This window comes from Episyrphus balteatus, chromosome 2 (assembly GCF_945859705.1).
Source record: "Episyrphus balteatus chromosome 2, idEpiBalt1.1, whole genome shotgun sequence".
In the NCBI taxonomy this organism is placed as follows: Eukaryota; Metazoa; Arthropoda; class Insecta; order Diptera; family Syrphidae; genus Episyrphus; species Episyrphus balteatus.
The window spans coordinates 44,167,553-44,421,515 of record NC_079135.1 but is presented as its reverse complement, the minus strand read 5'-3'; the positions used below and the strand labels follow the sequence as shown (position 1 = coordinate 44,421,515).

Below are 253,963 nucleotides of genomic sequence, written 5' to 3'. Positions count from 1 at the left end.
GTTTCTACGATAGCGGGAAGTTCTCGGGAAGTAAGAAGCTGAAATTTCGGCGCACCACCGACGCACCACTACACCACTTAATTTTGAATGAAAATTCGGTGAACCACGCAGCACCACGACTGCATCATGTTTGCACCATTTCATTGTGTATGAAAAGTTTGCTGCACCATGACACATAATTTTGGATTATTGAAAAAAAAAAAAAAACTACCAACGAGAAAGAGATTTGAACCCGATTATCCAGAGCACTTTCAATTAGAAGGTCAACGCCTTAACCACTCGACCAACAAGTCATGTTTGTACGAACTGGAAATTTGTTGCTTAAATCAAAATAACTTTGAAGACGACTTAAACATTTGTATAAGTACGAGAATTGAATTTTTGATCATGGTGCAGACGTGGTGCGGCGCGGCAGTGGTGCACCGAATTTTTCAGTAAAAATTTAATGGTGTGGACGTGGTGCAGTCGTGTTACGGTAGTGGTGCATCAAATTGTTTTCATATTTTTTCATTTTTCAAGGTGAAATGGTGCGGACATTGTGCAGCGGTGGTGCAGCGTTTAAGAAATTTTTAAAAAGATGCGGACGTGGTGCAGTCGTGGTGTGGATGGATGGTAGAGGTCGTTGAATGGAATTTAACGATTTTAAAATGGTGATTAGTTTTAGAACTTGTATGCTGGTGAAATTCTCCTTCCTAGACTAGGTTCATCGTGCATCATATCAAAGAAACGTTAGGGCACTAGTTTACAAACTATGTACAACTAACCATATCTTTACAGTAAAACAAAAGTTGGAAAATATTTTTCACTTTGCAGGTGAGGTAGAAGGGACTTAGGAGTACCTACAAACAATAGTACCATCTCTCCAGAAACCCCATCTAATGCATATATTTGTATATTCCACCATAACACCTCATGCCTTGGAGAGTAACAAAACTAACAAACTATATAAAAACAATATCAAGTTACTTTTGCAGTGTAACGTACGTATAGGGAAGCCCTTTAAGGGTGCTCAATGAGTGAGCTGCAAAAGAGTATAGATGCACGTATCTATTTGTAGAGATAAAATTAATAAAACAATAAAATAAAGTAACTTCCAGAGTAAAAGAAGATCTGAAAATAAGTTTACTAGAAGATTTGATTTGATTGAAAGATTTTCGTAGTAGAGTATAATATTTTTTTCTTGTATTTCTTATTATTGTATTTTTCTTAGAACTTATAGTTTTAGTTTTGTTCTTTAAACTTTTTAAGAATTACTTAATAGATAGAGACAAGGGATTAAATAACTTTTTAATGTCAATCTTGAAGATAAGATAGTCGAGGAAAAAATTTGAATTCAAAACAAATAATTGTTAAGAGTGAGTAGTTTAAATAGCAGAAATTTAGACAGGGTGTTTACAAAATTGAAATGACATTGAAGTTTGCAAATATTTCTCTAAGTAGGTACATTCTATGTTTTGACAAACCAAGCAAATATTTTTTGCAAAAACTTGTCTTTTTACTTGCGATACAAGTAAGGCAAATTTAGTTTTTGGTTAAAAATTTATGAGATGTACCAATGACAAAATAAAAATTTGTAAAATTCCTTCATGAGTTAAAAAGAGAACATCTTAAATAAATTTAAAGTCCAAATAAAATATAGAATTTTAAGATGCATTAGAAAAATATTTCAATTTTTGTACAAATTTATTGTACGATATACAAAATGATATCTAAAATAAATTTGGTATTCCATAACATAACTGCTTGTTTTTGCATTTTTGAACTATATTGTCAAATAAAATGTACTTTAATGTTGAACATTATTCATGATTGTTTAAAGATTCTTTTTTTTTTTACTAGGTAAACTAAAAGTCACATTATGAAAATAATATTTTTGTTTTATTTTTTCTTTAATATTTATATTTACATATTTTAACTATGAAACTTATTTTGTAAATTACTCTCCCTTTTAACTCAAATATTGTACCTTTTTTTAACCAAATAGATTTTTTTACGGTAGATTAGATTTTTCACAAGAAAAATAAGATTTTTGTAACCCAAAAATTTGCTTTATGAAAATTTGGATTTTGATTTAAATTGAGGCAATATAAAAACTACAACTTATCCAGAAATTTAAAAGAAAATCATTCTATGGGTAAAAAAAAGTTTTCATGAAAATATAGATCTTGTGTAAAAAATTACACTGTTTTTGTTTAAAACAAAATGGTAAAAACCGTGTTTGTGAAAATTAACGTTTTACAAAATTTTTGCAAAAAAAATTTTTATAAAATTATAACGAGTGTACTTTTTGAGGTGGTTACAGAGAGTTTGACCTGTCGAATTTTAAATAATGGCTTGAAGATGCTAAAACTTCGTATATGTCGGTTTTGCCAGATTAACATAAGAATCGCGTTCATAAAACTTTCTAGGGGAAGTGGGGGCAAGACCGCCTGTTGAATTATCTAGTTAAGATTATAGATATGCGCAGAGGTAGCTTCACATTAGTAGGGATAGGTAGACTATGTGTATCGTGTTGATCCTTTGTACATCACAATAAAGGAACGCATAGATTGGGTTTATGACTCACATCTGCAAGCAGCATGTTGTGTTTATAAAAGATGCGGCGCGTCATACAGTCGATATCCCAATTCAAATAGAGATAAGATAGGTTAAGAAATATATGTGTTAGATATAGTCATATAATGTAGTTTAAGATTTCCTATTAATAAACAGTTCAGTTTTAGACACGACGATGAGGAGTCGTTTTTATTTCATAATAAATGGTGTTAAATTCTTCACCGCCTATAGCTATAGGGGCAAGACGGTTTTCGTACTATGTTGTATGAAAAAAAGTAAAATTGGCAACACTTGCAATATAAAATAGGTGCCCTTTGGTACGATCGATTACGTCTGTAAGTTTTAGTAATTTCTGTTAAGACCCCGAAGAGTTACAGTATATTTTGTGATTTTTCATCAAATTGTTATCGTTCATGCGAAAAGTCAGTTGTTGTATTTTTGACACTGAAATAATTAAAATTTTTAACTTTGCTTTTTTTTTATAATTGAAAGTGAATATTAAAAAGTATTTTCCGCGAAAGAAGGAATCATAAAGATAAATTAAAAAAAAAATAATACAGAACATCAAATATGATATGACTGGGGCAAGACCGTCCATGGGCGAAATCGGAACCTCTGATAGCTTAAACAAAGTGAAAAAAGATGTTCACCGTTAAATCTTCCAAAAAGCTAAGCGACAGACGCCAAACAATACTGTAATTGATGATTCTGATGAAGAGGACTTTGCAGATTGAATTTGTACCTTCTATCTGCAACTGTTTTCTTGATCCAATCCAAAGTATTGTTGGATTAACTGCAAAATGTGTACCAAATTGTACCAAAAAGCTTATGATGGAGTAAAAACTAATGAAAATATAGCATAATTGATTTATTATTACAAATAGGCCTAATTTAAAACAATAGAAACGGTCTTTCTACCAACAAAATTTGATAGGGCGGTCTTACCCCCGCAAGACGGTTTTTTGTTTGATGTTTTTTAAAAACGTATTAACTTTTGTTTAGGTAGTATTTTTTTTATTTTTTTTTATAATAATGAGAGTTTCTGCAAAAAACATTAAACTTAATGAATAAAAACTTTATTCTATTTAATAGATGTTTTTTTATTGGTTTTTAAGACAGTCAAACACTAAGTGGGCGGTCTTGCCCCCACTTCCCCTAATTATGTTCGATTCTACAATTTCTAGCAAGGGGGGAATTTTACCTTGGGGGCCATTTTAGGCCACTTTCCCCTATATGACTGGGTACCGTTTTTTTTTGGTCCAAACAAAATTAATTCCAATAACCCCTGTAGAATGTCCAAAAACCGATACATGCTAAGGAAATATTAGTCTGGGGGTCTTTTTATTGAAACAAATATACTGACAGACAGACAACGGACGCCTTGCATGACCCACTTTTTTTCCAAGGTTCAAAACGTGCGAGTACCATAAATCAATGTGAAAATTAAAAAATTTTGAAAAAACTGTATTTCTAAAGAAAAACAAACAGTATTTGACTTTTTTTTTTCAATATTCCAAACAAAAGTTGAAGATATTTTAATTTTTTACAACTTTAATGTGTGATGTTTTTTAAAAACGTATTATCTTTTGTTTAGGTAGTATTTTTTTATTTTTTTTTATAATAATGAGAGTTTCTGCAAAAAACATTAAACTTAATGAATAAAAACTTTATTCTATTTAATAGATGTTTTTTTATTGGTTTTTAAGACAGTCAAATACTAAGCGGGCGGTCTTGCCCCCACTTCCCCTAATTATGTTCGATTCTACGATTTCTAGCAAGGGGGGAATTTTACCTTGGAACGCCATTTAAGGCCACTTTCCCCTATATGACTAGGTACCGTTTTTTTGGTCCAAACAAAATTAATTCCAATAACCCCTGTAGAATGTCCAAAAACCGATACATGCTAAGGAAATATTAGTCTGGGGTCTTTTTATTGAAACAAATATACTGACAGACAGACAACGGACGCCTTGCATGACCCACTTTTTTTCCAAGGTTTAAAACGTGCGAGTACCATAAATCAATGTGAAAATTCAAAAATTTTGAAAAAACTGTATTTCTAAAGAAAAACAAACAGTATTTGACTTTTTTTTTTCAATATTCCAAACAAAAGTTGAAGATCTTTTAATTTTTTACAACTTTAACTAGGTAAAAATAGTAATACAAAAATAAAATTTCCAAAAACAGGATATCCGAATTAATTTAGTAGATAAATTAATATCAACTTACAATTTTACCGAACAAAATTGTTTTCGCAGAATGTATTTTAGTACATCTACTTACAAAAAACATAATTTTTTCAGACCAAACCATCATTATGAAAAAGAGTTTGGTTTTCAAAAGAGAATTCCAATGCTAATTAAGATATTGCGCAAATTATCTTTTGGGATCCCTTTATTTTTGTTTTTATTGTGTACGTTTTGTGATGAAGTAATTCCTTATACAATAAAATATTTTTAATTAAGAGTTTACGGGAAACCGACGAAGTTACGAATACCAGAGTTACGGGCGACAGAGTTACGAGCGTCAAAGTTACGCGAAACCGAAGTTACGAAAAACTAGAGTTACGAATTCTAAAGTTATGTTAAGCTATGACATGTGATTTTTGGGTTGGCAACAATTGCGAGGAACGATATAGAATTATGGAAATACAAACAAGAGATTAACATTTTTCTCATTGGTCAGAACTAAATGAGTAAAGCGAAAATGGGTGTTATTTGATCTTGTAAAATTTTAATTGGATAGGTCATCCATATTGCAATTGTCAGGTATTAATTGATAATAAATACTGAAATTCGTTGTCTTTTTAAACTCAATTATTAAATTTTAATATACATCAACTATAGTTGACAATAGCAATTGGGGTGACAATCTTCTAACGAACCAAAAAAAAAAAAACATAAAATTCTGATAGTTGGGCAGGTACATAAATATGACACAAAAGACCTGCCTATATGGCAAATATATAGGTATATTAGAATTCTTTCTATTAGGTGAGGTTTTTGTTTAATTTTAACTTATCCTGTTTCAAATAAATAAACAAGGAATAGGGTTGTTTTTTGCATAAAAAGATTAAACCACACCCATTTTCGTTAAAATCTATTAAAATAACCAATGAGAGTCGATATTCTCTTATTTATGTTTCCATGATTCCATATCGTTCCTCGCAAATGTTGCCAACCCAAAAATCACATGTCATAGCTTAACATATGTAACTTTAGAATTCGTAACTCTAGTTTTTCGTAACTTCGGTTTCGCGTAACTTTGACGGCCGTAACTCTGTCGCGCGTAACTCTGTTATTCGTAACTCCGTTACCATTTCATGAGTATACTCTTGCATATTAATTGCTATTGATTTTTTACATGTTAACATGTAGAGATTTCTGAATCACCCTACACTAGTTGCATAGTGAAGTCTAGTCATTCGAACTAAATTAAATTTATTTTTTGTGGTTGGCTCAAGTTAGTTTAGTTCAAATGCGGTAAAGAATGTGCAATGTGGTATGTAAATTGATACAGAACTAGGTAATGTGTATCCTGAACCGATTGATGATTGTTGTTTATTTATTTGTTTGTTTTCTTCAAGTTGATGACCTTTTCCTGAAAGTTGTAACATCTTTGAATTATAGCGCCTTAAAGTTTGCTTTTTTAAAATTATTTAATCAAGTACCTAGCTTGTTGAATTATTTTTTTCTTGATAATACCATTCTTGTGCACTTAGATCAAAATAAAAATATTGTTTAGTTTGTGAAACATACTTAAACAACAACTAGAACACAAGTCGAGACACAATAGGATATAGGACCAGGGTTTCCAGGTTTTCAATGAAGCTCAAAATACATATTTCATTTTCAAACTAAAAACAGTCAAAATAAAATTTATGATGTATGGAACTACTTCATAAATTTTATTTTGAGGGTAAATCTAAAATATCAGTGCTAATTTAATAAAAAAATGGATATTATTTTCTATATTTAATGTATTTTTGTAAATCATAGAGTATTTATGCAGTTTAAGGCAGGCTTTTTTAACAACGATGTCTTAAAAATGTATAAGTATTTTTTTTACTTTTATTTTTTTACTGCCGCGGCTGCTGGCTGAAAATTTCGTTTTTGAGGAGTGAATTAAAAAATGGAAGCACACTAGTTTTTAGTAGAGCTGTCAAATTACAAAATCGACTCAGCGTGGAATACGAAATTTCGAAATTAAGTTTTATTTAAATTGATTCCATTGTTCAAAGATTGTGTCTAACGTTTTTGTAAGTTTAAATTTTTCCCCTTTTAGATATTTTTTCCCCTTTTTTATCCCCGTCCCCTATTTTATCCCTTTCGTCTATGAAAATCGGCAAAAATGGTGATTTTCCCCTCAACCTGGGAACCCTGTATAGGACAGGGTTGAAAAAAAAGACGTTCTTAACAATTTCTAGTAAAATACCCCCCTAATATTAATTCTAGGTTTGTTTCCAAAACTTCTTGTTTTCTACATGTTCAAATGTTATGAATGTCTTTTCTTAAATTATTTAAAACTGTTTGAAATTTGACGATGCAAAAATGTTTGAAGTAGGCTTAGTTAAAGAAAAACAATATGGCAGACTACACTGAAAATAATAAATTTCGTAAAATTACGAAAATCGTTTCATACACTACATTTTCGTTGGCCCAACGAAACTTTCGTTGGCTCAACGTAAATATGTAATTTTTCGTAATATGAAAACCTTCATCAATTAATGAAAACGTTTCATACACTTTTTCTCTCTTTTTAGTGCCAAAAAATCCAATTCAATGAAAAGATTCATCAATTAACAAAAAATTTCATACTCATTTTAAAGAATAAAATTAAGAATTTATTCCTTACTTTATCAAAGTTTTAATTAACCCTCTACTGCATACGAAGCCAAATATGGTTTTGTCTGTTTGTACGCACTTTTCTCTTTTCTGTTACAAAAAAATGGTAAAGATTAAATACAATCCTCTTCTTTGTGTTTCTGAAAACCCATAGAGATAGTTTTTTTCGTGTGTCCGACCCAAAATAAAGGTGTATTTTATGATCACAGGTGAGTCGATCAGTCGTGTACATTGAAATCGAAAATGTAGAATATATTCATACTTTAAGTGTTAATTACTGCGTTTGTTTGGAAAGTAAAGTGGAATTAAAAATGTATTTCTGATCGACTGTCTAATTGTGTATGCTATGAACCAATTTTTATTGTAAAAAAATTATTGGCCTGTTCTTGGGAGGGTAAAAAGTACGGAAGCCATATTTGGCTTCGTATGGAATTAGGGTTGTAAATCTACACAATTTGTTTAATTTTTTTGTTGGAAAATTTTGTTTCTTTACATTGTTATTTTGCTTGGAAGCTATGTTTTACTTCAGAAATATAGCCCCTTCGCTTTTAGAGACATTTTTCTCATGTTAACTTCATTTCCAGCGGCGTAACCACAAAAATTTTAGGGGGAGGCGGGCTCACCTATAATAATTTTCAATCTTTTTAGCTTTTGTAAGATCTGGGAGTGGGTGAAAATGTTTGAGCAAGACTTACTTCGACAGTGGAAAGAATTTGAACAAGAAAAAATATATATAACGGACAAAAACAAATTGCTTTTCTCGGTTCATTGTCTTAAAATGAGCAAAATTTGAATTAATTCTTAACCTTTTGTAATGCAATGTATTTATTTTACTTTATTTTGGTTTTAAATGATAAATATTTATATATTGATATTTTTAATTGCATTCTTTTCATAATCTGAATAAATTAAATTAGTAAAATTTCTTACCCCTTAATGCATACGAAGCCAAATTTGGCTTATAAACAAATTTTTTAAACAAATTAATTTATAAAATTTTTTTAATGAAAACCGTTTTGAAACAACCCAATGAACCCATGTAAAGCATTTTTTAATTTTTTCGTCCGCTAATATTAATTCATGCAGTAGATTGTTAAGTACCGAAAAAATTCATTAACTTATGAAATTCAACATTAACCATAAGCTTATGAAAATTCTTCATATGCTAATGAAATATTACATTGGCTTATGAAAAAATACATCAGTGAACGAAAAAAAAATCGTTGCCTTACTAAAAAAAAAAAAAAAAACCTAGACTTGTGTGCATTTCTGTTTTAATGATTAAAAATTTAATCTTGTTGGATATAGTTCACATTAGGTTTTTGTTTAAAAATCTATGTAAGTTGAGCTGAATATAAAAAATATTTGCGTTTTGACAAGGTGTCTCACGATAAGTCCAAGTGAGCTCCACCGCACATTGGGGTATTTAGTCAATTTAGGCGGACAAAACACGAAATTTTAAACTGATCCAAATGTAAAAAATCAACATCCTACTAAAAGTTGATAACTTGCTTAGCATTTTCTTATAGTTTTAAAATTGATTATCCCTTCAGGTGACTAACAGCAGCGGTCTAGAGTTCAAAGTTTTCAGCCCAAAGATAAAATTATTTTTTTTTTGTAATTTAGCGACTGTGCTTAAGTAAGTACTTTTTTTTGAAGTGGATGTAGAAAAAAGTTTTTATGGAATATTGATAAGGAGATACGAAACTGTCTATTAGATGTTGTATCTAAATGTTGTATTACTTTATAAATAAAAAAGTGATTATGTTGAATCTTAATATAAATTAATCGTAAAAAAACTAAATTTCTGTGTTGGTAAGGAGATAAGTTATACAATTTCACATTATTGTGTGTTAAAATTTTATGTTTTCTAAAGGTTAAACTCTTATCTAATTGAATCTGTAAAAAAAATGTGCAACTAAGTGCAACTTCGACACATTTGCCCTTCTTAAAGATATTTAGGTTTTGAAAAATGGTAACCTTGTATATAGCATCCATATTTAAAGTTTTTTTTTAAAATTCAACTTCTTGAGTTACAGAACCTGAATCCTTATGATTTTTCCTAAATTTTAAGACCTTTATCTTGGCGATACCATTAATAGAACTCCATTTATAAGCGCTTTAACAAACCATTGGGATCCATTCTTGACACTTTTTTTTTTGATCAAAAAGTGGTTTAGGAAGAAAAATGTTTTCATTGAAATCAACACTTAAAACACTTTATTCCAGTACTAAATACAAGCTTTTACCTTGTTGATGAAGATAAACCGGAAAAATAATTTTGTCCGCGTAAAATTGGAAAATACACCTATGTGCACCGGGTCGAAACGCCAATTTTTGGTTTGGACTGTATTAAATTAATAATTTAACAAGTCCAATAAATATATACTATAATCTACTAAAAAAAAATTAATAGGTAGGTACAACGAAAAGTTTCGTTAGCTAACGAATATTTTTTCGTAATTTAATTAAAATATTCATAAAATTTACGAAAAAATTCGTTAGCTTACGAAAGTTTTAATTAAATTTTACGTTAATCGATGAAAAAATTTCGTAAACTGATGTAAAACTTCATTAATTTTCGATCAAAAATTTTTATGAAAAATTTCATTAAAATACGAAAGTTTTCGTTAATTGATGAAGTTCTTCATTAACGTATGAAAGCCATTTCGTTGAGCAAATTAAATTTTTCATCGGCTGAAATTTAATTAAATTTTCGTTGGCTCAACGAATTTTTTCGTTATATTTACGTAAGGATTTGGTTCAGTGTAGACTAAAATTTGATATATTTCCGTTAATAGTTAACAGGGTGTTCAATAGCGGGGTTCACATTGACTAACTTACCAGACAGACCAGCTGCCATTTGGTCTGATCGGATGGTATTTGATAATGTGAACACTCATCTGGCATGGTTTCCACAAAATTTTGATATTTTGGTGCTTGGTGGTCGGACGGACATGTTAGTCAATTGAACAACATGTCTGTCCAGCAGACATTCTCTTTAATTTGAGAGCAGAATAGGCAAAAGATACATTAAAAATAAGCTGAAAAATGGGTTTTGATGAAAATTGTTCTGATGAGTATGAACGAAAAATATAATTCGGCCATTAGGCCAAATGACATGATCGGTATGTCAGGTAAGTTAGTGAATGTTAGTGAATGTGAACCTGCTAAGCCTAAACTAAAAATTCGGTACCAAAAACGTGTGTTTTTTTTTCGTTTTCGACAGTACTTTTTAAACAATTTTAAAATAAAAGTTTCAGCCAACAAAATTGAGCATCAATCAAATACAGTCGACTCCCTCTAAGTCGAACTGGTTTTAAAGAATAACATTGTAAAATTTTTGGTTGCAGTTTGGTTTTGGTTCTTTTTCCCACCTGGTATACTCGGTTATGGTATACTGAACAAACAATCAAACACTTTTGAGTTTATTGGAACATTTTATCAATAAATATCATTTAAATTTTAGAAACCGAAGAAAAATCAAAAATTATCAGAATAAGGAAAAGTATCAAAAATGGTAGGTATGAAAAGTTTTTTTTTTCAAAATTTAACTTTTTTGAAAACTTTTGATTTTTCCTTGGTTTATCTATAATTTTAACGATAACGGGATTGAAATAAAAACACTTGAAGCTTAATAAATATGTAGTTTTCCTAAAAATAAATGTCATTTAATCAGAACAAAATTTTCCCACTGTCTTAAGAGAAAAATAAAAACAAAAAAAAAATGGAAAATAAATATTTCAAATAAAATATTTTGTACTTGAACAAGAAGAATGTAGCTTTGACATGCTTTTTGCATGATTTTGATTTTTTTTGTTCCTATAATTTTTTGACCTATAGCCTATAGTGCAGTTTAATTTGATAACGAGGCTTCTGCATTGCGGCGAGTTTTGCAGAATCACACCATTTGACTATCTTTCTTTCTCAACGTGCGATATTTACCTATGAGTATTATTGAGTTCTTAAATAAATTATTGAAGTCTTATAACATACCTGGTAGTGAACAAAAATATATTACAGACAGTACGAAAGGGAACATGTTGCGAAAAGTAGAAACTGCTTTTCTCTAATATATTCAAAAGTTCGCCAAATAATATATTAAAGACCATTAAATTTAATGTATTAAAAAAAGGCGCTAGTTTACTAAATGTCTCAATTTAAAAAAAAAATTTTAAAAACAGTTGATGCCGTCTAAGCCTGATTTGGCTTTAGAAGTTAAGTCACAGTATCTACAGTGCAATCATTTCATTTCAGGTGATTTAAAAAAATGGTCGTCATACTTTAAAAAAAATTATCATTTTGGACAGATAAATCAGACAGAAGTGGGGGCAAGACCGTTTTTGTACTAATTGTATGAAAAAAATTAAAATTGGCAACACTTGTAATATAAAATTAGTGGCTAGATGTTAGATCATGTCTGTAAGTATGAGCAAGTTCAGTTGGGTTTTTTTATGATATTCTTAACTTTTATGTGAAAAATAAATTTGTACTTTTTAAAGTGAAATAATTAAAAGTCTTACATTTTTCTTTTTTTATAGTAAAAGGTGGGAACCGATGAAGATGTATCTTACGTGTCTTATTATTGAAAAAAATCCATTTTTACAGAAAGAAACGGTTTTACTGCCAACAGAATTTCGGTCTTACCCCCATGTGGAAGCAAGACCGTTTTTTGTTAGATGTTTTTTCAAAACGTATTACTATTATTATTATTATTTTTTATTTTTATTATAATAATGAGAGTTCCTGCAAAAAAACGTTAATTTTAATGAATAAAGACTTTATTTTAATTAAATGATGTTTTATATTGTTTTTTAAGGCAGTTAAACACTAAAGGGGCGGTCTTGTCCCCACTTCCCCTACATATATTATATAAAATGAACCTAATGACAACTTATAACTTTCGATACCAATTTATTTCGTTAAGAACAACGGCTTTTAAATGGACGTTTAAATTAATTTTTGCATTAAAGTCTTTATCAATCATTCGCATGTAATAATTATTTAAAAAGTCTTTTTTCAAGACTTATCTTTTAGGAATAACCAATCAATCTAAATAATTTGATAATGAACTACAATAGTTAAGTATAGGTACTTGAGAAGTTTTTAATCACCAATAAATTTGTTTTACTAACGGTAGCACGTTGAGAATGTGTACATTCTTATCTATATGATATTAAATAATAATTTTGAAAATAATAAGATCATTAAAACAAAAATCTAATACAATGTTTTACCTCATTATTCACAAAAAAAAAAAAAAAAAAACTATGGAAGAATTTATAATTTGTGGGTGAAACGAAATATTTTTATGTACCTATGTTATTCTTTAAATAGATCTATTGTAAATAATAATATTTCAATAAAGACAAAAAATATATTATGTTAATCTTTAATTAAATAAAAAATTTAAATAAAAACTCTGTCCCATAGTAAAAATCAGATTTACTACGAATTCTATCAATTATTTTGTCAGAATTTGTTTAACTTCAAAGAGTTCCAATTTTCGTACCAAGAACTAAAAAGATCAAAATGTCACAAAGCTAAACTGATAGAAAAAAATGTGATGGTCCCATAATTATTTTTTTGAGAAAAGCCATAAAATATCTGATCAATATTTTGTGTTTTTTCTTCCGTAATTTAAGGTCAAAAATCTTTCGACAAAAACAAACCCCAGCAAATAAATTTTTGTCTTGCAAAACTTTTTAATTGACAACTTTTACAAATTTATTGTATTCAATTTCATATTGAAATGATAACTCAATACAGCACCTATTTAATTTAATCATTCAATACAAAATTATTATCAGAACGACAGTTGTTGTCGAATCGTAGCGCCGGCCGGTCGTAACTTAAGACTGATGTTGTACTTGAACGGAAATACACGCAAATAAACGAGTAGGTTGGTGTATAACTTTAGTTTACGAGACATTGACTTCGAGCGACATATGAGATGCCCCACATTTTTAAATTAAAGTAAGATGTCTACAAATTTATAAATTCTACCTTCAAAAAGTTCATAAATTAATTTTGATTGGTCAGCATAATAATTTAGCTCATATTTGCATGCGAATGCAAAATGCATTCTAAGATGTTGCTTTTATGTGTCAATAAAAATTGATTAATTGATTTATGTTGTGACAATGATATGTGACCATATTGAAATTTGTGATAGTTCTCAATTCTAAGTATAAGGAATTCAGTGAAAAGTGCAGTTAGATTATATTTCTTAAAATTTTAAGAAAATAAATGATTACGTCTAAGATGTTTATGCTCCACGACAAAATTGATAAGTGCTTAGCTCAGTAATTAAAGTAAATTATCATTCTGTTTACTACAAATTCAATGACGAATTTAAGGCATTAAATGATAAGAAAAGATTTCAAATCAAAACAATTTAATTTTTTTTATTTTGCAAATAAAATAGTTAATCTTGGAGAGAAAACAAAACACCTGTTACTGTGCAAGGAGTAATCAAGGTTTTTTGATACTAAAGTAATAATATTTTATATATTAACTATAGCGAAAGCAATAAGCGGTTTCTAAGTCTTGTTGATTTTTAATATATCGTCGACGTTTCGGGCGTGATTATACTCTTCTTCAATATTTTAAAGTAAATAATTATTTCAATACAAAATTATAATAATTAAAAATTATAATTTTTATTTAAAAAATACTGAACAAAAACTAATTTAAAATGTACCTATTTAAAAATAATAAAATTTAAGATGTTCTAAAATTTTTGACGATCATATTTTCTGATTTAAAAGGTCACTAAAATAGAAATGAATTAGTGAAAACCAATTTTTTTTTGTTACCAATGCTGGCAAAACCTTAAAAAAACATTAATTCTAATAGTTTTAAGTTAAAATTCGGTTATATCAGTTCAAATTACACTGTGTTACAAAACAAAAATCATGTCAATTACTTTGGAAATGACCTAGCAGAGGTTGTAGGTATTACTGAGTATATCATATTTCGGCACTTGAAATTTTTCGAAGACCCTCAAAATTTCGTCAAAAAATCGTTTTTCAATGTTTTCAGATTTCAACGATTTATTACTCAGCCATTTTTCTGTCAATTTCAGATTTTATTATGCTCAATAACCAAATTGGGTGTACATTTTATGGGCTAAATCTCAAAGTACAACATTTTTTTCACGGTTTTTTAGAGTTCGGAGACCTTTTTAAGCTTCATTTTGTGTTTTGAAAAATGTTTTTTATAAACAGTTTTATTGTTCTATTTATGCTGAATAAAAAAAGTTTTTATTCATCAAAATTAGTTAGACATTGTGGAAGTTGTGATTTTTTTACTCGAGAAAGAAATTTTAATTTTTTGGGACAATGAAAGAAATACAAAATTAGTTTCTCGGTTCATAATAATGGTAGAACATTTTTTAATGGTCTTAATTTAAAAAAAAATGTTTTTTTTTTTGTAACTACGTTTAAAAAATTTTGATATCGATTTTGGTTGCTCAGATATATATTTTAAATACTGTTCATTTTTTCTTGCCATGATAACACAACACAAAATCTACACCCAATTAGGTGCTTGAGCATAATAAAAAAAATATTTTCAAAAAGAAAAAGTACTTTTCCGTTTAGAACTGTAAAAAAATCTGAAATTGACCGAAAAATGGCTGAGTTAAAAATCGTCGACATCTGAAAACATTGAAAAACGGTTTTTTGACGATAACTTGAAATTTTGAGGGTCTACGAAAAATTTCAAGTGTCGAAATATGATGTACTAAGTAATAGCTACAACCTCTGCTAGGTCATTTCCAAAGTAATTGACATGATTTTTATTTTGTAACAGTGTTATTGTTTAAATAATGAAAAAAACTTCCAAAGAACGCAGAAGCCGAAAATCCGATTATATTTGCTCTTGTAAAAAAGTCTATTTTTTGTTTAAACTTTTCCAGTGTCTAAAATGATGGCGGATTTTTTTTTCAAATTTGGTGCAGAGGGATTTTAAGTACAAAAGTTTTGTCTTTTAAATCACTATAAACAAATAAAACCGTTTTTATTTGTTGCTATTTTCCAATTAACAAATTAAGTTTCAACGATTTTTTATAGAAAATAATTATTTTAAAAAGTTACTTTTATTTAAATCAAAATAAAAATTTTTACGTTGAAAAACTTGTGTTTTTTTTTAGAAAAATTGTTTTAGCTGTTAGTGAATAATTACTAGATCGCATACTTTGTTTATTTTTATTTTTTTTTTGTCAGAAACATATTATATACAAAATAGTTTTACTTGTACTTGCCTTCTGACCAAAATAGATTTTTTTTGTCCCAAATGGTTCTAACGCTTTTAGTTCAAAAACATTATGTACTTTTAACGTGGCAAATAAGGTAGCACTTAAGAAATTATTTTTTGAGCCTTTATTAACGATAATTGCCATAGAACCGTTTTCTAGATATGTGACTTTCTCGTAAACGACTCAACCGATATCAATGAACATTTTTGTACCAAAACGGTTTATTATATATTTAATATTAAAACTGAGAAAAAAACTTCATAAAAAAGTTTGGATTTTAAGAATAAAAATCCGAATTTTTCTTTTGAAAAATAAATTTTTTTAAAACAATCAATATTTATCGATCAATATTTATTTTTACTGGTAGGAATACCTTTACCAAGTTTTTTGTTTAATTTTCTTTTTTTCAACGGCTCTAAAATTTCCATTTTTTTTTCTAAAAACTCTTATTTATACAAGAAATATATTTCGTTTGGAGGTCAAAACTATTTAAAAATATGGTTTTTGTAAGTAAAAGCAAAATTTTGTTTATTAATTTTTAATTTTTTTTTTTAATTCCTTAAAAAAAATCTTTTATGAATTTTGAAAACAACTTTTAACATAAAAGCAAGTACATGCAAGTCGTGCATTTTATTTATTTTAGATAGGTTCCAACGATTTTGAATTTTTTATTTTCCTAAAATGCATTTCAAGGTGAAAATCTGTTGTTGAAGTTCTTAAAATATAATATTATATGAAAATATTTTTTTAAGGATTACCTACAGTTTTAATTTTTTTGTTTTCGTTAAATACAAAAAAAAAAAAGATTAATTTATAAATAAATATTCTAAGCAATTTAAACAGTAAGAACGTGTGAAATAAAAATACCTAACTATATCCTTTATTCAACTATTATTAAGTGTCTTAATGAAAAAAAAAATAAACTTCTTTCATCTCCTTTTCTTCTTCTGGATTACTTTACTCTACACCCCATATCAAAATGTTTTAAGACTTCTATAAAACCATCAATTTGCAAAAATATATAATTTTAAAAGGCAGATAAGCTCCTTTGCTAACATCGATACTCCAAGCCCAAAAAAACCAACCCAATACTCCTATCCTTTAAATACTTTATCATATATCACGATGAGTTTTGTTAGTTAGTTTTTTTTTTATTATAAAAAGACAAGTTTTTTTTTTACTACTTAAGGTATTCGCACACTAAAAAAATCTTATTTATTTCAAATTCTCTTTTTATTTCGCTTTCAGACAATCTCTAGCTAACAACTGAATACCTAATCCATCAGATGCAGTTTGGCTGTGTGTTCTCTGACAGTTCTCGTATAATTGTAGTTGGTGCCGCGACAGTGTTGTGATAAGTCGATCGGTTTGGTGCGCTGCCTGTAACAGCCACTGTATCTAAACAAATATACATAAATCTGCATCAAGAAAACTGGTAGTTTCTTTATTCACAATGGACAAAGAGGTAAGACATATAGAAATAATTCTCAGGCACAATATAGTTCAAAATTGATAAGAATATTTTTTGGTGTAACAATTGTGTTTGTTTCTCTTTATCGATTTCACAATGAAAGATTGTATAACAGACTCGCATTCGTTTGGCGTATAGTTCTCCTATAAAAATAAATGATTAGAGAAGAGTGTGTATAACAATAATGTGAATTTTTCTCTAATGCGCAAGTCATTAAAAGCACGTGGTTTGAATTTCTCTTGATTCTATTTTGATTTCTGAAATAACAATTGTAGAACAGTTTAACGAACAATTTGGCTCTCTTAATTTTTGTTTGTTTTGTTTATATTCTCTTTTATAAAAAAAATAATATAATCGTATTAATCGGCTTCGTGTGTTATTATAAACAAATTAAAAAAAATAAAAGTTTATTTTGTATGCGTTTAAGCTCGTAGCTTATTATTATTGTTTTATTTCGTTTATTCAAGTGGAACCAATTGACATCAAATCAGATACCTATATAGCTGATAAAGAAAATGGAACTTAATAAATTTTAGACAGTAAAATGCCTACGGTGAAAGCGATAGAAAATGAATTTTGTTAAGATACTTTCAATAAAGCTATTGAATTTTGCTGTTAATTATGAACGAACTATTTTGAAATATTAAAAAACCGTTGTCAAAATGAGCACTCAATATAAAAGAAGATACATCTACATTCTACATACAGGCAAGACTTTTTTTTATTGTTAATTATGATTCATAACCTTTTTGAATGACTTTGCAAGTTTTCTTTTGTGTTTTTGGTGAAAAAGTCTGAAAAAATGTTTCATTATTTTTAGAGTTTGTATGTAGGTACTATTGAAACTTGGAAAGTAATAATTTTCGAAAATAATTTCTGTATTAAAAAATCGATACAGAAAAAATTGGTTTGCTATTGAAAAAATGTCGATTTGTATGATGTTTTGCACTGATTTAATTAATTTGTTCAATGATAACACAAATAAGAATGTTGTAGGTATTTACTTTTAAAAAAGGTTAATGCAATTTTAAATATTACAACAAATTTTTTTTACTTTGATTTTTTTAAATTTTTTTAACATTAACTTTTAACATTGCTCAACTGTGTAAGAAATGTAAAAAAAAAATTATTAAAATGTGGTTTACCTCTTGTGAAATTCAGAATTTTTCAATTCATTTTCCAAAATAGTTTTCAAATAAAAAAGTTTATCAATAAAACAAAACCTACTTCCATGGATCAAAACTAGGTTTTATGGTTTTTTTCATTGAAATTGAACCACATTGCCAGCAGCTTTCCATTACAAAATGAATTATCAAAATTGGTTCACTTAGTCCAAAGTAATGAGGTAACAAACAAAAAAAAATACAGACGAATTGAATACCTCCTCCATTTTTGGAAGTCGGTAAAAATAATAACTAAGTACCTACATACCACAAAAAAAAAATTGAAAAAAGTTAAGAAACAAAATACTCATTTTGCAAAAATACAATGCAATTGAATTTTTTTTAGATAAATAAAATAAGAGTAAAAGTTTTATTAAAAAAAAAGTTGCGTTTATTTTAAGAAAACTTCTCATCAAACAGGTCTAACGATTTTTAAAATGCTGTCTTCTTTTCAACATTTTTTTCTTAAATTCCTATATATCTCTTTGATATCTAATCAATTAATTTTGCCCAACATTTTCTAGGAATGCAAAAAATATATTTAAAAAAGTTGTTAAATTATTTTCGCTATTTTTACTTTCGATATGTAGTTGTAGGATTCGAAAAAAAAAATGAACTCGAGAAAGCAAAGAGACATGGCTTTTCTTACATTCCTGGGTTTTCGTTAGCCATAAAACCAGAGACCAGAAATAACAGTCAACTTTAATTTTCAATCCGTTTCTCTCTAAGGTTACCACATTAAATAGTTTCGGTTAAGGTTTGAGATTTATTTTTAACCCTCTGTCGGCACACGGGTGCGAATTTGGCAGGACAAAAATAAAAAAAACAACGATTTTTCAAAAAAGTGGTCACAAAAATGTCTCTTTATTAGGGTGAAAATATTTTTTTTCGGAATTGTGAAAACAATATTCGAATTCCTCGGAAAATTCTACATCAATTCCATGTATGATTCTCTATTAAATATTGAGACCGAAAAAAGTTGTAGCGACATGAAAAAGTATGAACCAAATTCGCACCCGTGTGCCTATCACGTCACAAAAAAGAGGTGTGTCTACAGAGGGTTAAAAATCAAAAATAAAGGTTAGCGGTTCAGATTTATTTTTTATTTTTTAAATATCTCTCAATGGTGGAAAAGGTCAACCTTTAACCGTTTTTGCTGAAAATAATTAAAAATGATTAATTCAAAGCAAAAAGTAGAATATGTCAAAAATGTCTTTATTTTGCAAAAATAAATATGAAAAGGATGTCAAAGTTCTTTGGCCCAAAATTATATCTCTCTTGGCTTAAAATAAAATATTAAGATGAAAATGTCTTTTCCGCTGTGATTTGAGTTGCTGGGACGACAAGCAACTCAAATCAATACAATTTCGAATATTTCAGGAGACCGATGTTCTAATTGATACATTTGCAGATGAGATTTATTTTTTCCTCTCACCGATAACTCTCACTGATTGACCAAAACATAAACCAAAAACAAAATAAAGGTTTTTCCCAGACCTTGACCGAAATGTTTCTTTTTTTAAAGCAAAGGTTATTTTATGACCTTTATTGAAAATGGCAACAAATAAGAGTTATTAAAGAACCTTTCAAAAGGTTGAAATTTATTTCTGATCTCTTCATAAAACCAAATTCAACAAACAAATTTGTGTGTCTGGGAGCGAACAAATTCCAAACTTTCAAAATAAAAACCACTATTATGAAATCTAAATGTGATAATAAATTATTTAAAAAAAGTACACATACGCCACAGTGAAAATAAATATTATTTTTAATTGCGCAAAATTTCAAAATTAAAATAGATTTTCATGCATTCATATTTGATCCTTAAACTAAATATATTTTAGTTTTGTAGGTATTCAAGAAAGCAAATCGAAAAAAAATTAAAAAATTTTAGAAACAATACTTTTAATACTTTTTTGTACAATTCTTATAAAATTAATGGAACATTATAATTTATTCTTGTATGAGTGCTTAAACGAGCTTTAATATTTATGAAACTTTTCATATAAGAGTAAGAATGAATGTGCGATCCATTTTATTGACTAAAAAGGGTTTTTTTTTGAAGTTATACTTCTTATGGGAGGGTGAGTATGAAAATTTACTTTTTGACAAGAATGTCAAAGGGATTATGACGCGATCACCCTGGGTAGCAGGGCTGTCGTTTCACCTTTAGAGTAGGTAGTACTTTAGTATTTAAAAATGCAGTACGCCGCAGTACGGCAAACATAAAACACACAACACGTTGCAAGTTACATGTTTCATGTGGCAAGTTGCATGTGGCAAGTTGTATGTGGCAAGTTGCGTGTGGCAAGTTGCATGTGGAAAGCTGCGTGTGGCAAGTTCTAGTGGGAAGTTGCATGTGACAAGTGTGGTAATTTCCATGTGGCAAGTTGCCAGGGTTGCAAAAAGCTCACATTTCAGCTCAGCTCACAGCTCAGCTCAAATTTGAGCTAGCTCACTTTTGAGCTAGGTACCATAGCTCAGCTCATTTGAGCTGAGCTGAAAGTGAGCGCCCCAACTTCCAACGCCTATATCTCGGAATTTTGAAGAAAATGGAAAAAAATTTTTTGATGCCTAAAGGTAGCGGGGACTCTAACATACATTTGGGTACAACTCTCATCCCTGTAGGTCCACGCGTTCTCAAACCGGGAGAACTTAAAAGTAAAAAAAAAAATACGCACGATTCTGAAAAAATAGGCATGATGTGGCGGTTTAACATGGAAGGCGATTTTTTAAAAATCTGACAATGTGCAAAGCGTAGGCCCATGACACAAGCTATCATTTGGCATCACTCCCAAAAATTGCTCTCAAACGGTTTAGCTTCCAGGAGCGTTCAAAGATTCGGGGATTTTTCGAATTAAAATTTTACCCCAACTTTCAAAGGCGATTTTCTCGGAATTTTGAAAAAAAAAAACGAAAAACCGGATTATACCACTATCGGGTAGCTGAGAATATAAGCTTTCATATGGCACCACTCCCCTGTCTCTAGATCAAAGCGTTCGAACGCCTATATCGCGGAATTTTGAAGAAAATGAAAAAAAATTTTTTGATGCCAAAATTTAGCGGGGACTCTAACCTACATTTGGGTACAACTCCCATCCCTGTAGGTCCACGCGTTCTCAAACCGGGAGAACTTAAAAGTAAAAAAAAAAATTAGGCACGATTCTGATAAAATAGGCATGATGTGGCGGTTTAACATGGAAGGCGATTTTTTTTAAATCTGATAATGTGCAAAGCGTAGGCCCATGACACAAGCTATCATTTGGCATCACTCCCAAAAATTGCTCTCAAGCCGTTTAGCTTCTAGGAGCGTTCAAAGATTCGGGGATTTTTCGAAAAAAAATTTTACCCCAACTTTCAAAGGCGATTTTCTCGGAATTTTGAAAAAAAAAAAGCAAAAACCGGATTATACCACTATCGGGTATCTGAGAATATAAGCTTTCATATGGCACCACTCCCCTGTCTCTAGATCAAAGCGTTCAGCTCCCAGAAGTTTTTTCGCGCCTCAACTTCCAACGCCTATATCGCGGAATTTTGAAGAAAATGAAGAAAATTTTTTTGATGCCAAAATTTAGCGGGGACTCTAACCTACATTTGGGTACAACTCCCATCCCTGTAGGTCCACGCGTTCTCAAACCAGGAGAACTTAAATGTAAAAAAAAAATTAGGCACGATTCTGATAAAATAGGCATGATATGGCGGTTTAACATGGAAGGCGATTTTTTAAAAATCTGATAATGTGCAAAGCGTAGGCCCATGACACAAGCTATCATTTGGCATCACTCCCAAAAATTGCTCTCAAGCGGTTTAGCTTCCAGGAGCGTTCAAAGATTCGGGGATTTTTCGAAAAAAAAAAAAATTACCCCAACGCGATTTTCTCGGAATTTTGAAAAAAGTCGAAAAACCGTATTATACCGGAATTCAAATGAGCTGAGCTATGGTACATAGCTCAAAAGTGTGCTAGCTCAAAATTTGAGCTGAGCTGTGAGCTGAGCTCAGCTAACTTTTGAGCTTTGTAGCAACCCTGCAAGTTCCATATTGCTACTACTTGTGCTGTAGCACACACAATTCTCATAAAATTACCATATCGCACATTTTATGCTCAATTCATTTACTTTCGTTAACCATCAACCGTACGTTCTGAACCGCACAACATGAGTAAATTTCACAGAATAAATTGAAAACTACATGGACGCAAGGAGGATGAAAGAATTAATTTATTGTTCACTTGATAAAAATGTAAAAAAAACTAAGTGTGGATTATTTACTTCATAATAGAAATTAAAAATATCAAATAAAATTAATTTAAATGAGAAGTATAACTTCAGTCGCGTGTACATGTGTACACACACTCTTTTTTTTTAATTTATTTCAAAATTTCCTATATTTGTAGCCAGAAAACCAAAGAAATACGAGTAAATAAGTATAATATATCTCTTAAATGGATCTTTCTTCAAATTCGTTCTTTTTTCAATATATTTTTACATCTATACTTACTTATCGTAAAATTTCACTTACAAGCAAAAACAAGTTTGCACCACAACTCTTTCGTTTCATACATACAATTTTTCAATACAATTTTAAACGTCTTCTCCATTACAATTATCTATTAATAAATATTTTTTCCTACTTATTATCTTTCTTTCCAGCCCGAACATATACAAGAAAGTTGTTTTCAACGATGCAAACGAAATCTCCTATCACCATGGTACCGAGACATATCCGTGGAACCAACAATGTTTCTTTACATGTTTGCCTTTTTATTCACCTCTGTCGTAGAACAAGATTTTTTTGTTCGAAAATCTTGTTTAGTTAATAACAATTATAGTTTAGAAATTTGCACTAATTTAGATAAATTTCCCGAAATTAAAAAAGAAGTACAAGTAAGTTTTTTCGTATTTATAGATATTATATTGTTTAAACACTTATCAATAAATTCTATTTTCTTAGATAACAACATCAAAATTTCATCAATGGGAGAATATCTCAGCGCACATATTTCCAATAGTATTAGCTTTATTTTTAGGATCATGGTCAGATAGGAGAGGCCGCAAATTTCCATTGCTGATGGGTTTGTGTGGAAAGTTTATTTACTCAATTATGATGGTGGTAAATGCTAAACAAAGTAAGTTTGTCGCAAATTAATGACGATTTAAGTATTCCCTTTGTGATGCAAATTTTTTGTTCAAGAATCCTGGCCCGTGGAGTATGTGATTTTCACAGCAACTCTTCCTTGTGCGATCACAGGAGCCGATGTTGCAATATTTGCCTCCTGCTTCGCATACATTTCCGATGTTTCAACACTGCGAAATAGAACGATGAGGGTTACAATTTTAGATATCTGTTACTTGAGTGCCATGCCAACAGGAGTAGCTTTTGGTATGATCGTCACCTATCTCTTGACAAGATCGATTTTTATGTTTTATTTAATTTTTCTAGGTTCTTACATGTTCAACAGTGTCCTAAATAAATCGTATGCGTCAATGTTTGCCATTAATGCTTCAATAATGTTTGTCGGTATAGTCTACAGCATTATCTTCCTCAAGGTATAAGAAAGATCACTTTTTGGAAGATCTTTATATTAAAGCTTAATTTTTATTTAACAGTGGCAAACAACACCAAAACAGAGATCATTACGAGAACTCAGTTGCAGTGGATTCTTTCCTGACTTCTTTGACTTTCAACATCTGCAAGATTCAATTGGAGTCCTTGTAAAAAAGCGTCCAGGCAATCGACGATCGTTTTTGATCATTTTACTGATCTCAATGGCTTTGTATACATTCCAAAGGGACGAGAAGCCCTATTTGTATCTCTATGCACAACTAAAATTCCAGTGGGACGTACAGATCTATAGTACCTTCAAGACTTTCCAGTCATCAGCTTATGTGGTCGCAGCTCTCATAGCTATTCCATTGATGAACAAAATCCTTGGATGGAGAGATACCGTAAGTTGATTGAAAACTTCCTTACAAATTGAAGATATTATTTAACTTTTCTTCTTTTAGACAATTATTTTCATAGGAGTTTGTGCTCATATTTCGGCACGATTTTTCTACTACTTTGCCGACACACCATCATTTTTCTACACTGGAGCTGTTGTCTGCTGTTTGGGACCGATCGTTGGTCCCATGATCCGATCGATCACTTCTAAGATCGTTCCACAATCAGAGAGAGGAAAAGTCTTTGCTTTGTTGTCCGTTTGTGATAATGCAGTGCCTTTTGTCAGTGGAATTTGTTATTCACAAATCTATCGAGCCACAATCGGTCAAAGATCAGCAGTATTTTTACTAACAATAGCTACACAAGTCGTAGTGTTTTTCTTAACTTTGTAAGTTAATTTTTGATTGAATTTTATTATTTTAATCTAATTTGTTAACTGTTGCAGAGGTATTCATTTAAAAGTTGGAAACAATGAACTTGCTCTTCCTGATGGCGATAAAGAAAATGGCCTCATTCCTGAATCTGTCAAGTCAGCTGAAGTTGTCGAAGCACAAACTAATAAGGACTCGAATGGTAGAGACAGTAATAATATTAGTAGCTAACAAAAGTTTGTAAAATAATTAAATTAGATTTTATCTAGAGTTAAGAATGATATTTTATAAAATAAAGTTGCATGTATTTTTTAAATTTGAAAAAATGTTTTTTTTTTAACTTTTCTGTTCAGATGCCTACTTTTAATCAGCAATAAGGTTCTTTGTCTTGGACTCTCCTGAATACTCAACTCCGTTTGAGGTTCGTTGCAAAAAAATTGACCCAAAGATGATTTCAATTAATTCTACTCAGAAAATGTTATTGTTGTTTAAACTGGTTTCCAATTCGAAGCTGGATTTTTTGTGGTTTAGATAGATGACAACTTTTTTGAAACAGAATAATATCGTTATTTATGTTTAAAAAATAACGTTTTCCATACAAAGTAAGTATCGAGAGTAAACCGAAGTATACTTTTCGGATAAAATGTAGAACGGAAAATTGTTGCAGATTCTTACGAGATGAACTAAGGCCTAAGAATTAGTAAATACTTTAAGGAGTTAAAATTTATATTATAATGGAGTTGCCAGCAATTTTAGTAATAAAAAAAATAAAATAAATATTTTTAATTACAATAATAGGCGTGTTTTTTCTACAACTCAGTAGCTACTCATTATTTTATTTTATTCGAAAAACATGAATTTGAAACTTTTGCCGCAAAATATTATTTTAAAAATTTGGTACACTGAAGAATTTTTCATTGGTGGCTTTCAAAATGGGGGTCAGAATAAGTTTTTATAAAATAGAATGTTTTTTTTTTAACAGTATAAAGGAGGAATTTTACCAAATTAATATCACTTTATCCTGAATTTAGATTTGTGTATAATTGTTCATATTCAATGAAAACAATTAAAAAATTGTGAACTAAGGTTATTCCTGGGTTATTTTCTCTTAGTGAAGGAAAACTTGGATCCTATTTTAACAGTTTTGTTTTTGTTGAAACTATCTTTAGTAAAAATATAAAATTTAATAAAAAAATCATGTGTGCAATTCACACGTGGTAGAAGTGAAACCTTAAAAATTATTTTTCTTGCATAAAATAAAAATCGAAAAAATTTACCTTTTTTTATTCTATCACCTTTAAATCCATATCTTTTATTGACAACCTTATAAATTAAAAAATAATACATTTTAAATTATCTGAAAGCTTATTATTTCACCTTTTATTTGGCTTTTCAAACATGTTTCTACCATGCCTACAAAAGAGTAAGAATTTTTTAAAGTCAACCATCTCGAAATTTAAAACTGAGATTACGGTACTTCCTACACTGGTGACTGGTCATCGGCAACAGATCTTCACAGGTGTTTTGGGGGTTTTTTTTTTTTCAATTTTTTTAATTTAAGATTGTGTAACAAAACTCAAAAACTTTATTTTATGCTGACGACGTGAAAATATTTCGAACAGTAAATTCCCTATCCGATTGTAAGCTCTTGCAAGAAGACTTAAAAAGATTTTGGGAATGGTGTTGCACAAATCGCCTTATATTAAATATTGACAAGTGTAAATCAATGAGCTTTACACGAAAACAAAATTTAATTGCTTACAACAATTGCTTGGGTTCGGAGATAAATTCGTCGCAATTATGTAAATTATCAAATTTTTCTGACCTAGGAATCAATTTAGATCCGAAACTAACTTTTACTGATCATTATAACCACATTATTAAAAGAGCCAATGTAACACTTGGCTTCATCAAAAGATTTGCGCGGGAGTTCGAGGATCCATATGTTTTGAAGGTTCTATATATTTCATTTGTAAGGCCAATTCTTGAATACGGATGTATAGTGTGGGCACCTTACTATATGATTCATATAAACAGAATTGAAAGTGTTCAAAGAAGGTTCATGAGATTTTCATTGCGTTTTCTTTCATTGTCCGATAGAATTGTCCTACCTCCATACTCGGATAGACTTAAACTTATTAATTTACCATCACTTTCAGTTCACAGAGAGTATTTGCAATTATGTTTTATAATTGGGATTATAAGAGGCTCAATATCTTCTTCAGTGTTGGATCGACTGAATTTTAATGTTGGGCGTGCTGGTTTAAGAAATAGGTTACCAATTTGTGTAGTTTTTAGTAGATCTAACTATGGCGTCAATAGCTCTATGAATCAACTAATTAATATTTTTAACAAAAACTTTCATATAATCGAATCTATTAATGATAATGTTAAATCCCATAAATTCAAAAGTAGCTTCTTTAATAAATTTAATTAATTTACCAGAATGTTGTTTTTTCTGTTGTTATTTATATTAGTACATTTAGTTTCAATGTAAATATATGTATATTTTATTGTGATTAATTGACAATTATTACTCATATATTGAGTTTAAGTTTAATGATTCCATTGTTAGTATTTAAGCTTATTTCTAATGTTAGCATTTAACATATTAAATAAATAAAACTTGTAGAGCACGTACCATTATGTGTGATATATCAAATAAAAGGTTATGTTATCAGCATGCGTATTAAAGTTAAATCAAATTTGTATGTGCACTAGATCAAATGATATAACGTGTGTTGAAAAAGAACATCTTTTTACCGTTATCTCAGAATTTTGAATATGAAAATAATTAAAACTTTGTACAATTATAATTTATTTAATTACCTATCTACAGTACAAATTTTATTCATCTATCTATTAAAACAAAAAAGTTATAACAAGTTGAAGTCGTGTCGCGTTTTCGTTTCATCTTGTTTCAAATCACTACGATACTAAAGAAGTTTTCACTTCAAAAATACCTGAAAATTTACGTTTTGTGTATAAGTAAGATGGCAAAACATTAATTTTTCGTTTAAATTATTTTTTTTTTTTGAAAAAATGAAAAAATTGGCGGAAAAAAACAACACAAAAATGCTGAATTCCACTCAAAATTATTAACTAATCATTTGTTTACCCGAAATTGATATTTTTAAGATTTCTTGGTTGAAATACATAGTTTAAAATATTTTGTTGGGTCCGGAAATATTGTTTAAATATATTAATTAAAAAAAAAAACCGTTCTAGTTCAAGTATATGCCTTAAATCGATGCCAAAGTGGAAACATTGGTGAAAAAAAACATTATTTGGAAATTCTTGAGTTTATTTAACCTAGATTATTTTCATTAAAACTACATGTTTTATTAATATTTAAAAAGGAATCTCTATTTTAAGTAGAAAATTTAATTATTTTTAAGGAAATTCATAAGTAGTGAAAAAAAAAATAAAATCTGGTTTTATAATTGACTAAACAACGTTTTAAATGATGTTTTACCCAAAACCAAATATGAAATAATATTTCGAAAATCGTTAGGGTCAATGTGGGTAAATGTAAACAGGGGTAAATGAAAACATGGCTCATAACAAGCTTCCGTTAAATCTCTTTGATGCATACATAAGTACAAATCGCGGACGCATGTATCTTTTAACTTATACGTCAAGCTCATTGCTGTCAAGAGAGAATTAATTCGACGAGCGTATTTTCCGTGAAAGATAATTTTTTAAAGTGCCAAACAAGTCGTTAGTCTTTCAGAAAAATTAAATATTTTGGCAGATTCAATTAAATCAGTATAATTTGCAAAAACTTTTTTGTTTTTAATTTTGATGTAGATTCTATGTGATACAAGCAAATTTTAAAATACAGGACATTTATGTCGATTTGCATGTGTTTACATTTACCCCAGAATATTTTTAATAATGGGTAAATGTAAACAACGTATTCTGGGGGTAAATATAAACATACATTTTTGGTGAAATTATTGGTTTTAATAAAAATAACGTACTTTTAGTCAATTACTATTGCTAAAGTGCCGCGGAGTCACATTTTAAAGTAGCCAACACCATCATTTTCAGTGGATGATGTTGCAAAATCGGTCTTTGACGTAAAAAAACAAAAAATATGACGTTCAGAGCTGCTCAGGATGCATATTGGGCGCCTATATAAAGAATCAAAGGAAGAAAACAAAAACTTTTATTGGAATTTGAAAAAGTTTTTGTCAAATACCTTCTTGGACGTTTTTCAAGTTGTTATCCATATGATAAAGAGGAAATTCTTAATTTTAAACCACCGTTTACATTTACCCCGAATTTGCAAAAAAACACAAACATGGTGGGGTATTTGTAAACATGCCATATTTGACAGTAATGTAAACAATTTGGGAAATATTTGTTTATATTTATAAAGAAGAATTGCCATCATTTCATATTTGCATTTGAAGATACCATTCAAGTTGTTCCGTGAAAACATAAAAAAATCTAAAGTCGAAAGAAAAAAAAGACATGAAATTGTTTACATTTACCCACATTGACCCTACCTACAGTCGTTTTTTTTAAATATAATTTTTTTCTAAATAAAAATTTTCTAACATTTTTCAAAAAAAGTTGGTATGCCATTTGGAAGAAATAATTAGGTAATTTACACACACAAACTAAATTTCAAAATTTGTCACCAGCCGTTTTCAAAAAATTTATTTATCAAAAAAAGAAATTTGAAATATTTTTAAAAATCCAAAATTGTGTTTTTTGAAAATTTTGTAAAATTTTGATATTATCTTAGCCTAAACGCTTTCGTATTAAAATTTTCGTTGAATTCGGTTTATGTTGTACGAGATATTCAGAAACCAGATAACCGTTCTATGGCAGGTACCGTTTTAAATTTGTATCAAAATCGTTAGAGCCGTTTTTGAAAAAAATTAACTTTTCTATTTTTGTTATGTGGCAGTTACCGTTAGTTTTGGTCATAAAAAAATTCGATTTCGCCTGTAGGGAATCGACCAAAACTACTAACTAATAATTTTGAAGAACATCACTTCACTCGTTTAGGCTGTAGCTCGATGTATATACAGACATACAGACGGACAGAATTGTCGGACCCACTTTGTTGGCATTCTCCATCATCGTAATGTTTGTCATGTAAAATTGTTATCTCGAGTTCGATATTTTTTACCAATCCTAAACTTATTCTAAGTATTGTTTAAAATAGTTTTTGACACTTTTATCAATATTTTTGAGATTGTGTAAAAAAATATCTAAGTTAAAGTTTCAGATTTTTTCCATAAGGGTGCTACTTTTGCCAGAAATTGTTAAAAAACGCAGCTTATTCTATCTCCCACCTTTTTAATGTTGCGATCCAATTGATGTTTCCAATAGACAACTTACTATTAATCCTAAATTTTCCAATCAATCATTTTCATTTGAATTATAGCCTTAAAAAAAAGGAACACTGGATACTATAATAGTTTACATATAGAAATAACGTTCTCCGCTATACAAAAAAAAAAAGAAAAACAATTTTACTCTGGTATGGAGTTAATATAATAATAAAAACCTAGTATGAGAATAAATATACGAATTTTTGTTGTACCTACACTTTTTAGAACGTTGTTTTGGAGAAGGTAGTCGGGTTTAAGTTTTTGAACTTGTTTTGCATTAAATTTATTTAGAGGTTCAAATTTCTTTAGGGCCACTATAATCAATTTCAATATACGTCACATAGGCATTGACCAGTGAACGAGACGCTTTCGACTATACCTTATTTGTCAAATTATGATAAGTAGTTTAGAAAAACTCTTCTTTTCGCTTTGCCGTTGTTAGATAAAAAATTAAAAAAGCTGAATGACCCATACACGGAAATTAGCCAAACATAACTGTAATCACATTCCTTAAATTGCCGTTTAAATTTTTTAATATTGATATAACTTTTGAGACTAATCCGTTATAAAAACTTTGTGAACATTCTGATATATGTATATTTTTGTTTTTAATTTTAGTTTCGCAAAAGTCGACTGAAATACATTATTTTCACACGACCAAAAAATATTTAAAATTCCTTTGAAACTGATACCAACTTTCACTTTTCTAGGAACTACATTTTAAACATTTCTAATGAAGACCACCAAAGTGTGAAACTCTGACACCTAATTATTTTGATCCCGCACTAAATTCACTTAAAATCCAAGAGAAAAGGATGAAAAAGATTGACATTTTGATAAATTGTGCGGCTGAGATGGTGGCGTCATTCAAGTGAGAATGATTCCCAAAATTAATGTTAAACATTCTAAAAATATAAAAATTCAGATTTAATATAAAAAAAATTAAAATTCCACGAAATGAAATAAAAAAGGGCTTACCTTTAATGATTTACATAAATTTACCCGTGCAGAAAACATAAATAGATAAATTTCCAGGAATCATTAAAAGTCCTTTTTGTAAACTTTTGTTATCATAACATACAATCTATATGAACGCATCAGGTATATTATGTAATTCTAAGGCACTTAGGATAATTAACCCACCCTCGAACTTTAAAGCCAGTTGTTGTTATCTAGTTCAAAGGTACAAATTAAATCATTTAATTTAATGTCTTCTTATTAATAGAATATACAAAAGGATTAAGAACAATTATAGCCTTGAGTAAATTTGTAAGAAACGGTAGGTACTTGTCAGTTTAATTTTTTTCCTTTGTTGCAAAAGTCAAGTAAATATTCTTCAGATGTAATCTGAAAAAAGGATTTGGGTTGAAGTATATTTTGCGGTTGATTTTATTTACCTTTGAGATTTGTATCTTAAATCATCGCTTTTTGTTTTTTATTCTGGAGAAAACATATTTTTTAATGCCATAGCAGAGAAAAAACTCAGGTTTTGATTCCTTAGAAAATAAATTGTTCGATCGGCTTACAACTCAAGATGACCCTTTTTTCTAAAATGTTTAATTTCAGGAAATAAAAAGTTTTTTTTTCTAAGAAAATACTTTACTTTAATTTATTTTTAAATAAAAAGAAATACTAATAAAAAAAAAATACAATTTCACTTATTTTTTGACAAAGTTCTTTGTTTCTCTGCATGCTCAATAATTTTATCGTCTACGTAAAGTCCCTTTCGTCTACGTACGCTGTCCATGTAAACTTTTGCTCGATTAGCGGAATCAGCTTTTTCTCCAAAATGAGTGTATTCTTCTTCTGTTGAAGGTACCCAAAATGGATCCATGTCAATTATCTAAAATTAAAAAAATTGAAAGTGTATCGTGGGTCATCAATGCAAAGTCAAGACCAAAGTATAATTCAACGCAGGTTGTTCGCTATTATGCAAAAAATGAAAGTTAATGTAGGTATAAGAAATCAAATGATGGTGCTTAATTTATACTTAAATAATTTTATATGATTTTAATTTATTTATTTTTATGTGTACTTGTTTTTATGGTAAAAGTAACTCTAGTGTTAAAGGTTTTTTTTTTAACAAAATTAGGGAAATTCATAATTTAATTTTTTTATTGAATTTTTTAAGTTATGTAAAAAAGTAAAATCTGTTTTTAAAATTAATTAAACGTGTCAAATGGTCTTTTACATAAAATCAAGTATGTTATTTGATTTCTTGAATAAAGAGGGAATAAAAAACAAAAAAATTGAAAATCGTTAGTCGCTTTTAAAAAAAAAAAATAATTTTTGTATCTATTAGAATTTTCTAAAAATTTTCCAAAAAAAGTTGGCATGCCATTTTTGAGAAAATATTATTCAACACATAAAAACAAAATTTAGATAAAATTCACAAACCCACTCTTAAAAAATTGAAAAAAAAAAAATTTTTAAAGTATTTTTTAAAAATCCAAAAATGTGTGTTTTGAAAATTTATAAAGTTATCTTTTCGATTTTTTATACAAATTTTGGTTAAACATTTAATTAAAAAATACCGTTTAAATTCAAGATAAACCAAATAAAAATCCAAAATTTTCAAAAAAAAAAGAAAATATCCAAAAATGGTATGAATTTGTTTTTTCAAAATTTAACTTTTTTTTGAAAACTTTTAATTTTTTTTTTTTGGTTTATCTAAAAAATAAATGAAGATTTTAAATGTATCCTTGCATATTCTGTAAAGTAGTTCGTTGTTGATAGTCAAAGTCAAAAGTATGGTTTTGGGTTTGATGACTGATATTGCAGTCTTAAAAATAACGTAGAAGTTTAAAAAAAAAAAGAATCTTGAAGCCAAAAAAAAAGCCTTTCTAAAAATAATAATCATTTTACCACAGAAAATTTTCTCACGTTTTTAAGAGAACACTAAAAACAAAAAATATTTGGAAAATTTGGTTTTTGAACAGTTCTAAAGATTTTGCTATTTTACCATCAGTAATAAAATACTTAAAAATAAAATCCTACAACTAGAAGAATGAAGCTTTTACCTGCTTTCTATTTTGTCATGATACGATCATTTTTTACTGATGATGATTTACTGGTGATTTTCTATGGGCTGTATGCCCATAGAAAATCACTAAAAAAACGTTTATTTTTTGTTTCCTTAATTTTTTGGGCTACTGTAGTTAAGGCTGTAACTCGAGTAACAGACAGACAGAATTACCGGACCCACTTTTTTAATATTCTCCATCATCGTAATGTCATTGATTCTTATCTCGAGTTCGATTTTTTTTTTACTTGCTCTATAGGGCAAGTATTGGTTTCGTGTCGAAAAAAAATTTTGAGGTTTTAATCAAAACCAACATTACGATAATGGAGAATTCCAAAAAAGTGGGTCTCGCAATTCCTTCCGTGCGTCTGTGCGTCTGTACGTCCATCTGTACACATTTCCACAGCCTAAACGGGTGGACGGATTTTCTTCAAATTTGGTACAGATGATTTTTATGGAATTCTGAAAGTTGGTTTTTTTTTGTTTTTTTATATCTCGCTTAGAAAGTATACCTCCCATACAAATTTTTCAGTTCAAACCAAATAACTCAAAAACGGCTCTAACGATTTTGATTAAACTTTGCAGACGTAATATTTGAAGCAATTGCAATAAAACTGCATCGTTAGATATCTCAAAAAAGTCAAAAAAGTAAAGTATACCTCCCATACAAATTTTTCAAAATTTTGCCCTGAATGTCGGCTCTTTCCCAACATCAACAAAATTTCTTTAAATTTATATAGAGGCAGATCTTAAAATATACAAGTTAACTAACATAAAAGTGTTTTAAACTGCAAGAGCAAGTACGTGCGACCCCAGCATTTTATTTCAATAGGTACAGACATTGTTTTATTTGCAATAACATTTTCTTTTTTTGAAGTATTTAAGGTGCAATAAATATTTTTTTTAATGCAAATATTTTTCCTTTTTAATAGGTACACATTTTTTTTAATGCAAATTTTTTGTATGATCACAATACATAAATATTTTTTTGTAAATTTCAAATGCATTTTTTTTTAATTGGTATTTTTACATCCCTGGCTAAAAATACCGGGATGAAATACACAAAATTTTATAATATAGGTAGGTACTTGAGTAAATGGAGAAAGTCATTGGATGATACTTAAAGGCTTTTGTTATTTTTTTTTTTTTTGTTTGTGCAAAATGTATTGTGTAAGATGTTTTGTTCCACGTCAGTGTATCATATCATATCACCTGCTCATTGAGTACCTACCATATTCAATGAAAATTCTTTCTAATTCCATTCAAATTATAAAAAAAAAGAAAGAAAGATGAACAATATTTGAAATAAGAAAAATAAAAGAATGAATGCACCATTTTCACAAAACGACTTAATGGTTTTCTTTTGTCACTTTAAAGGACCGTAGCTAAATGCAGTGAAAATCGAATTCAACAGTTGTTCTTGTTTTCTTCCTCAATGACCAATGCGCACTTTTTTTTGTGAATCGAACCCTCACGTACAAAGTTTATCCCCCCAGGAAGCAAGGTAGATAACAATTGTTATCTCTCTCAATGCGATATAACGTATAACATGCAAACATATTCTCTTTTAACAGGATTACAAAACAAAAGCGCATTTAACGCCACTATACACGATCCCTGGAGGAATTCTAAGTATTGACGTGTTTCTCAAAGTGAAACCAATGGAATCTCTCCTGATGTGGTTTCCTGCCAACAAAAAAAGTATGACAAAAAAAAAAATTTTTAAATGAAATTGAAATACCTACTTCGTTCGCCCCGGTATGCATTTAATTTTTTGGAATTTATTCGCATTCCTATTGTTTGCATTAAAGTGCGTACCTGTGTTCTTATTCACTCGGAAACAATACACATGTACTTGACACATAACAAAAGGATCAAAATTTGAGTTTTTTTTTTTTTGTAGTTTTTGTTGTGCGGTAATTTCCATGAAAACCCTTAAAACTCAAGTGGACAGAGGGTTTGTTGGTTTGTAGGTCTCACACCTTAATAAAAGATTTTTTTTCGTGTTAAAGAGAAAATCAATCATTACAAATTTTTTGTTGCCTTTGGTTTGTTTTAACAGATAACAGGATGTAGCCGAATATTCATTCATTCGAATTTCGATTGGAGACTTATACATTGAGAGGCAAACAATTAAGGCTCTAAGGTCAATGTAATTCTTATTGTAGGTACAATTATTTTAGATTTTGGTATATTTTCTACATTCTCTATAGGTACAAGACATTTTTTTTTTAATAAACCGAGATATTTAACAAAACTTAAAATACGAAAGAGTGACTAAAAGGTGCATTTCGCAAGTGAGAAAAATCAAGCACAGAGAAAAATAGACCACATTAAATAGAACAAAAACAATAAGATTTCTATATGGTTTTCATCCAAGAAGGAAACCTTATTAAAACAATCGGGTTTTCCTTAGCTCCGTAAAGCTAGAACTGCAACCTTAAAATTTTTGAACCAAACTTGTCTAATTCGTTTGTCCACCGTTTGTCTACGGTCGTCCACCTAAAATTTTCGTTTTTTTATAGGAAGTCTAAAAAATGAGATATATATAACTGCAACTGCAATTGTTTGTTCACATCGAGTTCTATTTACATACCAAATTTTATCGTTCTTCAATCCTCCGTTTAGGAGATATTCAAAAAATTAATTTTGCACCGAAAAATTGAAATTCCCCTAAAATCCCGAAAAATCAATTTAAAAAAAAAAATCAAATTGCTGTTGTTTATCCACCACTGTGTACCTACTGGAAATTACAAAGTCCCCAAAAATTTCTTTTTTCAAAAATTCAAACGGCAATCGTTTATCGTTTGTCAACTTCGAGAAATGGATACAAACAAAAACTCACCGACTGTCCACTCTCCGTTTAGGTGATATTAAAAAAAAAACACAATTTGTATAGCAACTCTCATACAAAATATATTTTTTTCTAAAATGCCCAAAAATTACTTTTATTCAAGAATTCAAAAGGCAATCTTTTGTCCACCTCGAAAAACAAAATTTGTATTAAAAAATTCAAAGTCCCATAAAATCCCCAAACAAAATTTTTCCATTTTGGTATTCGTAAAGAACTCGAGGTGGACAAACGACAGAAATTTTATTTTTCAAAAAAAAGTAATTTTTGGGGATTTTATAGGGGACTTTGAATTTTTCAGTATAAATTTTGTTTTTTGAACATCTCCTAAACGTAGGGTGGACAAACGATGACTTTTTGTTTGTATGCATTTTTCGAGGTGTTTGAATGTTTGAAAAAAAATATTTTTTGGGGATTTTTGAAAAAATTATATTTTAAATGAGAGTTGCTATAAAAAAAATTCTTTTTGGAATAACTCCTAAACGGATGGTGGAAAAACGATAATTTTGGGTATACGTAAAGAACTCGAGGTGCACAATCGACAGCAGTTTGAGTTTTTGAAAAAAAAAAAAAAATTGATTTTTTGGAATTTTAGGGGAATTTCAATTTTTCAGTGCAAAAGCTGTGACACAGGTTAAACGCACATCATAAGGCTTAGAGGAATCGCCTATACTTTGATCCTTGAGCTTCTTGTTTGAATAGATAATAAATCTTTAGCATTTAGTGAATAATAAAAGAAATAGTACATAAAATTTACAAATTAAAAAAAAAAATTGTTACACTCATGAAACTTGACAAAAAGTTTGCTTTTGGGATAAGAACCAAGGATATAAAGGTCTATAAAAAAAAGTTGGGTGGAGGATTTTTTTTCGCGGACAAGAGGGAGGGGGTTCAGCTCAAAAATATAGTGAAAAAATTGTTTATCGAATATCATTATATGACACATGTTTCTAAGGTATTTTTGATGCTAATAGACCAGTGCCGATGCCTTCAAAAACATTAAAAAGTACAAAAAAATCATAGTAGGATGAAACCCATTGCAAAAGGAGGGGAATACGATAAGAATGAAAGGAAAAATAAATTACGGGCGAGTCGAGTTCGGGAAGTGGGTGGGTTGAGTTTTTAATGGTAAAAAATGGTATATCTCGATTTCCGGCAAAACTACAAATCCTAAAGAAAAAAGTTGTATGGCAAAGTTGTAGGTAATAAAAAGATCTACAACTTTTGTATCAACAATTTTTTCACGTAACCTCAAAATTTATGTGAAAAATTCAAAAAACCGAGTTTTTGGTTTTTTATTTTTATCTTTTGCAAAAACAAAAATTTTTCTACTAAATTTTTGTTGAAAACACACCTTATTATGTCCCAAATACACTGTAATTTATTTGATTTAAAATATTAATTTGTTTAAATTATTTTGAATGATTTCCAAAAAACACCCTATTTTTCAATCGAAAATTCACGTGTCAAAATATCAGCTTTTTTCAAAAAGTCGGTGGATATTTCGTTCGTTAAAATGTCTATTTTCTGATGGTGTAAAAAACATTTTACATTAGTATACTATAGAACATGTTCTAGTAAAATTAAAAAAATGAAAAAAGCTTGAATTCGAAAAAAAATTTTTATCATTGTTTACAATTTTGGCCTATTTATTCAAATTTACACTTTAATTACTCAAAAAACGTAAGATTAATCAATGTTACATGAAATCTTACGTTTTTTGAGTAATAATTAAATTTTGCAAAGAAAAAATTGCAAATAAAGACCTTATTTTTACCAAAACCAAAAACTACTAATTTTCTTATGTTTGCCGACAAGCTAATTCAGAGTTCATTCAAACCCAAAATTGTATTCAGTTTTGAATGACGACACTTATTTTAGTATTAGTCTTTTTGTATAATGTTTCTAACCTCAAATTTGTATGAGTCATTTAGTTGATTTTTATTATATTTATTATCTTAATTAATACTTTAAAACATCTAAAACTTTGAAAAATGAAACCAAATGAATATTTAAAGATTCATATTTAACTTGAATCCTTGAGAAGTTACCTAACCCGAATGATATTTCTCAGCACAGAATGACACATTTAAACCCCATTTAACTGATGACCATTATTTTGATAGCGGTCCAGGTAAATATTTTATTCCTGAATGGTCCCCACGAAATTATAAACTTACTCCAGATGATGACTCTTCTCCTATATACCTGGGACAGATTTTTTTAATTCCATTTCTCAAGTGGTAAAAAAAAAAAAATAAATAAATTCAACTCACTAGCAAACACTTTTACACCTTTATCAAGCCGGTGACCGGTCACAAGAGACCAGAATAACAATTAAAAAAAAAAAAAATAAATAACAACCATCATTGTGTCTGTGTATCTTATAGCACTCCAAGCCCGCGGCCACCACCGTCCGCAGAGAGCGACACAACTCTCGGGCTATCCAAACAAACACCTTGAAGGCTACAACTGATCCAAACTAAAAAAAAGTCAACAACAACAACGTCCAACAACATAAAATAGAAGGTGGAGTGTAGAAAAAAAAAAGAAAATAAGTTAAAGGACAAAGTGTAAGACGAGGAGGAGGACGATTACACACTAACAACAACAACAAAAAAGGAACAAAAAATAATACTACGTGACATAAACAGATTAAGAACGTCGTGATTCGAGAGTAATTTACGAACCAGCTACCGAAATACGTAAAGATGATTATCTTTTGAGAGCCTCGTCATTTTGACAGCACCAATAGCGCAGCCAGTAGCTGCTGCTGATGTTGGTTAAAGTTGAAGCCGCAGCAGCAGCAACACCGACTTCGGCTTCGGTTTCTTCTTCGGCTTTTTGGGATTTCTTCGATTTGGCTTTGCGCGATTTGGGTTTCGTTTCGACTTAGGTTTCGGTTTCTGTTTCGGTTTTTTTTTTTTCAGCTTGGTCTGACCGCGTGGTAAGTTGTTGGTTGTACTACAGATACCTACACTCAGATACAGAGTGTCGAGCGCGAGATACTTATTTTATTTTTGTGTTAAACCAAAACGGGTTATCAGATTATTTGTTTTGTTCCAACTCTATATAAACTACTCCTTCCCCCCCACACGCGCTTAACAATCTTTAAATACCAGTAGCCAGGCTTTAACACGACAACGACACGAGAGTAGAGTGTGGTGTTGTGTGCCGCACAAATCCAGAGCTAAAGAAAAATAAAAATTGTATCTAAAGGCAAACAAACCGAAGCAATGGATTTAAAAAAAAAAAAAAACGAATCCAAAAGATACATCATTTATTGTTGAGGCAGAGATAGGTTTTATGGTATTGTTATGAATGCCTAAGTACACATTGAATGCAGGATTTGAAATCAGGCGTATAATACCACGCCTCTACACGTGACTTCCCCACCTAGGTTTGTTTTTTTTTTTTATCGACCGACCGTGTGTTGCATTCAGTTGCTCTGTGAACGTTACCGTTAAATTAGAATATGCGTGCTTTGGTTTTGATTTGATTCAATACATTTTAATGCTTTGGCTTCCTTCTGGTCAAGATGTGGTTTGGAACGACAGTCAATAGCCAGTTAGAGAGGTGTTTAGAAATTAAAAAACACTTTAAAACTGTTTTGAGTGTGTGGGCTTACACATTATAAATGGGGTGGATATTATGATTAAGAACTTAAGCTTTATCGGTTGGAAATACAAAACAAAACGTTTGCAACCGGCTTCAAAAGTGTGTTTTACATAATTTAAGGGTTGGGCTAACGAAATAGATGAAAACAAGTTATTTATTATGGGTTTGGTTGAGATACAGTTTTAGGTTTGGTTTCCATCTTTACATTTTTAGTGATTTTGATTAGAACTTTCACGATAATAAGTACTACGAGATATTGTAATGTAAATTCTTAAAATTCTATTAACATACTCCTTTGTTTATGAAACACAAATATGAAACTATATACTCTATATATGGTTTATAAGAGTAAAAATGGTTAATAAGAATGATTTTTTATGAAGCTATTCCCCTGTACAAAATTTTAATATGTTGTTTCGTTGAAAAACTTAAACTTCATCAATTTAATCTTGTAGCTTAGATTGAACAAGATGAGAATATCTGGTCAACTACGACCGGAGATACCATCAGACGTCACAATATTCTATTTTGGAACGTGGAAGATATAATACTTTCTACTTTAGATTTGCAATCTGGAAAAATTCTAAATCCTACAAATATACCTAGGTATAGGCTTTTTTGCACATTTTGTATGCTTATTTATATTTTATTGGAGTGCCACAACAATTTTTTAAAAACTTATATTTTTACTTTTTTAGACCTCCAAACAATCTACAAAAATGAAATCGCCGCCGCCCTGTAACGACCTCTAAAAGTTAATGAAATCGAATACAATTTTATAGTAGAGTAACTAAAGCAAATTATTAGGGAACCCGGCCGAACAGCTTAGATTTTGATGATCTTTTTTTTTAAACGTCGGCAATTAAAAATACTTTAAAGTCTATAGATTAAAAATTGCCGGTGTTGCCGTATTGTTTTTTTTTTTTAATTAAAATTCATTTTTTTTTTAACAAAACCATTTTTTTTGCTTAAATTTCATAAAACAAATGATAGCAAAAGATTCTCTAGGTAATTTAAGGAAAATATATAAAAGGCAGTAAGGGACAATCTTCCATCGTTTAAGCGATAAATGCAATTTTCTAACATTCTGACCTCAAACATAAAACAACATCTACAATATTTTAAAATACATTTTTAAAAAGCCAGAAGCTCATTCTTATCTCTTAAATTTAAATCCACTAAATTTAATCAAGACTTTTTGAAAAAATGGTCATCAAACTCAGAATTAAAAAAAAATGTTATTAAAAATTAAAAATGACTTTTTTCCAAACTTTTTCTAATAAAATATGAATTTATTTTAAAAAATTTTTGGCCATAAATATTATCAGTTGAATTTCGAAGCAAAAAAGGTAAAATATATCACACTTTTGAAAAAATGAAAAATTGCTTCAATTTCAATGGTTTTTTTTTATTAAAAGTGAATGTTTGCATTGAAATAATTAATTTTCTCAAAGACTGTGGTAAATAGGAACTATAAATTTTTCCCATTTAACTTTCAACAGTAAGGGTTATTAAATGAATAAAAAATAATTTTATGTTTAGATGTTGAACTTTAAAAAAAAAATAAGTTACATTTTTTTCAAAACTTTTATTAAAAAAAGTTCTTCGAAAATGAAATACTACTTTTTAATTTTTTTCATAAACGGTAATACATATTGACATTTCCTTTTATAATTTAAAATCATAATAAATGTGGCCAAAAAAATTTGAAAATATTATATATTACAACCAAGTTTAAAAAACGACATGTTAAAATTTTTTCAATAATTTTTTTTTTTTCAAAAATCTAGGTTCAATTACCATTCTTTCAAAAGCCGTTCATTCAATTAACTTAATTTTAATTTTGCATATATGACTAAGCTTCTAGCTTTTAAAAAATGTATATTTGAATATTGCAGGAGTTGCCGTTGTGTTCAAATATTTTTTTTGTGTTTGAAGTCAATTAATAAGAAAATTGCATCTATCGCTTGAACAATGGAAGATTGTCCCCCACTCCCATATATTTTTTTTCCTTGAATTTCCTAGACAATCTTTTGGCATCAATTAATTTATGAAATTTAAGAAACATTTTTGAAAAAAATTTGTTTTTGTTCACAAAAATCTTCAATTAAATTTAAAAAATCAAAACGGCAACACCGGCAATTTTTAATCTATAGACTTTAAAGTATTTTTAATTGCCGACGTTTAAAAAAAAAGATCATCAAAATCTAAGCTGTTCGGCCGGGTTACCTAATATTGCCAATTTTTGAGCTTTAGTTACTCCACTATTTTGTTTTTTTAGACGCACCCTAATAACACCAATGTTGTTTTGGAAGTGGATATGAACTTTATTTACGCAGACAAATTGACACACTTTACGATTACACTTTTTTAGTTTAAAAACCTGGAATAGGTACAACAACCTTGCCTCATCGAGTGCCGTGCTAATTTCTTCTTGGTTGGAAGTTAGCAAAATTAATACGGTTGCCTAGTACAACGACATATCTATATTTTAACTTATTTGTTCAAAAATTAAATTTTTCAAAACTTTGAGTTTGAAAATTCATTTTTCAAAAAATATTTAACCCCTTGTAACCCAACATCGTAAATTTTAAAATTAATTATGTCAATGGAAAGGGCTTTAGCTATAATAAAACACTTATTTTTTTTTTAAATTCAATAAATTCATTATTTGCTTAGTTATTTCGAAATTTACGCAGTAAAAAAAAGTTTAAATAATTTATTTTTGTATATAAATGCAAATATTCAAACAAAAAGCTATCTAATATTTATTTTTAGGCGCATTCCTAAAATCCAAAAATAAAACCCCGTTAGTTTATGCACGAAAAATATTTTTTCTGATTTTCGTAGTTTTTAAATAAATTTGCTTGTTTTAAAAAAAAAAAACCAAACTTTCAACATTAACTGCCAATTAAAAACTATTGGTGCTTTTTATTAGAAATATGGCGCATTATTTCGATAAAGCAATTCTTAAAGATTATGTAAGAAGCTTTAAAAGAATAATACATAATATGTTTTTCACAGCTTTTGGGCGATCTTTTTCGGTTTGTTACAGAAATGTCACATGGGGCTACAAGGGGTTAAGTATCTATTATAGAATTAATTTATTTCGAAATCAAACAAAAGACAAAGTACTTTGCTTTTTAAAAAGGTATCACATGCTATAGTATAGTCGTTATTTTCTTAGCTATTTTTTTCTTTCTTAAGTTAATTTTTAAAATTGTCTATCCTGCCTAAACTGAGCCAAATAGATCCCCTTTTCACAATATTTTTTTTTGTTTCTTCTTGAAGCCACCATACGATTTAGCCTACTCGTACGCTGAAGAAGACACATATTTTGAAACACGGGAGCTCTATGATCCTTATTTAAATTAATTTTTTAATTTTAATTTAATTTTTTTCAGACTTCCATGAGAGAAAAATCCTGACGATTTGAACTACACTTTTTACGACCGACAAACTGAAGAAAAATCATGAAAAAATCTACTCCAATCAGTAAAGAAACTTGTCGGAAGTGTCGGCATGATTTTAACACATTACCTATACTTTTCTACCTAAATCTTAAAAAGGAATTATACATAATAATCGACGCACGCGACGATTTTAACTCAATTGCACATTTTGGGGAGCTGAGAAAAAACTGTTCAAGGATTGTCAATATAACTGAAACCACCATTTAAATTGTAGTTGCATCAAGTTTGACCAAAAAGGAAATCCGTTATTTTTTATTGGTTAATGTTGATAAGATATCGCATCAAGCTGTTCCCCACACAAGAATTATGGTATTGTTCATTGCACAGACTTTAAGACAGAAAGAATTAAGATTTTATTTTATCCGTGCAAAACGTTCTTTTGCCAGTTCCTTCGACTTATACTTGTTTTATTTAATCAACCAAGGTTATGCAATGCACCTTTTAGGAAATGTCTTTAAAAAATGTTCTTATCAATTTTGTGTTAGTCTTGCTTTACCAAAATTATTATTAATCAACCAATCGAAATCTTACTGTTTTGTATCAAAAGTTCAAATATAAACGATCTTAAAATCGGAACATTACCCTAATTTAATTTTTTGAAAGAACTAGTATTTTTTATGGAAAATCTCATGTAATGTCTATAACCCCAAATAAATTTAAATAAAAAAATTAGTACTTCAACACTACTTACCTCCCAATGACTAAACACTAATTGTGGCACTGCTAAACCGGATGTCTGCTTTCGAATTTCTTGTGCAAAATTAAACGATTCAATTACGGGAAGGTACGCCATTACCGAGAAATTTCCACTGCCTTGTGTTAAATCACCGGATACAATTTTTCCATGTCGTCGACCAATCACAGCATACATTTTACCTAGAATCAAAACATTTTTTTTTTTTAATGAGAAGCAATTATAAGAAAATTTTGAATTTATGTAAAAACTCCAACAAAAATCAATTATGAGGAGAAGTTTCAACCAAAAAATTTTGAAAATCAAATTCATAAAATACATTTATTAAAAGTCTGTTCATGTTGATTCTCATTATTTCAAGTGACATTTGCGTTATTTTTTTTTTTTTTTAATTTTAATTAAAAATAATTTTCAAATTTGAAAAAATTACTTTTTGACCTTGAAATCAGACCTCGAAATAAAAAGAAAGGTAGGCCTAAAAACTCCTGGTACAAGCAAATGCAAAAACACCAGCATTCAGTTGGCCTTAGAAATGGAACAATACAAAACCGGGAGGCTTGCCGCCGATTTCTGAGGTCAACCCGGCGAACCCCACAGGCGGATCACTAGTGTGAAGCAGATACGTGGGATAGTTATGATCCCCTCGACATCGAGATCATAACAGCGCCGAGAAAAAGGAAGAAGAAGAAATCAGACCTCTTTTTGAAATATTTTTTGTTTCGGTTATTTTTGTTACATACTTTTTTTTTTCTTACAAAAACAAACTTAAATTGACTTAGGGCCAATTTATTGAGCCTCCATTAAATTTTGAAATTTATCGCTTTAGTTAACGGCCTCGTTAAACTATTGTCGCCTTTAAGTATACATCATTAAAAATTCATTTAATTCACTCTTCTTTAGTTAAAGTTCTTACTTTTAATGGAAACTTTAAATTTAAAACTCTGTTAAAAATATCCTAGGGATTTTTTATTTTGTTTGAAAAATAATCTGTCAAAAGCTACAATTTTGTCAAATCAAATAGATTTGAATTGGAAGAAAAACCAAAAAACTATGACCCGTAAGTATTTTGCAGCTGAAAATGCCGGAAAATGCAAGAGATTAACGATATACCAGTGGTAACCAAAGAATGCTACAACCTACAATTGAAACCATGAGAAGAAGAAGGAGTTAAGTGAAATTTTTAATTTTTTCCATCGGTGTCAATATAACAACTTAAATTTAAGTGTTATCGGCGTTCATCTCGTGTCATTGGTTTAGAAGTAAGCTTTATATCTCTTCTTCTCATGGCTTCAATTGCAATGTTATGTATGTATTATGCAGCATCTCAAAAATGATTAGTTTTGAAGTGGAGAATATAATCTAGTAGATCTAGTATTATCTGTGCGAAGTAGACAAGAAATGCATTAATTTCTTTGAATTTTCTTCTTTTTTATGGTACAAATGCATGTGTGTATAACTGTATACCTACAAAAAATTCTAGTCTGGACTTTTTTCATAATTGTGATGTTTTTTTAATAATTCTTTAGCTCATTTGACATTTTTCAAATAAAATAATAATTCAAATAAAAAAAAATAAATGAAATGACATTTGACACTAATGGATAGTGAATAAATAGAAATTCTGTTTAAAACCTCCATTAGCTCTAAAAATCCCTCTTAAAAGGTCGAATTTGGTGTTTTAACTAAAACTACTTTTAAGTTTAATGCTCAATTAGTTAATGATGCCAAACTTCAAAAAAATCCTTAAAAGAGACTGAATTCAACGAAATTGGTTTTTAATTTTAAAATTCCCTTTTTTAATGGCGATTTAAGTTTAATGGAGAGTCCATAAATTGGGCCTAAGTCACCTTTTTAAAACTACCAATTTAAATTATTTTAGGTGTTCTAGCTTAAAACTACAAATTAGGTTCAAGAAGAGCTTTGATGTAATAAAAATTCTATATTCAGTGTTCAAATTAAGACAAAATAAAATTCTGTTCTAAAGCCATTTAACGCTGATAAGACACACCCAATGGTCATCATTATCATTTACAATATTACAAAGCAAAAGGAAGAGCACACCTAAAAAAATTTATAACTGGATTAAATTTCCATTTTGTTTATATGTATGTAAATAAAAAAAAAAAAACAATATTTATTTAAATTAAAATAAATAATAATCAATCATGCAAACCCACGTTGAATTTGTTTTTGTTTTTATTTTCAAATTTAAGTGGAATTCCGATACGCGTCCGAGAATTCCAATTTCCAATTGATTTTCTATTACAATGTATCTTCACACTTCAACACACTCATTCAACCGGAAAAATGTATTATTTACAATGTAATAACGGCTTATCTGTTTTTTTTTTTTGTTTTTCTTCTGCTTTTTTTATGAAATTATTATCTTGCGTGCGCATAGCATGGCATAAAGATGCGTGGTCGAAGTTTTTGGTACATTATCATGATGTGTTGAGGTTTAACATTTTAATGATCAATCTTGAGGAGACCACTGTTTTTATGGGTGATGTTGTTTTTGTTAGCCACAAATAACACAACAACAACTCAATAAGAGTGGTTGTGTGTTATGTAAGTTTATAACTTCCGTGTCAGAGGAACATCCGGTGGGATGAGAAGATGAAGAGGATGATTTTTTTTTTTGTTTTATAAATTTGAAAATGTTTCAAAGATGAGAAAAGGGTCAATGTTTATAGATACAATGTAGTTGCTACAGTTTTTGGTAGAAAAACACTTCTTGTTTTAAATTATATGCTTCAAATGTATATTTAAACTTTTTCTATCAATTAATTTTCGACTGCAAAAAGTTTTTAAGTCACAAAATTTTGTTTTCGGAATAATTTAAGATTCGAACTTTATGGATTAAAAATTTTGCAAATATTGTATGAATATAACATTTTAACGAAATGAGTTAAGTTTACCATTTTTGTAACAGTTTTAAAACTTTTTAAAGATTTTCTTTTGCCTTCTACATTTTTGTTCCTTGTATAATTTGCTTTTATGCAAATTTTTTACATAAAAGTTTTTATATGAGAAGTATTTGTCATTAATGGAACATAAATAAATTGTACGATGAATTTATAAATTTATTACAAAGCGTTCCCGGAATTGAAAAAAAAAGATACATGTATTAATTTGGATAATAAAATCAAGTAACGACTTTATGCACTAAAATGCACCATTTTAAAATCCTATACAAATTGTGCACTTTTATTAAGTTTAACCGTTATAATTTCGATTAGACTTCATATTTAAGGCCTTCTAGTAGACCTTCTGTCTACAAAAATCTAAAAGTATAAAATACCACATTATTCAATTCATTATTAGGGCGTAGGTATAAACGAAAATGACGTTTTCAACATTATTATTTTTAATATTTTGCTCACAATTTAAAACGAAATATTTATCACACAATGTCGTATTGAATATACGTGCCAACAAATTTGAACATTTAACAATATTCCATGAAAGATTCATATCAAATTTTATGGACTAAGCTCTCAATAAGCATATTGGTTACATTTTTGCAACTCGATTTTTTTTTTTTAAATATTTTTGTTTAAAGTTTTCTTTATTTAAATTTTCCAGAAAAACGTGTATCAAACCTAATTAATTTGGGCTCGGTCAGTTTAAAAATTACTTTGGTTCTTTTCTAGGATATTTTTTGTTTGTTTTGCTTATGAAATGCGTTTTAAATGGTACCTATATTTGAAAAAATGCATTATAAGTAATATTTTTCGGTTCAATAAGTAAAATAAAAAAAATGAGACAAATTAAAAGCAAACATTTTTATGAGTTCGCATGTATTTTTATGTATGCATAATTTAAAACCTAGAGCTTCTGGAGAAGAAAAAATGTAGTTTTTTGAATTAGGTTAACAACAGTCTAGAAATAATATAAATTCACCACTTCATTCAGATCAGAAAAACGCATCGTGAAAGGTTGAAATGATATGAAATCGATTGACGTTTATAAGGATCAAGAAAATTATTTTATTTTGCAAGTCCTATTTTTACCAACTTCCAAAAAGAAGGAGATATTTTATGTTTGTTACCTCATAACTTTAGACTGAGTGAACTAATTTTAATAATTCTTTTTATCTTGATCCATGGAGGTTGGTTTTGTTTTTTTTTTTTTTTGAAAAAAATTATTACACAGGTCGACAAAAATAAAAATATTTTTTGTGCTTGGGTTTAATTTGCACTTTTTGGGTTCATGGTAAACCAAAACAATAGATAATCACCCTTTCCCCTCCTAAGATTTCCTTTTGTAGTGTTGGAAGCAAAAATACAATTTTCATACCTTGTGAGCCTAACTCGAGTCTTATGATCTATAGTGCAAGAACCGTGCATTGTACAAAAAAAACTGTGAAGGTATAAAATGTGGATAATTTAAAGCTCTACATTTTTGCAATAGCACTTTATTCAACTTAAATTATAAGTTATGATGAATACAAGGGTTTTTTGTTCCGAAAAACTTTGTTTTGTTGAGTTAAAACTGTAATATTTATTTATCTAACTTCAATTTTGGAAACTTTTATACTTTTTTTTGAAAACTGCAATACCGGGACAAGTTTTAAAAATAATAAACCAGAGTCGCACAATACAAATTTTTTTGCTCTTGTTGCTCTTTTTCGAAATTTCGCAAGAACTGTAAGTATTTGGGATGAACAAGTTACCAAATTCTGAGAGATCTTAAGTTAGCCTATTAGCCAATTTCGTTTAATCCATTACTTTTTAGACCCCCTGTATATGCAACAAAATAATAAAAAAAAAAACTATGCAACAAAATTAATTTAACTTTTCAATAAATAAAGAATTTCAATATGATCTAGATTGGCTACAGTTTGGATACAGTTATTTGTGTAAGCAGTTATTTTTGTATAATAAAAATACCATCAGAGTGAATTACTTTTACCATAAATATTGAAAATAGAAGGTATCAAATAATGCCTCAAGCTCCCATTTAACAAAAATTCCAAAAAAAAACGAAAATTTCGATTTAATTTTTCTTTTTTCTTCTTAAATTTCCTTTTTTTATTTTTCTGAATATGAATATGAAAACAGCATTAAAATGAAGAAAACAAAAATCAGCCAAAACGGGTAAGACGTTCTCGAGTTTTTTCCAAAATTACGCAAGACAATTTTTTGTAAAAGACAGATTTACTTGAATACTGGAAATTGCTCTGCTTACTTTAAAAGCAAATTAAAAAAAAAAAAAATATATATATATTTTCCATATGAGTATCAATATATGTATCTATCATAATTTCATAGTCACAACCCAAGCACAAATTTCGTGTTTTTGATCGTAATTGTACAGAAAAAAAAATTGGTAGGTACATCGCTTAAGTTATTATTATTAAGAGAATTTGTCGAAAATCAAAACACTTTTCGTTCGCACCTGCAAAATTCACCTTATGACCGCCATTTCGGAATTAAAAATTTGCTGTAGGTAGGTATTCTTCGATTCTCCTATTTTGGAATATACCATATCTCACCTTAGAATCGAAAAACGGAGGCGTGTAAAGCATTCTACATTCGGGTAGTGCGGCTCAAGATTGGACTCGTTTGGTTTGGCTAAATTGTTTGAGTTGAGGAATGTTACTCAGTTTTTTATTCCTCATTGGACAGTGATGTCAAGATCAGAATTTAATGAGTTCACCATTTGTAACCGTTCAAAGTCGACAGAGAACGAATATGAAAAATTGTCTGTAATTTTGGTCTGTAAAATGTATCTTTTTTTTCTCCTTCAATTAATTTTTTGAAATTATGAAAGATTTAACTTTCCTGAATTTTTTAATCTGGTCTCAGAAAAATTCTAGCACGTACCATTTTTTTTTTTAAATGATTTTTTAAGAATATGAGTAGATTGTACAAAATAACCCTATTAGATTCGGTTGACCTTGTACAAAAATAAAACTATTATTCATATCAAGCTCAAATTTGGAGGACTTATTTCTCATAACATGTCATATATGACACCAAATTGCATTTATTAAGAAAAGTTTAAACACATTTTAAGATACTAATTGACAAAAACAGCAAAAATATCGAAATCCTGCAGTTATACTTTTCTTATAGTTTTTGATGTGCTGAGTTAGAATCCGAAGTTACAAAAAATTTTATCACGTCAGGATTTTGAGATATTCGCATTAAAGGATCACAAAATCAAGTTTATTTTTAGAAAATCTCAAAAAAAAAAACTACTATTTCCCAAAAACCAGAGCTGACCGAAATTTTTTTAATTTCGATTCAAAATCAGTAAACTTAAATCTAAAGAAAATTATACTTTTGTTCTAGAGAGAAAGATATATGAATTTTTAGAGATATGCCAAACCTACTAAACTTAAAAGAAAAGACATATTGAGAAGATTGAAACTGAATTTTAAAGAAAAAAAATAAGTTCTTTCATAAACCTTAACAATTTTAATTGAAAAAGATTGTAGGTATTTCCTTGCAGACCAGTGCTATTATCATCTGATTTTTCTTTTGTATGACAATTTTTTCAATCTTTTTTTTTAACCATCATTTTTAAATATAGTAGGTACAACTCTGCAAAAGCAATTACAACCGAAAAAAATACACTAACTACTGTAAAAGCTAATTCGATCAAATTATTTCTCTCAGTGTATTTTATTTATCTCAAAGTCTTAAAGAGTTAACCTAAGAGCAACCTCAATTAAATTTTATGAAAATCTTAAGCTTGCTTTTAATCCCCCCAAAAGATACCTACACACATATACTTACAAAACTTACATGTATCTACACTATACTTAATTTCATGCAGTATTGTGTATGTGTGTATTATAATTATATGGTATCCATGTTGTGCGCGCAGGTAGATTCTGAGAAGAAAAAAAAAAAAAATAAAAAACTATCTCGCTCTCCTCTCGCGTAGTAAAAATCAGCCAGCATCATCATCATCATCAACAGCATCTATCACAGCATCAACATCTTTTTCTTCTTCAAAAAACCAAGAGGTAAAATTGTAGAATTTTGAATAACAATATTCTTCCTCTCCTTCTCAAAATAGTAAGAACTGACCATTCTAGAAGAAGAAAACACTTCACAGCTCATAAAAACGTAAAGTGTGTTCCCTCTTTACTCCTTTTTTTTGTATGTAGGTAATACCTCCTGAGATGTAAGGTACTGGTTGGTTACGAAGCTAAAACTATCATCATCAACAACAACAACAGCAAAGTACCACCAGCAGCAACCAAATAGAACTAACAACAACAACAACAACTTCATTCATAACATCAGGTTCGTTTCAAAAAAGATACTCAACTCTCAACCAAAACCACCGACCGTCTCTCGTACTCGTACTACTTTATACTTTAACTCAACTGCTTTTGCTCTGCTAGCTGCTACTGCTGGTATATTTCTACTAAAAATCTCATCATTTTTGTATTGGTTAAAGTATCTTTCACACTTACACAATAACGACAAAAAGAACCAACACATCGATATAAAATCGAATTCCTTGCACCAATGTATTGGTTTTCATTCAAGTTTTTCGCTGCTTCCCGATGATGTTGTATTATTTTTTTACTTACGTTGTTTTTAGTTTATTTGATCAGTTCGGAAAGTGAAGTTGTTTCTCTCTCTTTGGACGCGTGCATTTTGAAAAAAAAAAAAAAAATAATACAAAAATTTTTAAAAGAAAAAAAAAATCTAAAAAACTTCAACTTGTATCTTTTTATAAAATTCATTAATTTTTCAAAGATTTTTTTATCACAATTTATAGCTTATTGAATGAATTAAAGATTGTAACATAAAAGATACTAAGATACATTCCATAATATTTTTTTTTTTTTTTTTATTACACATACCTTCTACTAGTTATTGCCGCCGCACCCCGGTCTGCTAAGAGTTTATAGTGTTGTTGGTCGGTGTCGTTGTCATTCATTCAATAAAAATTCATTCATTCAAGTTTTTATAGATTCATTCATTATAAAAAAAAAAAAATTCTTATGCGAATTATATTTCATTCAGTGAAAATTACAACAACAACAAAACCAACGAAAGAAGAAGAATAAAAACAAGATACTTACACGATACAAAAAATAAAAGAGAGTATCTTTGAAATATACATGTGGTATTTAAATATGCAAAAATTTAGTTTAAATAAATTTATTGGTGTGGTAAATCAATAACAACCAATCCCCTGAAACAAGGAAGATACAAGTAAACGTTCAATCTTTCGTTGGGGAAAAAAAAGTCAGTCGTCGGAAAGTTATCGGTGTTTTTTTTTACATTCGAATTGAATTGATTATGTTTCTTTCCTTTCCGCGCGCTTACATTCTTCTCCTGTGAAATGTGAAACGACGTTTTTTTTTTTTTACTGAAATAATAAAAAAATTACTACACATTCCGTGTATCTCACAAAAAGTCTGAGAGTAACAAACAACAACAACAAAAAAAAGGTATACGAGAGTATATTATCTATGGAAAAGTCGTGAATAAGACGCTTATTATATTGGTCTTTAATCTCAAGTCGTAGATCGTCGAGAAGCAGCAGAGCAATAACAGCAGCATTTGGTGAACTATTAAAAGAGAAAGAGAGCATTTTGGGGATACCTCAGAGTTAAACATAAAATCCATTACAACAACAATTCACAACTTACAACAACAACAAAAAAAAAAAAAAAGGGAAAGACAGTGATTTTTTTTTGTCTTCTTTCAAATTTCAATTTAATGAATGAAAATGCAAGATCAATTGATTGGTATCGTGAATTGCCATAGTCAGCAGCTGAAGCAGAGTGAATTCTTCGAACAACGATCTCATTTTTATGATCTTTGAGTGACTTTATTTTTTTTTTTTTTTTGAAAGAAAACAACTTAACGTACGTCAAACTCACGATCACGATCGTGTAAAATTTATTGATTGATCGTGTATTACTTTTTTTTTTTTTTTTGCGTGTTTTTTACTCGTTTTGATCGCAATTATTGCTCGCGCGCGATCGTACTCATTTTCAAGGACTACAAGTTGTTATTCACTATAGCAGCTATTTAGTTATACAGTAGAACTATTGAAGAAAAAAAAAAAAAGCTTTATAAATATATAAACAAAATGCTGACAGTAACATTATCATTAATGGTTTTCTGTCAAATGAGTGATCTTGTGATTGGAACAAGATTGCCACTCGAAGTCTATGAAATACCACAATCCTCACCGATTATAGTACACCAGCAGCAACAGCAGCAAGTGTTTGAAGGAAATAATAATTATTTGAAGCAGAAATCAGTGGCAGCAGCGGATAGTAGTGGTGAGCAATTGGATATTAGACAACCGAGGCAGATGATGGAAATGTTGCAGAAACAACATCAAAGGAGTCAGAATGAATTGTTGCGAGAACATATGCCAACAAAGATATTATATCAAATTGGGGTAAGATACAAAAAAAAAAAGATACAATATCTAATTTATTTAAGTCTTACTATATTGAAGAGGAAACTCATCAGAAAAGGGGTGTTACAAGAGCATGGAAAGTTCTATCTATCAATTGAACCGAACTTAATTAAGTTAATCAATTTCATAGAATTTTTAATTGCCATAAGTCTCAAAAGAAGAATATGAATAAATACTTGAAAGATGCATAGATACAAAATTGTATTTAATTTGAGACTGAGGCGATTGTAAGACTTTGGTGTTTTTTTTTTTTTTTTTGTATTTTTTGTGGGTGGGTTGTATAGAAAAAGACTAAATGACACATGCAAGAAGGAGTTTATGGTTTATATTCAACTATTCAACCATAAATGTGTACTACACAGTCTTTGAAAGTGGGGATGTAAATTTTTAACATATGGAATGAGAATGAGGTTGAAATGATGATAATGATTTGGATGATTAAGATGATTATGATGATTATAATGATGTTGATGATGATTCAGCAGGGTAAGGAATTTTCAGCAGAATTTTTACTTTCACATGATTTATATTTTTTTTTAATGTATTGCAGCTTCCAGGTCAAGGTTTTTCCTTTGTGACTAGAAAAAAAACTACATATTTGTAACATTTTTTCATTTTTTTTTTTGTATTTGAGAATCAGAAATGTTGATGTCAAAAGAGTGAGAATTCTGTTTAACCTTCATGTTTAACTTTGAGCTGGATGATGAAGAGGAAGTTAAGTGAATTTTTTTTTTAAAGTTTCGAAATAATTTTTGTATTTGACTTTGAATTTATCGTATTCCATATATTTCAAAGACATGTCAATCATATTGTAAATTTAGTTTTTTATTGGAGAACAAAAATGTCATTTATCGATGTCGAGAATATAAATAATTTCTTAGAAAGAAAACAATAAACATATATAAAGTCCTTTGATTTAGAAATAATTAAGTGCCAAATGCATGTGTTTTAAGGAGGGTCTTGGCAAAAAACTACCTATTTTGGAAGTATATTTGGTTCGAAATATATTTTTTTTTCTCCAGATTTCAATTTCTGTTCATGCTAGTCTGGTTTGAAGTTTTTTTTTTTACTTAGGCTTTTCGCCTATATTAAAAACTATAATGACATTTTCCAAAAAAACTTAAATTGTAAATAAAATAGGAAGGTAAAAAAGAAGCTAAAAAAAAAAACGTAGGTACTGACGAGGGTGACCAATAATCAAATTTATAGCTCACTTAAATAACTGAATTCTACATATTTCACCATACCAAAAAACCAATTTAATAGTGCCGTTAAAGGATAGTTGACTTTCCCAACTTATCAAAAAAAAAAAAAACTTTAGAAAAATCTTTTAAATATTCTCAATTAATAGACAAACATTACTTTTTCAATACTTAAATGTTATAAAAAAATGGTTTTTTTTTTAACAGTGGTGAGTTTTTGAAACCTTAAAAAGATAATGAATCTATTACAAAAAAAAAAACTTGATTTTCTTAATTCAAATTAATAGAAAAAACTATAGGTATTGCTTGCGATCGAGATAAGACTGATGATTTCTTTGTAATGCTACTACCTAGCATTAAAATTTTTGAATTTTATGAAATGTTAAAAGATATTTTTTAAGATAGAAAGATATTTTTTAAGAATTAAATTGATTGCTTGTTTTTGCATACCCATAAACCCAATTTTAACGAAAAATAAACTCCAATAATGTTAAATTTTTTAAAATTTTAACTACATCTTTTGAGTAAAGTTAAATTGGAAGGAAGACAAAATTAAAAATTATGCTAATTATGACTTATTATCACCGAATAATGGTGTACCTACTAAAATTACGTTACCAATTTTTGCAAAAAATTTGCCCCCTTAATTCAATTTTTCATGGCACTGAATTTTACTGAAGAAATGCAAAAAAAAAAAAAAACAGAACAAAATAAAAGATGAATTTGATTTGCAAATAGGTAAATTTGACTTCTAAATGAATTAATTATATTTGCAAAATGATGACGTTAAGTAGCAAAAATAGTTGATTCGTAATTTTCAAAAAGTTGCACTAACGTGAAATAACTGTAGGTATGTTAAATTTTTCTTTAAAATTGTAATTTTTACTTCAATAAAACTGCAAGGAACATTTTGAATTGGAATGGAATTCAAGAAAACATGATTTTAGTTCTAGTTCAAAATGTTTTCCAATCATTTGTCTCTATGGAAAACAACTGGCAACAAAATTTAAACGATTTCCACCAAGAGTTTTAAATATTTGGCGATACAAAACAAATATAAGTGTCGTATTGAAATTTTCAAAATTTAATATTTCTTCAAAAATTGTTTCTAATGAAAAACTAGGTCTTTTTTTCTAAAAAAAACTGTTGCCAGAAATCGGTAAAATTCCCTGTTTTGTCAAACTCTTTTTTTCCTAAAATTTTTATACGGGAAATTTTGTTTTTAAATTAATTATAATTAATTAATTTATTGTTTAGTTTATTAATTCATTATTGATAATATCAATTAATGAATGCATAAAAATATACCAAATACATTAAACTTTCATTCGAAAAATTATAGAGCAAAAAAAAAATAATTTCTGTTTAAGTATTAGCTAAATCATTCTATGGCATTCTAAAAAAAAACATCTATAAATTCATTTAATTACAACTTACAATAAATTCATTTCATTTATCAGCAAATATATTACTAATTTGAAAAAAAAAAACAAATGCATTTTCTTACCAATTGCAATCCATTTATTTAGCCCCATAAATTTTAGAACAAAACTTTTCATTAAAAAAAAAAATACAAAAAAAGCTAAACAAACAAAAAACCATTGAAAAACACTCCCCCTTTTCAAAAACTGCTAAAAAAAGTGTTCATCGATATCTCATTTGACTCATCTCTTATCTCACTTGAAGTCCACTATTAAACATCAATATGGTAAATACGTAGTATTTACAAAAAAAAAAAAACCAAAAAACAACAATAATATTACATTCTCAAAAAAAATTCCAAAACAAATAACTTCCAAAAAAAAAAATCGTCGACTTAAAAAAAAAAAAAAAATAACACCACGTTCCTTTCAAAATAACACCAACGCAATGGTTGAGTTGGGTTACTCCAACAATAAAACAACAACAAAAAATCTTTTTTATTTAAAAAAAAAAAAAAAGAAAACAAAAAAAAAAAAAGAACTTCATCCAAATCCGGTGCGGATGAATGAAAATACGCGTGGCATGCCTAATTCGAAATTCCAATTGACTTGAAGAAAGACAAAAAAAAAAAAAGTGTTTGTGTACGCGAACGCACGATACGATATTACCATAATAATATAAGAAAATACCAAATAGCCTCGTATAAAGCCGACACATATTTTACGGCGCGCAAAACACTATCGCTTCACCAGTTCCAGCACCACCTTAACCGCCTTCACCGCCATTTCCGAAGAAAATGCGCGGGAAGATTGTCTGTAGTATCTACAAGAGTCTAACAAGCCAACAACGACAACAACAACAACAACACCAACGAGCTCAGAGATACTCATATGGATACCGAATCCAATGGATGGGCCCACGATGAAAATACGGGACACACATGTGGGAGCAGCAGACTTGTACAATACTTGTTCCGTTTGTTTCTCGTTTTTTTTTTTTCGAATTAGTTTGCAGGTCTTTAGGCGGGGGGATTCTGTCAAAACGGGTGTGAAGCAATTACACCCCAGCACAGTTTTTTTTTCCTTCACCTTTCTCTCTGTATAGCTCTGCATCAATATTTGAAGACCGTAATTAAACAGTACACAAAAGTTCAACACCTTCGATTTATATTGACCAACATTTTCTGTTGTTGTTGTTGTTCTGTTTCGTCAGAAATATCTTTCGTTAATAGCTTTTGAATCTAACGATCGTTAAGTCGGTTAGTAGTTAACCTTAACTCTTGAAATAGCTGGTGGGTTGTTGGTGGAAAATCTAAGCATTTTATGACCTTTCCGTCGTAAAACAAAAAAAAAAAAAAAAAACTATGGAGACATCATTAACATCACAACAAAGATACATAAATGTATCTATAAATGTATTTTGTATATAGATGAATTAATATACAAATAATGTGTAGGTAGAAGAGGTAGCGCATCTGCTAGCATCTGATTTTTTTTTTTGATCCGTCACACCTGTGGCATTTTTGTGTTTATAGATATCTTCTACGACTGACGACGACAGCAAAGAAATGAAAATGGAAGGTGCATCATCACATTTGTGACGGAGATGAACATTTGGCATCGAATCACTATCGGAAGTCTTCATCATTATGTTGTTTGTTATATTGTAGCATTTTTTTGTCGTTGCCGCTACAACCGACATTATGCAGTTGAAAACGTCAGTTTTTTTTTAGTGAGTGCATCTTAGCAGATAAAAGGCTGAGGTGGCATTTTTTTTTTTAGAGCTTGGCAGACGACAAGTATACGTAAGATTCTTGGCAGGGAGTGTGTATTTATAGGTGACGGATGATGCACCCGATTTATTGATTTAATTAACATCAATAGTTTCAACTTTCAAGGACAATGTACGTCATGGATGTGATAGTTTAAGGGTTGATGTTGTATTTAAGAAAACTTTTGGATACCAATTTTATTTTTATATAAGGATGGCTGAAAAAAAAAATCGTCCGGTTGGCTTCATAGAATACTTAAATCCAATAATGGAAGAACGTCAAGTGCTGGCTTTAAGTGCTCTGGCTTTAATAGAACCAATGCAGTAAAGGCAAAAGAGTGGTACATTATTTATTTTTCTCTCCAAAAAAAAAACACCCTTTAAAAAATAATATTTTTATAGAAACTTTAGGTTTTCGCTTACAATCTCAAAAAAAAAAAAAAAACATAATTGCGAGTTTCAATAAGGTACCATCATTATAAATAAGTTTTTGTAATGGACCCACAATTTCTCTACACCTTAAAAAAAAACACCCTTTCACATAAAAAAAAAATTATAGTCTTATTTTATTCGTAATTCGTAGGGTAACTTCGGGCATTATGGCGCACCGGGCATTATGGCGCACCTCTCAACTACCATACTTCCAATACTCGCATTTAAATAAAACCAATGCAGAAACTTTGCCCTTCGTCGAACACTATCCTTGTGACGATCGCAGGTCAGTGCTATTATTTTTGTGCCAAACAAAAAAGAAAACAAAAAAAATATACCGGTTCTGGGTTCCAATATAATATCGCTTTGTTTTTGTTTGTGTGTATCTCGGTAAGTATACAGTGCACGTGTTTGTTGTAAAGAGTGAAACGCAGAGTACAGTTTTGGTTTGGTTATATCACTTGTTATATTTTAACTGAAGTAAGAATTGTGTTTAGTTTTTGGAGTTTTGTGAATATGTGTATATTTTGCAATATGGCGCAGATGCAATAAGGGCATTATGGCGCTACCTTATACCCGACTGCGCCATAATGCCCTTATGTAAAACTAATTTCAAAAGTAACTCTGCATTTTTTTAAATTTGAAAATAACCTCAATTTAACGTTAATTTTATGAAACTTATTTACAATTATATTTCAGAAATGCTGAATATACGTAAAAAAAGTAAAGGGTTCCGAAGTAAATGGGGTTCGCCATATTGCCCGTACATAGGGCAATATGGTTTTTTTTGGACTATTTTTAATTTAATTTATTTTTTGTTAAAAAGCTTGAATTTTTATTCTTAAATAATTTATTTATATTACGTTTTTATGAAATTTAATTAAAAAAAATGATTGAAGTAAAAATTGTAGTCCGTAGTAAAGTTATTTGAGTTTGTGCTTAGGTATGCCATAATGCCCTAATTTACCCTATGGCAAATACAACATTTTTCTTATTTCCCAAACAAAAACACCCTCTCACTCAAAATATTTTTATAGACTGCTTAGATTCCTAGTTCCTATTATAAATAAAACCTTTTTACTAATTTTTATTGGGTTTAAAATTGTTTCCAGGTTTTTGTGGTACCGACTGTGAATTTCATCATTTCATTACAAAAAAAAAAAAAAACTTTTCACTCAGGATAACTTTGTAGTCTTTAGATTCTAAGTTCTTATAACAAACGAAACTTGTTCACCAAGTTTAAAAAATTAAAAAATATGTCAGCTCTTATGATACCTTTTTCAAACATAATTCAACCTCTCAATAAAACACCCTTTCACAAAAAATATTTGTAAGAACTTTAGTGATCCTTTGTCCCTGCTTAAATACCATCATGTACTTCAATTGCTTTCGATTATATATTTTAACTGTTGTAGTAAAAAACACAAGCACCCTTGCGTTTGATCGACAATAACTTTATTGCTATCGCATTGACTTTATTTTTATATCGTTAGATTCAGCATTAGAAAAAAAACTTAAGAACATTTTGGCTAGATTACACTGGCCAACACATACAAATTTTCTAGAGTGTTGTTTATCATTTTTTACTAAATTTAGGGTGCTGATTCTGAAAACAACATAAGTTTTTTTTTCTAGCAGCTCTAGTTCTTGAGTTATTCATACATGAAAAGGCATAAAAATTCAAACACATTTTTTTTGTAAAATTTTTTTATATGTACAAATTTTTTTTTTGTATTTTTATTTTACTTACTGAACCAAAATACAATACATTCGAAATAAATTTTTCCAGAAAAACTTTAAAAACGCTTGTAATAATAAAATCTAAAAAAATAATATGAAATCAGAAATCACTCCAAAATGTGATATGAAAATATCTAAAAAATAAAAGCTCCTAGAAACCAGTGTGATTTTTAAGCTTAGAGAGCTCAAATGCAATAGGTTTTACAAAAATTTTCTGGAACATCTGAACAAACATTTAAAATAAGCATAACTTTAAAATTAGTACGAAATTACCCCCAAATGTGGAAAACTTAAATATTTAAAAAAAAATAGAGCTCCTTCAAATAAATTAATGTGATTTTTAACATTAAGTTTAATATAAATTTTTCTGGAAAATTCGAATAAACGCTCAAAATAAGGAGAACTGAAAAATTAGTAATGAATATTCCTCAAACATGAAAAATTAAATATTTCAAAAACTAGAGCTGCTAGAAAGAAGCCAATATGATTTTTGAGCTTACTGAACCCAAATCAGATATAAATCTTTCTGAAAAAATTGAAAATTGTTGGCCAATGTTATATTCCACAAAACAAATTTTAACTGTTTTATTGACCTTCAACTCCTCCGGTTTTCAGCGAAAAAAAAAAAACACTATCTCAGCCAAAATTTTTTTAAGGCTCTTTTGATCCGTGGTTCTTATTCCAAAGGCAAATTTTTGGCCAAGTTTCAAGGGAGTAACAACAAAAATTCTTACAAAAAATAGGTATTTGAACTTAATACCGATAAAATCGTCACTGTAAGGAATTTAATTGACACTACAACACGTACCTACCTCTACGAAATGATTCACTTTATTGATTCATTGATCGAGTTTTCACAATTTTTGTTTACCTATGTATATTGCTTTTACTTTTGCCAAGATAAATAACAACAAAATTATTTTTGTCTATTTTGAACAAGAAAAGTGTGGACGGAAATCCTTAACAAGGCCAAGGTTTTGTTTTTTTTTTTTTTTGTCTAAAAATTCTAAATTACTTCATGTTGACGTTTAAAAACGGTGAAGCATTTTTGTTTCTAAAATAATGCTGATTCTTGAGTCTTGACGTATGCAAATAGTGTCGAATGCATTTGTTATCTTCAAATACATGCATCATTACAAATTAATTTATTTTTTAAACGTCATTTGATGTAAAAATACCAAAATATTTAGTAGTTTAAGATAGTTAATATAAGTTTATTTTTTTAAGTTTGATAAGATTCTAAAAAAAAATATATTGATGATGACCGATCGGAGTGTCAAAAAAAGTTTACTTTTTGGTACCGCAAATAATGACATTATAATTAAGAGGTTTTACCTTGTTAAGAATTTCAAAATAAATACAAATTAATCTCCTCTTATTACAAAATCATCAGAAAGAATTTTTACTCTATATTGGCTATTTTACAATTCAATTTGTTATCAAAGTAAATCAAATTTTAACATTAAATTGAATAAACAAAGTTATTTTTATAAATTCATGATATATGTATGTGAATTGTAGGTGTAAATAAATCAAATGAATTTTTATTGCAAGAATTATATTATTAATTATTTTTATTCATGAAATAGGTTATAGGCCTACAAAGATAACATTCGAGGGCTTGACATATAAACAAAATATAAAAACAAAACAAAAAAAACACACATAAAAATTACTCTACAACAATCAGACTTTAGAAAATACAATGTATTTCAAGACCTAGGGGCAAAATATTGATTACATTTTTACTTGCGATATAGGTACTATAGGGCAAGTTTAGGACTCGTAAAAAAAATCGAACTCGAGATAATAATTTTACATGACATTACGATGATGGAGAATGCCAAAAAAGTGGGTCCGGCAATTCTGTCTGTCTGTCTGTCTGTGTGTCTGTCTCTATCTGGAGCTGCAGCCTAAACGAGTTAAGTGATTTTCTTCAAATTTGGTAGTTAGCAGTTTTTGGTGATTCCCTAGAGGGGAAATTGAAATTTTTTTTTTATGACCAAAACTAACGGTACCTGCCATATAACGGAAATAAAAAAGTTAATTTTTTTCAAAAACGGCTCTAACGATTTTGATTAAAATTTTTGTGTGTAGTACTTCACATAAGAGCCAACTTTTTAAATAAAAAAAATATTTTTTGTAATGTTATTAACGGTACCTGTCATAGAACGGTTTTTTTCGTTTCTGAATATCTCGTACAACATTAACCCGATTTAAATGAAAATTTTTATACAAAAGTGTGTAAGTAAAGATAATATTAAAATTTTAGAAAATTTTCAAAAAACGCATTTTTGGTTTTTTAAAAAATATTTCAAAATTTTTTTTTGAAAAATCAATTTTTTGAAAACGGATCAATGAAAAATTTTGAAATTTAGTTTTTATGTGTAAATTAATTATTTCTTCAAAATGGCATACCAACTTTTTTTTTTGAAAAATGTTAAAAAATTTTTATATACATATAAAAAATTATTTTTTAAAAAAACGGCTCCTACAATTTTCGAAAATTTTTTTCTAAAAATACCTTTTTATACAATAAATAAAATGGCATATTTGTTTTTTTTTTTTTAAGATAATTTAAAACGGAATTTAATTAATTATAAAAACAGATTTAATTTTGTTATACTTTAAAATATCAAATTTTAAATTTCTTGAATAAAAAGCTTTAACATTATAGTTACTTTAAGCATAAGAGCAAGTACGTGCGACCCCAGTCGTGCAATTTATTTTAATTGTTATTGCTGGTGTTTTTGTTGTTTTTTTTTTTTTTTGTATACATAAAATATCTATAAATTGATTACTTAATTTAATTTCAATTCGAAAACGAACAATGCCTGATGTGATGGTGGTTTTATAATTTATATTTATAGAATTTACGTAGGAATTTTTGGTGTACAATTTTATGAATGAATGAAATGATATTTTGGAGACACAATCATGACAAGTTAAAATTTCTTTGTCAATTTTATGGCTTATTAAGGTGTTTTTGAAGAAATTTATTTAGTGGATAGATAATTTTTCTTTTGTTATAATATTTTCAAAAAGGTTTGTGAAAATTCAGAGATTTGATAGATAAAATAATTTTACAATTGACTACTTTTTAAGTAAAAGAAGCGGAAATTTGTATATAATCAAGCATTTATCGAAGGAAAATACGAAAAAAACTTTCATTCAGTAGTAATAAAATAAGCAAGATAAAATGAATAAATTCAAATTCAAGGAATAAATTAGAAAAAAAAGTATACATATATTAACAAACGAAAGTATTTTTGTTTTAAAAAATTAATTTAATAATGTTTAAAAAAAAGTTTGCATAAAAAAAATAAAAAAATAAAAAAGTACACAAATAATAAATAAGAAAATAAATAAACAACTAGTTTTTAATTAATAACAAAAAAAAAATTAATAAAAACGTACATAAATAAACAAATAAATTAATTAATAAATTATTAAATAAATAAAATAATTATATAATTATTAAATAAATTAATAAATTAATATAAAGAATATATGTAAATAATAGAAATAAGTAAATAAATTTATATATAAATAAATTAATATATAAATAAATAAATAAAATTTATAAATTAAATTTATTTATAATAAATATAAACTTAAAATACAAAACTAGAAATACAAATAAGTAAGATGCATTCATCGATATCCCAATCGTCAAATTGCAACGATTAATTCACGATGGAACGGTTTAAATTTAATTGAAGATTTTTGTGAACAAAAACAAATTTTTTTCAAAAATTTTTCTTAAATTTCATAAATTAATTGATGCCAAAAGATTGTCTAGGAAATTCAAGGAAAAAAAATATATGGGAGTGAGGGACAATCTTCCATAGTTCAAGCGATAGATGCAATTTTCTTATTAATTGACTTCAAACACAAAAAAAAATATTTGAACACAACGGCAACACCTGCAATATTCAAATATACATTTTTTAAAAGCTAGAAGCTTAGTCATATATGTAAAATTAAAATTAAATTAATTGAATGAACGGCTTTTGAAAGAATGGTAATTGAACCTAGATTTTTGAAAAAAAAAAAAAATTATTGAAAAAATTTTAACATGTCGTTTTTTAAACTTGGTTGTAATATAAAATGCATTTATTTTCAAATTTTTTCGGCCGCATTTATTATGATTTTAAATTATAAAAGGAAATGTCTATATGTATTACGGTTTATAAAAAAAAATTAAAAAGTATTTCATTTTCGAAGAACTTTTTTTAATAAAAGTTTTGAAAAAAAATGTAACTTATTTTTTTTTTAAAGTTCAACATCTAAACCCAAAATTATTTTTTATTCATTTAATAACCCTTACTGTTGAAAGTTAAATAGCAAAAATTTAAAGTTCCTATTTACCACAGTCTTTGAGAAAATTAATTATTTCAATGCAAAAATTCAGTTTTAATAAAAAAAAAACCATTGAAATGAAGTAATTTTTCATTTTTTTTTTTTTTTCAAAAGTGTGATATATTTTACCTTTTTTGCTTCGAAATTCAACTGATAATATTTATGGCCAAAAATTTTTTTCAAATAAATTCATATTTTATTAGAAAAAGTTTGGAAAAAAGTCATTTTAAATTTTTCTAATAACATTTTTATTTAATTCTGAGTGTGAGGACCATTTTTTCAAAAAGTCTTGATTAAATTTAGTGGATTTAAATTTAAGAGATAAGAATGAGCTTCTGGCTTTTTAAAAATGTATTTTAAAATATTATAGGTGTTGCCGTTGTTTTCAAAATAATTTTTTTGTGTTTGAGGTCAGAATGTTAGAAAATTGCATTTATCACTTAAACGATGGAAGATTGTCCCTTACTGCCTTTTATTTATTTTCCTTAAATTACCTAGAGAATCTTTTACTATCATTGTTTTATGAAATTTTAGCAAAAAGAAAATGGTTTTGTTAAAAAAAAATTAATTTTAATTAAAAAAAAAACAATACGGCAACACCGGCAATTTTTAATCTATAGACTTTAAAGTATTTTTAATTACCTACGTTTGAAAAAAAAAAATCGTCAAAATCAGAGCTGTTCGGCCGGGTTCCCTAATAATTTGCTTTAGTTACTCTACTAACATATTACTTTATTACTTACTGCTTAATATTTACTTGGTTTAAATTTATGTGAATATGTATGTTCCCTCATAACTTCTAAACTACCTATCATTACTTGACAAATGCGGTATGATTGGAAGCATAATATTTCTCCGCTGGATATAAACTATAAGAAACGTTCTCTTATATGATTATAATCTTAGATCTAATAGAATTCAACGGGCAACAATCAGAAATAAAATTCATATAACTTAGTTTGCAAAATCGAGGCAGCTATCGAGAAATCTCGCGTAATTTACTATAATCGACAATCGAGGACAAAATCTCTATTTAACCAAAAGAACTAATGGAATCTCCTAGCAGCCGATACAGGAAGAGAACAAATTGATTTAATATTTTAAACCTTTTAACTATCTATAAAAACCACAAAATAACACTTCCACTTAATTCAATGAAACACTCTAAAAAAAATACAACATCAATTTCAAAAATTACCATTTAAAAGCCCAATTTCTAAGAACAACAAAAGAGAAAAAAACAAAAAAAACATTAACAACACGAACGAAACCAACAATAGCAAAAAACAAAATTAGAAAAAAAGTAGAAGAACAAAAAAAAAAAAATGAAAAAAAATATCTTTTTCCTTTGAATTAAATAACAAACAGACGCAATACGTGATTATTAGACGCCACACGGATCATCAACACCGGTAGCTGGCTACGATGATGTTGAGCATGATGATGATGGCTTTCTTGGTCTAAAAAAAAAAAAAATATTCCCTTAACTCTAAATAGGGTCGACCTATAACGATGACGACAAGCGAGGACTCATAATACAGAGCGGTTCGACAGTCTTCGGCAGTTTGATAATTTTTTTTTCCTCGTATTGATCCCTTCCTTCTTTTGACTTCCTTCCATCACAACACATTCTCTCTGTTTTAGATACATTTTATAATCCTTTATTATGCTGAAGCAGTAGCGAAAAAGTCTCTCCATCATCACACACACGTTCTATACGTTTCCTTTTTTCTCGCTTCTTCATATACTCTCACATCAACTTGTATCTTTCTATTCCCCATATAACCCTTTTTTTTCATATGAGACTTGTATTATATTTTTATTAAGCTGCTGTTTTAGTGCTTGCTGCAGTACACACGCACACACACCGGATGTCCGGTTTTGTATATGTTTCTTAAAGAATCTAGAGCACTTGCGGTCGGAACTTCCTTTTTTCTTTCTCGCAAAAGAACAAACAAATGAACAAAAAGAAGAAGCAAGATAAAAAAGTCAACACCGTGTTGAGTTGAGTGTCAAAAAGAATTCCTTACTCAGAAAAAAAAAAAAAAAGTTTAAATGTCAAAAGACCTTTCAGACCCTAAAGGAGAAGAGTGAAAACCATAATGAAAAAAAAAGTCACAAACAATTCCGCAAATATACCACGTACAAGTACGAGTACTGACTTTGGTCAAAATTGGCCTATGAGAGATAGTAAAAGACTTTACACACACTTCAGGGCTTCGTTGTTCATTTTTATCTTTTCTCATCTGTACCTACAAACCATATTACTAGAATGGAATTTCATGGCTTTTTTTTCTGGACACAATTAGATTAGAGAGGAGAGTCGCATGAAGGTTTACAACTTTTAACCATCGTATAGATACATCATCGCATAGGCCTGTCCCAAAACCCCATATAAATGTTCATTAGTGAAATGGGCAGATAAAGTTGTAAAGTATCTTTGTATCTTTTATACTATATAGATCACAAACCATCAAGACAAGACAATGGAATGTGGAAACTCACAAATGAATTGTGGAGAAGGTATAAACCTCAACCCTAACCTATAAGGTATATAAGATACTTAGATACTTTTGCAAGAAAAGCAGATAGGTAGGTAATTCTTGGATACGGCGACTAATTACACATTGTGTCATGGTGGTGTGTTATAGTGGCTTTAATGGTGACAGACAGGAAGCATTCCATATCAAAGAATTTATTCTGGGAATGTGTCTATGTGTACAAAAGTTTATGATTGTCTCTCATCACCACACCGACCGGATTCGAGTGATGATGCGTTCTTGGCATTCCTGTAATTTGATCACCTGAAGATACAATATTTCAAATTGAATGAAGGAAGATACAAAAAAAAATGTTTTTGGTTTCTCGCAAAAAAAAAAAGCTTTTGTATCTGATATCACTTTTCATAAAAAAAAGATACACTCATCACTTTGATGGATAAAAGATTGATGTATATGCAAAATCACTTAGATACAATTTTTTTTTTTTTATGTTGACTTAAGGATATGTTGACGTTGATGTTTGAAAATATTTTCAAAAATTCACTTTATAACCAAAATTATTATTTGAAGACACAATATCTATCCCATATCAGCCAAGAGATGGACAATTTGATATGTACAACAGCTGACATTCTGTCTGCCATCCAGATTTATGTTGAGCAAACAGTTACACTCTATACAAAAAAAATATACAATATCTTTTGCCTCAGCAAATTTACTTAAAAAAGAAAAAAAAATGAAACATGATCTTTAAAACGTTTTATGATGTAGAATAAGATACAATATCTATCTATGGAAAGATATACACAATTGCGCCTTTGGGTGACCTATTGAACATAATGTCGTCTGTCCAATATCAATGGACAACAAAAAAACAACAACTTATTTTTTTTTTTTTTTCAAAAAACACATATATGTTTGTATATTATATGGAGATGGAGAGTTGGAAAATTGCCTTTGTTTAATAGCCAATATAATATACATATGCTTGTACAAAAGTGAGGTTATAACGACTGCGACGTGAATTGTGTATAGGTTGACTTTTGTTTGGTTAATTAATTCAATAAAAGGAAATGAGCAATCATTTAGATGTTGTAGCTATGAATTGGAATTATATAGATAGATAGATTTATATGTAATTGAAGGTATATTTGCTTGATGGAGTGTGCTATAGTCATTTCGTGGTTAGATCGACGGAGCATTGGGACGTGATAGGTATTGGTTATTTTTTATATTTTTTTTGTTTCTTTTTTGTTATTTATTTGATTAAATGTCTCGTTTTTTTTTTTTTTTTTTGTGAATTGATTGAAAGTGGAAGTTTAATTGAAAAACAATATTATATATAATGTGGTGGCTTTGGTATAGGACTGGATTGGATTTTTCATTTTTTTTATGGCGACAAAAAAAAAGTTTAAACGGAAAAACAGTTGGTTGAAATCTAGTTTTTTTTTTTTTTTTGGTTTGGTTTGTTTTTTACTTTGAAGTTTTTTTATCAATGAATGTTGGAAGAAAAATCATTTCCGGATATATAGATACATTATGCTTTTATTCAAATACAATTTTGTTTTATAAAAAGGAAAACGCAGAAATGAGAGTCCCTAATTGGTAACTCAAAAGTGAACTTCCAAGAACATGAACAAAATCAGAAACTTTTTTTGCAAGAATTTTAAGTCACCTAGACTTATATAAAAAAACGCACAAAGCCCAGAAGTAGCTTGATTGGTGCCGTTATACTTTTCGTATAGATTTGGGCCCAGAAAACTCGAAAATCTTAACTAAAAAAGTATTTATGGATATGTTTTCGAGATATGATTTTTCAAAGTTTTTTTGTCGTGGTTTTTCCCAGCATACTTAGTATTAGCTATATTTTGAGAAGTAAAAGACGTATCTGAACGAAAAACCGACACCTGAAAGCTGAGTAAATAATCAAGAAACACTATAAAACAACTTTTTTTGGTCACTCCAAATTTTAAAGGGCAATGTATTAAAACATTTTTAAAAAATCGATTTTCTTAAAGGAAATTTTTGCAAAAAAAAACTTTATTACTGAAAGAAAAGATCAAAATCTTTCGAATCCTCATAGTTTTATATTTTTTATATGTACCTAGTCCATTTTCTGGCAAAGATAAAAAGATAGATTTCTCTAAAACCTATAGATAAGTTATAAAGATATGACCATTTTTGTACCGATCAATATTTTCGACTTTTTCTGTTACTTTTTGAGGTTTTGTCTATTACTTTTTATTAAGTAATTTTTTGTGGATACATAGTTAAATTTCCTATTAAAAAATTTTAAAATTAAAATAGTGTAAAAAAAACTTAAGAAAAAACTATTCAAAAAAGAGAAGAAACGACATTTTTGATGTTTTTACTAAATGGTCGATTTTTACTTTATCTTTCAATATAATGGTCATACAAATTGAATACGGCTAAAATTGGATAAAATATGAACTTTCAAAATCTACTGTTTTTGTGTCCTTTTGAACACATTTTAGAAGTTGTAATTAGGAGTTTTGTATATTTTTATCATTATAAATTTATACCTCTATTTTCTAAAAAAAATATACCTACATACTTTTTCTGTTAGGTATAACAGGTTTACGATAAGGAATAATTTTATTTATTTTATCTGAATTTTTTTTGTTTTTCTTCCTTTTTTCTGAGCATTTTTTCATAGAAGTTTATCACCATCAATATAAAATACTTTTTTTCAGAGATTTTTCTCATTAAAAAAATCTGATTTTAAAATCCGTTAAAATTAATAACATTACTATTGTTTGTTCATTTTCTCTTCATTAATTCTGAAAAAAGTTACTTGAAAAAAAAAAAATACACCAATGGAAAGAAAATATATTTTCGGAAATTTGTCATATTTCAAAATTTTTAGGACAACTTCAGATTCCCAAAAAAAAAAAAACATCAAGTTTTCTGATAAAAAGAAACAAATCAGAATTTTTACCATCATATTCAATTTGACTTTGGACAAGCTTTTTTTATCTTCAAAATAACTAACTAATTCGAACTAAATTGAGCTTGCATTTTTATTATGCTCATTATTATACATAACAAAACAAACATTTATCCCATATAATCTAAAATATTATCCTATTTTAAACAAATCACTTAAACAAATTAATTAATTGATTTACCTAATTGAATTAAATTAAATTAAATACCCATATCTAATGGTTAACCACTTAATTCGAATAAAAACATCTAAAACTAAACTAATAAAATAACATACCAAATCACTTAAATCAGTTAACTGATTAATTCAATTATTTATTCACAAAAAAATAAAAAATTAAAAAAAAAAAAATATATTAAAATTATTGAAAATCTCTTTCATACTATATTTCCACTTATAAAAATTAATACAATAAATACATTTTTAATACCTCACTAATTTTATTTATTTATGTATGTGAAAAAATCCTCTCAAATTCTCACTCCCAGGTGATTTTTAATTTAATTTTTCACACACAGTTCAACATGTCAAATTAATATAATATCCTGCAAATTTAAGGATTTATATATCCACTCTGCATAAATGATGCAAATGTTTTGGTAGAAAGTTGTGAAGCACGTTATTATTTATTTAAATTAAAATCATGTTAATAAATCATTTCATAAAAAAAAAAAAAATATAAATTGTTAAATTAAATTTCACTCGAGAGACAAATATAAAATAATTCTGTATACTTTATTGGATGCATATTTTTTTTTCTGTAAAGTTACAGAGATACAATAAAATGGATTGTAAGTAGTTGTGAGTTAAAAATATTTTTTTTTTTTACGTTTTTTCTTCTGTTATGAATTCATTGTTCAGGGTTGCCTTCCAAAGTTAACCGAAGGGATTTATTTATTTTTTTTTTTTTCTAGGAAGGATATAAATTATGTGTACATGAAAACTTAAAAGCTTAAGGCTTTTTTTTTCTTCTTTCCTTAGGCTTATCTCTTTCATTTTAATTTTTGAATTTTACGAGAGGAATGAATAAAATTGTTGGTCAAAATGGGTTAAGTTTAACAAAATCAATTTCAAAAAAAAAAAAAATTCAGTAAATAAAAAAAAAACTAAAGATAAAGCACATATTGTATATTTTAAGGACGAAATATTTTGACATTTGGTAGCCCTGTTAATAAATTTTAAAAATTCGAAATGGAATTAAGTTTAATATTGAAACTTTATAAGTTTTCATTGAGTGCACTTGAATGGGTTTAAATACAAAAAAGTAATTAACATTGGGCACGTTCAAAGAGCTAACAGTGCACAGTGGTACCGGTTGCTAAGAAGGGCGGCCATAGGGGATTATAGTTAGGATAGCAACAAAATATACTTGAATATGTGTGAGAATATATTTTTTTTTTAGCAATAAAAAAGAATAATTCAAATGAAAAACAATAATTGATTTATAAAGAAATCTTGTATATATATTATATATGTAAAAAGAAGCCTTGAATCAACATACAAACAAATGATAAGTTATTTTTTTGAAATTATTTATTTTGTTTTTTTTTTTTTATTTCAGTCAAAATTTTTATGTTACATTTTAGATTTAAAGCTTGCTTAATATCATATATTTTTATAAAAATATGTACAAAAACTTACGGAAAACATAAAAACTTAAAAAAAAAAAAAAATTATGAAAAAGTTTTATATATGAGAAAGATGGGTAAAATTAAAAAAGTGGGTGTGAAAGAGTCAGTCGTAGCCCGTCGCACTTATTCGCAGACAGATTCAATTGTTTAAGAAACTACACATGCTAGAATGAATCATGTATTTATATTGATGACAACATAGTTAAAAGCTTCGTTAAAGTGAGAAGAAAAACAAAAGTATCGAATTTGAACCAATCCTTTTCTAGTCTGTTTTTTATTGAAAATTTTAAATAAAATAGAATTTTAAACTCTTTAAATATAGTACATACCTTCAACTTTAAGTTCCATAACAAAAAAAAAACTTTAAAATAATTTTAACCGGAAAATACACTTAAAAGTTTAAGTTGATTCGGGACCAAAAATAAAGCATTGAAAACAGACTTTTTTCGACAACTTTTCATGGTCGATATGAAAAGTTCCGTTATTTTCTCAAAATTTCTGTTATGCCATCTTAAAGAATAGGCTTTTTATAACAAATATAACGAAAAATGACGTCATTATATTGACATCGATATTTCGGCCTATGGCCTACTACGGAACCACTGTGCAGTGTTGCAAACAGTGTTAAAAATTAGCAAAGAAACGAACCATTTTCTGTCAAAAAATAATCTGAAGGTATCCGAGAATTTTTGGTATACCTCAGGTATTCGAGTGATCAGCTGATAAATATTTGGCTATTTTTTATCTTGATTTCTATTCGCGCGATTATTCAGCTTCAAAATAAAATAAATTTGCAAGAATTAAAGTTAAATCGATTGTGCAAGTACTATGCAACCATAAAAAACAGGAATTTGCTCAAAAGAAACAACTTCCTCTTTTCAATATTTTCATATTTTTTGTGTAGCTGCTTTGGCAAGCTATCTGGATAGTTTTTCGTTCAAAGAGATATTCCAGATACGGGTATCCCAGATAGCCTATCCGATAGGTCTTTGAACGTGCCCATTAATTCATAAAAGTATCCATTCAGATAGAAATTAATTTTTAAAATAAAACACACAGCACAATGGTTACATTAACGTATTATTTGTGGATTGAGAAACAAAAGTAATTGGTATCTGTTGAAAAAAAAAATGGCTGCCTTTTAAACAAACAAATACAAACTGGAATTCATATTTGTTTATGGCCATTTTCTTTTTTACTTTAAGAACAAAATTATCGAATTCAGTTCTTAAAGGCATTCAATAGAAAATTTGACCAAAAGTTTTCTATTTTGTTCCAAAACTTTTTAATAAGATAAAGGTATTTTATTGTTTGTATAAGAGAAACCGTTTAAACTAAATAGCTTAGTTTAAAGATCTCTTTGAAAAGAAAGATTTAAAACCGATTTCATTGAAATCGGTTGAGAACTTTCAGAGATAATTGTGTTGAAATATTAAGGATTTTAATTCATAGTAAAAAAAAAAAAAACATCAAAACCTGTATTGTTCCAAAAAGTTCTATACATGGAAGAAATTGTATAGTTTTCATTTCAATCAAACTCTATTAAAAAAAAAGTAAAACAAAAAACAATAACCATAATCATACCTAACGAAAATTCAAAACGAAAAAATAAAAAAAAAAATACAAAACAAATCTTGCTGACGAATCGTCTGATTCTTTAGGAAGAATTTCATCGCTCGCGTCAAACACGCGACGTTTTTATCTTTAAAATGAGATAAAGGAATAAAATTATTAAAAACGAAACAAAAAAATACAAAATTATAGGTAAAGAATTGTGCATATATGAAAACAACAAACCTACAAGGAAACCTCTTTGAAAAGAAGATATAACAAACAAACAAAAAAAAAATAAAAATAAAAAGCATACAAAAAAAAAATTAAATAAAATAAAACCAGCTCGTAATTTATTCGGCTCCAGATTAATACATAACTCACAACAAGTAGAATACTGCCCCGGCACGGCGCGGCAAAACGGCGGCGGCGCGCGGTGGCAGATTCACCATCAAGAGTACAAGCGATCGCGCGCGCGCGCGCGCCAGCGCACACTCGCGGTATTTGTACGTACATATTTGTACGTTAATCGCTATTTACGTCGCCATAGTAAAAATTATTACTGAACACAAAATCATAAAGAAAAAGATAATAAATAAAAAAAAAAAACGTTAAGCATTAACCTGTGCCTTGAGAGAGAGGATGTACGGCGGCGACAGCAACGACAACGTCGACATACAATGAAGGCGGTGAAAGAGACGGCCGACGACGACGACGATGGCGGCGAAATGATTCCAACATTTGGTATGACCGCTGGAATCCAGTTTGTCCCGTCTATATATCGTCGTTGTCGTCATTGTCGTTTTGGTTTTAAAGTTGGTTATCCACACAGCTCCAGTCTTGGAGCTGGTTTGCCGCAAAATCGATGAATGAAATCCAAAAATACCACAAAAGTACAAAAAAAAAAAAAAGAGTATCTGATAGATACAAAATATAAAAAAAAAAAATAATGATAATAAATACTACAACTAACTTGTTGCTGCTGAAGATGAAGCACAGTAGTACTGATTGAGTGTAGGAATCGACAAAAAAAATTAATTAAAATTATATGAAACATTTACGGTAGATTTCTTGACAAAGTTCTAGCTCTTAAACCTCGACCTAAAGATAAAAGAAAAGCATCTTTTAATTGAGTTTGTAGAGCTTAAACTTTATCAAAAAATATATTTTAAATAAAAAAAAAAAAAAACATTGATTTTTTAACATTTTAATGGAAAGTTGCTCAAAGTAGCCTGTTTTTGTATATGTATATAATTTTTTTTCTCATTTATCCATTTTCTGTCTTTTGCTAAGATTCTCATAAATTCAAATACATAATTTGCTCAAATTAGTTTAGTTAAAAAATATTTTCTTTAGACCTAAAAACTGAGCTAAAAAAATTTTTCAAATGATATTTTGAACTCAGCGCGTAATTTTAATAAAACAAAATAAGATAAAGTTGGTGGCTTGTTTACTTAAATAAGCAATCAAATTTTGAAGAAAAAACTTAATCAAGTTCATTTGTTGTTGAAAATAATTATCGAACAAAAAGTTGCTCAAATTGAACGTTTAAATACATTTTCCCTTTTCAACAAGAATACATTTCTCATTTTTTTTTTTTATAAAAAAGGACACAATTCTCATTAATTCAAAACATCGAAAAGGAACTTGCTCGAGATAGCTAATTTTTCAAAGATTATATCGTTTAGATACTAAAATGACTCTAAATAAATACGACTACTTGTATTAAAGTTGTTTGAAAAAAGTTGTTCAAATTAGCTCTTTTTCGACAAAATTTTTTCCTACACAAAAATGAAATATTCGTATTATAAATAACATAAAATTAATTTTTAAAAATCAACTTATCACACAACTAAAACAAGATTCATTGAATTCATAATTAAAAAATATTGAAATTCCAAGTTGCTCAATATAGCTCACTTTTAAAATGTAGGTAATTTTACTATTTTTTATGAATGTAGATATTTTTAGATTTTTTTATGGACCTTTATTTTAAGAGACTTTTCATTCAAATGATTAAAAGTTGTATGTAAAAGTTACTCAAATGATTGAGGTTAAATATAAAAGTTGCTCAAATTAGCCCTTTTAATGCTTTTTCATAAAGCAAATCAATTTGATCAAAGAAATTAAAACAAAATAATTTTGATAGTGAGAAGTAAAAGTTGACATGTCAAAGTTTTACCTTCTGAATTCTTATAATAATTCTAATTCTTAAGTTAAATTGTTCCACTGTAAAACACTTGAAGTCATTGTCGTTGGAGTCTTGGAGTTTTGCCGTATTTTTTTTTTTTTTTTATTTTTTGTAATTGTCCAGTCGGGACTGGAAGATGGCAACAGGCCAGATAGCCTTAGCAGATAGCAGGAAGATGTTGTTGTTGTTGTTGTTGACGATCTAAGTGATGATGATGATGAGAGGAGCAACGGCTCCAAAACAGAAAACCACCATCCAACGGATGTAACTACATATATAGGTACCTACACGTATTTTTATACGTCGTCGTCGTTGTCCGTCGTCAATGGACAAAAAAAAAAAACTAGTTTCACCACTTATTTGGCAGCAGACTAAATTTTTTTTTTCTCTCTCTCAAAACAAGATGAAGAAGTCTTATAAAATCTGGACAAACGGACTCCAAACACGCACACAATAACCAAAAAACAACAACAACCGCAGAAGAAGAAGAAAAAAAAAACTACGACACCAAAAAGATGGTGGAATTCCAAAACTTTTGTGCGTGTCTCCCTGAAGATCGACCGACCGACCAACCGACAACGGCGACGGATCTCAGAGTAGAACACACAACACTCACATTTCATTCATAAAATCATCGTTAAAACCGAGATTGATCGTGTACAAATACATCGATCCATTTGGATCGAATGGAGTGGAGATCCGTTCCGATATGCGGTTTATTTTCATTTTGTTGGTGTTTATTTTTGTATTTTTTGCTCGTTCATCCGTTCGGAAAGTTCTGCAGATTTTTTTTTTTTATGGTTGCCACTTTGGTTATATGATTTTTTTTTGATAGTGATAGATTTCTCAAACTTGTCTGTTGCAGAAATTTGGACTTAAAAATGAGTTTCGGATGGTTTAGTCAAGCTTTTCGATCTGCAGGAGTTACAATGCCCCTGGAGACTTTTTGTCAAAAGCTTTTGACTAGAACAAAATGCTTTGTTTATTTTAATCATCCTAAGCATCTATTTTTCTAAAAAAATTTCAAAACATTTTATTTTAATTTTCTTATGTTGGCAACCATACTTTTACTACGATATTGTCAATATTTTTTCTTGATGATTTTCTTGTTTGGCAAAGATAGAGGTGCAATTTTCAAAGGGGATAGAAGGGGGCTATGATGGGGGGAAAGAAGGTGCTGTGTCGCGGCGGTTCCAGTTCCATCATCACACATCTTATACCATTCACACATCCCATTCATGATCAAGTCGTCCATTCATTTGGTCGTTGTATATCGTTTTTTCTTGCTTCTTCAGATACAGTTCGAATTTATTTTCCATTCATTCATAAAACCTTGCGAAACCAGAAGGTGTACTTGTCGATTGGGAGGGGTCGGGTATTGCGAAGGGGGGACACAACGATGTTAAAGGCATTTTTCTTGGGTGCGTTGCATACAAAACGTATTTAGTTGCGCATAAGTGGCAACTCGATTGACCTTATGTTGTGGAGATTAACATTTTTTTTTTGTTTTTTTGATTTTTTATATATATTTTTTTTTATATCGAGAAAGGAGACTTGCGGTTGTGGTTTGTGCCCCCGATAGAGGGTAAATTGACAGGACAAGGATTTTTGTCGATAGTGTTGTTAGTTGATTTGGATTAAGAAAAGGGGGGAAGGTGGGTGAGAGGCAAAAAAATATAACTACTTATCGAAACCAATCAAATACACATAAGGGGGTTATAAGTTATAGAGGTGGATTGCAACTTCTATCTCCTTAGACTTTTTAGCCACCACAACATAAAGTGAGGCAAAATATATTTGTATGTACCTATTTATAAATGGCTACCCACCATGTATATCCAATATACACCAATCGTTCATGTGTTTTATATATTACTATTTTTTTTTTCTGTAATTTTTCTAAGAGAATCCAGTGAAAGAGTTGTAGAGAGAAAAAAAAATTGAAATACGACAAGTATCAGAAACCGAAGAAAAAGAAGAGAAAAAAAAAAAAGTTGAAGTTCTTGTCTAGTTGCCCGGAAATCAACGTTTATACTGCATCCGCATCCATTTTTAGCTGAAGCAAGTTTTCTTTCGAGAGTTGTGTTCCTTCTGTTTGGGAATTTTCTTATTTTTTTTTTTTTTTTTCTTAAAATGATTGAACTAGATGATGATCGATGTGCGTGAAAGATGTTTGTATGTCTATCAGTTTTTGTTGTTTAATTTTGGATGGATGTGTTTGTATAAATCTATCTATCAAATTGTATTTAGGTATGTACAGATGATGATGATTATTTGTGAATTTTTGTTTGATAATAGGGGGAAGCTTTTGTGGGCAAGTAACTTGATTTGTATTATTTTTTTTTTTTATTTTTTTTTAAATTAAATGTCGAACATGACAGCAGCAAGTTGTAACTAAATTGAGATTTTATTGATTTTGACAGAAATTGATCTGAAAAAAAAAAAAAAAAAAATAACTTCAGATAAGCTAAATTTGAGTCTGTGTTTTAAGAAGCGGCTAGGGCTTCTTTTTTTTATAACATTGTTTATACAAAATCGTGTTTAAAACTCAAAATACATTTGACATACCTTAGAAATAAATCTTGAAGTCGTTTTTAGGAGATACAATTTTATTTAAAAATTAACAGTTATTTTTTCGGAATTTTTAATTAAATTTGGTATAGTAACTTGATTGTTAAAATAAAGAAGAAATTTCAAAAAAAAAAAAAAAAAAAACAATTTTAAATTCTTGGATTTTGAAAAAAACATTATTTTAAAGATATTAAGCTTTAAAACAAGTAAGCAATTTAATTTCTTTTACTTAGATGGAATTATATTATTTTTTTTTTTAATCGTATAACAATAACAAGTCAAGACCTACAACCGAAATAAAAAAAAAAATCAACGTCGAATTTTCAAAAATTTGATTTCTTTTTTAAATAAAAATATAATAGTGGAGTAACTAAAGCTCAAAAATTGGCAATATTAGGGAACCCGGCGCGAACAGCTTAGATTTTGATGATCTTTTTTTTCAAACGTCGGTAATTAAAAATACTTTAAAGTCTATACCTAGATTAAAAATTGCCGGTGTTGCCGTTTTGATTTTTTAAATTTAATTGAAGATTTTTGTAAACAAAAACAAATTTTTTTCAAAAATTTTTCTTAAATTTCAAAAATTAATTGATGCCAAAAGATTGTCTGTTAAATTCAAGAAAGAAAAATATATGGGAGTAAGGGTTAATCTTCCATAGTTCAAGCGATAGATGCAATTTTCTTATTAATTGACTTCAAACGCAAAAAAAAATATTTGAACACAACGGCAACACCTACAATATTCAAATATACATTTCTTAAAAGCTAGAAGCTTAGTCATATATGTAAAATTAAAATTAAGTTAATTGAATGAACGGCTCTTGAAAGAATGGTAATTGAACTCAGATTGAAAAAATTTTAACATGTCGTTTTTTAAACTTGGTCGTAATATAAAATGCATTTATTTTCAAATTTTTTTGGCCGCATTTATTATGATTTCAAATTATAAAAGGAAATGTCAATATGTATTACGGTGTATGAAAAAAATTAAAAAGTATTTCATTTTCGAAGAACTTTTTTTAATAAAAGTTTTGAAAAAAATGTAACTTATTTTTTTTTTAAGTTCAACATCTAAACATAAAATTATTTTTTATTCATTTAATAACCCTTACTGTTGAAAGTTAAATGAAAAAATTTAAAGTTCCTATTTACCACAGTCTTTAAGAAAATTAATTATTTCAATGCAAACATTCAGTTTTAATAAAAAAAAACCATTGAAATTGAAGTAATTTTTCATTTTTTTTTTTTTTTTCAAAAGTGTGATATATTTTACCTTTTTTGCTTCGAAATTCAACTGATAATATTTATGGCCAAAAATTTTTTTTAAATAAATTCATATTTTATTAGAAAAAGTTTGGAAAAGTTTTAATTCTGAGTTTGAGGACCATTTTTTCAAAAAGTCTTGATTAAATTTAGTGAATTTAAATTTAAGAGATAAGAATGAGCTTCTGGCTTTTTAAAAATGTATTTTAAAATATTGTAGGTGTTGCCGTTGTTTTCAAAATATTTTTTTTGTGTTTGAGGTCAGAATGTTAGAAAATTGCATTTATCGCTTAAACGATGGAAGATTGTCCCTTACTGCCTTTTATATATTTTTCTTTAATTACCTAGAGAATCTTTTGCTATCATTTGTTTTATGAAATTTAAGCAAAAAAAATGATTTTGTTAAAAAAAAATTAATTTTAATTTTTAAAAACAATACGGCAACACCAGCAATTATTAATCTATAGACTTTAAAGTATTTTTAATTACCTACGTTTGAAAAAAAAAATCCTCAAAATCAGAGCTGTTCGGCCGGGTTCCCTAATAATTTGCTTTAGTTACTCTACTATAAAATTTTTAAAAATCCAAAGATTTATTTTTTTGAAATTTTAATCTTGATCTATATAAAACTATATTTAAATGTTTTTTTTATAATAATATTCGTTATTCGTGGAAATTAAAAAAAAATCTGATTAAAAAAATTGATTCAATGGCAACCTTAATAAACTTTCAAAAAATATAGACAAAGCTTTGTGGAAAAACGAACATCAAAATTGATGAAAACTTGAGCTGTTAGATTTGAATAGATATTTAATTTGATATCAGAAACTTCAAATTAACGAAAAACTGCTTTAAAAAAATTCAAGGAAATGCTATATTTTCTACAAAAAAAAAAAAAAAAAAAAACAGCTCATACAAAACTCTCCATTGACATTATTTGCAAAAACCATCTTAGTCTATACAAAATAATTTGAAACTATTTAACAAATACTTCAGTTTTTTGAAGCAAGGTAAATTTGCAAATGTAGAATTTAAAATTTCTTTTAATAGGTATCAACGAAAATAATTTGCAGACCCTTTTTTTTTATAGAGTAAAGTCCGGAAATTTTAAACTCATGACCAAAATTTAAAAAATGAGCCCTTTTTAAAAATGAACTTAAATAATTTTTTTTCAGAGTTTTCAATTTTTTGCTCAACCACTATTCCAAAAAACTAGCATTTACGATAAATGTTTAAAAAACAAAAAAGTTTTTTTTTTTGACACTCAAATGTTTGTTTCTAGAATCACCTTCTAAACGATTGCTTATAAGAATAATATAACGCAAAAAATCTTACTTGGATAGAATCAAAAAACAAGTTACTTGAAACAATTTTTGACACTAGAATAATTTGTGACATTTTTTAACTACAGGTTTAGACCTAGAAAAGTTTTTATATTTAATAGACAATCATGATCATGATGAAATTAAATTTTTTGTTTTATTAAAAATCATATCACCAACGCCAAATTTTTAACATTTTTTCTTCTTCTTTCGATTTCGATGTATTATTTACCCCAAAAAATTAATCATCTTCGACAAAACTACACCTGCTGTTTTAGTACCAACATCTATTTTTAAAGACGAACATACAAACACAAATCAGATCAGCACTTGTTTCGAACCTTTAACACACAAAAAAAAAATAAAATATAAATAAATCAAAAACCTACCATGAAAGAAGTTATATAGGGTCCTTCTTTATTCATTATCATTTTTTTCTATACCCTGGAACCCTCCATATGCTTCAATATAAGAAAAAAAAAAATTCTTTATGGGAAAATCAGATTTTATTCAATATTCAATATCCTCTAAGAAAAAAAAAAAAATTGTCACCACCTGCGAACCCATCGACCTAATCAAAAAAATATAAATCTTTTTTTTTTTTTTTTGTTCTTTAAGAAGAACATATGGCAGGTTGTTGTAAATCTGATCACCCTTCGTGCGCATCCTTACTATGAGATACTTGATATCCTTAAAATGAATAATTGTTCGCTTAATTGCTCAAACAGAAGTTGGAGAATCTTATATACATCCAACAGTCAAGTGTGTGTTGTTGGTGGGTCTTGAAAATTTTTAATTAGAAAGATTCTATAGATTTAAAGAAGCTGATAAAAAAAGCTCAAAATTATTTAAAAAATCTTTGTTGGAAAAATTTATTGGTCTTGAAAAATTATAAAATTTTAAGATCAAAGGATTATTTGGAAATTGTTTTATAAAAATTTCAATTTTCTTAGAAAGTTGAATTTTAAACAAAAAATTACAAATTTTTCAAACCTAGCTTAGTTTTTGAGCTATTGGTATCCAACAAAAAAAAAAAAAAAACATAACCCTCCTCTCGAAAACGCAAAGCTCTTTTTCTGATTTTGGAACCTGTTAAGATATTATTTTGTTCCTATGCATTTACGAACCGTATACGAGTATCCTACTTTCCAACACTTGCAGCATTTAATTAACACCTAAACAGAACGTGTCCGAAGGTTATCTACTTCCGACTTAGAAGTTGAAGTTGTATCTCTTAGTTGGATGCATAAAAAAAAAAAAATCTAAAAAAAAGTGCAATTTTCTATCAACATCCGCTCAATCTGTCAAACGTTTGACCTGTGTGTGTCCGTGTCCGTATCTCTCGCCGTCCATAGCATTTATTTTTTTTTTGTCCTTTTTGTGGCATCCTCTCTTTGGGTTGGGACAACAACGATATGAAGTGGCTACTAATTATCATCAGTTGTCGCAACAGGCAACAGGCAGTCAGTCAGCCGGGCACTTGCCAAGTTATACCTACCTGTCCGTCCATCCGTATAGTTGTTCGTCCATTCGTTCATTCCTTCGTTGTTGTTGTTAATGATGATTCTCAGGTCTGGAGCTGCACACGCTTATCCTTGGGTCTAGAGAGATACCTCAACGGAGCCAGGTTATGTGTTGAATTTTTTTTTTTCTATTTTTTTATTTTTTTTTTTGAAGAAAGGAAGTTGAAAAATCCCAAAACAGATACAAATACACAACAACAACAATAAGAAAAAAAAATCAGTTTACGTCAACGCCTACCAGGCATCATGCTGTCTTTTGTTTGTGCGTTTTTAGTTCCGGAACATCTATTGTTTGAGAAGGCTCTAAGGCCGCCGAGCATTATGCACACAGCAAAAATTGTTATAGTTTTATGGACTGGCCCCGCAAGGACGTTCGACATTGTCGAATTCCAAAGCAACAAATCTATAAACAGGAAGAAACTATAGACCGGACGCAACCAACGGAATTTATTTCCGTATTTTGTTTTGTTCTTAAAATATGTGTTGTCCTTTTGAATCAGAGAGAAAGAAAAAAAAATAAGGGAAATAACATTCCACCTGTCTATACAGGTCACATTATTCCGAAATTTTGTGAGGGTTTAATTTTGATAGAAGAGAGGGAAAATACCGGAAGTCCGGAAGTGATTTAGGTATATAACTTCCCTACCTACTACGCTATTTCTTTGAGTTTACCCACAATCATAACCTTTAACTTGGTCGACAAAAAGGATTACCATACTTCATGGTATTTAAGTTGTATGGGTATTGTGTTGTTGTTGCTTGTTTTTGAATAGTTCGTCAGAGGGAAGAGGTCCGGAAATACACTTATGTGTGTTACTTCCGGATTTTCTGTGCGACGAGAAATAAAACTAGAGGAGGAATGACGACGACGATGATATTCTTAAAAAAAAAAAAACGGAAGTAGAACTCTTAATAGATCCAAAATTAAACTACAAATACCTAAAAAAAAAAAGAAGGAAAAAAAATGCTGGGTGTCTTTGAAAAAATACGTATGGACACATCTGGTTATGGGATGGGATTATGTTAAGCTCTAAAGAGCTAGATATATTATTGAGTGTGAGTTTACACAAGTGATTACAATCGACGACCCTCGATATGAGAGTGCGCATATAAAAATGATAATACGGTTCTTCCGTTTCTTTTATTTATTTTAATTTTTTTTTCTTCTTTCTTTTTTTTTTAAAGAACGCACGAAAATAAATTCTAAGGGGAGAAAAAAAAAAAAAAAAAAAAAAAAACAAATCCCTCAAGACGAAAAAGAAGAAGAATTGCGTCGTATCTTTTTGTATAACAACATAACACTATCTTCTTTTCTTCAAAGTGAAAGAATAAAAAAAAATCCAAATTTAGATAAAGATACCCTTCATGTGTGCCCATGAATAATAATAGAAATCAGCGAATCAGGCCATATAAAAATGGCATTTATATTTTTTTTTATTTTGTTGGTTTCACATTTGAATCGGCTAAAAGGATGTGCGCAATAAAATTATTTTTGTTTTTTGAATAACTTACAACATCATTATCATCAATTTGAGGAGTAATTCAGAAGTTGAAGTACAATAAACAGTAGGGTGGGTAAAAAAAAATCGAAATTCGTTTTTTTGATTTGGTACCTTGAAAACTCGATTGCTAGACAACTCTAGAATATACTCACCAAATATGAGCTCTTTATCTTAATGGGAAGGTCCTCCGCTTTTCAATTTTCCATTTTTACATCAAGTTTCTACTAAAAAAAATATTTTTTTTATTAATTGAATTTTTAGCCAATTTTTTTACATATTCTTGCAGAAAATTGAACGCTCTACAAAAAAAGTTAAATACATTATTTTTAATTATCTAACCGTTTAGTAGATATTTGAGGTCCAAAAATCGAGAAAATCTTTAAAAATTCGTTTTTTTGTTCTTAATTTTGTAACAAATTGAAAATTTATAATAATAAAACGCGCATGATATATTCTTGTAGGAAACAGATTGCTCCACAAAAAAGGTCTTATTAACTTTTTTTTATTAATCTAACCATTGCAATAAATTTTTTTTAATTTGTAATAGAAAACAAATGCAATTTTTACAACCCTGGTCGAACCCAGTTTTTTTTTTAATATTTATTGACCAAAAGTGCGTTGGAAATTTAACCTAATAAGAAAAAAAGAAAATCAAAAAATTATTTATAAAAAATACAAGTTTTTTTTTTAAACGATTTTGATTATTTTTAAAATACATCTTAATTAAATATATCAAATTGAATATTTTTTTTTCAGTTTAATTAAACTCAATACCTACGTTGTTCCTTTCTTTCTTCTACTTCTGTTTTCGATTGCAAAGATACATACCAAGTGAAATAATTTTTATTTGTTTTGCTGCAAAAATTAACGATATTTTGTTGTGGTTACGAACGATGAAAGCACATCTCTTGAATATTTCGACTTCATTATTTAAATGGTTAATACTTAATTTGATACGCAATTTAAAAGCAAAAAGTTTTTGTTTAGTTAGATAAGAAAGTGAAAAGAGTCTTTAGTATTAAATTCTTCTCCAAAGGCCTGTATTTCAACAACGAGTTTGGTTTATCTTCCAGTTTTCTTATTGATCCATCGATCTCTACCTAATGCATAAACTATTCAGAACTTCTACGTAGAACTTTTTAAAGGCTTTGCTTTGAAAATCCTTAAATTTGAACTCTCTCATTATTTCTTTATTCTTTAGACTTACTTAAAAATTACTTTTTGGTCGATTTTTTTGAAAAGGTTAAAAATTAATATCAAATAAAAAAAGTTATTGATGAAAAAAGTCGAAAAAAAAAATTTATTAGAATTTCAAACTTTTTAAAAAATCATCAATATGGAACAACACCCAAATTAAGAAGAAACTTTCCATCTCTACTGTAACTATATCCAATCCAATTAAAGAAAACATCTCAGTACAACCAAAAGTATGCACCACTAATTGAATGCTATTTTTCTCATCTCATTTTAGGAGTCCGAAGAAGATCTACCCATCTGTGCCCCCAATGCAGTTTGTTCAAAAATCGATCTATACGAAACACCATGGATAGAACGACAATGTCGATGTGCAGATTTGAATCGAATCCCAAATGTGATACTCCATCACAAAGATTCATACTCGAGGCACGAAAAGTTCCATAGTTATTATGAAAGTGAAAAGTTATTGCAACACAAGCGACTGCTTGACTTCAACGAGAGTAGCAGAAAATTCGAGAGCATTCACTTTAAGAAATTAATGCAAAAACTCGGTGCAGTTTATTCAGATGAACTAGATCTGGATGACGTGATGGTGGATGATAATGTTGGCGGCGATGGTGATGGAGGAGATGATTCTGAAAATACTGGTGGTGCATTTGAAATTCATGACAATGAATTCCCAATGCCAATGCATCGTGGAAATAGTTACAAAACAGGAGGAGTTGCTGGTGCATCGTCGTCATCAGCGTCATCGATTCGAGGAGCACATATGAGGCATTCAGGACACTCAAGTCACAATGGGCATAGTAGAAAGGAGATTCCATTTATTGGCGGATGTCCTAGTAGTTTGGGAATTGAGGATGGCCATACAATTGTCGACAAGACAAGGCACTATAAATTATGCAATCCTGTGCATAAGCTGCCAGTTTGCAGGTATGTTTTTTTGTTTTGTTTCTTTCTGCTGGATGAATTATAAGTACATATTCGTCTGTGTGTTGAAAACGTTGTTTCTCAATTCAAAAAAAAAAAAAAATATATATGTAATTTTCTATCACTTTTTGCAGACACTTCCGGGACTACACATGGACACTGACAACATCGGCGGAAACGAATGTAACCGAACAAATTGTTCACTGCAGGTGTCCTCGCAATTCAGTTACATACCTGACGAAGCGGGAACCCCAAACAGATGGCATCAATGGATACACTTATCTGTTTGCATGTTCGCCATTAACTGTGAGTATTGATTGGATATTGATTTGTTGTTTTTTTCTTTTTTGAGGCAGTTTTTTTTTTTGTTATTGTGATTGAATTGAATTCTTAGTTGAAACGAATGTGGGTTTCATAACTGGGTTTCAATTCAAACTGTGAATTGTTATTGACAAATTCAATGCTTTATCTATACAGAATGCATATGGATATTAGGAATTTATTTAAATAAGTCTTTTAAATCATTTCATTTTAACAAAAAAAAAATTTTAATTAGATTCTTAAATTCAGATTGTTTTTTCTGGTTGTTTAGTAAATATAAAAAATAGCAAAAATAGGTATTTCAAAAACAATTTAACGGTCATACAGCCATAACCTTTAAACTTTTTTAAAGATGTTGACATTTAATATCTTTATTTCAATTAAAAAATTATTTTTAAAATATTTTGAAGCACATTACCTATGTTTTGTACAAATTCAGGTTCGGATTACAGCTCTTTTGTTTTGCTTTGGATAACTCACTACAGTCATAGTATACGAACAAAATAAATTTGAAGCTTAGTTGTTATTTTTTTTTTTTTTTTTTCATTTTGGACTTTACAATTCTAAGCTCAGTAAAATAAAATAGAACAAATAAAAATAAAATAAAATAAAATAAAATAAAATAAAATAAAATAAAATAAAATAAAATAAATTAAAATAAAATAAAATAAAATAAATTAAAATAAAATAAAATAAAATAAAATAAAATAAAATAAAATAAAATAAAATAAAATAAAATAAAATAAAATAAAATAAAATAAAATAAAATAAAATAAAATAAAATATAATAAAATAAAATAAATTAAAATAAATTAAAATAAAATAAAATAAAATAAATTAAAATAAAATAAAATAAAATAAAATAAAATAAAATAAAATAAAATAATCCAACGTCACAAAAAAAAAGGAATTAAGTTAAGTTAGTACGTTTCGAGTTTATTATTAATAAAACATTAAAAAAAAAACGAATTTAAATAACAACTCAATTTTATTTTTATTTTTAGCGAATAAGATGCCAACGAAAGGAACCCTGCAAGCTGTTTACAGTGAGAAAACGTCAGGAATTTCTAGACGAAGTCAATATCAATGCCCTTTGTCAATGTCCCAAAGGACATCGTTGTCCGAGTCATCATACGAATTCAGGTGTAATTCCTGGTGAGACTTTCCTCGAAGATAATATTCAAACCTACTCTGGTTATTGTATGGCAAACGACTGATTCGATTTAACGAATTTAGCGATATATATACATTTTATTAAATAACACAAAACAAACTATGAAAATAAAATAAAATGCAAATGCAAAAAAGCTGTTAGAGTTACCAAAATATTTATATTATTACTTCAATTCGTATAATTATAAAGCATGAATATAGGCTTTAAGTAAAATATTAAAAAAAATGTATCATGTAATTATTATTTATAAATAAAATAAAACACAAAATAAGAAGTATAAAAAGAAGTATAAATATAAAATTTAAAAAAAAGATTATTTGTATAATTTTAGTTGTCTTGTCATAATCGTAGATATTTATGAAGTAAACAAAAATATAAATATTAAATACATATTTAATTTGCTGTATAATGTACATAGTATATTATTTTTTTAATAAATAAAAAATAAAAATAAAATAGTAATTTTCTCGAGTGCCAAAAGTCGGTGCAAAAATATATAAATATTCCATTTTCTTATGAATTAAAAAAAAAAAAAACAGTCTTACACAACGATGCAGCTAAAGAGAATTATACTGAGTTAACAAAAAAACAACAACAAAAATTATGGTTATCATTGTATAATATAGATGTACCTGAGAACAATAATAATTGTATATTTTTTCTACATTTTAGTTATAGATTGAAAATTTAAATTAAGTATAAAAAAAAATGATATTTTTGTTTAATTTCTTGCCTAAGCATTTCTGTGGCTTCTCCAAAAAAACAAAAAAAAAAGCAAAATGATAAAACAAAAAATTTTAAAAAAGTGCAATTGTGAAAATCGCTATGAAAATTTGCGTAAAATAAACTGTTTGCTTTAATTTTATAAATAAAAATAAAAAACCTTTAAACAAAAAATTCAAATAAATACACAAAGTATACTAAAAAAAAATTAATTTTATTTAGAATACAAAAAATGTAGGTAGGTAGTGTGTCTGTATATCATGTAAAACAGAATTTTAATAGAAAACAAATACCTGTATAGTAGAAGTAATAAAAAAAAAAAACAAAAATAAAATATGAGTATCTTCCTAGAGCGTAGTATTTATTGTTTGCTATTAAAAATGGAAATATAAATTATATTTAATATAAGATTATTTTTATTTTTTTTTTTTTTTGTTTATAATAAGAAAGAAAAACAACAAAAATTCGAACAATGCGAATAAAAAATAAATTTTCCAAAATTTTGATTTCTATATGACGTCCTCATCTTCAGCATGAGATGAGGATTGAAGAAAAATTATACACTTAAAAATATATTTTACAAATAAAATTGTGAAATTAAGTAAATATTGATGTTTTATTTCAAGACATTTTTAAAACTATCTACGAAGCCTTCTGAGTTCAATCGAAATAATTTTAATAATGCAAGAAATAAGTCGTTATATTTGAAGGTGATTAAATTGACTTTCAAACTAAATGCACTTGAACCGTATCTCTTTTCTAAATAAAACATTCCATCTATTAAATGTCTGAGTTACTCCACTTTAAATTTTTGCAATAATAGTTATATAATAATAAAATAAAAAAAATCGTTAAACTGACATTTTTTAAAAAGCATGGAAAATGTGACTTATATTTTATATAGCACTTTCAAATATAACAACTCAAATAGTTTTTAAATTATAATTACTCCATCTTTTTCGGGCGGCTATCGCAAATACAAATTCCTGCTCTGAACAGTGAATCATTTAATGGCCAAATTAATTTTGGAATTTTTTGGTATTATGAATGAATTTTCCAGAATTTTATTGAAAACTGCACAAACGTTAAAAAAGTCGGAGGGAAAAAATTCCTTTGAGATTTCGGTAAAATGTCAACAAGAAGAACCAGATTGGAATATAGCAACAGAATCTATAAAGCATTAAGTAAACACTTTGCATACATTAAAAATTTTGAACTACCTAAGCAAATTGCATTATAAATTGCAACAGGACAAGGGTAAAAGAATGAGATTTGAACGTAAGTATAATTGTAATTTCCATCAACTGCAATTTTATTCCACAAAAATGAAAAAAAATTATATTATTGATATTTTTTCTGCGTCGATCTTTGCCGTGTCGTGTCAACTAAAAAACTTAAAACCAGATGATGATTTTATCAAAAAAAGATGGGATTTGAAAAACGATTGGATTTGAATAATCTATTTACTTACATTTTTTTTATCTCGGTTTAAAAGTATTTTAAGTCTTAATGGGGAAATTGATTCCTATAATGCGATTTCGCCATTTTTGCATTAAATAATTTTTGACTCAAGCCAAGTTTCGCTTAAACCCATGACCTCAACACTGACAAATCCGGTTAAATCTGCACAGATGCACTTATTTACATTTATTTTTAATTTTTATGATTATTTTGTGTTTTGATAGATAAACGCCTTGGAAATAAAATGCACGGCTGGGTCGCACGTACTTGCTGTTGCAGTTCAAAGCAATGTTATTTTACTTGTAGATTTTAAGAGCTGGGAAGAGCAGACATTAAGAGCAATTTTTTTATATAAAAAAAATTTTTATTTTATATTTGACTTTTTTGGAAAAAATAAAAATGCAGTTTTATTTCAATAGCTTTGAATATTACGTTTGCAAAGTTTAATCAAAATCGTTAGAGCCGTTTTCGAGTTATTTGGTTTAAATTGAAAAATTTGTATGGGAGGTACACTTTCTAAGCGAGATATAAAAAAAAAAAAACAAAAAACAACTTTAAGAATTCCATAAAAATCATCTGTACCAAATTTGAAGAAAATCCATCCACTCGTTTAGCCTGTGGAAATATGTACGCACGGACGAAATTGAGAGACCCACTTTTTTGAAATTCTCCATCATCGTATTGTTGGTTTTGATTAAAACCTCAATTTTTTTTCGACACGAAACCAATACAATAGAGCCAGTAAAAATATATAAAATCAATAATTTGTTTCAGTTTTGTGTTTTTGCATGAGATGAAAAGGACAAACAAAATTTGTTCACACCAATGTGCAGTACAACGTACGATGCAAACGAGGACAAAAAGTGATTAATCATAAAATGCACGACATGCTCTTACAATTCAAGTTGCTTAAATATTAAAAAAAATTTATATATCGTACAAAAAAAAAAATTTTTAAAAGCATAAATATCGTTTTTAAAAGAAAAAAAAATCAATGCAATAAAATCAAATCAAAATTTCAAAAAGATTCAATATCACGTTTTCGAAAATTTTATGTTTGAAAAATGTTGTTCTTGATTCAAATTAAGAATACATAGAGGTATGTATATTGAAGTTGCATCAGTTGTTTCGAGAGAAATTTACAAATTAGCAAATAATGATTAAAAAAAAGGGTTGGGGTCGAAATTCTGTATGTTGCAAAATTCTGTATTCAAAATACTGTATGCCAAAATACTGTATGTCAAAATTCTGTATGTGCAAAATGCTGTAGGAACAAAATTCTGAAAGTCAAAATTCTGTATAGCAAAATTCTGGTTGGTTAAAATACTGTATTTCAAAATTCTGTACATCAAAATTCTGTAAATCAAAATTCTGTAAAAATGCTGTAAAAAAATATCGTTTTGATTATGTAAAAAAGTGCGCGCGCACTTTTTTACATTATCAAAACGATATTTTTTTACAGCATTTTTACAGAATTTTGATATACAGTATTTTGCCGTACAGAATTTTACAAAACAGAATTTTGCATGTCAGTATTTTGTTGATACAGTATTTTGACGTAAAGAATTTTGTATTTACAGTATAATGACGTAGAGAATTATGTTATTACAGTATTTTGACCCCACAGAATTTTGTCGTACAGAATTTTGACAAGCAGAATTATGAACCGCTTCCTAAAAAAAATCAAAATGTAGACCTCGATTAAAAACCAGCATTTTATATTTTGTTGCTTTTGAATAAATTACACTTTTCTAAAATTAGTATATGGCGTTTTTTTTATCATTAAAAAACGTATATTCATTAGGCTGGGTCACAAATGTATGGAGAAATTTTGTTGCTGATTTTTTTACGGGCACAGTGATGAAAAGGTGCCAAACTGTGAATAGAACAATAATATAAAGTTTGGTTATAATCAGACTTTATCTTCTGCCTCCGGTTGCCCAGCCAAGTTCTCTATGAACTTTGGTCCTAAAACCTTAGGAAAAAACTCAGGCCTTTTTCGAACCATTCTAACTTTTGTTTGAATAATGTCAAACATTTCACACTCGTTTTATTTGTTTACATAGTCCAAATCAAGCTCCTCAAAAACTTTCAGCTACGTAGGATTAGTAGTTTCTGAGTAAAAGGCCTTAAAATATCGCAAAAAGAGTAGCTGATTTACTCACTAACACACTAACTAACATATGATAAAAATTATGGCAAACTTCTAGTTTTCATAGAAGCTAGTTATGGTCATGGATCTTGAAGTACATACAAGGAAAAAAATCGAAAAATTGAAATTTTACATTCAGGGGGCGAGGTAACCGCCCATTTTGGCAGAATTAATATCAATTATTAAAAAGTATACTTCTGAATACCCTAGAATCTTGAAACTTGGTAGAATTGTAGTTAATGCAAAGGAAACATATTCAAACTTACGATTTTCTACCTTGGAGGCGTGGTATCCCCTTAAAAATAATAAAAGAAAGATATAATGTTTCATAAATTAATTAACAAGTCTTAGAAAAATGTAGTTTTGTTTTTTTTTTTTTTTTAATTTCTCAAAAACGACAAAACATTTTTGTATCCGGTTTTCTGTTTTTGCTTACAAACAAATAAGAGCATTGAATTTTGAAAACTTAAATAGTACTTAATCACATAAAATTAAAAAAAAAAAAAATTAGTTCGCAAATTTAATACAATTTTTTTTTTTCAAAATTTTGATTTTGAAAATTAATTAATATTTCAAAAACTGTTTTATAAAACAGCTTTATTTGAAAGCAAAATAAAAAAAGAGATTTTGGGCTTAACAAAAAGGTATAACATGTTGTTATAGGTATAACCATTGATTTTTAATAATATTTTTTCCTAGGTAATTAAATCATTTTTTTTTTAGAAAATTGCCCCTCCTGACTAGACGGGGGCGAATATTAATCCCCTCCAATACGATATTTTTCTTGTCCGGACCCAACCTACACGCTTAAGCTTTTTGGCACATGCTCTTGAATTAGATTTTATAAGAAATGAGATAATAATCAATTAAGCAAAGCATGTGTGGTTTTTAGGCAAAAATCAGCTTTTTCAAAAATTAACCCACAATCCGGAGGCACTTAAAGTTAAAATAATGAAATGAAATTTTACTTATAAGCTAACCGAACCATTTAGCACCTTTTAATCGCTGAGCCTTTTTGAAAATCCAAAAAATTGTATTTTGACCCACACTAGTATTCATAAAGGGCTTTTGTACAATCTCCAAAAACTGCTACATGCTATGTATATAACTTGATATACCTACATGGTGTCCCAAAAATAATGGTTCAAATGAAATAGGTATGTTGACAAATCATCAAAATTTGGAAATTAATTTGTACGCCCTAAATTTAAACATTTACATAAAAAACAAGCAACGGATATCGCTAAAAAGAGTGAAAAATTTGTTCATCTGCAAAATTACTAAAATCAAATCAGCGGTACATTTTTAGCAAACATGCTGACTTTTGTAAATTAATTTTAAAAGTACAAACAAATTTCGCTTAGTAGTGGCTTAATACAAAATTTTGGGTTTTCGACCTGAATAAAAGCTAAACTAATATTTCATAATTTTTTCAGTTTTTCAGACATATGTATTATTCGTTGGAAAAATTGAATATCACGGTGGCAACACTTTTTATAAAAAACTGATCCTCCAAATATGCAACATATTTCTGTTTTGAACGAAACTAAATGGTTGTAAGAAATGGTGCTATAATTATTTTTATAGCTGAATACTGGTAACAAGCTTATCAACTATAAAAGAGATTATAGCAACCATTTAAAATTTTAAACAGCTACATTTTAAATTATCCAATTTCTTCAAATGACTCAATCATAGTAAAATTATTTAAACAAACAACAATTTGGAAGCTCACAAACTCCAAATTTGGAGTTTACATATTTTCGTATTAACATTTTAAACATAATAGTTTTATGGATGCAAATGAGAAACTTTTATGTTATGAATAAGTGATAATTGCCTAATTCAACATCAAACAAAAGTCTATAAGACTAAAGAAAGCTTAAAAAAAATCCCACGCTAGGTAAAGGTAAATCAAACTTAAATCTTCAATTTCGACGTACAATTAAAAATACACAAGGGCTACAATTTTCCAACGATAAAAAATATCTTCAAATCAACATCCAATGAAATATGGGACAAATAAAAAAAAAACATGACTAATTACCCATTATTTAAAAATATTTCTAGACTTTGTATCCGAAGGGACATTACATGGGAAAGTAATGTGTTTTGCTTTTTTTTTATTTATGATTCTAATTATCTTGCTACCAGTCATAATTATGGCAAAATTAGCACATAGCCATAAGCATTTTGGTTAATAAATGGCATAGAAACATAAATCAATTAAGAATCAAAAACCGTTTATCTAACAAAAAAAAAAAGAAAGGAAAACAATTCAAAGAGAGAAAAAAAAAAAAACAGTTTTACAATTAATTAATTTTTCTTGTCTTCAGACTATAATACCGAATAAATAGGACCACCAAACATTATTAAGCTTCCAAAATTTCTCAAAAAGATGATAATGTGACCTCATTAAGCCAAATATCAAACGCCAGGAGCTCTCCTATAGCGATGACATTTTTGTTGCTATAAAAGTTCCACAAAGTAACTTAAACTTTTCGTCGCAAAAAAAATACTTTATCTATACAAGTTCCGCACTATCGCCAAAGACCATTAGCGATATTTCGTTAAGATAATCTCATCTTAAGCAGTAAAAGTTTCATCTCTGACTGCGATCTTATAAATCAGAAGATAACAGATGGTGGTTGTGTTTATATTCGAAGGTGGTGGGTGAGGAAATAGGTGTTCAGAGTGTGTTGGAATGTAAATACACACACATATACAAAAAAAAAACTCATTAGGTTAATTGACTTTCGGGTTTGTTTTTGATCCCGGAATCAGGCTAAACTCTTAATATACACGAGGGCTCATCAAGGTCTGTGAATCTCTCTATCCATAACCATCACACAGAGAGGCCAACGAGAGAGAATTATAAATAAACCGACTAAAATAACTCGAGGCCATGCATTATCTCAACAATTTGATACTTAGTCAGACTTAATTTCAGCAGCTATTTGGCTTTGTCCTCTTTAACTTGAAGAAAAAGAAGAAGAAATTTATATAGAAGGTATTGTACATACATATTGTTATAGGTTTTGGGGAGTTAATTTAATTGTACGCGATATAATTTGGATAGAGAAAGTCTGAAATGGAAACTTTTTGTTTTGTGTCTTTGTGTGTTTTCTTCCTAATTGATGTCCATTTTGTCCCCAATGACAATGGGTATAGAAATGGAAGGTATAACTTATAGGTTCTAATGAAGTTTTGTAAATTTTATGGAATGAGTAAAATTCAGTGAAGGTGATTATCTATTTAGTTCGGTATAATTCTAATTGATTAATGGTTGGTATATCAAAATATGTGAAAAATAACTGAACTTTCAGGTTAGAGATTTGTTTTTAAGGCTTTAAAGTTTATTTATGAAAATAAAGAAAACAAATAAAGAATTTCACTACGCGAATTAGAAGTCCGAAAAATTCCATTACCCTCTGTTATTGAAATATTAGGTACTTATCGTTATAAAATGCAGAAAAAGTTGTTTTTTTTTTTTTAAATGGAGGCTAATTGAATATTTTTTACTTCGGATTCGAGTTTACCAACCTTAAAACTACCAGAAAAGTATATTTTGGTTCTTGGGGCAAATATTTTGTGACCAGTTTGACTTTAAATTAAGATTAAGTAAAGTTTGTATTTGGCTTACTAACTGAAACTTCAGATATCTCGGGCAATAAAAGAGATATCGGAAAGATTTAAACAGTTTTTGGAAGAATAAAAAAACCGTTAAAAATTTGTTTATAAAGAATTACCCCACATAACCTCGAAAGCTGCTAAAACGACTTTATAACCGAGATATTTTAAAAACGGAGGCCAATCAAATTTTTCTGACTTCTTATTCGAGCTCAGCATCCCAAAACCTCTAGAAAAGTATGTCTTGGTCTTGTGACAATAAAAAGTTAAATTTTGTGTAAAGTTAAGGTTTAAGTCTGAATATGAAATAAAGTATTAAAAAAAAATAATTAAAAAAATATATTTAATTTATTGATATTTTAGATTGAAACCTTAAAAATTAAGACGGCACGGTTAAATATGAAGTTTTAAACCTAGAGCTTTTAAACACAGTAAACTTGAGTAACCTACTGAAATTAAAGTGTTAAAAGTCTGGGACATTCAAATGTTCGCGCTGCTTTGGCTATCGAAAATCGGAGTATTTAGAAGTATTCAAAGAGACAGTAAAATCTCTAATTGGTCCCAAAAAACCAATATAATTCATTTCATTTTTGGTTTTGATGACAAATTGAACTTTTATACTTAAGTTCTTGGATGTGTTACATGAATAATTGGCTTTTTGGGACCAATCAGATATTTACTGTCTCTTCAAAAAAAAAAAAAACACCCTTTCACCTAATTTTTACTTGCGATATAGGTACTATAGGGCAAGTTTAGGATTCGTAAAAAAAATCGAACTCGAGATAACAATTTTACATGACATTACGATGATGGAGAATGCCAAAAAAGTGGGTCCGGCAATTCTGTCTGTCTGTCTGTCTGTCTCTATCTGGAGCTGCAGCCTAAACGAGTGAAGTGATTTTCTTCAAACTTGGTAGTTAGCAGTTTTTGGTGATTCCCTAGAGGGGAAATTGAAATTTTTTTTTTATGACCAAAACTAACGGTACCTGCCATATAACGGAAATAGAAAAGGTAATTTTTTTCAAAAACGGCTCTAACGATTTTGATTAAAATTTTTGTGTGTAGTACTACACATAAGGGCCAACTTTTTAAATAAAAAAAATATTTATTACCGTTATTAACGGTACTTGTCATAGAACGGTTTTTTTCGTTTCTGAATATCTCGTACAAAATTAACCCGATTTAAATGAAAATTTTTATACAAAAGTGTGTAAGTAAAGATAATATTAAAATTTTAGAAAATTTTCAAAAAACGCATTTTTGGTTTTTTAAAAAATATTTCAAATTTTTTTTTTGAAAAATCAATTTTTTGAAAACGGATCAATGAAAAATTTTGAAATTTAGTTTTTATGTGTAAATTAATTATTTCTTCAAAATGGCATACCAACTTTTTTTTTGAAAAATGTTAAAAAAATTTTATATATAAAAAATTATTTTTTTAAAAAACGGCTCCTACAATTTTCAAAATTTTTTTTCTAAAAATACCTTTTTATACGAGAAATAAAATGGCATATTTGTTTTTTTTTTTTTAAGATATTTTAAAACGGAGTTTTATTAATTATAAAAACAGATTTAATTTTTTTATACTTCTTATGAAATTTCTTCAAAATATCAAATTTTAAATTTCTTGAATAAAAAGCTTTAACATTATAGTTACTTTAAGCATAAGAGCAAGTACGTGCGACCCCAGTCGTGCAATTTATTTTTATTTAAACTCTTTATTCTTGCTTTCTATCCCAAATCCAACGTTTTTACTAAATTTCATTTGGGTGAACCATCATTTTTGTTTTCATTAAAAAAAAAAACACCCTTTTAACCATGACATTCTTATAGACGCATTAGATTCTTGTTTCTCATCTCAAAAGTAACGTAATTGCTGATTTTCAATAGGGTACCACTATTATTACTCACTTTTTTTCAATATATCCATATTTTCACGGGAAAGACAACATATTTAATAAATGTCGCAAGGGTACGTTTTATACCATTGGTTTTATCGGGCTTATCGCGGATTTAAACTACACTTAAGAGCAAAAAAACGGAATCAAAAAAAATTATTTATTTTAAAAACAAAAATTGCAATGGATAAAATAATGTTTCTTCAAGTTTCATGGCCTCATTTAAAAGCTTGAAATTTTTACTTTTAATTGTTGGTGAAAACTTATAAATGCATACAATAGTATCATAGCTATCTGTCAATAAATTGCACTTCATTTTTTTCTAAATGTTAAATTTCCTTGATACTCTCTGCTTCAATTTCAGTCTTTTTTTCCTTACCCCTTTTTACTTTTGTAGACTCTGTAGATTCTTAGTTATTATAACAAACAAAACTTTTTCTTCAAGTTTAAAAAATTAACAAAATGTATGTCAGCTGTTATGATACCTTTCTCACACATAACTTAACCCATCAAAAAAACACCCTTTCACCAAAAATTTGTTTAAAAAATTTATGAATTCTTTATCTTAAAAATCAGTGTATAATGTTTTTTACATTGGTTATATTTAACTTGTTGAAGTCAAAAACCAAGCACCCTTGCTTTTAATCGACATTAACTTTTCTTAAAGCAATCGCATTGACTTTGTTTTTATGTCATTAGATTCAGCATTAAAAAATACCTCAAAAACATGTGTCATATGATGATATTCCACAAACAATTTTTTCAATAAACAAATCGAAAAAACACCCTTCTTACCAACTTTTTTTTTAAAGACTTTTTTATCCTTGGTTCTTATCCCAAAAGCAAACTTTTTTCCAAGTTTCATGAGTGTAACAATTTTTTTTTGTTATTTGCTGATTTTATGTACCATTTTATAATATGTTTCCACCTATCCTAAATCCGAGATTTAGCTAAGTAGATTTGGAAAAAAATCTCGAGATTTATTCTAAATCTCGGATTTAGGATAGGTGGAAACGTAATATTATCTGTACTATTAAGTTCTCGTTTTTCGGAGCGAAGAAATTCTAAGAACAAAAAAAAAAACGATGCATACGACACTGAAAATAGCTAACAAACAACGGAGAAGTAACATAACGCAACTTAACCGTACATAAAGGAAATACACCAAATATGCATTTAAATATAACAAATTTAATCAGAAAACATAAATTTCAATTCAAGAACCTGCACATTTGTTTTAAACAAAATAAAATAATAAAATATCAAAACTAAGTTTTTACGTCAGCTCTTTTGTTTGGAAATGTTTTTTTTTTTCTTCCTATTTTTATTGAGGTTACGTAAAACTTATTTAAAAGTTTTGAATAGCTAATGACTTGCTTAAAGGATTACAGGTGATTATTTGACTTCATTAAAGAAAATTATTTTCAAGCCTATCCTCTTCTTAACTTCAACCACTGTGGTTTAAAAATATTTTCCTCTTAATCAGAAAAAAAAAAAAATAAAATCACTTCTCATCATCATGTTAAACAAACAGTTAACTGTCTATGGGTTCTATGTATCCAACTTCCAACATCCTACTCCTTTTTTTTATGAGTTTAATGCAAAAAACCTACTCAAAATCAAGTTCCCCAAAGGTCACACAGCTCCCCACATACTTGCACTCTTATAACTCTCCAAAACAATCTGGTATAGACTTCACCGTCGCGTCGTCGTCGTCGTCTTCATCGAGTCGTTGCATCGTTCGTGGTGTTTTAGGAAGCAATCGTGGTTTTATAACTTTTATATGCTATGGCTCAATGGAAGTCAGCAGCAGCATGCAGTAGCGGCATATATCTTTGCTTGGTTTTTTTAAGTGCTCCATAAAAACTAGCTTCTTTTTTCCTATTTTAACTCTTCTCAGATTTATGATGGATACTTTAAGGAACCAGAGTGACCACCCATTTTGGTGTTAAGACTTAGCCTCATATTAATATATCATCATGCCTTTGGGAATCATTAATAAAGATTGAAAAGAATCTTTTGCTAATACCTTGACTTAGACAAAAAAAAACTTCAGCTCCACCTTGATAAAAAAAAGAAACACAAAAACAAAAAATTATAAATCCACCTTTATCTATCGACAAAAGCCTTGAAATTTTATGCTTGATGCTTTAGCTGGTGGTGAAGAAAGTTAATAACAAATGGTAGAGAGACCATCATCATCATCATCAAACATCAGCATCATCCTCCATGGCTCCATAAGATCAGAGAAAGTAGTGAAGATTGGTACAGTGGTATAGGTCAATGGTGGCAATTGTATAGTTCTTCGTTTTGTTCTTTTAGTGCACAAGTCTGCAAAAGCTAGCTCTAGCTCTGACTGACACTCCGCTCCTGGAAGTCATTTCTATACGAATGCATGGTGAAACGTTTAGTTTTAAGACAATGATGATGATAAAGATGACAAGAGTGTCGTCCCCCTCTCAAAAAAAAAAAAAAAAAAAAAAAAAATGATTCAACTGTGTTCCATTTTGGAGCTATGCGCTCTCCTCCATGCAACATAACAAGTCGAAGAAGGCCCAGCTGGCATTGTCTGATGCTGTCCCAATGAATTCAACGATAATGAGATGGTTATCACGTCGTCGAGTGCACTCCAAGGCAGTGTCTAACCGCATACTTAGTTCCGGTCATGTTGTTCTCTGGCCATTTGTTCTTGTTGCTGTTGCAGTTGTTGTTGTAATTTTAACTTGAAACTTTTACATCTTGATCTTGAACAATTATTTTGAATAAGCTGTTGCTGTCATAACTTTCCTTGCTCCATAGAGCTCGCGCAATGAGTGATGATTTGGGTTCTATTTTTTTATACATTTTTGAAAAAGAAACGAAGGCGGCTTGTATGTTTGGCTTGAGTAGAGCACAGCACACCTTTAATGCACTTAAAATGGGTATTTCTAGGTTCAGGTCATTGAGATGAATGTTAGACTTGTATACGTGCTTAAATGCATTGTAGGTCGGTGGATGGTGATGGGTTTTCATCTATTTTAGTTTTGGTTGTTTGTTTGTTTGTTTTGTCAGAAAGTGTTAAAATGGGGCCGGACAATCATTTATTTTTTATTCATAAAATTCAAGGGCTTTTTAAGAATGTTAACAATAGACAAATTTATGACAAACAATTAGAGGGATTTTCTTTTTCTATTCTTTTGACAGAAATAAATGAGGCATTTTTGACAGATGGAAATTTGTGTGAGGGAAAGATTTTTAGTGAGGTTGGGGTTTTTTTTTATAAATGCGTGGTTTTTTTTAGGCAAAATGAGATTGTGTCACCAGGTGGATGAGGCAGGTGGAAAAGTCTATTTAGAGTTTAGTGTTGGTTGAGTGATGAAAGCTGATAGTTAAGTTGTTGTTTCTTAAGTTCTAATAAAAGCTTTCCAGAAGTCGTTGGCGGATAATTGATTGTTCTTTTTTTGTGTTAGTTATGGGATTAATGAATTAACTTTATTTGTTTTTTATTTTTTTTTTTTTTGTATGATTGCAGCTGCTTTCATCGTATTGTTGTTTTGGGGAGATGTTGAATGTTGTGAAAAGGAAAAGGCGTATTTTTATATTTTGGCAATTTTTGTGATAAAATTTTGTTGAAAGATAACAAAATATAATTATAAAATATAAAAAATATAAATAGATGTATTGTAATATAAATCTTCAATTTTAACTAATCATCTTTAGTTTAACTTTTGAAGATTTAAATTTTAGCACAGGGTTAGACAAACTTCCTAGCGACTACTCTTGGAAGTAAAGCAATACTCTGTTATTAGTTTTGTTTTTATTTAACTTTTTGGTTTTATTTGTTTGTTTGATAAATTTTATTAATGGAAACCGATTAACAAAATGAAACTTTATTTCTTATCCACCTCCATTTATTGAGCTCCGGGAGACAGCGTTATTTATCAGTTTTTATTTTCCTTCATAATAAAGTGGGGAATTTTGTTATGAGAAAATGATTATTATTTACCTTTTACGCCTCAATTTTTTTTTGTTTGTCTCTTTTACGATTTTTTATATGAAACGAGAAATCATACTTTTGATTTTAACTATCAATATCTCTACAACGGATAACCTTACAAAAAATTCAAGGAAACATTGAAAATCTCCATTTAATTCTGTACAAATAAATAAAGCCAACTTTTTTTAGAAAAATATTTTTCTTACAATTCAGATCAATTCAAAATAGGCCTTTCTACGTTTTTTTTTTTTTTTTTTTTTGAAAATTTTCCGCTATTTTATAAATTACCATTAAGATTTTTTAGCAGCTAATTTTGTTCTATTGTAAGGTATTCTTCAACTTTTCTCTTGAGAAGCTCCAAACGACATTTTTTGTGGAAGTCATGTTTGGAAAATCGATAACAAGCTCACAACTAAAATTGAACCATGTTTAAAAAGTTTGTTCTAAATAATGAAGGCGCTTATTGTACAAAAAAGGGAAAAAAACAAAATTTCCAAAAAACGTGGTTCCTTCTTTAGCATATTATTTTTTGTCCCAATGTGTACATTTTCACTTTTTTCAGTTAATCCGTATTTAAGTAATAAGATAAGTTAAGAAAAAAAAAATGTAAGTTACTTCGATAAAAACTTCAAAAATTGAGCAAAATAAACCAAAATTTTTTCGTACCTACGTGAGTGCCATCTAGTCACCTTTTCTGCGCTATACTCCCGAAACGGTTCATTTTACAGAAAAATGTTGTAGATAATTTCACGACGAACAATTTGTATGTTCTGATGACCTCCGATCAATAGGTCGCGAGATATTTGCGAAAAACTTTTCGTGGGCTTTTGACCCTCTAAGCCGGTTTTTTACATCTTCATTAAAATGCCGTAATATAGTCCAGTAATTTTAGGTTTTATCTGCGGAAAAATTCCTACTGGGCTCGATTTTGGTATAGACCTTCGTTACGGCGTTGTTATGAAGATGTGAAAAATCGCGTTAGAAGTTATCGAGTTAGAAGTTATAGAGGTCAAAAGGTCACGAAATTCGCATATATCTCGTGACCTGTTGCTCGGAGGTCAATAGGGTTCTATAGAAAATCTGTTCGTCATAAAATTATCTACAAATATTGCCTTATGCATTTTTCTGTAAATCCAACCGTTTTCGGAATAGAGCTGTTTCAAGCGTAGGCATAATACATGATACGTAATAATAGGTTTGTTTTATTTAAGAGTGAATAATTCAGTATTTGAATACTGAAAAATACATGTGTAATCTCTTTTGCTTTTTATTAATACGTTTTTATAAGTTTCACTTGTAATCGATATTCAAACTAACTTACTAACTTACTAACTAACTAACTAACTAACTAACTAACTAACTAACTAAGTTACTTAGCTACTAACTAACTATTTAATAAAATCTTAGCAATTAATTTTGACCCTCAGGTCAAAATTAACTACCCTGAGACGTTTTGGTCTCAGGGTAAAAACATTTGAGGGTCAAAACACCCCAAATCAATCCTAGACTACTTCTAAGAGTCATATCGAAACTTTGAACAAATTTCTGTAGTTTGAATGACTACGTTATAATATAGGTAGTCCGAAATCGGTTGGATTTACAGAAAAATGCATAAGGCAATATTTGTAGATAATTTTATGACAAACAGATTTCCTACAGACCCCTATTGACCTCCGAGCAACAGGTCACGAGATATATACGAAAAACTGATTTTCGTGACCTTTTGACCTCTATAACTTCTAACTCGGACGCGATATCAATGTCGATTTTTCACATCTTCATAACAACGCCGTAACGAAGGTCTATACCAAAATCGAGCCCAGTAGGAATTTTTCCGCAGATTGGGGTAAAAAATGCCTAGAATTACTGGGCTAATAATGGTGTATACCAAAATTCGGCCCAGTAGGAATTTTTTTTTTTGCCTCCACTTTTCTAATTTTTTTGTTCTTCAAACAATTGAACTACAAAATTCAGGGATGTGTTAGTTGATTTATAGAAACTAATATTACGCATACGCCACAGTGACCAGCAAATTGTTTGATTTGTTATTATTTGTTGCTTGATCGAATTATGCAGGTAAATTCAACAACATTAAGCTTAAATTGAGTCCAAAATGTTGACATTGTATCGATATTTCTATATTTTTTTTAGCTCCGTCTTAATACAAATTTTGATCAGGAAGTGAAGAGCTTCAAATAACTTTGCATTCTACAAAAACAACACTTTTGTCAAAAATTTTAATTATGCAAAAATTGAAATTCAATTTTTCCGAGTAAATCTTTTTTGACTTGGAATTTGTAACAGGACTGAACTTTTTTCAACACAAGTGAAAACAACCTTTTAAAATATTTTCCCATACTATTTGCTTATGATTACGAAATAGACACAAACAAAATTTCATTTTGTTTTCCGCAAATCCGAAAGTGATAGGAAGAAATTATTTCCTGACAAACATAATCGGCACAGAACTTTGTTTTTATATTTCTCAAAGACATCTTGCTCATGATGAATCGTGTACTAACTATCACTTTACACAGTTTACGTACCCTAAAAGTCAAAACACAAACAGTACTTTATTCAACTAAATTCAACATACAATTTTAATGACCTTACTCTTTGTAAAATACAAAAAAAGAATACACCAAAATGTTCTCTTAATTGGACTCCAACAAATCTGAAAAACACCAAACATATCTAAGAAAAAAAAAAAAAAAAACGTTTAATTAAAAAGCGAATTGTGGACATTTTCTTTTGTCACTTTTACCACGGAGATCACACTTTGGTATAGATCACAAGTGAATGATAAGGACTGAGTCTTGAGTATTTTAAGTTCGTTAAAAGTAAATGGCTGTATCTATACGACGCGCTTTCTCAAGTACTACTTCCGTCAATTGTTTAAAAAAAAGATTCTCTGGTTTGCTAGGAGGTTTTACTAACACGTAATAAAGGCGTCTTTTCTGGTCTAGATTTGTATATGAATATGAATACAAAATAAGATTGATGTTTAAAGCAAACAACAAATTGACTTTTGAATACAAATCCGGACTAGATTAAGCATTTTTTAGAGCAACTGGTATGCACTTAAAATTTACAATATGTGTGGTTAATCCGAAACGAAGCAGTATTTTTTCACAAAGATAATGCAAGCTTTATAATTTTATTATTAAATTAATCTACTGAACATGAGACAAGCTGTGAAAGCGCAAAGTGAAGTCTTTTTGATGATGGAGACACGACGCGGACGCAAGCCAATAATTATATTACATGCAATATTACCAAGAAGTAGATTTAAGGCTGTTCTCTGTTCAGTACTCATTAAATAATTTAACATTAATAAGCAAAAGTCAATCTTATGCATGTGAAAGTGTGCTCAAAAGTAATTATGGTGTATTCAGAAGTTTAACACGAAAAATCATTGGTGGAGTTGTGGGAATTGGTACTTTTAAGGATTTTGAGATGATATTTTTTTTTGAAATTGAATACAAGTTCTAACAAAAGGTAGTACATTTGGAAAAAATGTTTATAAGATGAAAGATAGATTTGATCTAGAACCTTTGGCTAATAATGGTTGTTTTTACACTGCTTTCATTTGGGCTTTATTTAACATGAAAAAAAAATCAAATTACAAATTTTTAATCAAAAACAAAAGAAAAAAATTTTAAAATTTAAAAGACAAAATAACCAATTTCGATAGACATTTATTTCAGATTTGGGATAGCTTTAAGAACTCAAAAAACTAATTAACATGCAATTGTGAATATAACATAAGAGGTCAGAAATTAATGATGAGACTTTCCATTCATTGTTCCGCGGCAGTAGTTTTATACTAATTGCTGCAAATTTTCAGTAAAAAAAAAAAATAGTACGCATACACCTCAGTGACCAAATTTAAAAAAATGTATGAGAAAAATGTATTGATATATGTTGACAGCCTAACATGTATTATAAAACGGTTTTTACTCCGATTGGTCTCTGAACGAAATTTCGGAACACTGCAAAGAGAGAAACCGAGTATTTTCGTGAGCCAATTATCTTCTATAACTATGTATATGTGTTTCGATATAACCTATAAAAAATAAGAACCGCGTTTTTTCGCAGTAATAAATCCTACTACTCACTCAATTAAGCTTTCACTTAAAAATATATCTTCATTAATAACCCTTTAAGCATAAATATACACATATTTTTTGTTTCTTTAACATAATTGCACCTTGCTGTCAGAAGCACAATTAAAAAAGGTATCTAAAATGAAAATGTTTTGTTAAGTTTTTTTTTTTTATTTTTATTTTCTTTAATTTCTACATAAAAAAAACCCTAATTAAGAAAAATTCTTTATATTTTATTGCAACAACATCCAAATAAGCCATTCCATTATATGTGTTATGACCCATTTAGTTGATTCATTATGTGGGAAAATAAACTCTGCATCAGCTGTGAATATATTCTCTCATCCTACTCTCGTAGGAATATAGGAATCTTTTTAATTAAAGTTTGTGGTTTTTGAGTGTGGTTTTTGATTCTGTTTCTATTTCTATTTCGCACGTCACTTTAAACAATAACCACATAACAAGAGGTTTAATCTTCACAAATCGTTAGTTGCTGCTGCCAAATAACAATGCCCAATGACAAATCATACGCATACAAAATTGAGGCCGTCTGACGGTCGTGATATATTGACTTAATAATAATAATAATGCTATGGTCAATTCAAAGATGTATAACAGTACTCACAGCGGGATTATTACAATTTTTGACTATATTAAAGAGGTGACCATATCGAGTTAGAATTACAGGAGAATATTTATGATACAAATTTCGAGTTGGCGTAAATAAGTTGATATTTATTTTTTTTTAAGAAATACAATTTTAGTTAAACAAAAATTTTTATAAAACTTTTAAATGCTATCAAATAAAAAGTTATAAAACAAATATTTACTTTATCTCTCTTTAAAATGTAATATTCAAAGTTCTGCGGTAACGATATTTACTTCTTAAGTTCTTTTATCTGCAGTTCGAATAATTTTTTAAAAACATGTTACATTTTAAACGTTCATGTTTTATTTTACTATTTTATTGAAGTTTTCAATTCCAAATTGAATTTAGCTACATGCAAGGAAATTTGGCTAGGCCAGCGCTTAAATTGATAAATCGAACAATTTTGGGTCACTATGGTGTATGTGTAGCATTTTTATGTAAGAACTCATAAGAAGTGAAAAAAAAATTGAATAGGTAGGTAAACAGTTAATTGAAACAATAAAATTAAATTGTTTAAATTTTTTTCTCATTGAAAATTTCAACCGATTTTGACCAGAAAATACATCGTGCACTTAAAAATAAATATTGTTTAAATAGGTATGTTTCAATCAAAATTGTGAAAAAAATAGTATTTTCAAAATTCTGGAGTTCAACAGGCCTAAAAGCAAAAAAAAAAAAAAACAACAGCTAATTAAAAACTAGTTAATATGTTTTCCAAATTTTCACCATTTTTCAAATTTTGCACCATTGTTTTGGACTGTATGATAAGACAGTGAATTGTATTAAAAGATTTTTAAACACCTCATTATAAGCATATTCAGAAAAATTGATATCAATAACGCGTTTTGAAATTTTAAAAACTGAAACATTTTTTCATAGACTCTTTTGATGAAAATTAAAAAAAATTTTTTTTTTCAAGTATAAAATCGTTAAGTTAATATATTGTTTTAAATAATTAAAAATTAAAAACTTGAAGAGTAAAATCATTTTAAACATTTAATCATACAATCTATATATTTTATATATTTTGTTCAAGATAAAAATAAAATAAATTGCACGACTGGGGTCGCACGTACTTGCTCTTATGGTAAAAGTAAGTCTAATGTTAAAGCTTTTCATTCATAAAAATAAAGGAAAATTTAAAATTTGATATTTTCACGGAATTTCATAAGTGGTGAAAAAAGAAATAAAATCTGATTTTATAAATAATTAAATACCGTTTTATATGATCTTTTACAAAAAAATAAGTATGCCATTTTATTTCTTGTATAAAAAGGAATTTTCAAAAAAAATGTTTCGAAAATCGTTAGAGCGGTTTTTTTAAAAAATAATTTTGTATATATAAAAATTTTCTAACATTTTTCAAAAAAAAAACTTGGTATGTCATTTCGAAGAAATAATTAATTAACACCTAAAAACGGAATTTAAAAATTTTTCACCGACCCGTTTTCAAAAAATTGAATTTTCAAAAAAAAAAATTTGAAATATTTTTTAAAAATCCAAAAATGTGTTTTTTGAAAAAATAAAATTTTTTTTTAAAAAATAATTGCTTAAACGTTTCTGTATAAAAATTTTGGTCGAAATCTGTTTTGTAGTTTACGAGAAATTCATAAATCAAAAAAAACGTTCTATGGCAGGTACAGTTAATAATTGTAGAAAAAATATTTTTTTTATTTCCAAAGAAAGCTTCTATGTGCTTTACTACACACAAAAAATTTAATCAAAATCGTTAGAGCCGTTTTTGAAAAAAATTAACTTTTGTATTTCCGTTACATGACAGGTACCGTTAGTTTTGGTCCTAAAAAAAAAATTTCAATTTCTCCTCTAGGGAATACCCAAAAACTGTTAACTACCGAGTTTGAAGAAAATAGCTCCAGTAGTTTAGGCTGTAGGTCGAGGTTCTTACAGACAGACAGAATTGCCGGACCCACTTTTTTGGCATTCTCCATCATCGTAATGTCATGTAAAATTGTTATCTTGAGTTCAATTTTTTTTACGAATCCTAAACTTGCCCTATAGTACCTAGTATATCGCAAGTAAAAAAATAAGTATTTGATGGTTTGCAATGTTTTTGATAAAAAAAAAATCTTTTTATTTATCTGCGACTTTTACATTTATATTTTTTTGTATAGAGGGACGCTTTTACAAGAAATCATCAAAAACTCATTTTTCCACACTTTTCTTTTTTTTACCTACACACCTCACTTTCAGCCATCCGATGCGATCCGATGCGATCCAATCGATTTTTTATTTTTTTTCTATACCATTAATTTATATACTTAAACATCACATATTTTTTTCTTTTGCCAAGTCTCACGAGAATAATAACTTTTTTTATTTAAACCTTTCGGTACCAGCGTTACTCTCATATAACATATCTTTAAAAATTCGTAAAAAATATTCCAACAAATAATTTTTTAGGTTTCGATGGCTTAAGTTACTGGATAAGTACAAAAAGTTTATCAAATATTATACTTTTAATTTTGTTTTATCGAAAAAGGGACTGAAATCCATATATTTTTTTTTTTGCAAAAATTTTTTTTTAATATATGGTCATAATTTTGAAAAAAGATATAAAAAAAATATGTTTGATTACTAAAAACATAATCTTCACAAAACAAAATTACTTTGAAAGTTCAAAATAGCTAACTAGTTAATTTCTACCTTTAGTAGAATTTTTGAATTTAAAGCGGTTTAAGAAACGAAGTTTTTCTTACAGTTCAAACTTGTTTCAAATGTGTACTTAAAAGAATTTTTTGCAAGTAAATTCAACTATAAGTATTTGAAAAGCCAGGCAATTAAGCGGGGAAGGCAGTTAAGCGAAAGGTACTTAAAAGATGAATTTTATATGAAAAAATCCTTAAAATTTTGGTTCTAAAAAAACAAAGGTACTTATGCGGGTTAGGCACTTAAGCGAGAGGCACTTATCCGGGTTTTACTGTATTTGTCAATTTTTCAGTCAATCACAAATTCCTTCTTGATAAAATATTTTTAAGAGTCGCAAAAGTCAGAAGCATGTCTATTTTTCGGTGAAAATGAAATTGATGAAGAAAATACTTTGAAAATAAAATAACAACGACGGCGACGCACGTGTGATGGAAAAACGAAAATGATTTAATTCATATAATTGAAACATTAAACGTCAAAATCAAAAGTCGATTTGCACCATTCACAATAAATTTTTGATCTTTGTTCACAATGGATCAAAAATTTGTCAACTCTCGTTCATAATACCAATTTATCAATTGATTGACAAATTTTTTTCAACTGTCAATAAATTGATCTTTGACAACCGTAATAAGGCTGTAAGAAATATGAATAGCAAAAAGTTATTTTCCAAAATAATAAATAGCAAAACTGATGTGTTACTCTCATGTTACATGTAAGTTATATACACTGTCTGTGACCACTAAAAAAAACCGGACAACTGAGGAAATAAAATACTTCTTCTAAGCTAAAAAAAGAAAACACTTTCTGCATTTACATATTTTATATCTTTTTTTCAAAATTAAAAAAAAATATATAAAAAAAAAACTTTAGCAAAAAAAATGTGAATTTCAGTCCCTTTTTCTATGAAAAAAATTTAAAAATATGATATTTGACTAACTTTTTGTACTTTCAATTAAATCATCGAAACTTAAAAAAAATCATGTGTGCAATTCACACGCGGTAGAAGTGAAACCTTAAAAAATCATTTTTCTTGAAAAAAAATAGAAAAAATCTACCTATTTCTATTCTATCACCTTCAATTCCATGTTTTTTATATGACAACCTACATATATGAATTTTATATCATCTGAAAGCTTTTTGTCTTAGCTCAAAATATATACAGGGTGTCCCAAAAGTAATGGATCAAACGAAATATGCTGATAGGCCAACTTTAGGACTCTCAGAATTTGGTAACTTGTTCATCCCAAATCCTTACGGTTTTCGATTTAATGCAGTTTTTGTGAAATTTCAAAAAATCCCGACTTTGCAACAGTATTTTGCTTCCTCCGCTCATAATTGATTTTTGTTTTTTACAATTCTTTCACTAAAACATTGCCTAATAATAAGAAATAATTAATTAATCAAAATATTTTTTATTTCGTACGCCATTTTGCTGCAAATTAATTAACAGTTCCATGTTTTATAAAAACTCAATTTCTTTCTTTTATTTCAGAACAACACCCTGAAAAAAATTTGTATGGTGTGGCACTGGTTTATTATTTTAAAGACTTGTCGTGTTATTGTAGTTTTCAAAAATGTATAAAAGTTTCCAAAGTTGAAGATAGAACTGAAGATATTACAATTTAAAAGCAACAAAACAGGGCTTTTCAGAGAAAAATAACGAAGAAAAATAAACACATTTTCTAGACTGTTGTTTGTTTATTTCATTTTGAATAAAAGTCTCGATTTTTGTTTGTTATTTTTCTCTGAAAAGCCCTGTTTTGTTACATTTAAATTGTAATATCTTTCGTTCTAATTTCAACTTTGGAATTTTTTATACATTTTTGAAAATTGCAATAACACAGCAAGTTTTCAAAATAATAAACCAGTGCCACACCATACAAATTTTTTTCAGGGTGTTGTTCTGAAATAAAAGAAAGAAATTGAGTTTTTATAAAACATGGAACTGTTAATTAATTTGCAGCAAAATGGCGTATGAAATAAAAAATATTTTGATTAAATAATTATTTCTTATTATTAGGCAATGTTTTAGTGAAAGAATTGTAAAAAACAAAAATCAATTATGAGCGGAGGAAGCAAAATACTGTTGCAAAGTCGGGATTTTTTGAAATTTCACAAAAACTGCATTAAATCGAAAACCGTAAGGATTTGGGATGAACAAGTTACCAAATTCTGAGAGTCCTAAAGTTGGCCTATCAGCATATTTCGTTTGATCCATTACTTATGGGACACCCTGTATATCGATCAGGTCTATGAAAAATCTACAAAAAGAGCTAGAATTTTTTGAACTCGATCAATTTCCATAAAAAAAGCGAAAAAACACGTATTTTTATCTTCTAACGCTATTAAATGCATTTTTTCCCTAACAACCTATACAAAATTTTATACCATCTGAAAGCTTATTGTCTAAGCTCAAAATATATATATCGATCAGACCTATGAGACATCTACAAAAAGTGCTAGAATTTTTTAAACTCGATGAAATTTCATAAAAAAAAGCAAAACAACATTTATTTTTATGTTCTCATGCTATTAAATCTATTTTTTTGTTTGACAACCAATAAAAAATGTTATACCATGTGAAAGCTTATTGTTTCACCTTGTATAATAATGCATAAATCTTATCTCAAAGATGTCTACAAGATAAGTTAGAATTTTTTAAAGTCAACCATGTCGAATTTCCAGACTGAGATTACGGTACTTCCTACACTGGTAGCTGGTCATCGCCAACAGATCTCCACACGTGTTTTGAAGTATTTTTAAATTTTTTTCAATTTAAGATTGTGTAACTTGTAGAGCACGGATCGTTATGGGTGATATATCAAATAAAAGGTTATGTTATTAGCATCCGTATTAAAGTTAAATCAAATTTGTATGTGCACTAGATCAAAAGATATAACGTGTGTTGGAAAAGAACATCTTTTTACCGTTATCTCCGAATTTTGAACATGAAATTAATTGAAATTTTGCACAATTATAATTTATTTAATTACCTATCTACAGTACAAATTTCATTCATCTATCTATTAAAACAAAAAAGTTATAACAAATTGAAGTCGTGTCACGTTTTCGTTTCATCTTGTTTCAAATCACTACGATACTAAAGAAGTTTTCACTTCAAAAAATGTTAATCCAGAAAGTGTTTTGCTTTTTGGCATAGGAGAAGTAGCATAAATTATTGTTCTATAAAAAGTTATTTCTCAGTTGTCCGACTTTTTTTGGTGGTGATAGGCAGTGTATGTTACTTACATGTAACATGAGAATAACACATTAGTTTTGCTATTTATTATTTTGGAACATTACTTTTTGCTATTCATATTTCTTAATTGTGATGTTTTTGACACGATAATACTGAAAAAACATTTTTTAATATTGAGTTTCATAGCTTGGGTTCGAAAGGGTTAAGTCTATATTAATGCCCCGAATGATCAATTTAATAAATAGGGACAGTGTCCCAGCCAGTAAGTTTAGGCCTTTTTACTAAGCTTTTATTCGAGTATAAGAGCAGTTTTAAACGTGGCAATGGTAACAGATCAAAATGATATAAATTTCCTTTTTTAGAAAAAAAATCATGTTACGTAGGGTAGGATGGTATAAGAGTGCGCGGTTGATAAGAGTGCGCAAAGCGATTTTCTACGGTTTGAAAGGGAATGTAAGACTGAATGCACTTATTTTGGAAAGATCTAACTGAGTTTGATCTGCTGTCAAAATTTCATGCAAATGTGTTTGTAAACAGAGGAGCTAGTTAAGTTTAAGTTTTTTAGCACTTTTTTTTCCAATTTTTCTTGCCAAACAAATTAAATTTTCCGCTTAACAACAAAAAATAACAATAAACAAAGTATGGGACATTGAAAAGTCGACAAAAAGAAACATTTGAGGAACACGTAAGATTGGTCATAAAGTGCATTGTGAAATACATATATATTCTTCGATTACATGTCTGGACGTGTAAGAGTGCGCACCATGATGATGTATAAGAGTGCGCGGGTTAAAAGAGCAGTAAATGCTATCCAAGGCATCAAAATAACTGGCATTTGTCCATATACCAGCATACAGCAGCTAGAAAAAGCAATTGCAACCAAAAAGAAACCAAATACAAGTTTTAAAAAAACAAGCGAATGAAAGTAACTAGGAAATATTGAAATTTTCTCGGAACCATTAATCGAAGACTAAATTGATTGTTCTTCATGCAAGGAGTGATGGATTGAAAAATACTCTGTTTATTTAAAGATAGGCAGTTTTTTTTGCGACTTTTGTGCTAACTTACACCTTTACGCAGCTGCGCACTCTTACAAACTAAGCCGCGCACTCTTACACAATAGGATGTATAAGAATGCGCAAATGACCTAACGTGGTATTTTGCTTATAACTTTTGAATTAATACATTTTTGTTACCAGTTTTAAGTTTTTTTCGTTGCTTTGATTATAAACTAAAAACCATATATAAAAAAAGTAGTTAAATTCTTTTTGTTATTGTTTTATTTGGTGTTTTGTCTAAAATGCGCACTCTTATACCACCTTACCCTATACACCAAAGTGACCCACAAAACATTCTATTTATATCTTAAAAAATTACTTGCCTAGGTGATATTTTTTTTCAATTTTTTATTCTTGATTCTAGAATTATTATATGTTATAAATGTTTGTTACTTCTTTGTTTTATTTAAAAAAAAGTTTGAGTCATAAAAAAAAACTAGCAAATGGTCACCTTATAATCATAGACAAACGCATCGTGAAATATATAATCACCATGATGGCCAAAATTTGGCTGACCCTAATTTAAAATGGGTTACCAGTTTTATTTGTATTCCGTATATTTTCAGAATTCTTCCTTATTTATGCATTTTTAATGTGTTTTTGTTTTGACTAAAAAAGCTAAAGAATCCGTAATTCTAACAAAAACCCATTAAGCTATTTTGGCAAATTTCTTCATAATTAATCATCTTCATCATCATCATAGAAGCACATTGTGCTATTGTGATTGTGATTTGTTGGTCAACATTCCACTCCGCTAGATCATCATAAAAGCGAACGTATGTATCTATTCTTCTTCTATTCTTCGCAGCTTCTTTATCTTGATTTGATATGGGAACTCGAGCATAATTCTTGACGGTTTAATTAACAAAAAAAAAAAAAAAAAAAAAAACGACAACAATAACTTAGCTGGTGGGTAGGTATGTAAGTCGTCGCAGTGTAGTCTTTGGTCTTTTGAAGTGTTCTCCAATAACACGATTGGTAGCACAAATTCGTGTTGGTCTTTGTCCATTGTCAGCAGGAGGCACACTTTTGTTGTGATATGTGGAGAATATGTGATTAATTTAGCTCTTATTTTCTTTTTTTTTATCAAATAAATTGATGTTCGGGGCGTTTATTAGATCAATGGAGATTCTATTTCTATATGTGTGGACCTACATTTTGCAAATCGATGAATCAATAGTAATTACTTTGCTAAGAAGAATGGGTTTTCTTGGAACAAAATATAACAAAAATGATTTTATTGTTTGGTAGACAAAGACTAGGCTTGTTTGAAACATGAAAATCTCTTAGGTCATTATCAAGCTTATTGGTTGAATAATATTTAGCTCATAGCTTTTGTCTTTTGTAACTCAAAATGTTAAATAAAATAGGTAAATGAAAGGAAGGTAAATTTGTATTAAAATTTAAATATATAAATCTAAACTAGTAATCTTTAGAACTATCTAAAAAGAATTCAAAGCTTAACTTTGACCCACAGACACCAAAAATAAATTTGTAACTGTCATAGCATCTGAATTGATTTTTTCTTTCTCATATTTTTTTTTTTCATTATATAACCGTAACAGTCTACGAATTTTCGCTAATCTTTATTAATAAACTTAAAATTATAAAGAGGCAAATAATATTGATAGGTTGCTGAATTTACATAAATTATTGGCCGCATTTGGCTTAGATAAATAATTTTTAACTGACACTCTGGAGTTAGTTAATTTAATTGAAGACCTAACAAAATATATTTAAATTATTCTATAAATCATTTATTGCCTAGAATTGAATGACTTGAGCAATGTTTCCTGATATCATAATAGGTTTGATGACCTTAGATTTAGAGTATTATAAATGTTAGAAAATTTATTGTACCTAGAAGAATTTGTTTGAAAAAAATAGGGCTTTAAATAAATTTTTAACGGTTTGTTGAGTTAGAGAAAAAATTTGTGAACATACTTTGCTGTCATTTAGTTTTTTCAACTTCAGAAAATATTTTTCTAAACCTTTGTCTTGGGGCAGGTGGCCACTGCAGAATCACTTTACTCATCTAGCTAATGGGTCGGTTAATAGCGATCAGGAAAATGCTTTAAAATTGGCAATGCACAAATGCTACACCAATTGATTGGAAATCACTAAAGAATGTGTTTTCAAAAAAAAAAAAAATCATTTATTTTTAATTATGAGTTTTTGTATTTTCCTGATACTCTGGATGAGAAAAATAAGGAAATACATTTTTAACAAGGAATAGTTGTTCAATATAGGTATTTCATTAAAACTGCTATGATCATGATCGCTTTTGACAGTCAAAAATGACTATTATTAGTTACGAAAACCACAAATTTTCCCGTCTTCATCCTGGCACGGTTGTAAACGCTAGTACTTTTTTTGATAAAATCTTGTTTATGAATTTAAATAGAGTAAATGAATTTAAGATAAAAATACTATAAAAAGTAATATTAACCGTTAAAGATTTTTCTCTACAAAAAAATGTTACGTATACGCCACAGTGACTAAGTTTTCATAAATAGTAGTTGTAAATGCACATAATTGATCCGAACAATGGAAAACAGGTACAATAAATACCTTACGGGAACAGGCATGAAACTTTATGTCAAAATTTTAAAGCGATCGGTAAAGAACTTTTAGAAATTTGCTATGAAACGCTTTTTTTTTGTATAGAAATATGTTGGTTTCAACCTAATATTTCTAGAAGACGAAAAGATATATTTTTTAAAGATTTAAATGGATTTCCTAAAGAAAATATCTTAAAAGTGTGATGTGATGTAATTTTTTTGACTTCGGATTCGAGTTCAGCAAAAGTTTTAAGAAAACTGTATTATGGTTTCTCTAGCAAGAAGAAGTTTAATTTATTTGACCAGTGTTATTACAAGAAAATTGTGTTAGGAAAAAATGTGTATAATTACGTACATTGTTAACCGATGACTGCGAATATAATAGTCGGAGTGGCGACCGTCAAGATACTAACACCATGAGGTTAAAATTAAAATGTGTGTAACATAAGAGATAAGTTAATAATGAAAATTACCTACAACACGTAACTTATCTTCGAGAAAGATAAATTCTTGTTGTTGTTGTTTTATTGTATTTAGAGTCCCACATGCATGCGATTTCCGATTTCATAAAATCTTTTCCAGATTTCAACACCAAATCAAAAACTGTTATAATGGTGCGACCAATAATTAAAATAATCTCTTAATTTCAAATTTTGTATATATTCTTAACCTCGTGCGTCTTTTACAATATAAGTTACTAATTTTGACAATGTCGATATTCAAGCCACCCCCTTACTTTTTCACCATGATTTAATACTTAATTACAACTTAAAACAGAGGAGATATGAAAGATAAATTGCAATATGTAGTATACAGCTTTAAGAATCATGACAGACTTCTTCTAATATGAAAGAAACACTTATACAATTAATAAAAGAGTATTTTCGTTATCATCGAAAGACAAATTATAATTGGTATTTTTTATGAAATAGAACCCCTTTTTATCCATACTCAAGATTGTCAAAATAAAATAAAAATTATATTGTGTTAATTAAAAAAAATACTTCCTTCAAACATAATCCTTAAAAAACATAGAACAAGTAATGTACCTAATAAATTTCCAACACCCAATAAAACAAGTCAACTTCTGATAAATCCTTAACATTAACTAAGAGTTACAAATAAAAATCTCTGCAGCCTTGACGGGCCAGACTCTATCAAGAGACATGAAGGTATGTTTGGTATATAATAAACGTTAGCCCTTCCAGACATCACAACACACAACATTTTCCATATCCGTAAGGTATTTGATGCACAGCATTGAAATTGGATACCTCCATTATTATTATTCCATACAACAGGACTCCCCATCTGTGTATTACCATCAATCGTTAACTAGAGTAGTTTCTCGTTATGGTATAGAGCAGCACTTTATGTGCTTCGTTCCTTCGTTCGTTTGACGTGTTCTATATGTAAAGATACATATTTGTATTTATCTCACCTCATTTCAAATGACGTGACGACAACAACAACAACAAAATCGACGACGACGATATTCACATCCATCCAATATCCGATGAGAGCGAACGTTTCCATGTCAAAAGTCATCGTTTATCTGACTGAATGTTTTCTCTCTCGCCTTTTTTTTTGATGAGATATTGCGATACATTTCTATTTTATATCACCAATACATCAACCGCAATAAATTCTATAGAAAAAAAAACGAATAACAACCATAAGATTGCCAATGGAACGTGGAAGAAGAAGACAACAATTCTGCCGTTGCCATTAATCATATGCAAGTAATTTGATTGAGAGACAGAGATTATGATACCTGACTTAAGTTTTCCATCAAGACACTTTTGTCGCACATTATTATTGATTCACAATTGGATTAAGTTGACCTAAATTCTCGCAAAGAGAAACAAAAAAAAATTACCTTCCTTACCGCATTACCATCATCACGGAGACCGCTAACTCCAACTCTCTGCAACTTCGACTTTAACCATTTTCGCATTGTGCCTCGTTACTGTCAAAGGAGAAATGAGTGTGTTCAGCGAGTAGAGGTAGCAATAAGAAACTAACTTTGCCAGACACAATAAGTTCCCAGCAGTACAAAAACTGATGCTGTTGTTGAAACTTGGAAAGTTGTTGCGGTATGGCTTTGCTGTGGCGTTTGTTTTGTTTGGTGCACAAAATGTTAATATCTCACCGTGGAACTTTTGGTAGAAAAGGAAATTCTATCCACAGTGTCTCCGGTCTACACACTCCACCCTTGTAACTAGTACAAGTTGGCTAGTAGGGGCCTGAGAGAAGGGGCGCAAGGGCAAAAGTCGTAAAAAGTTGGTTTTTCTCACGACAAAAGCTGCATAATTTACGAGTGAGCTCCGATCCGAAGCAAAGCCAGTCTAGGCTAGTGTATATTTACACGACATAGCTTTAGTTTGCTCATTAAAACTAGATCACGCATCATCCCGCTGCTGATGCTGATGGGAATAATGAGATTCCGTTTTATTAGGCCAATAAAAACAGGTAAATAGCAAAGGGAACAGGGAATTTTATATAGAAATGTCCGCCACCGAAATCACATACCACAATAATTATTCTTTCCGACCTCAATTTTGTAGTAGGTTTAGGGAGTTCCTCCTCTGAGCACAAAAAAACAAACAAATTAGAAGCCTAATTTAGTGAAACATTAATTGGACATAATCTTGAATGTTTTGCAGATATATAATACGAGATATTGTAATGTCGGCAACTGATAAAACGGGTGTAACGACTCATTTGTCTCGTCTTTAGTTTTGATGAGCAAACACGATGCCGTAAATCACGCTCTCGGAGGGAAACTTTGAGTGTTGGCACAGATGATGCCTGGGCGATAGACTATATGGTTGGAGCAAATGTGAGATTAGTTCGCTCTGGCTCATATAGAAATTTGAGATTCGCGCGAGAGTTGTATATTTGTATATATATGAGACTGTGCACGATTATGAGGTGCTCATTTGGAAAATGAGGCTTCTTGGGAAGTAAATTAATTCTGATGTTTAATTTTCTTTTTTTTTTGTTTGAAAGAGGAAAGAGGGATTTAGTTTAGGATCATTTGATGGGAAATTTTCTTGTTAAATGAAATCATAAATCGCACAATGATACTGAATGGAATTGCTTTTTAAGGAGTACATTTTTAAGCAAATTGGTGGTGGCCTAGTTATTGGTTCAATATCAAGCAAATTGTTTCGACTATTGCGGTAATAGTGTTATTATCCAATACTTTGTAGTTAGTTTGCAGCAAATACAATGAAGGTCCTAGTACACTTTCTTGCGGAACACCTTTTTCAATTTTGTTAAGTTTCGCCTCGGCGCACAGTGGGACGAATGTATGGAAAAATCGGCATTTCTAATATCTTGTGTTTTAGTGAGTTAAACTACAAAGTTGCATTAAGACATCTATTTACAATTAAATCTATGAATTAAACATGAAAACCAGATAAATGGAAACGTTTTAGCCAGGAAATTCATTTTTATTTAATTAAAAGAGTTGAGCAGCGAACTTTTTTTTAGGATTTTCTTTTTATTATTTTTTTTTTCTTTTCTTTTAAATAATTTTAATTTATGTAAAATAGAACTAATAATAGTATAGATAATAAAACACTATAATTTGGATATTCAAACATAAAAGAAAATAAAGAAACAAACCTTTTTATTCATTGTAGATTTCGGAAGTATAACTTAAGTCGCACAGTGGGGAAAAGGCGGAAAAACCCAACTTTCGGAAGTAGGATTTATTTTGATACTGCACGTGTTTCTAACAGTAAATTAGTTGAAGAATCAGAAAATGAAAACTGTTTTTCAAAAAAAAAATTGTGGTCCTGGAGATTATCGCTCAAAGTGAAAACTGATAAAAATACAAGTAGTTTCAAAATGATCTATTTTCCTTAAAATTTAAAGGTTTGAACCAATTTTTTTTGTAAATAGGCTTAAAATAAATTGACCATAAAAAATGGTAAATTAGTTTAGCGAAAAAGAATTGAATACAATTTTTTTGACAAAAAAAACATTCAATTTTAGTGACTTTTTAGGTTCAAATTAGGTTTTAACTACTGCCTCCGTCTGCCTCTGTTGGCGGATAGTATTGAATCTCAGCAATAGTTTAAAAAAAAAATCTCACCCGAAGACGTCCGTATTCGGTTTTTATAGCAATTTCAATCTGAAAAAGTCATTCAAAAAACCAAAAAAAAAAATAAGGCAAAAAAGAAATATGCAGCTATTTTCGCCAGACAAATCTTTCTAAATGTATTTTGGTATGCTGAATCTGAATGTGAAGTCCGTTTTGCTAAACAGAACAAAATTTTTGATAAGATTGCAAAAAAAAATTTTAAACCCACAATTTTAAAGTTTTCCCAATTTAGTCGCTGTTGGGATCAGGAGTTTGTGTTAATGAAACCTGCATTGCACATTTACCTATTAAAACAAATGTTTTTTTTTTCACTAAGCCACTTTTTTGACTTTATTTATAACTATCGGAATCGGAATACAGTAAAACTGGTTATTTGAAGATTCTCTTATCTTTAGTTCCACTTGTTTCCAAAAAAAGGATGGAATGATTTGATGGAATGTTCCGCTAATTGAAGGAAAAGTTTAGGCTTGGTAGCCGTTTAAATTTTAGAACTAACCAAGGAAAAAAAAGTTTCCAAGAAAATTAAATTTTGAAAAAAAATGCCATACCTACCGTTTTTGGATATTTTTGCTTTTTTGAAAATTTTTGATTTATGTAAAATTTAAACGGTATTTATTAATAAAATGTTCAAATAAACTCAAAAAAATTTGATTTTTCTAAAAAAGCGATTGGAAGTAAGTCATTTACAGCTGCAAAAACTTGATTTCTGATTTTTTAATATAATTTTTTTCTGAGTGGGCGTGGCAATGGGTGGTCATTGGTGTAGATTTGTCTTGCTATTAGCTACCTTTCCTGCAAATTTCATGAAAATTGGTTCAGTAGTTTAGTTTTAATTGAGTTTTTTCCGGTCTCCCATACAAGTTGCCCCACAGTGAGTCGTCCGGGTTAAATTCTAGGGGAAAACTAAGATCTATATAATTTTTTGATGAATATTGGTATATATCTCGATCCTAATTTGATATATGGTGAACTTTTTGACCGGAAATTTGACAACTGCTAAGAATTTTTGCATTTTTATAGAATTTGATCCCATCATTTTCGATTAAAATGGTAAAATAAATAATATTGGTTTAAAGAGCATTTTTTTTGTTTTAAATTGATGTTATCACTTACGCAATCATGTATAGCTTTAGTTATATTCAGATTAGAATTCAGCCATTATTCGTTAGCGCTCATGAACCGATTAAGTCTTCTAGAAGACTGCTCCATCTTCTACTTTACTTTGAGGCAATAAAATTTAGTTACTTCCTGTATTTGAGCTTCTACATCTCTTGTTGACTCCTCTAAGCCAAGAAGTTGTTGAATTTTCAAACAGAACCCATCAAATGGTCTGTTTTCGCACTATCCAGCCAAGTTTTTAAATTTTGGCCATTTTTGATATAGGGGGTCGAACCTAAAAAACGTGATTATAAGTACTTGGGGCAAATTGGGGCAAGATTTTTTTCTTGATTCCTTTAGAGGACACTTTCCTGAGTATAAAACAATAAAAACCGCAGAGAGCCTTTTAGGTGTAAAAAAGAAAATCTTACTCAAAGTCAAAATTTTTTTTTTCTACCAACACTTGGTAGAAAACAAAACAAAAAAATTTTTATAGTTAAATATTAATTCAATTAAAAAGTTAATAACTTTTTATTATTAAAAAGTTAAAGTGACCTCAACTCCATATGCGTTTCGCCCAGGTATGACAGTGGGCTCATCAGTTAGATGCTGTCATACCCTTACTAAGACGCAAAAATAAAAATAATTTTCATTATTTTTTTTTCACTTTGTTAAATATTAATTTATATAGTTTGATGAGTGTTATTATCCATTAGTAAATTCATTTTTTACCGCACAAAAAATTTTAGGAGCAAGACCAATTACAACCTGATTTTTCACCACCAAAAAAAAATTAAACTAGACAATGCTTAGCACTCTATAACTTTTGCACTAATTGGACAACGCAAATAATTTGATGCAGTTAGAACCTAAATATATTTGGGATGACATACCAATCACTCAAAAGTACCGCAATAATATTCGATTTTTTTATTTATTGCTATTGGTCGTCCCACTGTGCGGCGTGAAAGTAAAGATAAAGTGACCAGACCTAGGAGGCATATTCAAAAACTGTTCTAACGAAAGCCACTTTAATTAATTTTGGCACACAATTAATTTTTCAGATCAACGTTCAACAAATCCAAGAGCTGAGTAAACTAAGCTGATAATGCTGCCCAAGTGGGAGCAAGAAATATCTAAAAGTCGCGAATAAGAGATGAAAGTAAAGGATAAACAGCTTATAATGTTCAGTTCAAGGGTCTTTTTTCTGCATCACTTAAAAAAGAATTATAGATCTGCTTGCAGGAATAACACATCTCCGGATGATGTAATTTTCTTGATATTTTCATATTGTCTCCAAAGATTATACATTATTGATGGTCTACACATAGCAGGCTATGAACGAATTTAACCTTATTATCAGGAAAAATTTCAATAAAAGAGATGCAATTCTGAGAACTTTTTTGTAGAAATTTTTTTTGGGTATTTCCAACAGGATTTCGAAAACGATGGTCACCTTTAAAAAAGCACCCTATTAGACCTCCTACCTAAGGTACTTTGGAGAAAGCAAAAGTAGATTTTGAGACACAAGTTCTAAAAATTATCCGCTACTGGTCGGTTAACTAAATAAGACTGAATCCAACATTTGACTAATTGGGAACATCAATTTTTTTTATCTTAAAAAGATTACTTCATTCTTTTGCTGTAACATTAACCGCTAAGGCATAAAATGTTTTTGAAACAAATAATGTTGGGTTAGTCGTAATACACGGGCCCTTTTAGGAATCCGAGCAGTTTGAAAAAAAAAAAATAGGAAAAAATCATAAACTGCAGGTGCAGGAAGAAGAACCTTGATTTGAAAAAAAAATTGAGCATTTTCAAAGAGGCATTCTGACTTGTTTCATAACATTCATTTTTGGTCTTTTGTTTTGAACGTTTAAAAAGATATAAGCTATCTTGGACAGACGCAAGAAGCTCAGCACACAAGCTCGAAAAAAATCACTTTGAGATAGGTCGTTAATTTGAGCACTTCCCAAGCGCAAAAATGATAGAGCAAGAGCCCACGACGGCCAGACCTTCGTTATTTTATACCAGCTGAAAGTTTGTCTGTGCATACCCCCCATAGAGGTAAGAACGACCAGGGACTTTTTAGTTCTGGGTTGTGGTTGCTTTGGCAGGTAAACGGTACTAAAGGTGTAAAAAATAGGACCTTACTTTCGTCAAAGTATACCGCTTCATTTTTTTATATTTTCTTAAGGATAACTTCAGAAGTCTCGTCGTTAATTGCCAGACACCTATGACGGTTGTTTCCCCCTGCCAGACACCCCTAAACTTGCAAAAATTAGGACCCTACTTTCGTCATAGTATACCAGCTAAATTTTATATATGTTATTTGGGGACCTATGAAAAGATGTTACCTCAAGAGCCACACAGTTTTGATGGTTGCAACACCTTGCCAGACACAATTTTCTAAAAAATGACTCAAAATAAAAAAAAAAAATATTAAAAAACGACGGCAACACTTACAGTAACAAATGATACTTTTTTCAAAAGCCAGAATTGTACACTTAACTTTAATTTTTAAATCAAGTCATTTCAATCAATAGTTTTTGAAATAATTGATTTCAAAGTCAAAATTTGTGAAAAAAGTTTAAAAAATTACATTGAATATTATTTGTGTAAAGGCTGTGGATCTAAATACAAAATGTTCTAATAAAATAAACTGCCTAAATTAATTCCTTATCAAATGCTGAAATCCATATGTTCCTATGCCATCTAGTTTTCGAGATATTTGAAAAATAGGAAGACTACTTTTTTTGTCAGATTTTTATTATTTTTGCTGTTTTCGTTCGTAGTTCTTACATTCATAATTTTATAACATTCACAGCCATGTTATAGACCAGTGCCAATAATTTTTGAAAATAAAAAAATTATTAGCAGCATAAGGGTGGTGGGAAAATTTAGGATAAATGGTAGGTATATGAAAGGGGAAAAATAAATTGCCCACAAACAAATTGGAGGAAAGGGGGTGGGTGGGCGAAAAAGTGGGGTGGGTGTCAAAAATCGTGGTTTTTTACGATTTCTGTCAAAAGTAGACCTCCTATCGAAAAAAAAGTCAATAATGTAGATAATATAAATGTCTACAACTTTTACTCAAACCATTTTTTATATAACCTCAAAAATATTGAAAAAAATGCAAAAATACGATTTTTTAATTTTTTCGGTAACTTTTTTGACTGAAAAATAAGCTATTTTTTCAAATTAAATTCGTCAAAAATCCAAAAATTAATTTTTTGCTCAAAAAACATTTTTAGTAGATAGAAAACATAACAAAGTAATTTTTAACCAAGTTTTGTTAATATCCAAATATTTTTGTAAAAGATAAAAATAAAAAATTAAAAAACCCACCCCAGTATCATTTGTTACTGTAAGTGTTGCCGTCGTTTTTTAATATTTTTTTTTTTTATTTTGAGTCATTTTTTAGAAAATTGTGTCTGGCAAGGTGTTGCAACCATCAAAACTGTGTGGCTCTTGAGGTAACATCTTTTCATAGGTCCCCAAATAACATATACAAAATTTAGCTGGTATACTATGACGAAAGTAGGGTCCTAATTTTTGCAAGTTTAGGGGTGTCTGGCAGGGGGAAACAACCGTCATAGGTGTCTGGCAATTAACGACGAGACTTCTGAAGTTATCCTTAAGAAAATATAAAAAAATGAAGCGGTATACTTTGACGAAAGTAAGGTCCTATTTTTTACACCTTTAGTACCGTTTACCTGCCAAAGCAACCACAACCCAGAACTAAAAAGTCCCTGGTCGTTCTTACCTCTATGGGGGGTATGCACAGACAAACTTTCAGCTGGTATAAAAACGAAGGTCTGGCAGTCGTGGGCTCTTAGTCTATGAGATTAGGTTCTCCCATTAAAGTTGTATTCAAGACAACAAACAAGAGAAAATTCTGTATTCAAAACACTTTTCAAAAGTGTGCTTGATTTCAAATAAGATCTAAGTTATGAGCTGAGCACAACTTACGTTTGAGCTAGTTAAAACCTTTAAACTTTAGTAAATGGAGATATTGCAAAACTATTTGTTATATCTTTACCCGAAAAACAATTGTGTAAACATGAAGCAAAGCATTATTTTAAACAATGGGTTTCCTAAAAAATTGTTGTATCAATGCTTAACCCTCTGGGACATTAGTACCACCAAAAAACTTCCAGTTAAGAAATTAACTTACTTTCACACGTGTATTTTGAATTGATTGATTACATTCGTAGGTAATTAAAAACAAAAAAAAAACACATGTGCGTGCATGATTTGAACACAATTAAAATTTTCCTTGCACGTTCACGTGTTTACGAAAACTATATTATTTCAATAATATCCAATCTACTACCATATTTCTTAAGGCAAAACACCTGCATGCTTGAGGTGGTAAAAGCATAATAAATTGACCATCACCCTCAAGAAAAAAACCCAAAAAATCCGTCCGTTTCTAATGAATACCTTCGGGAAAATGACTTTCAACTTGAAATTTATGTAGGGTAAAAGCGGGTGATATGGCGCGGCGGGTGAGATGGCGCACTTTAAATATCTTTTACATTTATTGCTCTAAAAATGTACTAAAAATATTTTTAGGTTTCTTTAAATATTTTGAATCGAAGTAGCCAGTAATCGTCTCTTTACCTGTGATACAAAAAATAAAAAAAAATTTCAAAGCAAATCATGTGATGATTTTTTTCGAATTTTTTTTTCTCCCTTTTTTTTTTGTTCCGATATTTTGTGAGTTGTTGGGATCTTAGATGCCCTTGATACACCAATACATACAAGAAAGTATAAGTTATGCATTGCGTGTGAAATCTGAGCTCTAGTTCTATCTGCTTTTTATGGGTGCTTACGAATATAAGTTATGCACAAAAAGGTGAGATGGCGCAGTTTTTTGAGGGTGAAATGGCGCATTCCCTACTAGAATTTTTTAATTGAGTATAGTTTTAGCATGTGCCATATCACCCTCAAAATATTTTTTTAAGTAATTAAGCCAAGTTCAAATTTTATAAAAAAGACGACTAGTTGCTATCTATTATACAGCATGCATTGGTGCTTGACTCCTTCACATCGTTCAACCATTTTTGCAATGAATTTGGCAATAGAAACCTAAAACAAACTCATGCGCCATCTCACCCACCCTATAGGGGGAGATGGTTTTTTTTAAACTTTTTTTCTATATTAATTTAAAAATATAAATTTAAAATATAAAATTCTGTAAAACAAACGATACGTTGGATATTGAATATAGAACATTTTTGCATTGTTAGAAATATGAAATGTGGTTTACTTTGAAAAATATGACAAAAACAAAAAAGGTATGCCATCTCACCCGCTTTTACCCTACATATTTGAAATAAAACTAAAAAAAAAAACCTAAACAAAAAAACCAACAATGAAGATCTGAACTTGTGTCTTGTTTCTTCAAGACAGTTTCGTGTCAATTAATTTAGAAAAGAAAACGAAAATGAAACCAAACTTTCATTTTCTCCCAAATGACAAAATAAATATGAGGATTTTCTGATTCCATTACAAGTACGTGAGTTGTTCTGCTACCCTCGTCTCGTCACTTCAACCATCTTTAACCAAGCTATTGTATATATCTTTACCAAAAATAGACAAACAAAAAAGAACATGGTGACATGACACGCCATCTTTGGATCTCAAAACTTCCATACGAAATTCGAAAGACTTGGTTTGCAATTAACTGCTTGGATGCTTGCTTCCCATAACCAAACCAAATGCTTAGGCATTTTATTCTTCAGCAATTTTTTTTTTCTTCTTTTCGAATAACACACACAGATCGTCGCATGCAGTTAAGGTTTTCATTACCAAGAGACCAAACAATAATTTTTCATATCTTCCAGAGGAAAGCATCATCATCATCGTCCGCCACCGCACCGCATTTTTGCAAAAACAGATACCCAAGTTATTCAAATGAACTGAGGCTTTGAAGTTGGAACTAAGGCTGATACTGAAACTGAGGCTTATTCCACAAAATAACATGGCATTGTAATTGTTGTTGTTTGGCAAAAATATTTCTGCCACAAAAGTTCAACTCAAAAAACGGAAATCAAATTCTTAAAAACAAAGAGCTTGAGAGAAATTTTCATTTCCCCCACAATACGGATCTATGGTCGGAGTCGGATACGAAAAATACGAATTTGTTATTCTATGGTGGAACAAAATACAAAAAAAAAAAAAAAATAACCGCACAGCGGAAATGGACAGATATTCTCATTTATTATTTGACACTCTCGACTACCGACTCTCAAAAGGCGGCAGTTCCTATTTTAATGGAGCTGTAATTAGGGACGTGTGAATATTTTATGATTGTAGATAGTAACGCAAATGGATTTTTTTTTTTTTATTTAATCTAACATGAGATTTATCTTTTTTAGTTTTATGTTTTTCTTGTTTTGTTCTTGTTATGTGTTTTTTTCTTTCTTTTTTACTTGAAAAATTTTGGGATTAAGTATTTCTATTGTTTGGTTGGAAAAGCACATACTTCTTTCGAATAAACAAAAAAAAAGATAAGTAGGTAAGAGCCTATGTTTGTGCAAATAATTTTATAAGAAAAATATGCAATGAAATATCATTTTATGTAATTGTTTACAAACATCATTATTTTTTTATTTTTGGTTGAAACACGATAACTTCATTCAAAAATTGTCATTAGAAGACTATTTCTGTCATACTTTTGACGTATATTTTGGTCCAAATCATGGAGATAGGAAAATTACATCTTAGACAAAACAAGGATAAACTCGACTCAAAATTATTTGAATCGTTGTGCCCCGAGTTAGTAGGTATTAATAGACACCCAAAAAAAAACACACCCAAACCACCAGCCAAAACCAAAATTCGCCATATTTCTTAAAAAAAAATAAACCCGAAAAAATACAAGTCGAGTTGAGTGGGCTGTCTTGAGTCGTGCTATCTGCTATGTATTGAGTCGGACTGTCTTAATCAGGGAGAACAACCTTCACTGTAAAACTGGGAGTAAAAGTTATAAATATTGACTTTTCAAAAAGTTGAATCTGTCAACTTGCTGAAGAGAGAAAAAAACAGTAGAACGTTTCAAAATTTTTTTGAAGAATGTACCGGACAGTCATTTTATTTTTAAGAAATAAATGTCAAAAATACATTGAATAAATTAAGGTTTTTACTACATAAAGAATACATATCCACATAGTGATTTTAATATATTAAAAGAATTCGCTTTGTATTTAAAAAAAAATATTGAGTTCCGTTATTTGTGTAGTAGATCTCCTAGACTATCTCCAAAAAAAGGTGTCTGGCGGTGAGCAAGATATCTCTGATCCAAGTCACTTAAAATTAAAAAAACCAAAAGGTTCATTTTCAGGATAGACGAATGCAGGTAATGAACGAAGGAGTAGTCAAAATTTTGATTTTTGACAAAATGGCGGCTTCCCAAAGAAAAAAATCGTTTTTTTTTACGAAAATTTACACTTTAAAGTGGCTTAAAAAATCGAATTATTGTCAAAAACCTTTTTCCTTCGTTCATTACCTGACAAAAGTATCTGAGAAAATTGTGTAAAAATTTCAAGCCGATTACTCCAGCCGTTTCGGAGAAATTTTGCTCACCGCCAGACACCTTTTTTTTGGAGGTCGTCTAGGAGATCTACTACAGAAGTAACGGAACCCAATACTTTTTTAAATGCACATTGAATTCTTTTAATACATTAAATTTTCTAAATATTTAAAAGTGTGCTAATAAAATTTTAAAGAAGATAACTTTCATTTTTAAATGTTAACTTTCATTTTTAAATGTAAAAACATGAGCGATCTAAAATTATCACTCATAAAAATTTATTGATAACAACAATCTGTAAACACTGGCAATGGCAAGTAGATCTAATGAATCGGCTTTGAGATACATATGAAAGTATCATGCACCCAGGCACCATTTTATGACACTGTCTCAATTTACTTTATTCGAATCAAGCCTTGCTAGTTGCTATTGCTTGAAAAAAATTTTATTATACATAATACATACGTTTGTAATGTAGTAGCAAAAGCAAATTTTAAGCTCATTGTTTATCGAGTGAATTGAGAAAACCTTTACAACTTTTCTTTCCAAAAAGGCAAACAGGAATTTTACGAAAAATAAATAAGTATTTTAAATTCTGTGTTCTTAGGGCCTATTCCTAGAAATAAAAGTTTTTTTTTATGTTGACATTTATTCTTCTGATAGTTTAACTGACAATTGAAAAATTAGGCCTTAATGTCAAAAAGCCATGATTTTATTAAGTGCTTTGCTAAAATCGGTTTTAAAGAGTTTTCGAATGAATTCAAAACTGAGAGACATAGACAGTATTTTTTTAGAAAGTATTTTTTGATAGTAAGTGATAGCAAAAAAATATTAATATTTTTGGAAAGATCTTTCTACTGTGCGACACCTAAACGGAGCATTTTGAATCAAGTGCAAGAATATTGTAGATTAAAAAAAAAGCTATGCTACCAAAATACTGTCCAGCTATTTTGTATTCATTAAAAAACTATAGTGTTGTTTAGTTCTTACCATTTTTTGTTGATTAATACAGAAAAATCAAACTTACCTGAAAAAGAAGAAAAAAATTATTATTATTTTGCAAATTTAATTTTATAAAATGTAATGTATCTTTCGATTGAAATACGTATATTAAACAAAATTTTAAATCTATTTGGCAGGTTCAAAACATTCTTGAATAAGGGATCACACAAAATTTCAGATCAATTTTTACATGTTGCTGTTCATACAATCTTAAAGTTCACGACCCTTGTCATTTCTTTAGATGAAAACTGTATGTTTATGGTTATAGACAAAAGCGTCGACCACAACTTTGTCAAAAATTCATAAAATTTCGAAAAATACCCAAATTTTAGAATTTTTAATACTAGTACATTTGAGGAAAACAAAATTTTGGCAACGCTGTAAGATCTTAAATCTTTTGATTTTTGAATTAACGAAAAAAGTTTTTGACCATTAATTTGATACTTTGATTAAGTATACCTATTAGTTGACACACAAAAATTGTATGGTTTAGGTATGTATGTCAAATCCTTACATTGTATCATTACAAAAATTTAAAATGCTTCTTTTGTTTTGTTTTGTCTCAATACATAATTTTTTATGTAATTACAGTTTTTCAAAAGATTGCAAGCAATAATCTAATTTGGAACGTTTTTTTTAATGAATTATGATTTAGTATCTTGCTCCATTTTTTTTTTTTTTTTCTAGAGGAAACATAATAATTCATATTAATCAAATCAAATTAAATAGGTATCGTTTTTTAAATACTTTTCCCCCAACGGAAAAAAAAATGTTTAGAAACATTTAAACTGCATTAAAATTGAATAGTTGATGCTTTTTCAAAATGATTGAATTAAATCGAAATTTTATAATTTATTCCTCAAAATTAATCAAAAATCCAATTAAAGTTGCATTAGATGCTGCATTAATTTCAATTCATCATTTAAACAAACAAACCAATCATCCAAACAAACAAACTGATAAAATATTTTTCGAGTTAATCAAATTCTATTTCCAATTGACTTTGTTGATTCATTTTCAAGCTTCATTTTTTTATAGCACAGTTGTATTAAAACGAAGAAAAATAAAAAAAGAACCACACACATTGTATATTTGTATTCAAGAGATGGATGATGGCGTCAGATGATTGACACCATACCACACTCTCATATTCTCCTTTAGTCAGGCAGTCAGCTCAGCATTGAAATTTTAACCACATACACAATTATACACGCAACAAGAACTACTCTGCAATTCCATAACACTTTGTTGAAGATGAAGTTGAAGTAGTGTTGAGAAGCTGAAGGAAGCTTATTTTCTAATGAATTATGTGCGGTTTGGCAAGTAGGTAGAAAGAAGGAAACCTGCGGTTTGACCAAGAATCTAAATCCAATAAAAAGTCGTTTTGAAGAGAGAAGTTGGAGAATAGGAGAATAGCTTCTAGGCATCAGAGACTATTAGAGCCTTCTAGGCTATACACATTGTCGACAATATGCCTACATGCATGACAACACAAACACACAAACAGATTAGTTTGTTATTGACAAATTACGGTCTAGCGCCAGATGAGATTCATTTGCCCACATAAATTTCTATCTTATTTATATTGTGTGTGTGTGTTCCTAAAGGGGTTGTGGGTACGAAAATGAATATAATCAATTTCCATTTTTTTTTTTTTTTTTAGACAAGTCCTGCAGGCTTCACCACTCGAGTGGATCTGTTTCTTTAAAGAACCTGCATTACAACGACACACTATTTAAATAATATGTTTGACAAACAAAATATATTTTTTATCCAAGCTGTAGGTTATGCAGATTTTATTGTGACGTACCCTATTTTATGGGTTGGGGTCAAAATTCTGTATTCCAAAATTCTGTATTTTAAAATTCTGTAACTTCAAAATTCTGTATTTAAAAATTCTGTAAATTAAAAATTTTGTAAAAGTGCGCACTTTTTTTTATTATCATAACAATTTTTCTTGTATCATTTACAGATTTTTGGTATTTTCTTCGCAGAAAATGCTTTAAAGTAAAGTACCTCCCAATAAATTTGTATATGGCTTACAACTATTGGATTGAATTTGAATGACATTAGGGCGTTTGTTATTTAGGTTTTTTTGAGAATCAAGATCCTAAGTGGAAAAACTGTTTCTAAATAGGTAATAAAAACAAAATCCTCTAATTTTTTCAGATTTTTATTTTGACGCTAGATGGCGTCCCAACAGGGTTAAAGTTTTGTATCATTTGAGATAGGTAAGTGTTTACTAATGAGGCCATTTTTTTTTTAAATATATACTTAAATCAAAATTTGTTGATTTTATAAAAATGCTTTATACCTTTTTGAAAACGTTGTTTAATGTAGACAAGAACCTCATCAATACATTTTGATTTAAGTGCATATCTTAAAAAATGGCTTCATAAGTTAACACAAACCTATTTCAAATGACAATAAACTTTAACCCTGTTGGGGCGCCATCTAGTGTCACATAAGGTTTTATGTAGAACATAAATCCTTACGTTTCGTTTTACCAAACGACTCTTATACACTGTTAAACTTTTTTGGTTATTTGAATATAAATTGTTCAACAGGCAAGATAAAAATGTATAGGTTTGGAATATACAGAATTCCAAAAAAACAAAATGATGGATTTGAATGAATTTTGAAAACAGAATTTTGAAATACAGAATAATAGAAAAGCAGAATAATGGAATACAGAATTTTTTATTCAGATACGGAATTTTTGGCATACAGAATTTTCAACACCTCGTTGCAAATTGACATTTCAGGATTTGAATCTGGTTCCTGGCATATGACTGAAATTGGAAAGTTTGCTTATTTCAGAAACGGTCTTAACGATTTTGATTAAAAAGAAATACGTGTAGGTACTGTTCTTTTCTCAACTAAAACAAATATTTTTTAACCTTTATAAACGTTGTCTGCTATAAGGACGTTTTCTTGATTACGTACTTGATTTTCTCGTAAACAATTTCACCCAACCAACCAACCAAAAATTGTGCTTAAACATTTAAGTATCCTTAAAAAAAAAATAAAAAATATCAATTTCGGATTTAAAAAAAAAAAACTATAATAATTTGTTTTGTGAAAATCAATTTTTCTTTAAAGGATTAATGAAATTCCTTCAAAATGTTTTGTAATATGTGGATTCAGAACAAGCATTCACTTTTTTTTTTTGTTATTTAACATTTTGAAGGTCTTATCGGTCTGTTTTTATTTCAATTTGAAGTTTAATAAGTGCACTTCCAGTTCGTTGTACGAATGGAGAAAAGTTTAAAAATTATTTTGTCCGGCATTTTTCGCTGGACAACATTTTTTTCATGGAATGTGTTTCGGTTTATGTGTTCGGGTGTTTGTTGTGATGAAAGGACGCACAGTGTGTCGAGCCCATACAAAAGTTTATCATAAATACTTGCAGCTAAGTTTTTGGAGTTTTTATGGCAGGAATAGAAAAAAAAGTTACAAATTAACAAATTAAACAACCTATTACTTTTTTTTTAGTGTAATTTTAAAATTAACATTTATTGAAGAAGCCACTTGTGAGCAAAATTAATTTTTTTTTTTGTTATATAAACAAAAATATACTTTTCGTAAGGTTTTTGGTGTGCTGAACCCGAATCCGAAGTCAGAAAAATTCTGTCATATCACGTTTTTGAAATATTCCTATTAGAAAATCTGAAATGTCGTTTTTTAACAGTTTTTGAGGTTATGTTCTTGAACGTGGTGATTTATTTTAAATAAATTTATGACAGTTTCTAAAAGAACTAAATGTTTTCTTTTAAAGCCCGTTTAAATCTTTTCAATATCTTTTTTCTACTTTGAGAAATCTTAAGTTGAATTCAACTTGTTTTGTTTATCTTCTCTATACAAAAAAAAAATCGTATGTTTATTTGCGTTTCATAGCAAATCTCGAATAGTTTTTTGTCAATCGCTTTCAAATTTTGAAATAACGTTTTATTTGCACTTTCGTAAATTCTTATATTGGTGAGGTTGGTAAATACGCTACCATACACAGTAAAGCGTGGCCGGGTCAAGTAATTATATTAAAAATTTAGTATGCAGAAAAATATAATTTTTTTCTTGTTGAAAACAATATTTAAAATATTTTCAATTACATAAACAGCTTTTTGATACTTGTGTATGGTTAAAAAATATTAAAAACATTGATTTTTTCATTTTTGTGATCCCCTTGAATCTGTTTCTCAAAAAATGAATTATTTTGAGTACTTGACTCGTAGCCCATAAATGTGAATATCTCTGATAATCGCAAACAGAAGCAGATAAAACTTTGCCAATATTAAGTATTGGCCTAAGGCAAAATAATATAAAAAAATTATCGATATGATTTTCAATGTTTTTTTTTAAATTAAGTTTAAAAATTAAATTTTTTTTTTTAGCCATTTATCAAAGAAATTTTAATAACTCATATATAATTTTATAAATTTAAATTTTTTTTGTTATACGTTTTACAACAACACTCAAATAAACAAAATAACATTAACAAAATTTTTCAAACATTCACCAAACGTGAAATATATACACTCTCAAAGATTCGCATAAATTCCTCAAAATATTTTAGATTTCCGAAGTACTCATGTTTCGGAGTTTATTTTGAATACATAACCTGGGTTATTTTCTAAGATAAGTATGTTTTCATATGAGTTGACACTTCTAAATTATATTTTAATAGAAAAAATATTAATTTTTAACAAAAAAAAAAAGTGATTTATCATAAGGGGACGACACACTGTGGGACGTCGGGAACAGCCGCCATCTTGGAAAAATGTTTGGTACCATTTTTACCCATATTAACCAAAAATGTCCAAGAACAGACTAATTGATAACAAAATTATGTAAAAAAATGATATACGAATGAATTCCGAAAGTTAATTAAATTCAATTTAATAGTTGGTCAAAGTCCAAGTTTGTCTCGCAAGGCTAGGACAAAATGACATTTTTTCGAAAATCTGACGAACATTTGATATGTTTGGGCGATTCTTCAAGAATGAATTATAGCACTTTATATTATCTTTAAAATTACCCTATTATCGTTATTGAAACCATCATATGTATTGAAGAAGCAACTATTTTCAAAAGCGTTAAATATACAAAGTGAAGGTTTGCTCCAAAAATTATAGCAATTTTTCAATTTAACAAGCAATTTATTCCACCACAGTGTTCGCCAAAGTAAGGAGCGTGAAAAATCTTGTGGGATATAATCTAGAGCACACCATCTTTTTTTTTATTTTTAGAGGGTCAAATGTTACACAAAGGTTTGAAGAGAAGTATCGTCATTATTCCCTCACCCTGCGCATGTTTTGGTTGATACGGTACAAAAAACAAATTTTGTCTTCATAAACTTCCTGATTTGAATTTTTTTTTAATTTTTGAAAAAAAAAAAGTTACGAATTTGACATACTTACCCTACAAATGAAACAGGATTCTAAAAATACCAAAAAGTCTTTATAATACAAGTTCTATTCGGGGGAAGACTGCGGCATAGCATCATACACAGATACACGATTATTGTCCATTAGACACCAAAGTTGCGCGCCAAGGCGCGATCTGTGTTTACATCTCTTGAATGTATACATTTGTCCATAGCAAAACCGCAATGAAAAGAATCTTCCTTTAAATGAATATAAAAAAAAAATGCAAAAAAAAGCGAAAAAAAACGCACAGGCTACAGTTTATGCAAACACAGTTAATGGCGCATTGATAGATGCCCAAATCGGCCAAAGTTCAAATTGAAGAGTGAAGTACTTGTATTTTGAGATTCTCTCTACTTTGGTTGCCTATCGGGAAGATAGACATTTGCAAGAAAAAGATGCTCATCCCAAAAGGTTTTTTTGCTTCTTCGTGTGTTGTAAAGTTAACAGAAGAATATACAACAAGAAAAACAAAAAGTAGAAGTATCCTCTGAGGGGGAGAGCCATTATTTCTACAAAATCATGAATTTGCCAGTGTTGTTCTAAAAAGTACTAGATCCAAGGCGGAAATATTGGTTGCGTGATGGAGAATAAACTTCAATTTATTTTAGAATTAGTTCAGATTGAAAGTTCAGATTTTTTGAATATTTAAAAGTCTCAGCTAAATTCTTAACTTTTACTGAAAAAAAGTTTTGAAAGGCTGAAAAATTCCATCGCACACTGAATTTTATTTCAGCTTCTGTGGGTTGCTTAAAAGAAATTTGAAACATTTTAAAAGCTTTAAGTCCAACTATGAGACTTTTGTTCTAAAATGCAGCGATTTTAAAATGATGCCCAAAATTTTATATGCGCAAGTATATCCGACTTATTCACGTATATAATTTTTGTTTGAAATTTTCTGTCCTGTTAAAAGATTGAATAGAATGTAAAATGAGAAGGAATAGCTTAAAAGATTTAGATAAGTTGATAAAAAAGTTGCCTGGGTGCAGTTGAACTCTGACTGACCGATTTGTTCAAGACAACCCATAAACATAAACATGCTGCGGCAATAGGTGTATGGGGAAGATATCTGAAAGAAGCTGCTAGTCTTGCAGGCATCAAAAGGGGTTTCTTGTTACATCAACTTTGGTTATTTATGGACTTTGATATTGAAAGCCAGTTCCTGGTTTATTAATTTGAAAACACTTGTCATTTATATGAAATCGGATGGCATACCTACCTTTACCTATATAAAAGCAGTTTGTTCAAGCATCTTAGAAGTTTTAAGATATCCCAAGTTAAATTCACACATATTCAGGATTTTCTTATTTAATCAGAAGAAGTGACTTAAATATGGCACCTGTTAAAGCATTTGATTGAAAACCGGGACCAATCGATTCAATTGCGATCTCACAAATTTTATTTATCTTGGCTTAAGGGTCCTTAAAATTCAACTTCTAAAAAAATTAACATGGTTATAATACAATTTAGGACTAAATTTCAATCTATTTCAGTCCGACCAGAAAATCAAAATTTTTAAATACAGAATTTTAGCATTTACAGAATCATGACCCCAAACCCGAAAATATATCCAAAAAGTATCATGGAAATAGTCTTTAAATAATATTTTTTCTATGGAGTTATCATGTTACTCCCAAACACCACAGATGTGTATAAGAATCAAGTTGTCAGTTTACATGTTTTTTCCAACGATATTTTGTGAACATGAAAAAAGATAAAACTGCAACTTTGTATAATTTAACTTAGTCTTACCTACCATTAAATTATTCAGATATTCAATCTTTAAACTTTGTAACCAACCGTTATCAATGTTAACATTGAATTCGTTACCCTTTCTATTTCTTTTGAAATGCAAATAAGATCATGTGTTTGTAATGGTCCTCAATGGACAAAATAGTTCGAGAAGTAGCGTTGAAAAAAACCCTATATTCGTGACAACTAAGCAAAAAGTTAAGAAATTCATTTTTACTTAAAGAAAAAAGATGAAGTAATTCGCAGTATAACCAGAAACTACCAATCTCTCATGGAATCAACTTTATCAGCGGACAAGATACTACTGCTTAGGGATGTTTTTTTTTTTTTGGTTTTTTTTTTTGTCCTCCCGGTTTAAACTTGTTTGTACAAAAAAACGTCGAACAAAACAAGACCAGACGAGACAAAAAACTGAACACCCTCCAAACTTTCATTCCCTCTCTCAACTAACCCTGTAATTATTATACAAAACTCAAAACTCCTACTAAGAGTGAGTTAAGATCTCTTATAAGAAAATCAAACTAAAAAAAGCTTTGCTTAGGGATTTTCTTCGAAAGTTCTTTTTTTTTTTTGTTAACAAATTAAGTTAAAATTTTTTTACTGTCAAATCAAGTAAAAATACCGAAACGCGTTTTTTTCAAAAACCGGTTTTTTGGCCCGGTTTAAAACCGTCCAATTTAACTGAAAGGAAAAAAACCGGAAAAAACCGAAAACCAGTTTTTGTACTAACAACCGCCATCCCTTCTAGTGCTTAGCAAATTTTGAGGGATAGAAAGTTTTCAACCAATCTACCTTCAGACCTAAATAAAGGTAGGTATCATCAGATCAGACTATTCAATCGAGTATGATGGATGAAATTTGATTCTTTGATATCACAATCCAAAAAAGGCGGGGTACGTTATTTCTTATCTGCGATTATTTTAAATTTTCAACTCTGAAATGCACTTGACCTTACATTCGCTGCTTACATTTCAAATCGAAATCACATCAGTATTTAAAAGTTACTCTCTTTTTGAGTGGAATAGTGAGTTATTAATTACGATTTTGTCAACACAATTTCATACATTTCTGTATAACACCAAAGGGGTTATATCCACTTGTAAGTCCGATTTTCAGCTCGAGAACAACTTTAAATTTTGTCAACTCCTGGAAAAATTAAAATTCAATACAAGTTGTATTAAGACTTGGAATGTAATACCGGCGCACAGTGTGAAAATTCGCACATTTAGCGGGATTTAATTAAAAAAAAACAACATACATGAATGTAAACAAAAACCAGTTTCTCTTAAAGCCTAAACCTCCCCCTCAATGAATATGCACATTTTTATGCGTTAGAACTAAGCACAACAACAAAAAATTACTTTAGAAATTAACTTTTGTATATTATTTTTAGGAGAATGGTCTGATTTAGTACCAAGTGGATTTTGCTTCTGTTGCAAGTGGTTCGTGAAATTTAAGGGAAAAGATTATTTTTTTTATATTTAATATAATATTTGTGATTATAAACTCAAGTTTTTTTTTTTATAAATTGTTGTCATAAAAATGGGGGTGCTTGGAAGCGATAAAATAGTGAAAAACTATGTGTTTTATGTGTTCATTAGACAAAAAGTATAATTTTACAGTGTTTTTCAAGATTGAGACCCTTTTTGTTTTAAAGCTGTATATATGTGGAACCAAAAAGTGTTTTATCTTTTTGCGCACAGGTGCGACACTCATACAAAATTTTTCGTATTCTAGGATGCCAACCGAAATAAGGAAAAAACAAATTTTTGATATTTGGATTTCCAAAATCAAAATTAAGCGTTTCGATGCTGTGTTTTCCTTCGTTATGGATAATTTTAATAATTTTTCATTTTCTGATGAGGCAATTAAGTCAATAAAGGCAACCTTCAAAACTTTATACTTGAGATTTGACGAAAAAAATGGCAAAATGTGGTCGTAATAGAGAACGCTTTGAAAGCAATAATTGTGATTGGTTAAATGAAATCATTAAACTGCCACAAATTGTTTTAAATGAAATTTCCTTATCATCTATAACATCTTCGTCACAAACCTGCTACATTTGCACAGAAAAACCATCTAAAGTGAACATTCAGCTTATAGACTAGATGTTAAAGTTTGGCAGGTTAGAGATCAAGGCTGAAAGAGCTGAAACTCAACAGCCCGGCAACACAAATGATTTCTTAGAGATGAAGAAAAAACTGCTGAAATTACAGGAATCGATATTGAAATCATAAAAAAGTTTCACAATATTTTAGAAGCGCTTGGGTCTGGGTATGTAATTGACGTAGATTCCTTTGAAACATTTGCAAGAGAAACGAGGGAGCTATATATCAGAAACTATAGCTGGTTTTATATGCCAGCAAGTATTCATGAAGTTAAATATCAAAGACCATTTTTGATAGTGGCACTGTTAAGGCCAAGGTTATGGAAAATAGCAAAAAAATAAAAATCTTATAAGAAAGTAGTTTCCTTATTTTTCAATTTTCTCAAAAACTAGAAGGCATAGGAATTAGGAACATATGGTTTTTAGTGTTTGATAATGAGTGAATTAAAGCAGTTGGATTTATTAATCAATTTTGTATTGATATCCACAGTCTTTAAAAATATAGTCCTCTATGTGTTTTTTAAAACTTTTTTTTCCCAAATTTTGACTTTAAAATCGGTTATTTCAAAAACTATTAATTAAAATAACTTGATTTAAAAATAGGAATTTAGTATAAAATGTTGGCTTTTGAAAAAGGTATCATTCATAACTGTAAGTGTTGCCATCGTGTTTAAATATTTTTTTCTTAATTTTAAGTAATTTTTTAGAAAATTGCCCCTCCCTCTTAAACGGGGGGTAATTGACCCCCTGTAGTAAGAAATGCTTGTGTTTACCTCCTCTACATGAATTCGTTACAATTCTTCACCATGTGAGTTATCGTACTTTTGCCCAAAAATGACCCCCATTAAACCTCTTTTGTTTAAAAATATGAAAGAATATTAACAAAATTGTTGTTTCATTTCATTTTGTATATATTTGTTATACATTCTATAAAAAAAATCCACGAAAAGTTATAATCTGTGAGCGTTATTAATTAAATCCCGCTAAATGTGCGAATTGTCACACTGTGCGGCGGGTTAATTTTAAATATTTATAATATCTACGGAGGTCATATTTCAATCACATAAGAGTAGTAAATTTTATATTTTAATTTTTAAATTTAGTTAATACAAAATAAATTAAAAATAAATTTAATATTTTGAATAGTTATTAAAATATAATATATTGTGTATAACGTTTTGCTGTAATACAAAAGCTGTATTAAAAAATACCCCACATTTTTTAACCGTGCATTGATTGTTGCATTTTAAATTTAATTTTTGAATATTTATCAACTGCAGACAATAGGTATCTAATAATTGACTAAATAAATATTTTTTTTATACCGCTTCTAAATTGAATCATTTATTTTCAAAACATGATAAGTCCACTTTTTTCAAAATTCGTTTTTTTGAATAAATTGTTACTCTAGGGATAACCACGTCTGTCTTCAAAATATTCCATCTATATCCGATTTTCAAGCTACGCGAGATATTTCTTAGTATCAAAAACAGGATAAGTCCCGGACTTATCATCTTTTGAAAATAAACAACAGCTTCTTTATGTGTAAATGCTATATTAGGCTACTGTCTGAAAATCGTAAGTTTTAAAGCGTCTTTTAAGTTAAATAAGCACTCCGGACATTATATATTAATCTCAAATACAACTGGGGATAAAAGCTAAATTGTATACCTATTTTAAAACTAATTTCACATCCGTTTATTTTCAAAGTATGATAAGTTCAAAAGCGTTTTTATTTTTTTATCTTTTGAACCATCGCATCGCTCCAAAAATTAAAAACGAAACGGTATTCTGTACCAAGGCAAAAGTTCTACAGAGTATATTTTTTATAAATTTTGCTACATACATCAAAAGAAAATAGAACGTGGACATGGACTTATCATGCTTTGAACAATTACACAAAAAATTGATTTGTTTTAAAATTATTGCAGCAAAAAAAAAAAATACAAAATAATTCTTAACAAATATCGAAGTTATTTAATTTACCTAAGCAAATTTAATTTTTGATCACAAAAAAAATGTAAATACACAGAAACTTTATTCCTTCGATCATTACCTGGCCAATGTAATTTAAAAGATCGTGTGTGAAAATTTCAAGGCAATCGGTCCAGCCGCTTCAAGCTCAACAGAATCAATATACCTTTTTATATAGGTAATAGAGATATATATAATCACTAAACCAACACACAAAAGTCAACCCAATTTCTCAAACTATATCTCTTTACAATGTTTATTATTCACATTTTTTAAACCAAACATATCAGAATCTATTACATAAATGGTCAACTTTGTATACTTTTTTGCTTTAATAAGTTTCTCAATGGGAACTCTTCCAATTCTAACTAAGCCATACAGAGCACAAAACCCTAGTAAAATTGGAACCATTTTCGTTGGTAATAATTTCCATTACAACTTTGACCTTAACTCTTGGATGCCCATAAATTCATAAACTTTACACGCAAATACTACTTCTAGCGAACCACATTAGAAACCCACTATAGTAGGTAGATATACAACATAAAACCTACATCAGTAGCTCATACTCGTACCTTTTACAAATGAAAAAAGAAAAAACCCATCAGCATTAAAGAAAAATAGTCTCTCCACCTATATAACACCAAAAAACTTCACAACATTGCAACCTAGTACACTACCGTATACAACATTCTCGTGAATTTAACTTTTTTTGTTGTTCTTCTAGGTTTTTAAGTATTCTGATCTTGCGCTATCGTACCTTACCTAAAACCTCTTTAAACCATGACCATGATTTTTGGCAACAGAAAAAAAAAAAAAAACATCAGATAGATAATGTGCTCCTCCACCATCATCATCATCATTATCATCATCATCCAGCATAGAAGAAGAAATGAAGATGAAGACCAACCACGACTTTTAAGAACCCCATCATCATCCATTCTCATGATGATGATCATCATCATGATGATATTAATGATGACGACGAAGAAGAAAATAATAAAAGAAAATAGAAAACACCACAAAAAAAAAAAAAATAAATAAAAAAAAAGAAGTAAAGATTGAAAGAAAAAAAAAAGTAGGAACTATAAAGAAGTAAAAGGCACACCAAACACCAAAACCAAGAAAGAAAGATTGTAACTTTTGCGGCTGCAAGTTGGTCATGAAATTTTATAAGACGCAGCAAAATCGCTTCATGGAACATTTGTACCGCAGCGGTGCTTCTGGTATGTTGTGTTTGTCATCTTCCTTCTTCCGAAGTTACATCGCCGCTTAGAACAAAACTAGTAAATCCTCTACAGAAAGAAAAAAATTATAAATACTTTTGTGTGACAAGTTACGATTTTTCTTAAAAAAAAAAACTCGTCTTACGTTTTTAATTTTTGAAATAAAGTAAATTTTGTGCAATTTTTGGTGATTTTCTTATCAAAAGATACAATTTTGGTGTAAAAGATACTTTTCAATCTTTTTTAATTTTTTCATAGATTCGTGTGTTTTTAATTTTTTTAATTTTTTTTTAAGAAATTTAAACCCAAAGGATACCCGAAGGTGTCCCTTAAAGTGTTTCTCATCCTTCGCGTGTGAAAAATTTTATTAGTGCCTGACAGTTTTTCGAAAAAAAAAGAAGATATTTTAGCCAAAAAAAAATGTATCTAAACCCTCTAAACTGGGCCTTAGTGCTATGTTCCCTAATCGGACTAATAGACAATGTCCTTCCTACAGCCAATTATCCTGGAGTAATCGAATTGGTTGGATATAATGATCGAAAAGCCCGCACCCACTACATTGCTCCCGATGAACTGCAACACCAATCAAAATCCAAAATGGCTGCTGATATCGAAACAGTTAAGCAAAATATCGAAAAATACAATAAACTTTTAAAAATGGATACGAAAAACCTCCCCGACTCACAAAAGCAAATCCTTGAAAGGATCGTTGAAAGAGTGGCACGTTTAAAAGAATCCATTGACATAAATCAGGAAGAACAACAGGATAACAGTACAACAATAAGTAGCAATGAATCAGGTGCATCAGCAGCGTCAGCAGCTACTGAAAGTCAAGAAACAACTTTATCCGATAGTTTGGCGACAAGTTCCGAATCGGCGTCAGCTTATTCATCATCAGCGTCCAGTTCGATTGAAGATACGACAAAAAATCTAGATGCCACTACCATTTCCGATTCATCACAGATGATGTCGACGGCGGTTGAAGATATCGACGATTACTCAATGGTAACTAATCAAGATATCAATGCAAGTGAAGAAATATCGGCTGGTGCAGTAGCAAAAGAAATGGACACCATTACTGGCGAAGAAGATGAATCGTCCAACATTCATGATGATATATCATCTGATTTAAATGACGCCAACGCCACCGCCGACTCCGAAGATGATGATGATGGAGAAATTCCAACATCGACAACTATTGGCTCTGATGGAGAAATGGATGAAGATCAATTTGTTGCGGCAAGATCTAATAACAATAATCATCGTACCCTAGTTTCCACGAGCAAAACCAAATCACGACCCAACTCGACAAAGAGGCCAGGCCAGCAGTCTTCACCATCATCATCGTCATCGTCATCATCAACATTGACTAAATTATCGACGTCATCGATAAAACGTGTAAATGGTCAAAAGCCATCATCGATGGTTGGTTCGTCGATGAAGCCCACGACGACGACGACATCGTTTGCCACATCTTCTTCTTCCATAACAACGGTTCAGCCGATGGTGAAGATACAAAAACCTTCATCGTCTTCAACGACGACACAGTCGAAGGAACCTTCGGAGACAATGATGAAAGTGCAACATCAATTGCCACAAAAACAACAACAACAACAACAGTTGAATAAAGTACAAGCCTATCAACAGCAGCAGCAAGAGCAAGAAGCGGCTGCAGCAGCAGCGGCAGCATCTTCGCTAGCAGCACTCCAACAACAACAACAAATACAAATTGAACAAAAAACAATGTCAACTCCGCCAACTCTCCAACAACAACAAGCTGCATCAGCGATTCAAATACAACAGAGGACACCAATTGGTGGAACTATTGGCAGCAGCAGTTCAGGGAGCAGCATCACGAACACAGCTGGAAGCAGTTTGAGCTCGGACATGCTCTACGATTCGAATGTGAATACATCTTCGATAATCGACAGCTTGAATAATGCCCGAGAGGAGTTCTACAACAAGGCAGGAATTAGTAATAAGGATAAGGTAAGTTAGACTTTTTCTTTTCCTATTTTTGTTTATATTTTTTTTGTTGTTGGTTGATTTTGCAAGAAGCGGGACACAAGTTACATTTACATGACAGTTTATGAATAATTGAATGGGCTGGAGGTGTTTATTTTTGAAAGAGGGAGGGATAGTAAAATATTGAAAAACAAGAACCCCCTCGGGGATGATGGGTGGGATGCGTTTGAATTTTTAATAAATGACAAAGTCATTAGTCGAGTTGTAACCAAGAGTAATAAATATTTGTGCGTATGCAATGCAATCCCAATGGAATGGCCAAGTCCATTGGAAATAAATATTAAATCGGTCATCAATAATAGATAGTGTTGGTAAACGGAACTTTAATAAATTAATGTGGTAAATGATGAATTGCACTTTGGGTGAGGGTTAAAAGTTATATCGATTAATTTTTGGAATTGGTGGTTTGAATGAAGTGTTTTTTGCATAACTTCCGTATATTCTATATTATGACTGCTATATAAAAGTTAAAAAAAAATTGACTGTTAAAAGTTGAGAAATTTCAATTTATTTTCCAGCCATTTGATTGATATTGATTTTGAAATTTTTTTGATTAAAAACAATAAAAAATCAATTTTTGACAAAAAATGAGTCACTTTAGAAAAATTCTGGTTTAATTAAAGTAAAAATACATGAAAATTTGTAAGCGACTTAAAGATACAACATATTGACCATACAAATATTTTTCTATTGCCAAATTTGAGCAAATCTGTTTCAAAATTTACAAATTTTTAAAAATCTTTTTATCAAAAATTTGATAATTTAATTTGAAAAAACCAATGATTTTTTAGAAAAAGTCGTAAAAATTATTAAATTTTCACTCTTACAAACAATAAAAAAAAAAAAAACAACCCAGAAAATTGTATAAAAATTTTGAAATATCTTAGAAGATAGCATTTTTTTTTTTCAATTCCGAGCAAAAAAAAATTTTTGCAAAAAAACTTTATAACTAAAATCAAAAATCAAAATCTTTCGAATCCTCATAGTTAAAAATTTTGTATGTGTAGTACACTTTTTGGCAAAGATAAAAAGATAATTTTTTTCAAAATCTATGGATAAATTATAAAGTTATGACCATTTTTGTAAAGATCAATATTTTCGACTTTTTCTCTTACTTTTTGAGTTGTTGATTATAACTTGTAAATTAGGCCGAATTTGAAAATTTGTATTAAGTAATTTTTTTCCTATATCGATATGTATCCTTTTAAAAAAAATTTAAATTAAAATATTGTAAAAAACTTAAGAAAAAAGAGAAAAACCCAAATTTTTGATGTTTTTACTAAATGGTCTATTTTTATCCTTTGAGCATTTATTGATATTGAACATGTAAAGGAAAAGAGATGATACTTTATCTTTCAACACAATGATCTCAAAAATTAAATACGGACTTTCAAAACTTTCTGTTTTTGGTTTTTTTGAACCATTTTTCTCATTGTTCATTACTGATAAGCTTTGATTTTTCTTCATTTTTCGAAAAAGTGACCTGATTTGTTAATTAGTGAAAAAATGTTTGAACATTTATTTCATGATGATTAATGTGGGAAAGTACGGTTAAAAAAGGAAAACGTTAGTTGAATCGGACTATATTAACTAAAAAAAAATATAAGAAAATGATTTTTTATGAGAAAATTAATCCTGAACAAAATATTTTCCGTTTGTCTCAAGTTCTTCTTTTTTTTATTTCGTTTAAACCATTCACAAAAATAAAAAAAAATCGACATGAAATTGATTCAGTCTTTGAAAACTGCAATTGTCCTTTGTATGATCAATTTATACTTTCAAACTGCACGAAAACAAAAGTTAAACACTTCATTCTTCGTTTGAATATTGAACTCTCTATATTGCATACTCAAATAAACATTGAAGAACCCTTAACAAGCTCTTCTGAATCTGTCATACGTTATGTAGTGTCACATTATTCAAATTTCGTCATTCATCTTTTGCATATTTAAGTGTTTAAGTAGCCATTAACCTTTTGTATGAGTAGCATTTTGAAGTGCTTTTATACACATCTATACATATATAATATGCATGACTTGATATCTGTATATCCATGGACTCAAGTTATGAAATATTGACAGTGAAATACTCAAATATATTATTCATCTATAAGTTGCAATACCTTGAGTTCTTTTAAAAATTCCTTTTAAAATGTGTGTCTTATTTGACACAACATTTAGTGAATGTTAAGGGTTTTTGGGGGGTTGTATAGAGTAATTTTGTCTAAAATTCTTTTTTTCAAAAGTGTTAAAAAAATAAATATATTTTTTTTTTAGAGAGGAAGACCGACCAAATTATCAAGGTGGCAGAGTCCAAAACATTTATTTTTTTCTTCTCGCAAAGTAGCAGGGTTGTACAGATATTTTTAAAAAATGCATTTGAAATTAAAAAAAATCGAAAAAAAAATATTTATTGAAACTGAAAAATTTTTGCATTGAAAAAAAAAAAAATAAATATTTGTTGCAACTAAAAATATTTTGCATTAAACATTTTATTGCAAATGAAAAAAATTTCCATTGAAAATAAAATTTGTATTGCACATTGAAATATGCAAATTTTGCAAATAAAAATAAAAAAAAAAAATTCAATGCAAAGTGTGTGGATTAAATATTTTTTTTTTTTAATATTCGTCGAATTTCTATATAAAAATTTTATTTTCAATGCAAATTTTTTTTAATGCAAAATATTTTTAGTTGCAATAAATATTTTTTTTATTGCAAATATTTGGGTGTTTTCATAAATGTCTGCCTAACTTAGGCCTGCGTTAGTCGTGTTCATAAAGTCAGATCTGCGATCGGACTAACTTAGTCCAACTGTAGTTCTGCTGTTCATAAACGTCATTATGTCTATGTCGTCAACATCGGGCAGGTTGCGCAGAACTCACGAAAAAAATTTATTTGGCTCTTGATTCGATTTTTTTTATTGTTAATGTAAATATTGTAAAAAAAAAATAAATGAAAAGCAAACATATTAATTAGGGTGGTGCAAAAAATGATTCTTCATTAATTTTTCGAAAAATTTAGACAGAAAATTTCTAAATCGTGTTTTTTGAGATAGTGAGTTTATATTGATTTTTTTCGTATAAGGGTGGCCCTTAAAAAATGTTATCTTCTACAATTGCTAGTGGAATTCCAAAAAAATCAGCATGAATATTGTTTTGACCAAATTATCGAAGAAAAAAAAAAATTGCCATTAGGGTGGTTTTTTTCACAGCAGAGGAAGTTTGTAAAACATGGTTTATGAAATATAATGTAAAATTTGGGTATGTATTTTGGAATTAGGAGGCTTGGAATTCGACCAAATTTCAAACGCAAAAAAAATATTTTTTTCATCGATTATTTGTTTCAAATGTGAACCACTCGTTGGTTTTATTATTTTTTTTTAGAAGAAAGTATGTATTTTTTTTTTTTTTTAATCATCCTAATGTAACACGGTTTACAAATTTTTCGTGTTATTAAAAACAATATATTCGGGAACTGAAAAGTAAATATTTGTTTGCTTATTAAACAAAACTCATTCTGTGGTCATTTTTTATATTTTTTTTTTTTTTTTTCTGACGTTTATGAATACTCAGTGACTTTTCAATGCAAATATTTTTCAGAGGTGATAAATAATTATTTTTCAATGCAAATATTTTTTTATTTGCTATAAATATTTTTTTAAAAATTTTTAATAAAATGATTTTTTACAGGGTTGCAAAGTAGAAACTTTCTTTCTTCTTTTTTTCTTTCGCAAAAGAATCACATCTATCATCGCTTTGTATCACAATCACGCATGCTCAATCGCACTAATTAGCCCTAATAAGCATCATAAATAACAACCATTATAACACAAGAGCCCTAAATTATCTCGAACCTTATTTAAAATTCATCAATCATACACCTGCCTTTTTACCTTTTTTGTTTGGGGTTATGTGTAAGTCTTCAATTTCATCAACTTATTTTGATGACCTTTTATGTTCACCCAAACGAAAAGGTCTAAAAGGGTTTTTGTTTATTTCCTGTTTCACCGCCTACCTTGGTGCTTAATTTAAAGAAGATTTCTCAACTATACATAATAGAAATATACAATCAAAACTTTTCCATTCACCTGCATGATAATAATCTTCACTATTGTAAGTTTCCCCCTTCTTCCTCTTTTTATATCAAAATAATTTCCCTCAATTTATCACTTAATGTGCTACAATATAAAAAAAGCAATGAAATAAAAAAAAGAAACAAACAAATAGACAAACGGGACTCTGCAGCAATATCATCAGGTAATGTTCGTATCTTAAGAATTCAATAGAATTTTCGAATTGATTACAAATAGAAACGCAAGATATTCCACCTTCCTTGTTAGTTGTCCAACAACAATTCCTAATGTTTAACACAATGCGAAAGAATTGAAAGAAATTGGAATCTTCCTATACTTTTCCAAATATATCTTTAATCAATCGATTGATAGATCAAGAAGAGAAAGAGAAGGGAAAGAATGAGATAAAAATGTTACTTAAGTTGTGTATTTTAGTTAAACTTAAGCCCAAGTGATTTGTTGGCAAGGTTGTTGGAGTTCTACGACCTAAACAATAGTGATAAACAACCATCAATCGATTTTAAAATATTTCAAGCCTTCTTTTTCCAGGCTATTAAGTGTCGTGGTAAACCAGCTGATGAGGAGGATTGCAAGTGTAATTTTCTGTTTCTGTTGGTTTTTTTTTTGTACTCTTTTTGAAGAAGAAGAAATACAGAAGGAACGAAACAAAAGGTTTGTCAGATACAATCCTAGAGAAAATGGACATTAATTGACGATAATATGACGCATTATTGCATTGCAAATACAAAAGGAAAAAAAAATACAAAAGGTACACACCCACCTTGCATTTTCTTGTCCATCAATATTTGTACTCTTAAGGACTTGAAGAATAGTATAGTCAATAGCGGACTTGCTAATAGAAATGTTACCTGGGCAATAAGGCGGGCCTGACTATTTAACTTAATCCTTTTTCGTAAACGAAAAATCCAAAATCTTCCCGATAACAATAATTTTCTTAAAACATTTTTCTTGTTTAGAGGACTTTGGATTTTGGGGAATTCGAGTAATCTGGATTTTGGGTTCCGGAATTTCGGATTTTCGATATTTAGGCTTTTGCGATATGGTTATATTATAAGTAATCCTGGAATTTCGATATTATTTTTGTTAGAATTTCGAAATTTCGTTTTTTTTTTTTATTTCGGAAAGTCGTCGAGGTTTCTTGTACATCTTTAGTTTTTTACCGACTTCCAAAAAGGATGAAGTATTCAATTCAATTCAATTCAATTTTTTTTTTTTTTTTTTTGTTTGTTACCTCATAAGTCATAACTTTGGACTGAGGGAACCAATTTTGATAATTCTTTTTGTATTGGAAAGCTGTGGTCCCATTTCAATTTCGTTCTGTTTTAGCCATGAGAACTATAAAAAAAACCATACAACCCTGTTTTGATAGATGGAAGTCGGTTTTGTTTTTTGATAAAAAAGATTATCTAGATTAGGGTTTTTGAAACTGAAGAGCCTTCAGAATTTTTGAGTTGGGTAAATTAAAAATTTTTTGAGGAAAATAATTTTTTTTATAGGTAACTTTTTTTTATAACTTAGCTTAGCTTTTTTAAGTAGGTACCTGTAATTTAAATTTAAGTTTTCATTACTATGGTTATTGAAAACTGGACTTTTACTATTTCCCATTTTTGGATACCAACATAAAAAAAAAAAATTTTAATCGAAAGTTTTTAAAATAACAGAATGCTACCCAGGGTTTATCGAGAATTAAATATCGCAAATTTCAATTTTATACCACAGTTTTTTGAGGATTTATAGATTCTCAATTTTTGACTATTTCATTTCATTTTGTTTTTATTTGCGATAATCGTTTTTGAAAATATTTGGACTTTGAAATTTTTAAATTTCAGAAATTTCCGACTTTCGAGAGTTAAAAGATTTTTCGAAGTTTAAGGTTTTAAATGTTGTCTGAGTTTTGAAATTTTATCACGATAGGTTTATATGAAATTTTGAAAGCTGTTTTATTCGGAAAATGAGATTTTTAATCGCCGGGTTTTTTGGGATTTTTGATTTTTTTGGTTTTCTAAATTTCTAGATTTTTTTTTTAATTTAGGGATTTTTGATATGAATTTTTGATGGAGATGTTTGAAATTTTGAGTTTCTTGAGATTTTGTATTTTGGGATTTGGTGGGTTTGGGTTTTCGAAGTTTTAGAAGCTCAGAGCTCGTGGGATTTCGGAATTTCAATTCAGATTTTTTGTTTAAGGATTTATAGAAATTTTTGAATTTCAAAAAAAATGTTTGGCTTTTGACATTTGGTAGTTAGTGTCATTCAAAGCGAAATAAATTTTTGGAAATCTTAGATATTCTATGAATTTTCTAAGGCTATGCAATTTCAGAAAGCTATGTTTTTCAGAAATCGAGTACTCTATATTAGAATTTTTTTGTTTTTGTTTTTTTTTTTTTTGAAACTTGTAATTTCAGAATTCTGTGGGATCCAAAATTTTAGATTTTGGGGGTTTTGCATTTGGGAAGTCTAGATTTTGAAATGATATAAAGGTCTTCGGATTTTGAGTCTTTTTTTTTTTAATTTGGATTTGTTTCAATTTTTTTAAATTAAATGAGCTTTGGAATTTCGCAATGTTCGAATGCTTACTATATTTTGGAAAAGAGCATTTCGGTGTTTTGTATGTCTGGGGATCGTGTTTGGAATTGGGTGTTTCGAAATCAAAGTCTTTTTAACTTCAAGGCACTTGGTCAATTTTAAGTTCAAAATATTTCAGGGAGGTGCACAGTGTGCAATTTTACATACACTAGTGGAACTTTATTAAAATTCCATACAATATAATGTTAACAAAGAAACAAAAATTAAAACTGCATGCGGCGTTCTGCAGTGTCATGAACATAAGATTAAAATAAAAAAAAAATATATTTAAAGTCAGTTGATTTTTTTGAGTGAAACTAATAGTTGTGTATTTTATTAAGACCTTTATTTCAATTATTTGTTCTGACTTCATCAAGCGTTTTAAAAATGTATCCGCATGTATCCTTCGTGAAATGGTGCTTAGGACCTCGTTCAATATTCTATTTATTAGAATCCGTTAAGGGTTTTTGTGAATAGCTGCGGCCCTCATACAATATTTTTTTTTTTGTTCAGATTTATAGGCCAAAAACGTATTTTCGATATTTTCAAAAATCAGATTTTTGTGATTTTTTAGAGTCCTCATGATAATATAAGACAAAAAGATTTGATAAAATTTTTCGATATCTCGCTTCGTTTTCGAGATATTGATAGTTTTGATAAACAACTCCCAAAATCGATTGCTGGATGTCAACTCTTCCCCAACTATTTTGTACATTATGTACTCCGATGCCTCATATCGGACTTATAATTAGTGTATATATCTGAAAATCAATAAGGCACTTGTAGAAATACATATATAATATAATTAAACTGGTTTTCATAGCAAAAATTAAGTGTACTTGGAACCACGAATTTAGTTCCGCTAGATTGGCAAAATTGCACACTGTGCGGTGGCATCTTTATGGTACAAGGCTCTTGCGAGACGTATTACACACAAAAATCTACATATCCTCAGGAAGCATAAGTTTCCTGTAACGAAATGCTTCATGACATTATCATTGATTGACAATTTCAAACAAAATACTCAAAACTGGGCCCCAATAACAATGGGAGGTATACTGATTTTATAAATCCTACCCTGACGTTCACAAAAGCACTTAAAATTAGTTGAAAATAAAACTAAAATGAGAATTCGAATTCGAACTTATTGCAATTAAGCTTCATTTGTAGAATCTTAATGTTCATAAATCATTTGAGTAATTATTATACCAAAGGAACTGACATTAGTGTATCTATCTGTCTCAGTTGTATATAGTTAAATGTATCCCTGATGAATAAAGGAAACCATTGAGGGAGTCGAGAGCATAGAGCTTTGTTTCCGTCCGACACAACGAAGAACAGACACCGATAAAACATCCAACGAAGTATATGATGACGAAGAGGACGAAGAAGTCGACGCAATGCAGCATCATCATCATCATATACAGACAAAGACCACTTTAATAGTTCATTTAGCTAGAAAATACAAAAAAAAAAAAAAAAAACGACAAGAGAAGTTTATATAGCTATTTGGCTCAAGGCAGTTCTCTAATTAACGGCAGGTAATTTGTTCACTTTTTTTTATATTTCGTATTTTTTTTTTGCAATAATGAAAGGATTTAAAAGGATCTCATTAAATACAACGCGAAACGGTTTGTATATTATTGCTGGCATAAACAGACATACATTTAACTATACACACACAGACAAATGTATAGTACTTAAGAGCATTTAATAGATGTTTGGTGATTCTGATTGAATTCAATATGGCGGTAGGTACTTTAAGTTATAGAATATAATGATACTCTTCCATACAGCTGCTAGGGAGTATTTAGTTAATGGGAAATAATGATTGAAACAATTTGTAAAACTCTATAATAAGAGATTTTTTTATGAATTCTTATCAAAAGAAATTGGTTAAGTGGAATATCAATTAGTTTTTCTGTATCTATGAGTATTTCCTACATTAAGGAATTTGAATCGAGACTTTTGTATTGCTTCTTGATAAAGTCGTAGAAAATATGATTTTTGTTTCGAAAAAGTGAGAAATAAAAGGCTTCCTACTTGCTGGTGAATTAGAATTTTGTCTGGACTTTGTTTTGTTATTGAATAAGAAATCAAAATTATTTAGAGTTTTTAACGTGATAACGTCTTATAAATCGATGAACCATGGCAGCATCCAAGAAAAGGTGACGCCATTTTCTCCCGTTCCACTTGAAATTTTTAGCAGTGCGGCAAAAATTTCAATTAAAAATTAAAAATAAACTATTACAGATACAAAAATTTTCTATAGCTTATTTGAAAGATAAAGTTGAATACAAATCTTAAAAATTCTGTCATTCTAAAACGCGACGTTGTTGAAAGTTGATTTTTGTCTTAATCGATAGATAAATTTATTGTTAGACTGACAATTGTATTGAAAAAATTCTATAAAAATTTAAAACTAATATAAATTGTTTTTTTTTTTTTTTTTTAAACTAAAGCATGAGGTAGACCTTTGACAAAGTAGTGAGTGCGCAAAAAATTGGTATTTTGAAATGAAATATTTCATTTGAAATATCACATAACAGTACATTTACTACAAGCTTCACAATGTTAAATTAAAAAACTTCAGAAATATCTGAAAACACCTGTGGAGATCGGTTGCCCATTACCAGCCACCAGTGGGAAGTACCGTATTTTCAGTTTGAAATTTCGGCATGGTTGGCTTTAAAAAATTCTTACTTTTTATGTAGGCATTGTAAAAATATATTTGAAGCGTCATATGAAAGGTGATTTAATGGTGTGAGAAGATAAAAAAGATTGATATTTTTGATTTTTTTGATGAAAACTGGTTGGATTCAAAAAAATTCTAGCTCTTTTTGTAGATTTCGTGCAGACATGGTTGATATGAATATTTTGAGCTGAAACAAAAGGCTTTCAGATGATATAAAAGAGATTTGTTTTTGTTAAATTCCCTAAATTCTTTGTTATTGACTTATCTGAAGCAGTTGTAAAATTGATCAAGTTTAAATTTTTTGGGTCGCAGTTTTTTTTTATGATAAATTAAAGACCTAAAATGCAAATTGTTATGGGTCAAAAATTTGGAACCCGTATTTCATATCACACTTGGTTGTTTCTCAGGAAAGTAACCTTGGTCCTTTTCTATTTATTTTTAATATAAACAATGAAACACAATGTGTTTGTTTAAGTGAAATCCTAATATTTTCCGACATTAAAATATTTGGTGTTTTGGGTGAAGTAACGGTCCATTAACCAAGGATAATTTTAGAATTTTTATAAGGTATAGAATTTTGATTTAGTTTTTGTAAGTTGAATGTGTTTGCTCGTAAATTATCAAAATCGGTCCATATGAATGAATCTCATTTTGATAGAAGCTTATTTCTTGTTCAGAAGATGTAGGCAGTTGTTGTAACCTAGATGTGGACCGATTTCGATAATTTACGAGCAAACACAATCAACTTACAAAAACTACCTCAAAAAAGAAAAGAAAAAAAGAAAGAAAAGAAATATATTTTGTTTAAGTCTTCCAATATGACTTTTAACTGGCAAAACTTAAAAAAAAAATATATAAGCTTCATAGTTTATTAAGATGGCGATGTTTTTTCCAAATTTATATTTTTATTATTTTCTCAAAAATCCCTATATCCCATAACGAATCCCTATTTATATTCTGTTCACTAAAAATAATGATCATTATAAACATAAACTCCATTTATTGCACAATAATGATGACAATTGTCTTTTTGTGCAAATTATACACAACAAACCATTCATAGATCAAATAACCCTAGTACATTATACAACTTAAATCCCAAGGCTACAGCGGAAAATTGTCATTTTTTTGTTTGCGGTCATTAACAAAGGACTTGCAGGAAAAACATCAACATAACATTGCTGCTACTAGTCTTGTGCTGTTGCACAAAAAAAAAAGCAGCAAACAAAAACTACAAAAAAAAACTGCCTCAAACCACTCAACAATAATAACGAACTTCCAGCAATAATTTCTGTCCAATCAACTTAATCGTTCAATCAGCATAAAATATTTCAAATGCGTCAGAAAAAAAAAATAGACTAATCAGCGCACATTGAGGTGTTCCATGCCTAACCTATGGACAATGAACAAAGCCGGAGCTCCTGCACAAATGAGCTGTCTTCCAACGAAAATGACAAATTAAACGGTGACCAGACACAAAAGATAGTTCCACCTTTAAAGTCCATCCGGCGCGATAATTACTCGCCCGACAATGCATCTTTTTAAGCTTCTTCTCCACCAGCCACCATCCACATCCACATATCATCATCATCATTATCTATTTATAGAACAAAACAATCCGAAAAGCAAAACACCAGGAACCGCCTTTTGCTGAATGCGTCCGTTTCTAGAATTCCCCTAAACACAGCATTTACACATCCATTAAAACTTATACAAGACTCAAACTTAAACTCAAGGGTCTTTCGAAGTAGCTTCAGTGCAATGGATATATGGAATCGCAATGGTCGGAGAGCTGCCATTCAAGGCACAAAGCAAGATCCATTTATAGTGTGTTACGTAAATTACAATAATCCAATCCTGCAGATCTAGCTATACAAAAAACCAAGTTCTTCTCCGACCAAGATCGTGTCGTCCGTCTGTTCGTAGAATTGCCCTTTCCATTCAGAGTGTGTCATATTAAATTATTGGCTATGTCAATGATTGCCAGACAGAGAGTAATTTTCAAAAAGGGGGTTTCTTCAGTTTGCGCAGTTTCTTTGTGGGACTAGCTAGATTATTAGAAAAGAAAAGAACCCATTCGGCAGCAGCAGCGTGCAACAGATCCAAATCCGATCCCAATTGCTCTGCTCTGCTTTGCAATTGCTATCAAGACACTGAACTGGGTGCTGCCATATTCCCTGGAACAAACAATTGTACCCGGACACGTAGTTGTGTATATTTGGAAAGGAATGATAGATGGATGGATGTGCCAGAGTCCTGAGAGCGGCCATTCAACGCCCGAGTTAAACGCAATTTGTGTTCGTTCATCTTTGAAGCTAAAACCTTTCATAACCTTAAAGGTGTTCAAATATAGTGAACGAGATAGATTTTTGCAGCCGTGTTTTATAGCAGAAGCCCCCTTCTTTTTACTTCAGTTGTATGCATTGCGCGCCGCAAATAGATTCAGGAGATATGGATTATTCTTTAAATAATCTCGGGAAGTGTTTTGTAAGGTAACCTAGTAATGATGATTGTTGACTATGCTTTAGAATTATTAGACTATAAGACGTTTTAAAATCAGCATCAGAATCAGCATCATCAAGTGTGCTATTAAACTTTGCTTTGTGTAGCGAGATTGTAGGGAGGGGAAATATACAATTATGATTTGTTTGTGCACTTTGTTTGGTTCGATGATTTTATTGATATTCTATTACCAGGAACAGATTATTACGTCTGATTCGAACTTTAAGATAAACTTTTGTTGAGAAATTGACTGGTTTAAGTTTGTTTTGCCATGCGATTTAGAGAAATGTTTTTGTTGAAAATCAAACTATTTAATTTACAATTTACTTACAGACTTATCAACATAACAGCATACAAACACACAAACATAGAATTAAAACATTAAAAAACATTAAAACATTAAAACATTAAATTATTAAAATATTAAAATATTAAAATATTAAAACATTAAAACATTAAAACATTAAAACATTAAAACATTAAAACATTAAAACATTAAATTATTAAAACATTAAAACATTAAATTATTAAAATATTAAAACATTAAAACATTAAAATATTAAAACATTAAAACATTAAAACATTAAAACATTAAAACATTAAAACATTAAATACATTAAAACATTAAAACATTATAACATTAAAACATTAAAACATTAAAACATTAAAACATTAAATTATTAAAATATTAAAACATTAAAACATTAAAACATTATAACATTAAAACATTAAAACATTAAAACATTAAAACATTAAAACATTAAAACATTAAAACATTAAAACATTAAAACATTAAAACATTAAAACATTAAAACATTAAAACATTAAAACAATAAAACATTAAAACATTAAATTATTAAAACATTAAAACATTAAAACATTAAATTATTAAAATATTAAAACATTAAATTATTAAAATATTAAAACATTAAAACATTAAAACATTAAATTATTAAAATATTAAAACATTAAAACATTAAAATATTAAAACATTAAAACATTAAAACATTAAAACATTAAAACATTAAAACATTAAAACATTAAAACATTAAAACATTAAAACATTAAAACATTAAAACATTAAAACATTAAAACATTAAAACATTAAAACATTAAAACATTAAAACATTAAACCATTAAACCATTAAAACATTAAAACATTAAGACATTAAAACATTAAAACATTAAAACATTAAAACATTAAAACATTAAAACATTAAAACATTAAAACATTGAAAAACATTGAAGAACATTGAAAAACATTAAAAAACATTGAAAAACATTGAAAAACATTAAAAAACATTGAAAAACAAAAAAAAAACACATTAAAAAACATTTAAAAACATCAAAAAAACATTAAAAACATTAAAAAAAACATTAAAATACATTGAAAAACATTTTTAAAAAAACATTAAAACACTAAAAAATTCAGTCTTAAATTTTGTTTTTAACAAGTTAAAATAAATATTTTAAAGAATGTAACAATAATTCTTGTTCCTCAAAATGATTGTCAAAAATGATTGTCAAGTAAAATTCAAATGAAATTCTCTCAAATCCATCAACACTCAGCCAATCCTTCATTTGCATCATAAACAAATTCAAACCTGAAAACGCATCTATAGCATCTCTGTCCCAAATATGGCTAGAACCTACAATATACTCAATCGAAGATAAATTGCTTAGACAAACAAACCCCATAGAACAATAACAATTTATTGTGCAATTCAAATTATGCAAATGATCACCACACACATCTTTCGATCTTGCAATAAACTTTAATTTTTTTTAAAGAAAACTCTTTGACCTCCTACCCGTGCCATCATGCCACTATCAACTACCACCACCTGCACTAAAGAAGCAATTTTCCACGCATTGATGGGCAAGAGATATAACTCTTTCATAGAAAATCGATGCGAATCAGTAAAAACTAAAGTAGACGATAAGTCGAAGAAAACTGTTTTCTTTTTTTAACTAACTTATCGGATTAAGGTTATTTTTATAAATAAAGTTAATCTATTGAAAAAAAAGCTTCTTTTTCTTAATGAATTTAATACGATTTAGGAATTTAAGTAAAATCAGTTCCGGCGTTTTCAAGTAATCGGGTACTACATTAAAACGAATACATACATAAAACAAGGCTATTTTTCTTCATTTTTTTTGCGTGGGACAATTATGTCATGTTTATGTCAAAAAACTTGATTTTTTTTTTGAGTTTATATTTTTAAAATATACCTAAATCAATATTCTAGTAAAAAGTGAAAAAAAAAAAAAAATAAACTAATAAAAGAAAACTTAAAAAAAAAAAGTTTATAGACTAAAATATGTACATTTTTATGCTAATTCATAAACTGGTGCAGGCTGAACTTTTTGTAGTTACATATTCAAAGACGAATAGAGATATGTAGGTATAAAAATGGCAGGAGAAAACCTTCAACAAGAATAGAATATTTGGAACACTAATTTCGTTTTGTTGGTCTCTTCTTCAATTTCTAACCCAGAAAAGCACATCTGCATGAACAAAATAAAAAATGAAAACAAAAAAAAAATAAAAGAATAAATTCTAGAGTTGCGAGTCGAAGAGGAGACAAGATTTAAATTGAAATTGTAACTGAATGCTTAAAGGCTCGTATAGAAACGAAGATATAGGAATACACCTACTTGTACTTGTAGAGATGTAAATACAGTTTAGTGCAATGGGTTGGGTCGCTTTAGTTTACAAAATTATTTATTAGCAAAATCTAAACGGATTTTTGATAATTATCAAAATTACGTACTTTTAATAAAAAGTGAGGTCAGAAAACGTAAAAAAAATATAAATATATGAATTACCTACTGCTAGACTGCTAATGCAAAAATATTCTTAAGTTTTTATAAATACATATTAAAGAATTACAATTTAATATTCTTCAAAAAACTTTCGATTTCAATGATATCCATTAATGTTTAGATATTTTATCCCAAAAATATGACTCTATAAATTAATCTATGATAAAAAAAGAGACAAGAGAATGCAAAAGAATTCTCAAAAAGCTGAAAAGGTCTCTTTCTATCCTCTAATGAAAACGATTCAAAGTGCTTGAGCTTCCATGGATGATGTATGTAATTCTTTCCACTGACTTGATAGTTGACTTAAGAACGTAAATTTGAAATCGGTTAAACGGTTTACGAAAAAGTCATAAATAAAACAAAAGTTCTGTAGAATTTAAATTCCGTTAAATTTGCAATTTTTTTTTTTTTATTTCAGAATAGGGAAACTAAAATAATATTTTATGAAGTCTTGCTTTTTATCCCAAATGTAATATTTTGCACAAATTGCACTCGCATCAATTTTTGTTCCCAATCAAAAAAACACCCTTACAATCATGATATTCTTTTAAATTTTACATATATAGACACTTGCCCTAAATCTCAAATTAAACATAATTACTGCATTTCAATAGGTTTCAAAAGGTTATTATGTAAGTTTTTGAAATAAACCTACATTTTCACTACAAAAAAAACTTATTCGTAATTTTCATGGCAAAGACAAAATTTTTAATACCTAAGATTCGTAAGGGAACCTTGAGTATAGCGGATTTTTCTTATTTCTCAACAAACATCATTTTGCCTTAAATATTTGTATATCAATTATTTCAAAAACTATTGGTTTTAATATATTGATTTCAAAATTAGAATTAAATGTATAATTTTGCCTTTCGCAAATGGTATCATTTATTACTGTAAGTGTTGCCGTTGTTTTTTAATATTTTTTTTTTTATTTTGATAATTTTTTTTTTAGAAACCTTTCAAAAAAAAATGTTTATATTGAACTCCTCTACAAAAACCCGTTATCAAATCCTGGCGCCTAAGTTATCCTACTACGTGCCAAAACAACATTTTTGTTCTACCTATACCTAAAAGTTCGAATTTCTGTATCTGGGTTGAAATCATAAAATTTTTTTTCTAAGCCAATTTTAAACTGTTTTTCATAAAAAAATACCTCGTTTGATTTGGAAATAAATATTATTGTAGAATATATCTAGGTTGTTTAACCGAATTACATGTTTTATACGTTGAAAAGGTATATTTATCTCCTATCAGAAACTGTAAAAAAAAATCGAAAATGGGTACAAATTTGACGAAGTTAGATTTTTTTCAATGGGTGAGGGTCAAAAAAACCGTTTTTTGCCCCTAACTCCAGATTTTGTGGGTGTAAGGGACTTTTTAAATACCGTTTCGTAATCAGCGACTAGCTCTACAAAACGTGATAGGTCTCCGCCCGCGTATATTTTGAGTGTTACACCGTGTTCTTGATGTCAGTGAAAAAAAAAAAATTTGTTACAAATTTTCACTGCAGTACTATTTTTGTCATAGTTTTTTTTTTTTTTGTTTTGTTGACCTACGCACTTCCTCTTTTTAACGAAAAGACACCCTCCCAATAAAATTTGTTTTCAACTTTTGCAAAAGGATTTTTTTTTTGTTTACCTAATTAGTTTAACAATTTTTTTATTGCCTCTTTTACCCGTACTAAAAGGTTTTTTATTTTCCTCAAAAAGAACTTAATAATAAATATCGTTTTTGATTTTGTCTAAAAATGAAATAAAAAAAAACATGAACAACGTATTTCAGAGATCCTTAATAAAGTGATGAAAATATTCTTCAAAAATATTGACCTACCATGTTGCAATGTTGCATTCTTTCAAAAACTATAGCCTATTTAGCTTTGCCTCATAATTTGTTGGTGACTCAGAAATACAAATTCAACTTACCTGAAAAGGAAGGAAAAAAATTATCATTATAATTAATATAAATATAAATAAATCATAATTTAAGCAAAATTAAATGTTTTATGTGATTGTAATATTACAGTAAGTGCCATATTATTAGGATCAAGCGAAAAAATACGAAAAAGATTCTTTGTGCACAATGGGGTCCTTGCTATAAAGTTAAGAATGTAACGTTATTCCTCGATACAAAAATTAAGGATTGGACCGGTCTGGAAATTCTCCAGTCATGAACTCAATAAAAAAAATGTCTTTTAGAGCGTATTCCCTTTTGCACGTTTTTTTGTATCAAAATTTATGAATTTAGTAACTCTTTTTGTAAATGAGACAAACAAAAATTTTAGATATGTATTTTGATAAAAACTTTAAAAATTCAGCATTTTGAATCAAAAAATTGTATTTTTTTCGCTTGGGCCTAATAATATGGCAAGGTACCTACTGTAGGTTCGCTTGTATTTAACAAAATTGTGAATGAATAATTTATTTTCAAAGAATGTACTCAAATGATGACTATTTCTCTAAATTGGCAACAATAAAGTTTTTACATTTTATTTTTCCTCTACATTTAAAGCATATTGGATTTGGTTCTTATAGATTTTTCTACATTAAATATGTGTATACATTTTGCAATTTATTCAAATTTAAAAATATTTAGACAGACATTTTTTTCTGTTTTTGAGCTATCCAACCCTTTTTTTCGTGGGAAAAAAATTTAAAGAATTTCACCGGTGCACCGCGGTGGTGGGGATAGTGAATTTGTTTTACATCCTGTTTTACATTATTGAAAAAAAAAATGGGATGTCATTCTTAAAAAAACTATTATCGGACAAGGAAAATCAAATTTTCAAAAAATTAATCGATCGGTTTTAAAAAATTGATATAAAAAAAATAAAAAAACATTTTTTTTTAAGTTTCCAAAAATAGTTATTTTGAAAATTTTTCGTTGTAATCGATCAAGTCATTAAATACGAGATAACAGAAACAGAAACTAAAAGGTTCCATGACAGGTAAAAAATTATTATTTTTTAATTAGAAATGTAGGACCGTAATTGTCGAAGACCACCAATATCGTTAGAACCGTTTTTAAGGAAAACCAGCTTTACATAATTCATCGTATGACAGGTACATTTAGTCTAAAACCTAAAGAAGTGTTGCTCTGATGCAAAAGTATTCCAATTTCAACTCCCGTCTGAGGTTGTGTATAAGCATATTATTTGTTTCAATGGCTATTATGCCTTCTCAAGAAAATGAGATAGATTCAAGAAAATGTACTAAAAGTGAGATAAAAGATTAAGCACATTTTTATTGCATATGAGCCAATATCTCGACCTATATTTTACCTTAAGAAAATATTTGTTAAAATAGCATATTTTTTGAAGGTCACTAGTTTTAATTTTTGTTTTTAAAAACTTAAAATTTTAAGAAAACACTCTTTTTTTTCTTAAAGTGTACAAATAGTTTAGAAATTATTGTATTTTGTGTGTTTTAAAACAATTTTTTTGAATTTCACTAAAGAATGTTAAACTTTGCGGTAAAAAAGATAAAACAAATAATTAATCTTTGTTCTTTGGCTTTTTTATTTAGATTTTTTTTCTTAGAATTTTATTTAAAAATTATATAATGAAATCGAAATATTAAGAAATACCTAATTACTTTGGTTTGAAAAACCTAGTTATCAAACTACGAAGAATTTTTAAACGTGTACGAATGCAAAAAAATATATATCCTTCTTGGGAATTCGTATAGGTATGATTTGAAGAATCATACATACATGCAACGACATCACCGGATTGAATTGCATAATGAAACATAGAGCAACACCGATTCCTGGACAGATCCACTAAAAACGTCAATATTTTCTGTATAATTCCAATGAAATGGAAGCATCAATTCATCTCTGCTTATATAACGCATTGATAGAGGATTGCGTCTACCATTATCTAACTGGAATTCTTCTACGAAATCACTATTTGTGTGGAAATTTTTCAGAATTTCAACACGTTCATATCAATCTAATGACAATTCGTTTTCTCGAATGAGATTTAAGCAAGGGTTTTCAAAATCGATTTCCGAGCAATATGACACACAACACTGAGGAAAAGAACCCAAAGTAAAATGTAATACGATTTTACTAAATATTTAAATCAAAGTTGAAACGTACAAATATTTGATAAGTATTTAACCTAAAAAAAAAGTAGACTGTATCAAATCAACTTAACCGCACTGTCTATATGCGAAGTTTGTTGTGATATCAATGTCGGGATTTGAGATTGGGAACCTCGGAGCTATTCGAAATCTATGACTTTATTAACATTGCCAGTGCCAACTGTGGATATCTGTGGTATTCTACGCCACCCATGACAGTAATAGAATAGAAAACAAAAAAAAATGCAATCTTCCGCATATAAACAAGTTTATTATATTTCCCTAGCCACATTCTCATTTCCTGAGTATTCGTCTGTTCCCTGTAACTTCTTCTTTTCTACTAAAGTCGTCCCGTAGTCATTCTAGAAATAAAAAAAAAAGCAAAAAAAAAACAAGATACTCGTTCAACAGATACGACTACGTACTACACTAACGCGTTGTTCTTCTCGTTGTTGTCGTCGTCATCGTCGTCGTCGTACTCGCACAAAATAAGATTTGTTCCAGATTGTGTTACGAACACAATGAATCGCTGAAAAATTGTGAAACCAATAGTTGTGATAAATCTCTCAGATGCAATGATACCACAAAGATAGGCAGAGTCTTCCCTTTTTTGCCAAGCATCCCACAGAAGAGCCACTCTATGTTGTGTGTATGTAACGTACTTACGCTTGCGAGCTAAGCAAGCTTTTATAGATAGCTAACCATACTCACCACCACCCTTGTGGGTGTGTGTTTGCACAGAATATCTTTACGAGTATCTTTCCTTTATTTTTTTTTTTAAGCCTTGACAGGCTCTAGAAACATGAAGACCAAAAAAAGTACAACCAAGATTGGAGGCTTTTATTTCTATTTTTTTTTTTTAGAATTTCGATTTATTTCTCTCCACAAAAGAATCTATCAATGAAAATTTTATAGTTTCTCTTCGACCTGAAAAAAGGGCAGAAGACAAAAAAATATATATACTCTTTCGTACTGAAGCAGAAGACTCGCTGTGAAGAATAAAATTGTGCGGAATAATAGTTTTTGCCTACACTTACACTTCTTCTCGGCAATGGTCGAATGAATTTCAATTGCAAATTGCATGGGCCCAAAAAAAAAAAAGATCAAATAAAGAATTCATAACAAACTAAACGTTCGTCGTCGTCGTTCGTCACGTCGATAAAAACAAGGTTGCCATTTTTTAGTTTTAAGTAAACATACAAAACTGCAATTGTATTCAAAGTATCAGCAAAGAATCTTTAATTTAATTTTTCATCTCATATTTATGGATTGGTTGTTTGCTCTACAGTTGTTAAACGCGAGTTGAACATTTTGGCAAACTGTAAATTTGTGAAAAAAAAATCCCTCGGGCGTATACGTATCTTTTTTTTTAAATTTGTTTATGTTTGGATCATTTAAATGCGTTTTTATATTCTTGGCATGAAATATGCCTAGAATATAGTATTTAGATCAAGTAAATTTTCACAGGGAAGACTTTTGATTGGTTTAGTATGTCACTTTCTGTTTGCATCAGTCAATACAAAAATAGGAGATGATAAAGTGAAAGTTATACCAAAGAAATGTACTGAAATATTTCAATCGACCCTAAAAGGTTGCCTCCTTTGAACATTCTTATTACAAAATCTCAAAAAAAACCAAGACATTGCAAAAAAATATAATCACGAAATTGACAATCGTGATTACGTTACGCGCCAGTTAGTGTAATTAATTGTAATTTATATTTAGGAAGGAAAAAAAGGAGGATACATAAAAAGACAGACCACACTTTTAATTTCGTAAGAAATTTATTGTTAATTTCACATTGGGCACCATTTTTTTTTTTTTTTTTTCATTTAAAATTATTTGTTATGAAAATGCTTAGGTATCAATATTTTTCAACTACATTCGATTATTGAAGTCATTTTCATTTTTTTAAGAATTTAAACAAGAAGTTGATTTTTTGCAAGGCAAGACGAATTTAATTATTGGTTAATTTAAAATAATTTAATAATTTTTTAACGTTTTGTTTAGCTTAAAAGACATTTTTTTTAGTAATTAAAAAAACTACAAAAGGACTTTGGGCTTTAGAATTTAGTTTGGGCGCCATTTCTATTTTATTATAAATTTATTTTTAAGAGAACTTAAATGACCTGGCAAAGTAAAAAAGAAGTACCAAATACCTACTAAAAAAAAATATCAAGAAATATTTGTTTTTGGCTTCTTGTTGGGCACTTTTTTTAAAATTTTTTTTTTAGAAAATGAATCAAATATCAACTACTTTCGATTGTAGACAGCTTTTCTCATCTCAAAATCTCAAAAAAATATTTTGGTACAAAATGTGGTTTAAAAAAATGTGACTACAAACAAAGGTAAAAAAAAAACAACAATATAAAGAAAAGCCCACATAGTTTGATAAGAGCGTATTAAATAAAAAAAAAAAGTTTCTGATATTCGCGTTGGGCGCCATTTTATTTATTTATTAATTAAAGTTAGTTTCTATAAAAATCCTGAACAATATCCATCGACTATATCTAATTTTGTGTAAGTCAATGTTTTGTGAAGAGGGACCAATTTTGTTTAATTTAGAGAGAGCTAATTGAGTGCTATTTCAAATACGGACAAATGATAAGTATGTGCCATAATAAAAAAAATCAGAAACTTCTTTAAGACTTTATCTCTTATCTGCATTTATTATCAAGTTTATTCGGCTTAAGTGCAATGCAAAAAAAACGCATTTAGAAACTAATTCAGTACATACGAAAGAGCCGGATAGTAATTGGATTAAACTTTGGGCGCTATTTTTGTCAGATTGGGCACCGAATTCACGTTGAAGGCCATTTTTTCTTAGACATTGATTTATAACAAAATATTGAACAATTTTCATAAGTTACAGTAACCAATTTTTCTGAATTGGTTGTGTGTAAAATTTTTTTTACTAGGTAATCAAAAAGGAATAATGTTATATTTAGTGATTTAACTGAGCTAAAGCTGTAAACGATTCCACTTCAAAACAAAGTGATTGTCGACTCATTGTTGGGCGCCATTTTATTAAGTTATTTGAAACTAACTTTTCTCAGAATTTAAAATTTTTTAATCAGTTATGTAGTCAAATAAAGACCTTAATTGTTATCAAAAGTAGATCAAGTTCAAATATTTTCATAGTTTTTAAACTCATATTAATGAAATGGATATTTGGCTATTTCCTTTTAAACCTAAAGAATTAAGGACCACTTTGAGATTTATTCATCATCAAGTAGGCACAAAACAATTTTTCATTCAATTACCTACGCAATTCGAAAGAATCTATAAAGTAAGACCTCACGTTGGGCGCCATTTTTTCATAATTATTTTAGATTAAATTAGATCAGAATTTCTAATATTTTTAGATTTAGAACTGAATTACAAGAAACACATCGATCCAATCAATGGCAACCCTATTTGTTTTAAAGAGAAGTAAAAGTTGTAAGTTACCCATAAAATTGGCGCAACAAAAGGTATTTATGGATTCAAGTACACAGACAGAGTACACATTTTGGAGCATTTTATATTTGTTATTTCCTAGGCAAACAGGAGTGTACTCTGTTCTATTGCTTGAGGTAAAAATTGACTCCTATTATGTGTAGTTTTTTAGAGAGTGTAGTAGGAAGCTTTCATTGAATGGGAAGGCGGTTTAGAAGCGTGTCGGTGGTTTTGTTTGTGCCCACTAAAAGAACTTTCACTTTGGGCCAAAAATGAACAAAAAAAAAATAAACACACATTCGTGTCTCTTTCTCTCGATTTGTGTGCCATCATGTTCGACGACGACGAACTTTTAAAGGGATGAGGTCCGTCGTTTAGTTGAGAGGAGGCCATAGAAGAACTGCTGATGCTGATGATGATGATGATGATGGCCTGTTTGGAAGCTGACGGGCGTTTGGCCTGCTCTGTTAAGGCCACATGCAACAAACTTAATGGGCAATCAGTTATCACTGCCAATGTCGATGTCGATGTTGGATGTCGAATTGGAAGTGGAAGTAGAAGAATATAGAAGTTGAAGGCAGATGTGGAGAAAATAGGACAGTGTTTTGATTTGGCGATGGTGATAAAGTGCTTGATTTAAATTGAAAACCTAGAGAGGGATATTAATTGGACACTGTCACTTTGGTGTTCTATAGATGTTTTGCCAACTAACTTGTAGTCGGTTTTTTTGTGTTTGTGTGTTTTTTTTTACTCTATTTGACAATGAACTACATGGCATTTATGGTAGGTACCTACTTTCTATAGGTATAAATCTTTTTTTTTTTTCGTTTTTTTTTTTCGTTTTCTTTAGCATGACGGAATTTGAAATTAAATTCTAGTAACTAGAAATTCGAATCACGCTTTATAGGGTTCTTGGTTTCTTTAAATGTTGTCGTTCTATATTAGGAGGCATCTAAATATTCTTTAGTTGTTTTTTTTTTTGCTACTGCATTCATTGGGTGGCATGAGAGAAGTCTATATTGAAAGATTCAGTCATCTTTTATATCGCGTGTTTGAGTTCTATAAAAAGTATTCTCATAATACTCTTATACAAGGTACACGCTATTGGTGTAAATTAGGGAAGTACTGGTCATGTTATGCAAGAATTATTTTGAATATTAATTTTAAATTCATTATACTATACTACTTGGCTTTCTGTGAACTCGAACGAAAGATCTCTTTAAGATAGTTTAGGAAGGTACCTAGTTTTTTGAAATTTATTGAGCGCTTCTGATCTTTTTTCTTTTTTGTAGAATATTTTATCAGAAATTTATGATGTAGATGAAAGTTTGTTGAACCTTTTATAAATAATTTTTATTTTTATGCAGACGAGAAAAATATCATAGGGAATTGTTTGTCTTTGAGAGAATTGCAGTTGAAGACAGATTCTGTTTTGTGTTGGGATATTGATTGAATTTTCAATAGAAAAATGAAGTAAGATAATTACTTAAAAAAAAAAAAAATTAAGGTCCGTAGGGTTCCTGTTGAGATACTAAAAAGGTGCGTTTTGCCTCTATGAAAGAGAACGGTTACAGGTGTAACAAATTTACTCATTATTTCATGAATCATTCAGCCATTATTCAAAATCTTAATAGGTAATGATGAAATTTAGTTATGGTACGGGTGTGACAGAAAAACACTTAATTTTCGAAAAAGAAACCAAATTTCTAGAAAGCTCAAAATTGTGTTTCTTTTCCAATTAGTGTCAAGTGTCGCCACAAAGACGAGACATAGCTTTAATGATTCATGAAAAAAATGAATAAATGAGTCACGCCCGTAACGATAATGCCAATTTTTGTTGTATTTTTATCGAGCAACACGAGAAATGTGATTACTCTTGCATATATGACATCATCTGATCGCCCAAAATAATGAATGTAATACTGTCTGTTTGTTGTTTTTCAACCTAGTTATAATTCACATTGTGTTCGTTCAGGAAAAATAACTTATTTCTATTTAAAAATTTATTTTATTTGGATGACGATGCCTTAGATTCTTTCATTGTCAATTTGAAGACTTCACGATGAAATGGGTAAGTTGTTTGGTAGAACTGGTAGCGACTTTACGCTTTTTTTAATGCTGGATCCAATAAATTTAAGATTGGGCATGAATATTTCATAATGAATAAAAAGAGTAGGTACCAAGTTTTAAATATTTGGCATAAAAGAATGTTTTTTTTTTTCTTAAGAAAAAGTGAACAAATAGAACTAATAATAATATCGTAAGCAATTTATAAGCAACATTCCGGTAAACTTGAAGTTGAACTTGATTTCAACTTGCGTTTAAAAAATTATAAACGACTATTTCCGAATTTCCCATTACAACAAGACAAAAATAATGATTTTTTTATTTTGTAAAAAAATCTTAGGTTTATTTTATGAACGTGCTCCAAAATGTTCTCAGAATTTTTTTTTTAAATAATACATAAAATATAATTTTAATATCTAAGCCAAAATAATTTCTACATGTTAACGTCACGTGTGGCACATTTTTATAGAAAATTTGTTACTTCATTTTCAAGCTTATAAATTTCTAGTATCATTCCAAAAAAAAAATTTACACCTTAATTTTGATCTAACATTGGCAGGATCTATTTTAAATTTCAAAGATAGAACAAATAAAAGAAACTGGGCATGTTTTTACAGAAAGTCGGCAAAACCTTGATACTTTTTTTTTTTAAAGAGTGAACAAATATTTTTAAAAACTAAAATAAAAAAAGCATAATTATTAAAATAATCAAAATGACATTAACTTTGAATAAAAAAGACCTACAATATATGTATTTCTTTGGTGTGCGGGTAAATGTCAGCTACACCCTGTACGTAATGTAAATTGTAAAAAATTTCATTACATAACATAGTTTTATTCATTGTTACGGGTGTGACACTTTGGATCGTAAAGTATTTTCCACCCTTTTACCCCAGTACCCCATTTTCTAATTGCTCGACCGATTTTTACGATCTTTGATTTGTTGGATTTGTTGGATTCGTTTGATTTTCGAATAGCAAAATAATTATTAAAACATTAGACAAAATGCAATGACAGATACTAAAAAAAAAACTCATGTGTTCATGTCATTCTTTTTAATGAATGTTAGCACATAAAAACAAGTTGAGTTTCAGTTTTATGAAAATCGGACTTAAAGATTTTGAGATTTTCATAACAATCAACAGTAGGTTGCTTCAAACAAATTTTGTTTTAACTCTTGCACTCGAAAATTATTTTAGTTTCCTATTCATTTAACACCGAAATTTTCATTTTTTTCATTCAAACTGAAATTACACCAACAAATTTTCATTTCTTAAAAATAAGGCTCACACTAATTACACTGTGCAAGTCGAAAGACATGTTCGCTGGGGACTGTTTCCCCCTATTTCGGACCTGAGAAATCGATTGGCATCATTAGCTGTTCGATTTATCAGTACGACTTCGAACAAAATTTTTTTCGGAAGTTTTTTTCAATAATTTTAAGCATTTTGTCCGTTTTAAGGTCATTTTTCTTTTTTTATTGTTATATATTCTGCTCAAACGTTCTTTTCTACCAGCATAAAGACAATATTAACAATTTCGACGATTTTTTTAAACAATTTAGCGATTTTTTTAAATTCAAGAAATTTGGATTTTTTTTTACATTGTTTTAGTTTTATTATGTTTAAGTGGAGTAACTAAAGCAAATTACAGATCCAATAAAAATTGCCGGTCATGCCGTTTTGTTTTTAAAAACTAAAAATAAAATTTTTTTCAAAACTTTTTTTTTTAATTTCATAAATTGAATGATGATTATTTAATTTTTTTTTTTGAAAAAAACTTGCATAGAAAGTCGGTTTTTCAAACTTTAAAAATGTCTGTATAAAAACTCGATGATATTATTTAATAGCTTAAATTCACATGAAGAAGTACATACATACGTACTATGTCATCGTGCGTTTTTTTTTTTTTGAATTTTTTATTTTTTTGTCTAAACAAATATTAAAAAAAAACCTCTGGAGAATGGTGAAATAACATTTTAACGGCAAACCAATGCACCCATGAGAACTGTGGGAAATATTCTATAAGCTCTTTATTTCTATTTAATTTAAATGTTTAGTTGATTACGTCCTGTTCTAAAAATAATTTATTCATAATTTGTTACTCTAATTTCAATTTCAACACCTTACCTACGCAAAACTACGACTATAAACTTTTTCCCACCGCCACTTTCTACCTGTCATAACACAATTTTCGACATTTAACAAGCTATGCAAAAATCTATCTCTTCTCATAAATCAAAAACGAATAAACAACACAAAATGCGCCTCCATTACAAATGCAAAAAAAAAAATAATGTATAAAATTAGAAATTTAGATGATAGGCGATGCTAGCTAGGCTAACGGCTTAAAGCCTACGCCTAAACAGCCGTGAAATTTGTTACCAATTTCCCTGCAACTAGCCTGGTCATTTGTAACAAATTTTCCGCTTCATTTCGACAACATTTTAAAATCGCCTTTGCAATGGACTACAGCTTGTTGTTCGTTCAGTTCACTTTCGTCTCTATATAACGGTACCTGATGCTATGTATATTATTTTGTGCTAGCCTTCCCCTTGGAATTGATTGATACCATAGATGCGGAACTTGCTGGTTATAATTCTGTGGTAGTTCGGGCAAAAAAAGGAGGACACTGATGATGGTCAATATTCGCCAATGTAAATTTGATATTGTTTTATACCGATTTCTTTTTTTTTTTGTTGGCTTTAAATTTTTAGACAGGTTATGCGGATGTTGTAGTTCTTGCTTCGTGCGTGTCTAAAAAATGTATATAGAAAGTCTCAGCTCAGCAGGAGGAATGGAAGTGCATATAGCGAATATTATACGAGCTTCTGCCAAACTGCGGCTAATAATTGCGTATCTCCGATGGAGTATGTGCTGCTTAACGTGCATTCACCACGCGAGGAGCCCCAAAGCGAAGCTAATTGCGAATCCTGCTTCTCCCAAATGGCCTGCACTCTCTTTTGTACGCCTCTTGCTCTCTCCCTGATTAGATAACCGAACCGAGCAGCAAGTTGTAAACAACCAAACTGCACCAGAGGAACAACAAACCATTCTGGGAGGAATCTAAATGCACGGAATGCTGTTTGGCTATCTCCTTTAGGCAAAGTCGATTTGAGTTGGAGGAACTTTTCATTTCCCGAATGTACACACACAATTGGCGGCGGCCGCCAACTTGGGGCAGCTTTAAATAGCTTAAGCTGACGTGCATTTGCAAATTTTCTATTCTGCTGGTGATATAGTGATTCCAAGTTCCTGATTCCTGCAAGTTTGCTGCCTGTGAGGCAAGTGCATTTGCTAAATGACTTGCCACCATACACGCATCTGGGTAATAATCGACGCCGCGCCGCACCGATTCGATCAAACACGAAATTGGTCTGAATAAATATCAAGGAATTTCACGTTTGGCAAGTGTCGATGAGAAGAAGCTTGATGGTGGAGCTTGGTGCGGGTTGAGGGGGCTTCAAATGATGGTGCGAAGCACACGGGACCGGTATCAAACATCTACACAACGCGAGATGAGTGGCTTTTAATTAGGTGAACAGGTCGATAGCACACAAGAAGAGTGCCTTCTATTGCAGAGCACTGGTTGATGGTCTTAATGACGGGGAGAACGCACAAATCGCAATCTCGCATTGGAACAGAATAAAGCTATAGGTAGGTGATGGACGCAGCGCGAGAACTGTCAGTGGGACAAAAAGATGGATGGATCATTTGGTTAATTATGGAAACCGTTTGACAAAGGTGAACCAGCAGACAGTGCTTCGGAGGCTGTCTTCTCTACTTAACCAGCCACCATACAGCCCAAGGCTCTTCATCACGCAGTGCTCCAGCAATGACTTAACTTAAAACAAGTGAGGTTAGTGTGTAATAATTGCACTTCTGCTGGCACTTGGATTATATCTTTGACTAGTCGTCGTCGGTCGGTCGTTAAGACTTCGTATATGTGCCACAATCTAATGAGTAATCAGTGTTGGTAATAGTAATATGCACTGTTAGAATGGTCTGTATGTGTGTGATTTTATTCTTTGTGGTGAAAAATTAGCCTCTTAAGTGTAACAAGTTCAGTTAGTTTTAATTAAATCAATTTGTGAGATTAAAGGCTTAGATAAACAAGTAGATTGAACATATTTACAACTTTTGGAATGAAATTTAAAATAAGTGCGAAAGGAGTTGAATGTTGGTGGAAAGAGATATTTTCTTTTGAAATTTAAGGCACACGATCTCAATTATGATTGGATAATGAGATTAACTAAAAAGATAGAACTATTAAACTGGTCGAAAGTATTCTTCACAAAACAAACACATATTAATTTCCATGAGAAAAACATAATAATTTAAGACTTCTTCTCATGGTTTCTATTGCTTAAAATAATATTAGTGATTAGTTATTGATATTCTATACCTACACGATACCTAGTTGTTTCAATTGATATGAGGAATTGCGCAAAAATTAATTTCTTATCGCGGCATGTTCGATTCTTAATTTTTGATTGAATAATTATTTGCATCGAATGTAAAAACAGTTTTTGAAGGAAAGTATACTGATGGTGATTATTTCAATGCTTTTACAAAAAAAAAAATTAAAAATAACATTACTCTAATTTATATTTTTTTCATTCATAGTCAGACCTATCGGCAATACAGTTTCCCTGGAAAAATTTCTCTAGTCCGAAAAATCGGTATCGGCAATACTTTTTGAATGGAACAATTTCCTAGGAAAAAATTCCCACACAAAAATACCTATCGGGAATGAAGTTTCTCCCCCGAAGTATTTCTATCATATTTTTTATAGGGAAAAGATTTTTTGAAGCAAAAATGTACGTTTTTTTCTTTCAAAATAGATATTCTTTCAAAAATATTAAATTATTTACTTCCTTAAGGCAACAAAAACAAAATTGTATTGCAACTGGATAACGCAAAAAGAGTATATAAAAAATAAAACATAAGAAAACCTTAAAAAAAAAGCATGCAACTGGAGAAGACCATTCCGAGAGTATTAGTCTTCTGCTTTGGACGAAGAAATGATCGAAATCTGTGGAATGCCTCAATTTATTTTAGTTATTTGCTTATCACGTCAAAAAAAAAAAAAACAAAGCTTAAGAAACCACAGATAAAGAGCTGTGATTCTTTAATTAAAATAACAAACACTAAACTAATTACATGTCTATCTGAAGACACAAACAAAGTAGTAAGTTGGGCAAAAAATAAAATAAATTATTGAATAAAAATCCACAAATCAACACCAAAGAAAAAAATTATATGTATAAATATTGACTATTAAACATTTTAATTGTTTTTGTGCACTAAATACAATCAAATTAGAGTTGTCAAAACTTTCGAAGAAATGTGTTCGAGAGTTTTTTTTTTTTTAAGTTGACTGTATTTCTTTCCCGGGAGAGAAAACCTACTCCCAGGGAAATTTCTCACGTGAGATTGCCGATAGGGCCGAGTAAAAAAAAATTTATAATCCAAACGTAATTACCGGAGTAAACAGTCAATACTTTATCTTATCATGTTTATTTCCCAATTTATTCGTTTCAAATGGGGTAGTTGTTTAAGCAAAACAGATTTTCATACAATGGAATTACCTAATTAATATTAAAATAACTATTATGTTTGTAATTAATTCTAATATAAAAATTTAAATTTAATTTATTTATTTCTTTTTTCTTTAAAGGAAATCGGTACCGTTTTAAAAACTTTTGTTTAGAAAGTAATTATTTAGAAAAAAATAATATTTTTCTTGTCAGTTGACTGTTAACAAAAAACACAATATTTTAACACAACGAAAACGTCACATAATTATGAACTATGCTATATTTTTCTTTTAAGCCCACAAACATGTTTTATTTTAATTTTCAATTAGTGATGGGAACTATCGAATGATTTGAACTATCGATAGTTAGTAACTGAATGATTTGAACTATCATTCATTCATTTATTCATTCGAATAAAAACTATCGAATAAAACTTTCGAATAAAAACTATCGAATAAACTATCGAATACACTATCGAATAAACTATCGGATAAAAACTGTCGAATAAACTATCGAATCGAAAAAAATATTCGAATGAGAAAACTATCGTTTAAGAAAACTTTTCGAATTAAAAAACTATCGTATAGAAAAACTATTGGAATGAAAAAACTATCGAATAAAAAAAACTATTCGAATGAAAAAACTATAGAATAAAAAACTATAGAATAAAAAAAACTATTCGCATAAAAATAGTAACTAAATGAATGCATGATTTCAAACTATCGAATGAATGAATATTTTACAACTATCGATAGTTTGATAGTTTTTATTCGATAGTTGCCTTCACTATTTTCAATCAAATTAATAATAAAGACTAATTCAATTGTAACGATAATTTTGAGAGCGGGTCAAAATTCTGGCTTCAAAATTCTGGTTTTCAAAATTCCACTTTCTTCAAGAAAATTCTGTTTTTCAAAATTCTGCTTTTTTTTTATATTCTGTCTTTCAAAATTCTGTCAGCATTTTTTTTGAAGAAAAAAATTCTGCTAATTCTGTTTTTTTTTTTTTTCATAGCATATGCGTTTACTTAACAAAAATACACCTCATTAACCCTTTCGGACCCAGCGTTACTCTCATGTAACATATTTTTAAAAATTCGTAAAAAATATTCCATTAAATATTTTTTTTGGTTTCAATGGCTCAATTGAAAGATAATGATGCCTAGTTACTGGATTATTACAAAAATTTAGTCAAATATCATACCTTTCATTTTTTTTTATCGAAAAAGGAACTGAATTTCACATTTTTTCTTTTTTTTTTTGCAAAAAAATTTTTTTTTATATATGGTCATAATTTTGAAAAAAAGATATAAAAAAAAGTCAATCCAGAAAGTGTTTTGCTTTTTGGCTTAGAAGAAGTAGCATACATTATTGTTCCATAAAAAGTTATTTTCTCAGTTGTCCGACTTTTTTTGGTTATCGTAGGCAGTGCATGTTACTTACATGTAACATGAGAATAACACATTAGTTTTGCTATTTATTATTTTGGAAAATAACTTTTTGCTGTTCATATTTCTTAGTTGTGATGTTTTTGATACGATAATACTGAAAAAACATTTTTTAATATTGATTTTCATAGCTTGGGTTCGAAAGGGTTAATGGAAAACTAAAACTAATTAGAAACGATGAAGAATATTCCTTTTTTATCAAGTTTTTTAAATATTAATATTTATTTCATTAATTAAAAAGTTTTCAATTATCATTTTTCGAAAATATTTATCATTAGAATTTTTCTCAATATTTTCAAAATTATTGATTTATCAAAGGAATAATATTACAAAAATTGACATAGTACCTACGCGAAAGTAAGGAATCTCAAATAAGGGGCAAATTTTTCGAGATGATGATTGTACAAAATTCTGAAAAAAAATTAAAAAAGGGTTTGGTAAATGTTAAAAAGCGCGCGCTTTTTAACATTTTCCTTTTTTAATTTTTAAAGCAGAATTTTGAAAAACAGAATTTTAAAAAGCAGAATTTTGAAAAGCAGAATTTCGACAAAAGAATTTTGGCCCTGGCAGAATTTTGACCCCAAAACGATAATTTTTAAGAAATTTAAAATTATGTACCTTTTTTAAAAAAAAGTTCAAACCCTGGAAGTATGAAAAAGCTCAATTTTACTAAAAATTTCTAAAATTATATAAATCATTAAAGTAAAAAAATTATAAAGTTAAATTATATAATTAAATTAATGTAAAATTAGCGTTTATGGTTTCTTGTCTTCAGTTCATATGGAACACAGATTTCTGCTTTTCACTTTAAAAGTAAAAGGAATTTATCTTTTTAGTTTTTTTCACATATTTCTTTTAAATTATTTCTTTTTTAAATTGCCTTTTCCTTTCTCTTAAATGGTTAAACCGATGCATGTCAAAAAAAAATTACAAAATCAAGCAAAATTTCATATAAGTATGTTTTGAAAACAAATTGATAGTAGATTGATTTTGTTCACTGAATATTAACAGTTATACCTAAATCCATGACGAAACACCTTTTTGGACATCATGTTATCTAAATTTGTAGCCTATGCAGGTACTGTGTTGAAAAAGAAAATTCTATTTAAAAACTTATTTTGCAGGCTTTTTTAGAGCCACCATTTTGAATAAAAAAAAAACTGATAGCTTTCTCAGTGTACACTGTACGGCAGTGTAAATTATACCTAAGAAATCAGATTTTCATTTTTAAGGGAATTTTGGATTTTGATCAAAATAAAAAAAAAATAAAAATAAATATATTAGAACCTAAAGTTTAATTTGCAGTCCATTATTCAAAATAAAATGCAACTATTTCCCAGACTAAAAACTAAGTAAATTGATATTTTGAAGTTAAAAACTTATAGAGTAAGTTGTTAGTTTTCTCCTAAAACTATAGCATCAGTTTTTCTCTGACAACCAAATCTGATCCAATTCGATTTCTTTAATCTAGTTATCAAGTTTAAAAGATGTATTCGTTTAGAATATTTTAACACCTTTTTTTTACTCTTTTCTTTATTTTTCTCTAAATTTCCAGTTATATTGCTCGTATTGATGTTAAATCAAATAAATATAAGAAACAAGTCTTCTTCTTCGCATCTATTCAATATGTTAATTCCTGATTGAAAACGAAAATGCAAACATAAAATTAATATGTAAAGTAGATCGTCTAGAATATAAAAATAAAAACAAAAAATAGTTGAGTTGTAGATTAAAAATATCCACAGCATGTAGCCCAGAAAAATAAACAGACTACTTTCTCAACAACTTGGTGCACAAGTTGTTTTAAGATCTCAAATCAAGTGGTTTACCTGCTTTCCATATTCAAGGTCATTTCAAGAAAATACTATAATAACATTATTTTATATTATATAGCATCGAGAAACATTTATGAATGAATTTGACCTAAATGGAATAGAGATATGGGATTATATTTTATTTTTTTTTTTTACTTTCAAGATAAATATGATAAAGAATTTACTTGGTTGTAGAAAGTAAATTGGTTTAATTTTTTTTTTCTTATAATATCCGATAGAAGACGTATTATTTTATAATAAAGAGTAAAAGCTACAGAAAATAGAAGAGGAAAAACTTAAGAAAAAGGAAATGAGTTCAAAATGTTAATAAAAAAAATCAACTTATGAAAGTCAAGGTAAAGATTAGCGTAAGATAGGTACATTAAGCGTTTGGTGTAAACTAATTCTTTCTACAGCGCAATTCAAAACATTCATTGACTTTAATGCACAATTTGTATATTAAAAAATGCATACGAATTTTTTTTTTTTTAATTCTATGGAAACTTTATGAAGGAAAAATTGTTATTTAGTTTTAAAAAGGCAGATTTAGTTATTGAAGCTAGAAAACTAAGAGCGGAATTCATAGTCGTCACTCAAGTTGAGAAATATCTTGAGCACTCGCTCAAGCGAATCCTTATTCATAGTCTTCACTGGAGTCGAAATTTTTCTCAAGTGAAGGAGGAGGCTTTTTTACTTGAGGAAACGCTTAAGTTTTTTTTTCAGTCAATTGACATTAAAACGCAAGTGTCATTGCGAGAGTTTGTTTTTTTGTATTTAACAATTGAAATTTGTACTTATTTTATAATAAAATAAATGAATCGCGAATATTTGTTTGAGTTTATTTATTTCTAAATATTGTTTAATCGCGAAAAATCAAACCGAAGTTGAATTATTAAAAAAAATGTTTATTTTTTATGACAGTTAATTCAAATCAGTCAAATTTTCGAGTTTGAAAAAAAAATTTCCTTAAGACAAGATTTTTCTTTACTCAAGTGACAGCCCTATTTTCAATTCCCTTGAGCAACTGCTTGAAATATTTCTCAACTTACTGGAGTTGAGAAAAATCTTAACTTGAGTAACGACTATGAATTCCGCTCTAAGGCTCATTTGCTGAAACGAAACTTAAGTATTTAAGTGAAACCGTTGGTCTAAGACATCATTTAAATACACTGCTGACAGTTCCCTTTACTTTTTTGATAATGTCAATATCATCAACATAGTATCGTTTCTGTTTCTAAGTGAAACACTATCCCGTTGTGGGTTTCCTTGCTTCAAAAAAGGTGATTTGAATTTCGAATATAAAACCACTTTCCACAACGTTGATTTAATGTTGAAAAAATTAACATGAAACATTTTGCATTTTATCACTCTAATTTCCAATACACTGAACCAAAAAGGTACATAAAATTAATGAATTTGTACATTAAATTAATGTAAAAATTCATGGCAAATGAGCCAATGTAAAAATTCATTAAATTTAAGAATCTTTTTAAGAACAAATTCGTAAGGGAATGAATATTTCTTAAAAATTAAGAATAAGTTCTTAAATTTTATGAATTTTGTTCATACACGAATTCGAAAATTTTTGAAAATGTTTAAGAAAAGTTTCTTAGATTTTAAGAAAAATTCATACAATTTAAGAATTATTTCTTATAATTTAAGAACAAAGTTTAAGAAAAGTTTCTTACATTTTAAGATTATTTCTTAAATTTTATGATTTTTTTCATAAACTCCGTAAAAATTTGAATGAAATGTTGCTTAAATTTTATGAAAAAAATCATAAAAACTATGTATTTTTCTTAAAGTTTTATGATTGTTTTCATAAAATGTAATATACTTTTTATTAAATGTATGCATTTATTTACATAAATATAGATGCATATAATATACATTACCATTCCAAGCATTTAATTTGTTCCTGAAAAAAATTGTATTCCAATCAAACAAAAGAGCAAAGCAAAAGAAAACAACCCAAAATCTAAAACAAAGTAATGAAACTGTTTTTAAAAATAAAAGAAATTATTGAGTTTAAACGTTATAAAAATGTTTTATTGTTCACTTTCACTATAAATATCACTAGGTATACATTTATTTTTTTAATTTAATTTTTCTTTTTTGATTGATGTATCATCTGGAAAGATTAAAAAAGTTTGTATTAGTAAAATGACTATGTACTATTTGGTTCAAAAATCGAAATAGAAGGTAGAATTGTCTTTTACCTTATTGTAATCGGCAGCATTAGGTTCTGCAGCTGAAAGAAAAAACAATACAAAATTAAATAAGTTGGGGAAAAATCACAATATAAAAAATTTAAGTAGATACAGCATTATATAAAATAATATGAGGAATGTTGATAATATTACATTAAAACAAAATTTAAATTTTTAAAGGAATTAAATAACATGCAACACTTAGGGTAGGATGGTATAAGAGTGCGCGGTTGATAAGAGTGCGCAAAGCGTTTTTTTACGGTTTGAAAGGGAATATAAGACTGAATGCACTTATTTTGGAAAGATCTAAATGAGTTTGATCTGCTGTCAAAATTTCATGCAAATGTGTTTGTAAACAGAGGTGCTAGTTAAGTTTAAGTTTTTTAGCACTTTTTTTTCCAATTTTTCTTGCCAAACAAATTAAATTTTCCGCTTAACAACAAAAAATAACAATAAACAAAGTATGGGACATTGAAAAGTCGACAATAAGAAACATTTGAGGAACACGTAAGATTGGTCATAAAGTACATTGTGAAATACATATATATTCTTCGTTTACATGTCTGAACGTTTAAGAGTGCGCACCATGATGATGTATAAGAGTGCGCGCGTTATAAGAGCAGTAAATGCTATCCAAGGCTTCAAAATAACTGGCATTTGTCCATATACCAGCAAACAGCAGCTAGAAAAAGCAATTCCAACCAAAAAGAAAGCAAATACAAGTTTTACAAAAAACAAGCGAATGAAAGTAACTAGGTAATATTGACATTTTCTCGGAACCATTAATCGAAGACTAAATTGATTGTTCCTCATGCAAGGAGTGATGGGTTGAAAAATACTCTGTTTATTTACAGATAAGCAGTTTTATTTGCGACTTTTGTGCGAACTTACACCTGTACGCAGCTGCGCACTCTTACAAACTAAGCCGCGCACTCTTACACAATAGGATGTATAAGAGTGCGCAAATTACCTAACGTGGTATTTTGTTTATAACTTTTGAATTAATACTTTTTTGTTACCAGTTTTAAGTTTTTTTCGTTGCTTTGATTATAAACTAAGAACTATATATAAAAAAAAGTAGTTAAATTCTTTTTGTTACTGTTTTATTTGGTGTTTTGTCTAAAATGCGCACTCTTATACCACCTTACCCTACTATATTCTATGTTTTCCAAACATGATGTGTTTGCTTTATTTTGCAATGACAACTTCGGGTGTACTGGATCTGTTGCAAATAGCCTTTAAGATGGTTTTTACGGTGCAGTATTTAGTGCCCTCTTGCCGATTCTATTATATTTCGCTTTTTTTTCGAGAATAACATGGTCTTAAATTGAAGATTACTCACGTGCCTACTCGTTTCACAAAAGTATCTAAATTATGTACCTATAACAAAACAATTTTAAATATATTTAATATATAAAAGAAAGAAATGTTTAAAAAATTATGTTTTTATACTTATCTGAGTAGGTATATGGGGAAGAGGCAACGGGAACCAACAATAATTTACACTGTTGAATTGTCTTATACTCTTCAAATTTGTTTACGTGGTTTAAAATGCTAAACACTGTTTATAATAAATATTGTTTTTTATTCACAAACTTGTTTCGACAACGACCGTCCAGAATATCAGATTTTAAACTAAATCTGCAGAGAAAACCTTCTAAGGCATAGATTCAAAACAACAGTTATTATTTTCTAGATTGATGAAAAAATACATAGACCTTAAGAAAATATACTTAAACACTCAAAACGTAAGAATTTTTTCATAAAGTATATGTATACTTTCATAATATTTAATGAATTAATTCTTAACTTTTGGAAAAATATGAATTTCGAACATAAAAAGTATGAACAGATTCTTAAATTTTAAGAATAAGTTCTTAATACTGAATACAGGATAGGGGTTAAATATTCGTTATTTTTCGATTAATGAAAAAATACATTCATTTAAAAAAAAAACATTCATTTTTAAGAAAAAATACTTTAAAACAAAAAATTTATGAATTTCTTACAAATGTTATTTTGAAAATAGATTTTTCAATTTTAGAAGGAAAAAAAAGTCAATTATAAAAATTATTTTAGCTCATAATACAAATGAATGCAAAATAATAGTGAATTTCGTTTATAAAGGTATGTACAGATTCTAAGATTCAGCAAAAAATTCTTTCCAATTGGATCTAGAAGTTTATGTATTAATTCATAAACTTTCGTATTCGTTCTTAAGAAAAATTCATAAAAATATTTTCCATAGGATAATTTTTATGAAAACTGATTCTTAAATTTTATGAATCTTTCTTAAAACTAAACTTTTTTTTTAAGAATTTGTGCTTAAATTTAATGAATTTTTCTTAAAAATGTATGTATTTTGGTTTATGAACGAGATTCATAGTTTTTAAGAATAATACTTTTTTCAGTGTAGTGAAATAGCACGTTAATAAAGCATTTGCCTAGTGACCAAAGATTTGTAGGTTCGATTCCAAGTGGCTGTCAATTTGATTTTTATTTAAATTGATGCTTTTTTTCAAAGTTGAAATAATTTTGATTTAAGAATGTTTAATAGCGAAAAACCACTTTAAACTAACGACGACGTTTTACTTTGATTTCAAAACTATCAACTATCCCCCTTATTTATAAACTTTGTATAACTTTATATCTTTATAACTTTATTACTGTTTAAATTTGAAAAATGTGATCAAAAACCTTGTTTATTGTTGTCTTTTAGCTGTCAAACTTATACAAAAGAGTAGATTGTCTTAACCGCGAATAATGTGATTATTATTTTTATTAAATAAAGCATATTTCCAACAATTTGAAAAAAGTTATGTAGTGTATGAGTAGACAAAAATCTAATAAATATGCCTGTATAACTATAACGCAAAATCATTCCGAAAAATAGTTGAATCAACGTGGTTTTCGTTCATTTTAATTTGTTTTTTTCCTCAGTGTTGAGGCACACCTAATTCGATAAGGCTAAAGAGCGTTCGATGGAAAAAAAACAACGATACCTTAGAGACTTTGCGCTCTTAAAAAATTAATACGTTTTCAACCAAAGATTTAGCGGTCTTGTGGGATGAATTCTTTCCTATGACTCATAATCCTATGTATCATAATTCCCGGATTTGACTTTCACGCCATGAATATTTACATCGGCAGTAAAAAACGAACCTTCTTCGGATGGAGAATTACACGGTGTTACAAAAATCAGGTTTCAAAATATACGCTAACGGAGACCTATCACATTTTATAGAGCTAGTCGCACTGATAACGAAACGGTATTTAAAAAGTCCCTAACACCCCCAAAATCTGGAGTTAGGGGCAAAAAACGGTTTTTTTGACCTTCACCCATTTTCAATTTTCTCAAAACCTAGAAGGCATAAAGTTTTCACTGTTCGATAAATATGTAATTAATTGGGGCAATTTTATACATAAGTCAATTTTTCATTAAAATTCACAGTCTGGACAAAAATAGTAATTAATGAGTTTTTTTAAATTTTTTTTCGTCTATTTTTAACTTTTAAATCGATTATTTCAAAAACAATTGGTAGAAACATATTGATTTAAAAATTAGAATTAAATGTACAATTCTGCCTTTCGGAAATGGTATCATTTATAACTGTAAGTCTTGCCGTTGTTTTTTAATATATTTTTTTTTTATTTTAATATTTTTTTTTTAGAAATTTACCCCTCCCTCCTAAAGGGTGGAGAAAGACCCCCTCTCATAGTAGAAAATGATTGTATTGAACTCCTCTACAAAAAACCGTTATCAAATCCTTGCGCCTAAGTTATCGTACTACATGCCAAAATAACATTTTTGAATTTCTGTATCTGGGTTGATATCGTATTTTTTTTTTCCTCAGTCAATTTTGAGCTGATTTTCATAAAAAATACCTCGTTTCATTTGGAAATAAATATCATATAAGAATAAGTTTTTAAAACAGCATGTTGTTTTGAAACATATGCTTTAAATTGATGTCGAAGTTGGATAAATGACGAAAAAATGGAATTTTTGAACTTTGACAGCTTATAAATTCAAGGTGGTATATCCGAATCACATGTTTTATACATTTTTGAAAAGTTATAATTACCTTACACCTTACCACATCTGTGGGAATAAGACAGAGTATATTATGTCGACTTAAGGAATTTTTGAAAATCTCATTTTCAATGTTATTTTTTATGTTATTTAGTTTTGATTGAACTGAAAATTTTGTCTCTACATTTAAGAGCGAATCTTAGCTATATTTCTGTAATTTTGTTTTTAAATTAAAATATGTCATATTTAACTCGGCAGTTACAACGAACGTTTGGTTGCAGAGTTATGGAATACTTCACATAAATTCCAAAATGATTAATATAGTGCTGAAATGCACTTCTCCTCTCAGCAAAGTCTATCAACTTGAGTTCATTTCCGAAGATTTTTTGTATCAACTTTGTCTCCAACTATTAAACGCTTGACATTTGCTATACGTTTTTTTAATAAGTTAAGAATTTCTTGACTTCCCTTACCTTTGCATAATTTTCATGAAAACTGGTTTCGCATGCCTTGAATGCTAAACCAGTTTTCATGAAAATTATGTAAAGTTAAGTGAACTTTTCGTCAAGAAATTCTTGACGTCAAGAAATTCTCAACTTGAAAGTCCGAGTGACTTACTTCTTTAGGACAAACAATTTTGTGCATAATTCTTATTGAGTCAAACTTAACCACCCACTGATTCTGCATGCCCTCTTAGTTCCATCCATATTAGATTCTTCGTTAATTTGGCTGCACGTGTTTACTTAATATCCAGACATTCCACTGACTTTTTAACATCCCCAACTTTTTCCCCTAAAAACTATACTCAAATACCTATCCATTTAACTAATTTCTTGTGAAATTTAAAATAAAGTTTGAGAAATTCTTATGAAACGCTTTCTATTTCTATATTTCCATTCAGTCTGCAAAAACCCAACTAAAAGCATTATAAAGAACTAAGGATTTTAATTGTAAACTCTGTAAAAAAAAACCCATTCCTCTATTAGCTACCTCAAACAGAAACAAGCTGGTTTTATGTTTTTTTTTTTTTTTATCCCTTGTAGACTTCCGAAACCAACTAAAAATTTCAGAATAAAATGAAGCACATCAAAACTTTAGATATATGACATCCCCTTAATAAAATTTCATGCTTTTGCCTTCATCAAAAGTTACTGAATGAAAAACATTTTTCTTTGATTTGTTCTGAATTCAGCATGAGCTATATGTTTATACTTTACCCCAACTACCGTACTACTCTGCTCGTCAAACTAATCCCACGTTTTTTTTTTTATTCTCATTTAAATTTACCATTTCCATGGAAAAGAATGAACAAAAAAATATATATAAAAAAAAAACCTTAACAACAAAATGCCGGCTTTTAGAGGAAAGCACAACTTTCAATTACTTACACGAGGTCGTTTCCTCAGATGACAGCACATTTTTTTGGGATCATGAAGTATTTTTATTTTTTTGTGTGAGTCATTATTTCCTTTTTTTTTTCTTTCTTTGCTTTTCTTTTACACTCGTTTTTAGCAACAAGCTGAAGAGTGTTAAGAAAAAAAAAAAAAAGAAGGTAAGCACTTCATTTTGAAGGAAGTAGTAATTTTGTATTTCCATTTGGACAGGAAGCTGAAGTAAATTACTCACAGGGTTTACGAGACTCTCGTGTCACACAGATCGAGAGAGTGAGAAAGATATGGAACAGAAAAATATAACAAAACAACAACAACAAAAAAAAACAGAAGAATTTAACACAAAAGTCCCTCCTGTCTACACATCCATTTTTCATTTTCACAAATTATTCATTCTCTATGTGACATTTTTACGGTCCCTCGCATTGATGTGACACATTTTACACTTCCTTTCTCTCTCTTCCTCTTTTAACATACCAACCATATTCAGTAACATATCCATCATGGTGATATGATGAGTTGAGAGAAAGGAAGACGTTGATGAGACGATGAATGAAGAGATGACCAATTTTTTGAGTTAAAATGTTTGTATTCTTTTTTGACACAAGAGGATTACAAATTTTAACATCATGTTCAACTGTTAGAGCACCTGTAGAACAGCGACTTTGAAATGTCAATGTCACTGTCAATTAATTTCTTTCAATCACATCTCTGCACTTTGCTTGTCAGAGCTTCTGTCATATCTGTCATCGCAATTATCAGAGAGAGATGGTAAATTTTTATTATGACATGGATCATAATCGTAGAGTGTAGTGTCACTTCTAGTTTAAAAATAACGGTAAACACGCATCTGCTTAATATGGAATGAAGAATATCAAGATGGAGATGAGAAACATCAACAAAACAAACAATACCAAGATCAACTTGCTTGCAGTGAGGTGAATTTCCTCATGTTTGACGTTACGTGTTGCTGTTGGTGCACACGACCGGTCTGACGTTTGCCATCAAAAGACCGGACTGGACTATTGAAGTTGTAATGACCATCAGTGGAGCATGGCGGCGCAGTTGGGCAGTCTTTTTTTTTGTTTCTTTGCTTTATGATTCTCATTTTTAATGGGGACTGATGGGAGCCTTATGAATGAATGGCCGACCTTAAGCTATTAGGATGACATTACATGGCGTTGCACACACGTAATGTGACGTATACGAATAAGGCGAACGAAGTTTACACTGCGTCGGCATTGTGCAGTGTGGTGATGGTTGAAGATTACGCAAGTTTCTGTCATTATATGGGCGATTCACAATGGCGGTCAGTGTCTACTTCAATAATGACGTTCAAACCAACCGGTAATGTTTTGGAATGTGCCGTATTTAACAAACACAAAGATATTATTTTTTTTTTATGACATAAAGCACATCATATCGTTTTGTTTGCTTAAGAGAGTCTTGGTCTTGGGGAGACATTGACCCTTTAATGGGTTTACACAGAACAGACAAAAAAAAAAAGAAGAAGAAATTAGCAAGAGAGGAAGAATAGTGTGCCATATAATTTTTTGTTTGTATTTTTGTATTTTTTTCTTTTGATAAATTTTAATTGTATTTTAAGAGATGTTTAAGTTTTCTTATGAATGTTATGCTATTTTTTTTTTTTTTTTGTCCTTTTGGTGGTCCAAAGTAACACCGTTACATACTTCTTTTGATTGACAGTAATTCATTTTACAGTTAACGAGCAGAGTTGTCAGTGAACTTTTAATGACTTCTTGGTGAGTTTATGTATAGAAAAAAAATGAGCAAAAAAAACAGAAATATGCAGTAGAGTGTTTTGACGTGTGTGTCGCACACTTTGACAGTTGGAAGGAAACTCGCTTCAAGCTTCAATAATAAAAGATGATTTATAATAATTATCTGTCATTAAAGATACTTAATGCTTTTCTTTGATGGTTTTATGTATAAAGTAAAAAGTTTTGCACACAAAAAAGAGGTTTTATATTTTTATTGGAAATCAACTGGTAGTCTTGGTTTTGAAAATTTTACTCATTCAAGGTAGTAAATCATTGAACTTGTGCTTGGTTTTCATTTTTAATGATTTATAAATCTTAGGAAAGACATCACTTTTCCTATAAAGATTGTTTTCGCTGTTATTAAAATATTGTAAAAATCTCTGGTATTTTTAAAGAAATTATAACCATGCTATGAAGTATGGCTCAAGGGTTTATTGCTAGGCATTGTGGTTTTAAAGTCACTTGTTAGGAGACAACTTAGTGTTCTGATTCAACGCATTCCTTTTCAGTAAAAAAATGGGTGGATTCGATTAATTTTTAGCCATTACTTTAAAAAAGTTTTTGACTTTGCCGCTCATAATTTTTTTTTTTTTTGTTTTTTCAGTTTTCAGTGTACTCTCTTCTAAGAACAAGTTAAAAAAAAAACATTTTTAGCTGCTTTCATAATTTTATAAAAAAAAATTATGGATATTTTAAATTGAACCTTGCAAAATTTGTCACATAGAACTTCTGTCATTTCAAAAATGATGGGTCACCCTAATGAAATTTGGTAAAAACATTGAATTCGGGATAGAAAGCAAGAATAAAGACTTTTTATAAAAACAAATTAGGTGAAAGGGTGTTTTTTTTCGAAGAGACAGTGAAATCTGTAATTCATCCCAAAAAGCCAATGATTTATTTTATTTTTGGTTTTGAAGATAAATTAAACGTTTATACTTAAGTTCTTATACGTTTGACACAAATCATTGGCTTTTTGGGACCAGTTACAAATTTAACTGTCTCTTCAAAAAAAAAAAAACACCCTTTCACCTAAATTTTTTTTATGAAAACTCTTTATTCTTGCTTTCTATCCCAAATTCAATGTTCAGTAGGGTGACCCATAATTTTTGTTTTCACTAAAAAAAAAAAACACCCTTTTAACCATGATATTTTTATAGACGCTTTAGATTCTTGTTTCTAACATTAAAAGTAAGATAATTGCTGAATTTCAATAGATTACCACTAATATCACTCTAGTATTGCACACTTTTTCAAATATACTCATTTTTTCTTTACTTCTAAAAAAACACCCTTTCACAAAAAAAAAAAAAAATGTATGGGTTTATTTTATTCGTAATTCCTATGGGAAAAAGAAGATGTTTAATGAATTTCGTAAGGGTACCATTTATACCATTGATTTTATCGGACTTATCGCGGATTTTCCCTATTTCCCAAAAAAAAACACCCTTTCACTAAAATATTTGTATAGACTGTTTGGGTTCTTAGTTTCTGTTATAAATGAAACATTTTTTACCAATTTTCATTGGTGTAATAATTTGTTCCCAGTTTTTGTGGTACTAATTCCGAATTTCATAATTTCTTAAAAAAAAAAAAAACACCCTTTCACTCAAGACAATTTTGTACACTTTATAGATTCTTAATTCTAATACTAACCAAAACTTTTAAACCAAGTTTTAAAAATAAATGCACAACTTAACCCATCAAAAAATCACCCTTTCGCCAAAAATTATTTTAAGAACTTTATGAATCCTTTGTAACTGCTTTATCTTAAACCTTCATCCCGAATTTTATCAGTGTAGCATTTTTTTCGCATGCGTTTCGGTTATATTTTACCCGTTGAAGTAAAAACACAAGCACCTTTGTTTTTAAACGGCAATAACTTTTCTCAGAGCAATCGTATTGACTTTATTTTTATGTCATTAGATTCAGCATCAAAAAATACCTTAACATGTGTCATATGATGATATTCGACAAACAATTTTTTTCAGTATATTTTTGACCTTCACCCCCTCCCTCTTGTACGCGAAAAAAAAACACCCTTCCACCCAACTTTTTTTTATAGACTTTTTATGTACTTGGTTCTTATCCCAAAAGCAAACTTTTTGTTGCCAAGTTTCATGAGTGTAACAATTTTTTATTTTTGAAATGCCTATTTTACCTGTACTATTAGATTATTTGATTTTAATGAGATTTTTTATATTCATTTTAACCCATTTTTAACAAGTTACTTCCAATTGAAATCTTTGCAACAATTATTTGTTTTGTTATTGCATAGGCCTAATGCATACTTTTCACATAAAGTTTGTTTAAAACCAATTTTTTTGATAATTCTCAACAATCAATGAAATCAGATAAAACACAAAATTCGGCTTTGGGCTGAAAATAAACTTTGACAAATGATAGCAAAGAGCATAAGTCATGTAGCGGGTTCGAACAAAGGTCTTACTTAGGAGAGGAATGTTGCGGAACAGCAACATTGCTCCGATTTAGAAAAAAACGATACATACATTTTTTTTACAGTAAAATGAGGTATGTTGCAGATCTGCAACACAGTGCAATGAAGGGTTAAGTTTATTTCTTATATCAAAAAAAAAAAAAAGTTACGCATACGCCACAGTGACCCATATTTTTTTAGAATTTTCTTTATGGTTTCTAGGTTTTTTTTTTTTAAATAGAAGAACATATCCACAAAAGGATAAATTTAATTAAAAAAATATAAACTCTTTAACATATGTACGTATGATATTTTGAAATACTCTTTTGATTAGTAATTTTTTTTCATGGTTAAAGATTTTTCAGTCTAAATTGATCACTTTTTCAATTTCATAAAAACAATTATGCTTGTAAGGACTAATTTTTAAGGAAAAATTTGAAAATTTGTGGATCTTTCTTATTTTTACAACTTATTTTTACGTTAATTAATTTTTTTTTAATAAAATTGACAAATAAAATGTATAAAAATGTATCTATGCGAAAAAAAGAAAATCGTCAATGTGAACCATTTTATCTGTCGCTTATCGGACAGGTTATTTATTATGAAATAGTATTTAGAGTGTGTAAACTCCAGCCTTAGTATAAGGATGTGGTCTAAGTATAATTTTTAACTGAAACATTTCGAAGATAAGTTTGAACTCATTTTGCTAAATTTAACCTTAAACGAGACGATAAAAAGAATAAACTTTGCAACTGAGTGCAAAATTCTAGGCCATAACTATGTATATAATAATTTCTCGTTCAACAAAGTTCAATTATGCAATAAATTATTTAAGAACATAACTAGATTTCAATAATCGGAAATTATTGCAATTAAGTTACACACACACAACACTTTAATGGTTTTGGTTAATTGCAGAGACATTACTTTGTCACACAATATCACCCAGGTGTGATTAATTTTCAAAGTAAATTTGGTTTCATTTTTAATTTACAAAAGTAATTATTATATTTCAAAGTATTTTGGTGGAGGCATAAATATATGGTCAAAGAGATTATTACTTGTGGTTAAGATATAGCTTTTACTGACAGCGACGCGACATCAATATTATACTCGCTTTTAGTCTTTGACAGTTACAAATTGGTGTATGTAATTGCACAAAATGGAGATGTGTTTTTTTTTTTATTATTTTTGCTTTTGTAATGGGACAAAAATGTCTGTCTAAATGAATGCAATAAATTATTTCATTTTTTTGTGTTTATTATTCTTTAGTTATGATGATGGTGTAGTCTTTATTTAACATGTCTGTGATGCGGTATACTTTTTTTTTTGTGGCAATAAAAATGAATAAATGAACATAATAAAGAAGACAAAATATTTACAACAAATAAATGGAAAATCATAAATTAATCCTGTGTTGTGTCGATTTTTGTTTGAAAATGAACAATACAAAACATGAAAGATATTTTTTTTTGTTTTATCAAATTTTGCTATACCAATGGTTGTTAACAAATTGTAGGAAACTTTAATTTTATTGTGAATAGCAAAAAGTCAGTATGATTTGATTTAATTAGGAATTTTTTTTTTTAAATTGAATTTTTATTTTGGTAGGTATTACAATAGATTTTATGTTGATGATAAAGCTTTTTAAATAAAATGCACGACTGGGTCGCACGAACTTGCTCTTAGAGTTAAAGTTGCTTAAATTTTTAAGACTTTTTATATAGAAATTTTGAAAAAAAATTAAATTCGTTTTTTAAAAAAAAATAAAATAAAATCTGAAATCAAATTGCCCTCCAAAACAAGTATGCAGTTTTGATTAATATAGGATTGTAGGAAAGATGCATTTTAGAAAAAAAAAAATTCAAAATCGTTAGAGCCGTTTTTTAAAAAACTAATTTTTTATAAATAATTATTTGGAAAACAAATTTTAAAATAAAATTGGTATGCTATTTTGTAGAAATCACTAATCAACATCTAAAAACAAAATTTCAAAAATTTTATTTTTCAAAAAAAAAAAAAATTTCAAAATTTTTTTAAAAATCCAAACATTATTTTTGATTTATATGACCATTATATAAATGCTTCTTCCCAAAAAGTTTCGTTGAAATCGAATAAGCAGTTTCGGAGATAATCGGATTTGAAAAAAACCGTTCTATGGCAGGTACCGTTAATAGTGATTTTCAAAAAAAAAAAATTTCAGTAGACGATAGACCTAAGCTTAAAACTTACATTTGAATCTTTTAAACAAAATCGTTGGAGCCGTTTTCGAGATATTTTAATTTTACTAAAATCGATATATGACAAGTACCGTTAAAAAATTAATTCCAAAAACCCCTCTGGAGAGTCGCTAAATAACGCTGCATACTAAGTTTGACATTAATCGGTCCATCCGTTTAGGCTGTAGCTCCTTATACAGACAGACAGACAGACAGACAGACAGACAGACAGACAGACAGACAGACAGACAGACAGACAGACAGACAGACAGACAGACAGACAGACAGACAGACAGACAGACAGACAGACAGACAGACAGACAGACAGACAGACAGACAGACAGACAGACAGACAGACAGACAGACAGACAGCCAGACAGACAGACAGACAGACAGACAGACAGACAGACAGACAGACAGACAGACAGACAGACAGACAGACAGACAGACAGACAGACAGACAGACAGACAGACAGACAGACAGACAGACAGACAGACAGACAGACAGACAGACAGACAGACAGACAGACAGACAGACAGACAGACAGACAGACAGACAGACAGACAGACAGACAGACAGACAGACAGACAGACAGACAGACAGACAGACAGACAGACAGACAGACAGACAGACAGACAGACAGACAGACAGACAGACAGACAGACAGACAGACAGACAGACAGACAGACAGACAGACAGACAGACAGACAGACAGACAGACAGACAGACAGACAGACAGACAGACAGACAGACAGACAGACAGACAGACAGACAGACAGACAGACAGACAGACAGACAGACAGACAGACAGACAGACAGACAGACAGACAGACAGACAGACAGACAGACAGACAGACAGACAGACAGACAGACAGACAGACAGACAGACAGACAGACAGACAGACAGACAGACAGACAGACAGACAGACAGACAGACAGACAGACAGACAGACAGACAGACAGACAGACAGACAGACAGACAGACAGACAGACAGACACACACACACACACACACACACACACACACACACACACAGACACACACACATACACACACACACACACACAGACACACACACAGACAGACACACAGACACACAGACAGACAGACAGACAGACGGACATCCAGGACCCACTTTTTTGGCATTCTCTACCATCGTAATGTCATGGAAAAATGTTATCCAACTTTTTTTTTGTACGAATGCATAACTTGATATGTATAATTGTACCTACATACAGTTGTGTTCAAAATAATAGTAGTGGCTGCATCAAAAAAACATTTATTATAATTACGGTGCTTCTACGGCTAAAAATTTAGTTTCTTTGATGTCAAAGTTTGTAACGGTCAATTACTGATAAATGTATCATAGTTTCAAAATGAAAAAAAAGGTTCCAAATAATTTTTCATTGACTCTTGGTTGTTCTTTCTAATTTGACCTGTTCAAAATAATAGTAGTTAAAGTTATTTCTGAAGAATTTAAAAGCGGTTTATAACATAGAATATTTATTTTTGGTTTAAAAGTAAGTACTCATATAATATGAACAATTTTTCAACAAAAAACGATTTGTTTCGGTTTTAATCTATTTATAGTTCGAAGAGCAAAACACTGCAGTTCGGATAACGGAAACTTATACGAAAGCTGCTTGAAGAAGGGAAAACCTACTTGGAAATTCAAGGTTATATAAGGATGCTCCCCTACAATGGTAGCCAATGCAATAAACTCAACGAAAAACCCGAAACGTGCGGTAGAAAAAGAAAAAAGAACGTCGTAGATGACAGGCGTATTGTCCAGATGAGCAAAGTTGAGCCTTCTGCATCGTCGTTTCAAATCCAGAAGGCTTTAAGCCTGGATTGCAGTGCAGTGAACATTCGGAGGCGACTGTTAGAGATTAATTTGTACGCTTGAAGTCCACGAAAAGTTCTGTGAAACATGTTAAAAAGCGTATCCAGTTTGTAAAAGATTACATAAACTGGCCAGCGAAGTAATAGCGTAACATATTGTTTACTGATGCGAGCAAATTTGTCCTCTTTGGTGGTACTGGATCTCCAGAATACGTCCGATGTTCCAAAGTATACGACGGAAAAAGTTAAACATGGAGGGTCGAAAATTTTAGTATTTTAACATATTTCTTTGTTAACAACGGTACTTTATGTGAACTTCAAGCGTACAAATTAGTCTCTAACAGTCGCCTCCGAATGTTCACTGCACTGCAATCCAGGCTTAAAGCCTTCTGGATTTGAAACGACGATGCAGAAGGCTCAACTTTGCTCATCTGGACAATACGCCTGTCATCTACGACGTTCTTTTTTCTTTTTCTACCGCACGTTTCGGGTTTTTCGTTGAGTTTATTGCATTGGCTACCATTGTAGGGGAGCATCCTTATATAACCTTGAATTTCCAAGTAGGTTTTCCCTTCTTCAAGCAGCTTTCGTATAAGTTTCCGTTATCCGAACTGCAGTGTTTTGCTCTTCGAACTATAAATAGATTAAAACCGAAACAAATCGTTTTTTGTTGAAAAATTGTTCATATTATATGAGTACTTACTTTTAAACCAAAAATAAATATTCTATGTTATAAACCGCTTTTAAATTCTTCAGAAATAACTTTAACTACTATTATTTTGAACAGGTCAAATTAGAAAGAACAACCAAAAGTCAATGAAAAATTATTTGGAACCTTCTTTTTCATTTTAAAACTATGATACATTTATTAGTAATTGACCGTTACAAACTTTGACATCCGTAGAAGCACCGTAATTATAAAAAATGTTATTTTGATGCAGGCACTACTATTATTTTGAACACAGCTGTATATCGCAAGTAAAAAATGAAAGAATTTTTTTTGGAAATTGCATTGCATTTTTTTGGAAACTGCATGGTTCAAAAATAGTTACTAAAATTTCTAATTTAACTAAAACAAATTTTCAAGTAGCAATGCATTTTCGCTTAGCTATTGGGATATCGTTGTTGTTTTTCTATAGAAAGTTCCTTATACAAAAAAAAAATTGGAAAATGCATTTTAAGGTAAAGTGAGGACAAGTATTAATTGTGTATGTAGACTTGAAGTGTTAAATAAAAAAATATAATCTGAGCGGGATATGTGTGTTTTGCTTTTTGGAGAATTATTTGAAGTTTTAAAAAGGTTTAAGGAGTAAACGATTTAGATAAAAAAAAAAACACATACTGTGCCAAAAAAGGTTTAACTTTTTTAATTAATAAAAATGCTTTTGGGATCGGTATTAACGGTAAATGTCCTAGAACTATTTTCTTGATGTCTGACTTTTTTCATAAATGACGTAGGCAGGTAGAATTTTATTTTTTTGAAAAACGGTTTAAATTATTTTCATTTTTTTTCTATTTTCTAAAAATTCTTTGTTGTGCAAGAAATCAAAAATGTATGCCATCATTTGGGGGTCAAAATCCATTCAAAGATATGTTTTTATTTTGTTATTTTTTAAACAATTTTCATATTATTTTTCAGTTTTTATTAAATTTCTTGCAAAATTAAATTCAAAATATTCTTTAATGAATTTTCAAAAAAATCAGTAGTGCATTGTTTAAACGTATAATAGTTTTTCAAAAATGTAGGTTATATCAAAATAATCTATAGAAAACCCGTTTAGCAATAAATTCTTTGAAAGTTGATGTATTGTTACAATAATTATTAAATTAACTCTCAAAACAAGCTTTAAATACATATTTTAGCAGTAGTTGTAACAAGTCAAAAATTATGTTTTGTAACGGGTTTTTATATAAATTTTTTTGATACAATTTATGTACTTTTTTGAAAACCCATTATTTTTATTTTAAACAAATTAAAAAAACTAGAATTAAAATTAGATGGTCAATTTTATTAGATTATTGAAAAGCAAAATATATTTCAACACTTAAAAACGAAGTTTCAATAAAATTCATCAATCCGTTTTAAAAAAAAATATTTTTTCTGAAAAAAAAATTGAAATATTTTTTAGAAATCCAAAAATGTGTTTTTTGAAAATTTTATAAAATTTGTATATAATGTTTATTATTATATAAACAGAAAAATTTTAATCAAAACCGTTAGAGCCGTTTTTGAAATAAATTAACTTTTCTATTTCCGTTATATGACAGGTACCGTTATTTTTTGTCCTAAAAAAAACTTCAATTTGTCTTCTAGGAAATCAGCCAAAACTATTTACTACCAAGTAAGAAGCAAATCGCTTTAGTAGTTAAGGCCGTAGCTCGAGGTACATACAGACCGACAGACAGACAGACACCGTAATGTCATGTATACCTAATTGTTATCTAGAGTTCGATTTTTTTTACGAATCATTTTTTAATTCTTCTTAGAACATTATGTCAATAGCTCTAAAATTATGTATTTCTTTTTAACTTATGAATTATGCATATAATAAGATTTAATAATCTGAACTTTCACGGAATTACATTAAACAAATTAATGAACACCATTTCGAAAAAAAAACTTCTTGTTTATCTTCTACTTAAGCTTCTTCGTTTCTTCATTTCAAATGCATTTTTATCCTTGTTTGTCCTTTCAATTTTTGCAAGAAATTCTCTCTCTCATCGCCACAAGACTTTTAAACAATTAAAAATTAATTTGAAGTAATTTTACCTTCTGCACATCAGAGTTTCAACTTAAGTATTAAATTGCATTTGATTAAGATTGCACAGAATTTTTTCCTTCTAACAAAAAATAATGAAGAACACAAAATAAGAAGAATTAAAACACAAACAAAAGAGAACGATTTAGCGTTAATATATTAAATCACTTGTTGTTTACATAAAATGAAAATGAGAAACCTTGAAGTGGGTTTTTTGAGAAGTTTGTTTTATGTTCAACTTCCTTTTATTTTTTTTTTTTCAAAACTTGCGCATATTTTAAATTTGTTATTATTAAAGTTTTCTCTTTTGAACAAGATATTTCTGTAAAGAGTTATTCTTACATCAAAACGGCAGCAAACTTTGAACAAGCAATTTTATATCTTTTTTTATCATGGTGTAAGAATAGGAAAGAGTAACTATTGTGGTTTAAATTTTCATTATATGAAAACTTTTACTTCCTGTTAAAACACTAAACGTATTTCACTAGGAATTTTTGTTTTGATGAATAATTTGTGTTCTGGTTTTAAAGAGAAGAACAATAAGTTAAATTATTTTTAAGTAATAAAATAAACGCTTTTAAAAGAACTCAGAAGATAAGAGTAAAATGTTTAGTAAAATGTATTTTAACAAATAGCTTTATAAATGTCTCATTATGAGTCTGTTTGTTTGTATCATTCTTTTTTTTTTTGTTTATTGAAAAAAAAAAAACAAAACAAAACTTGGAATAAAATAATAAAATACACGCCTAGTCGCACGAGATTTTTCTTTTAATAAAAATTTCTTTTTTATGTTCAAATTCATTGAACAACAATGTTAATTGAATTTTTAAAAAGTAATTATTAAAATCTAAAAAAAATAATATGTATATGTATAGTAGGGTGTCCGTTATTTAACAAAGTGATGTTTTCGGGGGAGACACCCCCCAGATCGAAAGTTTAGGGCCTTAATAAAGGGAAATTAGCAAAAAAAAATTTTTTGGAGGTCATTAACCCGTGCCTCTAAGGTCATACTTTCCCCATACAAATTTGTATGGGAAATTTTTAACTCATATATACAATTTTTTTTCTCTCGAGTTATATCATCTATTTTTAAAATGTTTGTTGATTCTGGTTGGAAAATAGTTCCTTTAAAAGATTACATTCAAAATTTCCCGTTAAAATTTTTTTTTATATTTTATTTCGGTTTTTGAAATTATTAGCTGTTTTCGTAGTTTTTGCTTTCACCTATCACATAATTTTAAATGCAGTTTTATTGGTTTTTAATTCTTTTCAAATATTGCATTCAAAAATTTGTGTATAAATCAAATATTTAAATTTTTTTAAATTTTTTTTTGAAATTTTTGCCGTTTTTATATTAAATAAATATTATTAAATACTTTACCCTTTCTTGTTTGCAACTTTTTTGATGTCATTTTTTAGGTGAATAATTTTTAAAATTCAATAAAAATATTGTAAACAAATCTTTTGTAGTTCGAAAAAAATAAATTTAAACGTATAAAAACGGCAAAAATTTCAAAAAAAAATTTAAAAAAATTTTAATTTTTGATTTATATACAAATTTTTGAATGCAATATTTGAAAAGAATTAAAAACCAATAAAACTGCATTTAAAATTATGTGATAGGTGAAAGCAAAAACTACGAAAACAGCTAATAATTTCAAAAACCGAAATAAAATATAAAAAAAAATTTTTAATGGGAAATTTTGAATGTAATCTTTTAAAGGAACTATTTTCCAACCAGAATCAACAAACATTTTAAAAATAGATGATTTAACTCGAGAGAAAAAAAATTTTATGTATGAGTTAAAAATTTCCCATACAAATTTGTATGGGGAAAGTATGACCTTAGAGGCACGGGTTAATGACCCCCAAAAAATTTGTTTTTGCTAAATTCCCCGTATTTAGGCCCTAAACTTTCGATCTGGGGGGTGTCACCCCCGTAAACATCACTTTGGGAAATAACGGACACCCTAATGTATAGTTTTGATCACACCCTAATGTATAGTTTTGATCACCAAACGAAGCATGCCATTTGGTTACAACAAAATATTTAAAAAAAAAATGAAAGTCGTTAGAGCCGTTAAACAAAATAATTTTTGAATTAAAAAAAACCTAAAAACATTTGAAAATTGTTGGTATGTATGGGTCAAAATCATGGTGGTGGGAAAAATCAACTTTGTTTTAAGATAAAAATTTTATGCTCAAATGTTCGCTTTAGCCATAATTTGTCGGTTCATGAACGGGCAGAGCACAAAAATTTATATTTTTCAATTTACCGCAAAACCCCAAGAATTAGTACTAGAAAAACGTTCCTCGAAATGGTTGTGATCTCTTCAAAACGACTTTAAGGGTCAGGAAATAGTATCAATGTGCATGATGTATCATTATAGATAGTAGGTCTTAAATAAATCAAATATAACTTTACTTCTTGGTTCAGAGACCAATTTCTACAAAAAAAATTCTTGTATGCACGTCCGAAACACTTAGGCAATAAGTAATTTTTTCTTTTGTTTTTTTGTAACTTTTTTGATAAAAGTTTATATTACAGCTATGCTTAGATAGGGTACTGATAAAAAATACCCAAAAAATGCAAAATTATGAGTGCAAGACTACATTATTTATACAGATTCTAAGAGCGTTCCCGGAAATGACGTTTTGACCTTTTTTTTATTTTTTATGTCACAAAGTAAAACGAAATATTTTTGAGATTATGTTATAGTGGTTTTTGATCATAATATCACCAAAAAATTTAAATTTCAATCCAATTATACCCCAAAACAAGTGTTCCCGGAATGACGGTTAATTGATGTACGCACCTTAAAAATGAAACTAAAACAAGCTTCTAACATACATTTTATATATTTATACATACAAATAGGTGTGGAATGATAAATCTATATAATATCAACTCTAAAAACTGCTTGCAGCACCATTTGTACGTTAGATGATTAAAAAATTGGCACTTTAAGAAATGTTGAATGATGCGTCATTTTTCTTGGGACAACTTTTATTAATGTAAATTTTTTTGTAAGAGATGTACCAATTTATAAAGGGTATTGCGTATATGTAGTATTAAGAAAAGAAATACTCAAAAATAACTAATTTGTATGTGTTTTTAAGCCACTTGATTTTCAGTTTTTGAGTTATGGACATGTCCGGGAACGCTTTTTTTGGGTATATTAAATGCAATAAAAAAGAAATGAAAACTTTTTTAACGGAAACAAATATATTATAGTATATATTTATATATAATAAATATATACTATTTATTATTGTTTATATTGTTTTTATATATAATAGTCCTTACTATAATGAGAAAAAAGTTTTAAAGAAATGTTATTTTGATTAAAAAAAATGCCTGGACATCAAATTTTCCACCTCCATGATTTTGACCCGTATACCATTATTAAGAAAACATTTATCTACATTTTAAATCAAAAAATTGTTTTTTTTTTTAAATAGGTATATTGATTTAAAAAAAAAATTGAAATGTTTGTAAAATATCCAAAGTTTTATTTTTTTGGAAATGTTAAAGAAATTGAATAAAAACTTACACAAAAAGTTTCATAAATTCATACGAAATTTTTTTTTTATTTGAGCTCCAAAAAACGTCTGGAATTTGCATTACAAAAAAAATCAAAATTATTAAAGCTGTTTAAAAAAATAAATATTTTTATATAGAAAAAAATTAAATAAACTTGTTTTGATGTTTTCTTGCAAAATCAACACCTAAACCAAAATTTAAAAAAAATCAATATCAAAAAATGCAAAAATTTGATTTTTCAGAAAAATAACCTTTTTTTTAAAGAAAACAACGCTCTTATTTTTTGGCTATATGACAGGTAGCTACAATTACTTTTGGTTCAAAAAATTCAAATTTCTTCTCTATAGCCCAGGCAAATTAGTCCAAGTATGGTTATGAAACGCATTTTTCGCGGGACAAATTTTTTTTCATGGAATGTGTTTGGGTGTTCCTTTTAATAAAAGTCAAATTGTTTTTTTTTTTTTCTAGAAGGAATTAAAATTATCAATGCTATCAATTTCACTTGCGATATAGGTTAAGTTTATAATTCATAAAAAAATAAACTTGGTAGTTAAGATTTGTGGGTGATTTTAGGAAAACGTTTTTGTGTTCTTAATTTAAAAGTTCAGAAAAATTTTCAAAAACATGATTTTTTGATTAAAAAAATTAAATTTTTTTTTGTGAAAAATCTATTTTCTTCAATTTTTTTTTTTTTTCAATATATTGATTAATAATTTCTTCAGAAAGGTTGGTGTACAATTTTTTTTTGTTTGAAAGTTAATTAAAAATTTTGTATACAAAAAATTGTAAAAAAAAAAAGGCTCCAACAATTTATACCGGAATACAAATGGCATACTTCTTTTTTTGATATTAATACCTCATAAAATTTTTAATCCTTTTATTTCATCGTTTATAAAGACATGTAGAATGAAAAACCGTCTATGCGTGCTTTAAATTGTATCATCAAATCAAAATCTATGAAATCTACAACTGCTTTGCTGTCAAATAAAGAGATTATATATTTGGCTGCACAACACGAATGTAATAATAAAATCATTATCTTATTCAATTATAATAATTCAATCTTCACACTGTCTTATCTCATTAGCTTTTTAAGGATTATCATACTCATTTGTATGCTCATTGGATTTCTTGAGAAAAACTGCATTTAAAAAATCTTATAAAAAAGTTATTTTTGAAATCACTGGAAAGCTTCTTTAATCCGCTTTTGTGTACTTTTTTTTAATAAAATCTTTTTGGATAAATAAAGTCCAATTAAAATCTCACTTTCCATGATTTTTTTTTTTTTTTGTTTTTAAGTTTCTTTTCTCATTTGGACATTTTGCACCAGAAAAAAAGAAATTATAAAATTCCAGCAAAAAAGAAGACCAAACCGACCGACAGACAGACAAACATACAACCTCCAATCAATGTTAATAGAATTCTTAGGAAAAAACGAAAAAAAAATTATTGTAACCAATCTACATTCATGGAGAATCATCTATAGCTCAAGCTTTAACTCTCTTATATGCGGAATTGCGCGAACTGAAAAGAGGTTAATAAAAATCTAGACCTTCACATAGACTATGTGAAAAAAAAACTGAAGAAAGAAAGAAAACACGAGCGCCATCCAGTCAGCCAGCGGCGGAAAACAATTGCAAATTAAATTTTCCATCCTAACACATATATATTTTTTTTTTTTTTTTGCTTTTATTCACTTTCCCCCCTTTAGCGTGCGGAGGTTCATGTACTTAGATGAAAGTTCACTCGCAGCTAACAATATGTCTATAGGAAGAAAAGAGTGTATAGAGCAAGACTCAAACCTTTACTGCCTGATGCCTATCTAGCTGATAAGCCATGCCACATCCATATGGTTTGTTTCCCAGAAAATAAAAAATCTAAAAAAAAAAATTATGAAAATGGATGCATATTGGCAAAAAACAAAAAAAAACGAGCACAATGGATAGAACGCAAGCATTTTTGTGTGGAGCTGCTAACGATCTAGTCCAAGCGGCGACCGTCGAGTTACTTAGCTTATAAGGTTAGAGGTTAAAATTAGTGTCAAATGAAAGATAAATTGATACTGAAAATAAAAAAATAGGGTTGCCACTTCTAAAATGGGAACTTCCATGTGGCAACCCTATTTGAAAGGAAAAATTGTCACATAACTAATACATTCATATCTTTGTTGTTTGGCCAGATAAAAAAAAATTTGAAAAGCCAAACGAAAGCCAAAATAATAAAAAAAAAATAATAAAATAATATAAAGGACGTGACCCTACAAATGTGGCAACCCCATCCAAATGAAAACAACACTGACAAAAATCTTCTTTGAACAAAACAGTATAACTTTTTATGCACTAGAAAGCTAAACTAAACACTATATTTTAGATAATACTCCCTTCTATTTAAAAAATGTCGGGTGCCACCTCGCAAATGCAGACAAGTACTCGGCAACCCTACTCAAATGCTAAAAAACGCAAAAATCACTTGTTTTTTGGCCAAAGTGTATAATATTTGATCGAGTTAAAGGCTGTAAAATACATTATGTTTAGCTTAGACTCTCTTCTATCTAAAAAATGTCGGGTGCCACCCCGCAAATGTAGACAAGTACTCGGCAACCCTACTCAAATGCTAAAAAACCCAAAAATCACTTGTTTTTTGGGCAAAGTGTATAATATTTGATCGAGTTAAAGGCTATAAAATACATCCTGTATAGCTTAGACTCTCTTCTATCTAAAAAATGTCGGGTGCCAGCCCGCAAATGTAGACAAGTACTCGGCAACCCTACTCAAATGCTAAAAAACGCAGAAACCACTTGTTTTTTGGCCAAAGTGTATAATATTTGATCGAGTTAAAGGCTATAAAATACATCCTGTATAGCTTAGACTCTCTTCTATCTAAAAAATGTCGGGTGCCACCTCGCAAATGCAGACAAGTACTCGGCAACCCTACTCAAATGCTAAAAAACGCAAAAATCACTTGTTTTTTGGCCAAAGTGTATAATATTTGATCGAGTTAAAGGCTGTAAAATACATTATGTTTAGCTTAGACTCTCTTCTATCTAAAAAATGTCGGGTGCCACCCCGCAAATGTAGACAAGTACTCGGCAACCCTACTCAAATGCTAAAAAACCCAAAAATCACTTGTTTTTTGGGCAAAGTGTATAATATTTGATCGAGTTAAAGGCTATAAAATACATCCTGTATAGCTTAGACTCTCTTCTATCTAAAAAATGTCGGGTGCCAGCCCGCAAATGTAGACAAGTACTCGGCAACCCTACTCAAATGCTAAAAAACGCAGAAACCACTTGTTTTTTGGCCAAAGTGTATAATATTTGATCGAGTTAAAGGCTATAAAATACATCCTGTATAGCTTAGACTCTCTTCTATCTAAAAAATGTCGGGTGCCACCTCGCAAATGCAGACAAGTACTCGGCAACCCTACTCAAATGCTAAAAAACGCAAAAATCACTTGTTTTTTGGCCAAAGTGTATAATATTTGATCGAGTTAAAGGCTGTAAAATACATCATGTTTAGCTTAGACTCTCTTCTATCTAAAAAATGTCGGGTGCCACCCCGCAAATGTATACAAGTACTCGGCAACCCTACTCAAATGCTAAAAAACCCAAAAATCACTTGTTTTTTGGCCAAAGTGTATAATATTGGATAGAGTTAAAGGCTATAAAATACATCCTGTATAGCTTAGACTCTCTTCTATCTAAAAAATGTCGGGTGCCACCCCGCAAATGTAGACAAGTACTCGGCAACCCTACTCAAATGCTAAAAAACCCAAAAATCACTTGTTTTTTGGGCAAAGTGTATAATATTTGATCGAGTTAAAGGCTATAAAATACATCCTGTATAGCTTAGACTCTCTTCTATCTAAAAAATGTCGGGTGCCACCCCGCAAATGTAGACAAGTACTCGGCAACCCTACTCAAATGCTAAAAAACCCAAAAATCACTTGTTTTTTGGCCAAAGTGTATAATATTTGATCGAGTTAAAGGCTGTAAAATACATCATGTTTAGCTTAGACTCTCTTCTATCTAAAAAATGTCGGGTGCCACCCCGCAAATGTATACAAGTACTCGGCAACCCTACTCAAATGCTAAAAAACCCAAAAATCACTTGTTTTTTGGCCAAAGTGTATAATATTGGATAGAGTTAAAGGCTATAAAATACATCCTGTATAGCTTCGACTCTCTTCTATCTAAAAAATGTCGGGTGCCACCCCGCAAATGTAGACAAGTACTCGGCAACCCTACTCAAATGCTAAAAAACCCAAAAGTCACTTGTTTTTTGGGCAAAGTGTATAATATTTGATCGAGTTAAAGGCTATAAAATACATCCTGTATAGCTTAGACTCTCTTCTATCTAAAAAATGTCGGGTGCCAGCCCGCAAATGTATACAAGTACTCGGCAACCCTACTCAAATGCTAAAAAACCCAAAAATCACTTGTTTTTTGGCCAAAGTGTATAATATTGGATAGAGTTAAAGGCTATAAAATACATCCTGTATAGCTTAGACTCTCTTCTATCTAAAAAATGTCGGGTGCCAGCCCGCAAATGTATACAAGTACTCGGCAACCCTACTCAAATGCTAAAAAACCCAAAAATCACTTGTTTTTTGGCCAAAGTGTATAATATTTGATCGAGTTAAAGGCTGTAAAATACATTATGTTTAGCTTAGACTCTCTTCTATCTAAAAAATGTCGGGTGCCACCCCGCAAATGTAGACAAGTACTCGGCAACCCTACTCAAATGCTAAAAAACCCAAAAATCACTTGTTTTTTGGCCAAAGTGTATAATATTTGATCGAGTTAAAGGCTGTAAAATACATCATGTTTAGCTTAGACTCTCTTCTATCTAAAAAATGTCGGGTGCCACCCCGCAAATGTATACAAGTACTCGGCAACCCTACTCAAATGCTAAAAAACCCAAAAATCACTTGTTTTTTGGCCAAAGTGTATAATATTGGATAGAGTTAAAGGCTATAAAATACATCCTGTATAGCTTAGACTCTCTTCTATCTAAAAAATGTCGGGTGCCACCCCGCAAATGTAGACAAGTACTCGGCAACCCTACTCAAATGCTAAAAAACCCAAAAATCACTTGTTTTTTGGGCAAAGTGTATAATATTTGATCGAGTTAAAGGCTATAAAATACATCCTGTATAGCTTAGACTCTCTTCTATCTAAAAAATGTCGGGTGCCAGCCCGCAAATGTATACAAGTACTCGGCAACCCTACTCAAATGCTAAAAAACCCAAAAATCACTTGTTTTTTGGCCAAAGTGTATAATATTGAATAGAGTTAAAGGCTATAAAATACATCCTGTATAGCTTAGACTCTCTTCTATCTAAAAAATGTCGGGTGCCACCCCGCAAATGTAGACAAGTACTCGGCAACCCTACTCAAATGCTAAAAAACGCAGAAACCACTTGTTTTTTGGCCAAAGTGTATAATATTTGATCGAGTTAAAGGCTGTAAAATACATCATGTTTAGCTAAGACTCTCTTCTATCTAAAAAATGTCGGGTGCCTCCCCGCAAATGCAGACAAGTACTCGGGTTGCCGAGTACTTGTCTGCATTTGTGGGGTGGCACCCGACATTTTTTAGATAGAAGAGAGTCTAAGCTAAACATAATGTATTTTACAGCCTTTAACTCGATCAAATATTATACACTTTGCCCAAAAAACAAGTGATTTTTGGGTTTTTTAGCATTTGAGTAGGGTTGCCGAGTACTTGTCTGCATTTGCGAGGTGGCACCCGACATTTTTTAGATAGAAGGGAGTCTTAGCTAAACATGATGTATTTTATAGTCTTTAACTCGATCAAATATTATACACTTTGCCCAAAAAACAAGTGATTTTTGGGTTTTTTAGCATTTGAGTAGGGTTGCCGAGTACTTGTCTACATTTGTGGGATGGCACCCGACATTTTTTAGATAGAAGAGAGTCTAAGCTAAACATAATGTATTTTACAGCCTTTAACTCGATCAAATATTATACACTTTGCCCAAAAAACAAGTGATTTTTGGGTTTTTTAGCATTTGAGTAGGGTTGCCGAGTACTTGTCTACATTTGCGGGGTGGCACCCGACATTTTTTAGATAGAAGAGAGTCTAAGCTATACAGGATGTATTTTATAGCCTTTAACTCTAGCCAATATTATACACTTTGGCCAAAAAACAAGTGATTTTTGGGTTTTTTAGCATTTGAGTAGGGTTGCCGAGTACTTGTCTACATTTGCGGGGTGGCACCCGACATTTTTTAGATAGAAGAGAGTCTTAGCTAAACATGATGTATTTTACAGCCTTTAACTCGGTCAAATATTATACACTTTGGCCAAAAAACAAGTGATTTTTGCGTTTTTTAGCATTTGAGTAGGGTTGCCGAGTACTTGTCTGCATTTGCGAGGTGGCACCCGACATTTTTTAGATAGAAGGGAGTATTATCTAAAATATGGCGTATAGTTTAGCTTTCTAGTGCATAAAAAGTTATACTGTTTTCTGCAAAGAAGATTTTTGTCAGTGTTGTATTCATTTGAATGGGGTTGCCACATTTGTAGGGTTACGTTCTTTATATTATTTTATTATTTTTTTTTAATATTTTGACTTTCGTTTGGCATTTAAAAAAAAACTTTTATCTGGCCAAATAACAAAGATATGAATGTATTAGTTATGTGACAATTTTTCCTTTCAAATAGGGTTGCCACATGGAAGTTCCCATTTTAGAAGTGGCAACCCTATTTTTTTATTTTCAGTATCAATTTATCTTTCATTTGACACCAATTTTAACCTCTAACCTTATGAGCTAAGTAACTCGACGGTCGCCTCTCCGACTAATCCCAAACCAAACCTTATGATTTTCATTTTCATGGAAAAGTGCACGAAAATTGTTGCCAATCTTTGAAGAAGTATCTTGCGAACATGATTATGAAGCTCTTTTGGCCAAAACGAAAACGAGTAAAAACAAAAGAAAGTGATTTCTTCTCTTTTTTTTTTGCTCTTTTTGGGAAATGTGTTTTCGTGAGGAGCTCAATATAATGATTGGAGGTCGGGAGATGATGCCAATAGATGAATTTTAAAGAACAAAGAAATTTACAACCTGGATGGCTTCAATCGATTTTTATAATTTCTTTATAATAATCTTCTTTTTTTTGTTTTTTTTTTTTCTTATTCCTACTTTCTTTTTTCTTTGTTTCTTCGTTTCCTTTGAAAATTATTTTCATGCAATTTCCTTTTAAGGGCTTAGACTTTACCATATCGATTTTTGGCAGAGTGGCATGGTTTCCCTTACCAATGTTCGACAGCCAACAAGTGGCATTTCTTCAACAGAGTTACCTAAGTAGCAAATTTTAAGGAATTTGTTGGGTCAATTGGTATGAAATAACTCCTACAAAAGTTGGACTCGGACATAGAGAAATTGTGGAATTATGGGAATTTGTTAAAAAGGGTTTGGAGATTAATTTCATTCTTTGAACTATGGGGCTAGTTCATACTTAGTGGTTACATTACTTTAGGTGGCTAAATTTGCGACATGAAAAAAGTTACCCCCATAGAATCACTCTGAATTGCACAATTTTCGTTGGTCCGCTAAAGGAACTATCGATTTCAAGACATGCCTTTTTTTCATTAGTATATTGTATGTGAACCGTTTGAGATTTTATGTTAAATCTTAGCGATATATTTTCAAAAAAAAAGTCAAAATAACATTTGTCTCACAAAATGGTTCGTGCCAACTTTAGGAAAAGTCGAGAAGGAAATTACCAGACACAACTAGATTCATATAAAGCAAAAACGGCCAAAAAGTTGGGTTAATGTTTTTTGCTAAGTAAAAGTTATGTACTGTACATAGAAGGCATCATAGTAGAGAAGTTTGAATAGCCTATAACCAGCCAACAAGCAGGAAGCTTCTCATAATAGCTCATTTGAAAAATTATGATGAGTAGTTTAGAAGTTATTGGGGCACACAAATGGTCACATATTCTCTTTTTGTATGCAGTTGTCAAGGCTTAAATGTGCTATCTATGTTCGAGTTTGGGGCAGGGGGAAAAATATCTTGTCAATGTCAGGCAAATTGCGCAGCCAACATTTGATAGCTGCAGAACTCTCGAAGAATTTTATTGTATACATAGCTGCTCTTGATTCCATGTTTTTATTTAAAAAAATATTAATATTGTAAAAAAAAAAAATTGGGAAGCAAAAATGTTAAAAAGTGTGATGCGAAAAATGTTTCTTTGTACAATTTTTGAAAAATTTGGATTTTAATGACACTGAAAATTTTAAATCGTGTTTTGGAGGTGTTTGTGGAATTCCAACCAAACCAAATTATCATCAAAGAAAAAAAAAATATGTCATTAGGGTGGTACAACAAATTTTTTTAGTACTATTGAAAAAAAGAAATTGAAGTACCTTAACTGAAGGCATTTTTATTTTTGTTTCAAATATGAACTACGCGATTTCTTTTTTTTAGTTGCACTGTTAAGAGTAGAAAATTGTATTTTTGCGCCACCCTAACCTAACGCGGCTTAGAAATTTTAAGTGTTACTAACGCAGTTTTTTGACGTTTATGAAAACAACCATTTCGAACGCCAAAACGTGAAAAGACGTTTTGGCGTTCGAAATGCAAATCTGAAGAAACGAATATGAAAAACTGACCAACTGTACCATCCGATAAACAGTTAAATGGATTGGAAGTTTCAGAAAAAAGAGCACTGTGGCACACTAGCACAATGCAGTGAAGAAGAAGAGATTGATGACAAACTCTATCAAACGCTTTTAAAATATTAAGTGCAATAATCTTACTTTCTCCGAAACGAGTTAAAAATTTGCTCCTTTGCTCTGTGAGAGTATTTTTTATAACAAAGTTGTACTGCAGCGTTTCCACGACTTTGAAGGGAAAGGACATAAATGCGATCGGCGGGTAGTTAGAGAGTGAACAAGATTCGGTTTTTTTTAGGGACATTCTAGGCAAACGCTGTTGTCCATTCCCTTCAAAACGATCGGTTGGGTGAAAATTCCGTATCATTGAATTTATGGTTGTCAAGAGTTCTTAGGACTGTGCGGCAGAAAATTCGTTCCTCAACTTTTGGAAGAGTCATCAATAACAGCGACAAACAAACAACAAAGTTAGCTTTCTCAACAGAGCTACAAAAACGACTAGTATTATTGGAGATGAGTCTTGGAACCGTTCCAGAGTGCAAATTAAACATGAAAAAATTCCCCAAAACTATTTTCTCACACTTGAAAATAATACTACTTAATCATTTTCATCAATTGAAAGGTCAAATTATATTTAATTCCACATAAGTCTTCATATATTTTTATTTTTCTTCAACAGAAAGTTTTTTTCACTTTCAAGCAAAATAATGATTATAATTATTTATCCAACAAAAAAATCTTCATAATAATAATAATTCTCCTCTCATAAAAATACCAAACCTTCCCGGCCTACTTTCTTCTTTCAGCAGCGAAGAAAGTAAATTTCAATGCTAATTACATACTACACTTGGGGTACTAATTCTTTGTACAAACCTCTCGCCAATTAATAAATTCTTTCTGATTACTTCCAAAAACAAAAAAAGCAAAACTCAATTACCATTTCTATAGAGAATACGTATAATGTACATTGTACACATTTGAACAAAAGGAAGTACTATTTTTCAAATAGTCTGGGAGGTATTGTTTTAAAGAAGTCGGAGATTGATCATGAATGCAAGAAGATATAATTCGCAATTGGGAAAAGTGTTTGGGGAATTTCAATAAAAGGTAGGTAATATTGAGGCAGTATTTCCTTTAAGTAAAATCTCGACCTTTCGTTTCTAGCTTAAAACTTGTTCTAAAAATCTGACTGACCTCAAAATGTTATCTTAACTTAATTTCTCAGGTAATTTTCTAGTTGGCACATTGATATCAAATTCATAGAGCGTTTAGTTTAGTTTTTAGTACTAGAACTTATTTTTTATTGAAATTATTTAGCGGTTAAAAGTTCATGCCTCTAAAGGGCACCATAATCAATTTATTGTGACGTCATATAGCTTATAACCATTGAACGAGCAAGAAAAATCTAAAGATGCTTCATTTGTCAAATTCCTATAAGTAGTTTAAAAGTTACAATAGAACAGATGAACACACCTGCAATTTTACAACACACATCCTCTAAGTTTTGATGACTAAAAAGACAACTCTCCCTCCCAGTCTATAGTCAAAAATAAAATTCTAATAAATCTTTAAATTTGTTTTCCAAATTACAACAGTTTCGCACCACAAAGCACACACAAGTCCATAGCCTACACACAGAAATTTGTTTTTTTTTTTTTTGTTTTTGGGGTCAGGCCAGGCCTACTCGTATAGAATAGATATGCTCCAACTAGATATCTAATTGGACATATTCCTCACAGTAATAGCCACCAGAATTTCGCAGAATTTTCTTTTCTTTTGGGTCTGGAAGTTGTGGGAAGATCAATGGTTTTTTGTTTTATTGCTTTCAATGACCACGGTTACTGGGTGCTAGCTACCTATTGCAATCTTTAAGATACTTAAAAACAAAGTGGGCTTTGTTTTGTTGCTCTGTTGGACTTTATCTTTTTGGCTTTTGTGGAAAATCGTGAATGAAGAGCATTGTTGTTTAGGATTCAAAAAAAAAAATAAAAAAAAAATTAAAAAATAAATCGTGAAAAAATGAAGAAAGCAAAAAAAAAGTAATAATAATAGAAAATTATTCGAACTTTATGGAGTCATGAAATTTATTTTTTATCTAAAAAGTGCCGACGCAAGTCTCGATTCGACTCGACGACAACAACAACAGGAAGGTCGTAGAGGTAAAAAGTGTTATTTTTCACACTTTCACATCTGTTCGTTGGTGCTTAGGGAAGAGAGTCACATTATGTAGCATCAGCAGCATGTGCCATGCCGATGCCATGCTTACATCTCCGTCCTGAGAACTAGGTCTTTTATAATATCTATATATTCTATTATAGCTCAGAGAATGGTTTATTAAAGAAGACTTTGCGGTATATAAATTTAGAGAAAAGGTATATGAAAATCAACTATAATGCAGATGCTGGAATATTAGATGAAGACAGCAAAAAAAAATATATACATAAATAAGCGACAAAGAAAATAGAATGTAATTGCATTTGATATTCACTTCCGCAGTCCAACTTAACTCTTTTATACTCTCAACTTGTCGGACTTGAAGTTTACGCTTGGCAGAAAGGCACAACATTACCTATATTGAAACCCGAACGCACACACGAAATTGACGGGTTAGTTTCGTGTGTGATTACCAAGAATTTACCATTGATGTCCAACATTAGCCATTAACGACTTTGTGTTGAGGGATTTATCTTGTACAACAGGTGCATAGTTTTTATCGAGCCGGCCAGCATCAGAAACAGGGATTAGACTAATTGTTAGGATAATAGGAATTCAAGGAAGAATTAATGTTTGTAGTTTGTCCAACAAGACGAAAGAAATGATTAAGTCAGATTAACATCAGAAAACAAAACTAACAAAAAATTGTTGTAAACGAGGTAATTTAAGGTTAAGTCACGAACAATTTTGCCATTTTTCAATACCAGTTTAAAAACAAATTACCTACTGATGAAATCATTTGAAAACTTTATTCTTTTGAAATGAAATGGAAAACTCTACTACTTAGTGAACTAGATTGAGAATGTGATAATTGCTAGAATTTTAATTGTTTTAATTTCTTTAATCAGGTGAGTAAAAACGGGAAAATGGAATGTTGGTAATTGGTTCATTTTATAGATTATTAAATTTTTTAAGGTTTTCCTAGCATTTGAAGAATATTTTAAGTAGGCTTTGTTTGCCAATTAAAAAATTCTATAATTAAAAAAAAAAAAAAATAAAATGAGAGTTCATGAACTTCATGAAGAAAAAGAATGCACAAGTTACATTTCTAGGAGTCGAATTAACAATTTTTTTTTTAAATAATCATACTCAACTAGTTTTTAACAACTCAGTTCTGCTTTCGAAGATTGATTTTAAATTAATAATTTTGAGTTAACTTACTAAAATTAATTAATTTTAGAGTTTTAAACAATGCGATGACACTAGGTCTCACAAGTGAGGGGTTTTTAGGCCTACCTTTCTTTTTACTTGGTGTTGGAAATTGTATGATATTGCCTTTTTAACGGGGTTCTAAGGATCCATTGTTTTTTAAGACCAATAGGTTGAGCGAAAAACAGTTGAGACCTTTATGGTGTAACTTTAAATTTTTTATAGAAAAAATCCTAAAAGATTTTTTTAATAAAATTTGAATGGTAATTTACAAAATCAGAAGAAGCAAAGCTAAAAACTCCTGGAAGATTCTTATATTTACAAACTAATATTTCTTGAAATTAAGTTCCTGAAAAGTAAAGGGTAGCAACGCCACAGTTTTTAAACTGAATGAAAAGTTGGTTTTAAATCTGTAAAATCATGTTCACTACATTTTAAATGGTAATAGCGAGGAAAAGTTGCGAATGGTGAAGACTAAGTAGGGTTTTAAAAATTATCAAAATCGGTTCAATCTTCCGGTCGCGCATTGACTCTGAAGTTTGAAAAGAAAAAATTAAAAATTGTATTTTCACAATAAAAATTTTAACATCCTGACATCTTATTTTTTGAATATAATAGGTTTAGAAAACTCTTCTATGAGCTAAATATTTAGTAGAAAAAAAATTGGTTCAAATTGGTTAGGGACTTCCGGTTGCGCATGCGTTTCAAAGTTTGTCGAAAAAAGGCAAAAATCCAATTTTTACGATACTTTTTCTCTTATAATCAGCGAATGTCATGAACTCGCTGAAGATTTAAAAATCTTTCGATTAAGAACGCTTTGACTATTCATCATTCTCTTTGCCGCACAGTTGTGCCTTTAGTACTTTTGTGCGTCAAAAATTATTTGCACGGCCATTTCTTGACAAAAGGTCATGAAATTTAGTTATTGAAGCATATTAATACATATAAGAAATACGAAAAAGCTTCAAACGTTCAAACTATTTTTTTTATTCAAAATGGCGGGCAGAATAAACGTTTATAGAATCTTCTTTTCGAACCTGTTTGTAAGTTAAAAATTAAGCTAAATTTTTAGCTTAATATGTCACCATTCGCAACTTTTCCGCGCTAGCTATAACGATTTGATCTTCGACAAAAAAGTTTTTCGGCACACTCTAATGTTCACTAAAAAAAAGTCAGTTACATATCAAATTTGATTAAAATAATGTTTGCATGTAATTAATTTGCGATAGTGGAAGAGACCAACAATTTACCAGAACGGCTTGCAGCTTTTATATTGCAATGGTAATTTTGGAGGCTTTGTGAATTCCTAGCAAGGATAGTACCTACCCTTGAATTTTTTTTTTTAATTTTAGGTTATGGAGGCTGGGAATCCAAAACAGATCTCTAGAGTCACAGTCCATCGCACTAACCATCGCGTGGAGGGGACTATAAACACTTTCAGTCTGTGTTTACAAAATGATTCGTGAAAAAAAAACATACCTAATTTCAAAAAAGTCAGTGATGGAATGGTGAACAAAGCAGGAAGGGACACATAGTTGTTGAGTTGATACCAAACTCATTATTGTACCATCTAAAGACTCCATAGCAAAAAGGGCATTGCCTTCAATGCAAAATTAAACTTTTATAGGAATATGTAATAGGTAGAGTCATACAAATTGTTACAGATTTTTAACTGGTTATGAGATTAAAGGTAGTGTTATTGATAAGTCTACCTCATACTTAATAACTGCATCACTCGCTAATACTGGTCCTAAACCTACTTTTTATTTACGTTAAGTATCTTTGATTTGACAATTTTTTTTTTTTTTGTTGAGTTAATTTTTGTAAGCAAATGATATTCTCAAATCTATTGTTTTCAATTACCATGAACCATATCTAAAGAATTAAATTTCGTATAGAAAGGGAAACCCCAAAAACAACAACTAAAAGTGAATATCTACCAACAAAATAAGCACCTCATTTTATTTTTAAACGAATAATTTGGTTTAATGACATGATGGTACTCGTCAAAAAACTGAAAGTTTTTTTTTATCTGATCAAGTATTTATTATGATTTGGTAGGCGTTACGCTTGAAATAATATCGCTTAACAAGATCGGCATTATTATAGCGCAATTTGCTCTTCTTTTTATTTAAGAATAAACTCAAAATAGAAAGAAAACGAAAAAATAAAAAATAGACAACAACAAACAATAATAAATTAGGCTATTATGCTTTCATAGAAATATCAATGGGAGTTTCTTACAGTATTGCCATATTAAAAAAAATAAAACCTCTCGAAACAATTTGTTTCAGAGACCAGAAATAACAGTCAACCTTTTATTTTCAATCGGTTTCTCTCTGAGAGTTACCACATCACTTTAAATAGTTTCGGTTAAGGTTTGAGATTTATTTTAAAAAATCAAAAATAAAGGTTAAAGGTTGAGATTTAATTTTTAATTTCTTAAATATGGTTGAGATTTTTACAAAAAAATAAATGGAAAAGGTCAACCTTTAACCGTTTTCGCTGAAAATAAATCAAAAATGGTCAATTCAAAGGAAAATGTCGAATATGTCAAGAATGTCTTTATATTGCAAAAATATGAAAAGGATGTGATTTGAGTCTCACAACCAATGCAATTTCGAATATTTCAGGAGACCGATGTTCTAATATCTAGATCAAAGGGTTCAGCTTCCAGAAGCGTTTCACCCGCCCAACTTCAAACGGCTATATCGCGGAATTTTGAAAAAAAAAATTTTTGATGCCAAAAGGTAGCGGGGACTCTAACCTACATTTGGGTACAACTCCCATCCCTGTAGGTGCACGCGTTCTCAATCCGGGAGAACTTAAAGGTCAAAAAAAAGTTAAGCCTGATTCTGAAAAATATGCATTATGAGGCGGTTTAACATGGAAGATGATTTTTTAAAAATCTGATAATATGCAAAGCGTAGACCCATGACACCAGCTATCATTTGGCATCAATCCCAAAAATTGCTCTCAAGCGGTTTAGCTTCCAGGAGCGTTCAAAGATTCGGGGATTTTTCGAAAAAAAATTTTACCCCAACTTTCAAACGCGAATTTTGAAAAAAATCCAAAAACCCGATTATACCACTATCGGGTAGCTGAGAATATAAGCTTTCATATGACACCACTCCCATGTCTCTAGGAATTGATACATTATTTGCAGATGAGATTTATTTTTTTCTCTCAGCGATAAATCTCACTGGTTGACCGAAACATAAAAAAATACAAAATAAAGGTTTCTTTCAGACTTGACCGAAATTTTTCTTTTTTAAAAATAAAGGTTATTTTATGACCTTTATTGAAAATGGCGACAAATAAGAGTTTTCAAAAGGTTGAGATTTATTTCTGATCTCTGATTTGTTTAGCTTAAGATTTTCCGATTCATAAAATGAGATAGTTTACCTTATAGTGAGTTATATATTTTTAGTCAATGAGAAATAATTTTTTAACTTACAACCCCGCTTCTGTTTTTACGTTTAATGACTTTTCAGCGAAAAAAAAAAATATTTTTCCTTATCTTTTCTAATATCTTCAATAATGATCAGTGATGAATTTTCAAAAATGTCTTGTCATTAAGCTCACTTATTTGGGAGAAAAAGTAGGCAATTCGGTGGTGTACCACAGGAGTCTACACTGGGACCGATTTTTGTTTTTAAAACGTTTTAATTTGTAAGTCTTTTTTTACTTGTTTAATATCTAGCGAACTTCATCTAAAATAGAATTCATGTAATTTTGTCAGCACTTCGATTTTCCAGCTTGGGAAGATATACTGATAGGTTTCAAACCATATGGGAGACCCCAGTGACCTTAAAATTTTAATTTCAATTTTCTATCTAAGAACTAGCATTTGTTGCGTCATTTTGTATCTGTTTGATAATAGTGGAGTGAAATTTTTGTTTCGCTGCTAAGTCATCGAAGAGCGCCACTTTGTACAGTACTGCATTTACAGTAAATTCTCAGCTGTATAACCACTTCTTACCAACTATTAAAACGAAAAGACTTGCCTACTAAAAGACTTGATCAAAAACAAATTCGTGATATGTTTTGTGTGCATTTCCTCTAAACACTTCCCGATTCAATTTTAAACATGTCCTTAACACATCTTATTGTCCCATTAAATGCTGCACAATAACAATTACTCTTAAGCCCTCTAGCGGTCTATGACCTCGAATAAAAAAGTGGATAATACAATATTGCTTCTGTATTACCAACAACAATATATATTCTATACCTTTTTACAAACAAGAAAAAAAAAACAATCCCTAACGACATTCATTTTATTTTACTTCACAGAAAACTTCAGCAACAGCAAAACCAACCAAATACCACTACTATCCGCATAACCAACATATCTATTTGCTACCAGAGTGCGCTATCCAACAGGTCTGCAATGCTGTCTACGTTAGACTAAACTACACTCAACCACTCTGCGCATGCCCATCAAGGTAATTTTAGTATAGTTTCCAAATCTTTGTACAAAAAAAAAAACTCCCCAAAGGAGCGAGGAAGATGATGTTGCTAACCATCATCATCATCCAGCTTCAAGAAAGCTACGATGTTGTATAGTCAAATTCACTTCCTGGCCTTTTGCCAACTACATACCTACACATAAAGTGCAGCCAACAAGTTCATGAAATTAATGTGAGCCAAATCGATTGTTTTACAGGTACCGGGATCCATGTTCGGCCAGTTTGAACGAGGACGATCAACATACAACAAAATTGGTTGGCGATGGCAAGAAGAAGGTAAGTCTTAAGACTGTTTCTGTTCTCTTCCTTTAGACCAAAAAAAAAAAAAATAACCAAATAATTGTCCCGAAATGGGCAGTTAGTGTGCACTTGTGCGATCACTTTATACAGCTATAGGGTAATTGCATTTCTCTACATGACCAGTGGTTAGAAATTCGAGTCGTCGCTGCGGCAATGTTGTGCTTTTTTTGGAAGAAGAGACTCTTTTTGGGTTAAAACACATTTCCATTAACATTTCCACGATTATCGTTTCTGGCAAGGATTCAGGTTTTTTGTTCCCTGATGGTCTTCACATGCAAAAACCGATTACCAACCTTCCTGATGGTGGGGACGACGACGACAAAACGACGACGATTTAAGTACAACCAATCGATTGCTTATTTTTATTAGACACATGGCTATATCATATACCGTCGAACAAAGCGTCTAGGTGCCATATCACCTTCTCTTCCAGATTGGATCCAATGATTTAAGAAACAATCAATTTACAGGTGTTAATTGAGATAACCGTTTGAATGAAATTGGGTGGAAAAGTTCAAAACAATTTTGAGCAACACATTTTATAATGAGGACGTGGGATTGCGGTACGGTCGGCAGGAGGAAGGGAAAAAAACTTAAGTCGTCTGAAGAAACTGAAGACACCATAAAATTCAAGACTTTATGTGCGGTTGTCAGATTGTAGTGTGATATTTATTTTTTTTTTCGTTTTTTTTTTTTTCATTCACATATATTTGTCTGTGAGAAAATTGACTTGAAGATAATTTTGGGGGGAATTTCTGATTCGGTCTTTTGGTCTTGAAGATGAAATTTAAAATTGGTAAAAAAAAAATGAAAATCGTTCGGAAAGTGACTTTTTAAATTTCACTTGATTACATTCATTAAGCAAATAGGTCGGGGCAAATGAATGGGGCATCATTATTTTTAGAGGTTTGATTATGGAGTTGTACTTCATTGAATTATATAGTGAGTTATGTTTTTTGATTATTGTAAGGGGTGGAGTAAACGGAAATTAGGTGGTTATGTATGGTGTGAGAAGTAGGTTTTTAGTGAGTACTGAGCGCAATTACAGACATTTAGTAAACGATGTGCAAGCATCGGAAGTTTACAACGGGAAAAAGAACAAGACTTACAAGAGACTTAACTTTCTTAAAAAAATTGTTAACGAAAGAGTTTAAGTTTTTTTTTTTTATAAAACATGATTTTTGAAAGCTGTCTTTTACTGTTTGTCTTGTGGTATTCAAGTTTTTACTTGCGATATAGGTACTATAGGTACGGTGACCATATTTCTGGAAGCGAAACCCGGGACAGATAAAAAATTCATTGGATCGTTTTGAAAATATTGATTTAAAAAAAAAATTTTAAATGAGTTTTCATAATTTTTCCTTATTTGGATATCAAGATTGCCTAAACGATTTTATGGGAGCGTTTTTGTTGAAATCATTTAAGTCGTTTACGAAATCAGAAATCAAGAAAAGGGTTTTATAATAATGTCTGTTAAAAACTTCTTAAAAAAAAATTTTTTAATCAAATCGGGAGAGCTGTTTTTTAACATTTTAATTTTATTTTAAATGATTTTGAAATTGTGTGATCTTTAACACAACTTTTAACATGTCCTTAAAAGTTTTGAAACTTATCTGGGTTCTTTACTCTTCCATATGTTGTTCTTTATTCGAAAACATTTTACCTGGTGCAGCAACCTGACAAACAGAAGCTGGACCTAAATAATGGACGAACATTTAAAAAAAACTAGCCTAGTCTAGAGACGAAACGAAAATTTTCATACAAAACCAGCACCAAATTTTGCTTTTCGTTGCACAATGCCCAGCTTAGGTAACGAAATTCTTACCTATGCTAGAATATATGGAGAATTTTTAATAGTTTGTCACTCCCATTTATTATTTGTCCAGGCAATTTTTCTTGCAGCAAAAGTTTTTCGACTTTGGAGTCTTAGAAAAATTTTCGTTTTGCTTCAGCAACGTACTAATGCTTTATCCGAAAAATTAGAAAAATTTTAATTTCCACCCAATGTTTTCTTATTTTCCGTACAAAGTATTTAAAATATTGAATACAAAAATCAGAGAATGTTCAAATACGGGACAATCAGCGGACAAATTACAAAATACGGGACACTTATACGTCCCGGGTTTCTTGAATAAAAACCCGGGACAAGCTGTAGAAAAACGGGACAGTCCCGGGTAAACCGGGACGGATGGTCACCGTAACTATAGGGCAAGTTTAGGATTCGTAAAAAAAATCGAACTCGAGATAACAATTTTACATGACATTACGATGATGGAGAATGCCAAAAAAGTGGGTCCGGCAATTCTGTCTGTCTGTCTGTCTGTCTGTCTGTCTGTCTGTCTGTCTGTCTGTCTGTCTGTCTGTCTGTCTGTCTGTCTGTCTGTCTGTCTGTCTGTCTGTCTGTCTGTCTGTCTGTCTGTCTGTCTGTCTGTCTGTCTGTCTGTCTGTCTGTCTGTCTGTCTGTCTGTCTGTCTGTCTGTCTGTCTGTCTGTCTGTCTGTCTGTCTGTCTGTCTGTCTGTCTGTCTGTCTGTCTGTCTGTCTGTCTGTCTGTCTGTCTGTCTGTCTGTCTGTCTGTCTGTCTGTCTGTCTGTCTGTCTGTCTGTCTGTCTGTCTGTCTGTCTGTCTGTCTGTCTGTCTGTCTGTCTGTCTGTCTGTCTGTCTGTCTGTCTGTCTGTCTGTCTGTCTGTCTGTCTGTCTGTCTGTCTGTCTGTCTGTCTGTCTGTCTGTCTGTCTGTCTGTCTGTCTGTCTGTCTGTCTGTCTGTCTGTCTGTCTGTCTGTCTGTCTGTCTGTCTGTCTGTATGTACCTCGAGCTACCGCCTAAACTATTCGAGTGATTTTGTTCAAACTTGGTAGTTAAGAATTTTGGGTGATTCCCTAGAGGACAAATTAAAATTTTTTTTTTAGGACCAAAACTAACGGTACCTGTCATATAACGGAAATAGAAAAGTTAATTTTTTTTCAAAAACGGCTCTAACGATTTTCATTAAAATTTTTAAGTGTAGTAGTACACATAACAGCCAACTTTCTAAATAAAAAAAATATTTTTTTACCGTTATTAACGGTACCTGTCATATAACGGTTTTTTTGATTTATGAATATCTCGTTCAAGAATACGCCGATTTCAACGAAAATTTTTATACAAAATCGTTTAGGTAAAGGTAATGTTAAAAATTTAGAAAATTTTCAAAAAACTCATTTTTGGATTTTTAAAAAATATTTCAAAATTTTTTTTTGAAAAATCAATTTTTTGAAAACGTGTTTATGAAAAATTTTGAAATTTCGTTTTTATGCGTAAATAAATTATTACTTCAAAATGGCATACAAACTTTTTTTTTGAAAAATGTTAGAAAATTTTTATATATAAAAAATTATTTTTTTATAAAACGGCTCTAACGATTTTTGAAAATTTTTTTCTAAAAATTCCCTTTTATACAAAAAGTAAACTGGCATACTTGGTTTTTTGTGAAAGATCATTTAAAACGATATTTAATTAATTATAAAAAACAGATTTAATTTTTTTTAATTTCTTGAAAATATCAAATTTTAAACTTTCTTAATTTTCTTGAATAAAAAGCTTTAACATTAGAGTAACTTAAAGCATAAGAGCAAGTACGTGCGACCCCAGTCGTGCATTTTATTTAATTTTTGTTTTGCAAAAAACTGTTCTGGCACTGAATTTTGAGTATTTGATTAAAATGTTTGTATCAATTATCACGATTTAAGTCTCACTTTGCAATATTTTTGACCTTATATTAACGTAAGTGGCATTTCTGTTAAAAGTTGTTTGCTTTCTAAAATGTTTTTGGCTCAGTGTAGGTGCAAAAAATTGCGTGAAAAAAAACTACTCATTGTTTCTCTCGTTTAATTGAAAAAGATGTGTATAGTGATTTAAAGATTTCAAAATTCAAAGTCACTTTGTCCCATTTTCAAAATTATTTATTTTATTTCAAAAAAAAGGTTCTTATGTCACATTACACACAAAAATTTGATTCAAAATTGTAAGAGCCGTTTTGGAAAAAAAAAAACATTTCTTTTTTGGTTATACACGGTGATTCACCAGCATTGTGCCAAAAAGGTAGAACATTCATGTTGGGTTGAGACAAAAAAAAAATCAGACGGTAGGAAAGGGAGTCTATTCTCCTCCTTTCAGTTGGGAGGCCAGTTTTCTAAAAAAAATTGGCTTTTTTTCGTTTTTTTTTTTAATTAAAAAAAATTTAGATCCAAAAAATTTAAAATCATTTTTGTTTTCATTTTCACATATATTATGTAGGTTCCTAGAAAATTTAATTTAAGTTTTTTTTTTATTTTATTGTTTGTATTTTTGTTCCTTCTTTAATTAAAAAAAAATTAAATGGTGTTAAATATGGTTCTGAAGCCGAGTTTGTAACGCATTGAAATAAATTGAGTTTAAAAAGTTTTAAAAGTAAAATTGTTTCTTAAAAAGATTTTATCTCATTACCTGTGTATTTTTTTTTACTTTTTTGTTGTTGTTAATATATTGGTATGCCAAGAAGAATATATGTATATAAATTCTTTTAAAAATCATTCAATCATTTTCAATCAAAATGTTTTCAAAAGAAATATGAGAAAAAAAATCAGACAATAAAGGCACGACTTGGTCCAACGTACTTACTATTATGGTAAAAGTAAAATAATAGAAGTTATTGACACACAGAGTTTAGGGTTGACAGAAAAAAAAAAATAATGACCGATTTCGTTGACTAGTTAGAACTACACTCTTACACTCTAGCTTAGAAGACAGCTTTTTTAATTATTTTTTTTTTTTTGGAAAACCGAAAGCATTTATTGAAATTTGGAAAAGTATATGATAATATTGACATTATGAAGTATTGATACAATTTTTTTAAGTAAAACAAAAACAAAATGGCGGCGCTAGAGCTTTTAAAGTTGGCGTCTACAGTTTGCGCCGTGCAATGCCCAGTTTCAGAAAATTATTTATAATCAAAAAGGAAATTTTTTTCCAATAAAATATATTTATACGCATTGCATGAACCTAAATTTGGCAAAAAAAAAAGTGTAAAATAAAAATTAGAGACCAAAAAAACGCAAAAAAATACAATGTTTTTTTATAAACAAATTGTTAAAAAAAATATTTATTGTAAAAATTATATTGAACTTTTAGGTTCATGCAATGGCAAATAAGTTAATTTGCATTTTATTTGAAGTCGATAGCTTCATTAGTTTTTGAGTTACATTGCACGGCGTGGAAAAAAACACGTTTTGAGAAAAATGCGTTTAAAGTTTTCGTTTTCGTTGTGTGGTAGGTTCGGAGCGCATAGTTTTCGGGACTATCTAGAGGCTTTTGATGCTTCATTTGAGGCTAAGACCACTGAAAATAGTTTCTTCGGTTGATAAATGAATATATTAGGCAAAAAAAAAATAATGCAAAAAATAAAAAAAATCCCCCCTTTAAAAAAAAATAATAAATACATTTATATACCTACAAATTTTCAAATATTTTTCTTAAAAATTGTGTGAGGTACTGAAGAAATTCTCCATATTCGAAACAAATCTCGATATAGAGAGAACAGAATAGGTTATTGCGGAACGCATTTTGTTCGCAATTGCTATCATCGTTTCAAGTCCTCAATTTGACGTATAGTGTCACAAAAAACCTAAAAATGTATGAATCTGCGTTTTTTGATTAAAAAAAAACCTCTGAAAAACGATATTGTCTGTTTTGGATAATTACTGATTGCCATTCATTTTTGAATAAAAATGGTAAATAAAAAAAAAAAAACTCTTCAAAGTTTGCATCGAAAAGAAATGGCAATCCTTCCTTTTTTGAAAAAGCCTTGAGAATATTGAAAAAGATCTTCAGTCGAGTGCTTAAATCTAAGGATAAGCATTTCAAGAGAAAACAAGTCTTAAAGGGTTCACGAGACACTTTGAACTATGTTTCAAATACATATTGCAAATGAAGCAATACCATAAACTGATGCCATTTATCAACCATGTATTCGGGTTAAAATAATTTTTTTGAGACCCAATTTCTTAGAAGCTTTTTTAACCGATTTCTAAGATCAAGACATTCTTGATAAATATTTATTGGGAAGTTCGAACATTCAAGGACTTATCTTATGTTTCAATAATTTTTAAATTATTCTTGTCATAGATTTTGGCTTACCTACCATGATTTGATGACTCACTTAATGTCCATTTATGACTTATATAGCCTTATAGGGAAAAAAAAATGGCTTATAGCAACAATTTATGCTTCTCTATCATTCATCGATTTATCGATTACCACGTACAATCTCCTTAAAAAAAAAAAAAACTAACCACCCCATGCAAACTCCTCAACATGTAACATATTAAGTCTTGTAATAGGGAAACATTAAGAACAAAAAAAAAAACTTCATTATCTTGAAACGGAAATTAGATTTTTATTTTTCAAACAAAAAAAAACAGAACAACAACAAAAACACTTCACACAATAAGGAAGCAAATAATAATAAAAAGCGATTCAAAGTCCATCTGGATGCTGTTGGCCACATGCCTCACAGGCAATTAAATTGCTAAACAATGTTCTAATCTTTTTAGCTTCGGGGATTGCGTCTGAGATTGTTGCTGTTGCCTAGAGTCTATACCAAATGGCAAATGTCTATGGCAAAAACCAAGAAGAAGTAGAAAAAAAATACAAAAAAAAGAGCACGCTCTGTCATAATTAAGCAATAAAAGTTCAATGTTGCATAAAGCCGATTTCCGTGCTCGTTCCCATCAAAATAGACAGACGGACAGAATTGCGCGAAATGGTTGGTCGTATCTGGAAGCTGACCCTTGGTAATTTTCTAATTTCTCACCGTATTTTTTCTTATAAAGTAGTAGATTGGCGCTGTGTTTTTGTTGTTTTTTTTATACAAAGAGGCTCTATCTACTATATTGTTGCATGCACGGTTTTAGTGGAGCTTCTCTCTGTCAGGCGGATGATCTTATGTTACATCTATGTGAGGCCAGGCCGCTAAATTAGCTAAAGGTTAATTGCATTGTTTCTATCTTCTGACTACATAGTGGCTATCCGTGCTCCATCTATCTTTTGTTTGCTTGAATCCCAGATATTCCAGACTAATGCAGTTTCAATGTTGAGCCAAACTTCAAAGATGAACCAAGCAGCAACAAAGTGAGGGTAAAGAATCCCCTTTTTGAACAACTTTATGATGCTCCTTCATCGATTACGGCATTTTGCCACCAGCCAGCGGTATTGACGTGATTTTAGGTCTTTGTGTGGTAATAGCTATTCGTAACGCAAACTACTACGATTTATAAGATAGGTAGATAAAGAGGCGGAGGAACGTGTGGTGTAATGTTGGGGGCTCTATGTCAAGATACCGATGAGAGGAGTATAACAAAATCAGCAACAAAAAAAATAAAACCTTATACCTAGGGTTTGAATCTCGTCTCTGTTGTGATCACGATATCAAAACGGATCACCATGACATGAACGCGTTGTGATCATTCTTTTTGCTGTCTTCCCCAGCACCACGACTTTTTATTTTCCGTTTTTAATGCAAAATTAAAGAGAAAGATGCTGCTGCATATATGAATGACGTGAAGGTGCTGCATTTGATGTTTTGAGGAGATAAAGGGCTTCTATCGAAGGGCGCTTCTATCAGATAAGTCAATATTTTGTATGAGTATTTTGAGTTCAAAGTTTAATATAATTAGCCGTAAAAACCGAATCAATATAAACTCTACAATATTTAAAGAGAACTTAATTTAATTTTTGTACCCTTTCAGAACTAAATTTGATTTCTTAAGCCCAGATTTTTCAATCGTCAGTTAGGCTATCAGAAGAATAAATGTCAATATAAAAAAAACTTTTATTTCTAGGAATAAGCTCTAACTGAGGTTTATCTGACTATTGAAAAATTGGCCCTAAAAGTAAAAGTTTATTTCGAACCTGCTTCATGTAATCATTAAATTCTTCATTTAAAAAAAAAATTCAAATCTGCTTTGTGTACTCAGTGTTTCCGGTTAAAAGACTAAAATGATATGTTTTTCTACTATTTTCATTCATAAACCTATGCTAAAACGTAGTCACCTTTAGAGTATTATTTAAGCTTGTTTATCATTTAAAAATCAGGCACTTTACTACTTCTAAAAACGCAAATTCAGTTCTGAAAGGGTACAAAAATTAAATAATATGGAAAAATTACCTAATAAAAAAAGTCGGATTACTTAAGAAAAATATTTTTATTTCCGTTATTTATGGAATATTCTCAACAATGTAATACTATTTTGAAAAGAGAATTGAACACACCAGCTTTTGAGGTAACTTGGCGAAATGTCGTAGTGCATTTTTTTTTACACTACGGTTACGGTTCATTGAATTAGGGTCATGTAAAATTTGTGTTTAGTAAGTTGGGCAAAAAAGTGAAATTTGCTTTAACTGATGCAGCTGAGTTAAAATTTTTGAATGCACTTGTTAGCAGGGTTATTCCGTATAAAAAAAAAATAATTGAGAAAACTTAAGATTTGTAGTCACGGCACAGAAAGACCAGGGAGACCATTTTTTCGATTTTTTTTTTTTCGAATGCCCATAACTCCCAAAATATATGGCTACGAATTTTTTTATTATTTTTCTGATAACAGTCACCACCTTACCTATCTACCGTTTTCATTTCGACGTTGACTTTTGGAGCACCCTGTATACATATGTACAGTGACGAGCAAAAGTGGTCAAATGTTTTGCCTTTTTTGAGAAAGTTGTTTAAAACTTAGTGTTCTTTACATGAATTAAATCGTTTTTATTTTATTATTTTTCTATATTATGCCACCATTAATTATCCTGATTAAAATTTAAAAAAATGCTTCATTGTCCAAAAATGGAGAGTATCATATTGGTATTTGGACTTGACCAATTCTGCTCGTTTTGAAAAAAGGCTTTTGTTTCAATATATTGAGTGAACCTATCCTGATATAAAACGAAACAATTTACCAAGTTTTTTTGGCAAAAGAAGACTCCGTGTTGTCTGATATAGTTTTTCAACTAAGATGAAGACCCCACCAAAACCTTTAAAATTGTCAAATATTGCTTCAGAAATAAAAAATTTTAGACAGTTTCGTAGTCAGCATAAGACCCTGACATAATCTGGCTGAAAATCTGTTGAAATTTTTGAAGAAATTGTAAGCGCAGTAAAAAAACCCAAGTCTAAAAGCGATGAGCTTTGAGCTTTCCATTAAGCTATAATACGACCGAATTTTAAAATTATTTCTTCACAGATTGATAGATCCTATCTCGCGGCATTGTTAAAAGTGGTTAAAAGTGGTAAAAATTAATTCTAGTACACTCAATATATTGAAACAAAAGCCTTTTTCCAAAACGAGCAGAATTGGTCAAGTCCAAATAACAATATGATACTCTCCATTTTTGGACAATGAAGCATTTTTTTTAAATTTTAATCAGGAAAACAAATGCTGGCATAATATAGAAAAATAATAAAATAAAAACGATTTAGTTCATAACTTTCAACAGTGAGATGTCTGATGGTAAAGAACTCGCCTATAGACCAGGGTCGATAGTTTTTGAAACAAAAAAAAATCATAGTAGAATGAAACCCATTGGAAAAGGAGGTGAATATGATGAAAATTAAAGGAAAAATAAATTACGGGCGAGCCGAGTTCGGGAAGTGGGTGGGTTGAGTTTTTAGTGGTAAAAAATGGTATATCTCGATTTCCGGCAAAACTACAAATCCTATAGAAAAAAGTTGTATGGCAAAGTTGTAGGTAATAAAAAGATCTACAACTTTTGTATCAACAATTTTTTCACATAACCTCAAAATTTATGTGAAAAATTCAAAAAACCGAGTTTTTGGTTTTTTATTTTAATTACTCAAAAAACGTAAGATTTCATGTAACATTGATTAATCTTACGTTTTTTGAGTAATTAAAGTGTAAATTTGATAAATAGGCCAAAATTGTAAACAATGATAAAAAATTTTTTCGAATTCAAGCTTTTTTCATTTTTTGAATTTTACTAGAACATGTTCTATAGTATACTAATGTACAATTTTTTTTACACCATCAGAAAATAGACATTTTAACGAACGAAATGCCCACCGACTTTTTGAAAAAAGCTGATATTTTGACACGTGAATTTTCGATTGAAAATTAGGGTGTTTTTTTGGTGTTAAGTCAAAATAAGGTGAACAAATTAATATTTCAAATCAAATAAATTACAGTGTATTTGGGACATAATAAGGTAAGTTTTCACCAAATTTCGTAGAAAAATGTTTGTTTTTGAAAAAGATAAAAATAAAAAACCAAAAACACGGTTTTTTGAATTTTTCACATAAATTTTGAGGTTATGTGAAAAAATTGTTGATACAAAAGTTGTAGATCTTTTTATTACCTACAACTTTGCTATACAACTTTTTTCTATAGGATTTGTAGTTTTGCCGGAAATCGAGATATACCATTTTTTACCACTAAAAACTCAACCAACCCACTTATTTTTCCTTTCATTCTTATCATATTTCCCTCCTTTTCCAATGGGTTTCATCCTACTATGATTTTTTTGTACTTTTTAATGTTTTTGAAGGCATCGGCACTGGTCTATAGGAACCCCAGAGTTTAAGGATCAATCTTTTCTGCCTACCAGTTTTATTTTTTATGTTAAAATATCTTCCCATAAAAAGAAAAAAAATCTTCAAAGATTTGTCCGATTAATTCAAGAAGGAAATCTTCTCAGCAAAAGTACAAAATCTTCTTGTTTTTAGCATGTCTTTTCTCTTCGTAGGTTCTGTAGCCCACGCAGTCGTCTCCTCTGGTTAGTAGTTTTTGGCTTAGTAGTTTTTTTCATACTTATGTATTTCGTTTCTTGGCAAGAGCTTTATAGTAGATTTTCTGCTTAATTAGTATACAAACTTGTAAAGTAGATAAACGACTAAACTTGTAATTTAAATTTCTTTAAGGAAAAAACGTATTTTAGCTGCGCTGCGGTTGCACTAAAATCAAACAAAATGTTTTCCTCCTCACTTATTGCTTGCTGATTTTTTTTCTCTAGAGGATAATCTATTACGGAGTCAAATGATAAGAACTGGAAAAGTCCGAAAACTTTGCAGTTCTTTGAGCACCACGTAGTTAGCAGAGGTTTTTCGAAGGTGCAACATCCCAAAAATTTAGTGCAGTACAATTTGTTGCTACCACAAATTCAATAGAAATAATATTTTTGTGTATACCTATTTAAAAAAAATTTGAGGTACCAATTTTAAACGAAATATTTAAAACAGGATAATCAGAATTCTTTAAAAATCGGATTTGTTTGTATTTTTATGTATGAATAATTGTCAACTAGAGTTGATAGAAAAAAAAAAAAAAAAAATTGTTTTCAGAATCAGCGCCCCCCAACTAGCCAGCAATTATTAAAAACGGTCTTGGAATTACACAGCCACAAAAAAAAATCTGACCTGGGGGTTAATCATATATTTTTTTGAGTCGCTGAAATACAATCCGAAGTCCATTTTGCCCCATCACGTGTCGGCGTCGCAGGCTTTCGAGATAACTGCTAAAAAGGTGTTTGAATCAGGTTGTCTGTGAACCCTTTTTGAGTTTATCTAGAAAACCTGACGTGATCGAGTAAAACGGACTTCAGATTCAGTTTCAGCGACCAAAAACACATCATTTACATAGTCGCATGCCCAATGCCCAGGTTAGAACTTTTTTTCTGCTTTCCCAAAAATTACAGTGACAACCAAAAAAAAAAAGTGCTGACCTGGGGATGGGACTTTGTTTATTGTATGTTTTTTTTTGGTCGCTGAAACTCGATCTCGTCAGGTTTTCTAGATAAACTCAAAAGGAGGAACAACCTCAAAAACATCTCTTTTGAGGTTATCTCGAAAACCTGACGTGATAGGGCAAAATAGACTTCAAATCTTGTTTCAGCGACCCGAAAAACAGGTATTTAACACAGCCAGACCCTCAGATAAAATTAAAAAAATTGTGTGGCTGTAACATTTTTTGAGGTTATCTCGAAACCCTGACGTAATGGGGCAAAATGGACTTCGGATTCGGTTTCAGCGACCCACAGGTCAGAACTTTTTTTTTGTGTGGCTATGTTATTAGAATCGTTTATTTTTAATATAAAAAAAATTAAGTATTGATCAACACCTCAAAAATTGTTTTTAATAAAACTAATCTTTTTACATATTGTGAGCTATAATTGTCGAGGCACTTTTATTGAACCAAATTAAAATGGACAGGTTTAGTAAAAAGCTGCCATATCGATTCATTTTGAGAATATTTGTAAAATTCACATTTTTGATCAACCAATTTATTTTAATTGAAAGGCCCTCAAAAAGCCCAAGAAGATATTGCGGCCTTGAATACTCACGTGTTTAGCCAAAGAGAAACCCCAGAAGAAACTGACTCACGACACGGATAAATTAGAGAGAAACTCAAAAGATAATCCCCCATCATTCCTCTTTTTACAAAAAAAAAATAAATAAATAAAAGAAAAAACAAAGAAACACGCAAAACAAAATTTGATATGAGAGATGCGCGCACCAGGAAAAAGGGAGTCAGTCACATGACCGCATCATGAAGAAGATTCAGCGAAGCACTCTCGTCTCAGACTCCAGACTTTTCATGTACGTAGTATATAGCTTTCCGATTGCAAGCTATATCATTGCAAATCAAAGAACCTAACCTACAATGAATGTGGTGGCGAAGGTGGCTTCATCATATACACAACAATAAGATGAAATGAGACGAGAGGAAAGAAGATGAAGATTGGATGGATTGGAAGGTTTTTCTTTTTTTTTTTTTTTTAAAAACAAGAGATGAGATGGAATTCTAACGGAAAACTCAGTGGTTGCTACTTAGCGGTTATGATGAATGACTTTGGGGTTAATGATATGACGATTAATACGATAATCAGATCGAAGATTTAATTTTCCAAGCACAAAACTTCAACCAACAGAGTTAGAAGATTATGGTGGTCGGGAAGAAGTGGCAGCTAGAAGTATTTATGAAGTTGCATGATTCTAAAATAATATTTTGATTTGATTATGTAAATTTATTCTTATAATGTGAGTAAAGTAGAAGTGTGAATTTCCACACACACACGATGGATAATAGAAGATTATCATTCAAATCCGTTGAATGGAAATGAATGGGATTACGTCTTTTCCGGTATTATGGATATGGAGATTGTGTGGTTTGCAGAAGTAGAATTTTGAGAAAATACAAATTTTTAGAAAACTGTGAACACTTTATGAATTATGTAAGCCATTTAAATGGTTAACGAGTATAGTCGGCAAGCACTCAATTATTTTACTTTGGTTTAAAGCAGGTGTCCGAGGTTCAGGTTTTGAATCTATCCTGGCAAAATGAGATTTAATATAGTACCCGTGCCACAAAATAATAAAATAAAGTACCAAAATACAAAATAGAAACTGCAGCAATTGAGCTTCTTAATGTACTAATGTACAGATCTATAAACCTCTTTTAGCTCACTTCAGAAGCTTGTGAATTTTTGTATTATGTTGTACATTGTCATTTTACTTTACAAATTATGAGGTCAAACTTATATACTGGAGTAATTTATTTATTCATCTGTATAAATAAATATAAATATAAATCAACAAATAATTCAATTTATGACAAAAATAATTTTAAAAAAACATAAAACTGTGGGAGTTTTATATTCAATTATTTTTATAATAAGAGTAAAAAGAAATAATCTAAAAAAAAAAAGAAAGAACTGAATCCATAACTCTCCAAATATTGAAATTTATCAACTGTCTCATTTTTAGAGAAATATTTGACTAGAAATTTCCAAAAACTTTAAAAAGTACACAAAGTACTTTTGATGAGAAAAATGTTGTGTACGATTTTCCGGAAAAATATTTAATTTAATTCTTATATTGCTGTCTCAAAAGTAATTAGTGAATACTTTGATTCTGATTGACTCTTAATTCAAATCCGTAAATTACTCATTCATAAGTAAGTAGGTGGTATCGAAAACCAAGTCCTCTCTGCCCTAATGCAAATGCTTATTAAAATGTGTCATCGAAATTTTTAAACATTAATAATACACAAAACTAAAATTGCACAAGACAATTCTCAATACTTAATATGTCATATAAAAATGAAATAGAGAAAACACGCAGAATTGTACATAATGTAATTTTAAAAAAAGTTCACTGCGGCGTATACGTAATCCTTTTTCGTGTAAGAAATTTGAAAATTAACACAAATTTTTCTATCGCTGATAAAATATTTAACCGAGTTAACCCTTGTCACCAAGTAATTAAGCTGAAAGATTGAAATTTGTATTGGTATGGAAATTGTATGAACAGTTAGATAGCACCAAAAATTACAAAAACAGTTTTCGGCATTAAGTTGCTCCGCAATTCTAATTCTATACATCTTGCTGAAGAAACTAGTAATTTTGTAATTTACAGCTTCCACCACATTTTTTAGTCAAAGCCTCTAAAAATGAATATCTGCCTAGTTTCTGGGACCCCAACACGTAATTTGATACAATCGAGTGTGGTCGATACAATTGAGTATCGGCAGCATATAATTTGGTTCAATCGAAGGCAAATGCTCAACTGATCTAAAAATAGGTGATGCGAATGATCGATTTTATCGTTATAATTCGATTGTACAAAGTTACGTGCTGGCACTGCAGACTCGGCGGAAAATAATAAGTCCCTTCCATACTTGCAAATTAATAACACGTACACAAGAATGGTTGAGTGTTGTAAATAATTTTTTGTCAAACTCAAACCTCTATTTTCATCTATTATAATTATAACACTGATTTTCTTTTATTTTGTTTTTTTTTTTAGGCAATTACATTGGCTAAGACATGTGAAACTATAAACGAAATGAGAGAATGCCGCTCACCAAAAGATTGGTCACTTCTTGCCTTACAAAACACCCGTACTGGAAAATCACATTATCTGGTAATCTGCAGATGTCCTGATCACTTCAAAATGGGTAATTAGAATTATATTTGTTGTATTTTTAAGATTTTTTCTAATAGTGTTTGATTTTTTTACAGAGGGACCAATGGCACATGATCAACCTACCTACGCCAGTGTACCCGGTATTCGTGTATTTGGAATGATGTGTGTTAAACCAGGTTTCCAAGTGAGAAAACCATCAGTGCAACCACCAAAGCGATATCAATTACAAAAACCTTACTACATTCCAAATTCACAAAACAAATACAGTTCGATTAAGGATCACAGCCGACCATCATACGGATCATCATCTTTGGGAGGCAGTAGCAGTCTCAACTATCAACCTCCTCCACAACATCACACACTCCATCAACAAGATACCTATCAATATCTTAACCGGCCTGAGAGTTCCTCTACACTATTTGTCAGTTCATCCAATAACCATGGACACAATAATCACAATGATTATCCCGAATCAATAAGTTTTAATGGTGGCATTTATGGTCGCAACAATGAGCGCAATGGAGAAAAACCTATTCCAGCTGCTGAAGAAGACATGACTAGTACTAGTTCAAGCAGCAGCAGTATAAGTAACAGTGATAATGACAGTCCTCCCAGCAGCAGTAGTATCAGCCCGATTTCCGGTGAAACAAAATCAGAAGAAATCAGCAGAACATCATCAGCTGAACTTGATGAGTCGCCAACGACGTTAGAAGCTGTCGCTAGCAAACGAGACAAACGATCAGTTGATGATTTCGAATTAGAAAATTATGAAAATGCAAGTGATGAAGATGACAGTGCACCAGAATTTCCATGGCAAAGAGCTATTGCCTTCCAACGTTCTATAGTGTGGGATTAGAAGAGCTAATTTTAAATTGAGATTAAATTAATTTTTTCGACTGTGACTGAAAGAAAACAGAAAAAAAAAACTCAAACCTATCCCTCTAGGAGTATTAACTTTCTGTCGACGGAATGGCCTATATTGAAAACTTCCCCACCATTATTCATCTATCAAATGAACAAGGACTCTTCCTTTAATCCTATTTTCGTCGTCAATTTTATAATAATATTAATAATAATAAATTTAAAAGAATATTCTTGTGTAGTAGGGTTAGAAGTATTAAGTTTTTGAGAAGAATCTTTAATTATTGAGTTCCAGCTTTGAGGAATTCATTTTTGAAACTTCTCTAAATTCGGGATTATAAATATTATAAACAATTTAACAATAAAATATAAATGTATTTTTAAACAATTAAAATAATTTAGGTAGTTAACTGTGTATGGTGTGTGTTTGTATGGAAAGATTTTAAATCTATCAATGATCACACAACAACTATACTACAATTTATTATTAAATTAAGGATAAATGATAAATTATTTTTATTTATTTTTTTTTTTTGTATTTAGATTTAAGACGCATTTACTAGACTAATGAAATGAAATAAAATAAAATGAAAAATAAATTTAAATCGTTTTGTTTGCTACTTTTGAAACTAACTACCTTAAGACTCTAGAACTTACCTAAAACTTCAGCATTAACAACAATATTACAGCTATACATTGGTGTGACCAAACGTTGAGGTTGCTTGCAAAAAGCTTGTTTGCATGCTTCCTTCGCTGTTGACATAACTTGACCTAAAATCATAATTAAAAATTGAATTCTTATTCAATTCCTATTTAAAGAATCAACCCACCAGAAAATGGCCCATATGACTTTGAATTTAATTCATCACTCGCATCAACTGACCATTCGAGCACAACAAAACAAACTCCTTGCATTGGCTCATCACATAATGGACCGGCAGCGGTAGTCAATTGAAAACCATTAACCCTTAACTATAGTGGTGAAAATTTGTGGTGTTTTGAAATGATAAAATAAAATACAAAATTGAATTTTTTTATAAATTTTGTTTTTAAGCATCAAAAGATAACAATTTAAAAAAAAATAAAAAAATAAAAAAAAAAAAGAGAAAATTCATTTTCAACGGTTTTTATTAACTTTTTAAAAGTTGATGTGGGTCCCCTGGACCCACCACTATAGTTAAGGGTTAACAAAAGAGCTATCATAGTCGCGACGGACATCATGAGTGGCATTTGAATCTGATTTAGTAGAATTGTGATCATCTAACCAAAAACTTGCTGGTTCATAGTCGGTTAGATTCAAAAGAATATTTGTTCCACATTTTCTTGGTCCAATGGACCAGATTCGGTCGATGAGGTTAGTAGCAGTGGATATGTCTTTTAAATCAAGTTCATCAAGAGCATTGGAAAGGGATTTTTTTATTTGGGCGAGGAGTGTTTTGTATTTGTCAGAAATGACGGATGTTTTTGTCATGTTTGAGAGTTCCTGTTTAAAAAATGTATTTAATTTTAATTTTGTAAGCAAGTTTAGGTATAAGCAAAAACTCACTTTAAAAACAGATGAATATTTTTCTAGAATTTCTACAAAAGGTCCTGGTAAGGGAAGAGCAATCAGTTTGATTGTACCTAATTTGTTTACAGTCTGAAGCGTAACAATCTTTTTGCTAATATCTTTATCATTGGCTGAAATTAAAAGAATTAATTTTTTGATTTTGTCTAAAATTAAAAACCATCATAATCTTACCAGTTTTGACTATAGCTTCATTCACCATATCCATTGTAGCCTCAGGAACAATTGTTTCACGAAACGAAACAATTGGTTTGGATACATTTAATTTTACTTTAGCATAGTTGTCTTCCAAGTCTCGAACACATTTTTCTACATGAACTTCTCCAAGAGTAGTAATAACATGCTCTCCTGAAGGTTCCACAGATACTTGTACACAAGCATCAGCCTGTGAGTATAAATTAAAAATGAGAATATTTTATTGAGTATTTTTCTGTGTGAAATGTATGCTGAGTTTAAATTCTCAGAATAATTTAATATTTTAGTTTAGAGTATTTTTAGCACAAGGTTGTTTTTTCTTCTTTTAATATAATTTTAATTTATGGTTTCAGAGGTCAAGGTTGAACGCGTCTTTTTTTTTGAAAAAGTCATAATTCAACATCTATTATGCTTTACTGTTGTATTTGTATTATTCATAGCTTAAAGTCATAGGGAACTGAAAATAAACCGCTCTGAGAAGTTCTCGGGTAAATGATTGCATAAAGGCTACCATAATTCGTCTTTCCTCTCACTATGTTATCAATTCATTTATAAGCAAGGTTCCAACGAAAAAGCTCATAAGATTAAAACTGATTTGACCCAGGATTTTTTTCTGAGTTTTTTAAAGTTATCTCTTTCATTTAGGTTGTTAACGCTATCTTGCCCTAAAGTAGTAAGATACAGTGCGGCCAACTTGGAAAGCATTCGAGACCAAGGTCACACTTGTGATTTTGGTGCGACTTTCTTTTTTTTAGACTGTAAAAACTTTAGGAATATCCCGAATTTTTAGAAGCAAAGATAGGTTTAAAGGTAATCAACTTAAGGACGGTCTCACCCATATATCAGACGTTGCATAAAGCTACAGCTTTTTTGGCATTGGTAATAGAAAGACGGTTCTGGAAGAGTAGTGAGATGGATATGTTTAACCAGATACGTATTTTCTACTTTATACTAATTTTTTGTATACTGCTAAAGTATACACAAAGCAACTACAGATCTATTAAACCCTAATTCGAGTCGTTCCACGGAGCTTCTGCACCTAAAGGCCTTATAGGCGAAAGATAGCTAGGGAGACTAGGGACTTCCAATTTGGATGTTTATCTCTTCCAGGTGATTGTTAGTGATAGAAATCCTAAGGAATATCCATCCGACCTTTTCAGAATAATACCTGTTGAATAAATGTATACGCATCTAACGGCTCATTACAATAAATGGACGTCTTATGACCAACAATGGAACTACATCTATCTAAATATGACGGAACTTTACCAGCTTTCAGCCCAAAAGTTTTTCAACAAAGGGGTTTTCCTTTGAAATACGCTAAGGAAGCTTTCTTCGTCGCTAGGTAATGACTTGATGAGTTAAATGAGCTAACGGCTCAATATGATCAGCCCATTAAGATATACATATATGTACATAGTAGTGTGCTTAGAGGAGTAAAAAAAGAGCACAGAATTTAATTCGGTATAAGGAAAAGGAAAAGAAAAAGAACGCATATTCGCTTCCTAGGAAGAAAGGTCCTTTTTTTTTTCTTGTGAAATTCGCTCTGAGTCACAGATTTCCATTAAAACTGATTAGCATAAGCATAAAAATACCATAATTGTGTCATATCTCTCACTATTTTTTCAAGACAACAAAATTTAAACAATAAACATTATTCAACCCTTATAGCAATTCAGCCATAAATTGTGTTTCTAAGAATGAATTATGTGTTAACTGCTTCTACTTTTGCATTATATCTCTTTTTAAATCTTTCGTTTTAATCCTAACGCCAATACAGTCGTAACCATTTCATTTAGTATCAGAAATTATTTTTAAAACCTACAAACCCAATTTGGAACTTATTCAATGTTTTACCTGATTAAGCAATTTAAGTCCCTTGACCAGTTTCGGCATATCCAACGGATTAACTGTCTCAATAGCAACTCTTAAAATTGGTGTTGCCATAACAGTTAGATCACTAAACGATGGACAATATGTTGTACTACTCAGTGTAGCTGTTTTAATAACATCATTCTCCAAACCACCAATACCAACAATACTTCCAGCTGGCGCAGCATCTAAGTGTTGTAGTTCACCACCCATGAAGAGATACAATTCTCCGATGGTTACTTCAGTTACAAAAGGTGAATCAGTTGCAATTCGACTAGAAATAAGAAAACAAAAAATAAAAAAAAATTACTGTAAGATAAATAAAGAAAAAATATACTTTGTATTTCTTGGGTCATGTTTTGGTGCCAGAACAAACAGTTTTTGTCCAGTTCTCAATGTTCCACTGAAAACTCTTGCAAAAGCAACAAATACAAATTCTTTTTTCTCAATTGGTTCTATTGGCGGATCTTGAGTTTTAATTTCAGTTGAAGAAGACTCTGTTGTTAATTTTTCAACCCCAGTTGTTATTCCCTCTAAAGCTGCTTGCTCTGCCAACAGTTTTCTTTCTTGGATTTTTTGCCGAATAATTTCCCTTCTTTCTTGCATCTCTTGTTCAGTCATTCGCTTTGGTTTATTCTCAGGCAACTGAGAGACATGATACGAAGTCATCTAAAAGCAAACAAATTTTTGTAAAAAGAAAGCAAATCACTTTAAAATCAATAACAAACCTTTGAAACAAATGCCACCACATTCTCACTCTTGGCATCACATTTCTTAAATTCCTCTTTGATAGCCAAAGTCTCTGGCGGATATGAGGTTAGTTCTATATTTGACGGGAACAACAGTCGTTCAGCCCTTTCATCAGAGATAACATTTGGCTCTGGAATATGTTGAACAACCATATGGAGGACCGATTTATCTACAGGCAGCCACTGTCCAAGGACTGCCTTAATTTGAGACTTGGCATCACCCATTTTTAAATCTCTCGGACTAAGTTTGATGCCAAGTTTTTCTGCAATTGCTGGCAACTTATCTTTATCTTTTCTAACCGCAATAATGTCATAGAGATTCCATATGTTCTCTAAAACAAACTGTACAAACATTGGCTTCTTGGCCTTTTCCTGAGCTCCAGGCATTGCACATTTTTTCTTCGAATTGTAATAGAAATCTCCCCACAGAACTTTTTCGAGCTCTTCTCGAGGGATTTCTAATCTCTCAGCATAGGTGCTAGAGAAGTCACCAATGGAGAAAGCCCATCCATCAAAAGCCGAACAGAAAACGACATTACCATTCTCTGGAGTGAAATACAAAGCAGAGTCATCTACATCTTCCAGAGCAGACTCATAATTATCTTTTTTTGTTGTGTCTTCTTTTGCCAGAACATCAGAAGCAAATACACTTCCAAGAACTGCATTGACTTGCTCAAGAACTTGAGATATATGGAAATAAGCATCGAGAGGAGTCATTTGTTTCTCAAGAATCAATCTGTCGATCTTGTTGAGTACCAACACAGGCTTTAAATGTTCAATGTAGGTTTGTTGGAGACATGCTCGTGTTTGTGGACCTACTCCTTCAACAACATCGACCTAAAAGATTTATTTATTTATTTATTTCATTTCATCAATTAGATTACAAACAATATATAATCATAAAGACTAATGATTAATAAACATGTTGAATATGTTCATTGAAATACTAAAGAAATAATATATATGTAATAATTTTTAAAGGTTGTAATAACGTTTTTTCAAAAGTGTCTCGACTTAGTTGAGACAAAAAATCAATATGACCACTAATCGTATTAGATTTTCAAATGCATCTTGTTAGAGGTTCATTTAACCCGTAATTTACTGGGTGAAAAAATTCCTGGAACTGATGACGTTCGTAGCCCTCTTGAGACGGAGCATACACTTCAACAAGAGAAAAAAGTAAGGAGCAATTAATACAAGATTTAACAATATCACGTATAAAGACAATTGAGAAATATTTACGGCGAGTTTCGAGAGACTGCAAGCCTAGAAGTTGACATCAAGTTTTATACGAGGGCATTAAAGGCACAACCCATAGAATCCGTTATGTCGACGGATTTAACTGGCAGCTTGATAAAATGCACACGTTCTTATGAGAACCAACTCATAAAACGCATCTGTCGAGTCCGTCACGTAAGGGTCGATTCTCATAAGAACGTGTGTATTTTATCGAGCTGTCAGTTGAAAACTGCAACGTAACGCACGCGACGGATTCTATGGGTTGGGCCCCTTTAGAATATTCCTGTTAAGACGGTAAACTACAATTCGCGAAAATTTATTTTGAATGTTTTCAATTCTTGAAGAGTAAACATTATAGAATGGGTTCCAAACTACACTGCAGTGCTCAAAGAAGGATCATACATACGCATAAAAAAGTGACCGAAAAGTAAATGGATCTATCTTGAGTTACGGCACACGAAGTCAAGCATAGAATTAGCTTTAGAAATAATAAAATCAATATGCGGAGTAAAGCAAAGTTCGGAGTCAAAGATAACACCCAAGTCTTTCTTTTCTTGGACTTTTGAAAGTTTTAAGCTTTCAATTTCATATTCAAATTCTATCAGTGACAGGCCACGAGAAAAACTTAATGTTTAACATTTGGAGACGTTAAAAAAAAAAGCTGGTTATTATCACACCACTTAGATAAGTGGAGAAGATCTTTTTGAAGAAGAAGGCAATAATTTTGGGTTTTAATGCAACGGAAGATTTTAATGTCATTAGCAAACATTAGGCAAAAAGCATTTTTTATGAAATCAGGGATGTCATTTATGAGCAACAGGAATAGAATGGTTCCCAAGTGACTCCCTTGGTACTCCTGAAGTAACATGAATGAAATCTAATAGCAAATCATGATGAGATACGACACTTCTTATAAATTTACTTTGCGTTTTATTCAACTCAGTAACAAATGATTAAATTTATTTTTGTTGTAAATAATTTTCTTTTCAAAATTACTTCTCAAATAGCTTCTTTATAGAACAGATTGTTTTTGTTTAACTGCGAATAAACCTTTATATAATTCTTTTACCTGATAATGTTTTAGTTAACCAAGAGAAGTTAACAGATTATGGGCCCAGGTATGGAAGAAGAAAAATATAAAGAGCAATTGTTTCATGGCGATGCTCGAGGAACATGATCTAGAAGAATTTGTAGTCAAGGACCTGTAGAAAATTCTACATGCTGAACTAAATGAAGCAATAAAATTGACGATTAAAAAAAGAGAGACAAAATGCAAATCATTAATTATCCATTGCATAGCTGGTAGTCATCTTGAATACGTTAAAGACAAATTAACGGCAAAAGACATTTTGGTAGGGCTTGATCGTACTTTCGAGAAGAAAACTATTACTTCGTAACTTTTTTTTTGCGGAAAGCACTTAAGTGCGCAGAAGGAGGAGGAGATTGAACAACACCTTCTAAGATTCGATAAGTTGGTCCGGGATCTAAGGATCAACAGGAGCGAATTTAGTAAATGCTGATATTATATGTCACTTTCTTCTTACATTGCCCCCTTCATTCGAGACACTGGTAACTGCTTTGTAAACGATGGAGGTCGAGAAGTTGACGATAGATTTCGTCAAAAGTCGGATTTTTGATGAAGCAAAGAAAAGGTAAATTCCAGAAGTTTATGAGTCATTTTCAATGTATTTAAAGAGAAAAATTAAGTGTTATAATTGCGGAAAACCTGCGCACAAGCGCTCTGAGTGCAAGAGTCGAAGAGAAAATAAATATGTTGCGAAAGCCAATACTAGTACCATTGAATAATTATATATAGAAGTGACACCGGAAAAAACATCCGCTTTGTTTGAGGGGTGGCGCTACAATCGTTACAGGAGTGGCGCCACAATCGTTTTAGGATTGTGTATTCGATGGCCGAAAAATTCCTGAAAAGGACTTTTGGTTACTAAGTAACCACAACTACTATATTATTTATATTTGATGTATTTGTATTAGTTTTGTTTTGTGTTAGAAGTGTGTTTGTTTATTTTTGTTTCTGTAATATTCAAATTGAATTTATTTTTAATTTTTGTAATATTTTGAATTGAACATTTATTTTTGAATGTTTGATTCTTATGTATATTTGAAAGGATTTTGTTTTTCTGTTTTTATCAACGACAAGAAGATTTTTCTTCAACTATAGAGAGTTTATTTAATTTTGATTAGGGTGCTTTTTGTAATAACATCTAGGCCAAAGTTGTAGTTCACATTATTTAAATGTTGTCCACATGCACTGTGGCATATACTTACTATTTTCTTAAACCGCATAATGCAAATTCATACAATATGGCCATATTACACAATATTTTAAAGTATTTTAATACATATTTCAAAGTATTTTAATACAATATGAAACTACCTCGATTATTTACTTAAAATGATTTATGTATGGGAACAAGAACTTTGGATTTACGGCTTTGTTCAAATTTGCAGCTTTAAATGAAAATTTAAAATTTTTACAAAAAAATGTTAAATTTTGAAAAAAAATGTTAAATTTTGAAAAAAAATCTTTTCGTGCCATTTTTCTCTGTTTTTAATTTTTTTTTATCTAAAATTTAAACGATAATAATTAATAAAATGTTGAAATAAACTCACAAGAATTTGAGTTTATTTGAAAAAAAAAACTGTAAAAAGGACTATTTTGATCGCAAATGTATGAAAATGTGGTTTCGGATAGTTCCAATGATTTTCCTATTTCACCATTTGAAATAAAATATTTGGTTCTAATATCCTAAAACTAGAAGAATGTAGCTTTTACATGTTTTTTATTTTGTCATGATACTATATAGTCAATCTATGCATTCTCACAAAAAAAAAGTTGAGATAACAATCAGACATGGCACATGGCATTACTATAGCCCTGTTCCATTGGAGGATACTAATAGTAGATTTTTTGGTTAATCTGTCAGTCTGTCTGTCTATAGCTAAACGGATCTACCGATTAACATCAAACTTGGTATGAATCATTTTTTGGAGACTCTCCAGAGGGGTTTTTAGAACTATTTTTTTTTTACCAAAAATAACGATACCTGTCATAATACCAATTTCGGAAATGTTTAATTTTCTCGAAAACGGTACCAGTGATTTTGTTTAAAAAAATTATAAAATAGTTTTTGAGCAATCATGGAATTTTTTTTAAATTATTATTGACCTACCGTAGAACCGTTTTTTTTTTTTTCAAATCTGATTTTCTGCCAAACTGCCAATTCAATTTCAAAGAATATTGTATACAAAAGCGTTTATATAGTTTAAATATAAAACAGTAAGAAAATTTGGAAAAATAATAACAACTCAGGTTAAAAGCTGCACTGGTTATGAAACTCAACTATTAAATTTAGCGTTAGCCTTGTACCTGAGTATTAACTTGTTTATTGGTAGGGTGAAATATATATAATTCAGTTAAATATTTAAGTCAGCCTTGAATTTGATTATTGGTAAGGCCCGTAGAAAATAAAATTTACTAATTATAAGTTTTGGTGAATAAAACTTCTTATTCAGAATTCTTTGGCGCAAATTTATTTGTCATGAAGTAAAGTTATCAGGTGTAGGTCAGCCTAATAGTAAGTAAATGTATAAGCGTGGTCGAATGTTCGGTATTCTGCCGAATCATTATTCGCAGCATCTCTAGTTGGTACCATTAAAAAATAAGGGTAACTTTCATGCCCTATAAGCTATAACGTGCCTAGGATATACAACAATAATTATTTAATTTTGTTCAAATTCTCGTCGTTAATAAAAAATTTTTGTTTTTAGTTTCGAGTTACTATGGATACATTTATAATGTCAAATAACTTTTCAATATTTTTGTTTGATATTTGTGTAATTTTGTATGTATGAGTAAAATTTCCATATTTTCTTTTTTCATTTATAGGATGTCGATGTGTAGATAAGATTTATTTTTGTTTGATATTTGTTTTATGTTTTATGTGTGAAGAAAATTTCCTTATTTTTTTTTTTCTATTATAGGATGTCGACGTGTCGATACGTTTTATTTTTATTTGATATTTGTTTTCTAATGTTTGTATTAGTGAAATTTCCTTTTTTAAAAACAAATTTTTGGAAACATAATTTTCTAGGACAAGCCCCATTCTCTCTGGGATTTTTTAGTACATCTGATTGCCGAAAAAAATGAAATTGTGTGGCGCTAGAAACTATCGGTGTCACTTCTATATACAGGGTGTCCCACAGTCACCGCCCCAAACGAAAACCATGGATTCCTGAGGTCATTTTAAGTCGAAAAACTTAAGAGGTAATTTTCTCGTTTTCGTCCCGTTTTCGAGTTACCACGGTTTTTATGATTTTTGTTCTCTTTTCCCTTATCTAGCTTTATCTTTGACAAACTACGTTTGATTTGAAAGATTTTTTTTACAACCAATCAAGAATTTATTACAGTTTTAGTTTGTCTCAAAACTTTTTTTTCTGCGGACAACCGTTTCTCCACAATTTTGCATCAAACACAATTTTCTTCGTTTCTTAAGTTGTTTTTTACACTTTCATATCATTTAAGTCAAAAAAACACGTTAATGAGTATTAATTTTTTGTGCTTTTTATTAAAGCCCAGTTTATTTTCATAAAAAAAATAAGTTTTATTTTATAAAAAAGGCTACTGAAAGTAATTCAAAAAAAAAAAATAAACAAACTGAGTGAATTAAAAAAAAAAATATTTTTAAATAAAAATGAATTTAAATGAACTAAAAACTTTTTCTGAGCTATTGTGGTTAAGAAAAGAACAAATAGATAAAGCTCAGAAAAAGTTTTAATTCTTTTAAATTTATTTTGTATTTAAAAATTATTTTTTTTTTAACTCACTCAGTTTGTTTATTTTTTTTTAATTACTTTCAGTAGCCTTTTTTATGAAATAAAACTTATTTTTTTTATGACAATAAACTGGGCTTTAATAAAAAGCACAAAAAATTAATACTCATTAACGTGTTTTTTTGACTTAAATGATATGAAAGTGTAAAAAACAACTTAAGAAACGAAGAAAATTGTGTTTGATGCAAAATTGTGGAGAAACGGTTGTCCGCAGAAAAAAAAGTTTTGAGACAAACTAAAACTGTAATAAATTCTTGATTGGTTGTAAAAAAAATCTTTCAAATCAAACGTAGTTTGTCAAAGATAAAGCTAGATAAGGGAAAAGAGAACAAAAATCATAAAAACCGTGGTAACTCGAAAACGGGACGAAAACGAGAAAATTACCTCTTAAGTTTTTCGACTTAAAATGACCTCAGGAATCCATGGTTTTCGTTTGGGGCGGTGACTGTGGGACACCCTGTATAATTATTCAATGCTAGTATCACTAATGCTGCAACGTTTATTTTCATTGCATATTCTGGGATGGGTTTTAAGCTCAAGAAAATAATTACTTGCATTTTTATTTGGACTCTGGAGTCACGAATCACATGGTCAATGATGGATAATATTTTTGACAAACGGCAAAATCTTAGAAAATCCAATTCAAATCTCGGTGGCAAAGAATGGAGGTTATCTTAATGGGAACTAAGATTGAAAATATCTCAGGAAACTTATATTGAACGAGAAGAAAAGTGCTGGCGTGATTGAAGATGTCTTATTCGTAAAAGAATTGTCTTCTAACTTGCTTTCGATTCGGAAACTAGAATCAAAAAGCATTAAGACAGTTTTCGAAAACGTAAAGGCACAAATCTGGAATGGGAAACACCTCTTAACTGAAGCTGTAAGCAATGGAAAGCTGTAATAGTAAAATATTGATTTATGGCACCAACGAATGGGACACTCGAACATTACCGACATTCTGAAGTTGAAGTGAGCTGGAACGGTAGATGGCTTAGATATCTTAGAAAATGATGGCAAGGAGTACTTTTGCGAATCTTGTATAGCCGACAAACAACATCGAAGAGAAGTTAATAAATCATTCATTCGAACAAATTGAGTTCTACTTTTCAAATAGGATCCAAACCATTTTAAAATATTGGAGCGGAAGCCAATTGTCTCTAGCTTTTTTAATAAAATAAAGTGTTTGACTCTGTCGAATGCCTTTGAAAAGTAAGTGAATTTGACATCCGTTTGAAAGCCATTTTCATTGCAGAAAATCGTACGATTTGTTGTTGTGGATTTCCCAGCAACAAACCCACGTTGAAATGGTTTCTTTAAGAGAGAATGTAAGTTTATCGTAAACTATTTTTTCAAAGACTTGGGATTGTAGACAGTTTACTGACTGATCGATAATTAGAAGCATTCTCTACAATTCTGACTACAATAAACTCCTAACCATGACTTACCACAACAATAGCTCCATCACACAATCTAACTGCAGTTGATACTTCACTTGAGAAGTCAACATGTCCTGGAGAATCTATCAAGTTTATGAGATAATCTTTATCCTTTCCCATTTGGCCATCTTTGTAGTACAGCGAAATGCTGCTACTTTTCATGGTGATTCCGCGTTCTTGTTCATCTTCTCGATTATCTAGATAGCGTAATTTGCCAGCCATACGTTGTGAGATTATTCCTACATATCAAGAAGTTTCAATTGAACTAGGCTTATTGGAAAATTAAATACTAATTTGATTCTTACCATTGCTAGCAACAAGTGAGTCGGCGAGTGTAGTCTTTCCATGGTCAACATGAGCTAGAATACAAATATTTCGTACTTTTGTTATATCTTTTTGAAGCTGGATGAAGTCAGCAGTATCGATGATGGGCATCTTTGGGATTGACAAATTAAATTAATTTAATTAAAGTGGAATTAATTATGAATTGAAATTAAAACTTTCGTTTTCGATTCCAAAATTCACACGTGCGTTGTTTACATTCACGAATCGCGAAACAAGACTGTTTTGAGGTTTTGACAGATGAGATGGTTGCCAAAAGTTTTTTTTTTGATGGCGTTCCAGGTTGTTAAAATAGGGTTTGTTCAGTGAGAAGTTTAATATCGTCGTTTTTTGAGAACTTTTTTGTTCGTATTTTTTTGTTAGATGTTTCAGTTTTAATTTTAATGAACCAGAGAATTTTCTGGTCCTGATTAACTTATAACTGTCAAGTTCGTATAAAAATTGGAAGATTAAAAGGCAACCTATATTTACTCCTATTGAACGGCTTAGAAGTACAATAGGGGTACCTATTCCCCAACTAACATTTCAGCTTTGGTAAAGGTATTGCAGAAGCTACTTTTAGCTTCTTTTTAACTTTAGTAAGCTTGTTGGGCATGGAAAAAAAGGAGAACGTTACACAAGCTTGACCCTTTATAAGAATGTACTCAAAAGGTCTGTAAGAAACTTAAACAAAGCTTTACCGAAGCTCTACCGTAGCTTTGAGATTTGACAGATAGCTTCAGAAGAGCTTGTATAGCACTATAATACATGTCTTATCGAAATAAAAAAAAACAAGTACAAAAACAAAAAAATGTTCTCTTTTAATTGGTTTTGATTCCATTTTAGATCATGAATTGTATCTTTTAATCTGAAATTATATACAACATTAGTTTTTATCTATTAATTAGGTATAGTTTTATACTATGTTTCCACCTACGCTAAATCCGAGATTTAGCTAAGTAAATTTAGAATAAATCTCGAGATTTATTTTAAATCTACTTCGCTAAATCTCAGATTTGGGTTCAGCTACCCTAAATCTAAGATTTTCACTCACTTTCAATCCAAGATTTAGAATAAAACTCGAGATTTATGCTAAATCTACTTAGCTAAATCTCGGATTTAGGGTAGGTGGAAACGTAGTATTAAAAGTACATAATTTTTTTACAACACCCAGGATTCGAACTCCGTACCTACTTGGTGGCAGTCCACCACTCTACCCAATCGGCCATCCTAGTATACCTATTAATTAATGAAATCAAAAACTTAATCAGTTCAAATAGCAGAAATGTCAAAAAAAAATGTCTGAGCTAAATTATTCAATGTCAAAACCAAAAACTGTCCGAGCTAGATTATTCAATATCAAAACCAAAAATCAATTAATTTCTGTAAAGCTTCTATAAATTCATTAAACAAGCTTATCCGAAAAAAAGCTTTCTTCGGATAAGCTTGTTTCATTGATTTCCCTCAGTAAAATTTTGACAGTACTACAAGCTACAGCCACAGCTACACCATTGTATGCAGCAAGTAAATTGTTTCGATTTGTTGTATTTTTTTCACCTATTGTAAATTGAAACGAAATGTTTCTGTTCGGTTCAAAATGTTTTTCGATCTTTTTTCTCGATGTGAAAAAAAAACCAATATTTTTGTGCTAAAAATAAAAACAACAAACTTTTTTTTTTTTGTTTTAATTAGAACTGGAAAAATGTTTATTTATCTTTTCTACAATGCAGATTGACGAATGGGAAATTACCCAACTAGCATTTCAGCTTCGGTTAAGGTATTACAAAAGCTACATTTCAGCTTCTTTTAAACTTTAGTAAGGTTGTTGGGCATGGAAAAAGGAGAACGTTATACAAATTTGACCCTCTATAAGGATCTTAAACGAAGCTTTACCGAAGCTCTACCGAAGCTTTGAGATTTGACAGATAGCTTCGGAAGAGCTTGTATAGCTCTTTAATACATGTCTTATCGAAATAAAAAAAAAAACTACAAAAACAAAAAAGAATTCTTTTTTAACAGGTTTTAAATCATGAATTTTATCTTTTGATCTGATTTTATATATAACATTCCATTAGTTTTTAGTATATCTATTAATAATAATTTTAAAAGTATATAATTTTTTTACCACACCCAGGAATCGAACTTCGTATCTGCTTGGTGGTAGTCCACCACTCTACCCACTCGGCCATCCTAGTATATTCATTAATGAAATCAAAAACTTAATCAGTTCCAATAGCAAAAAAATGTCCGAGCTAAATTATTCAATGTCAAACCCAAAAAGTGTCCGAGCTAGATTATTTAATATCAAAACCAAAAATCAAATACAAAATTTGGTAATTTCTGTAAAGCTTCTATAAATTCATTAAACAGGCTAATAAGAAAAACAAGCTTTCTTCGTTTAAGTTTCTTTAATAGTATTAAAACAACTTATTAGAAGTTGTTAAACAAGTCCGAACTTCTATAAGCAGTTAAATTCTGAAGCAAGCTCAATACAAGCTGTATACAAAGTAGAACCTGCGAAATTTCAATTTATAGAAGCTGTTGTGCTAGTTGGGTAGTGGCCCGTGTGTATCTTCAAAAATAATTTAGTTCGCATTCAAAAAAATCCAAACCACCCTGTAAAATCTCCATTGTAACCTAACCAATAAATGCACCATCCAAATTGTCAAAAGATGGAATCAAAACAAAAACGAAATATAAACGTCAAAATGCACCATTTTGATGACGTTTCTTCCTTTCTTCAAAACTTCACACGTTTTTTCTTCTTGGAAAGGAAAGTGCTCCATCGTTCGTTTCGTTCGTTGTCGACTCATCGGTCTTTAGCTTTTCTGCGCTGACCAAACGTAAATACTCAACAAAATTTGTGAAATTTCCTTCTCAAATAATTGCAATACATTTGCATTTGTTTCAATTTAGAAATAAATAATTCACCATGTCTCTCCAAACACCTGAAGAAAAGAAAGAACTCATCACGAGAAATCTTCAAGAATTTCTCGGCGAAGAGAAATTAAATACTTTGCTCAAGGAGCGAGATATCAAAATCTATTGGGGAACTGCAACAACAGGTAAGCCACATGTGGCTTACTTTGTTCCAATGTCCAAAATCGCTGATTTCCTTAAAGCCGGATGTGAGGTTAGTCTTATTAGGAACTATGATTTCCAAATGATAACACTGTTTTCTATTTAGGTTACAATCCTCTTTGCTGATCTCCATGCTTACTTGGATAACATGAAAGCCCCATGGTCACTCCTTGAACTCAGGACACAATATTACGAAGCAGCTATCAAAGCGATGCTCACATCCATCGGGGTTCCTTTGGAGAAGTTGAAGTAAGTTAAATGAAAACCGGAAACAAGTAGATTGTGTTTTCACAGACTTTAGTAATGCCTTTTACAAATTGTGTCACAAGACTGTAGTCCATAAAGGCCTTAGGATTTAATGTCAAATTTTTGACGTGGATTTCGTCATACTTAAAGAATAGAAGTTATACTAGGTCTGTTTAGAAGAAAGAAAATCTAATCTGTTTTAATTTACGCTGATGACACTAAAATTTTCAAAACTATTAACCTAATTAATGACTGCTCACAGCTTCAGGAAGATCTACATAGATTTAGGTAATGAACCGACTTTTGTTGAATATTGACAAATGTAAAACTCCACTCCGAAAAGGTACACAACTTTTCAAGTAGTGTTCATTAATCTTTTGTTCCCAATAGTGGTTTTATTGTTTTTTGATAGTTTAAGATGTTATTAAAAGCAACGGCTAAAATTATTTCAAAATAGACCATTACTTTCCCATTGTTTTTTTTTGTAAAGTACTTTTTGAGGAAAAATCAATTTATTTTTGTCTTCATCAGAATAGGTACACTCTTGTTATCTTTAACGTTTTTGTGGATTTCGGGAAAATTTACCATTAAAACAAATAATTTGAGTAATTTGTGAACCAGTATACTGGATTCTTCAACAGGACCACGCCTCCTCCCACCAAAAATGCCCTGTAAAATATTGGGAGGAATTGCAAAACTAGGAAGTACTTCAGTATCTGCCATAGAAGAGAGGTTGAAAATGTTTGTAAATGGCTAGCCCGTACCGATAAAATTTGTGATCGTCGATTTTAAGACAAAAATATTTCCTAACCCACCATTTTACAATTTAGGGAAGAGATTCAGATAGATTGCTTAAAGAGATGTAACAATGCAATTCCTGGACAGTTTTGTTATTTTTTATAAATAAAAAGGCCTCTATACAAATACAGTCGACTCCCTCTAAGTCGAACTTTCACGGGACTTGAAAATTGGTTCGAGTTAGAGGGAAATTTTAGTTAGAAGGATTAATTTAGTATTTTGTATTCAAAATTGTTCATTAAAAATTGTGAAAAAGTTCGACTTAGAGGGAAATTCGAGTTTGAGGGAGTTCGACCTAGAGGGAGTCTACTGTAATAAAGTAATTAAAATACATTTTTAAGAAGAACTAGGTTTAAATTCATTTAATAGACCATTTTTACATCATTCTTTATGTGTACCTATTCTGATGGAACAAAAAAAACTCAGTTTTTTTTTATATAAAATGCTTTGCCACAGAGGAACAAGAAAAATAACCACACGTTTTGAATTTTTTTTTTTTTTTTTTGAATATGCTAACATCTTAAACAATGACTTCAATGGCATCAAAAAATTATTAGTTTTCATACTGAACATTTGAAAAGTTTTGTACCTATTCTACTTACTATTCTGTTCTAATAAACAGACTCGAAGGTATTCAGAGGAGGTTTTTGCGTTTTTGCCTACGGTCTCTTCCATGGTCCCAAAAATCCATACAACCAAACTATTCTCATAGACTTTTATAAATTGCCCTTCACTTTCACAACATAGAAAATATCTTCATCCTTGTTTAATTGTCAAATTAATCAATGGTATATGTAAGTCCACCAAAATACAAAAAAAATTTGTCCTAAATTTCGGCTCTTCCCCAACAAAATTTCATTAAAATTTATATAGAGGCAGCTCTTAAAATCTACAAGTAAACTAACATAAAAGTGCTTTGAACTGCAAGAGCAAGTACGTGCGACCCAGTCGTGCATTTTATTTAGGTAAAATTTCATTATTAAAATTGTATATAAATAGTTTTAAGTTCTAACATTAGACTAGATTATTAACGGATTAACAAATATAAATATAATTATAAATGAGATGAATCGTGAACAAAATTGTAACCAATTTGGCTTTAGATTTGTCAAGGGAACAGACTACCAACTATCCAGAGAGTACACTCTGGACGTCTACAAACTAACGTCCGTTGTAACACAGCACGACGCAAGGAAAGCTGGAGCCGAAGTAGTCAAACAAGTCGAATACCCATTGTTGTCTGGTTTGTTGTACCCAGGACTGCAAGCACTTGACGAGGAGTACCTGAAAGTTGACGCTCAGTTCGGTGGTGTGGATCAGCGAAAGATCTTCACCTTTGCCGAAAAATATCTGCCACAATTGGGCTACGAAAAGCGAATCCATTTCATGAATCCAATGGGTATGAGAATTCTGACACCATAGACACTCCATATATTTACTTAATTCTCTTACAGTTCCTGGTCTGGCTGGTGGCAAAATGTCCTCATCTGAGGAAGATTCCAAAATCGATTTGCTTGACTCGCCTGCCAATGTCAAGAAGAAGCTCAAGAAGGCATTCTGTGAGCCCGGAAACATTACCGACAATGGTCTGCTTTCATTCGTGAAACATGTACTGTTCTCACTGTTTCCTAAAGGAGAAGGATTCACTGTCAATAGGAACGAAAAGAACGGAGGTGATGCTACATTCTCGACTTACCAAGAGCTGGAAACTTGTTTTGCAGAGAACAACTTGCACCCTGCAGATTTAAAGGCTGCTGTTGAAAAGTACATCAATAAGCTACTCGAACCCATAAGGAAGACATTCGAAAGTCCTGAACTTCAGTAGGTTTTCAATATATTTTCACTTTATACCTAAATTCTCAAGATTTTTGTATTTTATAGAAAATTGAGTGCAGCAGCTTATCCTCCACCAGCGAAAGCAAGTGCTGTAAAGAATGCCGCAAACAATACCGCAGATGCAGCTGAAGATGGTCCTCATAGGCTAGATATGAGAGTGGGACAAATCTTGGAGGTAAAACGCCATCCTGATGCTGATACTTTATATGTTTCGACTGTGAGCATGGGTGAAAATGAACCACCACGTACAATTGTCAGTGGGTTGGTCAAGTTTGTGACAATTGAAGAACTCCAACAAAGACAGGTGTTGGTGCTGTGTAATCTTAAGCCAGCTAAAATGCGAGGTGTCCTTTCCGAAGGCATGATTCTGTGTGCTTCCAAGTAAATTCTATTTTAACCAACTTATATTCCGGGGTTCTAATAAATTGCTTTCTTCTATTTTTCAGTGCTGATCACACTGAAGTAGAACCAATTATTGTGCCTAGTGGGTCGAATGCTGGAGATCGTATTACAGTTGAAGGATACAGTGGAACTCCTGACAAAGAACTCAACCCTAAAAAAAAAGTGAGTTACTGTGACTTCACAACTAAGTCGAATGAAGTTATATTGGTTTTTTTTTGTCATAGGTTTGGGATAAACTACAAGTTGATTTGAAAACTAATGGTAAAGGTGTAGCCGTTTGGAAGGACAATAACTTGCAGACTCCCAAAGGAGACGTGTTAACAAGTAAACTGGCTAACTGCTGCATTAAGTGATGGAGTAATGGAATACACTATAAAGTTGATAAGCTTCTCACTGCGCATCCAGAGCATTTACTTATTTATTTTTTCTTTTGCAATGCATTTTGTTTGACACGAAAGCAAAATATAAATCAAACGAGCTAAAAAATAGTTTTGTATTTGATTATAATGTCGACTTTACAAAAAATATTTCTTACGGTAAAATATTCTATCGATTCAGCGGGAATATAGTTTCAAAAGAATTGATCTGAATTTAACGCTATCAGAAAAAAATGGATAAGCTTCTAAAATATATATTGAAAAAGTAGAAAAGTGTAAGGGTAAGCACGCGAACATACCTAATTTCTAATCTTTGTTCTAAATCCAAGGTTTTCAAAATAGTGGTCTGGGATAGGTCCGCATTCACATTTTACTTCGTGGAGAAGCAATTGAGTGTTAAAGCAAGCAAAAAATAAAGATGGATTTATAAGGATTTTTTGAAAATTTTATTTTTCTCCATTTCTTTCTCGGAATAGGATTTTTTTCTCAATTTAAAAAAAAATTCTGAACCTTAGAAACTAAGAAAAAGCGGTACCTACTTTAGATATGTATGTTAGGTAAAAAAAGCAACCTTTTTAATCCTTAAGTTTTTATAATAGTTAATATATTTTTAACAAACTTCTTTGAATGCCGCATTCCGCATTGGAAGCTTTAAATAAAAAAATAATAATCAAAATCGGTTCACCCAGTCGAAAGTTCTCCTCCTTTTTTTTTTTTAAATCGGTACAAAAAAATACAGTCGAATTGAGAACCACTTCCATTTTTGAAGTCGGTTAAAAAAAAGTGATTGGTTGGTTCACTACGACTATTTTCAAAAATCCTTGGGCACATATTTTTGATGTGACTATATAATTCAGGAGGAATGTGCCCAAAGGTAGAGCGTGGATGTTGGGTTGAGATAAGATAAAAATCGTCTGGAAGTGGGGTATTCACCCCCGTTTAGACCGAAGGGACAATTTTCTAAAAAATTGACTTCATTTGGAAAAAAGAATTTTTTAAACCAACGGTTACCTTACACTAACGTGCTATACGTTATTTTAAATTCAAAAACATCGTCTTTTATCGTGTTTTTTAATAAAGCTGTTTTGTGAAAAAACTTTTGAAAAATTAATTTTCCAAATCAAAATTTTGAAAAAAAATATTATTTAATTGTACTAATTAAGTTTTCAAAACTCAATGCTCTTTTATTTGTTTTTAAACAAAAACAGAAAATTGGATGCAAAAATGTTTTTTAGTTTTCAAGAAATAAACAAAAAAAAAAAAAAAACAAAATAGCTTTTTTGTAAGAAACCCCTTTATTTTTTGTGTTTGTTGACAGATTTATTTATTTCCTTCTATTATTTTTTAAACATACACAGTTGTACGAGAGTATAAAAAGGTGACAACAGTATTGGATTAACGCTGAATTAATTAGGGTAAAAAAAGTTTTTTTTTCAACAAATTTTAAAAATTTATAGGAACCACACTAACGTACAAACTTTGCTCTATTATTATTTATTGCGTTTTCAAATGAGTTCCCTTATTCCAAGAAAATCTACAAATTATATCATATTGCATTTTTATTGAGATTGCTTTATGTACCTACTTTGCAGTTATTATCAGTTTTGTTATTGTGTTGTAATAATTAATTATTACCCAAGAAATTATTTTACAACAACCCTTAAGTTCATTTCCTATCTGAAGTGAAAATTTTTATATGCGTTTTGGATTTTAAAAAAACTTGTAAACAACACTATTTCGACACTAGAGTATTTTTAAATATGTACTTTTAATTTATTACTATCTGTCTATCTTACTATCTATCATAACATAGCATTACTGCGCAGCTTGTAACTAACAGAAAAAAAAATACTAAATTAATGACTCAATATATTCAGACTTCATTCTATATTTATTTGTTCATTAAAAAAAAAAAGAGGTGAATGCATCGAGTGAGACATCTTTTTAAGATCTATTCATAACTGAAAACTAAAAGTTTCTTGAAGGTCTGGTTCCTGAGATATTTCCAACCAAATTTTTTTTCTTTCTTTTCCATATAATCCGAGGCCGATATCTTTTGACCAACGACTCGAAAAAAGTTTTGGTTTACAGATATGAGCTCACAGTAAACAGACCTATGCATTCCGGTAAAAAAATTTATTTTCTTCTGATTTTTTAGAAAATATCAAGGTTAACCCCTTGCCAAAAAAATTCCATTTTTAAAAATTTCCTCCAAATGCATCGAGTGAGATATCAAAAAATAGGTCTTTTTAAGCTCTGTTCACAACTGAAAACTAAAAGTTTCTTGAAGGTCTGGTTCCTGAGATATTTCCAACCAAACATTTTTTTTTCTAAAAAAAAAAAACTCCAATTTTAAAAATTTCCTCCGAATCCATCGAGTGAGACATCAAAAGATAGGTCTTTTTAAGCTCTATTCATAACTGAAAACTAAAGGTTTCTTGGAGGTCTGGTTCCTGAGATATTTCCAACCAAACATTTTTTTTTCTATTTTTCCTTCTACTCCAAAGCCGATATCTTTTGACCAAATTCTCTAAAACAGTTTTAGTTTACAGATATGAGCTCACAGTAAACAGATTAATGCATATCGGTAAAAAAATCACAAATTTATTTTTTGCAGATTTTTGAGAAAAAATCAAGGTTAACATAACAACCCCTTGCCAAAAAAAACTCCAGTTTTGAAAATTTCCTCCGAATCCATCGAGTGAGACATAAAAAGATAGGTCTTTTTAAGCTCTATTTATAACTGAAAACTAAAGGTTTCTTGGAGGTCTGGTTCCTGAGATATTTCCCAACCAAACATTTTTTTTTTCTATTTTTCCTTCTACTCCAAAGCCGATATCTTTTGACCAAATTCTCTAAAACAGTTTTGGTTTACAGATATGAGGTCACAGTAAACAGATTTATGCATATCGGTAAAAAAATCACAAATTTATTTTTTGCAGATTTTTGAGAAAAAATCAAGGTTAACATAACAACCCCTTGCCAAAAAAAACTCCAGTTTTAAAAATTTCCTCCGAATCCATCGAGTGAGACATCAAAAGATAGGTCTTTTTAAGCTCTATTCATAACTGAAAACTAAAGGTTTCTTGGAGGTCTGGTTCCTGAGATATTTCCAACCAAACATTTTTTTTTCTATTTTTCCTTCTACTCCAAAGCCGTTATCTTTTGACCAAATTCTCTAAAACAGTTTTAGTTTACAGATATGAGCTCACAGTAAACAGATTAATGCATATCGGTAAAAAAATCACAAATTTATTTTTTGCAGATTTTTGAGAAAAAATCAAGGTTAACAACCCCTTGCCAAAAAAAACTCCAGTTTTAAAAATTTCCTCCGAATCCATCGAGTGAGACTTCAAAAGATAGGTCTTTTTAAGCTCTATTCATAACTGAAAACTAAAGATTTCTTGGAGGTATGGTTCCTGAGATATTTCCCAACCAAACATTTTTTTTTTTCTATTTTTCCTTATACTCCAAAGCCGATATCTTTTGACCAAATTCTCTTAAACAGTTTTGGTTTACAGATATGAGCTCACAGTAAACAGATTTATGCATTCCGGTAAAAAAATTACAAATTTATTTTTTTTTTCAGATTTTTGAGAAAAAATCATTCCATTTTTAAAAATTTCCTCCGAATGCATCGAGTGAGACATCAAAAGGTAGGTCTCTAAAACAGTTTTGGTTTACAGATATGAGCTCACAATTAACAGACCTATGCATTCCGCTATTTACAAATTTATTTTCTTCAGATTTTTGCTCTATTCATAACTGAAAACTAAAAGTTTCTTGGAGCGGTCTGATTCCTGACTCCTGATATATTTCTAACCGATATCTTTTGACCAAAGTCTCGAAAATAGTTTCGTTTTACAGCAGGCATGTCAAACTCAATGGTAGCTAGGGGCCATGAAATCTTAATTTGTTTGGGCCGTTATGTTTTTAAATTAAACTTTTTGTAAGTAATTCTCATGTTGAGATAAATAATGCCACAGTTTGAGTTTTTTTTTGTTGTTGTTTGAGTGGCAGAAAAAAATGTTTTAGAAACGTTAATTGGAAATATTAACAATTATTTTACTTCATCTAAGCACTTCATTTGTTTTAGTGTTTCAATGTTTAACCATTAAAAACAAAATTGCTTAATTTAAATTTAAGAGAATTTTTTTTCGTTAAATATTTATTTATTTTTATTTAATCTTA

At 29.8% G+C, this 253,963-nt stretch overlaps 4 protein-coding genes across 5 annotated transcripts; 3 read left to right on the top strand and 1 right to left on the bottom strand.

The window, feature by feature from the left end:
* Nucleotides 1–13,202: 13,202 nt before the first annotated feature.
* Nucleotides 13,203–24,931, top strand: LOC129910952 (proton-coupled folate transporter). 2 transcript variants are annotated; one of them, XM_055988558.1, is made up of 9 exons: nucleotides 13,203–13,376; nucleotides 16,909–17,125; nucleotides 22,944–23,177; nucleotides 23,245–23,419; nucleotides 23,485–23,673; nucleotides 23,734–23,840; nucleotides 23,901–24,239; nucleotides 24,300–24,622; nucleotides 24,680–24,931. In XM_055988558.1, exons 2-9 carry the CDS (start codon nucleotides 17,114–17,116, stop codon nucleotides 24,834–24,836), a joined length of 1,536 nt encoding a protein of 511 aa, XP_055844533.1. In that variant the 5' UTR covers nucleotides 13,203–13,376; nucleotides 16,909–17,113; the 3' UTR covers nucleotides 24,837–24,931. The 2 variants fall into 2 exon arrangements, with proteins under 2 accessions (XP_055844533.1, XP_055844534.1); XM_055988559.1 differs by lacking the exon at nucleotides 13,203–13,376 and adding an exon at nucleotides 13,891–14,013.
* Nucleotides 24,932–31,546: 6,615 nt separating this feature from the next.
* On the bottom strand, nucleotides 31,547–243,278 carry LOC129910949 (elongation factor-like GTPase 1). Its single transcript, XM_055988555.1, has 12 exons — nucleotides 243,017–243,278; nucleotides 242,721–242,950; nucleotides 235,162–236,019; nucleotides 234,771–235,102; nucleotides 234,419–234,707; nucleotides 232,541–232,751; nucleotides 232,346–232,479; nucleotides 231,989–232,282; nucleotides 231,630–231,765; nucleotides 231,457–231,570; nucleotides 43,612–43,796; nucleotides 31,547–31,799 (listed from the first exon to the last, which is right to left on the bottom strand). Exons 1-12 carry the CDS (start codon nucleotides 243,144–243,146, stop codon nucleotides 31,611–31,613), a joined length of 3,102 nt encoding a protein of 1,033 aa, XP_055844530.1. The 5' UTR covers nucleotides 243,147–243,278; the 3' UTR covers nucleotides 31,547–31,610.
* Nucleotides 51,438–87,899, top strand: LOC129910953 (protein giant-lens). The gene is made up of 4 exons (XM_055988560.1): nucleotides 51,438–53,004; nucleotides 84,448–85,106; nucleotides 85,238–85,409; nucleotides 86,429–87,899. The coding sequence occupies exons 1-4, from the start codon at nucleotides 52,687–52,689 to the stop codon at nucleotides 86,639–86,641; spliced, it is 1,362 nt and encodes a 453-aa protein (XP_055844535.1). The 5' UTR covers nucleotides 51,438–52,686; the 3' UTR covers nucleotides 86,642–87,899.
* Nucleotides 243,279–245,771: 2,493 nt separating the features above from the next.
* LOC129910962 (tyrosine--tRNA ligase, cytoplasmic) lies at nucleotides 245,772–249,883 on the top strand. The gene is made up of 7 exons (XM_055988571.1): nucleotides 245,772–246,165; nucleotides 246,220–246,362; nucleotides 248,261–248,556; nucleotides 248,612–248,978; nucleotides 249,039–249,374; nucleotides 249,440–249,557; nucleotides 249,620–249,883. Exons 1-7 carry the CDS (start codon nucleotides 245,965–245,967, stop codon nucleotides 249,746–249,748), a joined length of 1,590 nt encoding a protein of 529 aa, XP_055844546.1. The 5' UTR covers nucleotides 245,772–245,964; the 3' UTR covers nucleotides 249,749–249,883.
* The last annotated feature ends 4,080 nt before the right edge of the window (nucleotides 249,884–253,963 follow it).

What these genes read in the sequence shown, in the direction of transcription:
- LOC129910952 (XM_055988558.1), top strand. An exon ending in AAATTAAAAAAGAAGTACAA is followed by an intron (nt 23,178 to 23,244) that starts GTAAGTTTTTTC and finishes CTATTTTCTTAG; the next exon opens with ATAACAACATCAAAATTTCA. An exon ending in TCCTTGGATGGAGAGATACC is followed by an intron (nt 24,240 to 24,299) that starts GTAAGTTGATTG and finishes TTCTTCTTTTAG; the next exon opens with ACAATTATTTTCATAGGAGT.
- LOC129910953 (XM_055988560.1), top strand. Translation starts at nt 52,687, where the DNA reads ATGCTGACAGTAACATTATCATTAATGGTTTTCTGTCAAATGAGTGAT. An exon ending in AGATATTATATCAAATTGGG is followed by an intron (nt 53,005 to 84,447) that starts GTAAGATACAAA and finishes ATCTCATTTTAG; the next exon opens with GAGTCCGAAGAAGATCTACC. An exon ending in TTGCATGTTCGCCATTAACT is followed by an intron (nt 85,410 to 86,428) that starts GTGAGTATTGAT and finishes TTTTATTTTTAG; the next exon opens with CGAATAAGATGCCAACGAAA.
- LOC129910949 (XM_055988555.1), bottom strand. Translation starts at nt 243,146, where the DNA reads ATGCCCATCATCGATACTGCTGACTTCATCCAGCTTCAAAAAGATATA. An exon ending in GCGACTATGATAGCTCTTTT is followed by an intron (nt 231,766 to 231,988) that starts GTTAACCCTTAA and finishes CTATAGTTAAGG; the next exon opens with GTTAATGGTTTTCAATTGAC. An exon ending in TAGTGTTTAGTCATTGGGAG is followed by an intron (nt 31,800 to 43,611) that starts GTAAGTAGTGTT and finishes TTTTAATTTTAG; the next exon opens with ATAATTGACATGGATCCATT.
- LOC129910962 (XM_055988571.1), top strand. Translation starts at nt 245,965, where the DNA reads ATGTCTCTCCAAACACCTGAAGAAAAGAAAGAACTCATCACGAGAAAT. An exon ending in CCATTTCATGAATCCAATGG is followed by an intron (nt 248,557 to 248,611) that starts GTATGAGAATTC and finishes ATTCTCTTACAG; the next exon opens with TTCCTGGTCTGGCTGGTGGC. An exon ending in AACTCAACCCTAAAAAAAAA is followed by an intron (nt 249,558 to 249,619) that starts GTGAGTTACTGT and finishes TTTTTGTCATAG; the next exon opens with GTTTGGGATAAACTACAAGT.